General features: G+C 45.5%; 5 protein-coding genes across 10 annotated transcripts in view; 3 read left to right on the top strand and 2 right to left on the bottom strand.

Annotated features, from left to right (window-relative positions):
• PAN3 (poly(A) specific ribonuclease subunit PAN3) overlaps positions 1-14272 on the bottom strand; it is a 134717-nt gene extending 120445 nt beyond the window's left edge. The window contains exon 1 of one of the 5 annotated variants that reach the window (XM_030308388.1): positions 13445-14272. In XM_030308388.1, the coding sequence (XP_030164248.1) occupies positions 13445-13877 (433 nt within the window). In that variant the 5' untranslated portion in view covers positions 13878-14272. The remainder of the gene's footprint in view (positions 1-13444) is intronic. The other 4 variants (XM_030308378.1, XM_030308406.1, XM_030308397.1 and 1 more) reach the window with 4 other exon arrangements.
• A 48480-nt stretch (positions 14273-62752) lies between these two features.
• On the top strand, positions 62753-139409 carry FLT3 (fms related receptor tyrosine kinase 3). Its single transcript, XM_030308360.1, has 24 exons — positions 62753-62835; positions 84219-84340; positions 90980-91182; positions 93968-94083; positions 97974-98103; positions 99772-99899; positions 100215-100354; positions 100452-100605; positions 102094-102262; positions 111244-111347; positions 112082-112193; positions 112465-112643; positions 113958-114064; positions 114152-114284; positions 114373-114477; positions 117521-117631; positions 119130-119283; positions 121381-121463; positions 122111-122238; positions 126011-126133; positions 128533-128644; positions 129429-129528; positions 130263-130368; positions 138866-139409. Exons 1-24 carry the CDS (start codon positions 62793-62795, stop codon positions 138986-138988), a joined length of 2985 nt encoding a protein of 994 aa, XP_030164220.1. The 5' UTR covers positions 62753-62792; the 3' UTR covers positions 138989-139409.
• Positions 139410-150211: 10802 nt separating this feature from the next.
• URAD (ureidoimidazoline (2-oxo-4-hydroxy-4-carboxy-5-) decarboxylase) lies at positions 150212-157309 on the top strand. 2 transcript variants are annotated; one of them, XR_003967234.1, is made up of 2 exons: positions 150212-150455; positions 156265-156739. XR_003967234.1 is itself a non-coding variant. In XM_030308344.1 (2 exons), the coding sequence occupies exons 1-2, from the start codon at positions 150281-150283 to the stop codon at positions 157118-157120; spliced, it is 375 nt and encodes a 124-aa protein (XP_030164204.1). In that variant the 5' UTR covers positions 150212-150280; the 3' UTR covers positions 157121-157309. The 2 variants fall into 2 exon arrangements, 1 of the variants encoding a protein (XP_030164204.1); XM_030308344.1 differs by lacking the exon at positions 156265-156739 and adding an exon at positions 156921-157309.
• A 9118-nt stretch (positions 157310-166427) lies between these two features.
• On the top strand, positions 166428-171818 carry CDX2 (caudal type homeobox 2). Its single transcript, XM_030308331.1, is given in 6 exon segments — positions 166428-166533; positions 166536-166563; positions 166565-166599; positions 166602-166964; positions 170380-170525; positions 171567-171818. Coding segments are annotated over 6 exon segments (930 nt in total).
• A 33547-nt stretch (positions 171819-205365) lies between these two features.
• On the bottom strand, positions 205366-209765 carry PDX1 (pancreatic and duodenal homeobox 1). Its single transcript, XM_030332876.1, has 2 exons — positions 209292-209765; positions 205366-205811 (listed from the first exon to the last, which is right to left on the bottom strand). The coding sequence occupies exons 1-2, from the start codon at positions 209701-209703 to the stop codon at positions 205366-205368; spliced, it is 858 nt and encodes a 285-aa protein (XP_030188736.1). The 5' UTR covers positions 209704-209765.
• Positions 209766-288358: the final 78593 nt, after the last annotated feature.

Below are 288358 nucleotides of genomic sequence, written 5' to 3'. Positions count from 1 at the left end.
AATGAGACAGTATCTTGTAAGAATCTTGACGGTTTGTATAACTCTATAATATAACCTACTAAAAACTGACTGTACAACTTACAGTGACTGAATAAAGCACATAAATTGTATTTCAATAAAGCTATTTTTTCATAAATCAGTGGAGAAAAAGAGGAATTATCCAATAAATAAACTTAAAACAACTGGGTGTCCAGGGGCCCCTGGACTCAATCAGTTGAGCGACCAACTCTTGATTTTGGCTCAGGTCATGATCCCAGGGTTGTGGGAACAAGCCCTGGGTTGGACTCCACACTGAGTGTGGAGAGGCCTGCTTGGGACTCTCTCTCCCTCTCCCTCTGCCCCTTCCCCACTCACGCTCTGTCTCTCTGAAAACTTAAAAAAAGTAAAAAAGTAAAAACTGGGTATCCATCAGGGGGAAAAAAAAACGAATACAGATATTTCCAAAAGACCAAAGATTATAGTGTAATAAAAGTAAATACACACACACACACACACACACACACACAATCTATAAAAAGGTCTTTACAATAATCATAACTTTATTGAACTCTCTCCTCCAGTCAAAATGGTATACTCAACTGTATTTTGAAAGCCTACACTTTACATTATGAAGTACCATCAATTCCTACACACACACACACACACACACACACACACACACCTAACTTGGAATTAGAGCCATGGAGTTCCAATCCTACTTTTACTACTCACTAACTAGCTCTATGACCTGGAGCAAACATCCTCTAAGTGTCATTTCTTCATCTGGAAAAGAAGGCAATACCAGCTCACTCACAGGCCTGTGGTAGGGACTCAGAGGAAACAATCTAAAAGCAAAGTGCCTCATGTCCTGTCTCGAGGGATAATCATAAATGTTTTTTCCTCTTCTGTCTCTACAATGCATTGCCCAATTATTCTAAGCTGTTAAAACCTCTACCTCTTCAGATACCATTTATCTATTTGATTATGTGTATACACACACACACACACACACATCTTTATATAGAATATATTTTTTCTACATATATAAAATATAAACTTTGACCTTTCATTGCTATCTTCAACTATTTAAACCTTTAAATCCTGGGGCGCCTGGGTGGCGCAGTCGGTTAAGCGTCCGACTTCAGCCAGGTCACGATCTCGCGGTCCGTGAGTTCGAGCCCCGCGTCAGGCTCTGGGCTGATAGCTCAGAGCCTGGAGCCTGTTTCCGATTCTGTGTCTCCCTCTCTCTCTGCCCCTCCCCCGTTCATGCTCTGTCTCTCTCTGTCCCCCCCAAAAAAAATAAACGTTGGAAAAAAAAATTTTTTTAACCTTTAAATCCTTGTATGTTTCTGTATTATCTACCCATCTAAACTACCTGTTAACTGAGAGTTGGGACTACTTATATTTTTTTGGTATTCCCTAATCTACTAGCACATTTTTATGAACACTTACAATTAAATCCTTTTTGAAAATTGGTATTTTTAGAAGTTGATAAAAGATGCACTATAGTGTGAGTTTCACATCCAACCTTCAGAAAACACCCCATACAAATGGTATTAGAGCCTCCAATTTTCCTGATAAGGAAATTAAAACTCATGCCACCAGGGGATGCAGGCCCAAGAAAAAGGGGCTCTTTCACCTACTCAGCAGACACTCACACCAACCTCCTGAGCAAACACAACTGCCCGTGAGATCTTCTCAGCCAGTTGCCAACTATTGCCCTTGACTGTTTTTAAGTAGGTTCCATGCCCACGTGGGGCTTGAACTCAAGACCCTGAGATCAAGAGTTACATGCTCTACCAGGGCGCCTGGGTGGCTGAGTGGGTTAAGCGTCCGGGTTCCAAGTTCAGCTTGGTCGTGATCTCCTATCCTACTTCATGGGTTCAAGCCCCACGTCAGGCTCTGTGCTGACAGTGCAGAGCCTAGAGCTTGCTTCAGATTCTGCCTGTCTGTCTGTCTGTCTGTCTGTCTCTCTCTCTCTCTCTCTGCCCCTCCCAGCTTGGGCTCTGTCTCTTTCTCTCTCTCAAAAATAAACATTAAAAAAAAATTTAATAAAAAACTCAAAAAAAAAAGTTACATGCTCTACTAGATGAGCCAGCCAGGCACCCCACCCCCACCCCCGTCCCCTGCTTCACAGTGTATTTAATCCAAGTCTCAGTTTCCTCCCCTAAAACAGAACAGTAACATCTACTTTACAGGTCTGCTGTGAGAATAATTCAGCGCACAGGAATGCTTGGGTGATATTATGTGCCTAATGGTTACTTCTTGTGGTTTTGTGGTTATCATTTGTATCCATATATAAACCTACTTGTAAAAGTTATCTTGCCTTTTCTGATGAAAAACTAACATGTTCTTTGTACAGAATACATTAGGGGAAACGCTTCATGTAGTTTTTTAAAATTTTAATATAAATGACAAAAAGGTAGCTTGGAACATTTTAGACATGTTACAAAACCCATACGAATTGTCTAAAAGATAAGACTCGAATCCTTGGGGCGCCTGGGTGGCTCAGTCGGTTAAGCACCTGACTTTGGCTCAGGTCATGATCTCACAGTTCGTGGGTTCAAGCCCCACATCAGGTTCAGTGCTAACATCTTGGAGCCTAGAGCCTGCTTCAGATTCTGTGTCTCCTTCTCTCTGCCCCTCCCCAACTTGTGTTCTCACTCTCTCTCTCTCTCTCAAAAATAAACAAACATTTAAAAAGTTAAAAAAAAGACTCAAATCCAAAGCAGGTGACTGAGCAAGACGTATTGGTCTATTTGAAGGGCTGGACTTCGGGGCGCCTGGGTGGCGCAGTCGGTTAAGCGTCCGACTTCAGCCAGGTCACGATCTCGCGGTCCGGGAGTTCGAGCCCCGCGTCAGGCTCTGGGCTGATGGCTCAGAGCCTGGAGCCTGCTTCCGATTCTGTGTCTCCCTCTCTCTCTGCCCCTCCCCCGTTCATGCTCTGTCTCTCTCTGTCCCAAAAAAAATAAATAAACGTTGAAAAAAAATTTTTTTTAAAAAGAAGGGCTGGACTTCCCTCAGAAGCTCACAAACAGAAAAAGTCCAAGGGAAATCTGAGAAAAATAGTAGTTAATAGCTATAAACGCTGTATTTCCAGTCTTCATGGTAAAGTTTCTGTGCAGAGCCATAAGAGATCAATTCCACGTTTGTGATCCTCCTCCTAACTCTGAAGTATCACTAACCAACATCGGTGATAACTAGGGAAGCAAGACCTTAGCACATAGCATCAATCATAAGTCAAATGTAATTTCATATGCATTATCCCATTTTTTTACCCACTCAACAAGCTGAACTGTGTCCTCTCAAAAGAAATGTTGACATTCTAACCTCAGTATCTCAGAATGTGATCTTAATCTCAGTGCAGAATCACTAAAGAAAGATGTAATCAGTTGAGATGAAGTCACTGTTTGGGGCACCTGGGTGGTCCAGTCAGTTGAGCATCTGACTCCAGCTCAGGTACATGATCTCACGGTTCGTGAGTTCCAGATCTACACTGGGCTCGCTGCTGTCAGCAACAGATCCCACTTCTGATCCTGTCTCCCCCTCTCTTTGCCCCTCTCCTGCTGGTTCTCTCTCTCTCTTTCTCCCTGTCTCTCAAAATAAATAAACTTAAAAAAATAATAATAAATATTTCTTAATATGGCTTTAAAAAAAACAAAAGAAGAGGTCACTGTTCAGGTGAGTCCTAATCCGATATGACTTTAGACTTTATAAAAGGGGAAACCTGGACACAGACACACACGCAGGAAGAATGTCTTGTGAAAGTGAAAGCAGAGACCAAGGGGATGCTTCTGAGAGCCAAGGGATGCTAAAGACTAGAGGCAAACCACCAGAAGCTCGGTGAGAGGCATGGAACAGATTACTTCTCACAATCCTTAGAAGAAAGCAAGCCAGCCAACACCTTGATCTCAGACTTCTAAGCTCCAGAACAATAAATCTGTTATTTAACCACCCGCCACCAATAAAGCCATTTAATAAAAATAAAAGATTAGATGGGCGATTATTAACCCAATAAACATAAGCTAAGGAAAAGTATCTCTAAGTTCAGAAGTTTCTAAGTAGTCAACATCAAAAAAAAAAAAAAAGTAAGTTAAAAAATACCTCATAAAATAACAAATACCAATTTTTTAGAGCAAACCATTTCTAGTGCTAAGCTCTTCTAAGCTCTTCAGAGAAATGTTTATAAAGATTTTCACATATGGAGCACTGCTTATCATGCATCTTCAATTCAGGTGAAAAAAAACATCTAGAAACATTTTTTGTATTTGTTCTCAATGGAAGTAGAGAACAGTATTAAACCACAATCTATCTGAAGTAATTCCATAAAGAGCTAAGGATGCTATTTAAATGATTCCTTTTTCAGCCTTCTAACTAGACCAATCTTTCCCCCTTGAACTGTTACCCTTTTGCTTTGAAACATTCACTTCTGGTTCTGATAGATCAGACAGACAGGTACCGACAGACAGGAAATAATACCGTTGCCGTGCACAGTTTTACACGTACACTCTCGACAGTCCTTCAGGATGTGTATCATCACCACCTAGTTTGGCGTCAGTGCCAGAGATGAAATTTGAAACGAGAACAATCTTGCTTCAAAGGTTCCGAAAATTACTATACTACCTTCCTCTCAGTCATTCCTACAAACTCAGACTCCCATTCACAACTACCTAGTATTAAATGTCTCCGAATACGTGTGTGACAAGTACTTTGAAGCTACAAACTCATTTATCCTTAATTCCTTTCTCTCTCTCATCCATCCCTTCAAGTGGCTGCTGTATCAAATCTCTCAAATGCGCCCCCTGTATTTCATTGCCACTTGCCCAAAACGGGTCCTTAGCATCTCTCCCTTCAACAGATCTTATCCTTTCCCTTGGCACAGCCTACAAGGGTGACCACACAATCTATCATCTGGTACCACTCTCCATAATATAGCCTATTCTCCACATCAGCTGACTGCAAACCAAAAGCATGCACAACGCTCTCTCTCAAAATCTGTGTCCAGGGGCGCTTGGGTGGCTCAGTCGGTTAAGCGTCCGACTTCAGCTCAGGTCACGATCTCGCGGTCAGTGAGTTCAAGCCCCGCGTCGGGCTCCGGGCTGATGGCTCAGAGCCTGGAGCCTGCTTCCAATTCTGCGTCTCCCTCTCTCTCTGCCCCTCCCCCGTTCATGCTCTGTCTCTGTCTCAAAAATAAATAAATGTTAAAAAAAAAAAAAAAATCTGTGTCCGTGTCCTCCTGGGATGCCTTTCTTTTCTACCAGATATGCGTCATACATCTTTCAAAAAATAGTTCAAATGTTACCTCTTGATGAGACCTTCCACAATATCCCTGAACAGAGTTTATGATATGTTTTATACCTAGAGCGTATCATACTATGCCAACATTTATACATCTCAAAATCCCTTACTGGCCTATGCATTCACAAATGGCCAGTACCACGCATCTCTGTCTTCCCAAAACTGGTATAGTATCTGGCACAGAAGTGTTCCATAAACGTGTGACAATGAGACTCTCTAGTCAGTGCCCAGAGTATACATATACCATCAGTCAGCTGCATAAAGTCGACCTCCAGAGACAAGTTCACATTGTTTTAAAAACTGCAACATCTATCTGGCAAACTGGCCCTTAAGGAAATTGGCATACCTGTGCACCAAGAGAGCCACAGTAAAGCCCATGGCAAGACCAAAAAAAAAAAAAAAAAAAAAAGAAAAAAAAAAAAAAAAATTCCTAAAAGAGCAATTTTAGATAGATCAAGTGGCTTAACAAGTACTCAGCTGAGATCCTCGTGTTCCACACTGGAATACGTACGGTACAGTGTTTTGAACTGAAAATTAAAGATCAACATTATTACCTAGTTTCCTGAATCAGCACGACTGGAAAACAGCCGACTCTGAAGAGCACCACAATACTAAAGGCCTTCCAAGATACACTGGCCACAAAACTGATAATGAACAACTAACTGAACTGGGTTCTCAGGTGAAGCCACTTAATGTCGAGTACTGTCCCTTTGATTGCTTACTGAGAAATGCCTTCCGAAACAGTTCCAGCTTAGGATCTGTGCCAAGATCACTGCTTTCTTCACACAATCAAAATCTGCCAATAAATAAATGTTTTCAGAAGTCTTCCACTGATGTTGTTTTCTCAGTAGAATGAACCAGAAATGTGTTTCTAAAACCAGCTTACTCCTTGTGCAAAGTATCAGCGTGATATCATTCAAACCCATGGTTTATTGAGAACTGAGGAGTAGATTTGTTCTTTCTTTCTTTTTTTTTCTTAATAGCAACTGTCCTCTTTTATTTTTTTTTAAATTTTTTTTTCAACGTTTATTCATTTTTGGGACAGAGAGAGACAGAGCATGAACAGGGGAGGGGCAGAGAGAGAGGGAGACACAGAATCGGAACCAGGCTCCAGGCTCCGAGCCATCAGCCCAGAGCCCGACGCGGGGCTCGAACTCACGGACCGCGAGATCGTGACCTGGCTGAAGTCGGACGCTTAACTGACTGCGCCACCCAGGCGCCTCAACTGTCCTCTTTTAACATACTATAAAATGTGGGGCATTAGATTTGCTAACACTGCCCACTCTACCATTAAAATGTAAGCTCCACAAAGGAAAGAATCTTTTTATTTGATTACTGATGTACCTCAAAAATCTAAAACAGCAGCTGACACAGTTAGTGCTCAGTAAATGTTTATTAATCAAATAATTAAAATGAATGAATCTCCACTTTTAGAGCTAATCATACTAAATGGAAAGTCTGCCAAAATCTAAGTTTTTCAAAAATATTATCTATTTACATTAAATCTTTTTACAATATATATCAGAGGACTTTGCTAAAATTTTTACTTTAAACACTGCCTGGATCATTTTTCCAAGCCCTGGGAGCAGGGAGAAAATTCACAGTCCCATCTTTGTCAAGACTCCTCCTCCGAGACAGCTGACATTGCTGTAAAGTCTATGAGCCATAAAAGGTCACTATTTTAAAGGAATTGAAAAGGCCCCATCCCATTTTGGTTTTGTTCACCTCCAATCTCATCTTTTCGATCAAGTATACAGTGAGATTCAGGAATAGCAATTTTGTTAAAAGACAGAGTAAGTTTAAGAACAGATGAACAAAATCACAAAGTTAAATCTGATGGTATGTCATGTCCTTTCCAGTTTTTCCAACCCTGTCATGTTCTACCTAATTATAAATATGAAAGCAGCCTAAGGTAACTGTATCAAAAATGCAGATAAACAGTGAAAGACTATTAAATGATAACACTAGTCTTTTATTAAATATACAAATGAGATTTCCCAGAGACTATTAACAAATACCACCTCATTAAGTTGCAAAAGATGTGATTTACAAAACCATCTCTAGATAAGTGAGCCACTGGGAGAAAATCTTGCTGGGACAGATTTAATATGGATGGCTATTTCAAATATCTTATTTCAGCTAATGATGTATAAAATACAGATTTTTTATTGACCTGTAAGTGACATGAAATATTACTTTTAGGTGTACAACATAATGATTTACTGCAAAATGATTTACCACATTAAGTTTATTTGACATTAATCACTACACAGTTGCCATTCTTTTAATGCTGAAAACTCAAGAACTACTCTCTTAGCAACTTCCAAATATACTCTACAGTATTGTTAACTATAGCCACCTTGCTACACATTACATACTCTCAAGATTTATTGATCTTTTAACCGTTAAGTTTGTACCTTTTGACCACCTTCAACCATTTCACTCACCCCCCACCACCTCTGGCAACTACTAATCAGTTCTCTGTACCTAGGAGTTCAGGGTTTGTTTTTTTCTTTGTTTGTTTTTTGGTCTCACATGTGAGATCATATGGTAGTTATCTACATAGTTTTTCTTAATGTAACAAGTTTGAACCAGATTAGTGAAGATTCTGTATGCTTAACATATGTACATATCATATTTTACATAAATCTATGTGTAAATGTACATAAAAAATTAAGATGTAACAGCTTAGTGGCATCGTTTGCAATAATAAAAGACTACAAACAATCTAAATATACATCCATTAAAAAGAATACAATATACAGCGGAATATTATGCAGCCTTTAAAAAGAGCAAGGTAGATTTCTATGCGTGGATGTGGAACAAATCACAAGACATGCAGTTCAGTGAGAAAGTTCAAAGTGCATTGGGCTTCCGTGTGTCTCTACCAGTATATGTGTCAGTATGTACTACAGACAGGGAACTGTAAGCATGTGGATGATTGTACAGCCAAAGAATATTTCTGAATAGATACATAGTAAATTGGAAAGCGTGACTATCGTTTGGAGAGGGATCAGGGAACTAAGGAAGTAGGGAAACTATTTTTCACTGTGTACCATTTTATGCTATTTACATTTTTAACCTGTGCATGTACTAATTTTTAGTTCCAAAAACAAGATACTGTTTCCCATTTTTTAAGCTGTATTTTTTATAATAAAAATGTAATTAAAAACTAGCTTTAGAAAAATAGGAATACAGGTGCCCGGCTGGCTCAGCCAGTGGTGCATGTGACTCTTGACCTCAGGGTCATTGAGTTCAAGCCTCATGTTCAGCATAGGGTTTACTTAAAAAAAAAGAAAAGAAAGAAAAGAAGGAAAAAAACAGGAAAAATATCTTTATTTTTAAAGAAAAAACAGACATCAAAACAGGGGAGGGGCGCCTGGGTGGCTCAGGCTAGGCTAGGCATCCGACTTAGGTCATGATCTCACGGTTCGTGGATTCAGGCCCACAACGGGCTCTATGCTGAACGCTTGTTCAGAGCCTGGAGCCTGCTTCAGATTCTGTGTCTCCTTCTCTCTCTGCCCCTCCTCCGCTCGTGCTCTGTCTCACTCAGTCTCTCAAAAATAAATAAATGTAAAAAAAACACAAAACAAAACAGGGGAGGGCTTTTTTATGAAGAGGATTGTTATCTACATGCCAATTAACTCAGCCAAGATAGGTGAGACCGACATGCCCCTCCCTGTACTGGAGGTTAGACTGCTGAGCAGTCAGTGTTTCTAAGACTTGTTGGGAGGGGAGGAGGATCTAAAGATCAAACACGAAGTAATTTGTTTTCTAGATCATGAACATTTAGAAAACACAGGAGCATTTTAGAGCTGAAAGGATTCTGAACATCATAAACCCCATCCCCCATTCTCCCATTTTACAGATAAGGAAATATATTTCCACATGGACTAAATGACCACCTTAAGATAATGAAGTGATTTTGGAAGACAGCACTAAAATCAAAATCTCTGAGCCCCAGGCCTGTCGTAATTTCCATATACTGATAAGAGACACAAATACTTGCATGTATTGGCTTGCTAACAACTATATGATAACAGTATATAAAACAAACATCTTACCATATTCCATTTATATAGTCTCAGACTAAACTACTTTATAAACAGGATATGAAGTAAATATGAGAAAAAAAGGTGAGAAATACTACTACAAACTTGTGTGTGTGTGTGTGTGTGTGTGTGTGTGTGTGTGTGTGTGTGAGAATTGTTTTTTCTCAAAATTCATATACTGAAGCCCTAACTCTCAATGTGAATGCACTTGGAGACAGGGCCTTTAGGAGCACAGAAGTTATTAATAACAATTAATCCCAGGCAATAAGATGAGAAGACTGGTCTACTCTGACTTTATACACTGCTGTTCCAATGGAAATTTTTCATAACTTAAAAATAAGTGAAAATCAACCCTAAAATACATACATAAAAAATAAATATTCAAGTCCATCAATAAATGCCTCAAAATCCTAGCACAAATCTTTAATATCACTTCTGGGTTACTGTAAATGCTCACAGCTTTGGTACGCGAAGCAGATATGCCTATAAAAAAGCAAACCCCCCCAAAAAAATGCTGCTTCATAATAACGATAAATATAAATTTTCAAAGTTTAAAAAAAAAAAAAAAAGAATGCACACAACTTGGCTGAACCTTGAGGGAACTGTGCTGGGGTCGGGGGGTGGGGAGGAAACGAATCCCAAAAGATTTCATGCTATATAATTCCATTTAAAACCATTCTTAAAACGACAGAATTATAGAAATGAGAGCAAATAGGTAGTTGCCAGGTTTGGGGAGGGAGGGAGGGAGGCTTACAAAAGGGCAACTTAAGGGTGACAAAACCATTCTGTGTCTTTACTGTGTTGGCAGGCACACCAACATACATGTGAGAAATTCCCACAGAAATACACGTGCAAATAAGTGCAAATAAGATTAGAGAAACAGGAATACGATAAGCAGAATGTATCAATCAATGCTGGCTGTGATACTATACTCCAGGTATGAAACATGTTACCACTGGAGGAAAATGAGTGATGAAATGAGCTCTCTGTGTATTATTTTTTACAACTGCATTTGACTCTACATTATCTCTAAATAGAACGCTAATTTAAAAACTGAAAAATTTCGTTAAAAAAAAATTTAAAAAAAAAAAAGGGGCGCCTGGGTGGCTCGGTCGGTTAAGCATCCGACTTCGGCTCAGGTCATGATTTCACGGTCTGTGAGTTCGAGCCCTGCCTCGGGCTCTGTGCTGACAGCTCAGAGCCTGGAGCCTGCTTCAGATTCTGTGTCTCCCTCTCTCTCTGCCCCTCCCCTGTTCATGCTCTGTCTCTCTCTATCTCAAAAATAAATAAACGTTAAAAAAAATTAAAAAAAAAAACTGAAAAATCCTATAAAAGGGCAAAAATATGAAGACATTTTGCTTTATTGTGGCAATGCACTTTTATGGAAAGAAGAGGTTTACTCATTCACTGAATCTTACCTCAACTTGTGTTAACTCAGTCCTCTTTGAATATTCCTCATAAAATTTATCAAGGCTTAATATTATACATCTCACAAGCCCACAAAAAAGAGTGCATGCTATATGAGTCCATTCCTATAAAGTTCAAAAAAGTACAAAAAAAGTGAAAAATGAATCTACAGTGTCAGAATGCAGTGTTAGAAACGGTAAGTTGTATTTGGGAACTGGGGCAAACCATCTGGGATGGGACAAAAGCAGGCCTTCTGGGGGTACTGATTATGTACTATTTCTTGATCTGAGTTCTGATTATAAGCCATTGTTTTCAACTTATAAAAATTCCAAAAACTTGTGATTTGTACACTTTTCCCTGGGTATGTATACCTCAATAAAAACTTTTTTCACACACACACACACACACACACACACACACACACACACGATTCCATAAAGCCCAAAGTATTTCTGCACGCAGATCTACCCTAACAGAGCAGAGGAGTGTATGACCTTTCAGCTAAGGGAAACGCTGTACAATCTTACATTTAAAGAAAAGGAAAAAATGAAAACAAAATAAAATTGTGATGCTAGATGATCAAGTCTGCAAGAAAATTTAAACTTCTGATAACAATACCTCTTAGAATATGCTGTCTAGTTTAACTGCCTCATGCACTTAACAAACCAAGCCTGTTTCCAAAAATACGTCAAAGAATATAGGAAAAGGTAGAAAGCAGACTAAAAACTAAACATTTAAGGGTGAAAATTCAAAGCAGCCATTAAACCACCAACACAATCCTCTTCCCTGATTCCTGAGCAACTTTACTTGCCAGTCACTGGTATAAAGCAATCTGCTCTCATCCAAAAGGAGTCACAACCCAGTACGACTCAGTTACCCAGAAGACTACAGCGGAAAAGAGGAGCCTCGGGCTTCACCGGGCAAGTTAAAGCAAGCCCTATAGAACCTAAATACATAACTCAGCTATTTAATCGAATAACTGTTAAAGGACTGAATACTAAATTGTAAAATGCCTTCTTAGCAACAACTACCTGTTCTCTCAAGACCCTATATCCCAGACAATTACTTTCCTTTTATGAGGTATGGAATGAGCCTCACCTTTGAGCCGTTGTCAGTATCTTCCCCCACCTCCCATCTTCACCTACTTACAATATCCTGTCCTATCTTTCATGTTCCAGATCTACTACTTCTGCATATTAGAAAATCCTACAAAGATAACATATTTAATCGAATACCAGCTTTTTTGAAAATGCCTTTCTGTATGTAACAAAGCTACCATTCAGTTTCCCCCTACCAAAGACTGATCAAATTACTTTGAGCCACAACTCACACAACCAGCAAAAGTTCACCTTGAAAATGCAAAGTTGCTGCTCCAAAGTGATAAATTTCCACCGATAAAGTAACCAATTTTTACAAAACACTTTTAAGTGGCAAATTAATCTTCTGAGCGTATCAATGCGGACAAACACATCTGCATTACAGCCAAGTCCATCACAGCAAGCTTTCTTTTAAAAAAGCTAATCTCTGGGAAAACAATAATCCTCACAGTACAAACAGCTGGCGAAACATCTCGCCAAATTCATTTACAGTTAAAAAAAAAAGACAAAAATGTACTGATGACCAAGTTACAATGCCTATCAAAGTATCTTCAGATCTGCAAGCTGTTTAGAATTCCCAAGAAACGGGACTCCCCCTTCCTTTGGTTTAGAAATAGTATACTCAGAAACAGAAAAATCTGACACCTGCTCTCCCCCACTTGCTTAAGAGCAACACTCTGTAAAATAGATTGCATTCACACATCCAACTCCACTAACAACTAAAAAGTTGCAAGGCAGTAGATAATGACAAGTGAAAAAAAGGAAAAAATACCAACAGCCCTGACAACATACTCGAAGCCAAGGGCTCAGGTGCACGCACGTGAACGCCGCACCGGACCCGCTTTCCAGGCTCCCTGCTAAGAGTTCGCTTGATACAAAGTTGTAGAAGACAGGATCCCTACCCTACTCTCGCCCGGCAAACTTATCTTGGCTTCAGCAGAACTATGTCGAAATGCAAGTCTTGGGAAATTCCTCCTCTCAGCTCTCGACTAAACCTAAGCACAGTATACAAGTTGCTGTCCCTTCACTCCTAATCCTTAGAAAGCATTTCCTGCTTGAAAAATCTTTCTCCCCGTAAGCCTTACACAAACTTTTTCCGTTCTTTCGGCCTTACTCCAGGAAGCCTTAAGCCCGCCCATCACCTCCCGCCCCCTGCCCACACTCACACCCACTAGGGAACCTCAACACTCGGCAGACACCGCTCCACACGGGCACGCAAAACACATGTGCCTGCAAACCCAGCCCCTTTCCACACCCCCCGGAAACGACACCCCCTTTCTCACACACCGCACGCCACAGCCCATCCCCCTTCCTCCCAGCCCCCACTCGCAGCACCCCCGTCAACCCACCCACGTTCCGGGGAGCCCAGCCTCCCCTCACTCCCCGGCTCGCCGAAGGCGGTGGGGAAGGGAAGCAGGAAGAAGGAAGGAGGGCTCAGGCCCGGCCTAGGCCTTTCAGACCAACTAGGGAAGGTGAAGGGGGGTGGGGGGGGGGGGGGACCCGCGGGCAAAGCTCGTCGCAAGGCCTCATCCGGGCCCCCTCCGGCCCCAGGCCTTCCCTGCGCCGCCGCGCCGAGGCCCGGGCCGCCCTCCCAGCCCGGACCACACTCACTTGCCAGCCGCGGTCCATCGAGGACGCCGCCGCTGCTGCCTCCTCCGCCGGCTGCGGCTCCGGCCCCCGGGCCTCCCAGGTCCGGCTTCTTGGGCCCCGGGGGCGGCCCGGCTCCCCCGCCCGGGACTGCTCCGGGCGGAAAGGCGGCCACCGGCGCGCCCGCCAGAGCCAGGGGGACGCTGTTGCTATGGAGGCCGAGGCCCGGGGCAGCTCCGGCGGCTGGGTCCTCATGCAGGAACTGACACTCCTCCCCGTAGAAGCAAGTCTTATCCTTAGCGTAGTAGCGGCAGTACTTCAGCTTGACTCCCGCCGCCGCCCCGCCGGGGACACCCCCGACCCCCGGCGGGGCCACCACCGCCACTGCCGCCGCCAGCGAGGAGGAGGAAGGGGAGGCGGCGGCCGAGGGGGGCGGGAGGCCGCCGCCACTGTTCATGGCAACGCCGCAGCCTCGTCTTCCGCTGCCGCCCGAGGAGCCGCCGCCGCCGCCGCCACCATAGACCGGGGAGGGAAGGAAGACGCTGCCGGTGCCGGATAAAAGCCTGGGCGGGTGGGTCTGTCCCGCTGCGGGAGCCGGAGCCGCCCGGGGAGAGGGGGGGAGGGGAGAGGGGAGGGAGGAGGGGGTAGGAAGGAGGGGAGGGGAGGGGGAGAGTTGGGATTCTCTCTCACTCACTCTCTCGTTCTCTTTTCTTAAAGGGGCCGCGCGGGACGACGGGGTGGGCGCGCGGGCCCAGACGGGGCCTTCGAGGGAGCGGGCTTGGGAAGGGGGAGCGGCGGCGGCGAGCGGGCTGGGAGGGTGGAGGGGCCAGTTTATTTTTAAATTCTGCCTCCACTAGCTCTCTCGCGCTCTGGTTCCTCCGAGTTGTTTATTCCATTTTCCTCTTCCTGAGAGGGCCGTCGCCGCTGCGCATGCGCGCCGAGGCGCGAAGGTTTGTGGGTAGCGGGAGCGCGAGGGGAAGCCCCGCCAGGCGTCCGGCCCCCGGGGCATCCGCGAGCCGGCCGGCGGTTAGGACGGGCGGTTCGCGGTGGCCTTCCCTGAGGCCGATCCGGGTGGTGAAGTTCTCACGAGACGAATACCTTCCTACTTTGTATATCCTCTAACTTCCAAAACCAGGCGTCGTTTTTTAATCGAAAAGACAAAATTAGCAGCCTGTAAACGGTCAATTTGAGGGTCCGCACCTGGAGACGGAGGCAAAGCCCTTGCTCTATTGGAAGGATAGTTTCGTCTGTTTGCCACACTTCCTCTCCCTCCTCTCCCTCTTTTTTCACCACCTTCCTCTGTTTCCTTCTCCTTGAAGGCGATGAGAGCTGCAGGACTGATTACCTTAACTGCTGGGCCTTCTATCAGAAAACTGAGCCAAAAACGGTGGATTTGGACAAACCCCCTGCTCAGTGCAGCACCTGTTTTCTCTATTTATATTACTGAAAGGCTTCAGTAAAATATTATGAAAAATAAGATGCCACCTGGGGACAACACTGCCTAGGCAGCGCCGGGTTTCATTTATAAATGTGCTAGATTGCTTTTCTCCCATCAGCCTAGTCTTGATTTGAAATTCATTTTTAAAAGATAGTTTTTCCCTCCGCGATCTCTGATGTTTTGCTCTGTATTTAAAAAAAAAAAGTTTTCAGGAATTTTAAAGCATTGCTATGCAGGGAAAAGTAATTTTAACATTTTAGTTTTTCCTCCTGTCTAAAAGATTGTGCCAAAAGGCAATATCGCAGTTGTGCAGGGGGAATATTTGCTGGCAGTATTAAAGGAATTGTGGCAAATAGAAGAAATCGCAGAAGAACGGATATAAGCAAGTGTACCACACTGCAAAAAGGGGGAAAAGTGGATTCCGTACATCACAAACTGGTAAGCCTGGTGATGTTGCTTAACTAAATTCAAAAACAACATTGTGTTACGACTTTTGTTTAAAAACACTTTCGTCTATTTATTCAGCAAATATTTATTGGTGCCCATTATGCGTAGCAGGAACTGCCAAGAGCTGGAGAAACAAAACTAAACGAGATGCAGTCTTGTCTGAGTTCGAATGGATTCTTTTCCCTCTGGTTGGGGAAGCGTAAAATACCCAGGCGATTATAAACCTGTGTCTTCAGTGTTAATCTTATCACATTGGCTATAAGAGGATGTTAAAGATGTTAGACTTTCTGGAGAAAGTTGATAATTCTAATAGCTGGTGTTGAGAACATCTGCTTTGAATGCAGACAGAGTGAGTTTGTAAGCCAGTGCTGAGGTTTAAGAGCTGTGTTACTCTGGGTAAGTGACTTCATTTCTCTGTGCCTTATTAGCAAAATGATGATAATAGTATCTACTTCATAAAGTATAAGCTACAGTATGTAAAGTGTCCCACGCTTAGTAAGAATTCATTAGATTTTAGCTATTGCTGTTAGTAATATTGCGGCCAGTAGTAATCGATGTAGAAGGGCGCGGAAAAGAGCTTCACAGGCAAAGCAGGCAGCTTGTGCAAAAGGCCTTGTGAAAAAGAGAGCTTTCATTGTTAGGACAGGGGAGAATTGAACAGGAACCATACCGCACAAGTCTCCGTGTGACATGTTAAAGGATTTAACTTTTTCTTGAGGGCAATAGAAAGCTGTGACAGGGTTTTAAAAAGTCACGGAATGACATGGTCAGATTTCCCTTTAGAGAAAAACATTTTGATTCTCATAAGAACCCTATGAGAAAAGTAAAGAAGATGGGTTATCACCATTTTGTGGATGAACAAACTGAGTAAGGTGTGGATTTACACAAAGTTACCAGCTTGTAAATCTCAAAGCTACGATTTCAATTCAGGACTTCTAGGTCCAACTCTTAATCTTAGCTCAGGTCTTGATCAGGGCGTGAGGTTAAGCCTGGCGTCGGGGTTCACGCTAGGCTTGAAGACTACTTAAAAAAATGTTTGTTTGTTTTTTAATTCAAGACTTCTAATTACAAAACATGTGCTCTTTCCATCACACATTTGCCATTCCTAAATGAGCATATATGTTTACTGATTGCTTGGAAAGCAAAGCTGTGTCTGGTGAGACAACCTAGGTTCATTAAATCCATGCCAAATTAAGCAGATCACTGTAATAAACCTTTATTGAGAATCTATGTATCAGGTTCTGTGCTAGGCTATGATAAACAAAAATATGTAAAATACAACCTGTGTCCTCAAGAGTTACTGAGAATCCCGAGGGGAAATGCCAAAGGTAAATCATCCCTCACTACCACATTTGACAGAGTTTTCTGTTAAATCATTGTGAACAAGATGGAGAAAAGTAGACGAAGATACTTTAGTTAGGTGACTTGAGTATCTTTGATTAGTCATAATTGAAATGTTGCTAAAGCTGCCATTGGAGTGCTTTAAACAATATCCGAAGAGTATTGGTAAATTTGTACATGGTCTTTACTATCTTCCTTTGGACTCTGTCCTGAACGTTTCTTCAAAAAAGGTTATCTACTGCCTAGCATATTTAGCAGATCAGCAATGTGTTGCAAAAACAGTGGGGATAGATAATGCGGTAAATGACAAATTGGGATTTGTAAAAAATGGACCAGTGCTAACAAATTGAAACCTGCATTAAATTTGGAGGGAAACAGCAAACAGGCACTTTAATACATCACCGACGATACAACCTCTCTGCGTGCCTCCTCAAAGCAAATAGGCAGTATTTTTTCAAAACCCTTCAAAATGTACATTACCTTGTAACTGTTATTCCACTTGGCAAATAAGTCCTAAGAAAATAAATGTAAGTAAGGGGTTTTATGCTGTAACGTAATCATTGCAATATTACATACAAAGCTAAAAAAGAAAGAGCTGCTAGCAATGTAAATTCTAAAACCAAGGAGAATAAATAGTGGACTATTCGCTTGGAATATTATGCAGCCATTAAAAAGACAGCCAGGAAAAGGTACAATGGTGCTTACGGTACAATGTAAATATTTAACGTGAAAGACGATTGCACGTGTTGTATTATAATGATATAAACAACAAAAAAACTAATAGAAATAAAGATTCAAAGAACTGCCTCAAAACATTAACAGTGGTTTTACCTAAGGTGGTAGAATGACCACCTCTGTTTCCTCTAGTTCCCAAATTTGTATCATGAACATATGTCCATAATAGAAAAATAAGCATCAACATTTATTATAATTTACTCTTAGCCTTTTAATTCTGAGGGTGAGTACATGGATGTTTATTCAATTGTTCTGTGTATTTTTAGTTTCATTTTGTTTTCAAATAAATTTGTGAAGGCAAGCCGGACACTCACTTGTCCATTTCCTCAAATTTTCACTCGTCCAGTGTTTCCCAAAGTGTATTTCACGGCACATTGGTTCAGCAGTATGTTAACTGGCTTTACACAGAGGAAAGGGTCTAGTGTTGAGACGGTTCCCATGGGAAATGCCGAGTTGAACAACTTTGTTCTTTGTTTCAGCCTTGAGTATGTTGACATGTTGTAATTCTCTAAAAGCAGGACTTAATTAGCAGAATTTACCGAATTATTTCTTACCACTTTTTTCAGAGCACTTTTTTGTCTACTCCTCTTGCAGAGTCAGTGTTCCTCAAACACACTTTGAGAAACACTGTCCCAGGCACCTGCTTTCTCATTTCCCCCGTAAAACTTGCTCTTTTCACATGTGTCTGCATTCTGCAGTCCCCCATGCCAACCTTCTACCTTGCTTTCTATTTCATGCAGCCATGAAAAGAAAGCACTGCCTACGTCCTTAGAACAGGAGCCCCTTCTCCCGTCTAGGACAGATGCTTTCATTCCTGCCCTGAACTCCCCTAATATTTCCTCAGGGGTCTAGCGTTCACCATCCAGCATCTCCTTGGACTCTCCTCCTAGTATGTGATTATGTAAAGTTTCACACCGAAATAATGCTTAAGGCATCCATTCCTTTCTGTTGTGAACCTTTTGTAATCAGAACCGAAAGCATTTTTGTTTTTTAAAATCCCCGAAAAGAAACACTGCTGGTAAGAGGGCGTTATAACTAATAACAGCCACTTTGGAGGGCAATTTGGCAAAATTTTCAAATATCCATACCCAAGACCCAACAATGCCACTCTTGGTATCTCCCCTAGAAAGACCCTTTTGTGCCCAAGGAGGCATACGTCACAATGTTCGTTTGAGGCACTGTTGTTAATAGTGAAATTGGAAATTACCTAAATGTTCGTAAATACAGAGATGGGATCTATAAGTGCCATTATTCTCCAGGAGCCGTTGTTGAATGAAAAAGTCACAATGCAGATAAATACGGAATATAACACCTTTTATGTAAAATAAAATACATTTCCTACAACGACATATATAAATGTGCACAGAAAGGACTGGAAGGATACACATTACATTGCTAACAGGATGGGGATTAGGAGCAGTAATGAAAGGGGACTTTAGCTTCATATAATGAGCCAGATTTTACAAGAAGAATGGATGCCGGCTTCTGTAATTAAAATTTGACTTTAAAGAAAGACAACCCTCACCTTCTTTTGTCCTAACTTCTCTTCAGGGGCAATTTATTTGGACCACCCTTTCCACCACCAGTCCCTTCGTCTCCATTCATCCTTAATTGAGAATAATCAAGAATAAGGGACGTTACCCTTGCTACGTTAAAGTCTTTTTTTACCGGGGCCACTGCTGATATTCATTAGCAAATTTATTGGATACTGTGTAATATTCAACAACAATAACAATTTTGCTGCACTCCTGGCTCAGCTCCCAGTCACCCTTTCCTCTCATTTTTTCCTTCCTCCTTTTTAGTGTTGCCTCTGCCTCTGCCATTCAGCGCTGCCCGCATGGTAGGTCTTGCAGAAATACTGTGAAATGCATTTCAAGTGATCAATTTATAAAATTTAATACAGTGCACGGGAAATCCTCTGAGGCTCAAGCTTGTGTTGTGAACACAAAACGCCATGGTAATGAGACACAAAAGTACACTGGATTTGGAACTTAAATAACTGGTTTGAAACCTGGTTGTTACTACGTTCTACCCATGTGGCTCTTAGCAAGTCTCTTAACCTCTTAGCTTCAGTTTCTTAATTTTTAAAATGGAAATAATATCTACTTCATGGAGCTGTCCTGAGGATTGAATGGTCTCTCTGCCACTGAGTAAACAAAGTTTTCATTTACAAAATAATTTTAACCACCTTTCTGTGTAGAAGGCATTCTACTTCTAACAACTTTATATCTTATTACCTTTGATGTTCCTTCTTTTAGCACCGCTCATACATCCCTCTACTTATGTGATGATGACGCTGGCTGGCAATTACTGTAATGATGTCTCAAATTCCACAGTGTTTCACTGCTTACAGAAGCAGCCAGGCATGGTTTCCATTTCTCTTCCCGACTCTCCTGTGAAACAGTGAAAATGAGGATATTATTTTAATATTGGGAACCTGAGACTTTGAAAAGATCTCGAAGGTTCTGTGACTTGCCCAAAATTAGCTTAGGCTCTTTAAAATGCCATGTTCTAGGATTTTCCTCCTAAACTATGATCAGCTCAGTAGAGTTTATGTCCTCTCATTCTGGATCTTCTTACTGTTGCCTTTAGCCCACCTTGGGATTAAATATATTCCCTCCTTATCCTTCACTAAGATGCCTCAAGTTCATGTTTCATTCGTTTAGATACTCTGTTAAGGTAGCCCTTGAGCAAGTCTGGGGTTTTGAAACCCATAACTGCATACTGATAGGGAGAGTAACTTCCAAGATTATTTACGTGTGCTTTCATGGTTGTGTTTACAAATGCAGCAACATTCCCATTTGTGGATGGAAGAACTGTGAGGAATGATGAAATAATGTTTTTCTTCTTCACCTGGTAATCTAAATGAGTATTGGTTTCCAGGTAGTCACCTTGGTGAAAACAAGACTTATTCTAACTTATACCACATTTTTGAGATGTACTTACGCACACTAATCACATTTCTAGAATATCATGGTAGCAAATCTTCATTTTTTAAGAGAAGACTGGGTACAATTTATCACAGCCAGTCATAAATGGCAAAAATTACTGAACAGGACCATCTCATTTGTGATTCAAAATAATGATGTGAATATAAGTAAAACCAATGTTCTTGTGTGGCTTAAAAGCTGACGCTGAAAATAATTTCCTAAGAACAATGGAACATCATTAAAGGGTAAGTGTAAAATGTTCCCATGTAACTATAGTAAGTATTCCACAAGGAAAGTGTGTGTTTGATTTTATAGGCTAATGTGTTTGCTTTTTAAAAATTATTCTAGGGTCTTATTTTTCTCTCAGATCTCTTCAAAAACATTTTGTAGGCGACTTCCTACTTCTAGAGGAGGGCTCTCTCTATAGGAAGGGTTCATTCTTGAGTATCCTTTACTAAAAATAAACCTTCAGACGACTCAAGTAATTTTCATGCTATGAAGATTACCTCCACAACTGCAAATAATCCACAAATCATATTTACTTTGGGATAGAATGTGAGAATTATATTTTGTCTGGGTGGCCTCGAGCAATGTTTCCCCAGCAACAGTTTGCTAAGAGCTAAAGTTGATGTTAATTTGCGTTAAGTACCAGTAATTGGGAAAACTTAAACATTTTCTAAGTAGGGATTGCGTCAGTGGTCGCAGCCTCAGTTTAAAACATTCTCCAAGACAACCAGCCTGGAAACTACGTGTGGATAAGTTAGGGCTATTTTTGAGTCCCAGAAGTGAATTTTACTGCCTTCATATATACTTCTTCTACATTTGTAAAATCGAATGTCGTCTTACACTCTTAAGTTCTGCTCTGTAATTCTATACTAGGTTGTTAGCAACTTTGTATTGTTAACCTTGTTTGGACAACTTTTTGGTGGACTGACAACAAAAGTCTTCCGATCTGTGGCAGTTACAAATCACTGATATGTTGAAAGATTTTTTAGTGTATCTGTGACAAGGTAGCCTTTCATCAAGGTCATCATACTCGTACACTTGTGTATAGTGTGCAGGTGTTAAGTCTTGGTAGTAGGAAAAAGCAGTTTGCCACCATTCTTGACAAGTTTTCAAAGGACTTGAAGACTCTCCTTCTTATATTCCTTCTAATATTCTTATATACTCTCCTTCTTATAACATGTTAACATTAGTGTACCTTGGAAATAACCATGATTGTGGAAGTATGTCATTTTTATCATCCCCCACAGCTACCACCAGCGTTACAGAAGTGGCTGCAATTTAGCAAAGCCCTCTGCCACCATTTCCTGTTGATTCGGCACCCCCACTCCAGAAAGTCACTTGGATGTTTCTATGTGTGACATGCCCGTTATTACAATTTTAAATCTGACAGCTCTATGTTAATTTGTTTTACTATTTCAAAGGTTAGATATTTGTTTCAGTGCAGATTTTCTAGTTTATACTCTGATGTAAAGCTTTATATCAGGAGACTTGCTAAAAGTATATATATTAAAACAAGATTCTTAATGGGATATGCCATTAGTAAATTTAAAAGGAAGCTCCTGGAAGCAAGAAACTTTGTCTTTTGCACAAGTGTGTTCAAACCCTTCACATAACCTAGTATAGAGCAAGGGTCTAGGTACTACAGTTTATTTAGGATTTTTGATGTTTGCCTAAGTGAAAACAAAAAGCAAGAATGAGAGTACTGATTTCGGGAAAAGAAAATTAAGGCCCAAATACTAAGTGTGAAAAAGAGGAATGTTATGCACAGATAAAAGGCAAATACAAAATAATAATAATAAACTTTTATGCACCAAATAATACTATTGAATGCCAAAATGCAGAAACACTTAGCAATACAAAAGTTGGTTTGAATCACATGCACACACACAATTATAACGGTAGAGTTTAATAAACCTCTTTCGGAATTTAACATAAATAGACAAAAAAAGCAAGGACACACTAATGTATTGATAATACATAATCAACTGACTTCTGTTTTAGCCGGATAGAGAACTTTATACCCTCTTACCAAAATACATATTCTTTTCATGTAACCGTGAAAGATCTACAAAGATTAAACATCCCCTTGGCCATAATATAAACCACACTGCGTTTCAAAAGATGGGGATTTGGGGTGCCTGCGTGGCCCAGTCGGTTAAGTGTCTGACCCTTGATCTTAGGTCATGATCTCACAGTTTGTGGGATCGAACCTGGTGTCGCTCCCTGTGCCAACAGTGTAGAGCCTGCTGGAGATTCCCTCCCCCTCTCTGTCTCTCCCCTGCCCACTCGCTCTCTCAAAATAAACATTTCTTAAAAAGGGATTTTACTGACTACATTTTCTGATTATAATCCAGTATAACTAGAAATCAATGCTAAAAAAAGGATCATAAAGCCCACCTACTTGGAAAGTAAGAAATGTTTTTCTAAATATTTCCAGGGCCACAGAAAAGGAAACTGAAATTATAACACCCAAAAGTCAATGAAAAGGAGTACATACTGCATCTTAAAGCCTAGGAGACACTGCTATACTAAGAAGAAATGTATACATAGCCTTAGGTACTTTCATTATTAAAAAAGAATAGTAACAAACTTACACAAGGACAAAATGAACTGAGAGGAAGAAAAGGGAGTGTGTGATAAAGGAAAGACTGAAACTAATGAAATAGAGAACATCAAAAGGTTTAAACATACACTCCTGGCAAGTCTGATGATGGCAAGAAGAAAAATATACATATTATCTTCAAAACACTTACAGAAAATAACTACCAATCTACAATACAGTGTCCAAGAAAAATATTTTTTAATGTTTATTTTTAATTTTTTTAATGTTTATTTTTGAGAGAGAGAGACAGAGCATGAGCAGGGGAGGGGCAGAGAGAGAGGGAGACACAAAATCCAAAGCAGGCTCCAGGCTCTGGGCTGTCAGTGCAGAGCCCAACGCCAAGCTGGAACCCACAGACCACGAAATCATGACCTGAGCCAAAGTCGGACGCTTAACTGACTGAGCCACCCAGGAAACCCTGAATGTTTAGTTTTGAGATAGAGAGAGAGACATACACACACACACAGCACAAGCAGGGGAGGGGCAGAGAGAGAATCCAAAGCAGGTTCCATGCTGTGAGGGCAAAGCCCCACGTGGGGCTCGAGCCCATGAACCATGAGATCATGACCTAAGCCGAAATCGGACACTCGACTGAATCACCCAGGCGCCCCAGAAATACTCTCTAAAAATGAAGATGAAATCGTTTTCAGACAAAAGTCAGAAAATTAGTCCCTAGCAGACCCGCACTAAAGGATTTCAAATAGAAGAAATGAAGAGCGATAGAGAGGGTGAAATATATGAGTAAAACCAAAAGAATATGGACCATATAAAACAATACCAGTGCCCTGTGAGGTTTTAAATAGATGTGGAATGAAAAGACATGAAAACAACACATAAATCATAGGGGATGTAAGTGAAGGACCTTGAATTCCTTGCATTTTCAAAGAACAGTAGTAATTTAGTGAGAGATGTATATTGTAACCTCTAGGATGACTACTAAAAGTAAGAATATATATCAACTTAATACAAGAGGAAATGGAATAATCATGTATTTGACCCAAAAGAAATAAAGAGAAAAATTGACACAGGATAAGCCGAACAAATGGAAAACAACTTTAAATATATTAAATGTAAACCTTCAAGCTCCAATTAAAAGACAAAGGCTTTCAGCCTTTCCAAGCTACTTGTATAAGGGTCCGTACGACATTGTCCTGGGTTCCTGTGGTAACTTAAAGGGAATCTTTCGCAATCTTTCCAGATCTTTGGGTGCTCCCCGATGAAAGAGGAGGATGTCTTCATAAGGCAGCAGGAACCCACTTAGGTGGCACCAGCCTTGACCTCCAAATGGAGCAGTACATCTACAAAAGGAAAGGTGATGGCATCTATGTCACAAATATGCAAAGAACCTGGGGGAAGTTTCTGCTTGCAGCCTGAGCCACTGTTGATGTTGGTGTCACGTCCGCCAGGAATACCGGCCACCAGGCTGCGCTGAAGTTGGCCGCCACCGTGGCATCTGCTCCTATTCCTGGCCGCTTCACTCCTGGAACCCTTAGTGACCAGATCCAGCCTCGAAGGAGCCAAGATTTGTGGTAGTTACCAGTCCCAGCCTCTCGCACAGGCGCCTCATGTTGCCCTGCCTACCACTGCCCTGTGTAACACAGACTCTCCTCTGTGCTATGCGGACATGGCCATCCCGTGCAACAACAGACCTAGTGGGTGGTAGAGCCTGAGGTCTACTTCTAGAGACATCCTGAAGAGATTGAGAAGGAAGAGCAGGTTGCTCCTGAAAAGGCCAGGACCAAGGAGGACTCTCAGGGCAGATGGACGGTTCCAGCTCCCTGGTTTACTGCTACTCAATCCAAGGTCACAGACTAGTCAGACGGTGCAGGTGCCCTCTGCGCCTGTCCGGTGGTTCCCTCCTGCAGCCTGGCACGTTCCGCCTGCCACTGAAGACTGGTCTGCAACTCCCACTGCTCAGGCCACTGGAAGGAGGAACGATACCGTCTGTTCTTCCGCAGACTCTTAAACGGAAAACGGAAATAAGGTTGATGGAAAATAAAAAGACCAAGACTTTTGGGTTGGACTAAGAAGAAAACTATCGGGGTGCCTGGGTGGCTCAGTCAGTTCAGCATCCAACTCTTGATTTCGGCTCAGGTCATGATCTCAGGGTCACGAGATCAAGCCCCATGTCAGGCTCGGTGCTGAGCTCCATGCTGGGCACGAAGCCTGCTTAAGATTCCCTCTCTCTCCCTCTTCCTCTACTGCTCATGTGCACGTGCCTTCTCTCTCTCTCTCTCTCTCTCTCTCTCAAAAGAAGAGGAAGAAGAAGAAAACTATATTTCAGGGTTCAATCAAAGAAGCACAATCAGTATGAGTGTAAAGAATAAGGGCTTAGTTGTAGAAATTAGACCTTACACAATTGGGGGACATTTGATACAATTTAATGCCCATGATATTTTTAAAAATCCATAGCAACTAGGAATGGAAAGGAGCATATTTAATCTATAATAGGTATCCTTAAAAAAAAAAAAAAAACAACCTATAGCAAACAGCATATTGGTGAACTGTTAAAAAATTTTCCCTCTGAAATCACGACTTGGATGGATGCTCACGACCACCATGTACACACCAACATGGTCCCAGAGGTCCTAAGTGACACAAAAACGGAGGAAGGAGAATTAAGGACTGGAAAGGAAGAAGTAAAACTAAAGATCCTTAGAAAACATGCTTCTGGATTATTGCTGGATACAGGGTCACCATAGACGATTCATTTGTATTTCTCTATCAGCAAAAATTAGAAAACTGAAAAATTTTTAAATGATACCATTTATACAATCATACCTAGAAGTAATTCTAGTGAACTGTACACAAGACCGTTACATATAAAACTTTTAAAAGGTAAGATATGAGCTATTATTATTTCATGACTTCATAATACAATGTATTCATATTTCATTATTAAGGAGACCTAAATAAATAGATATAGCAAGGTCACAGACTGGAAATAGTATAAGGATGTCAGTCCTCCCCCAGCTGATAAATAAGTTTGGTGCGATTTTAATCAAACCCAAGTAGGGTTTGTGTATGAGTATGACTATATACTACAGACCAGTGAAGAAAGTTTTTTCAGTAAATGATGCTGGTTCAATTAAATACAGATGGATGTCTTTAATAGATGATAGGTTTAAATTTGAAAGTAAAATAAGGCTTCTTAAAAATAGCATGGTAGAGGGGGCGCCTGGATGGCTCGGTCGGTTAAGCGTCCGACTGCGGCTCAGGTCGTGATCTCATGGTCCGTGAGTTCGAGCCCCGCGTCGGGCTCTGTGCTGACGGCTCAGAGCCTGGAGCCTGTTTCAGATTCTGTGTCTCCCTCTCTCTCTGCCCCTCCCCTGTTCATGCTCTGTCTCTGTCTCAAAAATAAATAAATGTTTAAAAAAATAATAATAACATGGTAGAGAGGTGCCTGGGTGGCTTAGTTGGTTAAGCGTACGACTTCGGCTCAGGTCCTATCTCGCAGTTCTTGAATTCAAGCCCTGCATTGGGCTCTGCACTGGCAGCTCGGAGCCTGGAGCCTGCTTTGGATTCTGTGTCTCCCTCTCTCTCTCTTCCCCTCCTCTCTCTCTCTGCCCCTCCCCTGCTTGCACTCTGTCTCTCTCAAAAATAAACATTAAAAAAAATTTTTTGTTAAATAACCTGGTAGAATATCTTTGTGATCCTGAGGTAGCAAAGATTTCATGAACAGGACATAAGGACATTAACAGAAAAGAGTAAAAAAAAAAAAAAAAAAACAAAAAAACTAAAATTAACAATTTAATCTTTAAAGTGAAAAGAATCAGATAAAATATTTACAACACATAAAATAGGTAAATAATATATAAAGAATCCCCTCAAAACAATAAGAAAATGATAACCCAATAGAAAAATTAGCAAGAGACTCAAACAGGCACTCCTCAAAAGATGATATACAAATAGTCAATAAGTATGAAAAGGTTTTCAACCTCATAAGTAATCAGAATGAAAATTAAAACAAAAGCGTATACTACAACATAGCTGACAAAAATGGCTAAAATTTAAAAGTGACAATACCAAGTGCTGACAAAGAATATGTAGTAACCAGAATCTTTAATATACCGCCAGTGAGACTTAAAATTGGTACAACTACATTGGGAAAACAGTTGCTGCTATGAACACGGGCTTTATTAAAATTAAAGAAATGTAAACACAACCGTTTAACTTCTAGGTGAATTCCCAACAGAAATGCATATATTCCTTGGCAGCAAATGTGTGCCAAAAGGCAGGTACATTATTCCTAAAAGCATCATTTATTATAGGTCAATAGGAAAAAAAAAATGCTAATGCCTATAAACTTTAAAATGGACAAATAAGTATGGAATGTGTGCATCCAGTAGAATACTTGAGACCAATAAAAATGCGTTAACTATTGCTTCATGCAGCAACGTGGATGGAGCTTATTATCATACTGTCAAGAGAAAGAACTCAGGGAGTACATTAAAAAAGAGTACTGGGGCGCCTGGGTGGCGCAGTCGGTTAAGCGTCCGACTTCAGCCAGGTCACGATCTCGCGGTCCGTGAGTTCGAGCCCCGCGTCGGGCTCTGGGCTGATGGCTCGGAGCCTGGAGCCTGTTTCTGATTCTGTGTCTCCCTCTCTCTCTGCCCCTCGCCCGTTCATGCTCTGTCTCTCTCTGTCCCAAAAATAAATAAACGTTGAAAAAAAAAATTAAAAAAAAAAAAAAAAGTACTTTGGGGCGCCTGGGTTGCTCAGTCAGTTAAGTGTCTTACTTCGGCTCAGGTCATGATCTCACGGTCCGTGAGTTCGAGCCCCACGTCGGGCTCTGTGCTGACAGCTCGGAGCCTGGAGCCAGCTTCGGATTCTGTGTCTCCCTCTCTCTCTCTGTCCCTCCCCCGCTCACGCTCTGTCTCTCTCACTCTCTCAAGAATAAATCAACATTAAAAATTAAAAAAAAAAAGAGTACCTTATATATGATTCCACTTATATAAGTTTATAAAAGTTTGAGGGCACCTGGGTGGCTCAGTTGGTTAAGCGTCGGACTTCAACCCAGGTCATGATCTTCTAGTTCGTGAGTTCGAGCCCCACATCAGCCTGCACTGACAGTGCAGAGCCTGATTAGGATTCTCTTTTTCCCTCTTCCTCTGCCCCTTCCCCACTTGCACACACTCTCTCTCTCAAAATAAATAAACTTAAAACAAAAATTTTTTTTAAGTTTATAAAAGTTTGAAAACAGGCACCTGGGTGGCTCAGTCGGTTACACATCCAACTTTGGATTTCAGCCCAGTTCATGGGTTCAGACCCCTCATTGGGTTCTGTGCTTGGAATTCTCCCTCTCTCTGACCCCCCACCTTTCTCTTTCTCTCTTAAATAAACTGGGGCGCCTGGGTGGCTTAGTCAGTTGAGTGACTTCAGCTCAGGTTATGATCTCGAGGTTTGTGAGTTTGAGCCCCTGCCATCAGGCTGTCTTCTGTCAGCACAGAGGCCATTTCAGATCCTCTGTCCCCCTCTGTCTCTGCACCTCCCAGCTCGTGATCACTTGCTCTCTCTCTCTCAAAAATAAACATTAGGGGCGCCTGGGTGGCGCAGTCGGTTAAGCGTCCGACTTCAGCCAGGTCATGATCTCGCGGTCCGTGAGTTCGAGCCCCGCGTCGGGCTCTGGGCTGATGGCTCAGAGCCTGGAGCCTGTTTCCGATTCTGTGTCTCCCTCTCTCTCTGCCCCTCGCCCGTTCATGCTCTGTCTCTCTCTGTCCCAAAAATAAATAAACGTTGAAAAAATAAATAAATAAATAAAAATAAATAAATAAAAATAAACATTAAAAGAATAATAATAAATAAATAAACATTTTCTAAACGTTTGAAAACAGGCATAACTAATCTGTAGTGTTAAAAGTCAGTATGGTGACTATTTAAGGAGGAGAGAGAAAGGCATTTGGGAGGGGACATGTAGAGGACTTCTGGGACAATAGTGATGTTTTATTTTTTGACTTGGGTAGTGGTTATATGGGTTCCCTATGTGATAATCCATTGGTCAGTACACTTCTGGACCATTCGTTTTTCTCTATGTTCTACTACCTTTTAAAGTATTGTTAGTAAATAACATAACAGACACCATTAGGAATTTGAAAGGTGCTATGAGAGTAGATATGGAAGAGATTCATAGATTTTTATGTGTGATAAAACATGCAGCATAAAATTTGCCATCTTAATCACTTGTAAGTGTTCAGTAGAGTGTTAGGTAAATTCACTTTGATGCAAAACAGAGCTCCAGAACGTTTCATCTTGCAGAACTGCCTAAATTCTAAACAATTCCCGTTTTCCCCCTCCCGTAGCCCTTGGTAACCTCCACTCCACTTTCTGTTTCTATAAATGTGACTGTTTTAGATACCGCATACAGGTGGAATCCTACAGCATCTGTCTTTTTTTGCCTGGCCTCTATCACTTAGCATAGTGCCCTCAAGGTTCATCCAGAATTTATTTTCTTTCTAAGACATAGGATACTCCGTTGTATGTATGTACCACATTTTGTGTATACATCCATCCCTTGAGGAATAGTGATGAATGTCTCTGGCTATTGTGACTGGTACTGCTGTGAACATAGGTGTGCAAATCCCTCTCCAAAACAAACCCTGCTTTTCTTTCGGATGTATACCCAGAAGCGAGGTTGCTGTATCGTACATCACTACTATTTTTAATTTTGTGAGGAACTGCCACACTGCTTTCTAGGGCAGATGCACCATTGCACAATCCTACCAAGTGCTGCAACCAAACTGGGACCAAAAGGGTTCCCATTTGTCTGCATCCTCACTGACGCGCTTTTTTGTGTGAAATAGTAATCAACCTGAAAGGTGTGAGATGATATCTCATTGTGGTTTTGAGCTTAAAAGTATGTTTTCCTAAATTTAAACATCTTTTTTTTTTAATATATATTTATTTTTGAGAGGGTAGGGGGTGGGGAGGGTCAGAGAGAGAAGAAGACCGAGAATCCCAAGCAAGCTCTGCATCATCAGTGAGGAGCCCAATGTGGGGCTGGATCTCACAAACCGTGAAATCATGACCTGAGCTGAAACCAGGAGTCAGACACTTAACCAACTGAGCCACCCAGGTGCCCTCTAAATTTAAACATCTGTATTGAGTTATAATTCACATATCACACAATTCACCCATTGCGGGTGTACAATTCAGTGGTTTTTAGTATATTCACAGTTTTCGTGCTTCATCACCACAATTTTAGAGATTTCCATCACCTCAAAGTGAAACCACATGCCCTTTAGTGTTCATTCCCCTGTGTCCACCCCAGCCTTTAACAAACACTTTTGTACTTTCTTCCTCTGCAGATTTTCTGCGGATTTCCCTTTTTTGGAAATTCCGATGGTATTTCTAAAGGAATGTTGTTTGCAATGCTATGACAGTGAAATTCAACATCTAGAGGAAATGGATGCTTTCTCGGCAAAATGTGAATTTTCAAATGGACCCAAGAAGAGGTTGAAAACCCAGAAGATCAATAGAACTAAAACATGAATTGGAAATGTAACTTTTAAAATACATGCCAAATCCAAATAGCTTTGCATCTGAATTTTACATATACTTCCAAAAACAGGAAATTCTCAAGGACTATTCTTGAGGCTAGAAAAAGAGAATGTTTTCACTTTTTGAAACGAAGATAAACTTACTACCCAAACCTTGTTTTGTTTTTGTTGTTGTTGTTCTTTCCAATTAAGTAGGCACCATGCCCAGTGTGGGGCTTAAACTCATGATCCTGAGATCAACAGTCACGTGCTCTACCAACTGAGCCAGCCAGGTGCCCCATACGACCCAAACCTTGTAAAGATATTGCCAAAATAAATAAATCCATTGGCTAATTTCACTAAGGAATATGAACATAAATAGGCTAAATAAAATATTTGCAAACTGAATCAGTAACTATTTAAAATAATTTGAAATATAAGCAAGTTGAATGTAAAAGAATAATAAATCAGGGCGCCTGGGTGGCTCAGCCGTGCTGCAAGGATAAGACAGATAAGGGATTTTAAAGACTTGGTTTAAGCAAACAAAAATATACGCTATCTCATTAATAATTTTGTACATTCCATGTTGGAATGATAATGTTTTAAATGTATTGGGCGAAATAAAATATAATATTAAAATAGTTTTCACCTGTTTTCTTTTTACTTTTGTAAAACATGGCTAGTAGAAAATTTTAAATTTTGTGTGTTGGCTTGCATTATATTTCTGTTGGACAGCACTGCTGTGTGTCAAATACCAATATACATTAAGGAAAAAGTCTAAGGTGGCTGAATATTAGATCATTATATAAAAATAAATAACTTTTATGCCTTAAGAACCAATTAGAAATGGAACTAGAGAAGATATCTGTAGGGGCGCCTGGCTGGCTCAGTTGGTAGAACACGTTACTCTTAATCTCAGGGTCGCAACTTGGAGCCCCAGGTTGGGTGTAGAGATTACTTAAAAAAATAATAATTTTTTTTTATTTTTTTTTTACGTTTATTTATTTTTGAGACAGAGAGAGACAGAGCATGAACAGGGGAGGGTCAGAGAGAGAGAGGGAGACACAGAATCGGAAACAGGCTCCAGGCTCTGAGCTGTCAGCACAGAACCCGACGTGGAGCTCGAACTCACGGACTGCGAGATCATGACCTGAGGCGAAGTCGGTTGCCCAACCGACTGAGCCACCCAGGTGCCCCAAAAAGAATAATTTTTAAAAAAGAAAAGATATCTCTACATATAGTAGTGAGAAAACTCTACATCCTGCAAAATTATATACATAAATCGAAATCCCTACAAGAGAATGGGGTGTTGGGTTTTTTTAGCTCGGTTGTTTGTAATATTTATTTTTGTGTGGTACCTGAAGCAAATAATTTAATAGCCCTAAGAATAAATAAATATGGAAACGAGGGAAGACCTGCTTCGTCAGATAGTAAAACTTTGTTATAAAGCTCCTATAATTACAAGAGTACAGTACTGGGATAGGAACACATGACTAAATAGTAGAAGAAAAAGAGATCCAAGTTTCATGAAACATAATCTATGGCAAAGGTATTGTTTTAGTTCTGTGAGAAAAGGAATTTTTAAAAATAAATGTTGCTGTGATATATTTCTATTTTAGAAAACAAAACAGGATATGAAAACAGTGGAAGGATCCAGTATATAAAAATAAAGTCCAAATGGGATATAAAAAATAAACAAGAAAGTTTAGGAGAATGTGTATATAATAATTGTGTCCAAACCTTAAACAATTGCTGGAACCCAGTAAGCAAAAGAGAGAAATGAGATCCAGAAAATGAAACTCAATTGAAATAAAGAGAGAAAGAAATTCTAACATTGAATAGTGAGGGGAAGATAGCATGACAGCATGGTGGGCATACCTTCCGGATTTTGAACTGTTTTTTTTTTTTTTTTTTTTAATAAAAAGCTTTAAATAGTATGAATGGATAACTTTGATAAAAAAAATTACACTAAGATTAAAAAAGAGGTGTGTGTGTGTGTGTACATGATGATAATAAAATTTGGAAGTATTTATGATGATTTTATACTGCTAGCCCATCAAATTCACCAAGAATTCTCTCAAATGTTACTGCCCCCGTTTTCAAAAGAAAATGAAGCTAAGAAAGATTAAGTAAATCAGCTAAGATCACACCGCTAAGTAAAGACAGCCATATTTCAACCTTGGTCTAGACCATCTAAAGTTAAGAGCTATTTTTTCAATACTTCCGGTAGAATGAATGTTGTTACTCCTTTTCCCCCGAATGTACCCCTCCCACCTAGTTCTACTTTCCCTTCTCTGTACTCTCCCAACTATCCCCTGGACAGGTATATAATCAGGTAATTTTTGTTTAGGCCAAATAGTCACAGTGTATTAAGGAAAGTGGAGCCTATCACATAAATGTGTAATCCCTCACTTAAGTTATTTACATGCTAAAAAGCCAAATTAGAATTAGATCAGAGTTTTCAAAGGAAAAGGATCACCAAAGTAGAGACATAGTCGTGGTAACTGCTATTAGAGGAATAGTTACTTGTAGGTTATTTCCCCTTGGATTTGAATTAATCAGATGTGTAAGGTGAGTTTCTTAGAAGCTGTCATTTTTGATAGTCACATACAAGACATTTGGCTGCATTTGTAGGCTCAGATATTTTCTTAAAAGCTAAGGAATGCAGCTAGAACTGTTTTCTCACCACATAACTGTAATAGGATTATATACACTTAGTAATTATACTAAGGCGAAAAGCAAATACTGTGATTATATAATTCGGTACCATTAATGAAAGGCAACTTTTAAAAATGAAGGTTTGTAAAAAACAAATAATAAAATTAAAAAAAAATAAAATAAAAATCAAGGTTTGTAGGAGAAAAGCCTATACTCAAGAGCAAAAATGGGGCGCCTGGGTGGCTGAGTTGGCCACGTGTCCAACTTCAGCTCGGGTCATGATCTCCTGGTTCGTGAGTTCAAGTCCCGCGCCAGGCTCCATGCTGAGTGCTCAGAGCCCGGAGCCTGCTTCGGATTCTGTGTCTCCGTCTCTCTCTGTCCCTCTCCTGCTCTCTCTCAAAAATAAACATTAAAAATTTTTTTAGAAAGAGAAAAATGGTTCTCAGTCCACATATATAAAGAAGAAGAAGGCGAGAGGAAGAGGAAAGAGAAGACGGGAGAAAGGAAGGGAGGGAAGGAGAAAGAAAAAAAGAGTGGGGCGGGGCTTTGGGGGAGGGGGGTGAGAGAGAAAGGAAGGAATACTAGCCAATGGTTCCCCCCCGGAGCAGCAACTCAAACCATCACCTTGAGATTAACCCCCCAATGCTAACTTACGGGAGGGTGTGAGAAGTGTTCGGCCTGCAAGGAGAGGGGTAAGTATCCAGGTGGGAGCAGTTGTTGATAGCTCTGTATTTGAAGGTTTAATAACTAGAGGTCAATCTACTCTGATGAAGCTGGAGGTGCATGGGGCCCTGTAAAGGCCTTGGGAGGGGCCCTAGCAACGTGTTCTCACGGGCATATCTGTTTGTGAGATTTTCGAAAATAATATATTTTAACCGTAGCTAGTTAAAACTCATTTCCTTCCGCTCAGACTTCCCCTTGTGTTGTGTTATGTTTGGGATATAGTTACTTAGCTTGGGTTTAATGGAATAGTCATGGGATTCATAGTCACTCCTATGTATAGGTAAGTCATGGAGAGTCATCTAGATTATAGGAATGGCTTCCAAGAGCACTCCTCCCTCTCAATGCCTACCCACCGTGAACCATAACACAAAGATCTAGGACTAAAGCCAAGCCTGTAGCCTACTCTGTAGAAAATTCTTCCAGTCAACTCTTCCAACTGGGAACATATGAAATTGTAAGCTGGAGGCTTTGGCCCTCATCAACACCTTACTTCAAATGGAAGTCCTCGCCTGTCAAGAACGTGTTCGGTAATGCAATGCGTACAAGTATAAACGAACCATTCGTTAAAAAAAAAAAAAGGGGGAATGGCACAACATAGAATTTGTCAGAACCCCTGTGTTTGTGGGGCAAAGCCTGTGGCAGCATTACAAACTGCAACTGTGTCTTTGTGTGAAGTTGTATTTTATGCTTCCATGATTGGATTGAGTCTTGGCATATCTAACACCTCTTGTCCTGACAAATTCTGGCGGTTCCGGACAAGACGGCATGCCGAGCTGGCACCAAGGCAGTGAAATGGCCCTGAAATCTTGCCACTTACATGTGAAAGAAATTTGATTAGGATTTTCCCAGGTTTGACAACAGTTCTGAAAATTGTCGTTGCGGAACCAATCACGAATGGTGTTGCAGAAATTTTCAACTATTAATAACAAAAGAATTTTGATTGGCCACCATTATAAAGACTCAATTACCTTTCTGTTCTCTCTAGAGAATATGATTTCTAAAAACAATGATATAAAAGAGGCAACAAAACATTAGGCAGCCAGAAAAGGTAGGAAAAAGTGATTTACAGATATGTCAGCCAGGTAATAATTATTTAATTAAAATAGCTTAAATGTAGAAATAAAATTATTTATCTCAATTTAGTGACGTCTCTGGTATTTGTCAGCTTTTAAAAATCTGTAATTCCCAGGACGCTTGGGTGGCTCAGTGAGTTAAGCACCTGACTCTTGATTTCAGCTCAGGTCATGATCTCACGGTGGAGAAACGGAACCCCACGCCAGGCTCCAAGCTGAGCGTGAAGCCTGCTTGGGATTCTCTCCCTCTCTCTCTCTGCCCTCCCCTGCTCGTGCTCTCTCTCTCACAATAAATAATAAATAAACATTAAAAGAAAAATAATGGGGCACCTGAGTGGCTCAGTCATTTAAGCATCCAACTTCAGCTCAGGTCATGATCTCGAGATGTGTGGGTTCAGGTCCTGCTTTGGGTCCTCTGTCTTCCTCTCTCTCTGCCCTTCCCCCGCCCTCTCCCCAAAATAAATATTTTTTTTAATGTTAAAGTACATTTAAAAAAGAAAGAAAGAAATGGGCAGAAGACGTGAACGGACATTTCTCCAAAGAAAACGTACAGATGGCCAAGGGACACATGAAAAGATGCTCGACATCACCCATCATCAGGGAAATCCAGATCAAAACCACAAAAGATACCACCTCACATCTGCCAGAATGGCTCAAATTAAAAACACAAGGAGCAAGTGTTGGAGAGGATGTAGAGAAAAAGGAACCGCCGTCGGTGGGAATGCAAACTGGTGCAGCCACTGAGGAAAACGGTATGGAGGCTCTTCAGGAAAACTAAAACCAGAATGACCATACGACCCAGTAATATCACTACTGGGCATTTACCCAAAGAAAATGAAAACACTAATTTGAAAAGATATATGCGTCCTGTAGTCATTGCACTTATTATCTACAAGAGCCAAGATATGGAAGCAGCTCAGGGTCCATATGCATAGATGAATGGATAAGGAATAGGGGGCACGTATATATATTACGCAGCCACAAAAAGGAATAAAATCTTGCCGTTTGCGACAGCATAGATGGATCTAGAAAGTATAATGCTGAGTGAAATAAGTTAGAGAAAGACAAACACCGTATTATTTCGAATGTATGTGAAATTTAAGAAGCAAAACAAAGAAAAAAAAGACAAAAACAAAACCAGACTTAAACATAGAGAATAAAGTGGTTACCAGGAGGGAGGTGGGGAGGGATGGGTAAAGTAGGTAAAAGAGATTAAGAGTACAATTACCGTGATGAGCACGGAGCAGTGTATAGAATTGTTGAATCGCCATATTGTACCCCTGCAACTAATATCACATCATACGTTAATTATCCTGGAATTTTAAAAACACGTAAAAATTTGTAATAGTTCTATCTTTTCCAATTCTAAGTAAATATTTACTTTTGTGCCTAATTGTATGTTTATAATGTTGCACATTCTTTTTTATTTTTTTTTAATTTTTAAAAATGTTTATTTTTGAGAGAGAAACAGAGAGAGAGAGAGAGAGAGACAGAGTGTGAGTAGGGGGAGGGGCAGAGAGAGAGGGAGACACAGAATCGGAAGCAGACTCCGGGCTGCGAGCTGTCGGCACAGGGCCCGATGTGGGGCTCAAACTCACAAACCATGAGATCATGATCTGAACCAAAGTCAGATGCTTAACAGACTGAGCCACCCAGGCGCCCCTGCTGCATTCTTTTTTTAAAAAAAAAGAAGGTTCTCTAGGGACGCCTGGGTGGCTCAGTCAGTTAAGTATCTGACTCCGGCTCAGGTCATGATCTCTGGGTTCACGGGTTCGAGCCCCGCATCGGGCTCTGTGCTGACAGCTCAGAGCCTGGAGCCTGCTTCGGATTCTGCATCTCCCTCTCTCTCTGCTCCTCCCCCGTCTCAGGCTCTGTCTCTCTCTCTCAAAACAAATAAGCATTAAAAAAAAAAAGGTTCCCCAAATTATATACGATCCAAATCCCCCCTCTCCCTGCCAAACCTGGATCCTCCCTTTGGCTCTGACGGCAAGGGAAAAATACCCCAGGACCTAGGGTGTAGGGTTTATTTAGAAAGTGGATACAGGTATACATAGCAAAATAAATGAGTAAGTGAAATAATGAACCAACGGAAAGAGAAGCCTGCTCACGGCTACAGCCCCAAATTTAGAAGCCTAGTTTCTTTTCGAGTACAAATACACTTGGGCATCATGTGTTCTGGGCCCTCTCTGCTCCTCCTCCTGTACAATATTCCTCGGTGATCCCACCCAGCCAACTCATGGCTTAAATACCATTTGTAGACTGGCGACTCTCAAATTTATGTCTCCAACCCAGACTTCTCATCTGACTTCTGGACTTGTTTGTGGATGCTTACCTGACATTATCACTTGAATTTTCACAAACATTTCAACTGTACCATGTCCAAAACTGCAATCTCAAGGTTTTTACCAAACTTCTCTGCCAGTCTTTCCCATCTTGGGAAAGGGAGTCTTTAAAGTCCCAGTTACTTGGGGCGCCTGGGTGGCTTAGTCGCTTAAGCATCCGACTTTAGCTCAGGTCATGATCTCGCCATTCATGGTTTCAAGCCCCATATCGGGCTCTGTGGTGACAGCTCAGAGCCTGGAGTCTACTTCGGATTCTGTGTGTGTGTCTCTCTCTCTGCCCCTCCCCTGCTCACATTCTTGTCTCTCTCTCTCTCCCTCTTTCTCTCAAAAATAAACATTAAAAAAATAAAAAATGAATTAAAAAAAAAAAGACCCAGTTTCTTAAGCCAAAAACCCGAAGGTCATCCTGAGCACCCTACCTCCCAAACTCCATTTACCCTACCTTCAAAATAGATTCACCATCTTCTCTTCCCCTCCACTCCCATGGCCCTTGTTCATATGATCATCATTTTTCTCCTACATGATTATGTTAGCCTCCTACTTTATCTTGTGCAATCCATTTTCCAAAGAACAGCCAATCAACATTTTAAATATATATATTGTCAAAGGGTATAAACTTCCAGGTATAAATTGAATACGTTCTGGGAATCTAATATTCAATGTGGTAACTACAGTTAAAACTGTATCACAGGGGCGCCTGGGTGGCGCAGTCGGTTAAGCGTCCGACTTCAGCCAGGTCACCATCTCGCGGTCCGTGAGTTCGAGCCCCGCGTCGGGCTCTGGGCTGGTGGCTCGGAGCCTGGAGCCTGTTTCCGATTCTGTGTCTCCCTCTCTCTCTGCCCCTCCCCCGTTCATGCTCTGTCTCTCTGTGTCCCAAAAATAAATAAACGTTGAAAAAAAAAATTAAAAAAAAAAAAAAAAACTGTATCACATAGTTAAAAACTGCTGAGAAAGTAGATCTTCAATGTTCCCACCACACATGCAAAAACTGTCATTATGTGAGATGATGAATGTGTTAATCTTATTATGGTAATCACTTCACCATATATCCTTGTATTAAATCATGTTGTATGCCAGGGTGCCTGGGTGGCTCAGTCGGTTGAGCATCTGACTTCGGCGCAGGTCACGATCTCGCGGTCCGTGAGTTCGAGCCTGGTTTATGAGTTCAAGCCCCACAACAGGTTGTCTGCTGTTGGCATAGAGCCCACTTGAGATCTTCTGTCCGCCTCTCTCTCTTCCCCTTCCCCCCTCTCTTTCAAAAATATATAAACATTTTTTAAAAAATACACTAGCAAACCCGATCCAATAATACATTAAAAGAATTATTCACTACAATCAAGTGGGATTTATTCCTGAAATGCAGGGGCAATTCAATATCCACAAATCAATCAATGTGATACATCACATTAATAAAAGAAAGGATAAGAACCATATGATCCTCTCAATAGATGCAGAATTCAGCAAAGTCGCAGTATATAAAATCAATGCACAGACATCGACTGCATTCCTATACACCAATAATGAAGCAGCAGAAAGAGAAATCAAGGAATCAATCCCATTTATAATTGCACACACACACAAAATAAAATACCTAGGAATAAACCTAACCAAAGAGGTGAAAAATCTATACACTGAAAACAATAGAAAGTTTATGAAAGAAATTGAGAAGACAAAAAATGGAAAAACATTCCATGCTCATGGACTGGGAGAAAAAATATTGTTAAAATGTGGATACCACCCAAAGCAATCTACATATTCAATGCAATCCCTATCAAAATAACACCAGCATTCTTCATAGAGCTGGAACAAACAATTCTAAAATTTGTATGGAACCAAAAAAGACCCCGAATAGCCAAAGTAACGTTGAAAAAGAAAACCAAAGTTGGAGGCATCACAATCCCAGACTTCAAGCTGTATTACAAATCTGTAATCATCAAGACAGTATGGTACTGGCACAAAAACAGACACATAGATCAATGGAACAGAATAGAGAACCCAGAAATGGACCCACCAACGTATGGCCAACTAATCTTTGACAAAGCAGGAAAGAATATCCAATGGAATAAAGACAGCCTCTTCAGCAAGTGGTGCTGGGAAAACTGGATAGTGACCTGCAGGAGAATGAACCTGGACCACTTTCTTACACCGTACCCAAAAATAAACTCAAAATGGATGAAAGACCTAAACGTAAAATAGGAAGCCATCAAAATCTTAGAGGAGAAAACAGGCAACAACCTCTTTGACCTCAGCCGCAGCAACTTCTTACTTGACATGTCTCCAGAGGCAATAGAAACAAAAGCAAAAATAAACTATTGGGACCTCATCATGATAAAAAGTTTCTGCATGATGAAGGAAACAATCAGCAAAACTAAAAGGCAGCCAATGGAATGGGAGAAGATATTCTCAAATGACATATCAGATAAAGGGTTAGTGTCTAAAATCTATAAAGAACTTATCAAGCTCAACACCCAAAAAAACAAATAATCCAGTGAAGAAACGAGCAAAAGACATGAATAGACACTTTTCCAAAGCAGACATCCAAATGGCTAACAGACACATGAAAAGATGCTCAACATCACTCATCATCAGGGAAATATAAACCAAAACCCCAATGAGATACCACCTCAAACTTGTCAGAATGGCTAAAATGAATAACTCAGGCAACAACAGATGTTGGTGAGGATGCGGAGAAGGAGGAACCCTTTTGCACTGCTGGTGGGAATGCAAACTGGTGCAGCCACTCTGGAAAACAGTATGGAGGTTCTTCAAAAAACTAAAAATAGAACTAACCTATGACCCAGCAATTGCTCTACTAGGTATTTATCCAAGAGATACAGGTGTGCTGTTTCGAAGGGACACATGCACCCCCGTGTTTATAGCAGCACTATCGACAATAGCCAAAGGATGTAAAGAACCCAAATGTCCATCGACGGATGAATGGATAAAGAAGATGTGGTATACATATACAATGGAGTATTCCTCGGCAATCAAAAAGAATGACATCTTGCCATTTGCAACAATGTGGATGGAACTAGAGTATATTATGCTAAGTAATATAAGTCAGTCCGAGACAGACAAATATCATATGATTTCACTCATGTGGAAAGAAACAAAACAGAGGAACATAGGGGAAGGGAAGCAAAAAATAAGATAAAAACAGCAAGGGAGACAAACCATAAAAGACTCTTAAATACAGAGAACAAACAGGGTTCCTGGAGGAGTGTTGGGTGGGGGGATGGGCTAGATGGGTGAGGGGCATTAAGGAGGACACTTGTTGGGATGAGCACTGGGTGTTAGATGTAAGTGATGAATCACTGAATTCTATTCCTGAAATCATTATTACACTACATGTTAACTAACCTGGATTTAAATGTTAAAAATCTATGGGGCCCCTGGGTGGCTCAGTCGGTTGAGGGTCTGACTTCAGCTCAGGTCATGACCTCACGGTTCATGAGTTCAAGCCCTACATTGGGCTCTGTGCTGACAGCTCAGAGCCTGGATCCTGCTTCGGATTCTGTGTTTCCCCTCTCTCTCAGCCCCTCCCCCGACTCACACTCTGTCTCTCTCTGTCTCTCAAAAATGAATAAATGTTAAAAATAAATAAATTTTAAAAATCTAAAAAATTGGGGCACCTGGGTGGCGCAGTCGGTTAAGCATCTGACTTCAGCCAGGTCACGATCTCACGGTCTGTGAGTTCGAGCCCCGCATCAGGCTCTGGGCTGATGGCTCGGAGCCTGGAGCCTGTTTCCGATTCTGTGTCTCCCTCTCTCTCTGCCCCTCCCCCGTTCATGCTCTGTCTCTGTCTGTCCCAAAAATAAATAAAAACGTTGAAAAAAAAAAATTAAAAAAAAAAAATCTAAAAAATAAATAAATAATCACATTGTATGCCTTAAGCTTACATAATGTTATATGTCAATTATATCTCAATAAAGCTGAGGAAATATATATATATATAACAGCCAATCAAATCACAGTCCACCCCACCACCCATTAAAATCTTCATTCATTTCCCACTGAATCAATATAAACCAAAACTCCTTGGCATGACCTTCGAAGCCCTGAATGCTATGATATACTTCTCGACCTCATTTCTTCTCAGAGCAGCCCCCACTGGCTTTATTTGAGTTTCTTGACCCACCAGACTCTTTTCTAAAGTCACATATTTTATGCAAATCCTCCTATAAGTCTCAGTTTAAATATCCTCAGGGAGCCCTTTCCTTACCACCCAGTTTTTGTTTTGTTTTTTTAATTTTTATTTATTTTTGATTTTTTAACATTTCAATTCAGGTTAGTTAACATATAGTGTAATAATGATTTCGGGAATAGAATTTAGTGATTCATCACTTACATCTAACACCCAGTGCTCATCCCAACAGGTGCCCTCCTTAATGCCCCTCATCCATTTAGCCCATCCCCCCCACCCAACACTCCTCCAGGAATCCTCAGTTTGTTCTCTGTATTTAAGAGTCTCTTATGGTTTGTCTCCCTTGCTGTTTTTATCTTATTTTTGCTTCCCTTCCCCTATGTTCATCTGTTTTGCTTTTTAAAGCCCACGAGTGAAATCATATGATATTTGTCCGTCCCCGACTTTCGCCTAGCATAATACATTTTAGTTCCACCCACATTGCTGCAAATGGCAAGATGTCATTCTTTTTGATTGCCGAGGAATACTCCATTGTATATATACCACATCTTCTTTATCCATTCATCCGTCGATGGACATTTGGGCTCTTTCCATACCTTGGCTATTGCTGATAGTGCTGCTATAAACATGGGGGTGCGTGTGTCCCTTGGAAACAGCACACCTACATCCCTTGGAAAAATACCTAGTAGTGCAATTGCTGGGTCGTAGGGTAGTTCTATTTTTAACTTTTCGAGGACCCTCCATACTGTTTTCCAGAGTGGCTGCACCAGTTTGCATTCCCACCAGCAGTGCAACATCTCCACATCCTTGCCAACATCTGTTGTTGCTTGAGTTGTTCTTTTTAACCATTCTGACAGGTATGGGGTTCCTTAGCACCCAGTTTAAATTAGGTCTCCATTATTCACTCACTCACTAGCACTTGACAGTTTTCCCCTCTGAGGATATATCATAACTTGGAACTATAAGTTATTTGCTTAATGTTTATCCATCCTACTGGCTATGAGCTCCATGAAGGCAAGGACTGTTTGCATTTACCTCAGCACTTGGTGCACAAAAACTTTCAACAAACACTTGTTGATGAATGAGTAAATAATATGATGCCCAGTTAAAGTTAGAGCAAGCCTGGGGCGCCTGGGTGGCTCAGTCAGTTAAGTGCCCGACTTCGGCTCAGGTCATGATCTTGCAGTTCATGGGTTCGAGCCCCGCATCGGGGTCTGTGCTGATGGCTCAGAGCCTGGAGCCTGTTTCGGATTCTGTGTCTCCCTCTCTCTCTGCCCCTCCCCCATTTGTGCTCTGTCTCCCTCTGTCTCCAAAATAAATAAACATTAACAAAATTAAAAAAAAAAGTTAGAGCGAGCCTACTAAAATTACGGTACAGGATTAGAAGAAAATAATCTCTGTTCCTATTATTTTTTGGTACGGTTTTCACGTCAATGTTGTTTGCGAGGCATCTCATTGCCAAATATTTGCCTTCTCTCAGACTAATAATATTGACTCTTGGTTGACTTGTAGATTTTTTAGAGTTAAAAACACTTTTAGAGCTGAAAGAAGCCTTATGGATGAAGAAACAGAGACGTTGTGGTCTGCCAAGGTTATACAGTTTGTGAATGGCACAGCTAGAATGGGACACCAGATCTTCTAATAACTGCCATGTCACTGATTTTTTTTTTTTTTTTCACTAAAAGATAGCAAAGAGGAGCAGTAGAGAAGAGAGAGCACAGAATTAAAAATGCTAAGTAGGGGGCGCCTGGATGATTCAGTCGGTTCAGCATCCGACTTCAGCTCAGGTCATGATCTCACGGTTCATGGGTTCGAGCCCTACACCGGGCTCTCTGCTGACAGCTCAGAGCCTGGAGCCTGCTTCGGATTCTGTGTCTCCCTCTCTCTTTGCCCCTCCCCCACTCGTGCTCTGTCTCTCTCTCTCAAAAGTAAACATTTTTTAAAACTTTAAAAATGCTAAGTAAACTAATAAACATATTTTAGGATATTTACAATCTTTACACCTATAATATTTCACACTATATTCAGGTCTGTTTAGTAACCCTTGGTTTTACAGAGAAAGAATTTTTTCAGCTATTGTTTTACAATAATTGAACATTTTATTATTTTAAAACTCCCTGCAGGGGTCGGGGTGGGGGGGCGCCTGGGTGGCCCATTTGGTTAAGTGTCCAACTCTGGATATTGGCTCAGGTCCTTCGATTCTATAGCTCCCTCGCTCTCTGCCCCTCCTCCGCTCACACACGCACATTTGTGTGCATTCTCTCTCTCCCTCTCGAAATAAATAAATCAACTTACAAAAAAACTACCTGTAGGAATATATAACAACTTCGTATATTTTAGAACATTTCTATATTCAAAAATTACTATGTGGATTGTATTATTATATTCCATCAAATATAAAGTAAGATATACTGTTATCTTACATAATACAAAGAAAAAATGCCTTCTTACCAATTAGAATTTTTACTTGAAATTTATTGAAAGAGCTATTTTAGACTTATTTAGACATAAGGTTTTTATTAATGTTTATTTGTTTTAAATGTTTGTTTATTTTTGAGAGAGAGACAGAGACAGAAACAGAGCATGAACAGGGGAGAGGCAAAGAGAGGGAGGCATAGAATCCGAAGCAGGCTCCAGGCTCTGAGCTGTCAGCACAGAGCCCGGTGCAGGGTTCGAACTTGTGAACTGCGAGATCATGACCTGAGCCAAAGTCAGATGCTTAACTGAATGAGCCACCCAGGTGCCCCTAGACACAGGACTTTTGAAAACTTTAAGCACACTCGGCATCCATAAAATGGAAAACGTTAAGCAAAATTCATTGGCTAATTTTTCCTAAAATTTCTTCACTTTTAGAGCCCAATTCTTCTGAATCACTTTCTGACTCAGAGTTGTCAGTGTCTGTGGTTTTTCCACATAGTTCTTCTTAAAAATAACTCTGGGAATTCAGATTTGGAGTTTTAAAAGAAAAATATTTTCTCTGCTTATTTAATATGAACCCTCACCAATAAATCCACAAACATTGTTCTCAGAAAGTAAATAAATTACCTGCTGAAAGCTGACAAAATTTATCTGTCTAGCTAACCAAAATGAGACAGTCTAAGACAAAAACTGCATATTATCAGGTAAGTGACTAGGGAGTAGATGGCAAGTTTCTATGATTGATGAGGGGTAGGTTTGGAGCTAGTAATGATGTACAGATGTATAGCCTCAACTTTCAGGGTCAGCTCAGCTCTAGATGGTTGGGTTTTAATCTGTAGAAAGAAAGGAAGAGAGCAGAAAATCAGGAGAAAGCCAAGACCTACTATTTCTTAAACCTTTATCCCTGTGCTTTGATTTGGAAACAGCCTAAGCTTGTTAAGATCCTATCAATACTTACGCAGTCCCCTTCGCCTACTACCAAAAGGACAGAAATAGCTTTAACTACAGGAAAGCAATTTACCTGATAAGGTAAACATTCTGTACTTCCTTATTGTACCTCTCTGTTCAATATCCAGAAATAGCATGTTTACTATCAGTCTTTCAAGGTGTACAACTGCACCCCAATCAAAAAGGTAAACTTCTATATCGCTGGAACCATGGAAGATTAAATGCATGGGTGTATGACGGGAAAGGAATCTGTATTGTTTTAGAAATATACAAAATCAATGTAGCAGTGTTGTGATATGATGGTAATACTGGTTGATATGTTTTTGAAAAGTTACCATTTCAACTCTTTTTTTTTTTTTCATTTTAACTCTTAAAATGACTTTATTCCGTTCGTGATTCATTAGCCATTTTGATTTTCATCCCCATATTTGTTAGTGGAGAATTTTGAATCCCCAAATCGTCACGTGAGTCAAAAATACAAATCAGTGTTTCCAAAGAGTTTAAATATTTCAGAGGGATTCCCTGATGACTCAGAGTTCAAATTGCACTGCGTAGAGCATTCTTCAGGGTATGAATATAAGTAAGACCACCTAATACTGAAGGCACTCTGTTGGCTACTAGCTGATAATTATTGCTAGCATTTCTTTCTCTGGAAGAAATTTCAGGCAGCCTTTTGGTTTAATTCCTGGCTTTTTTTTTTTTTTTTTTTTTTTTTAAGTGATCTCTACACCCAACGTGGGGGCTCAAAGTCATGATCCCAAGATCAAGAGTCACACGGTCTACGGACTGAGCCCGCCAGGCACCCCAACTCATGGCTAATGTAACTGGTGAAATAATATTGCAGAATTAATCCATCCAGCAGCCAGTTATTGAATTCTGAGTCTACGCGAGAGCGGCATGGTTCAATGCAACAAGCCACCAGCCACTTGTCACTGTTGAGCGCTTGTAAGACAGCTAGAGCTGCATTTTTAACTTACTTATTTTCAGTTCATTTGAAGTTAAGCATTGGCCCTCAATTCGGTTCCTGGAAAACTTTTAAGTATGTCTGGAACACAATTTGGGTGTGCAAATCTGCTTTTTCAACCCTAAAGTTTATGAGATGCCCCTACGGTCCAAACATTTACAATAAGCATTCGGCATCCATACTGAGCTGTACCGTAAGTATGAAACACACACTGGATTTTGAAGACACAGGGCAAAAAACACTAAAATATTTTATACTGACTGCACACTGAAATGGTACTGTTTTTTTCCTACTTGAAGTTAAATAAAATACATTCTTACAATTAATTTCACCTGTTGCATTTTACCTTTTGACAATCTGGCTCTTAGTGTCAACACAGACTTCTCCTCCTTTCATAGAATTGAATGATCTCCTGCTGGCCGAACTTTCCATCTATCTCCCAATGCATTTATTACAGTTTGGACGTAGGCTAAAGAAAGGGGAGTAGATTACTTATATGTTGCTGCTCAACAAATGACCCCACAACCTGGCAGCTTAAAACAATGAGCGATTGTTATGTCACGGCTTCCATGGGTCAGGAATCTGGCCGTGGCCTCATGGGTTCCTCTGGCTCAGTCTCCCCTGGACTGCAGTCAAAGCCACGGCTGCAGACATCCCAAGGCTTGACTGGGGACGATCACCTTCTAAACTCACATCCTGTGGCTGTTGTCAGGCCTCACGTCCTCACTGGCTATTGACCAGAGACATTAGATTTCTCCACCAGGACCTCTCCGTGAGGAAGCCCTCCTTATGGCAGGGAACTTCCCTCAGAGCAAATGGGCAAGAGAAGATTGAGAACAAGCAAGATAGAAGCCTCAATCTTTTTATGACCTAATCTTGAAAATGGCATCTTGTCATTTTTGCCATTGTCTATGCGTTAGCAGTGAGTCATCGGGTCCAGCCTACGCTCAGGAGAGGTCGGTTACAACACAAAGGCTTGGATACCAGGAGGTGGGATCCTTAGACCATCTTGAAGTTTAACCAACATTGTCTTTAAAGGGACTCTTTTTAAATTGTTAGCCATAAACCTGGAAATGTAATCAAATGTTTTTGAAATATATGCGATATATGTCTCATATATATCATATACATAGTAACCCTGACGATATTTGGTTACTGCTTGCTGGAATGCTAGGATTTTTAGGATTTTGTTCATCACTTATTAGGGGGAAAAAAATCCCAAATATGAAATACAGTCCATCCCTTAAAATCATAGTAACATCATTAAAATTCTCAGAACTTATATATTTAAAAATCCATAACCGGAACTGCTCAGGAATGGTTTTGTGCATGGTTAGTCCCCCTTAGAGACTTTTCCGTGTTACTGTCGAGGTGAAAGTATTCCCGACGCTTTTCCATAGCATAAAAACAAGTGTTGCTCTGAGAGTGGCACTCAATTCCCATTTCAAATTAAAGTCCTCATATGAAATGGATACCCCTCCTTTCATTTAACTAACTTCTCTCACTATACCCCGGCAGGTGTTTTCCACTGCGACCGGACTCATCCACTGATACCTCCCTACAGGGCCATGACATGGCAATCATCCTGACTGATAACAGAGCTTTCATTTTGGCAAGCCACATGCCTCCTTCTCCTTAAAAAAAAAAAAAAAAAAAAAAAAAAAAAAAAAAAAAAAAAAAAAAAAAAAAAAAAAAAAAAATTCCACTAAAATTCACCTTCCAGGCAGAACCCCAGGAGATTTTTTAATCACACCAACTGAATTAGACAAGAATTAAGGTGCAGACCATGGAGGGGTGGGGAGTTGCTGTTAGACCAGTATGTTGACATTAAGATTTTGGAGGATTTCAAGGTGTAACCACAGAAATGGGCTGATACATTGTGATCAAAGTTGTTGGCAGCAAGGGTGTCTTTTCTTGGGGGGCGGAGTTAGATGGGTGTATATCATAACAATGGTTGGGTGAAGGGGTGCAAATGAACGAGGAGAGTGACAAGATTGGGTGGGGAAAAGGGGGGGAACATCCCCTCAACTTGACTCAGGGAAGAGAAAGCTGGCCAAGAGACTGCAGTTAAAAAGGGGTGGCAGTGACTAAGAGGAAGTGGTAATCTACTGGATTTTCATTTCTAACAAAACCAAACCTGACTTGATGATCAGCCACATAACAGAACAGCCTGTGTGAATTATTCTGGAAGGTGTACCCAAGGCTCTCACCTTCTGATGCCAAATCTATAACCTGTGACCCTAGATGTATATCACGGTCAGACCGAGTTTCTCTCTCTCTCTCTCTCTTTTAATTTTAGAGAGAGAGAGAGAGCAAGCAGGGGAGAGAGGTAGCGGGAAAGGAGGAGAGAATCTTGGTGTCAGATTCAATCCCACAACCGTGGGATCATGACCTGAGCTGAAATCAAGAGTCCATAACCCAACCTACTGAGCCACCCAGGCGCCCTTCAGACTGAGCCTCTCTTAGAGAAGTAAACATGCAATGCTGGAAAGATATAAAAATAAGTTTTTAGATGATAAGAAAAATGACGCCAAACTGCAATGTTTAATATTTTTGTGCCCGTATTATAAAAGTTTTGTAATCATTGTTACAGTTTCTATGTTTTATTCATGATTTGAGATACTGGACGTATTTAAGAGAACCTGACACATTAGATTTATGTTCTTTGTATGTTAACTAACTAACATTTAAATAAAAATTTGAAAAGAAAAAGATTTATGTTTTTAAGTGAAATACTTAGAAATATTTACCTAATTAAATTTATAATCAGTATTTAGGCACTTAAGGGAATCTGATTATTAAATCTACAAGTTTTGCCTCATTATTCAGGCAAATACTCCTTAAATGTTGAGAAAGTTTGATTACATTTTAGCAGGTAAAGGATAAATATACTAAATGTGTGACAGTTTGAAATGTCTAAGAAAATTTGGCAAACACGTTAAGTGTTTAGGGAAATTTAATAAGAAATTTATAATTAATAATTTAAATTTATAAGGTGATTGAGTATTAACCAATAAAAAGCAAAAATGAGTGTTTTAAATTTCAAGACAAACTATATTAGATTTAGAAATAAGATGTCTAAGTTAAACTCAAAAGCTTCAAAAAACTAAGTTCAAAAATTTGTGACCATTACTTAATATTTTCTTTTCTTTCTTTTTTTTTTTTTTTAAAGAAACCTCTATACCCAACATGGGGCTCGAACTCACAACTCTGAGATCAAGAGTGGCCTGCTCTACTGACTGAGCCAGCCAGGTGCCCCCATTACTGAATATTATTTAAAAATAAAAACAGCTATAAAATGCCAACAACATGGATTGGTTACATAAATTATGATCCATCAGTATAATGAAAATTCTAACTATTACAAATCATTTTGTAGAAAAATCAATATTGACAGCATTTGATTTTTTAAAAAGCGAGCTATAAAAGTACGTATAAAATGATCCCTTTTTTTTTTAAGATTTTATTTAAAAAAAATTTTTTTTAACGTTTATTTATTTTTGAGACAGAGAGAGACAGACCATGAATGGGTGAGGGTCAAAGAGAGGGAGACACAGAATCCGAAACAGGCTCCAGGCTCTGAGCTGTCAGCACAGAGCCTGACGTGGGGCTCGAACCCACGGACCGTGAGATCATGACCTGAGCCGAAGTCGGCCGCTTAACCGACTGAGCCACCCAGGCGCCCCAAGACTTTATTTTTAAGTAATCTTTACACCCAATGTCAAGCTCGAACTCACAACCCCAGGGTCAAGAGTCTCATGCTCCATCAGTCTGAACCAGCCAGGCAAGATGATCCTCTTTTTAAAAGGATTTTTTAGGGGCGCCTGGGTGGCTCAGTCAGTTAAGTGTCTGACTTCGGCTCAGGTCAGGATCTCGTGGCTCCTGAGTCTTAGCCCTGCCTCGAACTCTCTGCTGTTAATATGGAGCCCACTTTGGATCCTCTCCCCTACTTCTGCTCTTTCTCTCTCAAAACTAAATAAACATTAAAAAAAGTGTTTTTTCAAAATCTCTGTATACAAAAACCCACAAAAAATCTACGTATACAGGAGCGCCTGGCTGGCTCAGTCTCCAGTGCATGTGACTCTTGATCTCAGGGGTCATGAGTTGGAGCCCCACACGGGGGTAGAGTTTACTCAACAACAACAAAAATCTATGTATATATACACACGCAGAAGAAAACCTGGACAGACTAACATCAAATTCATAATAGTCACTAGTTAGTACTTGTGTATGAGTGTGTACTTTACCTTTTTTTTCTTTTTTTTTTTGCTTAGACATGTATACTCCTAGAAATAGAATATTCTTTTCCAAAGAGAAAAAAATTAAAAAAGAGGTAATGGTACGGGAGTAGCAGTGGAGAACCACGAGAATGTCCACATTCCAGGCTCCGCCATATAGGAAATTGGGGATCTGAGAGAGCTACAGAGGATACAGTTTCCCTGAGCGGAAGCCAGATTTCCAGGCCCACAGGTGGAGGGAATGTTTCGTAGAGAACTGACCACACTTGTCTCTGTAACTCTGTTATGCCAGGCGTGTGTTTCTATCAGAGCCCTAATCATGCTGCGGCGCAAGTATTTTTTAGGTGACTCTGAACCCATATTAGATGACACGCCTCTTTAACTGTAAGAACTGTCAGGGCGCCTGGGTAGCTTGGTCATTTAAACATCTGACTCTTGGGGCGCCTGGGTGGCTCCGTCGGTTAAGCGGCCGACTTCGGCTCAGGTCATGATCTCGCGGTCCGTGAGTTCGAGCCCTGCGTCGGGCTCTGTGCTGACAGCTCAGAGCCTGGAGCCTGTTTCAGATTCTGTGTCTCCCTCTCTCTCTGCCCCTCCCCTATTCACGCTCTGTCTCTCTCTGTCTCAAAAATAAATAAACGTTAAAAAAAAATTAAACGTCCGACTCTTGGTTTCAGCTCAGGTCACAATGTCACTTTTTGTGAGTTCAAGCTCTGCGTTGGGCTCTGTGCTGGCAGCAAGGAGCCTGCTTGGGATTCTTTCTCTCTCCCTCTCTCTCTGCCCCTTCCCTGTCTCTCTCTCTCTCTCTCTCTCTCTCTCTCTCTCTCTCACACACACACACACACACACACACACATGCTCCCTCTCTCTCTCTCAAAGAAAATAAACATTGAAAAAAATTAACAATAAATAAATATAGGAATTGACTTCGTCACCTATGTAAACCCAGTGCCTAGCACATAGAAGACATTTAGTAAGTGTTGCTTGAAACAGGGAATGAAGAATAACTATTTCTCTTATTGTGTCTCCACTTGAAAACACAGGCTCCAGGGGCACCTGGGTGGCTCAGTTGGTCAAGTATCCGACTTTGGCTCAAGTTATGATCCTGCAGTTCGTGAGTTTAAGCCCCACATCGGGCTCTGTGCGGACAGGTCAGAGCCTGGAGCCTGCTTCGGATTCTGCGTCTCCCTCTCTCTCTGCCCTTCCCCGACTCATGCTCTGTCCCTCTCAAAAAAAACATTAAAAAAGAAAAGAAAGAAAATGCAGGCTCTGATTTGAAGACCCCCACTACCCTCAAAAAACCAGTCTTCTCTAAAACATCTCCTTGCCAGTTTGCCACAGTGATTAAAATTCTCCCCACTGGGGCGCCTGGGTGACTTAGTCAGTTAAGCGTCCGACTTTGGCTCAGGTCATGATCTCATGGTCCGTGAGTTTGAGCCCTGCGTCGGGCTCTGTGCTGACAGCTCAGAGCCTGGAGCCCGTTTCGGATTCTGTCTCCCTCTCTCTCTGCCCCTCCCCTGTTCATGCTCTGTCTCTCTCTGTCTCAAAAATAAATAAACGTTAAAAAAAATTTTTTTAAATAAATAAATAAAATTCTCCCCATTGAAGTAAACTTTTTTAGTTAAAGCATCATCTCCAAAGACTGTACTCTTGAACTTTATCCATTCCCAGGACTGGCGAAACGATCATGATTGTTGAAACTGAATGATGAATACATGTATCATTACATTGTTACGTCTACTTTTGTGTATGTTTGAAAATTTCTGTATTAAAAAATGTTTTAGAAACCTGTCGAAAAATTCAACAAGTAGGGATGCCTGGGTGGCTCAGTCGGTTAAGCGTCCGACTTCGGCTTGGGTCACGATCTCACGGTTTGTGGGTTCGGGCCCCGCGTTGGGCTCTGTGCTGACAGCTTGGAGCCTGGAGCCTGCTTCAGACACAGTTGGGGTGCAGTCGGGGGAGCTGACAGAATGGTCCAGAACAAATCTAGAAGGCAGACTGGAAAGGGTGAGGGAAATGGTGAGAAGGCGGAAGAGGTCACTCCTGATAGAAACAGCATCAAGACATGGAAACCAGGTAGAACGTAGTGAGGTTGGAACTCTAGTTCACTGTGATGCTAACTACGGGTTTTTTTTGTGTTTTGTTTTTAAGTTTGTTTATTTATCATCAGAGGGAGAGAGGGAGAGACAGAGAAGGTGGGGAGCAAGAATCTCAGGCAGGCTCCTCCCTGTCAGCGCAGAGCCCCTCTCGGGGCTTGAACTTACCAACTGTGGGATCATGATCTGAGCTGAGATCAAGAGTCAGGTGCTTAACTGACTGAGCCACCAGGCGCCCCTCTAACTACGGGTTTATATGGAGGGGTCATGGGAATAAAAATGGCCCTCGTAGAGGCTAAGCTGCTGTTACAAAGAGACCCCAAGATACAGTGGATTAAATACAGTCAAAGTTAATTTCTCGCAAGTAGCGGTCTAGGGGTATGTGGCTAGTCAAGGCTTCCAGGGTTGTTCATCTGAATCTTAAACGCCTTCCATACTGTTAACTCCACAATACATACCCGTGTGGTGCATGGGGGTGGAGGGGATTGGAGAAAGAGAAACCCAAAAGTCCCCCTGTGGTCAAGAAGGAACACACAGACCCTACGTGAACAGGTTTGCGTAGGAAGAATGTGAAACCTGTAACTAATAACTCCCTTTTCCTCTATCAGCTTCTTGGTCCTGAGCTGGGCCACTCTTTTTTTTTTTTAAGTTTATTTATTTTGAGAGAGAGAGAGAGTGTGAGCTGGGGAGGGGAAAGACAGAATCCCAAGCAGACTCCTCACTGCCAGCATGGAGCCTCCCCACCCTCCCGGACGCAGGGCTCAAACCCGCAAGCCATGAGATCATGACCTGAGCCCAAACCAAGAGTCTGACGCTTAACCAACTGAGCCACCCAGGCGCCCCATGGGGATAATAGAGAGATAATTAAAAAAAAAAAGCTATATTTTTATTATCTTGTCATCAAACACAAACACATTTTAGTATTTTTAAGTATCTTTTGGAAAGTACTAGAGAAATAAAGGGAAGAAAACAAAAGTCACAGGCACTCTGCAAAAATAGTACTGGTTTCTTTCTCTGTCTCTCTCTTTCTTTCTCTTTCTTTCTTTCAGTTTATTTAGTTACTTGAGAGAGAGAAAGCACAAGCGAGGAAAGGAACAGAGAGGGAGAGAGCAAGAATCCCAAGCAGGTTTCACACTTTCAGTGCACAGTCTGATGCGGGACTCGAACTCACAAACCGTGAGATCGTGACCTGAGCCAAAGTCAAGAGTCGGACGCTTAACCAACTGAGCCACCCAGGCACTCCAAATGATTCCTTTCTTAACTGCAAGGGTATTTCTGCTGCTGACTCTTGACAAGCATACAATTCTCAGTTTCTTTCTTCCTTTTTTTTTTTTTTTTTGTTGTTGTTGTTTAAAAAACATTTTTATTGAGATCTAAATCACATGCCACCCAACTCCTCACTCATTTAAAAAGTATAATGCAGTGGTTATAGCGTATTCATAGAGCTGGGCAATCATCACCACAATCTACATGAAGAAAATTTTATGACCCTAGAAAGAAACCACAAACCCATTAACAGTCACTCCTCGCTTGCACCCCTACTCCCCCCCACCCCCCCAGCCCTGGGAAACTGCTACTCTACTTTCTGTCTTTACTGATTTGCCTATTCTGGACATTTCCTGTAAATGGGATCATAGCGTCTGTAGTGTTCTATGACTGGCATCTTTCACATTACCGTGATGTTTTTAAGGTACCATGTTGTAGCACCCACCTTTCCTTTTCATGAGCGAATAATATTCCACCACGTGGATACACATTTTGTTTTCCTGTTCGTCAGGGAGTGGGCGTGTGGGTTGTTTCTACCTTTTGGCTACTGTGAATGAAGTTGCTAAAAACATTCATGTACAAGTTTTTGTGTGGACGTATGTTTTCGTTTCTCTTGGGTACATACCTAGGAGTGAAATCACTGGGTCATAAAGTAACCATATGTTTAACCTTGTGAGAAATTACCCGACTGTTTCTCAGGGCACCGGCACCATACTACAAGCCCACCAGGAGTGCAGGAGGGCTCTCATTTCTCTAAATCCTCACCCACACTTGTTGTTTGTCTTTTTGATTCTGTTTCTTTTGATCAGTACTTTCTGCTCTTCTCTGTCGATGGGTTATAGGCCCCAACTAAACTGCCCTTCTATGCTTTATGAGCTCAATTCTTTTTCATGCTCTACAAATTCCACACCTAGGATCTTGAGAAACTTAACAGAAGACCATGGGGGAGGGAAAGGGGGGGGAGTTACAGAGGGAGGGAGGCAAACCATAAGAGACTCTTGGATACTGAGAATAAACTGAGGGTTGATGGGGGATGGGAGGAAGGGGAAAGTGGGTGATGGGCATGGAGGAGGGCACCTGTTGGGATGAGCATGGGGTGTTGTATGGAAACCAATTTGTCAATAAATTATATTTTAAAAAATGCTGGCAAGGAAAAAACAAAAAAAGTAAAAAAGTAAAAATTCCACACCTAGGCTTTGGGCCAATCTGCGCTAGCCTGGCATGCCCACCTTCCCCCTTCCGGAGTCCCCTTCCTGTGGCTTCCTAAGGGAGAGGGGTCTAGGATGCTGTCCTCCCCTCCCCCCCCCCAATTAGTCTCCATATTTCCCTTGCCCCCAAGGGTTGTGTCCTTTCCCCATTCCTAGATACCAAGATAGCAGAATCCCTTGTGATTTTCTTTGAAATGTAAATGGACCCAAGTTCCACTTGTCTCAGACTTCCTCTTTTCTATTCCATTTGTCTGAAGTATGTTAAGTAGCTGGGTGTTACCTTTCTTGATTTGCTAAAATGCTGCCCCCTTCCCTTCCATTTTGTTTTTAGTTCCATTATTTTATATGTTGTTGGTAATTGAACCCATGATGTTCTCCTTGAGTCTAATATTGCTTAGCAGGGTGTTTAAAACTTCCAAGATTTTGGAATCAAAACTTACTAACTTTTTGGCTTTATTGTAGCGTGATGAGAGAATATACCCTTTGCTTTTGAGATTTATTTACGTGATCCAGTGTCTGATCAAGATTTTCTAAAGTGCCAGAGAAGTCCAAAAAGGAAATATCCTCTCTGCTTATAGGATGTAAATGTCTTGTTAATTATATTGTTCAAGTCTTCTACATTCTTAGTCGTTTGGGGTGTTTTTTTTTTTGACACTTTAAGATGGGGCCAAGGAGTCATAGCCACAGGTGCCACCGTCTTCAATATTTGTCGTCTTTTCACAAACTCCTTTCTTTGGTCTCTGGAATCACTCTCTGCTTCAGAATTTATGGTCTTCATTCATTCATTTAGAGTAGGAATTATGATACAACTACAGGATTGTTATCAGAATTAAATAAGATAATCGTCGTAAAGTGATTAGTACTGTGTTTGGCCATTATACTGAAACTCAATGGCTTAAAGCAAGGCTATGGGGGCGCTTGGGTGGCTTAGTCAGTCAAGCCTCTGACTCTTGATTTTGGCTCAAGTCATGACCTCATGGTCATGATCTCATGCTGGGTATGGAGCCTGATTAAGATTCTCTCTCTCCCTCTCATTCTGCCTCTCTCCTTCTCACTCTCTTAAAAAAAAGGGAGGGGGGGACAGGCTATGGATGCTATGGCTGAAAGCCAACCTGAATCCCAGTAGCCTCATATTACCTGAAAGACCTTGGGCGTGCCACCTCACAGATCTCAGCCTATTCCTTTGTTTTAAAGCCTTCAATTTTAAGTAATCTCCACACCCAGGGTGGGGCCCGAACTCCTGACCCCAAGATCAAGAGCTGCGTGTTGTACTGACTAAGCAAGCCAGGCACTGCTCTGAGCCTTGGGTTTCTAATCGGAGAAACCAGTTCCATCCCACTCCTGAATCCACAAGTCAGAAATAACCAGTTTGCATTTTGGTGTACTGACTTCCAGGCGTTTGGGTATCTGTTATCATTTTTTTTTTTTTTTTTTTTATTTTTGGGACAGAGAGAGACAGAGCATGAACGGGGGAGGGGCAGAGAGAGAGGGAGACACAGAATCGGAAACAGGCTCCAGGCTCCGAGCCATCAGCCCAGAGCCTGACGCGGGGCTCGAACTCACGGACCGCGAGATCGTGACCTGGCTGAAGTCGGACGCTTAACCGACTGCGCCACCCAGGCGCCCCTGTTATCATTTTTAAAAACGTAACACGTGTTTTGATAGTTGTGTATCCTTTCTAATGGAACTCGTCGGAGGCCTAATTTGTAATGGCTTTCGTTTTTGTGTCAACTTCTAAAAGTAACTCACGTTGGGGCGCCTGGGTGGCTCAGTGGGTTAAGCATCCGACTTCAGCTCAGGTCATGATCTTGCGGTTCGTGAGTTTGAGCCCCACGTCGGGCTCAGTGCCGACAGCTCGGAGCCTGGAGCTGCTTTGGATTCTGTCTCTGTCTCTCTCTCTCTCTCTCTCTCTGCAGCTCCCCAGTCTCACTCTGTCTCTCTCTCTCTCTCAAAAATAAATAATAAACATTAAAAAATAATAATAAAGTAAAAGTAACTCATGTTATATTCCTTTGTAAAAACAAAATATGAAATTGCAATCTGTTTAATATAGCCATTAACAACTAAGCTGTAGAAGAATCCTATGGATTAATGTTTAGGTACTGATTTTGAAACCTATCTGCTCTGGGTGGCATTGGGCCTCCCCTTTCCCCCTAAAAAAAGATCTTTTGGAATCCTAATCCCTGTACCTCTGATCATAACCTTATATGGAGACAGGGTCTTTCTAGAGGTACTCAGGTTACAATGAGGTCATTAGGGTGGGCCCTACTCCAATATGACTGGTGTCCTCATAAAAAGGGGAAATTTGGACCCAGAGGCAGATATCCACACAGGGAGAATGCCATGCAACGATGAAAAGAGGGTCAGGGTGATACAGCAGAAGCCAAGGAGTGTCAAAGATTGCCAGCAACCTACCAGAAGCTTGGGGCAAGGCATGGAACAGATTCTCCCGCACAGCTCTCACAAGGAACCAACCCTCACCTCACCTTGAACTTGAATTTGTAACCTCCAGAACCTCGAGACAATAAATTGCTGGTTCAGCCACTCAGTACTTGGTTCAAGCAGCCTTAACAAACCAATCCATTATCCAGATGTTGCCAAGAATTCGAAGGAGGCGATTATTCTGAACTCATCGTAGGCATTAACAGAGAACTGTCCCCGGGACCACACAGTGTTGCCGTGGGAGTTTTGCGGTTCACCTGTGCGCCACCAAATGTGGGCCTTGAAAACAGTCTCCAGGGTTATGCTCACCCAGTTCATAACCTAGTTCATCTCACTTAGGTGGGTTAGTAAAACGACAGTAAAAAAGCAGCTGGTGATGTCCAAGGGAGGATAGATCTTCCACACGTTCAGGATGAGTTAACTACTCCATTATTTCAAGCTCTTTCCCCGCCCCCCCCCAATCTTTTCATTACAGAAAATTTCTAACAAAAATATAATGAGCTTACGTAAGTATTGCTGAGGTTTGATATTAGTTACACAAGTCAATTTTGATTTCCCTACTCAAACCCCCCACATCAAATTATTTTAAAGGACATCTCAGACTTTAAATCATTTTTTAAAAATGTCTGTTTATGCATTTGGAGAGAGAAAGCATGAGCGAGGGAGGAGCAGAGAGGGAGGGAGAGAGAAAATCCCACGCAGGCTCTGGGCTGTCAGCACGGAGCCCGACACGGGGCTTGAACCCACAAACCATGAGCTCGTGACCTGAGCCGAAATGGAGTCAGATGCTTAACCGACTGAGCCTCCCAGGCGCCCCTAAATCATTTTTAATAGCTTTATTGAGATCGAATTGACATGCCATATCGTTCACCTATTTCATGTACAACTCAACGGTTTTTAGTATATTTACAAAAATATGCAGCCATCACTACAACTAATTTGAGAACATTTTCATCATCCCCAAAGAAACTCTATATTCACCAGCTGTCATTCTCTATTCCTCTCTCAACCTCCCGATTTTATCTGTAAATATTTCATATGTGCTTCTAGAAAGGTGGGAACTGTTCTAAAAATACATAACAATGTTATCACATATGAGCTTTTTTAAAACAATAATTATTGGGGTGCCTGGGTGGCTCAGTCGGTTAAGTGTCCAACTTCGACTCAGGTCGTGATCTCACGGTTCGTGAGTTCGAGCCCCTCGTCGGGCTCTGCGCTGACAGCTCGGAGCCTGGAGCCTGCTTCCGATTCTGTGTCTCCCTCTCTCTCTGCCCCTCCCCTGCTCACTCTCTCTCTCCCTCTCTCTCTGTCTCTCAATAATAAATAAACGTTAAACACACACACACACACACAATAATTATTGAATATCAAAGATAAGATCAGGGGTCACATTTTCTTGACTATTCTATATTACCAGTTTGCTTTAATCAGGGTCCAAATAAAATCCTTATACTGCAAACTGCAATTGTTAGATGTATCTGTTAGTTTTCTTTTAATCTATGGGTTCTTTCTCCAACTTATTTTTTTTCCTTACAATTTTTTATTGAAGAAACTAGGTTATTTGTTCTATAATGTCTGCTAGGGTCTGGAATTTTCTGATTATATCCTTGAACATTTACAATGTTCCACCGTCCCATGTATTTCCTATACACTGGTAGCTGGATCTAGGATCTTAATCAGAATCAATGGTTTTTGTTTGTTTGGATAAGTTTACTTCATAGGTAGAAGTGTTGTGTCAAAATTCCTTTAAATTTTTCTTTCATTGTGAAAGACACCATACTTGGGGCAGTGTATAAAAATAGCTATGTAGTTTAAAAAATAGTTATATAGTTTAAATAATAATAATAATAATAAAACAAATATCCAGCATCCATCACAGAGATTTAAAAAACAATAAAATATTGGGACGCCTGGGTGGCTCAATCAGTTAAGCGTCTATTTTGGCTCAGGTCATGATCTCACGGTTCATGGGTCCGAACCCCACGTCAGGTTCCGTGCAGACAGCTCAGGGTCTAGAGCCTGCTTCAGATTCTGTATCTCCCTCCCTCTGTACCCCTCCCTGCTTGCTCTCTCTCTCAAAGATAAATAAACATTAAAAAAATTCTTAAAAAAATATAGAGAATTGCCAGGTCCTTAGAAATCCCCAATCTGCCTTCCTTAATGAAATCTCTAATTAAATCCTTCTCTTCCTGCCCCATCCTAGAGTAAGCCCTGTCCTGATTTTTGTCATAATTGTTCTTTCACTTTCTTTATACCCCTTACGAATATATTCCTAAAGAGAATATTGTTTGGTTTTGCCGTGACTTGCTTAAACACCCCAACATTGTTTTTGAGACTAAGCCTGGTTGTTCCAGATAACTGCAGTTCATTCATTTTCATTGTTGTATATAGTATTTCATTATATGAATACACTAACTTATTCTTTTGTAGTGGATATTTTCAGTGACAACCTATAGGTGAAGTGCTTTTTTTAAAAAAAATTTTTTTTTCAACGTTTATTTATTTTTGGGACAGAGAGAGACAGAGCATGAACGGGGGAGGGGCAGAGAGAGAGGGAGACACAGAATCGGAAACAGGCTCCAGGCTCCGAGCCATCAGCCCAGAGCCTGACGCGGGGCTCGAACTCCCGGACCGCGAGATCGTGACCTGGCTGAAGTCGGACGCTTAACCGACTGCGCCACCCAGGCGCCCCTAGGTGAAGTGCTTTAATGTCATTTTTTTTTTTAGAGAGCTAACAAAAGGGTGTCGTTGAAAATATTCTATGATTTTTGAAGAAAAAGAGGGACATATTCGTGTCATTTAAGGACTAGAAATGTGTTTGTAAGATGAATGACCACTTATTCATAGCTATGTAGCAGCTAAGCATTATGGCGATAAGAATCTACATAAACGATGTCCTTTTTAGGGCAAATGCAAAACATTCCATTCACCCCAGAAATATACTTCTCTCTTCTGATTTCTTTTTTCATCTCATTCCTCCTGGTTGCTTCTTGCCCTTTTAGGAGTCTCTGTGTTTTGTTTTCTAATGTTTGTTTGTTTAGAGCAAGCACACACACACACACACACACACACACACACACGCACACAGGGGAGGGGCAGAGAGACAGGAGAGAAAGAATCCTAAGCATGCTCTGAGCTGTCAGCACAGAGCCTGATAAAGGGCTTGATGTCATGAACCACAAGAACCTGAGCCAAAATCAAGATTCTGATGCTTTAGCAACCGAGCCATCCAGGTGCCCCTAGGAGCATCTTTATAATAGGTTTTATATCATGAGCTCTGGAACCAGAATTTCATACTCGAGTACATATAACTCGATGCATAATCTAAGGCTCTAGATAATGTACGACTACCCTCTTTAGAGTGGTGCTGTGAAGAATAAACTAGGTACCATACTAGACATGACCCTTGGCACCTTTCAAATAATGTTGGGCATTATCTTCACCTCCAAAAGTTAGCCTGTTTCATACCCCAAAATATTTCAGTCCATAAAATTTGCTGTCTAGAATTAGTGTTTTCCACCAATTTCCAGGGAAAATCAAGTCTGCACAGAAACTATTCCTAATTTCCCTTCTCTTTTTTGTTTTAAGGAGTAAAAGTTGTTGTTATTAAATCTCAACTCTTGAGTACATTTTTAAAAGTACAATCATATCAGTTTCAGGTGCACAATATAGTGATTCAACAATTCTATGCATTTCTCAGGGCTCATTGGGGAAGTGCGCTTTTGACCCCCTTTATCTGTTTCAGCCATCCTTCCTCCTACCTCACACTCTTGGTGACCACCGGTTTGCTCTCTGTATTTAAGAGTCTGTTTCTTGTTTGTTTTTGTTTCTTAAATTCCACATACGAGTGAAACCATATGGTATCCGTCTTTCCCCGTCTGCCTTATTTCACTTATTTGTGATTTGACTAATTTCCTCCCCTCTTAGGACCTCTCGCAGAGATTCCTACCTTGTGCCCAAGATTGTTTTGAAGGAGCAGCGTACCTTCATGATTTTGTGTTCTTGAACAGTGCTCCATCCAAGCTGATATCCTGCAAACCTGTAATCCTCAGTTTCTCTTAAAGCTTGGAGCAATCAAGCTATAAATAAAAGGTAATGCATTCAGTCTTGGCAATTAGAAGGCTTACGTGCCCCTCTCTCTTCTCATTACCACCCTCCTTCCTTGCTTTTATCTCGTTATGTCTCCCTTACCCCATGCCTCTTCCTCTAGGTCTGTGTGAGACCCACGACAGACACTTCACATTTGTTTAAACTTTTAATTGTGATAAAGTGTACCTAATATTTACCATCTGAACCATCTTTAACTGTACAGTTCAGCAGTGTTAAGTGCATGCACATGGGTGTACAACCAATCTTCAGAACCTTTTTCATCCTGCAGAACTGAAACTCTGTACCCATCAAACAACCAACGCTCTATTCCCCCTCCTTCCCACCCATGGCACGTAACCGTTCTACTCTCTGTCTCTATAAATTTGACTACTCTGGGTAGAGTACTAGTAAAAGTAGTCTAGTAAATGTAGACTACCTTCATTTAGGTAGAATCACGCAGTGTTTGTCTTCTCGTGACTGGCTTATTTCACTTAGCACGTCCTCAAGGTTCATCCACGTACAGATACCTCTTCATGAGCCTCTTTCACTTCTTTTGAGTATATTCCCAGAAGTGGGACTGCTGGGTCCCCTGGTAATCCTATTTTTAATTTTTTTGAGAAACGACCATTCTGTTTTCCATAGTGGCTGCATCACGGTAGACACTTGGGTTTCCGTGACGCCCTATGGGGTAAAAAATACTGTGTTCTAGACTACAGCCGTGGAAAGGATGGTCAAGAACGAACACTGGCAATTATCAGGCTTTGCCATTAAAGGCGTGGACTTCCCGGAATGTGGAACCACATTACAAACCATTTGGTCCACTCGCCTCAGTTACAGGGGAGTAAACTGGGACTCTGAGAGGGCAAAAGTGGCTGGGGAAGGACAAAGGGCTAGTTAAGGGGAGATTTCAGAACCGGCATCCAGGGCTTTCCAATCTTCAACTCACGGCAAAGAAAATAATGTTCAACTTGAGATGTTGTGCGATGAAGTACAAGAATTACGGAATGGATCATTCAAGAAGAGCCTCTGGGATGCTCTCTCTGTGTGTTCTGCTTTTCTTTCTCTGGCTGGCTCTTAGCCTCCGTGTCAACCTTGACCCCGAGCCCTATTTTCTGGCTGCCGCTAACGACCGGGTCCTGAGCACCCTTAGAGACAGAGGGGGAGACAAAGAAAACCGGTCCGCAATGAGGATCCCCCGAGCTTGGAAATGCGACCCTCTGCTCCTCGGCGCCCCCCCCCGCCCCCCAGAACCGCGCGCGTGGGACGCGGATTCAGCTGCCATCCCGGGGCCTCCAAGACCTCCCCCTTCCCCCCCCCCCCCCCCCCCCCCGCGCACGAGGAGGACGCTTTCTGGTTCGCGGCCGTCCCCAGGCTCCGAGATCCGAACCACAGGGCTCGGGGACTCCCGGGGACAGAGGGCAGCTCTCCCCTGCCCAGAGCGGAGGAGCCCGCACCACTTCCCCGGCGGAACCGCGCGCGATCTCCCCCGCCACAGTCGGGGAGCCCCGGGCGCCGCGGAGCGCGGGCTGCGGACCGCGGCGGGCACGTGGGCTCGGCCGCAGCGCTGCGCCAGGCACCGGCTCCCCGCCTCGGCCCAACCTCTCGGCTCCCGCCTCGGCCCCTGCCGGTGGGGAGAAGGATCCTCCCCCCTTCCACTTTGCACCAGTCCGAGGGAATTTGCGGTCGGTGACGCGCATCCTTAAGCGAGCCACCTGCAGCGCGGGGCGCGCCGCTCTGGGCGGCATCGCAGGGCTGGGCCGGCGCGGCCTGGGGACCCCGGGCTCCGGAGGCCATGCCGGCGTGGGCGCGCCGTGGCGGCCGGCTGCCGCTGCTCGGTAAGGCCCCGCACGCCCGCTCGCAAGCCCCCGCAGCCCCCCGGCGCGGCCCTCGCCCCCCCCCCCGCACCCTCCCCCCCCACCCCGCACGGCGGCCCCGGGCGCGCGCCTCCCGGTCCCCGCCGCCTCGCTCCTCCCCGCGCTCGCTCTTCCCTCGCTCCCGCGCCCCTCCCCTCTTCGGCGGGCCCCCGCGGCCCCCGCCGGTCCACCCCCGCGGCGTCCTCCCTCCCCTCTAACGCCGCCGCCCCGGCGCGGCCCCGCGTCCCTGACGGCGGCCCGGACCCCGCGGGCGGCCTCCCGGCGCGCTGCCCGCGGCCGGCCCGGAGCCGGGGCCGCGCCGCCCGCCTGCCCCCCGCGCCCGCGCCGCCGCCCGCTCGGCCCGCGCGCCGGGTTGCCGGGCCGTCCGCCCGAGGCCGCGGCCGCGGGGGTGGCGCCAGGTGGCTCCGGACGGCGCCTGGCGCGACCCCGGACACTCCGGAGTGGCGTCTTTGGCTCCTCGTTGGAGGCTATGATTTGCCGAGTGCGCTCGGAGGAGGCAAGGCGCCCGCCGTTCTCCCCCGGAGCTAGTCATCGCGAGTAACGACCCCCACCCCTGCCGAATTTCGGTGGGATCAGCGAATCGCCGCTTCGGGAATGTTATACAAGCAGGATTTACATGTGAGAATATCAGCGGTCCGTGCCTGCTGTACTTGGTTTTTTTTCTTTTTTTATCCCGGCATTAAGCCCCAAGGGGGTTTTCAAGGACTCAGCTGACTGTTCCCAAATAATCTGCTGGGTAGCGCGCAGCTGGCAATGCGAGAAAGAAAGACGAAAAAAAAAAAAAAAAAACACCCCTTTAGAGCCACCTCATCGATTTGGAAAGATGAGAGGGTCGATTCGAGTTCAGGGTGAAGGAGAGAGACGTTTCTGGGACGCTGAGGAGCCCGGGAGCCTTGGGCCCCTGTCTGGTCCAGCAACCTTGGGACTGGCACCCACCGCTCCCGTCCTGGCGTCCTCCTCTGTCCTGTGAGGGTGCCCTGTGTGTCTCCTCCAGCTCCAGAATTCCAGCATTCTGACTTGAAATCTCAGTGGGACGTAAAGTAATTTTCATTAGAGACGTGCAGGAATTATTTCCAATGGCTTTTGGTAAAAACTGACTCAGAATTATCGAGTAGGAAATGGGACATAAGGGAGAAAAGAGTGGGAACACAGACATTTTGCGTTTCTTAAACATTTATCTTTGCGAATTGGTAAATATGTACATTTCAAATGTATCGTACAATATGTTTTCCGGAGTCAGCTAGCTCTCTGTTGCGTATGATGTTAAGGAGTAAGTGAATTTGTCAGTAGCATTCAGAGGCTTTCTGGAAGTACGAAGATCAGTACTTGCAACTATATTCAAGCTGCACTGAGTTCCTTTATATTTAGGAACAGTCTCAGAGATTTCTACATCTCTTTCCAGATTCTTCTAAATGAGGTATAATCTGCATGCAGCGAATATGCACACATCGCAAAAGTACAGTTCCATTAGTGTTCATATGTGTATGTACCCACATACCCTTGGATATAGATATAGAGCAATTCTAGCCCCGCCCCCTCTCAGTCAATATCCCCCAGAGGCAGCCTCGACTCTGACTTCTAATACCATCGAGCATAAAGTGAGAAACTTCATGGGATGACTTTAGACTATTTAAAAACTTTAAATTCCTTGAATCAGAAGATGTGATCCCCATTTCCCTTAGATTGTAAAGTTCTACCTCGTGAACACTGATGAAGCTTTCTAAGTAGGATTTAAAGATTGGAAACGTGCTTCCCATGGCTTCATGGTGCGGATACTGGGTACAAGGAGGGGGATTCCAATAGTTCAAGAAGTACGATGCTGTCTCTTTCATTCGTGTCCGAAAGTCGTGGTCAGAGCCTTGAATTACACATTTTATTGCCATCCTTTGCCCTTTTTGTTCTTCTTGCTTTATTTGCCTTCTTGTGAACTGTTAGCCCGAGGGGGGATGCTTCAGGAGCAGGTGGAGGCAGATGTGGATGCTGGGCAAAGACAGGTTTGGATTAGATGGGACACCAGACCTGATGGCCTGATGTTCAGGTCCCCTTTGATTCTAAAACTCTGGTTCTAATTGTTGCCGTCATACAAATTTGGATCGGCTGTTCATTTCTTCTTGGGTACTTCGCGTCTACCCATAGTAAATCATCCTTTTAGGTTGAGTTGTGAACTCTTTTCCTTCTATTAAAGAGTGGCTCTACTTTTTATAACCAAAAGGGCACTTTCAGGGATTCTTAGTTATTAGTCAAGGGAGCGTGCATGAGAAAGAAAAACATTTTTTATTTGATAAACTTTTATTGAGCACTTATTTCCGTGCTGGGCACAAGGGGTATAAGGATGCGAGAGATCAAGGCTGGGGGAACTTATTACATATAAATAGCTAATTCTGTTCTTTTTAAGAAATGCACGGTCATGGGGCGCCTGGGTGGCGCAGTCGGTTAAGCGTCCGACTTCAGCCAGGTCACGATCTCGCGGTCCGTGAGTTCGAGCCCCGCGTCAGGCTCTGGGCTGATGGCTCGGAGCCTGGAGCCTGTTTCCGATTCTGTGTCTCCCTCTCTCTCTGCCCCTCCCCCGTTCATGCTCTGTCTCTCTCTGTCCCAAAAATAAAAAAAAAAAAAAAAAAAAAAAAAAAAAAAAAAAAAAAAAAAGAATATTAATAAAAAAAAGAAATGCACGGTCAGTGCCTTTCCCCAGGAAAAGCCCTGCAGCACAAAGCTGGCTCTCAGATAAACCTTCCCACACAGTGGTTAAGGGTCGCTATCTATAGATGAAAAAATAGCATACTTCAATGAAAGAAACTTCAACCAGGTTAGAATGGAAATCTCAAGACTTTTGTCCCCCAAAACTACTTAAACGTAGATATACTATATTTAATGGTTGTGGGAAAGAAACTGCTCTCGCATTGAAAATTAAACTAATGGACTGTTCCAGAGTTCAATATGGCCATGTTTTAAGGCTTGAGAAGAAGACATTTTCTAAATGGTTCTTTGAACAAAGTGTATCGACCTCACTTTGCTCCCAGAGAACATCTTTGCTCCCTTGGGGAGCTCACAGGAAGGCTTAATGCCAGCACATTCTCGCCTGTCCTTTTTGTTCCTGTCATCTTGTCATTCTTGAACGAAACTAGGCAAGCAGTGTGACAAGAGCCCCTAACAATCAGTGTTCAAGATAACAATCTTGCTGACTCTCTTTCACCTGACACTGTCTTCATCTTTGGGTAAAGGTTCTGATTTGACAAAAAGCAAAGAACTTCAAAAGTATGGTGTTGTATCATTTTTCTTGATTTTGAAAGGGATCTTGCAGAGAATAGGAGTAAGAATTTGGAGAAGGAGGTATGAGGGGCTGAGAATTAGCTTAGCCTGCTTTATCATTTGCTTTCCTTGGTCTTGCCACCCTGCTCTAGCCTTCAAATTTTTTTTTTTTCAACGTTTATTTATTTTTGGGACAGAGCGAGACAGAGCATGAACGGGGGAGGGGCAGAGAGAGAGGGAGACACAGAATCGGAAACAGGCTCCAGGCTCTGAGCCATCAGCCCAGAGCCTGACGTGGGGCTCAAACTCACGGACCGCGAGATCGTGACCTGGCTGAAGTCGGACGCTTAACCGACTGCGCCACCCAGGCGCCCCCTGCTCTAGCCTTCAAATAACAGACTCTTGTGAATCTCACTGTAGGCATTTTGTCTGAGTAGAGTTTTTTGGCTTTCATCAGGTGACAGTGTGATCTTAAGATTTTTCCATGACTTCCAAAACAGCCTTAGCCACTTCTTAGCTAGGTAGCCATAGTCATGGGGCCAAAGGTTTTTCTCTCTTTTGGGGGCTATATGAGATTTACACTTAGGTGACTTCATTACATTTGGTTGATACCTCCTATGGCTTAGATGGGACACCGGACCTGGTGGTCTGATGTTCAGGTCCCCTTTGATTCTAATACCATCAGTGGTCCTCAAGTGGTAAAAGCCTTTGCAGAACTCATTGATGGTCGTTAATTTGAATCATGCAATTCTGTTCTATGGGTACCAACACATGTGGAGGAAATTTAAAAATAATACAAAGTACACACACACAGTGTTCTTTTGTGGCTAGAGGAATTGCATAAGATCCTAAAAGAGGAACTATTGTTATTTTTAAGGTTAAACAGTAAAATATTTTTTCACTGCTGTCATTAGAAGTCAAATGGTAGCCAAGAGTCCTCCAAAAAATTATTTACAGTCTATACTAAAACAGGATATTGTCATTATTTATCTAGGCTGTTGTGTTTTGCTTATAAGATATTCACTGAATTCAGGCTTCACAAGCTTTGCTGCTCGAGTTATGATTTTCCTAATGTTAGGGATTCTGTTCTTGGAGGCAACGCAGATGTATTAGGACTAACAAGACAGTTAGGAAACGTGTTCTTTACTCAGGCAGGGAATTTCTCCGCACTTGAGTTCCTCATTTGTAAAGAGGAGATAAGCAGTATCTTACTCCTTCATCATTGGATGCATTCCTTGGTAGGCATGTGCTTTGCAGAAAGAGCGGTATCTGAAGTCTAAAGAAATCATTAGGATTTTCCTCCTTCCCTTCTTAGACACTTTAGAGCACCGTCCATATCTCAGACTTGGATTCAGTCCCGCATAGTACTGGTTCCTGCTTTCAAAGAGCTCACAGTCTGACGTCGGTCGGGGGCATTGGCGGGAAAAGGTCAGGCATGTAGAAGGAGAATTGCAGTTCGATTTTGGAAATCTGCACAGAGACGGAGCCTGTAACCCAGACTGAGAAAAGAAGGCCAGGCTTCCAAGTGGAGGTCATGCCAGAGCCGTGACTAGAAAGATAAGGAAGAGTTGACTGGGAAAGGGGTGGAGGAGGACATTCCAGGCAAACAGGGCGGCAGAGAAAGGGAACGGCGGTAAGAAACATGCAGTGGATGGAAAAGCAGACTTCCGTTCTGGGTGGCTGAGAGACGAAGTATAAGGCCTCCAGGGTAGAGTATCCTTTGAAAAGTTGTGATTCAGAATGTAGTCTGAAGACTGTTCAGGGGACAGCTTTAAAAAAAACTTCTGGGTTGCCAGAGGCTCAGTGTGTAATGTGTAAATAGTGTTCTGATGGGATGAGGGACCTGGACTTTACGGTGTAGACCAAGAGTCTCTGGGCGGAATTCACTGATCCATTGTATTCCTCATCAGGGTGTGTGGGTGTGTGTGTGTGTGTGTGTTTCCTTGTTTGTCTTGGAGAGCAGGTGAATTGCATTCGTCAGGTTTTCAAAGAGGCCTGTGACTCAAGAAAGAGTAAGTAAGCACCATTGCTCTAAGTTGTTGAGGGGTTTTAAGCAGGAGGCGGGCACGCTCTGGTGCATGTTTTAGAAAGACCTTTCTGGCGTCTGTATGGAGGGTGGATATCAGGCCGACAGGCCCACGGCGGGGAGGCCAGCTAGCAAGGTGTGGGCAGTAGCCCGGGCCAGGGACGACTAGGGTTTGAAGTAGGGCAGTGGTTACAGAGATGCAGAGTTGCCTCCCGGTTTGGGAATTACCGAGAGGTTAAAATGTCAGCGCTTGGCAACTGCCTGGCTGATGGGAAGTGAGGGAGGGGGAGGAGTCAAAGAGAGCTTCTGAGTTTCTGCCTTCGACTGAGAGGGAAGAGAAAGGAGGGAGAAGCTTTAGGAAGGAAAAAGGGGAGATCAGTGTGAGTTTAAGATTCCCGCGGCTGCCCAGACATGGACCCATACATACTGAAGGGATGAATTTGAAACACGTGAGCAAACCGATGGTAGTTAAAATCAAGAGAATTTGCAGAAAAAAGAGCATGAAAGGACTAGAGAGAGGACCAGACCTTAGAGCTACCCAGTTCTTTTTTTTTAAGAGCTACTCTAGTTCTAAAAAAAAAAAACAAAAAACAAAAAAAAACACTCCTGTATGTTTCCTCTGCAGTAACAGCACTGAACACTTCTGGCCGCCAAAAGTGTGTGTGCGCGCGTGTGTGTGTGCGCGCGCGCGTGCGCGGGCGTGCGTGTTGCAGGGGGTGTTCCCCACACCAGGCGATTCTCAAATACCAGTTGGATGTCCTACAATTTCCCTCATATCTGACTCTGTACACCTGGAGACAGTATCAGATCCCACAGGTTAGGGGTTCAGGTCCCCACTCTTGCCATTTCAGATGTCAATCCCAAGTCCAGGCTGTCACCGGACTTCTGAAAGGGGGCTGGAAATCTATGGTTTTCAGGAGCACCGCCCCCCCACCCCCCCAGGTTCAATTAGTTTGCTACAGCAGCTCACGGAACTTAGAAAAGCTTTTTACTTACTAGAGCACCAGTTTGTTATAAAAGGATCTAACTCAGAAGCAGCCAGCTGGAAGAGAGGCATAGAGCAAGGGGTGTGGGAAGGAGACTTGGGCTTCCACACCCTCTCCAGGAAGCCGCGCTCTGGCCGCCTCCGGGTGCTCTCCGACCCGGAAGCTCATTGAATCTCCCAGTTCAAGAATATTTGTGGCGTTTTATCAGCGACTTCCCCTCTTCCCAGAGGTCAGCGGGTGGGGCTGAAAGCTCCCACCCTCTCATTACTTGGTCTTTCTGGTGATCGGCCACATCCTGAGGCCATCTAGGGCCCCCCACCCAAGTTGCATCATTAGCATCAACTTTAGTGTGCTCAGTAGAGTCCCATCGTGGATAACAAAAGACTCTCCTATCAGAACATTCCAAGGGTTTTAGGCTTGTGCCGGGAATCCGGACTGGTCAAATAGATTTGTTACACCACCCCAGTCCTATCTACTGCCCTCATTTACTAGGTGCGGGGAAATGGGGCCTAGAAAGGTCGAAGGACTTTCTGCAATCCAAGCAGGTGACTCTTAGAACAGGGGCTTGAAACTCAAACTTTAAAGTCTTTGCCAGCTCTCTGCTCCCCAGGAGACTCACCTTGGGGAACCTGAAAATGAGGTGCCCCGGCATTCTCTGATTTGTTTTATAATGTCTACATCCATCACACTTTCAGTGGAGAAGATTCTACTTTTACCAAAAATTTTATTTTCGATTGGTGCTAAATTTTTTTTTTTTCCTCCACTTAGCCCCACCTCCACTCTAGCCCTGCATTTGCAAATCTTGCCGCTTTGGGAACACTTTTCCAATTCCAAAGTTGTCTTCATTCCTCAGACTGTGTTTAGAACTGGACTCTAGGGGGATACGCATCGACTCTTGATTTCGACTCAGGTCATGATCTCATGGTTAATGGGTTCAAGCCCCACATCGGGATGGCAGTGTGGAGTCTGTTGGGGATTCTCTCCCTGCCCCTCCCTCTCCCTCTCCCCCCCCCCCAAAATAAATAAATAAGTAAACATTTAAAAAAAAAAAAGGAACTGGACTCTGGGAAGTGCTACCAGGGTTTTGGAATGGATTCTCATTAAGAACTTTAATCTCCATGGCGGCCGATTCTTCCTTTGGCTGTTTTCAAAGTTGGGTCTATTAAGGTACAATTGTCCTATTGCAAATTTTACCCTTTTTGGTGTGCGATTATATAACTAGCACCACTATTAAAATATAGAACATTTCCGTTCCACCCCCCCCCCCCACGCACCCCACCCCAGAGCTTCTCTTGCTCTTGTTTGTAGTTAATCAACCCCAATACCCAACATCCAACCCCTGGCGACCCGTGACTTCTTTTCTGCCCCTATCATTTTTCCTTTTCCAGAAGGTCATGTAAGTGGAATTTTATAATATGGAGACTTTTGAGTCTTTCTTTCACGCCTCGTAATTACGTGAGATCTATCCATGTTGTTATGTATATCAGTAATCAGGAAACAAAAGTAAGTGAATTACCTTTGAAGATATAGTTGGCCTTATTAAGTGCTCCATGAATCGGGCAGCGCCCCATGTAGCAGGTAGAGGGGAGCTCCAGGAGCTGTGCAAAACAGAAGGGTTTTCTAGACAGACATGAGATAGGGCAGTTAGCAAAAGAAAAGAAAGGGTTGTTGCAGACAAGGTCACTTTCCCTTAGGGACATATACAGGGTGTCCTATTAGGTGGATTGCTTCATCTTTCTTTGGGGCTTGGGGATGGCCCCTGTGACAGATTAACTCATTGGAGCTGACCGGAAGACATTTCTGACTAACTGGTTAAGACTACATTTCTGGGAAAGGTTGAAACGGGAATTAGGTGAGGTATTAAGCCCCGGTTTGGTGACTTGGCCTAGCGTAAATAGCTCTGTTTGGGCCTGTGGTTTTCTTTTTAACAGTACTTTTTTTTTTTTTTTTCCTTTCTGTTGCTGAGTAGTATTTCATTATTGGACGTGGCACAGTTTGTTTAGCCATTAATCAGCTGAAGTTCATTTGTTTGCTTCTAGTTTCTGGCAGTTGTCAATAACGCTGCTATAAATACTTGAAGGCAAGTTTTGCTGTGAGCACAGGTTTTAATTTCTCTTGGGTACACACCCAGAAGTGGCATTGTGTTGCTGGAATGTTTGCTCAGTGAACGTTCAACGTTATGAGAAACTGCCAGTTTCTCAAGGTCATTGTCATCACTTGGTATGTTTTTTGTGTTTGGTTTTTAACCCTTCTAATAGGGGCACAGCATATGTCATGGTGGTTTTAATTTACATTTCCCGAATGACTGATGATGTTGGTCGTCTTTCCGTGTGCTTAACTGTCATCCCGTATTATGTTTGGTGAAGTGTTTCCTAAAATCTTTTGCCTGTTTTTTAAAAATCAGGTTGTTTGTTTTGAAAATATTTTTCCCAGTCTATGGCTACTCTTTTCATTTTTCTAAGAGAGTATTTTTGGAGAGCAGAAGTTATTCTTTCTGATGAAGTCCACTAGTGGAGAAAATTAGCCCTGGACTACACACTGCTCTGGTCCCACCTAACCAAGCTTAAAGGAAGACCTGAAAGGAATGAAATGTTTACAATGAACTCAACTGCCTCCCATAAAAATGTTCAAAAATATGTAACCAAATGCAGAAATATCTGACACCAGGTGAAATTCACAATGCCCAGCGACCAGTTACAAGTTAATAGACAGAGGATAAAAATTCAACCCATAATAAGGAGAAAAATCAGTCATGAAGAAGAGACCCAGAAGTGACCTCAAATACAGAATTAGTAGGCAAGAACATTCAAATAGTTGTTATATTATGTTCCACATAGTCCCGAAGCTAGAGGAAAGATTAGACAAGCTAAGCAGGGACATAGTAAATACAAAAAAAAAAAAAAAAAAAAAAAAAAATCACACAAATTGAACTTCTAGAGATGAAAATTATGATTACACTGGAAGGGTTTGACAGCATACTGACTGCAGAAGAAAGGATTAGTGAACTTGAAGACGGCAATAGAAACAATCCAAAATGAACAGAGAGAAAAGACAAAATAAAATGAATAGAGCATCTGTGAGAACTTTGGTTGGTCATAGATACATGTAAGTCTGCTATTAGAATGTATCCTTTTTCTCTGATGCTTTTAAGAGTTCCTCTTTATGATATATTGTAGTTTTCTTCCTGAGTCATGTGTTTGGGTTTTGTTGGGCTTCTTACCTGTGGGTTTACATTTATATCAGGTTTGGAAATGAAATTTTTCCTCCATTATTTTATCAGCTATCTTTTTCTGACCTCCTTTTCCCCATTATTTCCCATGACATGGATATTTGACCTCCAGAAGTGAGTAAATATAAGATTTTTTTTTATTGTTTAAACCCCTATGGAAGATGATTGACTATTTAATGCAAAATAATAACAGTAACTTGTTGGGTTTATACCTTATATAGAAATGCAATGTGTGATAGTGATAACACAAAACCTGGAAGGGATGAAATTGAAATATACTATTGTAAAGTCCTTATAGTAAAAGTTTTTCAAAAGTTTATTTATTTTTGGGAGACACAGACAGAGCACAAGTAGGGGAGGGGCAGAGAGAGAGAGGGAGGCACAGAAGCCGAAGCAGGCTCCAGGCTCTGAGCTGTCAGCACAGAGCCCGACCGCGGGGCTCGAACTCACGAACCACAAGATCGTGACCTGACCTGAAATTGACACTTAACTGACTGAGCCACCCAGGCACCCCTGTAAGCTCTTTATATTATACATAATGTGGTATAACAGCACTTAAAAGACTGCTTTAGGGTAAAGATGCATACTATAAAGCTTAAAGCAATTGCTTAAATAACAAAACAAAGCATTATAGCTAATCACTGAAGAAATAAGATGAAGTAGAATCATAAAATATACTCAATTATTCCCAAAGGAGGTAGAAAAAGAGGAAAGGGGGGAAAAAAGGACAGATGGAACAAATAGAAAACAAAGAATAATATGAGCCTAAGCCTATTAATAATCTCATTAAATTTCAATGATTTACACATCAAATTAAAAGGCAGAGGTTGTCAGACTTGGTTAAAAACAAAAACAAAAACCAAAAAGCAAGACCCAACTTATATGGTGCATAAATAAAGTCAACCTTGGATATGAAGACGCAAATAGGTTAAACGTAAAAGGATTGGGGGGGGGGAGAAAATTCCATGCCAACACTAATCAGAAGTTGGAGAAGCTAAATAACAGACAAAGTATATTTCAGAGCAAAAATATTACAAGAGGCAGAAAGTTATGTCATAATGCTATAAGGCTTAAGTCATCACAAGACAAAAATCATAAACACTCATGCATTTAACCGAGCTTGAAAATACATGGATCAAAATCTGATTGAACTTGCAAGGAGAAATGGGCCAATTCAGAGAGTTCAATACCCTGATAATTGATAGGGAAAAAAAAAGAAATCAGTAATTTATAGAAGACTTGATCAACCAGCTTGATCTAATTTACATTTATAGAACATTGCACTCAACAACAGCTGAATGTACATTCTTTTCAAGTGCATACAATACACTTATCAAGCTAGATCATATTCTGGGCCAGCAGACAAGCTTCAGTAAATTTTAAAAGATTCAAGACATACAAAGTTTATCCTGTGACTACAGTGGTATTAAATTAGAAATTAATAACAGAAAGGCACATGGAAAATCCTCAAATATTTGGAAACCAAAGAACACATTTCTAAATAATCCTTGGGTCAGTGCAGTAACCAAAAAACAAATGAGAATGTACATTGAACTGAGGGAAAATGAAATGCAATATATTGGGATTTGAGGGACGTTCCTAAAGCAGTACTTAAGAGGAAATTGGTAGCATTAAATTATTAATTATTAAATGATTAGCATCCTTAAATTGTAATGCTACAAATTCAGACCAGTGGGCTTGAATTCAAGCACAAGCTAGAGGAGGAAAATAACAAATTAAACCCCATGTAAATAAAAGAAAGGAAACAAATATCAAAGTGAAAAATCAATTCAATAGGGGGGGAAAGGAGAAAATCAATGCAACCAAGAGCAATAAAGGATCAGTAATATTGCTAGACTTCTAGCCAAACTGATCAGGAAAAAAAGAGAGAAGACACAAATTTGAGGTATCAGGAACAAGAGAGGCAACATCACTATAGAATCTATAGATATTAAAAGGATAATACGGAAATATTATTAATGACTTTATGCCTATACATTGACAACTTCCATTTAATGGAAAAAAATACCTTGAAAGACATATATTACCAAAGTTCATTTGAGGAAAATCAATAATCTAAATAATGTTATGTCTGTTAAAGAAATTGAATTTGTAGGGGCTCTTGGGTGGCTCAGTAGGTTAAGTGTTCTACTTTGACTCAGGTCATGATCCCGCGGTTCATGAGTTCGAGCCCCACGTCGGGCTCTGTGCTGACAGCTCAGAGCCTGGAGCCTGGTTCGGATTCTGTGTCTCCCTCTGTTTCTGCCCCTCCCCTGCTTGCACTCTCTCTCTCAAAAATAAGTAAAAACATAAAAAATATATACATTAAAAAAAAATAAATTGAATTTGTAGTTAAAAATATTTCCACAGCGGAAGCACCTGGATGGCTCAGTTGGTTAAGCATCTGACTCTTGTTCAGCTCAGGTCATGATCTCATGGTTCATGGGTTCTAGCTCTGCATCAGGCTCTGCACTGACAACACAGAGCCTGCTTGGGGTTCTGTCTCCCTCTCTATCTGCCCCTCCTCTGCTCACTCTCTATCTCTCTCCCTCAAAAATAAATAATAAATATATATTTTTTAATTCCCATGATGAAAACTACTGGAGTAAATGGCTTTACTGGGGAATCCACCAAATGTTTAAAGAGGAAATAATACCAATTCTATGCAAACTTTTCCAGAAAATATAAGAGAAGATAATGCTTCTCACCTCATTCTATGAGGCCATTTCTATGGTACCCAAACTGAGGATATTACTAGCAAAAAAACACAAAAATAAACCTGCAGGCCGATAATTACCATAATATAAATGCAAAAAATTTTAGCAGTACTTTAACAAATGGAATTCAACAATATATAAGCAAGATAATACATCATATCCAACTGGTATTTATTTCAGGAAGGCAGGGTTGGTTAACATTTGCAAATGAATCAAATGTTAGTTCACCATATACACACAATAAAAAAGAAAAATCACTAAAAAAACAAAACCAAAAACAAACCTATATGATCATCTCAATAGATACCAAAAAATGCATTTGACCAAATTCCACATCCATTCCTAATAAAATTTCCCAGCAAAGTAGGAATAGACATGATCCTCCTCCAATTAAGTAAGAGTATCTATGAAAATCCTTTAGCAGACATCATACTTAATATCAAATGGCTGAACATTTTGTTTTTTGTTTTTTGGTGTTTTTTTTTGTTTTTGTTTTTTTAAATTTTTTTTTTTTTGACGTTTATTTATTTTTGAGACAGAGAGAGACAGAGCATGAACAGGGGAGGGGCAGAGAGAGAGGGAGACACAGAATCTGAAACAGGCTCCAGGCTCTGAGCTGTCAGCACAGAGCCCGATGCGGAGCTCGAACTCTCGGACCGCGAGATCATGACCTGAGCCGAAGTTGGACGCTTAACCGACCAAGCCACCCAGGCGCCCCAAGTGGCTGAACATTGTGTACTAAGATCAGAAATAAGGCAAGGATGTCCATTCTCCCTACTCTTCAACATTGTGCTGGAGATTCAGCTAGCGTAATAAGGCAAGAAAAAGAAATCACAAGCATCCAAATTGGAAAAGAAGTAAAACTGTCTTTATTTGCAGACAACATGATCATCTGTGTATAAAATCCTTTGGAACTTACAAAAAAGTAATCACAACTAATAAACAAGTTATGCAGGTTTGTAGGACACAAGATCAGTGTAGAAATTAAATCGTGTTTCTAGAACTAACAATCAGAAATGGGAGAAAAAATATAAGGTAGCTTAAAAAAGATGAAATTGGGATAAAGAAAGGCAAGATCTGTACACTAAAAACTATACATTGCTAAGAGAAATTAAAGGAGACCTAAATAAAGAGAGATATACCATATAGATGTATTATAAGACTCATATTGTTAAAATGTCAGTCTTGCTCAATTGATCCAGTGACTCAATACAATTCCGTCAATATCCCTGCAAACCTTTTTTGCAGGTTTTGACAGGCTCGTTCTGAAATTAACATGAAAATGAGAGATCTACAATACCCAAAACAACTGTGAAAAGAACATCTTGATTTCAAGACTTATTATAAAGCAACAATAATTGAGACAACGTGGAATTGGCATCCAGATAGACAAATAGATCAATGGAAAAGTATATGCAGTCAGTTTATTTTTGATGAAGGTATACAAGTAATTCAGTGGAGAAATCAATACTCTTTCAGTGAATGGTGCTGAAACAATTGAATATTCACATGTAACTATAATCATATGAAAAGTTTTGACCCATAGTCGTTCATAAAAAGTCTACTCAGCATGGGGTGCTTGGGTGGCTCAATTGGTTGAGCATCCAACTCCTGGTTTCAGCTCAGGTCATGATCTCTTGGTCTGCAAGTTTGAGCCCCACATAGGGCTCTACACTGACAGTGCAGAGTCTGCTTGGGATTCTCTCTCTCCCTGTCTCTCTGCCTCTTCCCCGCTTTTGCACATGCGCCCTCTCTCAATAAATAAATAAACAAAAAAAATGTTTTTTGAAGTACCCAAAATGGATCATAGACCTAAATGTAAAACTAAAATGTACATTTAAAACCTGAAACTCTAAAACTAGGAGAAGACCTTTATAACCTTAGATGGAACAAAGAATTTTTAGATACAAAACCAAAAGCATGATCCATAAAAGGAAGATTGATAAATTGGACATCTTCAAGATTAAGAATTTTCATCTTCAAAAGACAAGCCACAGATTGGCAGAAAATAATTGTCAATTACATATTTGATAAAGGACTTGTATCCAGAATATATTTTTAAAAAGAACTCTCAAAACCTGAAGATGGCCAGGTAGGCGGCTCCTGAACTCACTTTCTCCCATGGACACACAACATCGACAGCTGCACATGGAACATTTTCTCTGAAAGAAATCCAGAAACTAGCTAAGCGGCTCCAACGCAATGAGGAAATGAGGAAAAAAACCCACGTTGAAATGGGTGGAAAAGGCAGAGACACATGTCAATCTCACCAGAACCCAATCCCTGACATAGCAATCAATATACAAATGAGAGGGAACTCACCACCCTCAGCTCCTCCCTGAGTAATGAAAGGGTTTGTTTGACCCAACATCTAGCATTCCTATTTTTTAAGACTTCCACCTTGGGACTGGCTCCCAGAACTCCTGGCTCTGAAAAACAGTGGCTCTGAAAAACAATGGGGCTTGCATCCTTGAGACTATACCAAACAAAGAAACAGATTGTAGCAAACAAAGAAGCAGTTCTTTGGGCCTGGGAGGACTCCCTGTGGTTATCCCCCCAGGGTGCGGTGCAGAAGCCACAGATAGAAATGTCTCCCAGTCTTTCCTTAAAGGTCCCTTAAAGGGACCTGTTGGCAGCCTGAGGGTTAGGCTCCTAATTTAACATCTATCTAGGAACTGACTGTGATCCTGCCCAAGACTGGGGAGGCTAGCAAGCATGTCTCTACATTTTCCTTCTGTTAATATCTCCCTGAAAGGAGCATGGGCACGGGTTTGGAGCCCTGACTTTAAATGCTACTACCTTTGAGTCACCCTTCCAGTCACTGTTCATCTTACTTAGGTCCTCCCCTTTGCGACACTGACAGGGTCTCGGCCCAACCCTCACTCTTAGGAACCAGTGACTTGGACAATCACAAGGGTTTGAGGGCCAACAAAGACCTAAGCCTGGACTTTCTGAGAAGGTTCCTCTCCTGCATGAGACCATTCTGCAAAGGTTGGGAGAGGTGGCTGTTTTATCCAATGCACGGACACCAACACAGAGAGTCAAGGAGAATGAAAAGGAGTGTGTTCCAAAGAAAAGAAGAAGTGAAAACTCCGGAAACAAACCTTAGTGAAACAAAGATAAATGGTTCACCCATAAAGAGTTCAAATTAGCGGTCATAAAAACTCAAGGGAAATACAAAAGATCATGAGACTATTATGGACACTTATATGCAAACAAATCGGACAATCTAGAAGAAATGGATAAACTTCTAAAAACATACAACCTATCGAAGACTGAACCGGGAAGATCAACAGAAAATTTGAACAGAATCGCTAATAAGGAGATTGAATCGGTAATGAAAAATCTACCAACAAAGAAAATCCAGGACCAGTTGGCTTCATTTGTGAATTGTACCAAACATTCAAGGAAGCATGAATGCCAATCTTTCCAGAAAATTCTTCCAGAAAAAAAAGAGGGAAACACTTACAAAGTCATGTTATGAGGCAGCATAACCCTGAAACCAAAACCAGGCAAAGACATTACAAGAAATGAAAACTACAGGTCAATATCCCTGATGAAAATAGATGCAAAAATTCTCAACAAAATATTTGCAATCCAAATTCAACAATACCTCAAAAAGGCCAGACACGATATCTAGAGGGATTTGTCCCAGGGATGCCAGGGTGTGTCAGCATCTGAAAATCAATTGATGTGATACGCCACATTAACAAAATGGAGAACAAAAACCCTAGGATCATCTCAATAGATGCAGAAGAAGCTTTTTAAAAAATTCAACATCCATTCATTGGGGGCTTAGACGGTTAAGCATCCCTGGATTTTTAACTCAGGTCGTGACCTCACAGTTTGTGAGATCAAGCCCAGTGACAGGTTCTGTGCTGACAGCTTGGAGCCTGTTTGGGATTCTGTCTGTCTGCCCCTTCCCTGCTTGCACTCTTTCTCTCTCAAAATAAATAAACATTAAAAAAAAAAAAAAGTAATTCCATTTACAGCTGCATCATAATAAAACACCTACGAATAAATATAACTGAGGAATTAACAACTCTGTACACTGAAAAGTATAAGACATTGATCAAACACATTAAGACAAATAAATGGAAAGAATTTCCATGGCTATGGATTAGAAGAATTAACATTGTCCAAATGTCCATACTATTTAAAGCCACCTACAGAGTCAATGCAATCTCTATCAAAATTCCATGGCATTTTTCACAGAAATAGGAAAACAATCCTAAAATTTGTAATGAACCACAAAAGACCCTAAATAACCAAAGCAATATGGAGAAAGAACAAAGTGAAAAGCATCACACTTTCTGATTTCAAACACTGTTACTGAGTTCTATAGTATTTAAAACAGTACAGTATTGGCACAAAAACAGACACGCAGATCAATGAAACAGAATAGAGAGCCCGGAAATAAACTCATGCACATGTGGTTAATTAATTTGTAACAAAGGGGCCAAGTGTATACAGTCGGGGAAAGATGACGTATACAGTTGGGAAAACTGGACAGCCACATGCAAAATAATGAAACTATACCACTATCTTACGCCATACACAAAAATCTCGAAATAGGTTAAAGACTTGAATGTAAGACCTAAAACCATAAATCTCATAGAAGAAAACACAGGGGGTAATCTCCTTGACATCTGTCTTAACAAGATTAGATTTTTTTGGATTTGACACCAAAGGCAAAAGTAACAAGAGAAAGAATAAATGAATGGGACTACACAAAACTAAAAAGCTTTGGCACAGCATCAGAAACCATCAAAAGTATGAAAAGGTAACCTGTGGAATGGAAGAAAACATTTGCAAATTATATATCTGATAAAGGATTGATATCTAAAATATAAAAATAACTCCTACAACTCAGTAGCAACAAGAAAGAAAGAAAGAAAGAAAGAAAGAAAGAAAGAAAGAAAGAAAGAAAGAAAGAAAAAAGAAGAAAAAGAAATCTGGTTGGAAAATGCACAGAAGAAATGAGTAGACCCTTTTCCCAAAGAGGACAGCATCACTAATCATTAGGGAAATGCAGATCAAAACCACAATGTTAGAATTCTAACCACCTGTTAGAATTGCCGTCATTAAAGAGACAAAAGATGACAAGTGTTGGCAAGGATATGAACAAAAGTGAACCCTTGTGCTCTATTAGAGGGAATGTGTACAGCTACCTTGGAAGAGTATATAAGTTACCAAAAAAATTAAAAATAGAGCCTTTGATCCACCAATTCTACTTCAGGGTGTGTATCTGAAGGATAATCACTATCTCAGATAGATATCTGCAACCCCCCCCCCCCAACAGCACTTTTTACAGTAGCCAAGACTTGGAAACAACTTCAGTATCCACTGATGGATGAGTGGTTAAAGAAAATGTGAGATAGGTAGGTAGGCAGGTAGATGGATATACATCTATATGTATACTGTTTTCCATAGTAGCTGTGCCCCTTTACATCCCCTCCAATAGTGTACAAGGGTTCTCTCTCTCTCTTTTCTAATGTTTACTTATTTCTGAGAGAGAGAGAGCATGAGTGGGAGAGGGACAGAGAGAGACACACACACCCAGAATCTGAAGCAGGCTCCAGGCTCTGAGCTGTCAGCACAGAGCCCGACGTGGGGCTCAAACCCACGGACCACGAGATCATGACCTGAACCGAAGATGAACGCTTAACTGACCGAGCCACCCACGTGCCCCACAAGGGTTCTTTTTTTGTCCATATCCTCACCAACACTTGTCATCTCTTGTCTTTTAAATGATGTTTATTCTAACAGGTGTTAGATAACATTTCATTGTGGGGTTTTTTTGTTTGTTTTTTTTTTTAAGTTTATTTATTTTGTGAGAGAAAGAGTGCAAGCAGGGAAGGGACAGAGAGAGGGAGAAAGAGAGAGAATCCCAAGCAGGCTCCTCACTGCCCGCTCAAAACCAGACGTGGGGCTCTAACTCATGAAACTGTGAGAAAACGACCAGAGCTGAATCCAAGAGTCAGATGCTGAACCAACTGAGCCACCCAGGTGCCCCACCATTGTGGTTTTGGTTTGTATTTCCCTAATGATTAGTGATGTTGCCCTCCTTGGAAAAAGGAGGCACAGTTTCCAACCAGATTTCTTTTTCCTCTCTCTCTCTCTCTCTCTCTCTCTCTCTCTCTCTCTCTTGTTGCTATTGAGATAGGTATCTATCTATTTATGAATATTATTCCACTATAAAAAAAGAAAGAAATTTTTGACAACATGAATGGACCTTGGGGGCATTATGCTAAGTGAAATGAGTCAGAGAGAGTAAGATAAATACTGCATGATGTCACTAATCTGTAGAATCTAAAAAATCAAACTCACAGAAACAGATCAGATTGGTGGTTGTGAGAGGCATGGGGGTGGAAGAAATGGGTGAAGGTGGTCAGAAGGTACAAACCTCCAGTTATAAAATAAATTCTGGGGATGCAATTGTATACCTTAACCTTATACAATGTTACATGTTGACAGTAACATAATAAAACTAGGAGGAAAAAACTATCAAAACAATAATAAGAAAATAAGCAACCCAGTTTTAAAAGGCTTGAATTGGACAAAATATGTGGACAGAAACACTGCCAAAGAATGTAAAGTATGTCATATAAGCATCTGAAAGGATACTGAACATCATTAGTAGGAAAATAAATGTTAAAACCACAATGAGATATCATATACCTAGTACAATGGCTAAAATTACAAATTCCCATCATACCAAGTGTTGGTGAGGATGTGAATTCCACAGCTGGAATCCCCATACAATGACAATAGGGATATAAAATGATACAACCTCTTTGGAGAGCAGTTTGGCACGAGAAAGTTACATAGACACCTCCCTCCCATATGACTTGGGTACTCCAATCCTTGGTATTTAGTCAAGAAAAATAAAAGCATATGTCCATGCCAAGACTTTCATACAAATATTCATAGCAGCTTTATTTGTAAGAGGCTAAAAGTGGAAACAATTTAAATTCTGTCAACAGGTAAATGAATTCAAATATTGTGTTATATCTATATAATAGACTACTACCCATCAGTTAAAAGGCATGAGCAACCGATATACTGCTACAATAGGGATGAATCTAAAAATAATACGTGCTGATAGAAGCCAGACAAAACCAGAAATGTCGTACTATGTGATTCCATTTATATGAAATCCTGGAAAATTCAAGCTAATCTATAGTGACAGAAAGGAGATCAGAGGTTGCTTGGTATGTGGCTGTGGGGTGAGTAGGAGGGAGGGATTACAGAGAGGCACGTGGCAACTTTTGGGGGCACAGAAACTTGACTGTGGCGATGGTTTTACAGATAGATATGTATTTATGTCAAAACTTACCAAATTATGCATTCTAAATATGTTCAGCTTATTGTATATTAATTATACTGAATAAAACTATTTGAAAAAAGAGTAGGGAGGGGCAAAAACCACTAGGGAATAGCATAGAGCAGGGAAAGGTCTTGAATTCTCTAATTTTGTTTCGTTTTCCCCTATCCCTTGCAGCTGTGCTCATTTGATTTCCCTTAAAAGACTAGGGTTGGGGCACCTGACTGGCTCAGATGGAAGAACATGCAACGCTTGATCTCGGGGTCCTGGGTTCGAGCCCCATGTTGGGTCTAGAGACTTTTTTTTAAAAAAAAAGAAAAAGGGGGGAAAAAGACTAGGAGCTATATTAAGGGAATTAAAAAGTACATAATGACTAAATGCTAATGTGATTGTAGTAAAACTATTCAATGCACACCTTACATGTAGCTGTGTAAATTGGTATGGCACCTTTGGAAAACCAAATGGCGATGCATTCCAAGAACCATTTAAGTATGTTTATATCCTTTAATCCACTAATTCCACTTCCAGAAGTTGATACTAAAGAAATACCATTTTATTTTATCTTATCTTATCTTAAGTTTATTTATTTTGAGAGAGAGAGCGCGAGACAGAGAGAGAGTGTGCGCACTCGGGAGCAGGGGAGGGGCGGAGAGAGAGGGAGACCGAGGATCCCAAGCAGGACCTGCAGTGTCATTACCGAGGCCAACACACCGCTCGATCCCACGAACTGTGTGATCGTGACCCGAGCCGAAATCAAGAGTCGGACGTTTAACCGACTGAACCACCCAGGCCCCCCAAATGACGGTTTTGGTTTTTTTTAATACGATATTTATTGTCAAATTGGTTTCCAGGCAACACCCAGTGCTCATCCCAACAGGTGCCCTCCTCCATGCCCATCACCCACTTTCCCCAACAGTTTTGGTTTTTTTTAAAGACATAAACTTATTTTCTGGAGAGGCAGAAAATAAAATTTAGAAAGCTTTAAAACGCATGAAGAAAGCTGAATCATAAGATAGAGGATGAGAAAGCTGAAAAGTAACCCGATTTCCACTGCAGGACCCCCACACGAGTATAAATTGCTAACAGCAGGCTCCCAGAACTTGGGCTGCTGACACGAGAGAGGAGTCTCCCCTGGGGAATCTGATTAGCCTAGGAGAAAACCTAAAAATAACCATACAGAGACGATGGGACAGCAAGTCAGACTTCATTCTTATATATGAGCACACTGTCCAGGATCGTCAATCATTTGGGGGAAAACATCCAAATGATAGGAGAACAGAAAGTGAAGGAGAGAGAAAGAATCAAAGAAATAGTTCAAAAAACTTTTCCTAAGAGAAGAATATGAGTTTCTGGATTGAAAAGGCCCCCTGAGCATCTTGCACGACGGATGAAAATAGACTGTCCGTAAGGCACATAATTCTAAAACTTTTAGGGCACAAAGGAAACATTTCACAAGCATCCGTAAAGAAGAAGAAATTGCTTGCATGCAAATAAGCAGTTCCTCAGGGCACTACCCTTACTTCAAATTCTTAGCAGCCACTATGCTTATTTCACATGGTCAATATCACATTGGACGGCACAAAGACTATTTCTATCATTGCAGAACCTTCTAGAAGACAGCACTGCTCCAAGTACCCCTGCCCCTGATTCATAGTGAGACTTGATTTTGATGAAGTTGTATTTCATATGTACTTTCCCGTTGGCCACCTTTGCCAGATTAATTTTGTTTTGTTGTTTTGTTGTACAATGAATACATACTTTCTTTTCAAGGTGTGCGTGTTATCAACATCCTTGTCTTTATTTTGTTTTACAGTTGTTTTTTCAGCAATGATATTTGAGACTATTACAAATCAAGATCTGCCTGTGATCAAGTGTGTTTTAATCAATCATAAGAACAATGATTCATCACTGGGGATATCATCATCGTATCCCATGGTAAAGTAATGTTAAAATTCTAACTTTAGCTATTTTCTCTAGAGACCATACTTTGTAAGCTGTTGAGGCCTACCATGGCCATATGGGTTTTTCTTTCTGTGTTTGGAAGTATATTATGTACTCATATGCACTCCATTCCATCCAGATCACATTCTCTCGGGTTTGAATTCAGGAAGGACACCAATGCTGAGCATGAATAAGCAACAGAAATTGCCCTTTCTCCTTGAAGAGAACCCAAGCTTCTCCCTCAAACCTGAGCCCCTAATTTCCAACTGCCTCCTGGTTATGGTTAAAATGGGTTTTCCGTTTGCTCATTAAAATCTACCTATCTATTTTATTTCATCTCTACTTCCCCAAACCTGCTCATATGCTTGTGTTAACTGATTTCTGTTTCTGGCCCTGTCTAGTTCCCAGGCTTGAAAGGTCAGCATCGTTTTGGGCTGCTTCCTCTCCCTTACCTTCACATTCGGTCAGTTACCAAGTCTTGTCAATTTCCTTGCTTTGCTAGCTCTCACTTAATCTCCTCCTATTCTCTGGTCCCACAGCCACTTCCAGAATTCAAGCCCTCAGTATCTCCCCCATAATCCCAATGATATCGCAAGGGACTTCTTCCTTCTAGAGTTCATCTCAGACAGGGCTGCCAGACTGTTCTTTCTGAGGCACAGCTACATCCTTCACTGCCTGGCTTGGACCCTTCAGTGACTTCCCATTAAGCTGACATGAGATTGCTCTATTATCCGACTCTGGCTCCGTCGGGTTCCACCTTTGTTCTTCATCACCCTTCTCCTCCAAGCAGTTCGTATAACAGCTTAGGTATTTACTCAGAGGAAGGAAGCTTAAATAACAGAGGACTGAAAATATTTCAAAATATTAGAAACATACGGCAAAAAGGGAGCATACCTTAGCCGATTCCGTGAACATTTTCAGTGAAGGATTCATGCCGATGGGTAGTCACTGCTTTCTTTTTCATGGGTGTAATACCTAAACACATAACACGACGCCCTGAACTTCACTCCCCACCCCCCTAAAACCAGAGATAGCAAAAATATTCTCAAATTTTAAAAATAGTGTGAATTTTATAAGAATATAAAACTTCTGGGGGCGCCTGGGTGGCTCAGTCGGTTAAGCGTCCGACTCCGGCTCAGGTCCTGATCTCATGGCTTGTGAGTTCGAGCCCGGCGTCAGGCTCTGGGCTGATAGCTCAGAGCCTGGAGCCTGCTTCAGATTCTGTGTCTCCCTCTCTCTCTGACCCTCCCCCGTTCATGCTCTGTCTCTCTCTGTCTCAAAAATAAACAAACATTAAAAATAAATAAATAAATAAATAAATAAATAAAACTTCTGATTTAAAACATGATTTTTTATGTCAGATTTTTAACAGAAATTGGCATCATAACATATTGCTTATTAATAATGACATTTTGCATACACAGGATTTCCGTGTGGACAAAAAAATGTTAATATTATTTGCCATGATGTTTTAAACTTTTATTGTCTTTTCAACTTAAGAAAATAGCTGCTTACGTTTCAGTGTTTTCTTATAAAATACAGTCTTCAAGAAAAGCTAATAATGGGTCTTGGTTCCTAGTAGTAAGCCCTGCATTATTTTTTTCATGCAGTATAAATTGTATGCGTATGCAATATTCAGGATTGGATTAAGACCTCATAGCTCTCAAACAGCGTTTCACAGACAATCCTGCAAATCCTAGATGCTGCAAAGATGTCTGCACAGCTTTTACCTCCTTGAAGCTGAAGCTGCTCTTTTTGGGTATTTTCCTACTTTAATGTGAAGTGGATTATTAGGGTAGCAGCATTTTTGAAAATAATGGTTTAGATTTCATCCACAGTTCACACTGCTCAGATGAGACATCTTTCTTTCTTTCTTTCTTTCTTTCTTTCTTTCTTTCTTTCTTTCTTTCTTTTAAAGTTTATTTATTTTTGAGAGAGAGAGAGTGACAGAGCGTGAGCAGGGGAGGGTCAGAGAGAGGGAGACACAGAATCTGAAACAGGCTCCAGGCTCCGAGCTGTCAGCACAGAGCCCGATGTGGGGCTCGAACTCACAAGCCGTGAGATCATGACCTGAGCCGAAGTCAGGGGCTTAACCAACCGTGCCACCCAGGTGCCCCAGATGAGACATCTTTCTGGGAATCTTACAGTTCGGGCACGTTCTGAATAACCAAGCACTCTAGTAGACATAATGTGCCAATGTAACTCGAATAAATAGGCAGCTACATCCTTAGCTGTGTTACCAATATATCCTAGAACCAAAGTAAGATGATTTTACTGTTCCCACAACCCACTTAATTGTTTAAAGTCATCATTTATCATTTCTGTTTGAAGATGAATGTGGTGTGGGTTCTGGGTTTCTCCACTGCAGAGTTACTGTTTGTTTTCTTTGTAATTAACAAGTATCTGGGGGAAGATGCAAATATCCGGTTTCTCCTCCAATTTTCACCTACTGATTTTAGCACCCATTGGGGATCTTGCCACAACAGTTTTACTGTGATGTTTGCCTAAGGGTGATTCTCTTTTTCCCCCCTTCCGTCTACATTTACAAAGTGGAATTCTGTGAAGAAGAGCTATCTCTTCTTTCTATTCAATTTATTCATATCAATATGGACTCAGAGATATTTATTTGATTCTATGAGTTATGACCTGAGACTGTCATTTTTATTATGGTATTCAGATTTGTCCAACTTAGGCCATTGGGAGCTACTTCATATTGACTTCTGTGTCATTTCAACACATTCCCTTGTTTTCTCAAGCACTTCCTTACTTTCCAGGGCTGCAGGACAGTTCAGCCCTGGAATTAGCCATTTCTCTAAAAATCTCTCCAAAACACTGGAGAATGGTGTTTAGAAACCAAGGTCTGAGAGTTGGGTGTGCTCATTGCTATTGGGACGTCATTGCCTCTAGGCAATGTATATACTTACACTACTCCCCCCGCCCCCCCCACACACACTATTTATCTCTCTATCATCTCTGCATCTATCTATTTACCTATCTATGTATATACCACCAGAAATCATGCTGATAGCTCTGCTTTCAATTCAGCAAAGGGTTTATTCAACCTTTTCTTCTTTCCAATTTTGTACTTCGTTCTTCGATAGTAAGAAACCTGGTTCTAATTATCTATAATAAATGACTTATGTAAACCTAGTATATAGGTAACCTGATTTCAGAATTGCTAACCCACACCCCAGTGAGACACAGAATTACTAACGCGAATACAGCCTTTGTGTACAATTCTTTTTGTCTTTAACTTTATAGTATCCAACATAATATTTTTCTTTTCTTTAAGTTTATTTATTTATCTTTGAGAGAGAGGAAGAGAGAGAGAGAGAGCACGAGGGAGTGCAGGGCACAGAGATAAGAGACAGAGAATCCCAAGCAGGCTCCACACTGTCAGTGCAGAGCCTGATATGGGACTCGAACTCATGAACCACGAGATCATGACCTGAGCTGAAATCAAGAGTAGGACACTTTACCGACTGAGCCACCGAGGTGCCCCAAGCACACATAGTTGTATTAGCTATTGCCAGATGCTCCCCAGAAGGGTTGTACTAGCGTGCATTCCTCCAGAAATGTATAGAATAGCTGCTTCCTCCCAACCTCACCAACAAAACGTGTGGTCATACTTCAAAATTTTTGGCAGATTGACAGATAAGTAGTATCTCAGTGTTGTTGTTGTTGTTGTTTTTAAGTTTATTTATTTATTTTCAGAGAGAGAATGTGAGCAGGGGAGGGGCAGAGAGAGAGCGAGAGAGAAAGAATCCCAAGCAGACTCTGTACTGGCAGCATGGAGCCTGACATGGGGCTCGAACTTAAGAACCGTGAGATCATGAGCTGAGCTGAAACCAAGAGTCGGACGCTTAACCAATTGAACCACCCAGGCGCCCCTCAGTGTTGTTTTAATTTATATTTTCTAATTATAATTGAGTTTGAACATTTTTTTCATATGTTCAAGGGCAAGTCTTTATATCTGTCTTTGGTGAACTGTCTATTCAGTTCTTTCTCCCATTTTTCTTTTGTGTTTTGGTCCTGCATCCCTCATTGTCAAAAAAATTCTTTATAAATTAGGGGGATTTATTTGTAGTCTGTGTTGCAAATATTTTCTTCCAGCACGTCAGGTTTTTTTATTTTGTTTTGTTTTGTTTTTACTTTATTCTGTGCCTGTCTTTTAAGACCCAGCTCGAAAATAAATAAAACATTAAAAAAATTTTTTTTAAGGGGGGGGCCTGGGTGGCTTAGTCAGTTAAACGTCTGACTACCGCTCAGGCCATGATCTCATTGTTTGTGAGTTTGAGCCCCAAGTCAAGCTCCGGGCCGTGGAGCCTGCTTTGGATTCTGTGTCTCCCTCTCTCTCCCTGCCCCTCCCCTGCACGCACTCTCTCTCTCTCTCTCTCTCTCAGAAAATAAAAAAAATATTAAAAAAAAAAGAAGACCCAGCTCAATTTCTGGATTTCAGTGAAGCATCCCCACCACCCCCATCCCAGCTTGGAAGTTACCTGTCTCTTCTCCAAAGTTCCAGAGCACTCAAATTTACCTTTCTTTTTTTTTTTTTTTTAAGATTTTTTGTTAATGTTTATTTATTTTTGAGAGAGAGAGAGAGAACAGAGTGCGAGCAGGGGAGGGGCAGAGAGAGAGGGAGACCCAGAATCTGAAGCAGGCTCCAGGCTCTGAACTGTCAGCACAGAGCCTGACACGGGGCTCAAACCCACGAACCTGGAGATCATGACCTGAGCCAAAGTCGGATGCTCAACTGACTGAGCCACCCAAGTGCCCCTCAGATTTCCCTTTCAAAGTAGTAGGTATCCTTTTTTTTAATGTTTATTTCTTTTTGAGAGGCAGAGAGAGATGGAGTGCAAGTGGGGGGAGGGACCGGGAGAGAGAGAGGCATAGAATCCCAAGCAGGCTCCAGACTCTGAGCTGTCAGCACAGAGCCCAACGCGGGGCTCGAACCCACGAACCGCGAGATCATGACCTGAGCTGAAGTCAGATGCTTATCCGACTGAGCCACCCAGGCGCCCCCATCAAAGTAGTTGGTGTCTTTTCATGGGGCACATTATATTTCACCTGGTGTTTTAGTTATTCCTTCCTACTAGACTTGAAACCCTTAAGGACAAAATCAATGTCTTTTCTTCCTAGTCCCATAGTGCCCAGTAGATGGTCTAGCACTTATCAGATATTGAGTACATGAACTTACCCGTTACTTGCTGAATAAATGAATACAGAAAGCCAGAAGTATGGCTTGTGATCAGTAGCAGAAGACCTACCTACCCTGCTCTTCACCTGAAGAAGCTTGTGTGTGTGTGTGTGTGTGTGTGTGTGTGTGTGTGTGCCTGCCTGCATGCACATGTGTGCGTGGGCGTGCTGTGCTGGGTGTTAGGAGAGTGACAGGTGAAGGGTCCCGAGACAGAAGTTGCTATCACACCTTCCTCTCAACATAACCTCAGTTACTTAAAGCCACCAAGAAGTATGGTGGTGGCAGTGAGCCAAGGTGGGGGGTGGAGGGGTGGGAATCGGCCCAGAAAATATTTTGGTTTTTAAGTTTTTAAGTTCCTTCTAACACAGATACCAATTTGCCATTGCCATGTAGATTCTTATCAACATACCAATAATCACAAACACAGTTACCCGCCTATTACGAATTTTGTGACTATTGTTTGTATATTAGTTTGCTAGAGCAGCCTAGAAGTGTGAAATCGAGACATCCTCAGGGTTGGTCCCTTCTGAAGGCTCTGTTCCAGGCCTTTCTCCTTGGCCGGTAGAGCTCTATCTTCATTTTCTTTTCTCTCTCTTTTTTTTTTTAAGTTTATTGATTTATTTTGAGAGAGAGAGAGAGAGCAGGGGAGGGGCAGAGAAAGGGAGAGAGAGAATCCCAAGCAGGCTCCGTACACAGGGCTCGGACTCATGAACTGTGAGATCATGCCCCGAGCCAGAATCAAGAGTCGGACGCTACCTACTGAGCCCCCCACGTGCCCCACTATCGTCACTTTCACATGGCGTGCTTCCGGGTGCGTGTTTCCTTCAAATTGCCCCTTCCTGTCAGCACGCCAGGCACACTGGATTAGAGCCCATCCAAATGGCCTCGTTTTAGCTTGATCGCCTGTGGAAAGGCCTTATTTTGGATAAGGTCACATTGTGAAGCAGTGGGGCTTAAGATTCAACATAGGAATTTTAGGGGGACACAATTCAACTCCCAACAGTGTGTCAAATATATTAGAAATGCAGCCTAAAGTTACCTATCTTTTCTATAGAGAATTGTGAATAATAGGATTTTCGGTCAGTGACATGTTCTCCGGTGTCGACCTCCTTGATAAAGGTCCCAGTCAGGGGCGCCCGGGTGGCTCAGTCGCTTAAGCCTCAGACTTCAGCTCAGGTCCTGATCTCGCAGTCCCTGAGTTCAGGCCCCGCCTCGGGCTCCGTGCTGACAGCTCCGAGCCTGGAGCCTGCTTCGGAGTCTGTGTCTCCCTCTCTCTCTCTCTCTCTCACTCTGCCCCCCACCCCCGCTCGTGCTCTGTCTTTCTCTCTCTCTTTCTCAAAAAGAAATAAAAACATTCAAGAAAAAAGAAAGGTTCCAGCCAAGAAGAGGATGCATCAAACGTGCCCTTGTAGTCAATTCACGTTGTTTCCACTCAGGCATCAGAACCCGAAGAAGACCTTGGGTGTGCCTTGAAACCCGAGAGCACAGAGGTGGTTTATGGAGCGGCCACTGTGGAAGTGGACATATCTGCATCCATCACACTGCAAGTCCTGGTCAACACCCCAGGGAACATTTCCTGTCTCTGGGTCTTTAAGCACAGCTCGCTGAATTGCCAGCCACACTTTGATTTACAAAACAGGTAACTGGGCTGGAGGAGGGGGGGGAGAGGGAGGGGGGGAGAGGGGGAGGGGGGGAGAGAGGGCGGGTTGGGGAATGTGCCCCCACAAGGATTTTTGGAGGAAAACATTCTGGCCGCAGAATGTGGTTCAGACGGCGTTTCTTTTCAAATTTCTATCCATATCCATTATAACTCTTTATCTCCAGAGAAATGCTGAACTAAAAATACAGTTAGGACATGGATACCTGGCATTAAATAGCTGTCAGACCTATAGGATGTACCACACAGAAAGTGAGTTCTAATGTTAACTATGACCTTGAGTGAGTACCCGTGTTGGGTCACCAGTTGTAACGAATATACCACACCTATGCAAGATGTTAATAATAGTGAAAACTGCGTGGGGAGGACATAAGTGGGATCTCTCTGTACTCTCCGCTCAATTTTTCTGTAAATGTAGATTTACTCTAAAAAAAAAAAAAAAAGCCGGTCAACTTAAAAAATGACATATAGATACACAGATATAGTTAGGGCTTAAGAAGGCAGTGAATGGCTGGAAAAATGTACAACAAATAGGGGAAGACTATTTGGGATTTTTTAGGATGTCTTAGTTTTTTAATCGGATCTTGTCTGAGAGGTAAAATGTTAGAAACTTTTCGCTCTCCTTAAAGTAGTCAGAAGCTGCTTTTTGGGGAATGCTTGGGGGAAAGAACATTTGGTTTTAATCTGTTTTCTTTCATAGTCTGATGAGCAGAATTGCAATGACGGGCGACAGTCACAAAGTGTTTTAGTAAGAAATGGATCCGTGTGCGAGGAATATTGGTCTCATGATCTAGAAAAAGACACCTCAGCCAAGAATTGTGATTTAATGGCCAAGTTTGTATCTAACTCTGCCGATTGCTGCCCTCTGCTGTCCCAGCCCCTGTGGATGATCCCAGATAGGGGCAGGAAGAAAGAGGCACAAGCCATTTGAATGCCCACTTAATAATTCTAAAGCTGCTTTTCTCTCTCGTTCTTGAGGGTGTTCTGGGGTCCCATGGTGTAGAGGAGGCATTGTGTTTCCAGCAACAGTGCAGGAAGTGGTACCTACATGGTCCCCAGGGGGTAACCTGCCTGCCTGACGTATGGGGGGATGTATCTGTGACCGATTCGTACCAACTTTTTGCATTTGTTCCTTTAAGGTCAAACAAACTCATAAGTAATTTTTAGGACAGTAGCTATAATTCTGAAGTTTGGTTCTAAGTCTTGGAGCACATTCATTTTCCTTTCCTCTTTTGAGGCCGTATTACTCACTTCTGTTTTTTGGTTACTTGTATCTTGGGGTTAAACCAAAGCCCTCTTTTAGGCAGAATTTTGGCTTCAAGAAACGTTCTGGTAACCTTAAAATGTTATGCCACAACAGTTCTCACGGGATTGAGACCAAAACGCAAAGTAAAAATGTAGGGTTTTGTTTGTTGTGTTTTTTTTTTTTTTCAGTTCATTAGAGGTTGCCTTTTTGGATTTTAGGACAGACGGTCCCATTTGTTAGCCAAGGTCATGGGTCTGATGTGGATTAACTAACTTAGTACCAGAACTATTTAACAGCTTTTCCGTGGTACAGAATTATAGAAGCGTGTCTCTGGACTCAGGGCCAGAAAGCGTGAACACCTAGGCTTTGATAGCTTTCTTACAGTTTTGTGGGTTACGGACAAGAGTTCACAAATGACACCAGGAGACTGAATGGTTCAGAGAAGGAAAACACAGTGCCAAAATACCTGTAGACTCCAACCAAACATGGATCCTACGAATTTACTGTCCTTATGAACGCAAGCACACGTATTCTTGAGCCGTGCGGCTTGGAGCTCTGGGGAAGGGCGGCTTGGAGCTCTGGGAAAGGACGTCTCTGATATCAAGTGCATTTGGATTTCCTGGGGAGCTTGTTAAAATGCAGATTCTGATTCAGTAGGCCTTGAGAGTCCGCATATCTGTCAACTCCCAGCTGCAGCTAACACAGTTGGAGGGAGACCAGCGTTGAGTAGTACGGGTCAAAAGGTCAGAAAGTGCAAATTTAAACCCAGCATTACTCAACAAACTACTAGAGGATATTTTAAGCTTTAATGAGAATGGGTATTACCAAACAACACATCGGAAGTTGTTTCCTTGAAGAGAAGGCTCCCCAGCCAAACTGATCTTTACCAAGGATCCAAAAAGTTAAAAAGCACAAACGCTGAGACCTCTGTATCCTTACGTATCTGTGATTTCCTCCTTCCCATAGGATAACGCCTTGTCTTAGATTTCACTTGAACTTGATCATCTAGAGCAAGACACATGCAAAACATTGTTTCTTATCTCTGTGCGTCTTGCCTGTACGGTAATCTGGGCTTGCAAATGGGGAACTGAGACTGGCGGCCAGGTGACTGGGCAATGTGACTGTGGAGGGTGGCTTGCCATCGAAGGGAATAGCCCGTTATTGCTGATGGGAGTGTCCCCCCCAAGCCTGTGCATTTTGGGACGGGAGTTTTCCCTCCAAGAGGCTGGAGAAGCCTGAAGTGAAGGCGCTAGAATGGAGGTCACTCACTCTGAAGGGAGGGACTGAACCAAAGTCAAAGTCAAACTCACAAGGCTCAGGCTGCGTGAGAAGCTGTGTTCTCCGAGTAGCCTGCCCCCTGTGCCACCGTCGGAGATGGAATGTGAGAGCCACCAGGCCGCCTTCTGACTCAGTATGAAATGTTACATTTTAGTTTCACACGTTTTCCAAGATAACTAGTTCTCTTTCTTGTGTGTGTGTGTGTGTGTGTGTGTGTGTGTGTGTGTGTGTGTTTTTTTTCAGAGGGGTTGTTTCCATGGTCATTTTGAAAATGACAGAAACCCAAGCTGGAGAATACCTACTTTTCATTCAGAGTGAAGCTACCAATTATACAATATTGTTTACAGTGAGTATAAGAAGTAAGTGCCCGTTGCTACTCGGTATTCACGACATTCCGAAGGGATGGTGTAGAGCCCACGAGCTTTTTGCCAGCTGCTCGGGACACAGTATTCAGGTTTCCCTCGATATGTAGCTGAAATGACTGCACTCACTCCGACCATCCACATAACCCGTTGAGACCCTCTGACGGACCCGTCCGCGTGCTATCAGAATGAGCACTCTTCAAAACCCAGGACACTATGGGGCACCTGCGTGGCTCAGTCGGTTGAGCGTCCGACTTCGGCTCAGGTCATGATCTCGCGGTCCGTGGGTTCGAGCCCCGCGTCGAGCTCTGTGCTGACGGCTCAGAGCCTGGAGCCTGCTTCTGATTCTGTGTCTCCCTCTCTCTCTGACCCAACCCCGTTCATGCTCTGTCTCTCTCTGTCTCAAAAATAAATAATTAAAAAAAAAAAAAAAAACCAGGACACTCTCTATTTGGCTTTTCCCCCACCCATTTTTTTGACTGACAGGGAAGAAATGGGAAACATTTCGACCTTGACCTTGGAGTCAGAAGTCCTGGGTTCTTATTCTGGGTCTGTCACTGCCACCTTTGGCGGGTCACTTAATCTCTCTGAACCTCAAATTTCTTATCTGTAAAACGGAGATAAAAATGCACACCTCAAAAAAAAAAAAAAAAGAAAATGCACACCTCACAGGATTGTAGGATCTTAGCAGCATCCAAGAGAGCTCCCTGAGATGTTGGAAAGGTCTGTGTCTGCTCTAACAACTTAGTCACTGGCCACGTGGGACTGTTGAACACTTGAAATGTGGCCAGTGTGACTGGGGACCAAGGTCTTAACGGCACTTGAATAACCACATGAAGTTAGTGGCTACTTTATTTATACAAATGCTAGATCACTACGCAAACCGCCGGGGACAATCCAAATGTTCTTACGGAGGCGACTGTGTGGTTGGCAATCACCACCTGCATGGCTTTCTGGCTTCTTGTTTCTCCCAATTACACACGGGCCTGGTGATTGCAAAGAAAAAAATCTTTTTTTAACATTTATTCATTTATGAGAGACAGAGAGCACAAGCAGGATAGGGGCAGAGGGAGAGGGAGACACAGAATCCGAAGCAGGCTCCAGGCTCCGAGCCGTCCGCACAGAGCCTGACGTGGGGCTCGAACTCACAAGCTGTGAGATCATGACCTGAGCCGAAGTCGGATGCTTAACTGACTGAGCCACCCCGGCACCCCGAGAGAGAGAGAGAGAGAGAAAGAGAGAGAGAGAGAGAGAATCCCAAGCAGGCTCCACACTCAGTGAGCCCCTGGGCTCCATCCCATGACCCTGGGATTGTGACTTGAGCCAAAATCAAGAGCCAGAGTCAACCCGCTTAGCCACCCAGGAGCCCCGAGGGTACCTTCTTTTCATCTATTATTTACAGTGTAAAAATAGGACAGCAGCTACCCAAGTTCATTGTAATGTGCTTTCAGCATCCTGTTGGGTGGTGAGGTTCAAAACAACAACAACAAGAAAAAAACCTGGTAGAGGAGGATTTGGCAACAGTGTGAAAAAGAGGAAAGGGTCTAGCGAACCACAGGTTTAGCAGTAACCAGCAAGTAAGGCTGGGTTGCTACAAAACAGGAAAGCCAAACCTCGGCCGCCTCCGATGGAGTGTGTAGGTCCGGGAAATTAATGGATGATTATTCTTCTCGGTTCTACATTTTTTTTTTCAGCTGCGTACTGACAAAACAAAACAACCTGATAGTGAAGAACTGGAGTTTCTGAAGTTTGAACAGCCGAAGGAATTGAGAATGTTTAGGACACAGAAGGAAATATTTTGAAAAAAAAAAAAAAAAAAAAAAAAAAAAAAAAAAAAGCCTGATTGCAGTATAATGTAGAGGAAACTTTCCTGGCATATAAGTCAGGGAACCTGGCTTAACTAGTTAAAATACTTTGGATGGTAATTATCTCCCTTGATGGTTGCTTCTGATTTTAAATCTCTGAAAGATTTTCATGTGTAAGTAAAGCTACACTTAAAAACAGTTGCTCTAGGGGCGCCTGGCTGGCTCAGTCGGTTGAGCGTCCGACTTCGGCTCAGGTCATGATCTCGCGGTCTGTGGGTTTGAGCCCCACGTCGGGCTCTGTGCTGACAGCTCAGAGCCTGGAGCCTGCTTCACATTCTGTATCTCCCTCTCTCTCTGCCCCTCCCCTGCTCAGGCTCTGTCTCTGTCTCAAAAATAAATAAAAACATTTAAAAATATTAAAAAAAAAGAACAATGGGAAATCCCATGTCCTATTTACATGTAAGCTATTACATTTAAATGTAAATTATGTAAAGTATCACCACTTTGGAAAACAGACTGTCATTATGTGTATAGCTGAACTTGTGCTCATATCATATAAGCCAGCAGGTCCCCTGTGTAAAGAAATGTACACACCTGCCTTAGTAGAAATGGATAGAATGTTCCTGGCACTATTGTTGGTAAACACAACAGATTGGTCACGAGCTAAATGTCCATTGCAAGAAAATGGAATAACCGATTGTAATATATTCACCAATGCAATACTATGTAAAAGATGAATGTAGTACAGCTACATGCAAAACCATGGGTGGATCTTAACAACATGAGGTTGGATAAGAAAAGGAAGTTGTGGAAGACGACCTATTGAGGGATACCATATTTTGAAAACCAGAAAACAAACCAACATATTGTTTGGGGACACATAGCTGTGTGGTGAAAACATTTTTAAGAGCACAGGAATGATAAACACAAAATCAGGATAAAGGTTACCTAGGGTTGAGATGGTGAGAAGCAGAAAAGTAGATATTTATTAATATTTCAGTTATTATGTTGGATATCAGTCTATGGGCATTTATATTTAATAATAAAGACTAATTGCTTTGAAATTTATACTTCATATATTCTTTTGCCTCTCTCTCTCTCTCTCTCTCTCTCTCTATATATATATAATTATATTTTTAAACAAAATGTAAGACCAGAGATTGGGATTTAGAACAGGAAAACTTTTTTAACAGACAAGGTTTGTTGAACAATGGACTGATCTTCCTTGGGAGGTAGTGAATTCCTGTCACTAGAGGGATCCACACAGAATAGAAAGTTTGTATGTCAAGCATTATGGGAAGCAGAAGTGGGGGGGGGGGGGGGGGAAGTATAATAGCCGAAAGCAAATGGGAGACCAAACTGAACCTCTCAATTCTGTTTCAGTTCTAACTTTATCCTGCTGTATTTCTGCATTTTTAAATCAGTATATTTCTGCCTGGTTCTAGATAAAATCATGGGAAGAAACTTGGGTCTTAAACTATATAAGCGTGGGTTTTAAGCTTTATGTTATTTCTTTTCTTTTCTTTTTAATGTTTATTTCTTTGTTCTGAGAGAGAAAGAGAGCACAAGCAGGGGAGTGACAGAGAGAGAGAGAGAGAGAGAGAGAGAGAGAGAGAGAGAATCCCAAGCAGGCTCTGAGCTGTCAGCCCTGAACCCTATGCAGGGCTTGATCTCACGAACCGTGAGATCATGACCTGAGCCGAAATCAAGTCAGATGCTTAACTGACTGAGTCACCCAGGCACCCCAAACTTTACATTATTTCTAGTCTTTTTCCTGTGCATATTAATATTTGTATTATTACATGGCTTCATTCTACTTAACTTTAGTTGTCTCTAGGTTTATGAAATACCCCAAGAAATTAGCTAAATATTGAAGTTGGCATTTCAGCCAGAGTTAAATTTAACAGATTGGTGAGGAGGGGATATATGATTGTTTATATTTGGAGGGGGGGCAGAAGACATTGCTATGGTATAAAATATTTTTTCTTAATATTTTCTTAACGATGTAGAATTCTTTTCGTGAGGGGCTACTAAGACAGTTTTTTTTAATATTAAAATGTTTAATAATTTATGATGCTTTAGACACGCTGCTTTACACACTAAGGAGACCTTACTTTAGAAAAATGGAACACCAGGATGCGCTGGTCTGCATATCTGAGAGCATTCCAGAACCGACCGTGGAATGGGTCTTCTGCGATTCGCAGAGTGAAAGGTATGACGGGCACGGAGATAATGGCTATTATTATTTTACTTTTGGTCTTTTTCTAATGGAGTTGACATCATACTGTGCATATAAATTGGCTCTTCAGAAGAATGGGGCTGGAAAAGTACATACCTTATGCTACAGAGATTTAATGAATCGACATACATGAAGCATGGAGATTGGTGGCTGGCAGATAGTACTATATAAATGTTTGCTTCCATTTTTCATATGTGCCATAGCTAAGTTCTCACAAATTGAGAAGTCATGCAGTTTTAACTACCAAAAACTTATTAAACAATTCTATTGAAAAATGGGACTGAGTATAAGGAGAAAGAAGTAAAAAATTAGGTCACCAAATGATATGGATGTGATCCCAAATTCTAGAGGAAAAGAAGAGAACACCTGTGGGTACGTATGTAACAGGGGCATTGGGGGGAAAAAAAAAAAGATGGGAAACCTACCCACCAAATAATAACGGTTGTTATCTCAGGGCAGCAGGAATACCGGCAGTTAAAATTCTTTCCTTTGGGTTTTCTGTCTTTGCCAAGATTTCCACGATGAACCCAATTATTGTTGTCTTGTAATAAGAAAAAAATACCCTGAAGGAATGGTGTGTCAACAAAGAAAAGAATGCCCTTGACTAAAGAGATAAGGAGGAGAAAAGTGGTCATACACAGGCTGCAAGTGATCCCTGCTTCCGGCAAGGCAGCGGTTGGGGACACTCTCGGGAGGAATCCAAGTCTATTTTATGCTGGGTGGGGGAGGGGAGGAGGGTGAGGATGAGGGGGTGAAGGTGGCCGTGAGGGTGTAGAAGGGTGAGATGGGGAGTGGTGAGGGAGGATGACTGGGTGGGAATGAGGGGGTGGGGGTAAGGGGATGGGGGTGAGGGGGTGAGGGTGAGGGTGAGGTGGTGAGGGTGAGGGGGTGGGGGTGAGGAGGTGAGGGTAGGGGGGCTGAGGAGGGGCTGGGGTGAGGGGTGGGGGTGAGGAGGTAGACCCGCTGACTTCCTTCCTGAGTGATGCCTCTCCTCTTCTCCTTGAGCTCTGCAGACTCTGGGACCTGCAACCTTCTCTCCCTCTCCCTTGTTGTCCTCTTTTGGGCTTCAAAGGAAAGACGCTCACCTTGTTAGGCTGTGTTAAAACCTAATCCTGCTTTTCTTTCTCGTCTTTTTTCCTCCTCTTTCGTCTTCTTTTTCTATTGTCTCTCTCTCTCTCTCTAAAGAATAGCAACAGAAGAGGTCACCAACCCTCCCCCCCCCCAAATTTAAACTTCCATAAAAATGTATGTCATTCTCTCCAGTGTTGATTGGTTCAGATAACTAACTAGAAACCTTAGATTTGGGTTTGTTTACCTTTTTTTAAAGTTTATTTATTTATTTTGAGAGAGAGACACAGAGAGAGAGGGAGAGAGAGAATCCCAAGCCGGCTCCATGCTGTCAACGCAGAGCTGGACCGCGGGCGGGGCTCGATCTCACGGACCAGGAGATCCTGACCGGAACCAAAAGCAAGAGTTAGTCACTTGACCGACTGGGCCCCCCAGGCGCCGGGTTTGTTCACCTTCTCATCCGCTCCTTTTTCTTCAACAGGCTCTGGAACCTTTGCCTTTGTTTCTCGCCTGCACGTTCGTCTGTAACGTTAAAAGGTGTTTAGTCAAATGGCAATTCTTTTCTAATTGCAGCTGTAAAGGGGAGAGTCCAGCTGTTGTCACAAGGGAGGAAAGCGTACTTCATGAACTGTTTGGAACAGACATAAGGTGCTGTGCAAGGAATGAGCTGGGCAGAAAGTGTACCAAGCTGTTCACAATAGGTAGGACCACGGGAATGTGAGCTTTTCCATGATTTAGGAACGACCTGACATTAACAGCAAGCGCCTGGGTGATCACTCAACGTCAGGGCCGCCCTAGTTCCTTATCCCACTTGGCACGGAATATTACGGATTCTGTAGCAGCTGCCTTCTTTATAAAAGGGTAGACCGTCTCTAAAGGAGTCTTCTGTCAAAGCAGCTTGTAGCATTTGAGATGACAATAAATCTTTGTTCTTGAGGATGTTCAGGATGTATTTTTGCAATGAGGAAAAAAAAAAATCCCTCTGTTTTCTTACTCGGGTTGTGTCATCCTTCCAGATCTCAATCAGACTCCGCAGACCACACTGCCACAACTATTTCTTAAAGTAGGGGAACCCTTATGGATAAGGTGCAAAGCTGTTCATGTGAATCATGGATTCGGACTCACCTGGGAATTAGAAAATAAAGCCTTGGAGGAGGTAATATGACCAGTTTGCCTTCTGAAACTGCAGAGACGACGTCCAAATAGTACAGGTTGAAGTCATTAAATTCAAACTCTGTTTTATTAAAACCTAGGGCAGCTACTTTGAGATGAGTACCTATTCTACAAACAGAACTATGATACGGATTCTGTTTGCTTTTGTATCATCAGTGGGAAGAAACGACACTGGCCATTACACTTGTTCCTCTTCCGAACATCCCAGTAAATCAGCTTTGGTTACCATCATAGGTAATGCAGGCTGCTTGCGCAATCTTTCTTGATACGTTTAGTTGCTTTAGTGTGGAATGTGAGGTACGTCCTGCAAATTCTGATTTCAGTAGAATGTTAGTGTCAGAAAGCTGAGAACGACTGAATTAAAATAGTTTTTGCATATATAAGCTCCCTCCGCCCTTCCTTTTCCACTTAAACCATGCTCGCTTGAATGGCACTGTCTTAGCACTCTCTTAGCCCTGGCCTTGTGACGTGACCATCTGTGTTTGCGGTCTTCCCACAACTTACCAATAGACTGTAAATTCCCGAAGGACGGGAAAAACCTCTTCCGTACTTGTAGTCCCAGACCCTGGCAGAGAGCCTGACACAAAATAGGCGCTTCATAAATACAGTAAGACCTTGGGTTGGGAGTAACTTGTTCTGGGGGTGTTCTGCAAGACGAGCAAACGTTTCTAAGAAATTTTGACTCGATAAGCGAGCGATGTCTTGCGATAGGAGTAGTACCTGACGCCGAATGTCACATGATCACAACTGAGCCAATGGTTCTGGGAATTCGCTGTGATATACAAGTACGTTGGGGTCCAAGCACGTTTCCGGAATGAATTATGCTCGAAAACGCAGGTTTTACCGTCCTTGTTCTGAGCACCAACTGACAGGGTGATGGGCGATGACAGAAGGGACAAGCAGTTAGATGCACTGAAAGTGGGTGGGTTGTCGAGGAAGTGACAGTAACCGTGCTTCAGGAGTCTCATAGCAGGCGGCAGCCTCCAACCATACTGAAAATGCTAGGACATGGGTGATTCTCCTACCAAACTAATGAGGAAGCGCTTCAAAGAAAAAAAACCCTGGTCAATTCTGCTGGCTGGATTGTTTTATTCGCACCTGCGATTCTTTTATGTTGAACGTGTCACTCACTGAGAGAGCTGTTGCGACTGAGTAGAGGGCGTCCCGATTCTGTCGGCAGATCCCTCCCGTTGTACATGCTTGGTTGGGCTGGGGGAGCCCTTCAGTCTCTTGAAATTGTCTGTAAAATGTGGAGGTTTCATACATTTCTTTGGGAGGAAAGTCAAGTATTTACATCTAATTCTTTTTAAAAAATGTTTTTTCAATGTTTATTTAGTCTTGAGAAAGCTTGAGTGGGGGGGAGGGCAGAGAGAAAGAGGAAGACTGAGGCTCTGAAGCCGTCAGCACAGAGCCCAGTGTGGAGCTCGAACTCACGAACTGTGAGATGATGACCTCGGCTGGTCGGACGCTCAGCCAACTGAGCCCCCCAGTCACCCCACCATCTAACCCTTAAAGGGATCTTGACTGTAGAAGTGGGTGAGCTCAGGCTTATGACTGGGGACAAGACGCCTGCATTTCTGGGACCGTCCAATCTGACCCGCAGCATAGCCACAGCTGAGTGTCTTACGTTATACTGATGAATAAAATGTTATTGTATCTTCTCAGGGTGTTTCCATACGAACCTCGTCTAATTTAGAAATGCCTTTTTTTCTTTTTTTACAGAAAAAGGATTTATAAACGCTTCCAAATCAAGTGAAGATTATGAGATTGACCAGTATGAAGAGTTTTGCTTTTCTGTCAGGTTTAAAGCATACCCACAAATCAGGTGTACGTGGACCTTCTCTCAAAAATCATTTCCTTGTGAGCAGAGTGGCCTTGATGATGGGTACAGGTGAGCCAACAAAGAGCTCAGGGGCTCGCCAGGCTTAACGCAAGCCTCCTTGTTGCCTTCCAGAAGAGCACTTTCGTATAATGAGTTTGTATATTATTGGGTTGACGTTGAAGTGGAGGAAGAAAACAAAGCAGAGATTAGGACACCGTAGTAGTCTGATAATCAGTTCAAATAGCATGACCTGCCACACACACATACACAAAAAAAAAACCCAGAAAGAATCCCATTAGTTTGAGTATGGTTCCATGGCGTTTTCTGAGTCACTAGATTGTTACTTCCCATTTGAGAGTATTGTGCTATATAGTATACTAAATCTCCCTCGGTAGATATGCAGCTGATTGAGGAAGTAAAACCCCTTAAAAACAGCAAAACATTGCCTATAAGTGCATTGATTGAGCTTTTCAAAAAATAAGTGCAGAAATAGCCTACGGATAAAAAATCCCATTTTCCTGGGGATTTGTACAACTCTATTCGAGATCGTCTTATGGGAGAAACTCTCCATTCCCTCTTTGGAAAACAGAAAACGCCTTTTTTTTTTTTCTTGTAGTTTCTGTAGCTGCGACACCTCCTAGCTCTTAAATGTAGTCCCGTGTAGCATGATTTCCTGCCAGACTCCGAGTTCCTGAAAGGTATCTGTCATCTCTCAAGCAAGCCAGTGGTTTAGAGTAAATTGTTTCTCAGCATGGGGTCCATAACCACTTCTGTAGAAAACATCTGGGCAAATGCTAAAAATGCGGATTCCTGGCTTCCATTCCAGACATGCTGACCAGTTGGGGCAAAATGCCCAGATTCTACATTTTCAGTCACCTCCGGTGATGCGTATCACAGGCCTAGCTCTGTGTGGTGCCTCACGCCGGCTACCAGCCACACATGACTCTCGAGTTCTTGAAATGGGCTGGTTCGGACGGAAACAGGCCATAACCGTAAAATACACACTAGATTTTGAAGACTTCGTGTGAAAAAGACACTGAAAAAAAATCTCATTTTTTTATGTGGATTATATGGTGAAGTTATAGTATTTTGGATACATGGAGTTACAGACAACCAGTGATTCCTCTTCACTTATTTTCACTTTTTACGTAGCTCACCGGAAATTTTAAAACGACGCCTGTGGCTTGCATTATATTTCTATCGGATAGCATTGGTCCGGGCGAAGAGCTTAGAGTTGTTTTCCCCTCGGTTCTCCTCTATTTCGCAAGTAATGTGTTACTCTTCATACCCCAGAATGATCCTTGTGATCCAAGGGTTACAGCTGATCCTTGTGGGCGTGTTTAAAAAGAGCTGTCGCGCTGAGTTTGCATGACAAACCCCTTACTGTTCAAAGCACTCATTTTTCTTTTTTTTTTTTTTTTTTTTTTTAATTTTTTTTTTTCAACGTTTATTTATTTTTGGGACAGAGAGAGACAGAGCATGAACGGGGGAGGGGCAGAGAGAGAGGGAGACACAGAATCTGAAACAGGCTCCAGGCTCTGAGCCATCAGCCCAGAGCCCGACGCGGGGCTGGAACTCACGGACCGCGAGATCGTGACCTGGCTGAAGTCGGACGCTTAACCGACTGCGCCACCCAGGCGCCCCTAAGCACTCATTTTTCAATTAAGAACGCAGCCTTTCACCTGTGAGCGGACTGATACCCACTTACTTCACCGACTCCGGGTTTCTCAAAAGCAGCACTGTTGACTTGGGCTGGATAATTCTTTGTTCTGGGGGCTGTCTGTGCCTTGTAGATGTTCAGCAGCATCCCTGGCCTCCACCCACCGGATGTCAGTAGCACCGTCACCCCCCCCTGGCGACAGCCAAACACAGCTCCCTCCAGACATTGCCAAATGTCCCTGGTTTGGAAAAACTGCCCGTGGTTGAGAACCACTGCCTCAGAGGGATCACCCTGTTGTCATAAGCTCTTGTTCTGAATTATCAGACTTGCGAGTAGAAGGCCAGGGAGTTAGCCCTGTCTTCCCAGTTGAATGGACCACCACAGGCCCGTGCTCAGAGGGGTACCAGGGGGGTCCACATCCCTTCCCTTCTTTGCATTGTGACTCGGGGTCAGAGAAACTCGTAGCACTATGGGATTCTCTTTTGACCCTGATTCAAAGAGCGAGGGGATCAACTCTACTTAATTCAAATATTCCTTAGATATCTTCTTGACGGACTTGATGGTGTGAGGGTCTACAAGAATGAATACGGTGATGTCTCTTTCTCTCTGCCCCGCCCCCCATATTTAGAGGGGGCACATTCAAAGGCAAGAGGCACCTGGGAGATAAGTGTTCCTGTGCTGCTGGCTTCTGGCACAACCTCTTGAGATTTTACAGAGTCACCGATGAGAGGACCGTGTCTCTGATATAGGGGCCACAGGCCAATCGAGTGGCAGAGTTCATTCCGTTTCATTCCATGGCCACAGTCTGCACCCCTGACCCCAAGAGGTGACTTTTTGCACAGGTAGCCAAATGAATAGATCAGGACAGATCCTGATTCTTACGGTGTTCTGTGCCTTTCGCATTCATAATTGGCTGGTAGCATAGTTAACCTCTTTGGGTGTTGAATCTCACCAGTGAGTGCGAAACCTCCATAGGATCGGTGTTCTGTCATTTCTCTATCTTTCTGCGCTACCTTGCCCAGGCAACGTGTGTTTCATAAACGAACGAATTCGTCATCACCCCTGGGAGTGGCAATGCACAGCCCGGGCCAGAACAGTCAATGGCCTCCTCTGTGCCCTGTGAGCACCACACCCACGGCACTCACCACAACACCCACCACTCAGTATTTATCTTATTCAAAAAGTTCTTGAAGAGCTACAGCGTTTGCTGGTGATAAGGATGCGCCTGATACCACACCTCACCACGTGCGTCACTTAACACACGGCACAAAGGGAAAATGGAGCCCCCTCCCTCCTGAAAAAGATGCTCAACATATTGAGCGACACCAACAACAACCGAAAAATCTGAACACAGCTTCAAGTGCTCTAGGTGTCTTTTGCTCGCCCCACGAGGCCCTGGGTTGAGATAGCAGGTGGCAGACTCCGTGATGACCCGAGTCCTTTCCAACTTTTTATTATAAAACGTTCCGAGTTTACTAAGAAGCCGAGCGACTAGCGCAGTGAAGCATCCTTTCCCTTAACAGTTTACCCAGACTGCAATCTGTTTGTGAGCCATAGCACTGTAATCATATTGCAACCGATGACTTTATGAACAGAGCGACACGAGTTGTTTTTTTTTTCAGACATAACCGAAAGGCCCGTGTAATAACCCTCCTCGCGGGAGGGCTTTGGTGTGGTCAAAGTGTGTATGCCAGAAGTCTGTCAGCTTCCCTACCTTCACGGCTTCGTTTCTCCTATTTACTTCCTCAAATATCACACCCAAAGTGTGAGGGTGCACATAATAAAATGTGTTTACGTCTTATTAACTTATCATTTTCTAACAGTCCTGGTATCTTGATCTTGAGAAGAGGTCCTAGGGTAGTCCATCTCTTGGCTTGCATAATTTCCTCCCTATCAACTTCCTTAATAAACACCGAATCTACCTTAGCTTTTTCCCAGTTTCATGGTTAAAAAAAAAAAAAAAACACAGAACTTAAGATGTTATAATTATTGAGTGGTGCCTTCTGGAAGACTCTCCTTGGCTTGCCCAATCCCCGAGTCTTGCTTTGTCCTGGAGCATTCAATCTTCCAGTTCCAGGAGCCTTGAGTTCTGCACGCACCAGGCATTCACCGAGCACTTACGGAAAACAGCAGTGTGGTAGTCGTGTGGGTTCTGGGTGGTGAGTTGCCCTCCCCCTCAAGAACAGACTAACAGTGGGGCACCCGGGTGGCTCAGTCGGTTAAGCGTCCGACTTCGGCTCAGGTCACGATCTCGCGGTCCGTGAGTTCGAGCCCTGCATCGGGCTCTGTGCTGACCGCTCAGAGCCTGGAGCCTGTTTCAGATTCTGTGTCTCCCTCTCTCTCTGCCCCTCCCCTTTTCATGCTCTGTCTCTCTCTGTCTCAAAAATAAAAATAAAACATTAAAAAAGTTAAAAAAAAAAAAAAAAGAACAGACTAACAGAAAAGCGGGCTCTCAAATCGATAAATGATATATAATTGCAGAAGTATATTGAGCCTCTTGGGGAGGATTTTTTTTTCCCCGGAAGGAAATGAGCCTTGAGCGTCCACAGAAAGGAGGGAAAAGACGTGTGGGTTCAGTGAACTACCGAAAGCCTCAGCAAACCCTGCCCCCTTCCCTGCTGCCGAGTGTGAAAGAAACTTCTTTAAGCTCCTACCACATGCCAGGCAGTGTGCACATCCTTTACGTGGATTATCTCGTTTAATTCCCATAATTCCATTGTATGAAAGACAGACTAGGTGGTTACTTGTCCACAGAGGGCAAACTCAATACCCTTCCTTTACTCCTGTTTTCTGAAATTGCCTGAGAATTAAATTGGGGCGCCTGGGTGGCTCAGTCGGTTAAGCGTCCGACTTCGGCTCAAGTCATGATCTCACAGTTCCATGAGTTCGAGCCCCGCATCAGGCTCTGTGCTGACAGCTCGGAGCCTGGAGCCTGCTTCGGATTCTGTGTCACCTTCTCTCTCTGCCCCTCCCCCACTTGTGCTCTGTCTCTCTCTCTCTCTCTCTCTCTCTCTCTCTCTCTCAAAAAAAAATTAATAAGTAAATGTAAAAAAAAATTTTTTAATAGAAATAACACCAATAGTTCTACCTCCAGAGATTACATTTCAGACTCTTTCTAATTGACCTCTTCTCAAGATCAAGATAGCAGGACTGCTAGAAACAGGTTTTTGTATACATATGGCATTAACTGTGCCATTTGTAACCTGATTTTTTATTTATATCATGGGCATCTTTCTATGGTCCTAAGTATGTCTTCCATTATTTATATTATTTCAATGGCCACATAGGATTCCACTTTTTAGGCAATTTTATTTTAACTGACTCCTGTTGATGGGCATAACTTTAGTGGGGTTTCTTTTGTTGTTGTTCTTTCCATAGTTTTAAATTTGTTTGAATGTGATTTTTCTCACAGTATATGCCACAATAAAGTTTCTAAATTTCTTTTTTATTCAAAATGATTACTGGACTTCATGAGCCTCATAGTAATGAAAATCTAACGCATATGTTGTGTTTGCTATGGGCCAGGCACTATTACAGATGTTTTATACAAAACTACTTAAAAATTTAATAGAGCATTCTCCTCCCACAACCCTATGAGGTAGATACTGGTACTGTCCTTTTTTTTTTTTTTTTTTTTTTTTAATGTTTATTTATTTTTGAGAGAGAGAGAGAGAGCGCGAGCGGGGGAAGGCAGAGAGAGAGGGAGACACGGAATCCAAAGCAGACTCCAGGCTCTGAGCCATCAGCACAGAGCCCGATGCGGGACTCGAATCCCTGAACCGAGAGATCGTAACCTGAGCTGAAGTCGGACGCTTAACCGACTGAGCCACGCAGGCGCCCCAGATACTACTACTGTCTTCATTTTACCGATGAGGAAACTGAGGTACAGAGAGGTTAAGTGACTTGCCCAATGACACACCACGGGGCCATGGCGGAGTTGGGGTTCCAGCAAAAACAGTTGGCTTCAAAGCCTTTGTTTTTAACCGTATCACTAGTTATGATGAGGACACCAACTCATTTCCAAAGCGTAAGATTCTCAAACCCAATGTGTAAGAAAACAAAAATACAAGCATTCTCTTTGGTTACTTAGAAATAAATGTGTCCCTCCTTATGAGATGTGCCATACTTTGCTATTTAGTTTTTAATGGTCATATTCCCCCAGGCCTTGCCGACTCCCTTGAAATAAAATAAAAGCGAGCATGATATTATGTAGAGAGTAGTATAAAATCATCAGCACCTTTCTCCCACCTCCTGACTGTCTTTAACGTGGAACGAAAGTTTGAACAGATCAGATTTCAACACCAGCCTGGCCGCGTTCCCCCAGCCCCGCTTTCAGAAGCTCTCAGGTTCCCCAACACATGCTTTATTATTCTCTGCATGCTGATTTGACTTTGGTAATCCTTTGCCCTTTGATAAAGCATTCTTTAGAGCAAATCACTCCCTGAGCCACTAGAAAGAAACTGCCCTTCCTCAGCCCCGCCCCTCTAGGCACTGAAGGAAAAATAAAAATGACCTGCATTTTGATTGTAGAGAGGAGAAAACCGTTTTCGTGGTTGTAGTGAGAAAACCTCTTCGTCACCAAGATATTATCTCACCGTAAACTCCAGTTTCCAGGTCTGCGATCACATGCCAGCTGGTCATCTTTAGAAAAACCCTAGGGAAGGAGGAAGCTCTGAGTGTCCAGGTTACCTCGTTGGTTAGTCCCCTTGGAATTCCCAGAGGAGTTCAGTGACACGGTTGTTGCTATTGCTAGGGTTTAACTGTCATAAGAGGAGGACAAGCTGTTTCAAACAACCTGGATATTTGCTTTTGTGTTCAGGCTACTTATGTGACCACTTTCCTACCTGGAAGAGGACATTTCAGATGCTCTCATCTATCCTATGGCAAGTCGTAGTCCACGAAGATAGCACAAAAGACTTAGGAAGGGAAGTCAGACACTCAACCGAGAGCCACCCAGGCGCCCCCCACGTGCTCCCTTTAAGAAGCACACATCTTTCCCTTCTTGGACCACTTAAACTCTGCCTTCCTAAAAGTCTAGAAATCACAGGTAGCTCTATTTACTTTCCTCCCTAGTGTTATAATTTGGCGTTCCCCGATCCCTCCGTCACTCCTGTCTCGCCAGCCATGTCCTCCTTGTTGCCCAGAAGTAGGTCAGGATACGAAATTCCCCCTTTCTAGTTCAGCCTTCTTGTCAGCAAGGCAAATAAACAACTTGTCAAATGCTCACTTTGATGGGTCAGAGCAATAAATTCCCTCATCGCTACACAAGGTCAGAATGACCCTCTAGCTTTGGAGATCAAGGCACAGAACACTGGCATCAGATAAACACGGGCTCAGGAGCTGCTTTACCAGTTAGTGTGTGTTGAATGTTGGGGGTCAACAGGGATTCTGTTCTCTCCTTCATCTCCCATATCCCGCACAGCACCTGCTCGTTCTTTTTTCCTGGTGCCTCTCGGGTTTCCTTTTCCCTCTCCTGTCCCATTTTCCCTACCTCAGACAGCCCTTGCTTTTTCGTGCTCTGAATTCTCAAATCTGAACTTTTACTTCTGCTCTCACAGGACTTCCCGCACTATACTGGAACCACTCATCACCGTCACCAGCAACGTGAAAATTCTGTGAGAACAGAAACTTACCTTTTCTACCTCACTGGTGTGCCCCTGATTCCTCCAATAAGTGGACTCTACCACTGATGGTAGAACAAGTGAACGAATGAATGTATGAATGAGTTGCTACAGCTGCCTCCGGACTTCTTTCCAGTAACCTTTTCCTACCACCTAAACTACGGTCCCGTTCATCACGTTCCATTCCTGCTCAGGAATCGACAGCATCTTCCCGATTTCCCCGTGAATCTAAATAATGAGGCTTGGGGTGCCTGGGTGGCTCAGTTGGTTAAATACCCAACTCTTGATCTGAGCTCAGGTCATGATCTCGTGGTCTGTGAGTTTGAGCCCCGCATCGGGCTCTGCTGACCGCATGGAGCCTGCTTGGGATTCTCTGTCTCCCTCCCTTTCTCTCTCTCTCTCTCTGCCCTTCCCCTGCTTGCAAGCACATGTACTCTCTCAAATAAATAAATAGTCCCACCCCTTACCCATTCAGCCTTTTCTACTACATCTCCCCTTGTTCTCCTGCTCCACTCAAGAGGCTTTGCCCATTCCTCTCCGTTGTGGCCATACGCAATGAGTTCCCATCTCGTGTCTTAAGGAAAGCTGTTGCCTCCACCTTGGATGCTTTTCTTCTGCCTTCTCATTGAAACAAACTCATCCACAAAGATCTAGCTCAAGTCCTGCCTGCTTCTGTGCAGACCTCTGAACTTTTCTCATCTGTACTGGCCTCTCCCTTCTCTAATCTTCTGTTGGCCTTTAGTTTAATGATTTAGCTATTCTACCTGTGGAAGTGTTGTCCACCCACCTGGATGATGAGGTCTTTGGGAACAGGAAGCATATTTTATAGGTCTTTGGATCCTACATAGCTGCTAGTTTAAGTCTGGTTTCCACACCCTGTGTTCTCCTGTTAACACTTCTATCCTGTCAGTATGTGGTCTTTTCCCCCTTTTTTTCTTTAAGCTGGCTATATAGAGAGAGAGGTAGCCTAATTAAATAGCTTCTGAACAATCCTTAGATTATCTTATTCTGTTTTAAGGGATTTGTTTTCTATCTCTACAATGCACGAAGGCGTATTCAACAGCTCCTTGATCCCCTGTCTCGCCTACCCTGTCCAACATTGAGCACCCCGTGTACCTGGTAGGCATGTTGGATAATCTCCAAAATCAAGTTTTCCATGTCTAAGTGTATTGAGTGGCTGATGAGCAATCCACAGAGATGCTTGAGCCACCAAAAGATTGTTGTACAAACTCAGTGGATTTGAGCCTATATCACTGTTAATCGCTATGTGAGTCAACGGTTGATTATAGGTCCTGCCTTGGGCCAATGTCAGAGAGCCATCCTTTCAGGAAGCAGGGGGATTATGGTGTCCTCTGCCTATAGAGGTTCTTCCATATTTCTGGGAAGTCAGACTAGTCCAGAATGTATAGAAGAGTGGGGGCAGGAACCTTCTTGTCTCTCTTAGGAACCCCAGCCTAGACGAGGGCTTCTCAGCCCTTAACGTGCGTATGAATCACATGGAGATCATCTTAAAATGCAGACTCTCAGTAGGCTTGGGGTGGGACTTAAAATTTTGTATTTCAGACAAGCTCCTAGATAATACCAATGCTGATGTTGCTTGGCTGTGGACCACACCACACTTAGATTAACAAGGGCCTGGCATACAGACACCTGTCCACGGGACTTCAGGGAGTGAGAGTCTCGAGAAAGACTTCCGTGCACGCTGACATTCATTTCAGCATCTCCTGTAAGAATCTGGCTAAGTGTATCTTTAATTCTTTTTCAAACAGCATATCTAAGTTTTGCAACCATAAACACCAGCCAGGAGAATACATATTTCATGCAGAAAACGATGATGCCGAATTCACAAAAATGTTCACGCTGAACATAAGAAGTAAGTTAAATTGTCAAGAAATTTCACTTTAATCTTATCACTTGTGTATTAACTATGACCAGAAAGAGCTAAGTAAAGGCTTAGAAGGGATGCCATAAGCTATTTTTATATACTGAAGTATGGTGAAATTTTATTTCAAATCTACTGGCTTTGTTTACAGATAGATAGATAGATAGATAGATAGATAGATAGATAGATAGATAAATTGTTCTGTGTTCATCTTTGAGGCTAAGATACCTTCTCCCATGTCCTCTCTGAATGTACTTTCTTGTGGTCTCTTATTGACTTTGGTACTTTGAAAGGTCATGTGAAGGAACAGCTAAAAGTCCTATTACCTGACATTTATTTGTTTTAGTAATATTTGTTCCTTTGGCCTATAAAAAGATGAGAGTACATTTCACTGGACTTTTTATAGATGTTTCTCTCCTGAAGCTAAGAATCGTTTTGATTCTTGGAGGTAGAGAGATGAGCACATCTCAGCCGTCTACAGGAGGGGCCTGGCAGTGGAAAAGTAGTGTTTTGCACATGGGTGGTAGGGCTGTCTGTACAGAATGTTCCACACAAGGGGCAAAAAAGGGAATAACCAGAGGTCTTGAGTCATCCTGCGCATGAGACACCTTCCCAGAAGCACAAACTGTTTGGAGTAGATGGGCAACCTAGATGAAGCGAACGCTGAGGCCATTTCTGGAAAGTACCATACCACGTGAGCTGATTTTACATGTTCTTCTCTACAGGGAAACCTCAGGTGGTAGTCGAGGGATCATCAGCAAGTCAGGCTTCTTGCTCCTCTGATGGGTACCCATTACCATCTTGGATCTGGAAGAAGTGTTCAGACAAGTCTCCCAAGTAATGAGGACATTGGTATCTCCTATGTTGGAAGAACATAAAACTCATACTCTCTCTGGCATATTGACTCTTGCTCATGAATACGATTTAAGAAGAAGTGATGCAGTATTTAAAATGCTTACCTTCTGAGTCAGCTACAATTCTAAATGGTCACAGATTGTCTCTGATAACTTATAACCAAGAAATCTCTTTTAAAGCTCACTAGACAAACCCTAACTTCCAATCTGACGCTAGGCCCCGCCTGTCTAACTTCCCTGCCATTTCTTTTCAGCTGCACAGAGGAAATCACAGAAGGAATTTGGAATAAAACGGCTAACAGAAAAGTGTTTGGACAATGGATATCAAGCAGTACTCTTAACATGAGTGAGGCCGTAAAAGGATTCCTGGTGAAGTGCTGTGCATACAATTCCCTTGGCACATCTTGTGAAACAATCCTTTTAAACTCATCAGGTACACAGCAGGTGCTCTTGTAAGGAACCACCTTCAGGAATTCCCCACTAGAAGTTAGTCCCTGTTGTTGGCTTTTATTTGGGGAATTTTACAAAAGCGTACAGGTTTAGGTGTGACACAAGTCTTTTTTGAGTCAGGCAAGAATCCCCCACTGAACATAAGCTGTTTTGTAATTTAGGGGCAGAGGGACTTCTCCTTACGTTATTATGACTCATGAGTTATAGTGACGCAGGTAGAACCATAAACCCCCAGGATAGGAAGTATCTACCAAAAGATCCAACTCTAGAGAAACCAATTTAGTGATTTGGGGTCTCTCCCATTTTCTCTTTTGATGAATCTCTTTATGTTCCTTTAGCCCGCTGTTTTATAATTTCTAGTTTGTTTTTTACAACCCTTCTAACCTAGGCAAGTCTGAAACCTGCCTGCCTACACATAGTTTAAAATCACCAGCATCCCAAAACTAACTTCCCATGCATACGATACCTTCGTACAGAAAACACAAACTTCTTTTTTATTTTATTTTATTTTATTTTATTTTATTTTATTTTATTTTATTTTTTATTCTTCAAAAACATTTTTTAAACACTTATTTGTTTTTGAGAGACAGAGCGAGACAGAGCACGAGTATAGGAGGGGTGGTGGGCAGGGGTGGGGGGGGTGGTGGGGGGGCACAGAATCCAAAGCAGGCTCCGGGCTCTGAGCTGTCAGCACAAAGCCCGATGCCGGGCTCGAACTCACAGACGGCGAGATCATGACCTGGGCTGAAGTCAGACGCTTAACCGACTGAGCCACCCAGGCGCCCTTATTTTATTTTATTCTTAAAGTTTATTCATTTATTTTGAGAGAGAAAGAGGGAGAATGCGTGATGGGGGGAAGGGGCAGAGAGAGAGGGAGAGAGAATCCCAAGCAGGCTCTGCACTGTCAGCACCGAGCCCGACATGGCGCTCAGTCTCGCTAACTGTGCGATCGATCTGAGCCGAAACCAAGAGTCAGATACTTAACCAATGGAGCCACCCAGGTGCCCCCTAACTTCTTTCTTTTAATGTCGGACCTGAGTATCCTGTGGGTTTAAATAGATGTCGTTGGTATAACCCTAGTACGTGATCTTTAAGAATGGGATTGAAATCATTCAAAATTTTCTAGGAAGGGAACTTGTCCTTTACAGGAACATTGCCCGATTTTCCGTGGGGGAGGCGAGTATTTGTCAGGTGCTTGTAAGGACTGCAAAGGATGGCTTCTCAAACAGGATGTGCGAAACTCCAGTGAGCTTCCACTCTATCCAGTTCACTGGTCAGTGATTCTCTTTCCTTTCAGTGCCCTTCGCTTTCATCCAAGACAACATCTTGTTCTACGCGACCCTTGGGCTTTGTCTTCCCTTCATCGCAGTTCTAACCATGCTCATCTGTCACAAGTACAAAAAGGTAAACGCAAAGGTAAAAATCCATCCCTGTTTCCTATTTCTGAGGAACTGCCTGTTGCTGATGGACCCATTATTTTCATCTCTGAAGCAATTTAGGTACGAAAGCCAGCTGCAAATGGTGCAGGTGACCGGCTCTTTGGATAACGAGTACTTCTACGTTGACTTCAGAGAATATGAATACGATCTCAAGTGGGAGTTTCCAAGAGAAAACTTAGAATTTGGTGAGAATCGAATGGTCCAGATGTTTCCACGGCGTTTCCGTTCTGTTGGAAAGTCTCTAACGTGCCCTCGCCCACCATTATCTTGCAGGGAAGGTCCTGGGATCAGGTGCTTTTGGAAAAGTGATGAATGCGACAGCTTACGGAATTAGTAAAACGGGAGTCTCAATCCAGGTGGCAGTCAAAATGCTGAAAGGTACAGTAAGGTGGAACGGTGCCCACAAAGGTGCGCAAAAATGGGAGGCATCGTCTCCCGCCTCCTCTTCTCCTCGTCTGCAGCATTTTTACGGTTACCGCGTGCCACACTTTCAAGGCTAAGAGGGGACTGGGCTGGGGTTGGTGTCAACCAAGTCGTGAGTATAAAATCCAAGTCACGAATGCAAAAGTCCACCTCTTCTTCCTCTTCTGGCTTTGTTAGGTGTTTCCAGCTTCAATATTAGGGGGTACTGTTATTACGGGCAGATGTTGTTTCTTACATTGTGACACAGACTCTGGGCAGAAGAACCAACTGAAGCCCTCTGCATTCTCACTTCCCACTTGTGGCTCCCCCGCCATCCCTCCCCCTAGCGTCCTTGGCTCAGCAAGAGCCCTCTGGTTGGCTTTTGCTGCCGCGATCAGCAACCTCCAACAAACGAAGTCTCACGGGCCTCTTTCCTCCTCCCAGTCCAACTGCCTCCCAGTCCTTTGCTGGCTCCTCGTCTTCCACCAACTGTTGATGAAGGCTTGCCTCCTGCCTTTGCACCGTGCATGCTCACTACAGGCTATCTCAGTGTCCCCCCCCGCCGTGGCTCTAGTCTAGGTACCAAGGGTTCTCACAGTTGCTCTCCCTTCTGAGCCTCAGGTTATGTCCAAATGCCTGAGCCCCTCAAAAGGTTCTCTAATTCGAACTGAACTCCTCCAACCGTGGCCCTCCATCGACGCTCCCGCTCAGTGATCGGTGCCGAGGGCCAACGACTGGCCAACGACTTCCCCACAGTTGGGCAAACCGGAAACCGAGGCCGCATCCTTGAAACCGGGTCCGTTCTAGCACCCCACAGGCTGTCCCTGCCTGGTATCCTGCCCCGTGTTCCTTGAACCCACCCTCTTCTCACCTCCCTACCACCCCGGGCCAAACCTCTCTCTCCAGAATGGCTGCAGCGGCCCTCCAGGCAGGCCCTACGGGCTCCTTACGGATTCTCAGTGTTGAGGCCCAAGTGCCTGTTATGGAATGCAAAGCAGACCGGTTTCCCCACTTAGCACTTCCCGCTGCTTCGGGATTACTCCCGAAGGAGTCTCCACAGCCCTGCAGCGTCTGGCTGCCCTCCTCCCCACCTCACCCTCCCCACCTCACTCACTGGGAGGCTGCCTGCTTTCGGTTCCTCCAGAGCGCCGTGCTCCCTCCCATCCGTGCTCCCTCCCATCCCGGGGCCTATGTGCAGGCTGATTCCTCTGCCCACCCTTCCCCTTTCACGTGGTTCTCTCCCACTCCTCCGTTAGATCTCAGCAGAAATATCACTTCCTCAGAGAAGCCTTCTCTCGCACCACAGAGATCAAGTTCCTTGCTGTAAGTTAGCTCTCCGTAGGCCTTCTTCCTCATGCAACGCATCGCAGTGGGGATGACATATTTGCTTAATTACTCCATTAGTGTCTCATCTGCCACATTGGTCCGTAAGGCGCGTGAGGGCCAGGGTTGTATCTGTTCTGCTGTGTTTTCTTTCATTTGGATCTTTGCCCGTTCTGTTACTTCAGTGTGGAATGTTCTCCCTCCCTTCCCACTGTGAATTCGCCTGGTTATCTCTTATCTTACCTCAGGCATTCGGGGTCCCCTTCCACCCCCCTCCAAGGCTAGGTTAGGCGTCCCTCTTGTATGACCCCACAGCCCCCTTCTATTCATTTGCCACTTTGCATTTACCACACTGGGTTGTAATTGTTTATTTACTCGTCTCCCTTTTTCAGGAGACTCTAAACTCCAAGAAGACAGGGGCTGTCTTTTGGCTATCATTCCTTCCCCTTGGCTTGGCACGATCGCTTGGCACATCGCCTCATACACAGCAGGCATTCAATAAATACTTGTTGAAGGGGTGAATGAGTGAATGAATGGATGAGAATGAATGAAAGTCAGGTCACGGGGTATGAAAGTGCTCTGGCAAAGTTAAGCACACCATAAAAGATATTATTTTGGTCGTGACGGGCAAGCCATGGGGATTTGAAAGCTACAGATCCCTATAAAACACGAAGCAGAAGACACAAGGTACTAGGGGATCCCAGTGCTCACAGCGGAGAATCTCACTCCCACTCCCAGTGAGAGAACCCCGACAGCTCACTAAATCAAAATGGATGGCATCAGTGCTCTGGAAGAGCTACTGTACAGGCTAGGATGTCTCCCAAGACAAAGCAATGACACCTGAAAATACCTAGTCAACTCTTCACTGAATGTAAAGAAAAGTTACTGCGTCTATAGGAAAGAAGATGTTAACAGTGGAGTGGGTGCCTGGTGCCTGATACCTGGAGAGGGAAATCCAAAGACCCTGCCCCTGCTTCTAGGGCTCCAGCACCCTCCCGGGCAGGGGTGCCCCAACCAACCTGGGCACATCAGTCTCATTGACGTGAGACCTGGGAGTTTATCAGTAACTACCCTTACGCTATGCTTCTAAGCAAGATTATGAGGACAATTTGCCGAGCTATCTAGACTTATCTCCGGGGGGGAGAATGCATCGTCCGATGGATGCATTCTAGCCTTTTTGGTAGCTCTCATGATCAGTCAACGAGTCTCTCGAGAACTGGGTTAGTGGGAACTGGTCTCTTTGACCTTCTCACCATTGGACCTGTTGACACATACGAGGTTTTAGACCTGAGGGCCACCCTTGCAGACATTCCTGTCCTGTCTCTCCATGCCCAACAAATCCAAGAGTCAAAACAATGAAAAAAAGTTACGTTTCTCCCTTCAGCATACTTCCGAACTTTTTCATGTGTTTTGTTTTGTTGTATTTCGGTTTTTTTGAGGGTTCACTAGAAAAATTTCTGTTTTTGGTGGGTAGAGGAACGTCCAGGGGAAAGGCTCGTTATTAGGCTCAACTTTTATACCGCAATCTTTGAAACTCTGCTTTCAACACAAGCTCTTATTACTTAACAATCGCGGACCATTTTACGCATTACAGTTTTTCATGCAAATTCGAACTGGAGAAAGTTTTCGTTTATTAAATGACCTAAAATACCTATTTTTCTTTAGCCTTACATTTTGTACGCTTTTCCGTTGACAGAAAAAGCAGACAGTTCCGAAAGAGAGGCTCTCATGTCCGAACTCAAAATGATGAGTCACCTGGGAAACCATGAGAATATCGTAAATCTGCTGGGGGCCTGCACGCTGTCAGGTAATCAGTTCCTACTAAAAACATCTCATCAAAAATATTTCAGCTTGAAGACCCAGAGGACACCTGTTCCCATTTTCTCCTCTTTCCTCAGTCACAGTGTGGGTCCCCAAACCCAAGTGGAATTAGACGTTGAACCCTCTGAAATCAGATAGGTCAGTATAGAGAAGGCCTCTCTTTATGGGGAGACGCCACATAATTTTCACCTATTCGAAAACAGCAACAGCACTGTGGGTACACTTTGTGGTATCTCATTCTACTTGCTCAGATGGAGCTTCTCCCCCGGCCGTGAAACTGGCCTAAACACAGTGGCGAGAATGGCCGCAGAGCCTGGCCACTGCCCTGTTTGGGCGGCTTCAAATAAAGCACAGCTAAGGCAGGCTTTCAGAGTTCGTTTTCCCAGAATTCAACGGAGCATGCGCTCTGATTCACTCCTGCTTAGAAATACCCGAAGGACGGGGAGGCACGTGCGTGGCTCCGTCGGGTAAGTGTCCAACTCTCAATTTTGGCTCAGGCCACGATCTCACGGTTCGTGGGATCGAGCCCCGCATCGGGCTCCACACTGAGCGTGGAGCCTGCTTGGGATTCTCTCTCTCTCCCTTTCTCTCTGCCCCTCCCCTGCACACGCTTTCTCTGTCTGTCTCTCAAAATAAATAAATAAGCATTAAAAAAAGAAAAGAGGGGCGCCTGGGTGGCGCAGTCGGTTAAGCGTCCGACTTCAGCCAGGTCACGATCTCGCGGTCCGTGGGTTCGAGCCCCGCGTCGGGCTCTGGGCTGATGGCTCAGAGCCTGGAGCCTGTTTCCGATTCTGTGTCTCCCTCTCTCTCTGCCCCTCCCCCGTTCATGCTCTGTCTCTCTCTGTCCCAAAAATAAATAAAAAACGTTGAAAAAAAAATTAAAAAAAAAAAAAAAAGAAAAGAAACGCCTGAAGGATGTGCTCAAGCGTCCTTCCTTCTGGGACTGGGACCAAAAAATGGGAAACAGAGAAAATGGATCCGAGAGGATGCTTGTGATGTATTTCTCCCTCCTCGGCAAATGGCAAATCGTCATATATTTGCCAAGTGCTCACAGTGCAGCTGGCATATTATTCCCAGTTGCAAACTGGAGAATCCAAGTGGCCGGTAGTTATTGACGAGGCAACAGGTGCAACTAGCACCCATGCAGAAGGCAAGACGATACCGCGTTCCAAAGGAGTTAGAGCAAAAAGCTGGAATTGAATTGTACAGGAAGAGATAGGCTCAGGGGTGCTGGTTGGCTCAGTCGGTGGAGCCGATCAAGTGCGACTTGATCTCGGGGTTGTGAGTTCGAGTCCCACGTTGGGTATAGAGATTACTTTAAAAAAAAAAAAACAAAAAAAAAGAAGAAGAGATAAGCTCAAAGCTGAACTCTCCCAAAGTCAGGGGAGAAGTAGGCTCTCTTAGATTATGTTGTCTGCCACACAGACATCTGAAAAAGTTATTTGGTATTTGTATGCCTGTAATGAAAACTCTCACTATTTCAGGACCAGTTTACTTGATTTTTGAATACTGTTGCTATGGTGATCTTCTCAACTACCTAAGAAATAAGAGAGAAAAATTTCACAGGACGTGGACGGAGATTTTCAAGGAGCACAATTTCAGTTTTTACCCCGCTTTCCAATCATACCCAAATTCCAGGTAAGAGACAAGGTCAAGGTTTCACAATTATATGTCGTAGAACACAGACAAAATATGATGGTTAAACACCCCCCGCTGGCCAGTCTCTGAAGGCCATAGTCCAGCATTGTGTGCTCTGTGGGTTCTAAGATCTAGAAAGGCCACTTATCTTCGCTATAGTTTTCTCTGCTGATTGGAACAATGAGACCTTTCGCTTTCCCGTGGTGCAGGGACTGTAGCTGTCTCCGTCCACCTGTGCCGGAATCACACCCCTGGACCCAGGCTCAGTTTTGGGAAGAGTGCATTATTCTGTCTTTCACGTCTGCTGGATGACACGTAGATCCCAGTTGAAAGAATGAATGCTTTTTCCAAAGCCCTCCACGTACTCATTGAGAGTAGTTCAGGTCTTGGGCCTTTTGCTCTGAACTCATAAATTGGATTTTCAAAAATTAGAACGGATCAATTGACGTAATGTGATGGGGCAAAATTAAGAAGCGGTAACATTTGTCCCTGTGCCCCCCGTTGTATATTCTGCCATCCATGCGGAACCTGTGTGATTCTCAGTCCTGTTGAGATTTCTTGTTTTAGTGTGTATAAACGAGGGCTATAGGAGTTTGGTGATCCTTTGGTCCTCATCCTTGGGAATTTCTTGCTAATTACTTGAACATCGTGTAACACCTTTCTCTGAGGTGTTCTTCATAGAATGATTCCTCAGTCCACAGTGCATTCCTGTGTCCTTGCCATATGCGGAATCTCCCTTATTCTAAAGGCACAATCGTTAGAGACTTTTGTCTTTACTGCGTGACTTTTGGAGGGTGCGTTTGAGATTCCAGCCTTGATTTCTAAGTGTGTAGCTTTCAGTGCACGCCTTTGGCCTTCTAAGGTCTGAGACGGGGACCTAGCATCTTAAAGCCGGGAGGCCCCATGGAGGTCCCCAGGGGCGTCTTTGTGCACTTGCCCTTAACCGATTGATACTCGTCACCCCAATCTTGTCTTCTACACTCGTTTCTCAGTTCATATTCGAAAACTGAGAAAATTCTATAATGTCATCTGTATTCTAGAATAGAGTCTCTTAATGAGTCGGATGTGTGTGATCAGCACTCCATGGTTAGTAACAAGTAATGCTGCTCAACAGGGCCTTTGATTCATTCTGGTCACTGGGCTATTAAATCCACTGAAGCAATTTAGGGATATTTGTGGTCTGAAAGGATGCCATTTTCCAAAGATAGGGAAATTGTAAATTGGGGTGAAATTGTACGCGGGAATAAATGGCATCCTTGTATACAATGCGCACAGAATTCCTCGGTGAAGAATTTTACATTATAACCATAAAAGAGATTATCGATGTTACTATTTATTAATTTCACGGGAAAGGGAAATGAGCTTTATTTACAAAGACCAACTTGAGGACAGAAGGATGGTAAAACACTTAGAAGTCTTTATGGAAGATCCGTATTACATGAGTTTTTGTAGGGAAAGTGAGCTTTAAAATTTTTTTTTTTACATTTATTTATTTTTGAGAAGCAGAGTGAGACAAAGCATGAGCAGGGGAGGGGCAGAGAGAGAAGGAGACACAGACTCCAAAGCAGGCTCCAGGCTCCGAGCTGTCAGCACAGAGCCCGGCGGGGGGCTCGAACCCACGAACCGCGAGATCATGACCTGAGCTGAAGTCGGACGCTCAACCGACTGAGCCACCCAGGCACCCCAGGGAAAGTGAGCTTTTAGAAACAGAAGAGGCCTGAGTCCTAATTGTACGTTTTGTTAGCTTCGTGATTTCAGCAAATCACATTTATCTCACCAAGTCTTTTGTGAAATGTGACTCTCACACCCAGCTTGTCGCGTTGTGGCAAGGACGGAATGAGGTCCTCTTTGAACTGTAAGGACGTTATACAGAGACTGGGGATCACTCCTCTCCTAGTGAGACTTGGCAAGCCCAATTAATTCCACACGTGTTTTTAATGCCCACATGCGTGAAAAATGGACCAATGGATGCTGTGCTTTTTGTTTAAAAGCCCATTTATAACTGGAATTCATTTCTTTGATGAATTGTAATTTTTTTAAAATATAATGTCTACTCAGAAGAAGAACATAAATGACGAAATAATTTTTTTTTAATAGCATGCCTGGTTCAAGAGAAGTTCAGATACGCCAGGACTTGGATCATATCTCAGGGTTCAACGGGAACTCATTTCAATCTGAAGGTAATATTCTATTCTAATTAGTAGCACTTTACAACAGAAACGGATACAGGAATTCTGTTAGCTATTTTTTTAAAGTTTGTAAACGCGAAACACGATTTTCTTTGCTAATGTCATTTGTAGGCTTTATTAATGCATATTTGCTCTAAAGGTGGTGAAAAGCCAATGGTTCGTATATCGTGCATTTTACGTCCGTATGCAGCTAATAAACACCGAGGGCTATCTTATTTGGTCAGGTGGTTCTTTTTAAAGTCATACATTTATTAGGGCCACCGAGTACTGATAAGTGGAAAAATGATGAGTTCTGGAATCAGACAGAAGTTGGGTTGACCTTGGGGTTCCTTCACTTCCTGGCTGGAAGACTGGATGAATTATGTCACCACCTGAGCCACAACTCTGTCATCTGTCAAGTAGGCCCAATAATACTTTTCTCAAAGGACCAGCAGAAGGATTAAATGGAACAACAGTAAAATGAGGCACAGCTTTTGGCATAAATGGGTTAGCCCCAACGCCACCAGAGACGTGCGGTGATAGCTTCTTTCTGCAGTCTGGGTGCCCCAGCTCACTGTGCCTCTAATAACTGCCCGTGGAGCTTTCCTGGGACAACTTCATAGACTCTGGAAAACATGAGGACCCGTTCTGTCTTACAGATGAAATCGAATATGAAAACCAAAAGAGGCTGGAAGAAGAAGAGGACTTGAACGTGCTGACATTTGAAGATCTTCTCTGCTTCGCCTATCAAGTTGCCAAGGGAATGGAATTTCTGGAATTTAAGTCGGTAAGCGCCTTGTGAAGAAGAAACTAACGGCAGCAAGATAATCTGGGAAATGAGATGTGCTTTCCCTTTTCTGGTTTGTTTTAACTTGTATCCCTCAAAGTCTCGCCCCTCCCCACCCCCCCAACCACCACACCCTTCACTGTTGGAGCCGCCTAGATGCTTCTTCCCACCAGCTCTTGACGAATTACAGTTATGAAGGCCCCGGGATCCCTTATTAGATAATGGTTATCGCAGCCCTCCCAGGCTGTCCAAAGTCCCCTGAAACTTCCAGATAGGCGGGCAAAGCGAGGTGTACGGAGTCAGTCCTTCCTTGGACGGTCCGTTCAGGTTGTTCAGGCATTTGGCCCTGGGTAAATGGAGGCTCAAATACCATGCGTCGTGCTTGTGGGGCCAGCCCGTCCCCCACTCTGCCCCCCTCCGCCTTTGCCTTCTCTGCAGTGCCCTCCTGCGGGCCAGCACCGTTCCTGGGCCCTCCCGGCTTCCTCTGCCGCTAATCCCAGATCCAGGCCGTGGATCCTGCCACAAACCACGGTTTCTATCTCCACTTTGCGTTCTTTCTGTAACCGGCTTTCAGTCCTGTTCTCTGACATTTCAAATGTCTCCTGCCTGTAAGCAGATGAAAGCCATTCCTCTGGCTCCTTTCTGTCCTTGCCGTCTTGTCCTTCGTCTCTGCCGAAGGCCACCTTACCTTCTCTCTATTTCCCAAACTCTTCCCTCCTCTTTTCCCTTTGAATTTTCATTCTCTTTCTCCCTCTCTCCTCCACATCCCTCCTCTCGCCCTGAATTTGGAGAGAAGGCTTTCAACTGTATTTTTTTCTTTAAAAAAATTACTTTCTGGGGCTGTGGGGAAGAGGGGAAAGTGGGTGATGGGCACTGAGGAGGGCGCTCGTACGTAGCGACGAACCACGGGAACCTACCCCAAAAACCGAGAGCACAGTTTACATACTGTATGTTAGACAACTTGACAATAAATTATGCTTCAAAAAAGCACTTGCTGTAATATGATGTTATAGGTCGAGTCTATCTCAGTTTTAAAAAGATTAACGTGAAATAAATCTACAGCTTTGAAGAACAGGAAAAAGTGATCTTCATAATAGTAACCAAACCTATGAAGCATCTTGAGATAAGCAGAACCAGAAATCTGCAAGATCCCCGTGAATAAGCCCGTGAGACATTATTCAATGGCAGGAAGAAGACCTGAATGAGCTTCACCGGGTTCATGTAGGAGAGACTCTGCGTTTACCAGAAACGTCAGTTCTGTCCAAGTTAATCTGTATGTTTAACGCAACTCCAGTTAGACGCTCAGGGGTTTTGTTTTGTTTTCCTCATGCGTATTGAAAGGGCATGTGACCTTCTTGGCTCGTCTTTTCCAAATGTGGGCATCCTTGCTCGATAGTTTAAAAAAAAAAAATCCCATCTTGTAATATTTTCCCATCCCTCCTCTCTGAGGCCCGTTCTTCTCTTCATCTTCCCTATTGGCTGTTGGACTCCTCTTGTCTCAAGTGTACGGATAGTTGCTTTATCTGTAGTTCACCTACGCGGCCACAGTAGGGCTTCCGTGAGTGTCTTTGTGGACCTTGGAGGGCATCTAGCTTGACTGCCTGTCCTTAAGTAAATACTCAAACTTCTCACAACTGGAGGTCAAGGGGCACTGCTTTTTCCCCCCTCTGGGCTTGTTATAATAAGAATTTTCTGAGGACTATCCACTTTCTTAGACCCTGTCCCGTTGTTTTCACTTCAGGCGCTCTCCTCTGCATCGGTCTGTCCTTTCTCCCTCCGTCTCTGATTGCTCCTCAGTTTCCCCGTAGGTTCCGTGACCCCATCAAACGTTACTTGAGCCCTGGGGCACCGTGCTAGGTGCTGAAATAGAGTCAGCTCTTATCCCTGACAGGGGAGAAAGAGACAAGCAGAGGTGCAAATCAAAGATGACACTGGAGTGTGGTAAATATTCACGTTCCAGTAAGTCCTGGGGACCCAGGCGAGGCATAGGCAGGTCAGACCCGGGGGGAGGGGAGGCGGTGCGGGAAAAGCTTGCGGAAGGAGCCCAGGCTTGGGCTAAAGGAGATGTTTGAGGCAAAGGAAACCCAGCAGGGAACATGGGATCGGGCAGGGAACATGAAATCAGGAGGAAGTCCACTGAGAAAGGTCATGAGTTAAATGTGTGACATAGTGAGGTCTCTTGGGCAGCAAAGTAGGGTCCTAACCCGGTAGATTTTTGCCTATCCCTATCTGAAGCTCAAGAGAAATGTTTGGGGGGCTCCTGGGTGGCTCAGTCAGTCGGGCATCCGACTTCGGCTCAGGTCATGATCTCACAGTGTGTGAGTTCAAGCCCCGCGTCGGGCTCTATGCTGACAGCTCGGAACCTGGAGCCTGCTTCGGATTCTGTGTCTCCCCCTCTCTCTGCCCCTCCCCTGCTCATGCTCTGTCTCTGTCTCAATAATGAATAAACGTTAAAAAATTTTAAAGAGGGGCGCCTGGGTGGCGCAGTCGGTTGGGCGTCCGACTTCAGCCAGGTCACGATCTCGCGGTCCGTGAGTTCGAGCCCCGCGTCAGGCTCTGGGCTGATGGCTCGGAGCCTGGAGCCTGTTTCCGATTCTGTGTCTCCCTCTCTCTCTGCCCCTCCCCCGTTCATGCTCTGTCTCTCTCTGTCCCAAAAATAAATAAACGTTGAAAAAAAAAATTAAAAAAAAAAAAAATTTTAAAGAAAGAAAAGAGAAATGTTTGGGTTGGAAAGTGAGGTTTGGGTGATGGCGGTTGCCTCCCTAGGTTTGGACGAAGCGGCTGGCGGGTGGGGGGATGTGGAACGAGAGGGGGCAGCGCTGGGGAATGAGAGCAGGCTTGCATGGGGCCGTGGGAAGAAACAGGTTCCTCCAGGGGCCAGTGAACGGGCCAGATTCACAGAAGGAAGGTCGTGAAGAAGGAGGGGCTGCTGAAGGTCATCGCAGAGCTCTGCTGGGCTGTGCTCTGCACCGCAGGGCTCGGCCAAAGCAGTTGGCAGGCGTTGGGGAAGAGGAAGGCAGGTTGCAGGGGCCCGGTAGTGACGTGGGCGCAAAGGACCGCGCTCTCAGAACACCAGCTAGGGAGGAAGGAGAGCTAGAGGGATTTGAGTCTGTTGGGTTTTTGCTTTTGTTTTTTCAAGGTTGAAGAGAGAGCCCCTTTGGCCCTTTCCTCCTTAGTGCCCTGTTCCTTTGAATACCTTCTTTCTTAGAGTTAATTCTCTTGCCGGACCACTCGGGTTCCTGTCTTGTCATCTCTCAACCCAGGGGCTCCCCACTGCACTTCAGTCCTCCTTCCCAAACTTATTGTTTTCATATCTTCCAACTATTTTCTTTGCCAGTACTCTCGCTGTCGAGAGCACCGGTCAGGAAAGAGGTCGTTTTCTCCGCCCCGCAGTAAGGGTGCTGGAAGTCACTCTCTGAAAATCCCCTCCGGAGCTCAACAGCGGGCCCTGTTACTGTCTTTTGTTTATAGCAAGACACAACCCACGGCCAGCCTTGCTCTCCTAAGAACCCAGCCCCTTGGCCTCTAGGAACGTTCCATAAGCAGCGCGGATGACCGCATCCACAAAAACCGGAGACCTGGGCCGTCCGTGTTCAGTCAGTGCCACGAAGCAAGCGTGATGACCGCTCGTGGCCCAGGAAAGAGAAGACACTCGGGTGAACCCCACGTTCCCGTCATCTGTAACTCCCGCCGACCCTGAACCTGGAAGAAAGCTTGCACTCTGTGATCATCTGCATCACAGTAAATAACACTCCAATTTCATTCTTTGTAGTGTGTTCACAGAGACCTGGCAGCCAGGAACGTGCTCGTGACCCACGGGAAAGTGGTGAAGATCTGTGACTTTGGACTGGCTCGAGATATCATGAGTGACTCCAACTACGTTATCCGGGGCAATGTGAGGCTGCTACTTCGTACACGTTTTTTATGCCGTCACTGTGTGTTTTGTCGTTGTTACGGTAGACAGCCGCACTCACTGTGGTGCGTGTTTGAGTCACGGCCACGTCCGAACACTTGCTCACGGCAGTTAGCTTTCTTAGGCTTGACAGCTTTTTCTGTAGCTTCAGGGAATATCCCAGCTGTAATAAAAGCCGAGTAAAGGAGCGTCACCTCTGTCACAGCAGATCAGGTAGGGTACCTTGGAGCACAAGCCACACTTTAAACAAAACCCATTACCTGAGCCTACAGTTCCCGGAGCTGTAAAGTGATTGGAGTCATGTTTCCAATCGCAGGATTTGGCAATAGCTACCATAAAACTTTTTTTTTAAGTACGACATATAAATTAAATGTTAAATGCAAAATCTTTAAAGGCACAACATTGAACGTAAATGTTAGCTAGTGAAGGTTTAGCATCTTATGACTGCCACACAGGGAGACCTAAAACATGACTGAATATAAAAAATTAAAAAAATTAAAAAATTAATTAATTAATTAATTAAAAAATTAAAAAATCCCTAAGGACAGATGTGGGTTTTTTTATTTTTATTTTTTTTATTTTAGAGAGAGAACGCGCAGGGGAGAGGGGCAGGGGGAGAGAGCTGGTCTTTAGCAGGCTTCAGGTTCAGCGCTGAGCCCTATCTGGGGCTTGATCCCAAGACCCTGGGATCATGACCTGAGTCGCACCAAGGGTCAGATGCTCAGCCGACTGAGCCACCGAGGCGCCCTGTTGTGTTTTTTTTTTTTCAATTTAAGATTTTATTTTTAAGTAGTTTCTACACGCAGCGTGGGGCTCGAACTCATAACCCTGAGATCAAGAGTCTCATGCTCTACTGACTGAGCCAGCCAAGTGCCCCCCGATGTGTTATTTATAAGAGAGCTATTAGAAATACTAAATGATAAAATTGTGCAGTGAAAGAACGTGGCTGTAAGAATTACAACACCTGGAGTTAAGCCCCTGTCCTTATGTTTTGGAATTTCTGGGTGCTTTTTTGTCCCCACTTGTGAAATGATAATAACAGCGAGTGCTGACGCACTGCCTACTGTGTGCTTAGCACTATCCTAAGTGCTTTACATATATTCATTTAGTCCTCAAAGCACCTCTCTTGGGGATGAGGAAACCGAGGCCCAGAAACGTAACTCTGCCCATGATTACACAGCAGGTGGATTAGAGCACGGATGGGCTGAGCCCCAAGTCTGCGCATAACCGCTGGGACACGTGCAGCGTTTCCCGTGAGGATTATACGCTTCCCTCACTGGGGTTGTTGTGGGAATAAACCAATAAAACCAACATGAAAGCACCTGTCCGGGGGAAACGGCCAATAAACGTTAAAAATCAAATTAAACTGCATTCCCATTAGCATCAAATAACCATCCAGGCTGATGTTAGATCCATACCTCACTCGTTGGAGCTGAAGTCGTAAATATGATCAAAGCTTCTGTGTGGCTGTGCAGTTTTTAACCTTACTAGCTGGCCGTCTCTTACGTGGGAAGGTGAATTTCATGTGGCACCTCGGTTAATCCGTGTAATTAATCAAATTAGCCAGACCAGCCTGTTTGGTTTTACCAGCTCATCGGTTTGTGCGGGATTTAAAATCGGGTTTCTTTCTTGAGCTTCAGTTTTGTTTTGTTTTGTTTTTTTATTTCCTTCAATAATCTCTACATGCGACGTGGGGCTCGAACCCGTGACTCCCAGGTCAGGGCGCAGGCTCTACTGACTGAGTCGGCAAAGTACCCTTCGAGCTCTGATTTCACTGGGCAGGTTGAACATGCGTGGTGAGGGGCTCCTCAACTCACGAGAAAGAAAATACTACAAAAAGCTCTACCCCGGGAACCTATCCACCCCTACGTCTTGGTTCCCATCCCAGGCAGTACTAACTCAAAACCCGCCTCTCGTGCTTCTGGAGATTATTAAAGCCACAGAAGCCAGCCTGGTATCATTCCTGGAAGAGATGGGGTGTGCTCCCTTCACCACATTCCTGTAGGTGGTATTTCCACTAAAGTCCTTCCAAGAAGGTCGTCCACTAATTTACCAGTATCTCCTCACCTCTGGTCACCTGACTGGTTCCTCCTTCATGGTGTCTGCTGTGACACTTACCCATTTCCAAGCACAAGCCTTTGTTCACGAGGAGTTTTAAAGAGATATCGGTTGATTTTTTTTTTTTAAGCCTATTATTAGAATGTTGATTTGAAAGTGAAACACTTCCCCTTGGGCAATATGATCTCCTCAATGAAGGATTAAGAGCGGCTTTCGGAAGAAAATACACTTTATTATCGGCTAATAAGAGAAAAGAAACACGCCTTGTTCAGTCCGTGCACCACCCATCACCACTGATCGGTCCCCTCTTGGATTCCACACAGGCCCGTCTCCCTGTAAAGTGGATGGCTCCCGAAAGCTTATTTGAAGGGGTCTACACCATAAAGAGTGACGTCTGGTCATATGGAATATTACTCTGGGAAATATTCTCACTTGGTAAGTTTTGCAGTTTGCTGCCAGCCGTTGCCCCCCACACGCTATCCCATTCCTAAATCAGGGTGCATGACCCGTGACCTCTAATGCTCCCTAGAGCTGGCTCTTCCTTGCCTCTGTGCAGTGTGTGCCGTTTCACGTTTTTTTTTTTTTTAATTCTTTTTAATGTTTATTTATGTTTGAGAGAGAGAGACCAGGGGAGGGGCAGAGAGAGAGGGAGACACAGAATCTGAAGCAGGCTCTGGGCTCTGAGCCATCAGCACAGAGCCCGACGCGGGGCTCGAACTCAGGAGCCACGAGACCGTGACCTGAGTCAAAGTCGGAAGCTCAACGGACTGAGCCACCCAGGCGCCCCCTTTTTTTTTTTTTTAATTTTTTTCCTAATGCTTATTTAGAGACAGAGAGAGACAGAGCATGAGCAGGGGAGGGGCAGAGAGAGAGGGAGACACAGGATCCGAAGCAGGCTCCAGGCTCTGAGCCATCAGCACAGAGCCCGACGCGGGGCTCGAACCCACCAACCGTGAGATCATCACCTGAGCCAAAGCCGGATGATTAACGCACTGAGCCACCCGGGCGCCCCCATTTCGTGCTTTATTTGTGGTGTCTGTAGGTCTGTCTACCCCCACCGGCCTGTAGCCACCGGCTGGAGGGCAGAAGTCCTGACTCTCCCCGCCCACGGCCTCACGCCAAGCAGTGTCGGGCCCATGGGAGCTCTCGGTCCATGCTTGTTCGTTGAGTGAATGAAGAAACAAATGAGATGGTTTCTCCTCCCTAACGTTTTCCTCAGGTGTCAATCCGTACCCTGGCATTCCGGTCGACGCTAACTTCTATAAACTCATTCAGAGTGGATTTAAGATGGACCAGCCATTTTATGCCACAGAAGAAATGTGAGTTCACATCAGAGGGCAAGGTGGCCGAAATCGGGAATTTACAGTCTCTCTCGTTCCGAATGCATGACCCAAAAAAAATAAAAAAAAAAATAAAAGCGCAAAACTCCTTAATGCAAAATGCATATGATTCCTCTTTAAAAAAAAAAAAAGGAAAGAAAAGAAAAGGAAACTCTAATCCTTTTCTTGGGGAGGGAGGGGGGGGTGGGCGGGGCTTCCTGAACCTTCCGGCCCTAAGATACTATGAATTAGGGGCTTCAGTTCCTTTGCTTGAGGGATCCCTGGGGGTGATCCAACTCCCATCTCCCGACTTCTGGGCCACGTTGTAGTTTTTATTTTTTATTTTAAACATTTTTTTTAACGTTTATTTATATTTGAGACCGAGAATGAATGGGGGAGGGGCAGAGAGAGAGGGAGACACAGAATCCGAAACAGGCTCCAGGCTCCGAGCTGTCGGCACAGAGCCCGACGCGGGGCTCGAACTCACAGACCTCGAGATCGTGACCTGAGCCGAAGTCGGACGCTTAACCGACCGAGCCACCCAGGCGCCCCACGTCGTAGTTTTTAAAACACATTTCTGTCCCTCATCTAATTTGCCCTTTCCGGTGTGAGTTGAAAATCTAGTAGAGCCCGTGCCGCAAAACAACCAGGCCGCAGCTGAGCAGCTGTACGGGGCCTCCACTTCCCTTGGCTCAGCTTTCCTCTCCTTACTTCTCCTCCTCTTGCTTTTACAGATACTTTATAATGCAATCGTGCTGGGCTTTTGACTCGAGGAAACGGCCGTCCTTCCCCAACCTGACCTCGTTTTTAGGATGTCAGCTGGCCGACGCAGAAGAAGCGGTAGGTAGCAGCACCCTGCTTGAAAAGGCGATGCTGGAGGGGCCCCCCCGGGGGGCTCAGCTGGTTGGGCGGCCAGCTCTTGATTTCGGCTCGGGTGGTGACCTCCCGAGTTCGGGAGTTCGAGCCCCGCGTCAGGCTCTGCGCTGGCAGCGCGGAGCCTGCTTGGGATTCCCTCTCCCTCCCTCTCTCTCTGCCCCTCCCCGACTCGTGCTGTCTCTCTCTGAACAAGTAAACTTGAAAAGGCGTCCTTAGAAAGGAAAGCGACAACTCAGAACACACGCTGGCTTCCCAAGACCCAAAGATACCACGTTGTCTTTTTCACCGCGATTTGTCTCGTTTGCCCTTTAAAAGTTGTATGGGGTGAGATATATTTATTGGTAACTGGTTTTTTTTTGGCGGGGGGGGGGGGAGCTCTCCCTAAAGGTGTCGGCCAATTGAGAAATTAAATGTCCAGTGCACAGGACTAGACAACCAAATAAAACTGAATCCCTGAGCCCCCCCCCCCCCCGCCCCACCGCCTACCGTTAGCATGGAGTAATCGCACGACTCAGTCATGTAATACAGTATCTTGGAGAGAACATTGCCCTGCAGTCCTGAGAGTCGAATCCCAGTCCTACCATGCCGTCTCCTCATTGCTGTGTGCATTACGGCAAATCGTTCCTCCGGGTCTTACTTTTCTCACCTGTAAAATGGGTTGTCACACCGGGTGATCCTTGAGCGTTGTGAACTTGGAATCCCTCTGCTAACTCTTCCCCCTGGTAATACAACCTGGCGTAGTGAACGGAACCATCCTCTAGAGGCCGTGGACAAAGGATGGGACCTTGAACCTCCAGTACCCGGGTTCAAATCTTGGCTCCATCATTTACATCTTACAGGCCTCGATTAAGTCAATCTTTTGTTGGCTCTCAGTTTCCGTGTCTGAAATATGGGACTAACAGATCTTACTTTGGGGAGCTCTAAAGAGTAAATAAACTGATGTATGTGCAAAGACTTCCCACACAGCAGGCACTTGGTAGTTAATAAATGTTAGCTACATAGGCACCTGACTCTTTAAATGGATTGTCTGTGCTCTTTTTCTAAATTACTGAGTCTGTTTTCAATTCTGTGGCCTCTCCAGACACCTGGGTATAGGTTGTGTGTGGCCTGTCCTCCTGTTAGGATGTTCGAAGAATCCCATTCGATCATTCGTCTGTTTGCTTGTTTGTTTTTGGGCTTTGTTGTTGTTGTTTTGGTGAGAGAGTGAGCATGAGCAGGGGAGGGGCAGAGAGAGGGGGGAACAGAGGATCCGAAGCAGGATCCGCGCAGCCAGCAGCGAGCCCAGCGCGGGGCTCGAACTCACAAACCCTGAGATCGCGACCTGAGCCGAGGTCGGACGCTTAACCGACTGAGCCCCCCGGGCGCCCCTGAAAAAAATCACACTTGGAAACGAAAATATGGTCAGGGAATTAGGTCCAGAAAGTCAGGGGAGATGGAAAGCCTCAGGGCTATCGAGTAGATAACCCAGAAATAGTTAATGACGCTGTAAGAGAAACTGAAAGAAGAATCGTGGAGAGAAAACAAGAAAGGAGCTGTTGCGGCAAAGAGAAAGCACCAAGTAATTTTCACTGGCTGGGGAGCTGCTTTGGATCCACAGACGTCTTATTTGCACTAGAATTTTGGGAAGAATGAGTAGTATTTTGGCTGCTGGGGGATGGGGGGTTGGTGGAGTGTTCCAGGCTGGATGAGTGATAGAGGTAAAGGTTCACAGGTGAGAGAGGCGAATGGAAAACAAATGGTTGTGGCTAAAGTAAAGGGCGAGTGGGGGAACACAGAGGAAAACAAGACTATAAAGGTAGTGGGCCGGGGTGGAGGGTCCGCTGCGGCCGAACCGTCCCTTGGCTTTGTTCAGGACCTCCTTGGACTCGGTGTGCAGCTGTCCTCTGTCCCCATGCCCCCAGGACGTCCAAATCCCTCTCCCTCTGTTCAGGGGGCCTTCGACATATCCGGGATTGTTGAATGGCAAGGTCTCCACGGATGATGACTCAGCTGAGGGTATCCAAGCTCAGGGACACCCCTTCAACTTCTCCCCACCCCGTTCTCTTCCTCTCTGCCCCCTGACCCTCTGTGGTGGAAAGTTCCTTTCCCTACCCGTCTCAGAGCCACTGATGGCAAGCTGTAGCTCCTTTAGGTAAATGACAAAATAGCGTCCCTGCCAGGGAGACATTCATCCACCCAGCCACCGTGGGGAGCCTCTCACCCCCGGCTGGTGCAGTGGGCTCCAGTCTAGAAGCCCGGGGAGCAGAGCAGAGATTGGACTTCAGGCCCCCCTTGCCCGCTTGGCTGGGCACCTCTGAGCGAGGCATGATCTCCGCAGCCGTGCCCACTGCGAGCAGAATCTGGCTCCTCCTGTGTCGCCGTCCCGTGGTTTCTCTTCACACCTCCGAGCACAGCCACGTGTCGTCTCTTGAGTGGGAAGACAGGCCTTGCCAGCGTGCCTGGGGTAACATCTCCTGCTCCGCGTGTGAATGCTTTTTGTAGAATCTCTGGTTTTGCTCCATCGCGGACTCGGGAAGCAAATGGCCCTCGGGGAACCAGTGAGAAGAGGAGGGAAGCACGCAGAGGAAACACAGGTTGATGCTCTGAGGTGTAACTTACAGCAGGGAGATCGTCGGACAACGTGCTAAGGCAATGAGGATTTGTGGAACCGGGGAGGATTTGCAGAATGGACAGACATGCTTCAAGATTTGTCTCGAAGCCCAGATCACTACGTGTGTGACAGATGTTAACCGGGCTTATGGTGGTGACCCTCTCGCCATAGATACCCAGAGACGAATCGTGTCGTACGCCTGAAGCTAATCCAGTGTTACATGTCCCTTATACATCCGTTTGTTTTGTTTTTTTAATTTTTTTTTCAACGTTTATTTATTTTTGGGACAGAGAGAGACAGAGCATGAACGGGGGAGGGGCAGAGAGAGAGGGAGACACAGAATCGGAAACAGGCTCCAGGCTCCGAGCCGTCAGCCCAGAGCCCGACGCGGGGCTCGAACTCCCGGATCGCGAGATCGTGACCTGGCTGAAGTCGGACGCTTAACCGACTGCGCCACCCAGGCGCCCCCATTTTTTTTTTTTAAAAAAAGGAGCCAGATCGAGTTACGCCCTCGTCTCCAAAGACCCCCCCCCCGTAACTTCTCCGGTCAGATTTCAGGGTCCTTCTTCTGGGTCCCCGTAACACTATGTGACACTCTGAGACTCAGTGTTGTGTGATACTTTTGCTTTCCCATCACTAGACTTGGCTCACGAGGTCAAGGACATGCACTGTTCATCTTCACACGTTAGAGGCCCCGTCTGTTTTGTTCGCTGTGACATACCCAGTGCTTAGCGTATAGAAAGGGCCTAGCAACGATATTTGGAAGAAAGGAAGCGTAAAAGCAAGTTTGGGGAGGCAAAAGCAAAACAGCACGAGGAAGGACATCCGTTAAGAGGTGACTGTGGCAGCAGAGGTGAGCAAAGGAGGGAGTGAACTGGACCGCGGCAGGGGGGAGGGGTGCAGAGGAAAGGGACACACAGCTCCTGTTTCAAGAAAGGGGCCTGAACTCACATCACCTCTCCTTTCATATCAGTGCCCACAAATTATAGGATATATAATATAATATAGAATATAGAAATATATTATAAATGTATCATATATAATGTATTGCAAATAAATATAATACAAATATAAAGGATTTGTATTTGTAATACAAATCTGTATTTGTAGTACAAATTTGTATATTGTAATACAAATACAAATATTTAACATAAATATTAAAATATAAATATATACACTACATATTTTTATTACTTTTTATTTTATTTATTAAAAAAATTTTTAATGTTTATTTTTGAGAGAGAGAGAGGGACAGACAGAGCATGAACGGGGGAGGGCAGGAAGTGAGGGAGACTCAGAATCCCGAGCAGGCTCCAGGCTCCGAGCCGTCAGCACAGGTCCCGATGCGGGGCTCAAACTCATGAACCACGATATCACAACCTGAGCCGAAGACAGACACTTAACCCACTGAGCCACCCAGGCGCCCCTGTTATATATTTTTAAAGAAGTGAGGCCATAATTGCCTTTGAAAGCCAGAAGGTGATCTCTGTGGACCGGGAACGGTGGAAAACCCCTGGGATGATGAAAGCAGTTAGGACTGAAGGGAGAAGACCCACGACAGAGGACTCTTTGAAAGGATAAGGACACGTGCTTCCCTAACGGGCAGGGAGAGTTCTGGTAGGATGTTGCAGTGTGGTTCCACAGTGGGGGCAGCCACACTGTTAAGTACACGTAAGAAGAAAGCAAGTGTTAAAAATGTGAGTATAACCACCGTTAAAAGAGAATATAATATATCTCAGGTGTAGTGTAGAAATAAAAATATAGTTTATAATCTCAGGTGTGGGGCGCCTGGGTGGCTCAGTAGGTTAAGCGTCCGACTTTGGGCTCAGGTCATGATCTCACCGCTCGTGAGTAAGTTCAAGCCCCACATCAGGCTCTGCGCTGACAGCTCGGAGCCTGGAGCCTGCTTCGGATTCTGTGTCTCCCTCTCTCTCTCTCTGCCCCTCCCCTGCTTGCTCCCTGTCTCTCTCTCAATAAATAAATAAATAAACAAACAAACAATTATAATCTCAGGTGTAGCGTAGAAATAAAAAAGGACCATAGAAAACTTGATCAACCCAACAAAGCAGGGGAGAGAGAAACAAAGAACATTCATGGAAATAGAAAAAAAAAAAACACAAAAAAGCAGGATTCGAAAGTCCACTTAGGAAAGAGAATTTCAAAATAAATGTGCCTGTCATCATACAGGCACATTAACTGACCTCAGTGCAGTGGAACGGGACATCGCCAAGAGCAACCAAAAAGGCCCCAACGTCTGACGTCAGAGATGAAAATCCCTGCTTACAGAAGTCTTTGGTTCACAAGAAGGAGGAGGAAGGGAAAAGAAATAAAAATAGACCTTGCTTATTAAAACCTGTAGGAGCCAGCCACGTTTATAATTCTAAATTCATTTGTTAGAAAACAAAAAAGAATGAAAATGAATGACTTCAACTTTCAACTCAAGAAACTAAGAAAAAAAACCAAACTGCAATGTATGAGGAGACAGAGAGGAAGAAGAGAAAGAAGAAAGCAGCAGAACAGAACTAATAGAGGGGCACCTGGGTGGCTCAGGCGGTTAAACATCTGTCTTCGGCTCAGGTCATGATCTCTCAGTTCATGGGTTCGAGCCCCGCATCGGGCTCTGTGCTGACTGGTCGGAGCCTAGAGCCTGCTTCGGGTTCTGTGTCTCCCTCTCTCTCTGTGTCTCTCCCCTGCTCATTCTCTGTCTCTCTTTCTCTCAAAAATAAACAAATATTAAAAACAAAAAAAGAACTAATATTGATACAGGCAGAATTCATTAAACTGAGAGTAGCCCCCAAAACAAAATAATAGTGATGGTCAGGAAAGCCAAAAGTTGTTTTTGAACTAATAATTTAATTGCTCCCATTTTTGATGTCATGCACACTTACTAACATGTTACCCATAATAATACATTTAATTCTCATTTCAGGCTCACGAAGTAAGTTCAACCATTACCTCTTTTGCAGATCAGTAAACAGAGATACAGAGAGGTTCAGTAATTTGCCCAAGGTCACACAGTAAGGGTCAGACTTAGGGGTTGAATACAACAGTCTGGAAGTGGTTGACACTGTATATTAATATTGTATATTAACACAGTGTACAAATATACCACTAAAGCACACTATGAAGAGAGCAATTAAGAAAGAAGAGACAGCACAAATAAGATTCAGGATAAAAAGAACGTAATTATGGATAGGGACACCATTTTCTTTTCTTTTTTAAAAAAAAAAATTATTTTAATGTTTATTCTCGAGAGGGAGACAGACATGTGTCAGAGTGGGGGACAGAGTGTGAGTGGGGGAGGGTCAGAGAGAGAGGGAGACACGGAATCCGAAGCAGGCTCAGGGCTCCGAGCTCTCAGCCCAGAGCCCGATGCGGGGCTCGAACTCACAAACCGCGAGATCATGACCTGAGCCGAAGTCGGTCGCTTAATGGGACACCATTTTCAAAAGTATAAGAAAACCTTACGCACCTCTTTCCACGGATGCACTTGGAAAGCTGGGGTTTCAAAATTTTTATAAGGAGAATGTACTTATGGATTACTTGTGCCATTAAAAATTCATTTAAAGGGGCGCCTGAGTGGCTCAGTTGGTTGAGTGACCGACTTGGGCTCGGGTCATGATCTCATGCTTTGTGAGTTCAGGCCCCACATCGGGCTCTGTGCTGACAGCTGGGGGCCTGGAGCCTGCTTCGGATTCTGTGTCTCCCTCTCTCTCTGCCCCTTCCCTGCTCATGCTCTGTCTCTGTCTGTCTCAGAAATAAATAAACATTAAAAAATTAAAAAAAAATAAAATAAATAAATAAAAATTCATTTAAAAAATCACTTACAGGGGTGAAGGAGGTACAGGCTTCCGGTTATAATGACTAAGTCACCAGGATGAAAGGTACAGCATAGGGAATAAGTCAGTGGTAGTGTAACAAAAAGTGTATGGTGACAGAAGGCAGCCATGCTCTGGTGAACACAGTGACATACAGACTCGTGGAATCACTATGTTGTACACCTGAAGCTGATGTAACATTGTGTGTCACTTATACGTCAGTTAGACCAATCACGTAAATAAAAATCCATGAAAGAAATGGAAAAGGAAGACATGAAAAGCAGTGATATACCCGAACGCGCCCCAGGGACGGACTGACTGGCTCTGGGAGCACAGCGAGCTCAAGGAGATGGTTCCGGAACTTCTGGATCACGGGACTGGCAGTGCGCCAAGTGGAATTGCAAACACAGGAAGCAGGGAAGGTTTGGGGATGAAAGATCATGAATACAGGTTGGGTTTGAAGCGTCCCTGGTGTTTCTGTCACAGCCTCGCTTGGAGGGTTAGACATCCAATGCCTGAGATGTACGTTTGGTTCAACAGGTCATGACCGACTGCTGCTTTCCGAAAAACACATATCATCCCTGTTCATCCTTCCGGGTACAGGCAAAGTGTTATTGTGCAGACCAGGGTCAAAAGGATATTTCTCTCGATCTGCTTTCCAGAAAGAAAAAAATTAAAGAGTAGGAGGCGGTCCGCTCAGTTACCAAACTGTGAAAAACAGACAACCCTTGTCTTGTCGTAAGGCTCTGGAGAAAATAGTGTTCCCAAACACAGCTGACAGTGCAGCCTGAGTGTTTCAGCACTCAAGTATGCGTCCCCTTGGACCCAGAGATGCCACTTCCCCGTTCATCCCAGAGACAGACGAGGCCAGTGTAACCTTTGCAGTTTTATGTTACATAGCCAGTCCACCGAAAGGTTAGTTAGGGGCGGCCGGGTGGCTCAGTCCGCCAAGCGTCCAACTTTTGGTGCTGGCTCAGGTCATGATCTCGCGGTCGTGGGATTGAACCCCATGTGCGGCTCCTCGCTGAGCATGGAGACTGCTTGGGCTTCCCTCCCTCCCTCTGTCTCTCTGTCTCTCTCTCTCTGCCCCTCCCCCCCTCGTACTCCATCTCTCAAAAATAAATAAATGATTGGTTGATTTTAAAAAAGTTGGGGCGCCTGGGTGGCGCAGTCGGTTAAGCGTCCGACTTCAGCCAGGTCACGATCTTGCGGTGCGTGAGTTCGAGCCCCGCGTCAGGCTCTGGGCTGATGGCTCAGAGCCTGGAGCCTGTTTCCGATTCTGTGTCTCCCTCTCTCTCTGCCCCTCCCCCGTTCATGCTCTGTCTCTCTCTGTCCCAAAAATAAATAAACGTTAAAAAAAAAAATTAAAAAAAAAAAAAAAAGTTTAGTGATGGTACATCAGTACTATGGAATGCTAGGCTGCTGTTAAAAAGATGGATGTGCTCCCATTCCGTCAACAGGGAAAATATATAACGCACGTAACATCCGGACAACATATTAGCAACTCAGAATAAGGCTCGAAACCAGAATCTACACTCTCAGCCTACAGATACACAATTGTGTATGCACAGCAGACTATAACGGTGGCCACCTCTGATGAGTTTAGCTTGTTTTCTATACATCTTCCTACATGGCTTACGTTATCTCTATGAATGTGCATTAACTTTATCATCAGACAAAAAGTAGAACTGATTTCATTTTGGAAAAGGACTCTAAAGTCACCCAAGTGAAACTCAAGCATCAGTCCCCCGTATTAATTGCATAATGAACAGGTCTCTCTTAGTGGCCTTTCTCTTTTATGGTTTTACCACGCAGCTTTAGGATTTCTAGATCGAGATTTTGTAGCCAAGATTAGAAATAATAATGGAATAAAATGCTCGACTTGATTTCTCCATGAATAAAAGGACCAAATCTGCTTTGTCAATTAATATCCTCTTAAGATTATCCTCTAAGGCTTATGTATAGTAATAGCAAGTAATTTGCAATAAAGCCCCGTGACATGTACGTCATCATCGGATGGTAACCAGTGTTGTGTCTTTTTTCCCACATTCAGATGTATCAGAACACGGATGGCCATGTTTCCGACCGTCCTTCCGTCTACCAAAACAGGCAACCTTACAGCAGAGAGGTGGAATCGGGTTTACTCACTCCACAGGCTCCTGTCGAAGATTCCTAGAGAAACGACTTAGTCTTAAAGACTTCCTCCCTTCAACCCCCAGCTTAAACAGGCTATAGATTACCAAAACAGGATTAATCTCATCACTAAAAGAAAGTATATTCTCAACTGCTGCTTTGCTGGACTTTTCTCTAGAAGCTCTCTGTATTTACTCTTGTTTTCAAAGGAACTTTTGTAAAAATCACATCATCCTTTGCACAAGGCAGGAAGAGCTGATAATTAACTTTATTGGAGCATCTACCCACATCCAAAGGCCTTCTCAGTCTGGCTTCAGTGAAAATTGTGTACCTGAACTATAGTATATTCTTGTAAATACATAAAACAAAAGCATTTTGCTAAGGAGAAGCTGATATGATTTTTTTAAATCTATGTTTTAAAACAATATGTAACTTTTCCAGCTATTTAGTGATATATTTTATGAATGAAAATAAAATTTCTTCTATAGAGTTGTTTGTCATTGAATTGTTTGCATGGTCTATTTAGGGCAAGACTTAACTGGAGGGGAGGAACCTAATGAAATTGTGTGCAATGTTCTGTATTCTTTTTTTCCTACTGAGAAGGTCCGTCCTCTTGTTGGATCCTTAAAAGGATCTGTGACTCCTGCCCCCAGACCAGGAACCAAACAGCTGGCGAAGGCTTGCTTTTCTGCAGCACTCCATTGATTCAGCCTCCCTCGTCCTTTGAAGCTCAGCTCCCTCCCTCCCACAGGCTTATAAACTTGGACTTGCCCCTGTCCTTACATTCCAGTGTGGTTCTTGGTGAAGGTCTACCTTCTCTCGTCCTCCCTTCCAGTGCCTCGGTTAAGATAAGAGCCCTGAAGCCAGTCCCGCTAGGCTGGACTTCTCTGTCCACCACTCTTCGCCATGCAACGTTGGGCAAGTAACTGAACTTCGTTAGGCCCCAGTTTCCCGTTCTGGAAGAAGAGATAATGATGGATGGAATCTCTCTCACAGGGTTGCTGTAAGAATTAGATGGATGACATAAATAATATATGCATGTCATAAATATACACATACACAGATGGTCCCCAACTTCTAGTGGTTCAACTTACTATTTTTCAACTTTACGACGGCGCAAAAGGGATACACGTTCAGTAGAGACGGTCCTTTGAATTTTGAATTTTGATCTTTTCCTGGGTTAGCGACATTACCCTCTTTCATGATGCTGGACAGTAGAAGCTCCCAGTCTGCCGTGGGATCACAGGGTAAACAAGCAACACCCTGGCCGGCATTCTGGTGTTTACTCTGGGTACGGTATTCAGTCTGTGACATGAGAGATCCAACACTTTATTATAAAATAGGCTGGGTGTAGACGATTTTGCCCAACTGGAGGCTGACATCAGTATTCTGAGCACATTTGAGGTGGGCCAGGCTAAGCTGTGATGTTCGGTAGGTTGGGTCTATTAAATACATTTCAACTTATGATATTTTCAACTTATTGTGGGTTTACTGGAACATGGCCCCTCCTGGGACGTTTATTCCTCTTTAAGCCCTTGCTTTGTTGCTAGACTTGAGCTCTGTCTTATACTTTAGGTCTTTTTCAGCTCCACCAGCCATCATGAGTGATGGCTTCCTCTGCTGAAATCTACAAGCTTCTTGTCCATATCATCCAACTGGCCCTTAACATGAACATCCTTTCTTTTCGTTTGGATTTCTTTCAAGCAACAAAAATGTATTACCTTTCAGTTCTATAGATAAGCAGTTCGACAAATGTCCTTCTGGGCTAAAATCAAGGTGTCATCAGGGTTACGTTCCTTTCTGGAGGCTCTAGTGGAGAATCTGTGTCCTCACCGGTTCCAGCTTCTACAGGCTGCTAGAATTCCTTGGCTGGTGGCCCCCTGCCCCCATCTTCATAGCCAACAATACTGCATCTTTCCATCTGTTCTCCTGTAACCTTGTCTCCCTCTGCCCATGAGCTCAGCAGAGACCAGTTCTCTCATTGCAAGGATCATGTCTCTTCACTTGGATTTTTAGAAGCGTGAAAGTAGATATGATTTATTCTTTTTTTTTTTTATTTTTTTTTTCAATGTTTATTTATTTTTGAGACCAAGAGAGACAGAGCATGAACGGGGGAGGGGCAGAGAGAGAGGGAGACACAGAATCGGAAACAGGCTCCAGGCTCCGAGCCATCAGCCCAGAGCCCGACGCGGGGCTGGAACTCACGGACCGCGAGATCGTGACCTGGCTGAAGTCGGACGCTTAACCGACTGCGCCACCCAGTCGCCCCGATATGATTTATTCTAAGTTGTATGGTTAATTCCCACTTGTGTATACAGTCAGGACACAAGAAATATCTGTATTTGATTATTTTTTTTACCTACTCAAGTTAAAGCATCAAATATGCTTGGTGTTAAGAATTCAGATAATTTTGTCCTTTTACTTATAGTAGTAAGTGAAACTTTCCCTTTATGTGCCCAACCCAAACCCCAAAATGTTCCTTCAGGGGAAATGCTGTTAAAGTTTCAGATATATTTCTCCCACCTTCTTGTTTAAATATACGTGCATTACTTACACATACTTACACAAATACACTCAACCCACAGAATTCTTTGTTTTTTTACATAAAACGGAACCACACCAGCCATATCGTCAAATGTATTTTGGTTCTTAACTGCATGTCAATATTTTCCCAACTATACATGTTTGTGAAGCACCTGTGATGAGGTAAGTGTTAAGAATGACGTATGTATCATCTCATTAAATCTTCGTAACTGCCTTATGAAGTCGGTACTAAAATGATACCATTTTTCTTCTGGAGAATTGGAAAGTTAACTTAGTAACCTGTGATCTCCAAGCCCTTGTTAACACTTATCTTGTGGTCACTCTTGGGTTCTATTATTATTTTATTTATCGTATTTGTTTATTTTTAATTGTGCTAAAAACAGCACATAACACAAAACATAAAAAAATTTTTTAATGTTTATTTTTGAGAGAGTGAGAGAGAGTGCACATACGTACAAGTGGGGGAGGGGCAGAGAAAGAGAGAGAGAGAGAGAGACAGAATCCGAAACAGGCTCCAGGCTCTGAGCTGTCAGCATAGAGCCCGATGTGGGGCTTGAACCCACGAACACACAAGATGGTGACCAGAGCCGAAGTTGAAGGATTAACTGACTGAGCCACCCAGGTGCCCCTCATCTTAACCATTTTTAAGTGTAAAGTTCAGTATTGTTAAGTATATTCACATTGTTGTGAAACCAATCTCCATAATTTTTTATCTTGTAAATCTGAAACTTTGTCCCCATTAAACAATAATAATTCCCCCTTTCCCTTTCTCTGAGCCCCGGCAACCATCATTCTACTTTGTTTCTATGAATTTTACTACCTCATATAAGTGGAATTATACAATATGTGTCGTTTTGTGACTGACTTATCTCACTTGGCACAATGTCCTCAAGGTTCATCCGTGTTGTGACATGTGACAGTACGTATTTCCGTTCTTTTTAATGCCGAATAACATTTCACAGTATGTGTATACATTTAGTGATTCACTTATCCATTGATGGACATTTAGTTTGCTCCCGCTCTTGCGTTTTGTGAATAATGGTGCTATGAACACGGGTGTGCAAATACCTCTTTGAGAACCTGTTTCCGATTCTTTGGCATATTTTTGTTTTCTTTTGTAAAGAAGTGGGATTGCCTGATCAAATGGTAATCCTATTTTTAACTTTTTGTTGTATATATTATTTTTAAAGATGCCGTTATAGTGATCATGTGTTTCTTTGGCCATCCGGTATCTATTCCCATTTCTTTCAGTAGCAGCACTGTGATTTGATACATTACTTGTCCCTATGGTATGGAGGCAATGGGGTGGGACTTCAGTGGGGGCAGGGGGTGGTGCCTTCTAGCCAAGGAGGGTCCTTGACTCAAGCCTGGCTGATAAACTTCTTCTTTCGTTCTGGAAGTTGGTGCCCGACCTGGATGCAGGCAAGGATGAAAAAGGGAGTTGGGGGGTCGGGGGGTGCCTGGGTGGCTCAATCGGTTAAGTGTCCGACTTTGGCTCAGGTGATGATGATCTCACAGTTCGTGGGTTCGAGCCCCGCGTCGGGCTCTGTGCTGACAGCTCAGAGCCTGGAGCCTGCTTCGGATTCTGTGTGTCCCTCTTTTTCTGCCCTCCTCCACTCGTGCTCTTTCTCTGTCTCTGAAAAATGAATAAATGTTAAAAAAAAAAACAGTATTTTTTGAAATAAAAAGGAAAAAGACAAAGGGAGTGGGAACTTACAATTCTCAGCAACAGCCATCTCCGACCGAGAGTGATAAGCAGTCCCCACTTCCTAGATCCCTGGAGCTGCTTTGGCCCCTCTTCTTGCCCAAGCCTTGCTCTCTGGCCTTCCTGGGCCTGGGGGCCACTGTCTCTTTTCCAGAAATCCCCTTCGGATGCTGTGAACCCAAGTCGGCCTCCAAGACCCTTGGCACATACACCTGCGGCCAAACCGATTTAAGTCAGACCCACATCCATTCTGAACGTGACTTCGCTGTGGATGGGAACCAACAAGCACGTTTGTATGTGGGATCCCACACGGCACCCCCCCTTGCTGCTGTAGTACCCAAGGCACCGAAGAATTTGATTTCCTTGCAAATGAATATTCTCCTGCTCATGAGCTTTCTAGAAATGGCTCCATGCCCTACGTAGACTTCCAGTTCCTGCTTTCTTGAAAAAGAAAAAAAACCCAGTTCATACGTCTCAGATTCACTCATGCTGTTACATGGATCTTAAGGGCTTGTATTTCACTGATGTGCAACGTGAATATACAATTACCACCATTTATTCATTTTCACACTGATGATATTTGGGGCTTCGGGGCTGGGTGGGGTAATGGGTTCATGGGTGTTCATCAATATTATTTTTCTTTAGAATATAACTTCTGTATGTATCAAATATAGTATTTAAAAGGCAACATTCTCCAGGCGCCTGATGGCTCGGTCGGTTAGGCGTCCGGCTTTGGCTCAGGTCATGATCTGGCGGTTTGTGGGTTCGAGCCCCGCGTCGGGCCCTGGGCTGATGGCTCAGAGCCTGGAGCCTGCTTGGGATTCTGTGTGTCCCTCTCTCTCTGCCCCTCCGGCACTCACGCTCTGTCTCTCTCTCTCTCTCTGAAAAATGAGTAACTATTAAAAATAAAAATAGGGCGCCTGGGTGGCTCAGTCGGTTAGGCGTCCGACTTCAGCCAGGTCACGATCTCGCGGTCCGTGAGTTCGAGCCCCGCGTCAGGCTCTGGGCTGATGGCTCGGAGCCTGGAGCCTGTTTCCGATTCTGTGTCTCCCTCTCTCTCTGCCCCTCCCCGTTCATGCTCTGTCTCTCTCTGTCCCAAAAATAAATAAAAACGTTGAAAAAAAAATTAAAAATAAAAAATAAAAGGCAACATTCTCTGAGGAAGGAAGGTATTTAAAATCCTTGTTGGAGGAAACAAAATCAGACTCTATCAAATTCACAGATCTGGTTTGAGTTCGGTCGTTTGTATCTGACATAACTACACGTTTTTTAAAGAGATTTTATTTGTAAGTAATCTCTACACCCAACGTGGGGCTCAAATTCACAACCCTGAGATCCAGAGTTGCATGCTCTACCGACTGGGCCGGTCAGGCGCCCCAAACTACACATTGTTAACACGGCTAAGAACACAACTCAAAAGCACGGATCTTAGAGACCGGTTCTGCTCCTGCGTGCACAGCCCTTTCCATCCGACCAGTAGGTGGCGCCCCAGGACTACTGTTTTTTCCCTTAATCTCAATCACAGGGCTTGACTTCACCCCTACACCCTACCCTGCCTTTGGAAAGGCACATTGTAACCAATAGGATAAAGAAAAGGCCGATCTGTTGGTGAGAGGGAAGAACAACCCTCTACGCAGATCACTTAAGGTCATTTATTCAATATTCAGTTATTTCAGAGTTGACTCTGCTAACGATTGTGTGCTTTATGTGCATTATTTATCACATTCCGGACATTAACAGAGCAGTCTATGTCAGCTTCTTTATGGGACGTTTTTTTCGAACACCAATATCTTTTAACGTTTATTTAGTTTTGAGATGGGGGTGGGGGGAGGTGCAGAGAGAGGGGGGTGGGACAAAGGATCTGAAGCGAGCTCTGTGCTGACAGCAGCACGCCCGATGCGGGGCTTGAACTTACGAACCGTGACACCATGACCCGAACCTAATGCTCAACCGACTGAGCCACCCAGATGCCCCAGACCTTTCATTTATAATTAATTTTTTTTTTTTTTTTTTTGAGAGAGAGAGCGTTTGCACACGAGGGAGGGAGAGAAATCCCAAGCAGCCTCCACGCACAGCACGGAGCCAGATGTGGGACTCGGTCTCAGTCTCATGATTTGAGCGGAAATCAAGAGTTCCGCGCTTAACCGACTGAGCCGCCCGGGTGCCCCTGTAGGACCTGGTTTTTAAAAATTTTTTTTTCAACGTTTATTTATTTTTGGGACAGAGAGAGACAGAGCATGAACGGGCGAGGGGCAGAGAGAGAGGGAGACACAGAATCGGAAACAGGCTCCAGGCTCTGAGCCATCAGCCCAGAGCCCGACGCGGGGCTCGAACTCACGGACCGCGAGATCGTGACCTGGCTGAAGTCAGACGCTTAACCGACTGCGCCACCCAGGCGCCCCATGGACCTGGTTTTTAACATTCACTTCTACGCAGCACGTTTATCTGCCCAGGGGGTTGACTTCTGAACTGACTCTTCTCGGAGCCACTTCTACGCAGCACGTTTATCTGCCCAGGGGGTTGACTTCTGAACTGACTCTTCTCGGAGCGTCTTCTGTGCTGAGTGCTGCCTGAGCCTGGACTGGCCTCCTACTGAAAACAAAGAGTCTGTTTCCCAGAGATCTTTCGGAGTGAAAAATACAGCCAGGGAAGATGTCCTGGATGACCTCCTATTGAAGGATTAGCCGCCTTGTGTCCCTCCTTCACCCACCACTTGTGTTTCTTCCTGATCTTCCTTCTCTCTGCTCAGGTCTTCTCGAAGGACTTTCTCAGGAACACGCTTATCCGGACTCCTCGGCCATTCCCCGATCATTTTGTCAAAAATAAATGACATATCAGCTTTCACGTTTGTTTCTGTCTATGCCATTACCATCAGCAACAGAAAAAAAGAAAATGGTGGTGGGGGGAGCGGTTATCACCTAAAAACACTTTATCTTTTCAGCTCGTAGGAGTCCAATGTGTATTACATTCCAAATTATCTTACCGAGGCAGGAAAGGCATGGATGAATTTTTTTTTTTCCTTTGGTAGCAAAACACATATAACATACATGCATGTGCATGTACAACCTACCCCCTGCAACCATCCCTCAGTGTGGAGTTCAATGGCATTCAGCACATTGACGCTGTTGTGCAAATCACCACCACCACCGTCTCCAGATGGAACGTTTTCATCTCCGCAAACGGAAACCGTCCCCATTAAACATTAACTCCCTACCCCCTCTACCTCCAGCCCCCGGGGACCACCTTCCTACATTCTGCTTCTGTGATCTTGACTCCTCTAGGCACCTCATATGAGTGGAATCACCCAGGATGGGTCGTTTTGTAACTGGTTTATCGCACCTAGCCTATAACGTCCTCAAGGTTCGCTGCGATGAACTCTTTATATTACCATTTGTCGATAACACACTCCGTCCCGCAGCTGTGCTAAAGGCGTCACCTGTATCGTCCCATTTAGTAAAACGTGGGGTTGGAGTTGCTGCGTGGCAGCTGAACAGCTGGTGACACCAAGGCGCTTGAAGAAGGTTAAGTCGCTGGGGCGCCCGGTGGAGGGGCTCAGTCGGTCAAGCATCTGACTTCAGCTCAGGTCACGATCTCACGGTTCGTGGGTTCCAGCCCCGCGTCAGGGTCTCGGCTGTCAGCGCAGAGCCCGATCAGATCCTCTGTCTCCCTCGATCTCTGCCCCTCCCCGCCCCCCAAATGCAAATAAACATTTAAAAGTTTTTTAAAAAAAGAAGAAAGCAGGTTAAGTCACTTCCTTAGACACAAAGCAGGTACTAAGTACTCACCCATCTCACAGCCACACCGGGGGTCTGGGCTCCTGCCAGGGCCTGTTCCTCAGCTTATGAACGCCGTCTGGGAACAGCAAGATGAGATGAGTTCTGACTCCCAATGTGCCTCAAATTAAAAACGTCCGTGAAAGAAAAGCAATCTGTCTTTCTGGTATCTTCTTGACAAATCACTTCGCGTCAGCTCCACTCACGAAAAGTTAAGGGCTGCTGGTGGGAGGGAGCTGACGTGTGAACGTTTCAGCTACAAAAATGAAACAAAACTGTATGCCCGTTTAAGAACTTTTTCCGTGTTCTGGTAAAAGTCTCTTAAGAGAAAAACTATACTAAAGTCAAATATGATACACTCAGCAACCGGAAGGCAAGAATGCCATCTGGTGCTGTTAACTTATGAGGCTACATCTTTATATAATTTAACTCTTTATTTTTTATCTATTTAATTTTTAAAGGTTATTTATTTATTTTGAGAGAGAGAGAGAGCGCGCTTCAGCAGAAGGGCAGAGAGAGAGGGAGAGAGAAAATCCTGAGCAGGCTCTGTGTCATCAGCCCAGAGGCCGACCCAAGGGCTTGGGCTCACATATCCTGAGATCATGCCCTGAGCCGAAACCAAGAGCTGGACGCTTAACTGACTGAGCCACCCAGGCACACCTCTATAACTTTTTAAAAAAAGCTTTATTGAGGAGGTTCTGGATGACTCAGTTGGTTGAGCGTCGACTCTCGATTTTGGCTCAAGTCATGATCCCAAGGTTGGGGGTTCCAGCTCTGTATTGGGCTCCATGCTGAGTGTGAAGCCTGTTTAGCACTCTCTCTCTCTCTCTCTCTGCCCCTCTCCCTCACTTGTGCTCTCTCTCAAAAAAAAAAAAAAAAAAAAAAACTTTACTGATACATAATTCGTATACCACACAATTCTCTTATTTATATTGAACTACTCAATAACTCAGCTTTTTCCCCGGATGAAAGTTGCCTTACTTGCTCACCGCCTTCCATGTTTCTGGTTGGTTTGATTGGTTGAGAGTCAGCAGAAGTGGAGCCCAAGGTGCTGAGTTAAGCCCAGTGGCACGAGCTGCCGGTTCCACGCTGGTAATTTGTATTTTGTTGTTGTCATCAACATTGTTTCCGTGTCCGTGACTGTTTAATCCCTGAACTTTTTGCGTCTTGAAGGTTCCTACGTCGGTAGGTTATTAGGAGTTCCATTATTATACGATAGATACAGCAAAATAAAAGGTTCGGTTTCCAGCCCCGTGCCAGAATGGTGGTAATATCAATAGGTCTTTCCCACCATGCCTCTCGGCATCGCTGTGCTGTGAGCGGAAGGGTTTCCATTTGCAAATTCAGATGTGGTTCTTTGAGCAGCCGAGAACCCCCAGGCTCCAAGCCCCAGACAGGGGCTCCTTTGGGGGCGGGGAGACCCTTGATGTGCAGAGGTAAGAGCAGGAAATGATAAGGGGTCATATAAAAGGGGGGGGGGCGACAAGGAGCGACGGAACCAGAATGCCCTTCTTTCTCTGCTTCTGCTCTACCTGCTTTTCCCAGCGTCTGGGGATGAGGGTGGTAATGAGGCAAAGGAGCCTGGACAGACTCCTCCTCCCTTTCCCCACACTCTGATTTGAACATTGCAGGTGCTTCACAGGTCACACTGCAATGAACTGAGGCTGGTGGGGGGGGGGGGTGGCGGAGGGAGAAGAAATGGCTATTGGCCTGTTGACTGGGCGCACCGCAAAGCCTGCATGGACAAGCAAAAGACGCTAACAGCGGGAAGGAAAGAGGAGAAAACTCTGTGGTTGGTCCAGTGGAGAGATTCGACACAGAAAATAGTAGCCAACAGCTACGTAGTGCTGCCACCAGGTGAACACGTCATTGTCCCCATTTTACAGACAAGCTGAAAAACAGAAGGTTCGGTAACTTGACAAACGTCTGATTGTAATGGCGGAACCAGGATCAAAACCCTCCTGGGTCCGTGTTCTCCACGCTGCGTTCTACTGCCTGAAACTCATACGCCACAGGATTCAATGTGCTTTCACATACACACAAGTATGTTATACGTAAGTGTTAATCTCGTAGCTCCTCTTTCACATTTGAAGACAAGCCAGCAATGGTGGTACTTCGGGTGCTGGATTTACTTCCTTGAAAAGCAAATTTTTGAGGCGCCTGGGTGGCTCAGTTGCTTGAGCATCCAACTCTTTTTTTTTTTAATGTTTTATTTTATTTTTGAAAGAGAGAGAGAGAGAGAGACAGAGAGGGAGCAGGGGAGGGGCAGAGGGAGAGGGAGACACAGAATCCCAAGCGGGCTCCAGGCTCCGAGCCGGCAGCACAGAGCGCAAGGCGGGGCTCGAACTCAGGAACCGTAAGATCGTGACCTGAGCCGAAGTTGGACGCCTAACCGACTGAGCCACCCAGGAGCCCCTCCCCTCCTTTTCTTTGACTTTATCTTCCACGGTAGTTTTCATTTTGAGTATCCATGAAGGATATCCGGGTGAGAAATTCGATCCATGTGGTCATTGGGTCAACGAATTCACCCCATGGTGTTTATTATGCGCCTACCGTGGGCACGGTTCTAGGCACCCGGGACACAGAGGCACGCAAGACACGCGGTCTCCAGGCTCATGGCATTGGTCAGAGCTGAGAGGTGATATGCAAATAAGTAAATATAAGAAGCAAAGTGATTTCAGATAAGCATATTTTTCAGGAAGAAGACAGCACATAATGGTGTTTGAGGGACAGTTGAGAATGGGGCAGAGTTCTTGCTTTGAGACCACATCCCGTTTCAAGAGCATTTATAAAGCACCTGATGTCTTAGGTATCCGAAATACAGGGAAAGCGCGTAAAACGCACTACCTGACCCCGCAGCGGCAACAGAGGGGAAATCAAATTCCAAGCGGGTTGACTTGCGACCAGTCTCTGAGTTACCAGAGGGAGCTTCCCGGGATGACGTTGGCGTTAAAATGTTCATGACACCGAGAGTCTCTCTGGCTTGAAGGCCCACAGTGACATCGGGTCCCTCCTGGCTTTGTGGGAGCAGAGTGGCTGGAAACATTCCTCCTGTAGAGCCCTCCGCTCCCTGGACTGGAGCCTGAAGCCTGTGTTTGTCCATCACCCGAGTACTCTGGACCCACTGCTCCCAGAAGCATTCAAAACATGCCAAGCGGGTGTTGCATAAAACACACACACACACACACACACACACGCACAACCAGGAAAAAAGCTTGTGTGTTCGGCAAATATAAGCGGGTGAGCGGGCCGAGCGTCGCTCAGTCGCCGAGAGGGGAGCTGACGTTCTGCTTCGTCCAGCTGAACGCAAGCAATGGACATGGAGAAGGTCAACTCCATGGACTTTGGAGAATTTGTGGATGTGTTCGGGAATGTCGTTGAGAGATGCCCTCTGATTGCGGCTGCTGTGTGGTCCCAGCGCCCGTTCTCCAACTCGGAAGATTTAGAGAAGCACTTTTTTGCCTTTATTGACGCCCTTCCACAGTCAGGTAAGGCTTCGGCATTAGACGCCGAGAGTCTGTGCGAAGGGCCTTCAAGCGTATTTACCCGAATGGTTTGAGATATTTTAGCCTAGTTGCTTATCACTGACGTATTGATTGGTATTTTTATCGTAAGGCTCGATCTCCTTAGACTCGGTCAATGAGGGTCAGACGCTTGCGAGGTGTCGGGCCGGAGGTAGAATTGGCGAGGTACGTGGGCTCGGGTAAAGGGGTTGTTAAATATTAAAGCCACGAGGTCTCCTCGGGCCTCGCAGCCCCACAGAGGCCAAAGGTCAGGCTGAGGGCCCACCCTCTCTTAGCCAAGTGTGTTGGCTCTGGGAATGTGCTGTATGCAAGAGAGGAGACAGCACGGTATCAGAATATCTCAGGAGCCCAGGGGAAAGAGCGAATGGCTGACATTTTTACCAGAAAGGGCCAGTTTGGACTGGACCACCAAGGAAAGGAGACTCACTCAGATCAGCAACTCCCTAAGGGAGTGAAGAGGAAAAGACAAAAATCTGAAGGAATTCCTCCGGCGAAAGGGAGAGAAATTGTTGATTTCCTCTGGCTAGAGAGAGACAAGGAGACCCTTGCGGGTGTGGGGTGAGGAGGGTGGAGGTTTAGGCTTACCGCAAGTGACTCAGAGTGACACAGGGCCTCACAGGGATTCAGAGGCCGAGGGTTAGAGTCAGGGCTGCTTCCGGGGCTGTTCGGGTATCTTCAGAAAAGCCTGAAGGGAGGCGAGGGGCAAGGGCTGCCTTCACAGAGGGGCTCCCACAGAGGCCTGGTGGGTGGGGGTGGGGGTGGGGGAGAGGAGGACCGCCACGGTCTTCTCCTCCATAATGAGGCCAACGGACAGTCTTGCCCATCCGTCCAGAGTCTGACATCCGGGGTGGTTTCCGAACGTCCCCCAAATAAGGAACTCATTTTAATTGATTTGGGGCACATCTAGCAAGAGGAGAGGATCGTGTTATAAAATCAAACTGACAGAAATGTTGACAGTCACCCCTTTCTCGGGGCCTCGCTCAGCTCTGCCACTGGGCTCGGGCATTCGTGGGGCTGAAGGACACCAAAGCCTTGTGACCGATGACTCACAGGATGGTCAGTCCCAGCTTGATGAGCCGAGAGGCTCCCCTTGTCAGCACACAGCCTGCAGAACAAGCTGGAAAGAGTAAGAAGCTACCAGAGCCCGTGTTCTAAATGTCTGACAGGAAAAGGCAGGTCAAATGGAAGGCTTCTAGGCCAGAGGGGAAATAATTTTTAAAGGGTGTGAATGCCTTATGAATGGCATTTTTTCTAGCATGGTAAAAAAAAAAAAGAAAGCAGAAAAATTCCATGATCTGTCTCAATACCTAAGGGGTGGTAGGGCTGGGGAGGGAAAGGATTGCGTGGATAATTCAAACCCAGTATTCACTGGTTTATCCAGTTATTCAACATTTAGTTAGGGCTTACCGTGCCAAGAACTTAGATAATAAAATTAAAATTTCCCTATTTCTGTCTTCTCTCTCATCAGCAGTCACTCCAATCAGTTTGAGCAGAGGTTCTCGTTAAGGTTGGTTAAGGTCAAATCCAATCACAGTCCTGAGCAAAGTGGGATATGGGGATTGGCATTCACCCCCTCCCTCCTGAGGCTTGTATTTGACCCCTCTCCTAACTCAGTGGGAGCTCCGTATTCTGGTCGGTGTCAGAATCCTACATCGCTCAGTGAATAGGGACTTAATATCGAATGCATGAAACGATTCAGAAGATGAGATCATAAGATGATTTTGAAAGGTGATGGATCCTGGTACCCTTTCCCCACACATTTCACCTGGAGCGACTTTAGTGACAGGTCCAGGGGACAAAATGACAGAGGGAGCTGGGGTCACTGGGGTGTTTTCTCCCTTCTGCATCAGACACTGTTCTTTGGAGGGACCTCCTTATGTGGATCCTGCTTCTCAGTCCTATGCCAGTGTCCACATTCTCTTAGGCAGCTGGGAGCAGGGCTTCAAAGCTATAAGGGTGGTTACTTTGTATCTAATCACCTCCATGATGTTGGAGAGGCAACGTGAGCGCTGAAAATAATAATAGCGGAAATGCATTTAACCCTTACTTTTGGTGTATTTCAGGCACTTTTGTAAACACTTTCCATTTGTTAACTCATTTAATCCTTATGATAATCTTATAAAACAAGCATTATCGTTATCATATCCATCTTACAGATGAGAAAACAGAGGAACAGAAAGGATAAATAACTTGATCAAGAACACACAGCTAGAAAGTGGCAGAACCGGGATTCAAACCTTGATGGTCGACCCAGCAGCTTTTGAAGCATTTTTTAGAGAATCAGAACAGTCTAAAAAGAGTTTCTAGGGAGTTCTTTTATTCATTCACTAATTTATTCAATTCATATTAATGCTTGATGTCCCAGATCCTATGTTGGGTTATTTCAATAAGCAAATAAAACGGGATTTACTGCATAGTCTAGCTTTAATCTGCAGAGTTGGGAATGTAATAGAGTCTTTTAATCCCATAACGAAAAGAGGCCTTAAAAGAAAGTTCGGGATAGGGTGATCTACCCGGTCAAGCATTTGTTTTATACACGATCTAAGAAAATCCTCTACAATTAGCAGAAAACAAAATCTTGTTTGTAGAGTAAACCAAGGTTGACAATCCACTCCGGTTGCACTATGATGATTATTGGTCAGTAGGTGGCAGTCCAGGATTAATATTCAGTCCCAGCACTAATTGGCCAAGCACCCTTTCAAGCCAATCAGTTCCTGATTTCCAGCCAAGGGGGGTGGAGAAAATAAAGGGAAGACAGTTGAAGCACACACACACACACACACACACACACACACCCCAATTCAGTACTAATTTGTGTTAAAAATCAAAGATAAAAAGTGCATCTCCTTGTGACATTTCAGAATTGCAATAATACCATAATTTATTATTCAAAACATAGTTGTTGAATGAATAAAAAGATACTAATAATTCCCTGAAATGCAGGCTATCAGGTATTTAGAAGAGGCTGTTCAAATGTGTTCGATCAAAAGATATATATGTCACTCCTTCCCAAAAGTGATGTGTTGGTCAAGCGCCCACTGTGCCCCAGGAATTGTCCCAGGCATTGTGGACAAGACAAGTGCCTACCTTCAACGAGTTTACATTCTAGTAGAGAGAGACTGGATTAACATAAGTAAATGAGATAATTTCACATTCGAAAAAAGTATTAGAAGAAAATATGTAGTAAAATAGGTCTTTCTTAGGAAGTGACATTGGAGTCCCAAAAACCAAAGATGAGAAGAAAGCAGCCTAAGCTCCAGGAGAAGGCCGTCTTAGAAAAGGAACCTGAGACTTTTTGGATCCAGGTGTCATTAAACACACACACACACACACACACACACACACACAAACTGATGGCATTTAAAGCCATGAGACCCAGTGAGAACACCTGGGCATTTGTGCAAATACAGAGGGAAGAGAAGTACTGAGTCCTGGGGTACTTCAGTGTTAGTGATCTGGCAGGACAAGAACCAATGACAAAAGTAGGCAAGTGATGATAATCTTTTAAGAAGGACAGAGGAACAACCATGTGACATTCTCTCAAGAGGCTGAGGAAGAAGACAGGAGCACAGGCCGCTGGGTTGGGCAAGATGGCCATCATCTGTGACCTTGATGAGCGCAGATTGGTTGGCGGATGGCGGGTGGGACTGAAAGCTTGATAGAGTGAACCTGGAATAGGAGGTGAGAACCCCTTTGAGGTGTTTGCTGTAAGGAGGAGCAGAGATATAGGGAGAAGCTAGAGGGCAATAGGGAATCAAGGGAGAGTTTAATTTTGTTGGTGGCACGAGTGACTCTAAGGCGCGTTCGTGGTTGCTGAGGATAAGGCAGTGCCGGGAGTGAGGGGGGAAGAAATGGATGTTTGAAATCATAGTCTTGATATGAAAAGAGGACCAGCTTCAAGAACACAACAGATGGGGGGGCACCTGGGTGGCTCAGTTGGTTAAGCGACCTACCTGAAGCCTCCAACTCTGACTCAGGTCATTATCTTCTTGAGTTCCAGCCCCACATCGGGCTCTCTGCTGTCAGCACAGAGTGTGGTTCTGATCCTCTGTCTTCCTTTCTCTCTGCCCCTCCCTTGTGCATGTGCCTTCTCTCTCTCTCAAAAATAAACATCAACACACACACACACACACACACACACCAGAAGGAATAGATGATCCATTGTACCGGCAGGGAGAACACACTAGTTGGTACCGATGTAGGGACCCTGGTGGCCTCTAATGGGTTCCAAGCCAATTGCCTGCTCTGCTCTCCTATTGAAACAAAGAGTGTCCGCTTTGTGCCAGGAACCCTCCTAGATGCAAAGATTGATGACTTGTGGTCACAGCAAATAAGACACGTGTACCCCTACATCCCTGCGTGTGCCATGCCAATGGCACAGGCCGTAGGATTTCAGGAAAGACTGAAGAAAACAGGCAGCATTGAAACGGTCCGGCCAACCACAGGACAATCGACTGACCTGGCGAGTGCGCAGCCCGGTGCGGCTGGGTCAGCGTCATCCCGGATAGCACTCCAGGGGTCAGTGGTGGGGGGCAGAAAGGTGGGGTCTGGGCTGGACCGGATCACGTTCTGTTTTTGTTTTTGTTTTTGTTTTTTTTCTGAGCTACCACCCTCTACTGGCCCCCTTGCACCTTTTTTTTTCTCTCTAATCTGCAGTTGTGTATATGTGTCGCAGGTGTGCGTGCGTGTGTGTGCGCGCGCGCGTGTGTTTTCTTCTTCTCTTTGCCCTGCCCTTCTCTGGGCCTCCCTTCTCTTCCCCCTACCTTCCCCACAAACAGTGTAAAACACAGGTTCAGTCCTAGGCAAACATTAACCCCAGACGGTGTTTTCAAGAGGGGAGACAACCCAGGGGGGTGAGAAGCGAGGTGCAAGAGAGAGGAGGAAAGGGGCAGGTGTGGCGCGCGCGGGACCGGCCCCGCCGCGCGGCCTCCAGTCTCTGCTCCGCGGTCCCCTAGGGGAGTCCGCTCGGGGCTGTATGGGGACCGACGCTAGCCCCAAGCCGACGCTCCCCGCTAGTAACTACTTTCCCCCAAGCTTGAGCTGGGCCTCCAGAGAATAAGAAATAGGGGGGAAAGGAAGTCAAGACGGGGGTCGGTCAGAAGGCTGGGTCACGGTCCCCCTCGCCTAAAGGCTGCTTTGAAAACCTGAATATGCAAGGAGGGGGCGCCAGGGAGAGCTCTCTGGGTCAGGACCTGTAGAGACGCTCAGGACTCTATTTCCCCTCCCCAGCCTGCCGTTTGCTGGGGGCCAGGGCTGGGTGGGTGCGGAGGGAATTCGGATTCCGAGTGGTGGATGGTCGCTGGGCACAGCCTCCAGGGCCTGGGGCGGGGATCAGTGCAGGTAGGGAATTTAACACCTTCATTTTCGCCCCACCCGGACCGGGAAAAGAAGCACCTAGCATTTGCAGTGCCCCGGGACAGGACCCATGAGAAGGGGCCTAAAATAGTGGTGTCGTAGAGGTGAATTACAGGTGACACGACTTTCGTTTAAAACGGCCCTTTAACCTTGTAGGGACGGCCAATGCCCCCAAGTCGCCTGGTATTGTGAGCTACTAGCCAAGTGACCTTGGGCAGGTCCCCTAATCCGTTCTGAGCCTCCACGGAATCCTCTCTTAAAAGCAGATGGTCCGGTTCTCCCGACCTGGACCCTGGTCTGTGAGTTGGATGGTGCAATCCCAACCATCCTTTAATTGGGCAGAAACCGTAAGGTTTGAGTAAGGGGAGCTTTTGTGCCGGATTTAAAGCGAGTTTTAAATGATCTCCCTCTCCAACAGAGCTCCCGACTCATCTCAGCGCCAGAGTCAGATGCTTCAGCCCCACAGTCCAGTTACAACGTTTACTACGACTAATAACAACGGTTGTTTCTTGGATGTTTGCTAGCATTAGGCGCTGCGTTGGGGGGGGGGGGGATGGATTAATTGTCTCCAATCCTCATAACGACTCGCAAGTTAGGTGTGTCATTACCCTCCTCGTACCGATTATGGCTGGCTGCTTACCATATCGGAAATCTTGCCCAGCCTTGAGCATTTGAATTCTGGCTTGAGAGAGCTAAGCAAAAATGGTTGGTCAGGGCTCACGGAAACCCCCCGGATTAGGATTTAAAAGCTCAGGCATTATTACACCAGGGGGTTCCAGTTTTAAGCCTCGGAGATTATGAGAAGCTATCTTGCAAGAAAACTCCAAATTGTTCTCTGCGCTGTCTTTAGGATCTATATTTGGAGAAAGGGAATGAGCCTCAGACGGCGGGTGGGCTGGTGGGGGGGGAGCGGCGGGTGGAGGGGGAGGTAGAGGGGAGGGTTGGGGTGGGAAGGGGGCGTTATTTTCCTAAAAGGAGGAGAGCCACTTTCATCCAAAAGGCTGTGGAAATCCGGCTGGAAATGAGTTTCTTTGCACTTAATCATCTCTAGTTTCTCTGGATGCTTCATTCCAGACGCCCCAACCTCACACTTAGGATCACAAAATCCTGGACGTTTATTGCCGAGCCCCATGGATGTTATCCCCGTTGGGCCCTCCCCGCCCTTCTCCTTCGGAACGGAACGAAACCCATTCGGTGGCTCTTGCAGGAAGTCTTCAGGCCCCCGCGTCCGGCCCTCTCCGACATCAAAGCCCCTCGAGAGCAAAGGACTTTGAAAAGATACGAAGACGCCTCGGGGCTCCTTATCGCGTCCCTGCTCCCTCCCGAGCAAGTCGTAAATTCCGATGCCTCGGAGGCCTCTCCCTCCGCTCTTCTTGCCCCAAGGTCTCAAAGGACAAGCCTGTCACTTCCCGCCCCGCCCTGGGTCCGGGCCCAGGCCGAGGAGCTGGCACCGAGGGGCGCAAGGTTCGGGACGTGTTCGAGGGGCTGCGGCGTGGGCGCCCCCGCAATCCGGGACACCCCTCGTTGCCCTTCGTCACCTCCAGAAGACCCCGCGTCTCCCCCCTCCCCGCCCTGCCCCAAGCCCCCCTTCGGGCGGGGAGGGGGAGGGGGGTGCGCCAGTGCGCCGCGCCGACGCGGGAGCGCGTGCGTGTCGGTGTTCCCGCAGGCCAAGAGGGCATGCCTGCGACAACCCGGACCTGGCGGGCCGCGAGCTGCAGCAGGGCACGCTCAGCGGAGTCGCGGCGGGGCAGGGGGGCGCGGGCCTGATGAGCCGGACGCGGCCGAGCGGCTCCGGCTGGCGGAGCTCAACGCTCAGTACCGCGCGCGCTTCGGCTTCCCTTCGTGCTCGCCGCGCGTCTCAGCGACCGGGCGGCGGGGCAGGGGGAGGGCTGGCGAGCACGGCTGCAGGAACGAAAGACGAGGAGCTGGCAAAAGCACTGGGATAGGTGAAGAAGATCGGCGATGCGCCTCGCGAACTCCTCGGCCCGACGACGGCCTCGCCGGACCGTAGCCGGACCCCGGGCGCGCGCGGGACCGGCCGCGGCGGGCGGCGGGCGGCGGGCGCGGGCCGGGAGCGGCGTCCACACGCGCACGGAGGGAGGGGAGCGGCGGAGCCATCCGGCGAGTAATGAGCCCCTTTGTCCGCCCACCCAGCCGCCCACCCGCGCGCGCTTTGCCAAAATATCTGTAGGGGTCGCGCTTCGCCCCGATTTAGCCAGCTCACTGCTTCGAGTCTACACTCCCTTTGCAGCCCTTTTGACGCCGCCGGCCTTTGTGGATTCCAAAGCGATGGTCCAGCTCTTGTTGGCTCCCCATCCTCTCCTGCTAAGCCCGAGCCGCAAGGCAAAAGCGGGCGGAAAAAGGAATCTTTTATTCCGCAGCGGTGTGTCTGTTTGTTTCCTTCTTCTCCCACCTCATTTGCCGCACCCGACATTTACAGGCGAGCGGAAGGCGTTTTCTCACTCTGGGGCGCCTACTGGAAGCTGGAGCCAGGAAGGCAAAACACTGGTGCGGGGCCTTGGTGCCGGGGAGGCCGCGTGTGGGGGAAGGTGGGCAGGAGGGAGCCCCGTGATGGGCCGACGTTGGGAAGGCGCCCCGTGGGGGCAGGCGGAGTAGCTGGCACGGTCGCCCTTGAGAGAGGGTTGGGAGTGGGGGCGTCTCCAGGCTGGATGGGCCCAAGAGTCAGGGGCAGGCGGCCTCCCCGACTCTCCCAGAGGTCGGCCCTTGAGAGCTGACTGGTCAGGCCCTCAGGCTGCTACGGGAGACCCGTCGGTCATTATAAAGTTAATAATAAATTAAATAACAATTTAATAGCACTGACTGAGCAGTGCTGCACATTCTAGCCCGAGGTGAACGTGAGAAACCCTCCCCCCCCCAGAGGGCTGACAAAGCAGGTGATGGAGAAAAATCGGTGCCCAGGGAAATCTTTCTGGCCAGACTAAGCGGTTCCGGGGAGCTTCTGAACCCTGAGACTCCAGAGCCCCCCCCCCCCGCCCCCGCAGACCGGACAGCTGTCTACACTGAGGGCCAAAATTCCACTCGTGCAGGACGGGCTCATCGTATTCCCTCTCTCTCAGCCCCACACACTGGAAGGTCTACCCGACCCCAGCGAACCTAAGTTTCCGTTAGCAGAGGAGAGAAACAAGCCGTACACCTCCTCTTCCATGCGGATAGGGTGAGAAAGGAAGGCAGAGTTTGGCCCTTTGAAGACTGGAACCTCCCTTAGTGACCCCCCCACCCCCGTCCAGGTAAGCGGCGGCAGCAGCAGCAGCAGCAAGAAAACCTTTTCATAAAACCTTTTCATAAAAAGCAAGCGTGGTCAGGCTGCAGTCCCACAGACAGAAGCCACCCTGGCCGCCCCAGGTACTTCAATCCCTTTGCCACCTTGCAGGTGTTTTCCGCTAGTGGTGAGGGCGAACGGAGGCCAGAAGCTGGTGGCCGGGCTAGGTTGGGGTGCCAGGGAAGTGAGCTGCGGCTACCAGCATCGCTGTAGACCAAGGCCTCCTTTGCCTGGGCCTGGGCCAGACGCCTTTCTGGAAGCGGGAGCATCAGGTGCACACAACAAAGGCAGCTTGATGACTCAGTTCCGGCGCTCTAGGACCCTACGGCAACAGTGGGCCCCTCGGGCCTGGGGCCAGACGCCTGCCTCACTTTAGCCAAGGTAACTTGGGGGCTTTACTGACACACACAAGAAATCTTTGGCCTGACAGAGGGCTTTCTGCCCCAGGATACAAGCGCCACAGGCCGGGCCTGAGACTCTGACTAATCCAGTGTATTCAAGCCCCCCTGTCCAACCCTAGGATGAGTCAGTCTCTTAAATAGAGGGGCCCCAGCTGCAGAATCTGGACTGTCGGTGTAAATGTGCTCAAGCTAAGATAGTCAGGCTTCCCGCGGGGGAGGCCTTGCAGCCGTATTTTTAGACCGAGTGTATGTGAGATCCTCTGGGGCACGACCTGGGTGTCCTCAATCACACAGTTACATTTCAAAGCTTTCCAGAAATTGTTTATTTCTGCAGGAGGGGGTACAAAGGAGCTGGGAGGGGGAGGGGGACGGGGAAGAAGGGCTGGCCGAGGATGCCTCTTACCAACTCTGCTGAGCGCTTGCAGTCTTGAGGGCAGGACGCGGGACGCGGGACGCGGGACGGGACGCGCACGCCCCGGTGGGAAGGGCCCTGGCCAAAGCCACAGGTAGCTCTTGCTTTTTTCTCCGGTAGGAGCAAAGAGGCAGGGGCCACCCTTGCCCGGGCGGGTCAGCCGTGGCTGCCATGGTCTGGCAGCAGAGGTTTCTGTGGCCACCTGTTGGCTCACACAGCATCGCGCCCTGGACTTCGCTGGCTTTGGCCTGGCGGAGATGTTTCTCATTTCCGCGCTCCGGTGCGCAGGATGCGGGAGACAAACCCGGACTTCTGAGGCCGGGGGCCACGGTCTGGGTCCTGGGCGTTCGCACCAGCCGGGACAGCGGGGTGGCCCAACACGCCCCGCGAGCGTCCGGGAGCCCAGAAGTGGCTGGTGCAGAGTCTAGGGTGGTTAATTTCATACTTTACTTACTAATTTGTTAGCGCACGCGTGCACACACACACACACACACACACACACCACAATGGCAATACTAAAAACGGCTGGAAGGCAAAGAGCTGATTTCACTCTTCCTAACCCTCCCAACCCCTCCATGCTACCTTCCCAGGTTGGGGAACTGCTTCGCCAATTCTCATCTCTCCCTTAAAACGTCCAAGCCAGCCCACCCGGCCATCACTCTTGGCAAAAAGACCTGAGAGCTTTCCTGCTAGGAATTCACGAGCCCAATCCGAGCCTGGTATTCACGTATGTCACCCGGAAACGGAATGGGGCCTTCCTTGTATTTACCCAAAGAAGTAGGCTTTTTGGTCTGTGTGTCCAAAAGATGTCCGCGGACAACTGTCATGGGAAGAAGGGGGGGGGGCAGACAGCACAATTTATTTGCATACATTTCTTTACTCATTTTACATTTCAGGGATCAGGCTTAGGATATCAGTTCCCATTCAAAAATAAAGAGCTCTTTTCAGAAAGTATTTACCGGAGGACAAGAGCAGGTGGCAATTGGTGAAAAATCTGGGAAGGAATTTATGGAAAATTTGTCATTCGATAAACTAATAAACGGCAGTTAGCAGGTGCCTGTGAAAGAGAGATATAAGTAGGATGTGGAAGGTAGTCAGAAAGGTAGAACAGCAGAACCTGATTGTTCTGGCCCTATTTGGCGTAGGGTGTGGGGAGTTTGGATTCCGGGAATCATGCGAGTTGGTTTTGGGTTTCCAGGGTGGCACCAGAAGCCTTAGTAATAATTAACATCTGTACAGAGTCCTACGCGCTGCCCAAAATGTACCTATAGTAGCTCATTTAGTTTTAGTGACTGGAACAGCTAGCTGTGTGACCTTGGGAAAGTCGCTCAACCTCTCTGAGCTTCAGGTTTCTCCTTTATAAACTGGACGTGCTACATGGACAGTAAGTCCTTTGTCTCCCCTCCAGAGAGAGTAGCTTCCCAAAGGGCCCAGTGACTCAAGGAGAACTGAACCTTATCTGAGCTCCTTCCCTCGGCCTCATAAAGCCTACTGTGCAAGGTTTCCTCGGAACATATTTTCATATGATAAGCAAAAGTCCCTCTAGGCACAGACGTTGGTGAGCGGACAAATGGTAACCAAAGGCCTTCCATGTCAAAACCAAGTGATAACGTTTAGCTGTTGCTGGCCTGAGAGCTTGATTTTTCCCTCAGCATCGCGGGTCTTCCTCTGGGGTGAGACCCCCGAGGCCCTCTCCCTCGAGGGACTTTAAATCATTCTCCATGCTTGCCCACCACAAGGCGCTAGAGTGGTTCATCCAATCCCCACACAGTGACCACAGACTCTAATTTCAGAAGAAAGAACGAAAATGGGCAACTGCCATTTATTTGCGTGACATTTACCCAATGAGCAAAACCAGACTTCGGCACCTCTCTCTGGGCTCATCTCCCTAAATCTCCTGCCTTTAACAGTATATTTTTGGATAGAAGAGCATGGCAAAAAAAAAAAAATGTATATTCCTTGCCTTGGATAAGAAACCTTGGGGGTTACTCCATGGGAGGAATAAGGCAGTGCATTTCCTCACTCCCCTGCACCCTGTGCCCTGAGCGGTAAAACTCTAGTCCACTAGTGACCTCCCACGAATTCGGGAGCTTTTCCTCAGGTACAGAAGACCAGACACTCGGTTTGCTTGGGGGGGGGGACATTCTTGACACCAGTGGGGGCAGGGACACATCTGCTCTTGGGAATGAAGCCTGGGCAGCTGTGGACAGCTGCGGCCCCTCCCTGCTGTTCAGAATGAACACGTTGGGACCCATTGTGGCCTGATGGGGCCGAAAGGACACTGCCATCGATTTCCTTCCCAGAGATGTTAGCTGAGTGGGCCGCGGCCGGGCAGGGTGGGGTTGTTGCGGTCAAACCACTCGTTATTGAGCCCTTCCTTTGTGCGAGGGAGTTGCTGATTGCGTGTCTGATTGCGGGTGGTGGCTGAGAGCTCCCTCAATGCCAAATGAGGTAGAGATGGTCTCATTTCTCCACAGCAGTATAGATCGCCAAGCCGAACAATTTTATCCTGCAACACTGTCTTCTTTTTCGCTCTTCCTTAATTACCCCGACAAGCCAGATCAATGCAGGGTGAGGGTTTCCTGTGCAGAAGAGAGGAAGGATAGGAGCAGTTGCACTGTTTGAATAATTTCCTTGATCTCAACGGGATTCAGAAAGCAGACGTGCATGCTAAGGTGGAGAGAGATGGTCTGCCCTATCTGGCTTACAAGGGCCACAGGCTCCCCACTTTTCAAGAGCCACAAATATGGGGAAAGGACCCCCCCCACCGCCGCCCCGAGCTAGAGCAAACACTGGGGACCTTTGAGCAGGGAGAGAGTCCTGTCAATGATCTGTGGATTCAAGGAGTGTCTCATCTGCCCAGAGGAGCAGCCCGCCCCTTCCTGTGCCTCCCTACACCCCCCAACACACACCCCCTGCCCCTGCCCTTGCCACCAGCCGGAATTCTGGAAGCCCCTGACCCTCTCCAAGGAATGTTGAATGGCCTTTACAACGTTAGCAACAAAGAGACCACGTCCCTTTGATAACCGTTGTGGCTGCCCTGTGGTCTTCCTGATGCTTTATTTACCTGAGTCTCTTTCTTCCCACCCTCTCCTGCCCTTAAAAGCCTGCTTTGGCTCAGGCTCCACGGGGTCACAGCTTCAGCCCCACCCCAACCCCAGCCCCAGGCTTTCCACAAGTTTGGCTCATCCAGAGCCATTTGCTGAAGGCTTCTCTGGTAGGGCAGCCAGTTGGAGACCAGAGGGACTGGCTGGAAAAAAGCCTTGATCCAGAGAAGTTGGGGCCAACTATCCCAGGAGGGTCTCAGCTCAGGCCAAAGGTCCTAAGAAAGCCACCAAGCACCTTGGGTCCAGGACTGAGAAGGCTCTCCCCCAGGGTCTCCTGCGGGTGGCACCCCCATCCTCCCAGGGCCACACATCTGCACCCAAAGGCTGGTAGAGTCCCATCCAGAGGAGGCCTCCAGAGGACAGGCACCTGGTGAAGACCCACCAGAAAGGCTAAGCCATCAAGATGAAAAGACACCCAAGCTTCCTTCTCATCAGCCACCATCCACCCCTTTCTGACTGCTCTTGTGCGCCCTGCCCTTTGGGGACCCAGATGGGCCTCTTGGTTGAGAGTGCAGGCGGATGTGAAGGGACACTTCCACCTGAGAAGCTTATCCAAGGACATCAGTATTGGCTCCTTTTCCTCATCAAACAGCCCAGACCCCAGGACCTTGGGCAGGGTCATGCTACTGCCCTGCAGGCCCATTTTCCATTAAGAAAACCAATTGGTTTTTTCACCACGATTTCCTTTCTCCAGCTCTCACACCCCAAGAGAGCCTCAGGTTGCCTGGGGTCCAGCCAGCTCTGGGGCCTGGCGTGACCCCTGGGGCCAGAGCGACCCTGGCTGCTCCCAAAGCATTTGGGCGGGCAGGCCAGAGCCCTTTCTCCGGGGCAGAGCACAGAGACACAGCTGGAAAACCGGGACAATTAGCCAGCGGCCGGCGGCCGGGCCATAAAAACGCAGGAAGCGGCCACTGCAGGGCGGAGGGAATGGCTGTCCCCAATAAAGCGATTGTTCCAAAGAATGCCCACATTCCGAAGACGCAGGCTTGAGCCTGGGCCTCGGCTTCCAGAGCTCGAGGCTTGGGAGGGGGTTGTGGGGGACAGAAAGAGGAATTGTGTCTCCAGGAAGAGGAGGAAGATGTTTGCTAGATCAAAAGTCTGAAGTGCCCACCACTTAACCTCCCACATTCCCACCCCGTCAGGACCGCAGACTCTCCCTTTCGCTCCCCCTCCCCCAACTCAGTGATTTGGGTTCTGCAATGGGGCTTGCGATCTTTTTTCCCTGTTTTATTTCTTGAGCGGTCCCATGAACTCAGCTGTCCGGACCAGGCTCGGTAGGTCCACTTGGAGGACTTGCCGGCCCCCCCACCCCCGGTCTTCCACCTCTTGGGGGCTCAGCTATCTGACCTACCCCCCGCCCCGCAGACTGCTGATTGCAACCATCCTCCTTAGGAAACGCAGAGGAGAAGAACCAGCAAGCCGGGATCCCTCAGCCCTGGGCTTGTTCGCATCCAACTTGGGCCCGGCCTCCCTCCGCTCTGCAGCTTTGGTGGGTGTCGTCTGTAAAACGGAGGTGGTGACAACACCAGCTCAGTTCCCCACTTAGGGAGATGTGAGGATCGAGGCAGGTAAAGGGCACTGGAAAAAAGCTCCAGAGATGAGAAGGCGAAGAAGTGACAACCGCCAAAGAGCGCTTGACAATGAGAACCGACAAGTGCAGCTATGGAGATGGGCGGCTAGTGTCCCGCTGGTCCCGGAGCGCCCGAAGCCGCCCAGGCAGCTTGCCCAGTCCCCGGACCGGGCCTCTGCGATCCTCAAATCCTAGTCTGGTGGCACTGTCTGGGCTCGGAGAGAAAGCTTGGAAGGCCACCGCGGGGCTGCTCCCTGCAGTGGCTACACGGAGCCGGGCCGGGCGCGTGCGCCAGACGGATCTGGTCGCCTTGCGCTCCTGTCCCGGCAGTCCCAAGCCAGGCCTCACAGCACTGGTCCCCGCAGCTGCCACTGAGCCCCTGGGGCCCCCGACACAGTGCTTCAAAGTTGATCCTTTCTCAACTTTTCTTCACTAGGACAATCATTAGTAACGGCCCGGGTTCCCTGCCCATCTCCTAGAGACGAAAAATGATTTTCTTTGGACAATGTTCTACCTTGGAGAGCAGAAAGTGGTTTAAGACAAAGGCATTATGTACAATATACAAATACCTAGGTATATATATATAGCAGCAATTTTGACTCTCTTTACCTGGATTTTTAACCGCTTCAGTAAAATAAACACGTATGGGTAGGCTCGCTGAATTTTCGCAGACAACCTACCGTGTCACCAGCACCCTGTTCAAGAAACCAGACCTTTGCCAGCACTCTAGCGACCCTTTTACCCGCCCCCCCCCCATAACTGCCCTCCACCGTCTGACTTCCGCCACAGGCTCCTTGGTCTGACTGTTTTGTGTCTTTGGATGCAAATGCTTTTTTAAAATATGAATCGCTTTAATTTAACTTAAATCCCAAACGTGGGATGAACTCGGAGACGCAGCCTGAAGCTAGCGGCATAATTTATCTTGTGCGAGAGGCAAGAGGTTTCCTTGGGGAGGAAAATAGCCGATTGGCAGCCACAGTTGTTTTGGGGCGCGCAACCGTTCTGGCCAGGAGCGCAGAGAGGGCAGGAACCGGCCCCATCTCTAAGGGCTCGGCTCCTCACCTCCCGGGTTGGTCAGAAACGTAGTCATCAAAGCAATGGCTTCCCTTTTCTTTCCTCTTTGGTGTAGAAGGAGCCTCTAGATGCACCCCCCCCCCCCGCAAATGCAGAAACACTACTTAGTTTCCAAGCCCAGATTCCCAAGATTCCCACCAAGATAGCTCTTCCCCCCCCCCCCCACTTTTGCAAGTCTCTTGATTTCATTCTTTGAACCTGTGATTGGAGGTTAAAGTGCACCAGGTTGGAAGGAGGAAGCTCTTAACAATAAAGGTTTGAATATTTCGCGGTGATCGGGTCGCAGCCCTCTCTTGAGCTCCCCTCTCCCCTTATCTTTTAAAATGCAAATCGTGTTTCGGGGGGTTGTGCGCGGGGTGCGCGCTGCGCCTCGACGTCTCCAGCCATTGGTGTCTGTGTCATTACTAATAGAGTCTTGTAAACACTCGTTAATCACGTAAGGCCGCCGGCCTGGGGCTCCGCACTCCAGCCTGTGGCGGGTCTTCCCCGCCTCTGCAGCCCAGTGGGGAGGAGGTGGGAGGAAAGAAGGAAGAAAGGGAGGAGGGAGGAGCAGGCCAGAGGGAGGGACCGCCTCGGAGGCAGAAGCGCCGCGAGGAGCCAGCCGAGCACCGCGGGCCGGGGCGCAGCCAGCCGTCGCTCTCGGCTCCCCCTCGCCCCTTCCCCTTCGCGCCCCCCGGCAGCCTCCAGCGTCGGCCCCCAGGCAGCATGGTGAGGTTTGCCGTCGGGCCCTCGCCACCATGTACGTGAGCTACCTCCTGGACAAGGACGTGAGCATGTACCCCAGCTCCGTGCGCCACTCTGGCGGCCTCAACCTGGCCCCGCAGAACTTCGTCAGCCCCCCGCAGTACCGGACTACGGCGGCTACCATGTGGCGGGCGGCCGCCGCGGCCGCGAACTTGGACACTGCGCAGTCCCCGGGCCGTCCTGGCCCGCGGCGTACGGGGCCCCGCTCCGAGAGGACTGGAACGGCTACGCGCCGGGGGGCGCCGCGGCCGCCGCCAACGCGGTGGCGCACGGCCTCAACGGGGGCTCCCCGGCCGCCGCCATGGGCTACAGCGGCCCGGCCGACTACCACCCGCACCATCACCCGCACCACCACCCGCACCACCCGGCCGCTGCGCCTTCCTGCGCCTCGGGGTTGCTGCAGACACTCAATCCCGGCCCTCCCGGGCCAGCCGCCACCGCCGCCGCCGAGCAGCTGTCCCCGGGCGGCCAGCGGCGGAACCTGTGCGAGTGGATGCGGAAGCCCGCGCAGCAGTCCCTCGGAAGCCAAGGTAGGCGGCGGCGGCGCCCCGCGGGAGGGGGCTGGGCCGGCCGCGCGTCCCGCGCCGACCCGGGCGTCCCGAGCTGTCTGGGAGCTGGGCGCCAGGAGGGCCGGAGAGGGAGACAAAGTCAGGGGGCCCCCCGACTGCCGGGCTTCTCTACCGCTCCTGGGCTGGCGGGCTGGGGGTGGGGGCCGGGAGGGAATAAGAGGGTCTCCCAACCCGTGTTTAGTTTAGGGCAGAGGAGAGCCTTCCTCCCTCCAACGTCCCAACACTCCCAGGACACCCCAGGAATGTGGGCGTAGCACGGCTGCGTAGGAGTGGGAACGCGCGTCCCCCGCACTTGGTGCCTCTGGCACTCGGTGCGCAGCTTGGAGCCGCCGGGGAAAGGGAGCCTCGAACTCCACCGAGCCGGGCTTCAGAGCCTTGCTCTCCACGCCGCTGAGCCGCTCAAGAAGAGGGGTGCCCTGGGGAGCCAGGAGGGCGGCGAGGCCGCTCGTGGGACCGGGGTCAAGGAATCTCAAGAGCTAGGGCGAATAGGGAGAGCCGGCAAAGCTGCTGTTGCAGGAAAGGCAGGCCCCAGGAATTAGGCGGAAGGGAGCGCGCCCCGTCATTGAACTCCTTTGATTTGCAAAGGAGTTCGAGCAGTCCGAAGCTGGAGGGCCAGGGGCAAGAAGTCGTGGGTGTCCTCTTGTGTCTGCGGAGGGAGAAGGGGAAGAATCCTTGCATTTGGGTCTCGGGGCTGTGTGTGTGTGTGTGTGTGTGCGCGCGCACGCGCGCCCATGTTCAAGAAGCTTGCTCAGGAGATGTCCCTGCAGACATCCTAGGTTTGCCGGACCGCGAGGGCCCATCAGGTCCCGGTCTGCCCCTTCTGCTATCGGGATATGTGTCAAAGTGGGAAGGAAGTTGGAATAGGTGTGGTGGGAGAGTCCTGTTGGCATCCCGTTTCGCTCCATGAAGTTTTCCTAGCCTTGCACTTCCGCTTTTCTTCTCTTCCCTTGTTTTGGCCAGCCCGGCCTGCACGCAGGTTATGGCCACTTTGCAGAGGTTTATAGCCAATTACAGCCGTATAAATCAGAGCAGCCGTTGGGGGCTGTCTCCGGGCATCAGTACTTGAGTCACCGGGCACATGCCGGGTGGGAAATGCGGCCGCCCAGGGAGAAGGCCACGGGGCCAGCCTCGGAACCTCGCCTTGGTGCCTTCCCCAAAGGGAGACGCCGTCGCCCGAACCGAGCGCTGTCTCAGAGAAGGCTGTCTTCTACGGAGCCTGCCTGGGGCGCACCTGGCAGCGACCGGGGGTCCTACGGGAGACCTCTGGTGTGTCCCGGGACAGTGGCCCCTGGGCCAGGGCCGGGGAGGGGGGAGACGGAGAGGGAGGGAAGCCACAGGAGCCCAGGCCGCGGGGTCAGCAGATGAGAGGCCGCTGTGAAGTCCCGCGCCGAGGTGGCAAGGCCGCAGTCGGCGCCGGGCGCCCTTGTGATGTTAATGTCGGGAGGCCGCGGCCCGCGGGCCAGAGCCCGGCTCCTCTGCGGAGCGTCATCTGTCAACGGGCTAGGGGGGTTGGTCCTCGGCCCGGCCCGCTTTGATATACACCTTCCCAGCCCTGCCATTGTCTCTTTTAGGGCCCGGAAAGAGGGTGGTGACTTTCGCAGTCAATAATGAATTCTCACAAGTCCCTCTCATCTCTCCCCTCCTCCAGCCCCCTCCTTGGTTCCCAGGGGGTGCGGGGCGCCTCCAAGGCCCTTGGGGACGCGGGCCGCAGAGCGCGCAGGGGTGCTGGTCACCGCGTCCCCGGCCCGTCCGGCAGACGGAAAGGCGGCCCTGGCGCAGGAGCCGCTCCCCCAGGCGAGTGTTGCCCCCGGGATGTTCGGCTCGGAGAACTTTCTTGCGCCCCGCTGCCCAGCCCCGGGGGTGCCCCTTTGTGGCTCCAACCTGGGTGCAGTGGCAGCCGCGCCTTGCACTGTGTGCGTGAGCCAGCCCGAGTCTCAGTTTCCTCATCTGTAAAACGGGCGACTCCCGCCGGTAGCCTCGAGTGGGTTAGAGGCGGTAGCGCGTGTGAACGCGCCCGCCCCTTGCAAGGCTCCCAGGACGTGTTAGTTCCCTTCACCGGCTTCGCAGACGCAGGGTCGGGGCCGCTGCGCCCATTCAAATGCGCCTGCCGGGCCGTGTTTATGTTAATGCGCCTGGCGGGGAGGGGGATGAAAGCGGGGGCCGCCATTTGCTCAGTAGTGGTAATTCAAACAGAATGCGGTTGTTATTAAGGCATTGAAAGGGCTTTTCTTTGATAAGATCTCCTTGTCCTGCATTGTTTGGGACTGTGTTCCCCTTTCAGCGGCTCGGGGGAGCTCCCTCTGATCCGGCCCTGTATCTTCCCAGGGCGCTTTTGTTGTGGTTTGCAAAGGGTTTTACCTGAACAAAGTCGGCCTGCGGGGCATTAAACACCTCCAAGAAACTCCCAGACCCTTTAGATCTTCCTGTAGGATTGGGCACCGGGCGACTGAACCTGTTCGGCCGCAGGATGACCAGGACCTGGGGCCAACGAGGAGCCCCTGCCAAGGGATGACCCAGGACAGACCCGGGGGAGACGCCAGGTTCTCGGGCCTGCTCCAACCGCGACGGCACTATTTGTCAAGGCCCTTCAGTAAAACAATCAATCTGAGGTTTAATATGTTGACTCAATCCAATGAGCACAGATCACTGGTCAGGATAGCTCTGGCAGAGTTTGTAGCAGAAATAAATGGGGGTGGGGGGGGCTCAAAAAAGAAAAAGTGCCAAATGCGAAACCGTGTTCAGCCAGGTATAGAATGTCGCCAGCGGGAGGGGTCTTCTGCCTGCCAGACCCCAGCTCGGAATTCCACCAGATGGGCCTCGTGTGCCTAGGAGATGATTCTGGTCTGTCACATCCTGCACCCACCCCCACCCCCCTTTCTACTGTTAATAAAAGTAGAAAGCAACAGACAGAAAGTAACACCACCACCCCACGCAGCGACACCAACGCATCCCCACGGCCCCAGCTGCTTTTAGGGCGGGCTTCCGTCTTCAATAGGCCAGAAAATGCGAACATTCCCAGGACTCTGGAGACTCTGTCCTGCCCCCTTTCCCTCTGGGCCCAGCCTGTTCCAGTGCTCTGTTTGGTTTACCAAACGGGGGGCTGGGTTCTGCTATCTTGCGTGTAGGAGGTTGGAGTTTTTCTTCGTTTTTAAAAACCACTTAACCCCAAGGTGAGTTTAGTTGTCTCAGATAGCCTCGCACCCTCCCCTCAGGACCCTCTGGGGGGTCTTGTCAGACCCGGCAGGAATCAGCCAAACCCTGGCCCCCCGGGGCGAAGAAGGAAGAGAAATGGCCCTTGGGTTAGGGAGGTTTGTCATTACCCATGACTGATGGGCCGCCTTGCGGTTCCCCGGCCTAACTTCTCCTTCCTCCACAGTGAAAACCAGGACGAAAGACAAATACCGAGTGGTGTATACGGACCACCAGAGGCTGGAGCTGGAGAAGGAGTTTCACTACAGTCGTTACATCACCATCCGGAGGAAAGCCGAGCTGGCCGCCACGCTGGGGCTCTCCGAGAGGCAGGTGCGAACCGCCTTGTTCCCTCCAGGGCTGGTAGGGTTCCCCGGGGCAGAGTTGGAAGCTGGGCCCCCGGAAGCCACCTAGTTCTGTGGGCAGATTAAAGCACAGGTTAGAGGGGCGCCTGGCTGGCTCGGTCTGTAGAGCACGCGACTTTTGATGTCCGGGTTGTGAGTTCAAGCCCCGTGTTGGGCGTAGAGCTTACTTAAATAAACAAATGAATAAATAAATCAGGACGATGGAGAGCATTTCCTCCTGAATGAGTTTAGAAAAAGTTTCCTCCACCGCTAGTTGTCTTTTTCAGCTGTTGAAAAATTTCCCCGTTTTCCGGCATCCGGGAGGTGCAAAAAAGAAAAAAAAATACCCCAAAGAACGGAGCAGTACTTTAATCCAGATTTCTATTTGGGTGAAAAAGACTTACATTAAAGACCTATTAGCTTTGTGCCCAGCCCAGCGCCTGGGGAAAAAAATGAATACAAGACCCCAATCCCTACCCGTAAAAACTAGAACGAGGCTTGACTCATGAACACTGTATATGGTCTAGAAAAATAAATAAATAAACAAAACAGGCCACATCCACAGCCGGGAAGCCCCACAGTAAATCTCATTCTCAGTTTGAAGGTGAGGCCTATTCCATTTCAGTTTAGCTTTGAGAGGCCAAAGGTTGTCATTTTGAAGCACATCCATGCTGGCCTCCTCCTGCTTGTTGTAGAAAGGGCTTTGCAAAGTTTCTTTCCCTTGGCTCTGAGACTCTGAACTTTTCCAGTAAAGTTGTAGATAAAGGTTGCTTTAGAACGAAACCTGGTGAACGAGGCGGGGGGGGGGGGGGGGGGGAAGGGGCTCTTCTCTCCCGAGGCCGTACTGGGAAGGGCTCCGGGGCTGGGGCTGTCACGGGGCTCTCGAATGAACGTCTGGGAGAAGGTTTGGGGGTCCTTTAGAGAGGGCACTTCTTTAACTGGAGGGGTAGATGCTGGTGCTGAAGGCCATTCGTTTTCCCCTTGCATTGTCTTCTTCACCCCCGTTTTCCCCTCCATTTTCCACGTCCAGGTTAAAATTTGGTTTCAGAACCGCAGAGCGAAGGAAAGGAAAATCAACAAGAAGAAGTTGCAGCAGCAGCAGCAGCAGCAGCAGCCGCAGCCCCCACCGCCGGCACCACAGCCCCCCCAGCCGCCGCCAGGCCCTCTGAGAAGCGTCCCGGAGCCCCTGAGTCCTGTGTCTTCCCTGCAAGGCTCGGTGCCCGGCTCTGTCCCTGGGGTTCTGGGGCCAGCGGGGGTGTTAAACCCCACTGTCACCCAATGACCTACGGGCGCCTGCAGCGGCCGAGCACGAGGGCCGAGCCACGAGGAGCATAGACTCTGCTAGAATCCTCAGGAGAGACCCCTCCCCTCCCCTCCACAAATGTACACCAACTGACCTAGCTCTCAGAGGAAGAATGGGGGCCAGGAGTAAGGACAAGGGGGGGGTTGGGTTGGAGGCCTCAAGGAAGACATTCTCCCAGGTTTTGACTTTTTCTGGTCTGACTTTCTGCCAGCAAGAAGATGGGATATGATCACTGAGGCTTCATCTCGTCCCGCCAGGGAAGCATTGCCTGGACTGGCTAAACAGACCGGGCTTCCAGCCCCCACCTCCCCAGCTCTTGGCTTCCCAAATCTGCAGGAGGCACCTCTGGTTGAGGGGAGAGAAAGACTCAGGGGAACACCAATGCTCGGAGCCAAGATGGCTGCCGCCTACTCATTGCCATCCGAGGGCCCCCTGGGCCCTCCTGCTCAAGGTCAGGCGAGATTCTGTGACTGCAGAAGTCACAGGCGGCTAAGATAGGAACCTGGACCTACCAAAGACTGCAGAACCCCCAGGTCTTGTCTTTCTTCTCTTCCCTTCCCAGACCAGGAAAGGCTTGACTGGTGTGCGCCCAGTGGATGGTGTGAGAGCGTGGTTATTGGACTCCAGGCCTGACAAGAGGGCCCAGGACAGGGCCTTGTTTAGAAAGCCTGTCACCAGAGCTTCTCTGGGCTAAATGTATGTCAGTGCTATAAATGCCAGAGCCAAGCTGGACTTCCTGTCATTTTCACAATCTTGGGGCTGATGAAGAAGGGGAGTTTTTGTTGTCGTTGCTGCTGTTTGGGTTGTTGGTCTGGGTAACATCCAAGCCAGCATTTCAAAAGCCTTCTGGATCCACGGGGAGAGAAGTGGTATGGTGAAGGGAAGTGGGGAGTATTTGAACACAGTTGAATTTTTTCTAAAAAGAAAAAAAGAGAGAGAGAGATAAATGAGCTTTCCAGATTTCAGATTCTGTATTTATCGTCTTCAGATTTTGTCTGGAATTTTTTTTTTTTTTTTTAAGAAATGAAATATCTTGTCTACTTGCAACCTAGTGTTGGAAAACTCGGACAGGGAGTGGAGAAGGTTATCTGAACAACCTCATTTTACCCCAGAGCATCAGAAGCCTGAGGGAGCAGGTTTTGAGACCTTCCCTGCCCCCAAGCCTGAGCCCAGCCTTGGATTGTGGAATGTGTGGTTCTCCTGGGGGTGCCTTTGGGCAAAATGCACATCTGAATGGTCAGCTGCTTCCCAGCGGCCAGGAATTATGGGGGGTGGGGGTAAGCGTCCCCTCATACCATCTCCTCAAATCTGCACTGACGCAGTTACCAACATTCCCTGCATCAGTGATTCCCTTCACCCCAGGGATGCCCCACAATCCAGCTAAACATAAGCATTAAGTAAAAAGGCTTTATTTTCTGCTCTCCCAGGGCAACGTTTCCATGAATATAGTCTTCTGTGAATCACTGGCCATTTCTGTGAGCCCTGTCTCCACCCCTTGTTCTTTCTCGCGAAATCCACCCCCTCCCCCCCCCCCACCTACCCCACAAAGAATTCAAGAACCAGTATAAGGAGAGCCTTTCAGTGGTGGTTGCTTGTTATCTGGCCGACCCGCTGGGGACCGGGCTGCTGTCCCTGAGGTTTTTGGGTCCCGGAAGCCACCGAGCAGGGCCTGGGGAGAAGGGCCTCGCTCTCGATTTCGGTCTTCCCACAGGCACCTTCGGGGCCTCATCGCGGCCCTCCGCCGAGGGAGGAGGTGCCCGAGGGGCGGAGGAAGAGCTGAGCGGCGAGACCTAAATACCGCCTGCAGCATCTCCCGGGTTCCGCGGCCCTTCCGGGTGGCATTCCGCTCGCTCGGGGATTGAGAAAGGGGCGCTGGCGGCCCGGCCCGCGGGCGCCCGGCTCGAAGCCGCAGGGAGAGAGCCCGGCCCGCCTCTCGGGCTACGGGGTCCTTTGAGCCGGGGGGGGGGGGGGTGGCGATCGCCGCGAGGTTAGCCCCCTCCCCCGGCGCCTCCTGCGGAGTGGGGCCGCGGGGAGGGGGGCGCGGACCCGCACCCGGCCGCGCCCACCCGCCCCCCCGCCGCCGCCGCGGTTGCTATGCGTTGCTGTGAAACGCCTGTCAATAAACCCTGTTTGGACAGTGCCGCGAGAGCACAAGGGTTGTTTGCTTAGTGGTTAGAGGTTCAAAAGTCGGCATTGTCCCGCGGCAAGCGATTACAAGTTCTTCCCCTCGCCGGGTCCGGCCCCCCAGCACTGACGCCCGCCGCGGGCCCGCGCCAGGCATCCGGGGCGAAGAGGGGAGCTCGGCTGCTCTCTGAAATGCAGGCCCGGGGCTGCGAGCCGCCCGCCAGGCTCCCAGGTCCGGGAGGGGGCGGGCCAGGAGGCCCCCGCCCCCCACCCGGTGCCGACGAGGCCACCGCGCCTGCGACGCCGAGACTCACCCTTCGAGCAAACCCGGGGAGGGGGGGGGGGGGAAGGAACACGGGGACGTGGCGCGAGCGGGCAGTGCCGCCGAGGAGGCGTGGGGGGGGGGCGGCGGTTGGCGCTGGGACGCCCGGGTGTGTTTTTGATAGGGCGACCTCGCAGCTGCCAGGGCCTCCGGCGCTGGGACCGGGATGACTCCGCTTCCCTCCGGATTCCTCGGCCCTCCCGGAGCTCAGGCCGCCAGGGGGCGCGCGCGCTCTGGGAAGAGCGGGGATCCGCGCCCGCGCTCCTCCCCCGCGTCCCGAGCGGACCCGGAAGGGGACTCGTTCGGAGCCCGCTGGACGGTCGCAAGCTCCAGCGCCTGTCCCACCGCGGCTGCTCCCCATCTGGGACGCTGCGAGGCTTCTCCACCGTGGCCGCGAGCCTGTTGCAACTCAGGCGGGCGCAGGAGATTCTTCAACCGGTTGAGCTGTTGAAGAAAACCAAATTTGGGTGAAAGGAGCTACTCGCCTTTCTAAAAGGTCTTCTTGCACAAGATTTTTAAAAAAATAAAAACATTACAGTAATACGGATATGATACTAATATATAGAAAGACTGAGAACTTAGGATACATATGGGGGGGGGGATGTACCCGTATTGTGGAACTCCTGTCCAAACAAGGCGTACATAGGGAGGCCAGGCTGGCTCAGGCGACTCTTGATCTCAGGGTCCTGAGTTCAAGCCCCATGTTGGGAGCGGAACCTACTTAAAATTTAAAGAAAAAAAAAAGTTTAAAAAAAGCATATGGAGAGAAGACGGCTTGAGTCCTTTTTTTCCGTTCTGTGAACAATTCATGGCTTTATCATATTCATTCCATAAAGCTAACAAGATGGGCCCTTAATGAAAGTAATGAAAATTTCAATCAGTTTCACTTCTTTCTGATATTATCTATGAGTCCTACAATAGTCAAGAAAACTAATCTTAAATGGAAATCTATATATAAAGAGCAGTATTCTTGTGGTTATCCACAGCCACTCGGGAAAAAAAATAGGAGAAGGCAGCAAGTAGAAATAAAGAACTTCAACTACACTGAGCGCCTGGCTGGCTCAGTTGGTAGAGCGTGTGACTCTTGATCTCCCGGTGGTGAGTTCAAGCCTCACATTGGACCATTGGGCCTAGAGTTTACTTAGGAAAAAAAAAAATCTTAAGATCTAAGGGGCATTGTTTGCACCTTGTTTTAGAGAGGGGCTGCTATTTACTAGTTAATGACCTCGGGGAAATCTCCACCACTAATGGGGGAATCAAATAAGGTAAAAGTAAGGGAATGCAATTTACAGCACACACGTAGGATTAATCCCCAATAATGACAAGAACTAGGCTGCATCATGAACCATCTCTTGTAAACGGCGGAAGAATCCTTACAGAGAACCTGTGAACAGGGATGAGTCCTCAAATCACACATGAAGTTTTTCGAATTCATTGTCACACTCACTTTGTCAAGTAGCCCCCAGTCCGTTGCCTCTTGATTTCCACTGCCTAGGCACCTGCATACAATCTCAAGTGGCAAAGCCCTAACATTCCAGACACGAAGACATCTCACTGCCGTGCATAGTTAACTTTTCATCTACCAGGAAAAACATCCCCAAACCCTTCTTGTTGTAATGAGGAGACTCAGATTAGTTGAGGAGGTAGTTAGGGACATCGATCAGGACCCTTTCAACCCCAAAGGGGCAGAGAGGCAGGTATTCTGATTAGATGGCATTGAAAGTTTCTCTAGTTTGAAGTAACTTCCCTTCCAATATCTCAGTGTCCATTCTGTACTCTTCTGGGAGACACCCCAAAAAGTTGCTGTGGATTTAATTCTTTAAGGCTGATTTCATCCCTTGAAGTAATTTCAAGCATTTGACTCCAGTGCCCACATTTTCCCCTTACACTGAAACCACAGCAATAGGTTTCGTGTTACATTAGTTTTGTGGAAGATACGGGACACATTCATACCTAAATAATGTAGATTAACTTGTTCACATTTTAAATTAGCAATTGTTTTCTTGAATAACATTGAGACCACACAAACTTCTAACCTCTATCATTCTTTATTTTTTCTTTTTTTATATGCGGAAATTTATTTTTTAAGATGCTTTGTTGACAAATTGGCTAACATACAGTGCATACGGGGGTAGATTTTCTCGAAGAGTATGAAACATGATGTAAACAACACAAAACCTCTCACACTCCAAACCAAGAAAGTAGAATCTCCCAGTTCTGGAGATTATACCAGCATTTACCGTGACATTGTTCTCAGAAGAATCAGTCTTTGAAGAATCAGTTTAGAGAGGGTGAGGGCCAGCACATAGATGACCTTTGGGCTCCTAGGTCTCTAGCACCCAAACATTACGTTTGTTTCAACAACAGTTTTTCCATTTCGGAATTTGTCATTAACCTCAGGGGATATTGCTACTATGATGATAAAGTTAAATAACCAGTTGGTTCTTTCTTTCTTTCTTTCTTTCTTTCTTTCTTTCTCTTCCCCTGTAGGATCCTGGCAATTCTGTGCTACAGGTCTGTCTAATCCACAGCCCTGTGTTCAGGAAATGAAGAATTCCCTGATATTAAATGATAACCAGTCTCTCCACACGTACATATTTACATAAAAAAAATAATATTCAGGTCATGTGTTGGGTTTTTGTGCCCAATGTTGTTTTGGTAAAGTAGGAGCCCAGGCATTTCGTGCATTTTAATATTTGTGTTTTGATTTCTAGGAAAGGAATTCTTTTCTAATTGTTTATATGTTATCAGAACTTTCAGGATTGACAGTTTGCTATCATAACGCATTGTAGCTGTAGTATGACAATGACAGGTTTTATGCAAGTGATAGTTGAGAAATTTCTCTCCAACCTCAGGAAAGCAAACAATGAAAACCAATGCAGGAGCTAGTCACTAGTACAAACATACAGTGGCCTGTTGGGTGGCACTTAAAGAATTTTAATTTATTGGCGATTAGTGGAATAAGTGACAAAGATTAAGTACCTAAACCACACATTAGTTGTTAAAAATGACCCGGGCAGCCTCTGTCTTTTATTCCTGGAAGACACTTCGGGCATTGTTCTTTCGCTCTGTGTATCTAACGTATCAGAAACAAAAACCACACCAAAAACGCCACAGGATTACATTCTATTTTCAGTTCCCCCACTCCTGCCTTCTAGGTAGAATGATGTGAGTTGCTAGAAACAAATAGAAGACAGACATAATTAAGCAAGACTTAGAGACCATTGGCCAATAAACCGTAATATAGAAGCGTGTGGGAAGAATCAAAAGAAAGGTTGTGTGCACGTCTGGAACCCACATCCGTAAAATAAAAACATTTTTCCCCCCTGAAACCACTTTATTTATTTATTTGCTCCTATTTTGGGGTTTTCCTCAAACCACTTTAATGAAAAAAGTTCAAATTTCAGAAATCCAAATTCCTTTGATTCTTTTCATTTTTTCCTGTTACAATTCTCATCGTTTCTGCAAATCTGACATAGCCACCTTAGTACTTGGACATCTGCTAGCGACGCATTGTTACACACATTAGATTCAGAATGACATTCTTTAAAAAAAAAAAAAAGTTTATTTATTTTTGAGAGAGAGAGAAAGAGAGAATCCCAACCAGGCTCCTCCCTGTCAGTGCAGAGCCGGAAGCGGGGCTCGAACCCACCAACCGGACGATCATGAGCTGAGCCGAAACAGTCAGATGTTTCACTGGACTGAGCCACCCAGGAGGCCCCAGAATAACATTCTTGATTATTATTTTTTTGAGAGGAGGGGATGCAGGTGAGCAAGGGGCAGAGAGAGAAAGAGAGAGGGAGAGAGAAGAGGGCCTTACCCCAGGCTGGACATAACCTGAGAAGTCAAGTCAGAAGTCAGATGCTTAACCGACTTGAGCCACCCAAGCGCCCCGAAACGTCACTCTCGGTCATGATCTTAGGCCCACAGAAAGCCAACCAGCAACATTTATTTCTCCTTTCTAGGGCTAGAGTCACGCGACTCACACTTAGTTCTCATTGCGACTCTTGGGTGGACCCTTGGGCAGAACCGAGAACCAAAAGGCCAAATGACCAAGCGAATGAAATGACCAAACGATCGTGCCGTCTTGAAGCCGTGACGTGAGTTAGGTTTCTAGATGCGCTTGGTATTCCCGAGTAAAGCTGGGCGCCGCTTTTGCCAACCTAAAGCCAGGCACAACCGACGAGAAGCAAGCTGTTCCCTTAGCGGGAACGCCCACCTCTACCGCAGAGAAACCGTCCGGATTTGAGTCTTTGTTTTAGACAGAAAAATGGAAGAAAACTTCGCTCAGGCCCAGAGAGAAAGAGTTATCCAAAAGAGGCTAGGGGGAAGCATTCCGCCTGGCGTCAAGGCATCTGCGCGCGGCCCCAGCCACCAGGGAAGATAGACCCTCAGGTGGCAGCGGCCTCACCCCTTCCCCTGCGGCCTGGATGCAAGCGTCAGCGTCCAATCCAGCCTCCCCGGGGGGGGGGGGGGGTTCGTGCTGCCGAACCGTCCCCGAGGCCCTGAGAAGCCGCAGCCCAAGCGACACGTGCCTCCTCGAGTTCTCAGCGCTCCTCGGGGCGCAGGTGGCGCGTCTCTCCCGCCCCCGGGCGCCGGTGGCCGCCTCTTCACCCGCAGGGCTGGAAGGCTGCGCGGGGGTCGCCACGGGTCAGACCGGCCGGCCGCTCGCCCTCGCTGGGTCTCCGCGGTGGCCCAGGGGGTCCCCAGCTTCCTCCGCCACGCCACCTCCCCCCGCGTGGGGGCGCAGCTGGGGGGCCAGCCAGGTGCCAGCTCGGCGGGAAGCCCAGGGGACACCTCCGCGCCACCCTGGAAGTCGCGCTTTCGAGACTGCAGGCGCTCTCTTTTCCTTCTTTTAATTTTAAAACATTTTTTTAACGTCTATTTTTGGAAGCAGCGACAGCGCGAGCAGGTGGGGAGAGCAGAGAGAGGGCGACACGGAATCCGGAGCAGGCTCCGGGCTCTGAGTTGTCAGCACAGAGCCGCACGCGGGGCTTGAACTTGCAAACGGGAGATCGGGACCTGAGCCGAAGGCGGAAGCTTAACCGACTGAGCCACCCAGGAGCCCTGACTTTCTTTTCCGTCTTTGGGACCGTTTGGCTTCAGCCGTTGCTTGTGCTTATTAGTTGAACGTCCCGCGCTTTTTCAGGGGGCGTAGCGCTTTGGCGGGGGCGGTACCGGGAACGGGGACCGCCGGCGCTGCCGGGACCCCAGCCAGCCGGGAGCTCGAGAGTCGCTTCCCAGGGCTCAGCCGAGCAGCCCGGGGGACGGGGATGGGGGCGGCTGCGGCGGCAGCCAGGCCGGAGGGACGATATTTTGAACCAGAGGACGGGAGCGTTGGCGTGCTCAGCGCCGGTCCGAGCGTCCCCGCCCCGCGGCCCAGCCCGCGTCCCGCTAGCGTCGCGGCCGAGCTGGCGCGAGTCCCCGGCAGGCGGCGCTGTTGCCCCGGCTGAGCGGGCGGAACGCAGGCGAGCGCCGGGCCGTAGGGGGCGGGGAGCGGGAGGGCCGAGCTGCGGCAGGAGCGACCCTCCGCTCCAGCATCGGTGTTCCCCCCCCCCCCCCGGACCTCCCGGCAGGGGGCATCGCGTCCGGGGTCTGTGGCAGCGGGTGCGGCCTCGAGCCTCGGGTGCGAACGAACCTGCCCCTTCCCGCCTTCCCCCCGCTGCGCTCCCGCGCTCCCGCCCCCGGCCACCAAAGCTGCGGCCTGCGACCTGGGGAGAGGCCACCTCCCCAGAGCCGGCTTGGGGCCCCTGGGTGCCCGCCGCCCTCGCGGCTCCTCTCGGCAGGGAACAGTCTCCTTGGTTTGCCCCTCACCAGACTCCGGAGAATTTTCCAGCTTAAATGATTAGTGGCGGTTTGAGGGCTGATCCCCACCCTGGGCCCACTTTGGGAAGTGTGGGGGAGGGGTGGAGGCGGGATCATTCTTAATCTCGTCTCACAGCTAAATAATTTACTAGAGGTTTTCTCTCCCTGCCAATTCCCTTCCCTGCACTTGACTTCCTGCTTTGTGAAGCCCCGGGGAGAGAAAGGCCAAGTCTTAATAAAAGTTAATATTAATAGCGGTGGAGGCGCCCTGCCCGTGGTTTTCCGACACCTGATCATCCCCTCCCCTCCCCTCCCAAGCCGAGCCCCCTTCCTCTGGTGTTTCTTTGAAAATGGGAGATGGGACTTGCGCTTTGGAGTACGTTTGGTAAGTCAGGACACTGGAAGAAGGACGCTTGGGCCACGTTCTTTGCAAACCACATCCTCCTACGGCTCAGGTGGCAAAGGTCGAGCGTGCACACAGTAGCCGCCCCACAGAAGCAGCGCCCGCCCCGCCGCGGCTCTGGCTCTAGAGCACAGAGTTTAGAGATAAGCGGGGCAGGAGAGTCAGCAGGTTTGACAGGAGAGATACCCGCAGGAAGGGAACGGGCAGAGCAAACTCAGTGGAGGTGGGAGTGGGAGGGTGGGGAGAGCAAAACTGACTGGCGAGGGAGAAGTGTTCAGCACGCAGTTAAAAAAAAAATACAAAAGCAGCGAGGCAACAAACCCATCTTGTAAAAAGAATACCTAGTGTCAAGGTCACCTTTTCCTAACGTGTGGTCAAAGGATTCAAACATGCGGTCTTTCCTATAGAGAAGTCTGGTTTGGTGTAAACTTTTATTAATGCAAGCGGAGGGCTTGCACAAACAATTCCTTTCAGCAAAGTTAAACAGTGCAGAAGCGTGGGAAAAACAAAAGTTAATTTCTCCTCTATTCTTTCAATCCCATCCGTCTGAGATAGCCCCGGCGGTATCATTCCAAGAGCTTTTTGTGGTTATGCAAACATATGTTACATACTATCTTGTACTTCCTTTTTCCTTCCTTTAAACAAAAACAAAGTCAAGTCATATTTGTGGGTTGTTTTTATCACTTAATAATGTATCATGGGGATTCCCCAGCTCATTACATGGAAATCCGACAGACTCTTTTTAGTGATCACCACATTTTGTAAATTTAGATAGGTCAGAATCCTATTCATTTAGTCAACAATTTCCTGAATGTTTATTATGTGCTGAGAAAACAGCACTAAGATCACAGACACACACCCCAAACTAATGTAACATTGTGTGTCGATTAGACTAAAAAAAAATAATAATAACTTGCCATGAAAGGCAGATAACAACCCTGGTATCATAAAATTAAAAAAAATAAGTTAAAAAAAGGCCTCTCTCCTTAGCCAAATTATGGAAAGAGCCTAATGTCCATCACCTGACGAATGGATAAAGAAGATGTGGTTTATGTCACAATGGAATACTACTTGGCCATGAGAAAGAATGAAATCCGGCCATTTGCAGCAACATGGATGGAACTGGAGAGTGTTATGCTAAGTGAAATAAGTCAGGCAGAGAAAGACAGATACCTTATGTTTTCACTCATATGTGGATCCTGAGAACTCAACGGAAGACTAGGGGGGAGGGGAAGGGGGGAAAAATAGTTTACAGAGAACTGAGGGTTGATGGGGGGGGGGGGGGCGGGGAAAGCGGGTGATGGGCATTGAGGAGGACACTTGTTGGGATGACCACCGCGTGTTGTATGGAAGCCAATCTGACAATTATATTTTTTTAAAAAACCTCTATTCTTGGGCAGCTTACGTTCTAGTGGGGAGAGACTGCAAATAACCATATTTATTTAACGACTTCGCTACTGACAGTATCCAAGTTACTGTCAGTGTTTTGCTATTATAAACAGTGAAAAGGTAAACATTTTTTAACATATATCCTTTTAGAGCGCACCTGGCTGGCTCAGTCAATAGAGCAAATGACTCTTGATCTTGGGTTGTGAGTTCAAGCCCCATGTTGGGTGTAGAGATTATTTAAAATAAAATCTTAAAAAAACAAAAACCAACCCCCCCCCCAACATACACCCTTTTAGACCTTCATATTTTTAAAGGACAGATTACTTAAACCGGAAATGCTAAATCAAAGAAAATGCCCATTTTTTACTTTACTGAATATAGGCATTGTTTTCCAAAAAGGTTTGTGACTGCATTAGAGATTATCTTTTAACTTTTTATTAATCTGGTGGACAGAAAATGCTAATTTAACCTTAGTTCCATGATTATTAAGCAGGTTGAGCATATTTTCATGTGTTTATTGGGTATTCGCATTTTCCGTGATTGCTGAGTCTATTATTTGAGGAGAGAGAGAGAGAGAGAGAGTGTAAGCAGGGAGGGGCAGAGAGAGAGGGAGACACAGAATCGGAAGAAGGCTCCAGGCTCTGAGCTGTCGGCACAGAGCCCGAAGTGGGGCTTGGAACTCGCGACTGTGAGGTCGTGAGCTGAAGTCGGATGCTCCACTGACGGATCCACCCAGGCAGCCCCATCATTTCAAAAATTTAAAGGCAAACAAAAAAATGACAAAATAGTATTTGCTACAAAAACAACAGAATTGTGATTTTTAACATACAGATAATTCAATGCAAAATAAGAAAGCCCCTAGACCTCTGCCACTCCTCCCTCAATAAACCCAACATACAATGGTGGGACAGGTAAAGGACAGCTGCTACTGATACTCCTGTTCTAAAGCAGAGAAAGCAGAAACACACAGCAGTCATTGGTTTATATTAATTCTGAAATCCATCCAAGCGTCTGTTGCCTGTTTATTGATTGGGACGCCATCTTGCTCCCTGGGAGTGCCATCTGGGACTTTTTCCTCTGCCCGGTTGGCCTTTGTTCCTGTTCTCTGAGTCATCCTTCCTTTTTCCATGAAACGTGGTCAATGTTTGCAATATTTTCAGCCTGCCTCACGCCTAAAGTTTGGGCAACCCAAAGATCTCAGTTCATTTTGTACTATCTTTGTTCCTTTCAACGGAAAGTGATATAATTACTTTAACATCCTTGTGGATTTCTTATGTTTCAATTTATAAAACTATTCCCTTAAGTTAAATTACCCACAAATCTCTTAGATAAGTCCTTCTCTACCTTGAGTCCCCTGAAGCCGTTGTGCAAAAGTGCCTTTGAGAGTTTTAGAAGCCCAGGGCACCCGGCTGCTCAGCTGGTAGAACATGTGACTCTTGATCTTGGAGCTGTGAGTTTGAGTCCTCTACGTAGGGTGTAGAGATTACTTAAAAATAAAACTTTAGGGGCGCCTGGCTGGCTCAGTCGGTTGAGTGCCTGGCTCTTGATTTGGGGCTCAGGTCATGATCCAGGGTTGTAGCAACTGTGCCCCGTGTCAGGCTCCATTTTGAGAGTGGAACCTGCTTAAGATTCTCTTTTGCCTCTGTCCTTCTCCCTGACTCTTTCTCTCTAAAATTAAAAAAAAAAAAAAAAAAAAAAAACACTAAGGATTTTTAGAAACTCTATTGTTTAACAGAGATTATTTGTAAGGCTTTCCCTAAAATCCTGAGAAGTCTGATGAGCTCCAGAGTATACCATCTTAAAATATGCCACTTTGGGGCCACCTGGGTGGCTCAGTCAGTTAAGCATCCGACTTTGGCTCAGGTCATGATCCCATGGTTGACCCCTGCCTCCGGCTCTGTGCTGATGGCTCAGAGGCTGGAGTCTGCTTCCAATTCTCCGTCTTCCTCGCTCTCTTCCCCTCCCCCACTCATGGTCTGTCTCTCTCTCTCTCTGTCTCTCTCTCAAAAATAAATAAACATTGGGGCGCCTGGGTGGCGCAGTCGGTTAAGCGTCCGACTTCAGCCAGGTCACGATCTCGCGGTCCGTGAGTTCGAGCCCCGCATCGGGCTCTGGGCTGATGGCTCGGAGCCTGGAGCCTGTTTCCGATTCTGTGTCTCCCTCTCTCTCTGCCCCTCCCCCGTTCATGCTCTGTCTCTCTCTGTCCCAAAAATAAATAAAAACGTTGAAAAAAAAATTAAAAAATAAATAAATAAATAAATAAACATAAAAAAAAAAGGATCAATTCATAGCCAATCGTGTTTCATTTATATCTCCTCCATATTCTGAAGAAAATGCAAAGCATCATATGAATTCATCTCTAAATGTTTTAGAGAGTATCTTTAAAAGATATGGACACATTTACCATTGTTGTATCTATTTTTTATATATTTTTTCATTATTATATCTTAAAACATAGCACTTCTGCACAACAAAGTCAACTTTATGGGAGAAAATATTTGCAAATTGTATTTCTGATAAGGGGTTAATATCCAAGATATATAAAGAACTCATACAACTCAATGGCAAAAAATCAATCTGATTAAAAAATGAGCAGAAAGGACCTAATTAGACATTTCTTCAAAGAAGACGTACACATGAAAAGATGGTTTAACATTAATCATCGGGGACATGCAAATTGAAACCACAATGAAATATCCCTTCACATCTGTTAAAATGGCTAGTATTAAAAGACAAGAAATAACAATTGTTGTTGAGGATGTGGAGAAAAGAAACCTTTGGGCACTGTTGTTGAGAACGTAAATTGGTAGAGCCATGGTGGAAAACGGTATGGAAGTTCCTCAAAAAATTAAAAATAGAACTACCATTACCATATGATCCAAGAATTCCCCTTCTGGGTATTTACCCAAAGAAAATGAAAACACCAACTCGAAAAGATATATGCACCCTATGCTCACTGCAGCATTGTTTACAATAGTTAAAACATGGAAACAACTAAATGCCCATTGATGGATGAATGGATAAAGAAAAGGTCACACACACACACAGAAATATTATTTAGCCACAAAAAAGTATATAATCTTGCCATTTATGACAAAATAGATGGACCTTGAAGGCATTATGCAAAGTGAAATGTTAGACAGAAAAAGATAAATATCATATGATCTCACTTATATGCAGAATCTTAAAAAAAAAAAAAAGGAGACAAAAACAGAAAACGGAACAAACAAAACAGAGCTCACGGATATAGAGAACATGGTTGTTGCCTGAGGTGGGGTGTAAAGGGAAGGTGAAATGGGTAAAGGGGATCAAAAGTACAAATTTCTAGTTACGAAATAAGTAAGTCATCGGGATGTCATGTACAGCATGGTAACCGTCGTTCATAATACTTTACGGCATACTGAGGGTGGCTAGGCGAGCGGGTCTTGAAAATTCTCATTATGAGAAAACAGTTTTTGCAACTACACATGGTGATGGACGTTAACTGGACTTATTGTGGTGATCACTTCACAACATATACAAATATTGAATCATTATGTCATACACCTGAAGCTAATGTAATGTTATGTCATTATACTTCAATAAAAATAGCGATATTTCTCAATTATCGTTAAATATGTACTTTGAATTCAAAGTTACAATTGTCTTATAAGTCTTGTAAATGTTTTTATTTTATAGTTTTGCTTAAACTGGGATACAAAAAGGTTCATAAAATTTTGATTGATTGATATTTCTCTTACGGCTTTAATAATCTATAGTAGAGATTAACCCCTCAAATTTCTTTGTGTTTTTAATCTTACAATCTATTTGATGAAGAAAATAGGTTTATTTGTCCCAGGGGATAATCTACATTCTGGTTTGTTGATTATATCATATATATAGATATATATAACGTATGTATGTTCATATATATATATATGAATGTATATATATATATATGAATGTATGTATATATATACACATACATTCATATTCCCCCTTTCTGAGATAAATGGTAGTATACTATATATCTAGAGTTATTTTGAAAATATGATTCTGGGGCACCTGGGTGGCTCAGTCAGTTAAGGTCATGATCTTGTGGTTCATGAGTTCAAACCCTGCATCAGGCTCTGTGCTAACAGCTCAGAGCCTTGAGCTTGCTTCAGATTTTGTGTCTCCCTCTCTCTCTGTCCCTCCCCAACTTGTGCTCTGCCCCTCTCTCTCTCATTCTCAAAAATAAACATAAAACAATAAAATAAAATATGATTCTAACTTTTAGCTGAAATGGGGAATCCAAACAGGTCTCCCAGAATTTCACCAGTAACTATATTAAAGACAACCGGAAGGTACAAGTAGTAAATAACATTAAAAAATAAAATAAAGAAATCCATGGAGGATTTTGGCATCAGGGGAGGGAAAAGAAAGAAGGAAGCGGATGTGTTGGAAAATTATAACCTAATAATGAAAACACAGTGAGAAGCGTAATTGACAGGATGGGAAGAAGGGAGATGATCGTAATGTTGAATTAATTCACGTATTTATTCCTTTAGCGAGTCTTTCGCCGTTTGTTGCACCCCTGCCAAACACGAGACTCTATGTTGTGTATTACAACATTGATAACACCATGAGAGGAAAGTCAAGATGGAAAGAGGAAACATTTGGAAAAGAGATATGGACTTCTTTACATAGTTCCCTGCACATTTGTTTACCTTAGCGTGTCCCAGAACCAGAGGCCAGAAAACAGTTGAAAGGCTGGGATAAAGTAGGCTTTCTTGGATGATGTACCGTATCAGGGGTGATATGACAGGTGTGATGTCCATACCTGGCCGACCCTCAGGGACAGTCTTCAGTTTCAGGACTTGAAAGTCGGTATTTACAATGAACACATTTAAGGAAGATTTACAAATGTTTGTTTTTTTTTTATTTACATCCAACTTGGTTAGCATACAGTGCAATAATGATTTCAGTAGAATCCAGTGATTTAGGGAATTTTTGCCAACTTTTATTAATTTATTTTATTTTATTTATTTATGTTTTTAAAGCTGCTTAAGTATTTATACTTTAAATTTTTTTTTAACGTTTATTTATTTTTGAGACACAGAGAGAGCATGAACGGGGGAGGGGCAGAGAGAGAGGGAGACACAGAATCGGAAGCAGGCTCCAGGCTCTGAGCCATCAACCCAGAGCCCGACGTGGGGCTCGAACTCACGGACCGTGAGATCGTGACCTGAGCTGAAGTCGGCCGCTTAACCGACTGAGCCACCCAGGCGCCCCTTATTTTAAATGATGTCTATTTTTTTTCCAAATGGGACACAGTCATGTGAAAAATACAAATCATCAGAAATACAAAATAAGAGTGGAGGCCCCCCAAAATTCCAGTAAGGGTCTGTTAAATTTTTCTGGATTCATAATATTCTTTTTGCTACTTGCAAACATCTACAAAATGCGGAATGTCGATGACGAAAAATAATTTCTTCTTTGGAACTTAGCTAGTGATAGCTGACATTTATTGCAAGAACTTCAGTAATTTGCCTAGGGCTGCACAGCTAGTAAACGGTAGATCAGGAATTCAAACCTGGGGCTGCCCGGCGGGCTCAGCTGGTACAGCATGTGACTCTTGATCTGGGGGGATTGTGAGTTCAAGCCCTGCATTGGGGGTAGAGTTTACTTAAGGAAAGAAAAAAGAATTCAAATCCAGAAGTCCAGTTTTAGATTACACACTACAGCGGCTTTCTAGAGCAGGGCTATTCCACAGAAATATAATCTGACCCAGGGCGACGGGGTGGCTCAGTTGGTTAAGCCTCTGACTTGATTTCCACTTAGGTCATGATCACAATTCGTGAGAGAGAGAGAGGAGAGAGAAGCCCAAGCTGCCTCCACACTGTCAGTGCTCAGCCCGATGCGGGGCTCGATCTCACGAACTGTGAGGTCACGACCTGAGAAAAGTCAAGAGTTGAACACTTAACGGACTGAGCCACCCAGGCGCGCCACCAAGTCCTAAATTTGATGTGCATTTTGCACTTTCGGCCCGTCTCGGTTTGGAATAGCCGCCTTTCAAGTGCTCACTAGCCACTAGCCACGTGTGGCCGGGGGCTACTCTATGGAAGATGCAGAGCCCGGCAGTTTGACTTGTTCCTTCGATAAATGCTTCCTGCAGGCCCACTGTGTGCCGGGCGTCATGCCGGGTGCTGGGGAGTCAGTGACGAGTTAACGTGAGATCGTGAGCACCACTCTGAAAAGAGAGAGAGAGAGAAGATTACTAGAGACACTACCTTAGATAAGGTGGACAGGAGACATATTTTTCCACGTTGGACGTTGGAAGAGAGAGCTGGGTGGGCCAGGCATTGGAGAGCTTATTGTATTCAGGTGCCGCTTTAAGTGTTTTCCATACATGAACTCCTTTCGTCTTCACAAAATCCAAGAAGCTGGATCTATTATTGTCCATCTTCCAGATGGAGACCAAAATGGAAGACAGTAAATAAACTTGCCCATGTTTACACGGTAACCCGCTTGAGCAGGCTTCAGGAAGAAGAGGTGCTCAGGCAGAGGCATCACAGGGGGGCTGTGGCAGGCTGATGGGACCCCCCCCATCTCTGGGTCCCAATCCCTGGCACTTGTGAGTGTCGCCTCATAGGGCAAAAGGGACTTTGCAGATATGATCAACTTAAGGGTCTTGAAATGGGGAGATGATCCTGGGTTATCCGGGTGGGTCCAGTGTCATCACTAGGGTCCTTAGATGGGGGAATGCAGGGGCACCTGGGTGGCTCAGTCAGTTGAGCATCTGACTCCAGATTTCGGCTCAGGTCATGATCTCACGGTTTGTGGAACTGAGCCCTGCGTTGTCGTGCTCAGAGCAGAGCCTGCTTAGATTCTCTCCCCCTGCTCGTGTGCACCCTCTCTCTCTCTCTCTCTCTCTCTTAAAAGAAAGAAGAGGGATGCGGGGGGGGATTTGGTGACACACATGATGACTATGGAAGCAAGAGGTCTGGTGACTGAAGGCAGGGGTAGGAGCCCCGGAAAGCAGGCATCCTCTAGAAGCTTAGACGTAAGGAAACAACCTCTCCCCTCTAGCCTCCAGAAGGGGCACTGACACTTTTATGTTAGATTACTGACCTCCAGGACTGTGAGACAATATATTCATGTCATTTCAAACCGCTGAGTTCGTGGTAATTTGATGGCAGCAATAGAAAATGAATATAGGATCTACACGTGCGTCCTTTCTCTGTGCTCGATCTGGCCTCCACGTCTTTGCTCTAGCCACTCTCTCGGCACAGTCCCTCTCCTCGTCCCCTCTCCTCAGCTGGACCACTTCAAACTCTGCTAACATTTTCCTGGATCCCCAGGCTTGGTTTCTCCTTCCTCTGTGTTCCTTGAGCACTTTATATAACTCTCTGCTGTATCACTTATTACATTATACGATAGTACACCCTTCTTTCTACGTGTCTGATTCTCACTTCAAAAGATGTACTTCCTGAGGGTAGGCATCCTGTCTTCTGTCTCTTTCCATCCCCAGCAATCAGCAGAGGGCCTGGTAAATAGTAAGCAGTTCAACCAAGTTTCTGGCATAAAAGCAAACAAACAGAACACCACAGTAAGAATCACATCCTATAAAGTTCCCTTCACAAAAACAATTTGCTCACCAGTACCTTGCGCTCTCTGGCCAGCTTCCAACGGCCACAAAAGGGGTGGGGGGTATCTTACCATCCTCGTACTCTCCCACCCCAGGAAGACTTCCCATCCCCCCCTCAGTCAGTGTGACCTTGAAGCGTTCCGTCTGATGGCATCCTAAATCAGACACCCTTCCCCAGTACTGTGCAGTTTGACCCCGCGTCATTATTTCTGGTTGTTGAGGCTCTACAGGTCAGCCAATGATTAACGAGGTGAATGAAGTGTTTACAGACTTTTAAAAGCAGACCTCAGTTGCAACTGGGTACACTTGGTACACTTGGTACATTGTCCGTAGGAAATGTGACAACGATTTAGTCGATGTTCTTTTAGATCTTCCCATTTTTCTTCTCAACATGAAGTTCGTAAGGTCAAGTAAGAAAAAAATGTAAAACGTCATCTGCAATCCTTCTAATCACTGATAACATTTTTAAAGTTTATTATTAATTTAAAAATGAGTACATTCCTATTGTCAAAAGTATAAACAACACAGAAGAACATCCAGTGAAATGTAAAGGAATACCTACTCCCACTCCCCAGAATTAACCGCTATTAATAGTTGGTCATGCTTTTATCTAGTCTTTTTTTTTTTTAATTTTTTTTCAACGTTTATTTTTTTGGGGACAGAGAGAGACAGAGCATGAACGGGGGAGGGGCAGAGAGAGAGGGAGACACAGACTCGGAAACAGGCTCCAGGCTCCGAGCCATCAGCCCAGAGCCCGACGCGGGGCTCGAACTCACGGACCGCGAGATCGTGACCTGGCTGAAGTCAGACGCCCAACCGACTGCGCCACCCAGGCGCCCCCTAGTCTTTAAAAAAAACAACAACAACTGTAGGGGTGCCTGGGTGGCTTAGTTGTTTAAACGTCCGACTCTTGGTTTCAGCTCAGGTCATGATCTCATGTTTTGTGGGTTCAAGCCCCGTGTCGCGATCCACGCTGCCCGTGAAGAGCCTGCTTGGGACTGTCTCTCTCTCCCTCTCTCTGCCCCTTCCCTACTCATACTCTCTTTCAAAATAAACTTTAGGGGCGCCTGGGTGGCTCAGTTGGTTAAGCGTCCGACTTCGGCTCAGGTCACGATCTCGCGGTTTGTGAGTTCTAGCCCCGCATCGGGCTCTGTGCTGATAGCTTGGAGCCTGAAGCCTGCTTCCGATTCTGTGTCTCCCTCTCTCTCTGCCCCTCCCCTGCTCGCGCTCTGTCTCTGTCTCTCAAAAATACATAAATGTAAAAAAAAAAAAAATCAAAATAAACTTAACTATAAAGCAACTGTTTACAAAAAAAAAAAAAAAAAAAACAAACCAGCACAAGAATTTTATAAGTGGTGAAAATAAAACGGCTGAGAAGGAGGCCTTAAGCCACCTTTACAAGCCAATGGCTGAACTGAGCAAAGAAACCTGGGGTCTTAAATTGTTTCTGGTCTCTGCTCCACTTTTCATCATCGAGGGCTTGACAGCTATGTGGCTCTCTAGGTGATAGCTTGGATAAATAAATATGATGTGTGAAGTGATTTTATTTAACCTCCAAGGTTAAATAAAGTTCAAGGTGGAGCCCTAGAGTTTGCCTGTCGATATGGCCTTAGTTGTGACTGTTTTCAAGAATATGGACTTTGTGGCTGATTTATTTTCTTTAAACATGCCTTATGCATACTTTCCAGAATCAGCTACAGGGCTGGCCTTGAAAAAGCACCCTCCTTACGTCCAGGAGAACTCGGTTATATTTGCACAACAGGTTGAAAAGAGTAACATCTGAAAAGGAGTCTGTATTTGCCATTTGTTTTCATGACGGTGCAGAAGATACGGACTTCACAAACAAGAGTGAGAATCTTAACAAATTCACACTCACATTCCACCCTTGCCAAAATTCAGCTCCAATCTTGGATTTTGCTTTCTGGAAATATTTCTACCATCTATTCACCTTTGCCTTCACCGGAAGGGGTCCACAACAGACCCAGAATCGTAGCCCGGCCTAGCCCAGATTCCACATGGGTGGGACCAGATAAAGAGGTAGAGACCAAGAGGCAAGGTTCCCTGGGGACCTCTGAGAAACTAGCTACCGCAAAGAGACATGCCGGAAGTCAGGGAAGGTTCATAGAGAACATCCAATGGTTGATGAGCTAACAGACTTGATAGAGGACCCAGGGTGTCATCCAGAGCCTAATATAGTTATTATTATATTACATTATAAATGCATTTAATAAATAATTATAGTTATTTATCAAAAAACATTTTTTTGGGGGCTCCTGGGTGGCGCAGTCGGTTCAGCGTCCGACTTCAGCCAGGTCACGATCTCGCGGTCCGGGAGTTCGAGCCCCGCGTCGGGCTCTGGGCTGATGGCTCGGAGCCCGGAGCCTGTTTCCGATTCTGTGTCTCCCTCTCTCTCTGCCCCTCCCCCGTTCATGCTCTGTCTCTCTCTGTCTTAAAAAAATAAATAAATAAACGTTGGAAAAAAAAAATTAAAAAAAAAAGGAAAAAAAACATTTTTTTTGAGAGAGAGAGAGAGAATGAGTGCACATGAGTGAGGGGCAGAGAGAGAGAGAGAGAGAGAAGTAGGATTCACCTGAGTCTCCTGTTCTCCTGAGGCGGGGCTCGAGCTCACCCCATGTGGGACTCGAAGTCACAAACTGTGAGATCATGACCCGAGCCAAAGTCATATGCTGAACGATTGAACCACCCAGGAGCCTCCCAATCAATCTTCACATAAGGGAGGATAGAAGAAATGAAGAAAGGCAGGCAAACACAGGAAGAGTAAGTTGGTGGGTCCTTCCAGCCAGAGGCAACAGAACATTGTTTAGAGGCAGGACCGTGGTTTTGGAACTTGCACTTGCACGTATGCACCAATGGGCCCAGAGAATGAAGGGGCCTGTGAGTCCCCGCTGGGGGTTTGGCCTTGACGCTTCAGCCTATGGAAGCTGCTGAGAAAGTTCAGGTAATGGAGAGTTAAGAGCACATTCAGGGGCACCTGGATGGCTCGGTCGGTTGAGTGTCTGACTTTAGCTCAGGTCACGATCTCATGATTCGTGAGTTCGAGCCCCGCATCCTGCTCTGTGCTGACCGCTCAGAGCCCGGAGCCTGCTTCGGATTCTGTGTCTCCCTCTCTCTCTGCCCCTCCCCTGCTCACATTCTGTCTGTCTGTCTGTCTCTCTCTCTCAAAAACAAATAAACGTTAAAAAAAAAAAAAAGAGCACTTCACTTACTGGAAAGACCACTTTGGCCTAGGGACACTGCCCTAGGGACAAAGTGTGAAGGAAAAACCATGGTGGGTGGAGACAGAGGAGGAAGCAGATTTGATACGGTTCTGGAAGGGAGAATGAGCAGACCAAATATTCTGAGATTTGTGGGGTGAGGATTTGAGTGCATATGTTGAGGACATTTATCTTAACATGCTGCATTTCCTTCCCCATATTGTTTATTATAAAATCATGTATTATATGTATACGATTTCAAAATAAACACACCGTAAGAGATAGGACATTCCCAAAGCTGATGTGAAACAAAATGCGAACACAATAACCCGCTGTTTTAAATTAACGTACAGATTTTTCCTTCTATTCATCCCTCAATGACATGTCCTGTGGGGACAAATGACACCTTGTCTTTCTTCATAGGGATCCCATCTCACCAAAGCAGTGTAAAAACATAATTTTAACAATTAAATTTCAGAGTCCAGTCCTTTGGGGCGGCGCCTGGGTGGCTCAGTCGGTGAAGCGTCCAACTTCGGCTCAGGTCATGATCTCGCGGTTTGTGAGTTCGAGCCCTGCGTCAGGCTCCACGCTGACAGCTCGGAGCCTGGAGCCTGCTTTGGATTCTGTGTCTCCCTCTCTCTGCCTCTCCCCGACTCGTTCACTCTCTCTCTCTCTCTCTCAAAAATAAACATTAAAAAAAAAAGACCAGTCCTTAAAAAGATAAGCTAAGTAGTCAGATATTTTCACGTGATAAATTGAGTGCTGTCTTGGCTCGTCACTACTGGTCTATGTGGGGTCTCCAAGGAGCCAAGAAGGCATGCCCAGTGAAGTTTGGGAGCTGAAGGAAAAAGATAAACTTAAAACGTCCCCCTTCACGATTCATCCTTATCCGCAAAGCACCCTGAATGGTCTCCTGGTCCAAGGTCTGCTCAGGAGACAGAAACCATGAAAGTTACGTCCCTCACATGGAGAAGAAGCAGACATGAGAAACTGTGAGCGAAAAAAGAACACAAAGGTATCATGTAAGTAGCGAATGCGAGAGCCAGCTACCCCCCTAGGGCTGGGACAACAAAATAAAGAGGTGGTGAATATGAAAACTGAGAAACTTGAAGAGGGTGCCCCTGGAGCTGAGGTCTCTGGGGAGGGGCTGTCGGCGGCCAAAGGTGATGATGTCTTTGCGGGATCATTGCTGCCTTTGCGGAGGTGTGGATTCTGGAAAAACCCCAAACTGGAATAAACAGCTGCGAATGGACTAAAGTGGCAAGAAGAAGCCTGCCCTGGCTCGCACTGAAGTGAGCAGGAAACAGAAACAAAGCCTCCCTCCTGCCTCTGGCCACCAAACCTCCCCCTAGTGCCTCCTACTGGTTGGTGGAACCAAACCAATAACCAGCTGCCCCAGGAGAAATGTAGTGTTGGTGTCTAGGCTCAGCTCCAGCATCGCAAAGGAGAGTATAGGAGGGTGGGTTTGAAGCCAAGAAGTAAGAGCCTAACGGTCACATTTGTTTTTAAAAGTGTTTGACCCAAAAGTGTTTGACCCGAGTTCTCCCCACTCCTTTCTTTCTTTTCATTTTTGTTTTTTCTTTTTTTTTTTTTTTAATTTTTTTTAACGTTTTATTTATTTTTGAGACAGGGAGAGACAGAGCATGAACAGGGGAGGGTAGCAGAGAGAGAGGGAGACACAGAATCTGAAACAGGCTCCAGGCTCTGAGCTGTCAGCACAGAGCCCGACGCGGGGCTCGAACTCACGGACCACAAGATCATGACCTGAGCCGAAGTCGGCCGCTTAACCAACTGAGCCACCCAGGCGCCCCCATTTTTTTTTTTTTTTAATGTTTTTTTTTTTTTTTTTTTTTTTTTTTTTACTTAAGCAATCTCTACACTCAACATGCACTCAACACGGGGCTTGAACTCATGACCCGAGATCAAGAGTTGAGAACTCTAGGGGCACCTGGGTGGCTTAGTCGGTTAAGCGTCCCACTTCGGCTCAGGTCATGATCTCGCCGTCTGGGAGTTCGAGCCCCGCGTCGGGCTCTGTGCTGACCGCTCAGAGCCTGGAGCCTGTTTCAGATTCTGTGTCTCCCTCTCTCTCCTCTCTCTCTCTCTCTCTCTGACCCTCCCCTGTTCATGCTCTGTCTCTCTCTGTCTCAAAAATAAACGTTAAAAAAAAAAAAGAGTTGAGAACTCTATCCACGGAGCCAGCCAGATGCTGTTCCACACCACCCCCCACTCTCGTTTCTAGTCCTTCTCCCTCCAAAGAGGATTTGAGTTGGTTTCCAACAAAGGCACATACATTTAAAACAAAAAAGCTTAAAATAGTTGAAGTAAGGATCAAGTACCACTCAGAACAGTGTTTGCAAAACTTTGGGAACCAAAGTAGAAACACGTTTTATATTATGACTTAGTAGACATATATACACATGGCTGAAAAGTTTCATAAAGTAATACTTATGCTCGCTAAGACTAACACAGTCTGATATTTTCTGTTCTATTTTGTTTGCTCTATATATTTTATATTTTGTTTGTTCTATATTTGTTTTTCGAGCTCTCATAACCCACCGAACTGACTTCATCAATGACTAAGAGGTTGCAAGCTACGGTTTGAAAACTGCTAATCTAGAGGAGGGGAGATCCAGCATTATACCTTTACAGACAACATTTAGCGGCCATTTCCATATCAAAAAGTACTTTTCACACCCTTTGTTTTATTGAACTCTCACAACAATCCTGTGAGGTGGGTGTTTCCCCCAACTCACCAATGAGAAAACAGATTTAAAGTAAACCAAGCCAGGCTCGCAGTTCTAAAGAGTAATGAATGGTGAATACAGAACTAGAAGCCAATTTTTCTGGTTGAAAATCCCAGCCTTCCTCAACGTGCTATGCTAGGATGAGAGACGTAGTTACTTTGGGCTCTAATTTTCTTTTAATTTTATGTATTTATTTATTTTTAACATGTATTCATTTTTGAGAGACAGCGAGACAGAGTGTGAGTGGGGGAGGAGCAGAGAGAGAGGGAGACACAGAATCTGAAGCTGGCCCCAGGCTCCGAGCTGTCAGCCCAGAGCCCGACGCGGGGCTCGAACTCACAGACTGCGAGATCATGACCTGAGCTGAAGTTGGACGCCCAACCGATTGAGCCACCCAGGCGCCCCTGAACAGCAATTTTGGGTTTGAGGTTTTTGCTAGAAAAGGCAGACGATGAGTTGTACGGTGCTCATGGTCTGAGGAAAGCAAGCACGCAAGTTTATCTGAACAAGTCTCCCAGAATGAAATCCAAGGACACGGGCTCCCTACCTGGACTATGTGTAAGTATTGTTTCCACATGTGTTTTTTCGCAGAAAACACCAAATTATTATGACAATTTTTATATAGACTCTTGGCAACTGGTAGAGATTGCGAGCTGTCCCTGGTATTCATTCTACTCTTCCTCCTTTAATGTTCTCCCTTCCCATTTTTTTAAAGTTTATGTATTTTGAGAGAGAGCGAGCGAGCAGGGGAGGGGCAAGCAGGCTCCGAGTTGCCAGCACAGAGTCCGAGTCTGATGTGGGGCTCGAACCCGCAAACTGTGGCATCATGGCCTAAGCAGAAGTCAAGAGCTGGATGCTTAACCGACTGAGCCACCCAGGCGCTCCCCCTCCCATTTTTAATTAGACAAATGGCCATCTAGAATGAAGACCCCATTTTCCAGCCTGCTGTACAGGTAGCTAAGTCTTGTTAATAAAGTGTAAGCAAGAGGGGTGTAACTTTCCTCAAGTGTCACTAAAGGGAACTGTATGCATTATCTATTGTTGTAACAGCAAGTCAGCACACATTTGAAAGCTTAAAACGACACAAATTTATTATCTCCCAGTCTCCTTGGGTTAAATGCCCCCTTTGGCTCGCACAATTCTCTGCTCCAGGGTTCAGATGGTTAAAATTAAGTTGCTGGCCAAATGGGCTCTTCTAGGAAGGCTTTGGGAACAACTCAGGTTCTTGGCACAATGTAAGTGCTCATGTTGTAGGACTGAGGTCCCCATTTTCTTGCCAATTATCACCTGGCGGCACCCCTTAACTCCCAGAAGCCTCTCTCCAGTCCTTGCACCTGGGTCTCTACACCCTAGAGGTAGCAACAGCATATCAAATCCTCTCACACTTGGAAACTCTGACTCTCCCTTCTGCTGCATATCTTGGATTCCAAGCTAGAGGAAGTTCTCTGCTTTTAAGGGTTTATACGATCAGATTGGGCCTACCAGGTAATCTGGGATGATTTCCTTATTTTGAGGTTCCCTAATTTAACTACATCTGTAAAATCCCTTTTGCCCTGTTACAGAACATATTTACAGGTTCAAGGGATTACGGGGGGGACATCTTTCAGTGATCAAGGGCTTCCCCTCCCTTGTTTCTTTCCTGCTGCTGCTCAGAAAGTGGGGGTCATAGCTGGAGTGTCGTATGGGACAGTGAAATTAGGGCCACAATTTAGGGGTAGCGGAAAGAGAAGCCAACGTAGCCTGAGTCCCAGACAACTCTGGAGCAATAGTCCAGTCCTCGATTATCTACCTCCAGACTCCCATGTAGGAGGGAAATTAACTTCATTCATCAGCCACTGCTATTTGTGGTTTCTATCGGTCACTGCCAGAGGTAGCCAATACACTAACATCTGAGGAAATGGCTCGTTAAGGAGGTCCTGGGATGATCACCTATTCTTGGGGGCCTAGGGACCCCTGAACAAATTTCACCTAAAGATTTTTTATTTTTGTCATCTCTACACCCAACATGGGGCTTGAACCAATCATCAGACTATCCCTAAGTTAGATAAACATGTGTGCTGTGGGATGCCTGGGCAGCTCAGTCAGTTGAGCACCTGACTCTTGATTTTGGCTCAGGTCGTAGGATCGAGCCCCGCGTCAGGCTCTGCTCTGAGTGTGGAGACTGCTTGAGATTCTCCCTTTTTCTCCCTCTGCCCCTTCCCCCATCCATGCTTGTTCTCTCTCGCTCTCAAATTAAAAAAAAATTATAAACAAATGTGTCCTTTACACATAAAGCTAGCTGAATTTGGGCATCAGTCAGTGTGGCTGGCTTTGCCTCTGTGTTTTATAGAGTTGTTGGCCTATTTTCTCCCACTGGTCAGCACCAATGTGACTTTTCAGGCCAGACACTGTTATGAGAAGCCAGGAGAAGATCCAGCTACCCCTATCAGGGGAAGATCTGAGGACATCCGGGAAAAGGGACACCTCTACTTTGGGTCACTGTTGTTGCCTCCTCTGGGCTCCACTGTCCCTGCTTTAGTGGGACAAGAAAGACCTCAGCTTCGAGGGGCGCCTGGGTGGCTCGGTCGGTTAAGCGTCCAACTTCAGCTCAGGTCATGATCTCGCGGTTCGTGGGTTCGAGCCCCGCGTCGGGCTCTGTGCTGACAGCTCAGCTCTTCTCATACAGTATTCTGTTTCACCCTCACGACAATCACATGGGATGGGATTATCCCTCATTCACAGGTGAGTTGACAGGCTCAAAGGGATTAAGTTATTTGCCCTATTTCAGAAGGGTAGTAAATAGTGGAGGCAGAACTAGAAGTTAAACCCTACCCAGGGTGCTGAGAAACAGCACTTTAAATTTCCAGATCTGTCCAGGGAGCCTTCGCTTTCTCCTCCGTTGGACCCATGGGGCATTGATGACAAAAGCCAGCATGAAAGTTGGCTTGTGCTTTTCCCAAATCTGTTTGTTTGTATCTTTGTGAGAGGGCCCCTTCATCCAGAGGAGGGATAATCTACTCTGCTACACTTCTGACCTAGAAAATTAGTCTTTCAACATTAAATGGAGAAAAGCCATGCATTTACTATTGCAATAAATTCAGTTATCTAGTATTTTCACCTAAAAAACATCTTGGAGATTATTTTGTACATTTTATTGGGTTTCTTGAGCTATGGAAGGGGGAACAGCTCCATGGGATATATCGATTTCAAACTGGCAGTGTTTTCACACATATCTAGAAATGTGAAGCTTCTGGATTTTTCAGGGCATGTATAAATAGGATAATTTTTCAAGCTCTTAGGACTTGGAGATGACTCACTGAGGATTCAAGAAAACACTAGAATTTATTCAGGTGATATAAATTACTCGCAGCAGGGGTGCCTGGGTGGCTCAGTCGGTTGGGCGGCCGACTTCGGCTCAGGTCATGATCTCGTGGTCCATGAGTTCGAGCCCCGCGTCGGGCTCTGTGCTGACAGCTCAGAGTCTGGAGCCTGTTTCGGATTCTGTGTCTCCCTCTCTCTGACCCTCCCCCATTCATGCTCTGTCTCTATCTCAAAAATAAATAAACGTTAAAAAATTTTTTTAAATTACTCACAGCAAAAAATACTGTAATAATTTTTATATGTGTAAATAATATGTGTAATACTGTAATAATTTTTACATGTGCATCACTGGAGGTAGAGTTGTGTGTGTTCTATAATGCGAAAAAGAATCTGATGATATAGCATATATTTAAGGTGTCCATATGGTCTGTGTTTAGGGAACGACTCCAAGCAAGTCAACTTAAAGTTGACTTATAAAATATCACTTAAGGTTTGAGCTATCTATCCTTTCAAAAGCAATGGCATCGGGGCGCCTGGGTGGGGCAGTCGGTTAAGCGTCCGACTTCAGCCAGGTCACGATCTCGCGGTCCGTGAGTTCGAGCCCCGCGTCGGGCTCTGGGCTGATGGCTCAGAGCCTGGAGCCTGTTTCCGATTCTGTGTCTCCCTCTCTCTCTGCCCCTCGCCTGTTTATGCTCTGTCTCTCTCTGTCCCAAAAATAAATAGACGTTGAAAAAAAAAAAGCCATGGCATCTTATGTAGAGAGAAAAATAATTTTGATGAAAAAAAGGAATAAAATTTTATTGTGCCCAATCTAGCTCCTGATACATAAATACAGCATACTTGAATATGGGGACTTGGCGTTGACAGGTTACCAGACCCATTTCAGCCAGCCACTTTCACTCTTAAAACAGTTACTGCTAGCAGAACTTGACCTCCGTGTCCTACCCAGATGTTTCCTACCCAGAGTTGCCTGCAGCTCAGTTCCCCCTGCTCAAGCTGTCCCCAAGTAGCAATCTCCTGAAGGCTGGCTGCCAGCTTAGAGGCTATATATCACTCCTAGTCAATTCCTCTGAAGGGAAGTCTTTCTGCTTCCCGCTGCCCTGCCTCAGTTTCCCTTTGGATCTACCCCCCCCCCCAATTTAGCTTGCCAGAAGGGGTTTGAGTAAAATTTGATTTCAGTGTCAACCCAGAAATTCCCTCTTCTGATCCTCTTAACTACTTGGTTTTCAGAAGAGTTCCTAGATGATGCTGTTGAAGTACGGAAGACCTTAGTCGTACATTTTTTTCTTAGAAGGAAAAAATAATAGTTCCTTATAGTTTAGTAGTCAGCTCCCACCAAGCTTCCAAGCTGTGTACTTCTCAAGACTGCTTTTCCTGCTTTCAAACATTGCGTCAACACAAAGAATTGAGACCGTTACCTGAGTGGATGGTTTTCAGCAGACACTTGGAAGATAGCTGTGCTGGGCAGAAAAAAACGAGTATAGAGGAGGGTGTCCCTGGTCCCCAGATACACATTGCCACCCACTTAAGACACTCTAACCATATGCACACAAACATACATAGGCATACTTAGGCAAAGATAGAGACTCACTCCAGGACACACAGCACACTGACGTAGACACAAAGATCTGGAGAGAAAGAGAAGAGGGGAGAGAGAATGAGGGAATGCGAATATAAGAACAGGCAGATTTCATCAACTCGAAAGGACACAGCAATGCTTTGATTTCATTCCAACTTAAATGCTTTGAACTGAATTCCTCGCAGAGGAGATGGCGAGGGCGACAGGGCTAGTATCAAGGGGGCTGAAATTAACGTGAGAGACCAAAACAGCCCTTGTGGTCCAAAAGGAGAACTTGGGGGAACTGAATAAGCTCCCATTTACTCAGGTAAGCTCACCAATAATCAGTTCAATCTCCATGACTGCAGACACCATCCGGAGAAGAGGTGATCCGACTTCTCTTTCAGAAATGCCCAGCGCGCAGTAAGAGCCCCAAAACTGTTGCTGAATGCAATTGGGCACCGGTCCCGGATCGAAAGGTGCAAGCGAGTGACAGACAGCAAGCCTGTTAAAAACCACAGGCACAGCCTGAAAATCATCACCAACCGTCAGATGTTGGTATTGCATGGCACGAGTTTTAGCTTTTAAGGTGAGAACTTCTTCGAGAAACTGTCAGGAAACCTACAGGAAGAGCTGTATCTCAGAAGGAAAGGAGATTTTTGTTTGCCGTGCACTCTTTCTGGCATTGCGCGACTGCGGCACTCTTCGCGAGGAGTCCCGAAGCTTCGGCCCCTGCTGCGTCGCGGGCGTGCTTTCCGGGGTTCTCCACCGCAACGCCCACTCTCTCGGTGGCTTAGAGAGAGGAGGGGAGGAAGTCGGTGTCGGGGGGAGGAAGTCCGTGCTGAATTTTCCGAATCCCAGGACGGGCGCTTTTGACACAGCTGGGAGCCCTGCTGCAGAAGTAGGAGCGCCGGGGAGCGCTCCTTTTGGCCCCACCAGCGCGGAGCGGCGCTCCATCAACCTCGGGTAGTAGATTCCAGAAGCGCAGGGGGATGGCTGGGCTTGTGGCTCCAGGTTGCATGCCCGTCGGGGGTCTGCCTTGACGGGCGTGGAGGTGCAGGCGGGCGCTCCTGGGCTTGTCTGCGCCCCGAGCAGAGCCCCGCGGTCCCGGTTCCTGGAGCGCACTCCGCTCGCCTGGCGGGCGCGCACTTGCGCGCGGAACTGCGTACGGCTCTCCCGAGCCCCGCTCGTCTTCCGCGCCGAGAACACTTGCCCTGAGGGCTTTCGAAGGCCACCCGTGCCTGTTTCCCGCAGGAGGGGGGCACGCCCAGCCAGAAGAGCAGAGGGAGGCTGACGGCCCCACCGGAGAGGCGGGTACCCGGGTCACCTCTGGAGTTCCGGGAGCTGGAGATCACTTGACTGGCAGAACGAAGCCCTTCTCAAGGCCCCGCTGGCTGGTTTTTGTTCTGTTTTGCTTTTTCCCAGCTCCAGGAAGGTCTCTCCTCACTCCAGAGACGAGGCTCTGTGCGGGGGCTTGGGCTTGGGGCTCCAAGCGCCCCGGCCCCTCCGGCCCACAGGTCGCCTCTAGTTGGCCAAGGGTGGCCACGCAGAGTCGGAGATTCACGCGTTGAGCCCCACGCGGGTCGCCCTCTGGGGCCTGACGTAGCCCCCCCCCGTGGCCAGAGGGGTCGGGACAAAGGCCCCCGCTCCGTTGGCGCCGCTCAGGTGGAGCGTCCAGGGGCACCCACGACCCGGGCGCCCGTTCCTCTTTCGTCCTCTCTTCCAGGCCCATCTGGCTAGCTGGGCTGCGCTCTTCGCTGCCTCCCCGGGGCCTCCCCGGAAGGCTGGCCTCTACCGGCAACATCACTGCGCCTCTGCCACTGCCCTCACTCCCACGGCGTGTACCGGCGACTGGGAGCCGGCTCGGGAATAAACACTCCAAAGACACGATCTCATTTAACCCCGTTAGGCGCCCATTTTATGGAAGAGGCAGTGGAGCATGAAGGGATTAGCTCAAAGCCACGCCGAATTTTATTTTCCGGAATTCGAGCCGCGGGCGCGGGGACTGGGGGACTTGAAAGCCGGAGTTCTTCCCCGCGGGCCGCACAGGCCCTGGCGGCGGGTCTCCGAGTCGCGGTGAGCGGCCCAGTTGCGCTTTCAGCGAAGCTTAGGGATCCCGCGCCCTGTCCTGGGCGGTTGGAGACCGCACGCCTGGCCCCGAGTCAGCACCTGCGCCCCCGGCCGCCCCGGCCCGCCCCCGGTGGCCCACACCTCTCCTCTCGCATCGGCGAGCCCTCCAGCCCGCGCGGAGAGGCCACGGTGCGGTCAGGACAGCGCGCGACATCGGGACGGGAGCCCCGGACAGGGAGGCGGGTTTGCTCGGGAGCCCTGGAGCCATCCCTGGCCTCCGAGGACCGGTCTCCGCGCCTCCACCGACCGGGCGGCTGAGCATCAGTTCAGCCAGTCCTCCCCACCCAGCGTCAGCTTCCCTCGTGTAAGATGGGGACCGTTTCACTTACCTGGCGAAGGTGGCTGTGGGAAAATCCAGAGTTTATTTATGAGGAAGGGAGTCGTAAAACTAGGAAGTGCCCGCTCGAGATCAGTGGTGACGCGAACAGGTCACATCATCAGCGACAGCGTGGGGATTTGTCAAAGGACAGGGGCTGCGAGGGCTGGCAGGAGACTCGAGAATCTCTGCAGCCAGAAGCTCCCGGGCTCGCTTCTCAAAAGAATGATGTTGCCAAAACGGTGATGGGGAAGGAGGACTCTTTCTAGGTAGTGAATTTAAACACTTTACAGGCATTCTTTGGTTTAAATCTCACAACTTGGCCATGTAGTGTTCACTTCCACCTTACAGATGCGGAAATCGAGGCACAGAGTAGTTGAATAATTTTATCAAGGTCATGAGTCAGTATTTGAGGGACCCCGGGTTTGAAGGCAGATTCGCTTCACTCCAGAGCCCAGGCACGTGTGGAGAAGCTTTGGGCGTGGTCATTGTCTCCCCAGTGAGACTTCTCACGGATGAGAAAGTTCCCCTTTCAGATCGACAGATTTCCTTTATTTTCTTTAAAAAATGTTTAAGTTTATTTTGAGGGAGAGGGAGCAAGTAGTGCGAGTGGGTAGGGGCGGAAAGAGGGGAGAGAGAGAATCCCAAACAGGCTCTGTGCTGTCAATGTGTGTGTGTGGGGGGGGGGGGTTGGGCTCAATCTCGGGAACCTGGAGATCATGACCTGAGCCAAAACCAAGTATCTGGGTGCTTAACCGACTGAGCCACCCAGGCGCCCCTCTGTGGATCTCCTTTAATTTGGAGGGGCGTTAGGACTCAAATTCTTTCTTTCAACAAACAAACAAAACAAAACAAAAACTAAGCCCTGCTGTCCCTCTGCAAAAGAAAATACTAGCAACAGTTCCTGGGAGTGAGCCGGTGCCCCCCAAAGGTGGGAGCACTCAGGTGCCCTTAGGTGCCCAGCTGCGGGAGGAGCAGGGTGGGCCCAGAGATTAGAAGCCTGCTAAATCAGGGCCTGTTTGCTCCTAATACAAGACACTGTCAACCTTGGGGCTCCAGGGGTGGAGACTCATGCAAAGCAACACTTCCTTCAGAAGAACCGCCGAGAGGGCCCTTGACCCAGACCTCTGTTTGGGGAGGCAAGAGACCCCGCCAAGGCCTTGGCCAGCTGAGAGTGTTTCCTTGGCTGCTGCGTGGCCCAGGATGGGCTGCTCTTGGTTCTGTGCCATGCACAGCCAGTGGCACTTAGAACCCCCCACGGGTCTGGGCTACACTGCCTGAGAAATTCATCTTCAGTAGTGACACAAGTTAAAAATGAAACCAAACCGAACATTCACCAGCTCATATGCTGCCCCAACCTCAAACCCAGACGTAGTACTTCTTAATTGCTCCTTTCCCCCTGGTTAGTGCCAAAAAATAAAAATAAAAACACGCTGCTTTAATTTTTGAAGTGAAATGGAATCGGTGCGTGGCAAAGGCCTGAGACAAAGTGAGGAAAATGAGTGTGCATCTCTTTTCCATGTGATCTGTATTTATTGATCCTTTTCCACAAACACCACCTGACCACGGGGCCCAGACCCTGAAGCAAGCAGCTGACCTGTTAGGCAACTTTAAAACTTTAAATAAAAATAATCAGTTTTCAAACTCCCCAACCACATACATTTCCATCATTTCTAAAGATGTGGAAATCAAGGGTCTCTGTAAATAGTTTCCAAGGTGGGCCGGGCCACGCTGCTTGCCTTTTGGATTAGCCTCCCTTGCCCTGAGACTGGGAAGCAAATCCACATAGATTTCGCTCCAAATATCTTCAGTTTAGTGAAGGCTCGGGGGCCATCTTTCTCCCCCAGTCCCTTGCTCTAGGCCCACCTCCACCTGTCTTCTCTGCAAGCATTGGACAGACTGGATGTGCAGGGACTCAGGCTCCCTTCTGCCCCAGCCCTGCTGTTGCCCAGCCATCCTTGTAAGATGTTCTGTTCTCTTCTTTGGAGGAAAGAGATGCGGATTGAAGGATAGGAGCCGGTGAGGTATGTGGCTATACTCAAAGGATTTTTAAAAAGTAAGAGGAAGTTGGGGAGGAGGAAGAGGCGGGAGGATTATTCTAATCCATGGGCATCAATTTCACTAGGTCTTTGAAGCCTTGGAGGTTTCCTCTCTGTCACTTCTAAGCATTAAGGCAGAAGCCCAAGTAAAACGGGCTGTTTGAGGGCAGATTAAGGCACTCCAGCTTGCCTGCGGTGTGTTGGGGGCGCATTGCAACTTGTGGTTTCTGTTGTTTTTTCTTGAGCTGGTTTCTCTAAAGAGGTCCACGGTTCTGGAGTGCTAGGAGCTGCACAGCAGCGGCAGGTGTCGCCGATCCGACAATATCACCCGGAGAGGCCCCAGATATTACAGAAAACCTCTCTTCTCCTTCCAGAAGGTCTGCTGGCATCTCCCCAAGGTGCCCCGATGGGCACAGGCACCCGAGAACGCGAGTTCTCCCCTTCTGTCTGGGGTGGCCTCCCCCCTTTGAACGGCCAGGGCTGGTTGTCCACACCCAGGGTCCTACTCCTGCTACCCTCCCCCCTTCTTCACCAGTGGTCAAAGCCTCCTGGCAAGGAGGAGCCCCCGTCTCTCACCGGGGTTCCTGTGGCCGCAGGGGCGCGACGCTGGAGGGCTGCGGCGACGCGCTAAGGCCAGGCGGCAGGCGGCCTTCTCGGGCGGCGGCGGGGACGGCCGGCGGCACAGCACCACCGGGGGGCAGCGGTGGCGGCAGCGCCAGCAGCTCTTCGCCCGAGGTCACTGCGCAGTCTTGCTCGGGTTCCTCATCCGCGCCACCCCCGGCCGCTGTCCCGCAGCTGCGCTTCTTGTCCTCCTCCTTTTTCCATTTCATGCGGCGGTTTTGGAACCAGATCTTGATGTGTCTCTCGGTCAAGTTCAGCATGACGGCCAGCTCCACCCTGCGCGGCCTCGAGATGTATTTGTTGAACAGGAACTCCTTCTCCAGCTCCAGCAGCTGCGCGCGAGTGTAGGCAGTGCGTGTCCGTTTGTTTTCCTCTGGCTCTGCAACATAGGCGCCGCCTGTGGGCGACAGGGCACGTGAGTGTGGTCCCTCGACCCCTGGCCCCACCCACGCAGCCCAACACTGAAGCCCCCATCCTGGGAGTCCTGGTCCTCCCAGCTGTTCCTGCCACCCAGCCTCAACTTCCTGTCCCAGAGCTCAGTCTGGCCTCAAGCGGACTTTCTCCAGTAAAGGTTCGCTTTTCTTGGAGGTCAAAGCTGTGCGGGGCTCTCAGGCTCTCTCTGGGAGCGGGCGGTGGGCTCTATGAATCGTGGCTCTTCCGGGGTTCACTCGGCCAGCGTTCGGGTTGATGGTGATTAAAATGCCCACAATAGTTATCCAAACGCACTCGATTCTACAAAGGCAATAAAGTGCCTTTAATATAAAACTTAACCCCCCCCCAGCTTTCTGATGGTCACCCACACAGTAAGAATACATTTCAGAGCACTACCCGTTTCACACACTGACACAGAACTGACCCCCCGAAAGTTCAGAACATAAAACCAAGCAATCTTTATCACATACGATACACCTAATTTTTCCCATTGTTTACTATTTTGTTTTTTTTAAAGGTCTCAGCTCAGTGAATTGATTTCACGACTAACTTGTAAGTAGTACAACCCTCAGTGTGAAAAAAGCCTTGAGCTAATAAAAACCCTGATCTTATGACATATATTGTTATATCTGACTATTATCTCTCTAGTAGTAATATTGTTATAATCATTCCCAACTCCAGAGCTGGTAAATTCTTCTACAATTGTTTTAACCTCTGCCCAGGCCCCTGCCCTGGAGGAGAAGGGAAACTATTCTGGGCCTGGAGGAACGTCCCTGTCAGCCCTGGCCTCTGTGTTCTGGGCCCCAAATGCTGGCAAAGGTGAGGGGAGCCTTGGGGTCCCGCTGGGAGCGGAGAGCCTCACACCGGACGGGGTTGGAGTCACAGGCTCTATTCAGCTCCTAGCCCAGGCCCAAGGAAGCAGCAGCTGGCCCACACGCCTGCTGTTCGTCGCTGTGCACCAGGCCCTGAACTTTTCCTTTTTCTGCCAGTACCGACTGCACCCCCAGGCGCAGACTTCGTCGAAGCTAAGTTTCACTAAACACTCTGGGAAGAGGCCTAAATCTGCTTGTTTTAGGGCGGAGTCTAAGATATTTCTCCTGTGACTGTTAGGAAGCCTTAGGCGATTGAAAAAGCTAGTGCTTCTGTTTGGAGGGGAGAGGGTTTAATTAGGTGAGAGAACCAGGCCCGCTCTCCCCCAGGCCAAAAGGAGGCGCCCAGAATCCAAGGCTTGGGCAGAAGTCAGCAGACAAGTCCCACTCCCTGGGGAGCATTTCCAGAGTCTTATGCTTCTAAGCTTTCCTTGGCATAGGAGAGAGGAGAGGGAGCCTTAAAGGAACGTTTAAAAAGGCCCTCTGAGGTTCTTAAATTCCATCCATAATCTCTTGGGACCACCCAAGGAGACCTATGCCCAGGAAGGCTTGGCAGGGGATGCCGGCGGGTGGCGCTACTTAAGAAGATGTCAAGAGCCCCCTGGGTCTGCGCCCTTCCCTAAGGCTCAGGGGGAGGCAGTTTAGGGGCAAGCCTGCCAGCAGGGCTGCTACAATTCATTTTTTTACGTCGTTTTCAAACGTTCCTACAGTATTGTTATTAGCATTCATATCTGTACTGCAAATGAGAACCCTCTGGTCACTTTACCCTTCCCAGGCGTTTGAAACCCCACAGGAGTGGACAGGCGAGTTCACACACGCTTGAAGCTCCGCTCCTTAGAGAGTTTCCCGGGAGGACCTCGAGGTCGCAGGAACACCCCAAAGGCAGCTTCCAGGCGAGGGGGGTCGGCCCCTTCTCCCTGAGCTGAGCTTGCAGCGGGTCAGAAAGCTCTGGCAAAGGGCTTTCCGGCCGGACTCTCCAACCCCAGGATGTTAGTTACCCTTTCAGGGTTTCCTCCACCCCAGGGCAAGGCGGCCGATTAACCAATAGCATTTACCGTCTGGCTCCCAGGGTCCGCCTGAGCCCAGGCGCCACCAGAGCAGGGGTCACACTCCGGGGGTGGGGAGGTGACCCCACTTTAGGCTTCGCTCGCCCTTCCCTCCCCCCCCCCCCGAGGAAGCTGCAAGGACGGCCGGGAACGTGGGAAACGCGCGTCCTTAGGTCCCACCCTGGTCGAAGGACGTGGTCCTTCCGCCTCCCAAGAATCCCGCGTTTCCCAAGACTCCCCGGCCTGCGGCGGCCGCCGCGCTGGGCCGCGTAAGGACGCAGTGGCGCGGGGCAGCGTCTGGCGCCCCCCTCGCCCCGGGCTGCGCGGTAGGTGGGGGAAGACTGCAGCCCAGCTGGGCCCTGTCCTGTCCCCGGACCCGCCCGGTCCTCGCCACTCAGCCTTCACGAAAAAGTGAGCTAAGGGAGAGGCGAGCCCCGGGCACCCCGGGCGAGCCCGGGCCCCGCCGGGGTCTGCGTCAGGCACGGGGAGGGGGGGCAGACGGGGCGCCGAGCCCCTTTCCCCCTGCCCCCGACTGCTGGAAGGAAAAGAAAAGTCAACTGTGCGCCATGCAGGTGTGACCAGGGGTGGCCGCGGCACGGAAGCGGTAGCAGCGTGTAGCGGCGCCCAGGCCGCGCCGGAACCTGCCGCCAGCTCCTGGCGGGGGAGGGGGCCTGGGGGCCGCTCCGCGTCTTCGCCTCCGGGCTCCGGGGAAGACCTTCTGCGACACGCGGGCGCCTAGGGCCGCGGGGACACGGGGCTCACGCCTCCCCCGGCACAGCTGTTGCAAGAAGGGCATTCCTTCTTCAGATTTACTTGCTGGGAAGCAGCGCGGGGAGACCCCCTTCGAACGTTTCTGCTTGCTCAGATAGCGCACCAGCATGGAAGACGCCTCTCCCAGCTCTGCCTGCCTCCAGCCTGAGCGGCCCGGCCTCGGCCTGGCGGTGAGTACCCCCTCCCCGCCCCCTCCCCTCCGCGCCGAACATCTTCGCGGGCTTGATGCAGTTCGTCTTCCCTGCTTTCCGGCATCCACTGAGCGCCCCCGAGACTGCCCGTCCCCTCTAATGACGGCTCCCGGGTGGGCTCAAGGCCACAGGGGCCCAGGACTCCAAAGGCACGCCCCGGCCCGGGTCGGGAGCATCCTAGGGTCTTGCTCGGCTTCCTAGACGCTCACGCCGTGGAGTCCTGGCCAGGTGGATCCCTCCAGTGGAGGAGGATCCCTCCGGAGGGTCAGAAGCCTGAGCTCAGCCGGGCCTTGGCTGGCTGGGGGAGCGCAGGCTGCTGGAGTTCAGCGTATAGATAGGGAAGGAAGGGTTTAAGCGCCCAGGAGGAGAGCTGAGTGGAAAAGACGCTCCAAAGGGGACCAGAAAGGCGCTTCTGCGCGGGATCGCCTCGTTGGCTCCCTGTGGAGTTTAGTCCGACCCTGGGTTGTCCATAGGGGCTGGGAACGCGAACCGGTCGAGGGTCTTGGGGAGCCCTTCAGCCGGGACGGGAGCCGGTGAGGGGACTAAGGGGATGAGGGGCCGGACTTACCTGCCCAGTGGCCCTTCCACGCGTGAGCCTTGGTAGACTTCATCCACGGGAAAGGCAGCTGGACGCGGCCGGGCTCCTCCAGGGCGCCTGGCTCGGCTCCATCCGGGAAGGGCCCGGCCGGAGGGTGGGGGAGCGCGAGCTGAGCTGGGAGGTGGTGGTGGACGTGCGCCACCGCGGTGTCGTCGGCGAGGGGGGGCACCTCGTACGGGGAGATGTCCGGGGGGCTGCCCTGCTCCAGCGCGCCCAGGGTCGCCGGGAACGGGGGCGGCGGCGGCGGCGGCGGCGGGGGCTGGCGGCCCATGTACAGACACGCAGGGGGACTGGCGCTGAACTCCGGCGCGGGGCCCCGCTGGTAGGCGCATGGGTCCTTGTAGAGCTGCGTAGCTACATAGTACTGCTCCTCGCCGTTCATGGCTGCTGCCCGGGTTTGGAAGCCGGAGCCGGGGAGTCGGAGCTGCGTGGCCCTCCCGCTCCCGGCGCCACCCCCGCTAGCTTTGACAGCTCGGCTCCGCTCCGCAAGGGGACCCGCCACCGGCGGGGACAGGCGGGCCGGCCGCAGCGCAATAGGCTCCGCGGTGCCCCACGTGGCTCAGCCCGGGGCCATTATTGGCCTGGCCGACTGCCTTAAGAAGCCAGGCCCAGGTACCCAAGAGCACCTGCATTTGCTTCAATTTTCTCTCTCAGCTGAGTTTCCCCGCGCACACCTGTAGGCCGAGCTGGCCGTGCGATCTGAAGTGGAGCGTTCGTGAAACTCTTCGAGCTTACGTTCAATCATAGAAACGTATATTTTTCATCATACTTTAAGTGGTCTATTTTCCTTGTTTGTTTGATAATATACACAAACACTAATTCATTAATGCAATTTATATAGATACATATGCCGAGGTTGTGCATTTGAACTTTTTTGTAACTGTTAGGGAGTACGATAAAAAAAAAAAAAGTTTGCAGACCCTAGCTCTATAGGAAGGACTTGGTCTTTTGTCTTATTTATGAAATTTGTACACGATCGCAATGATGTCAGTGAACTCACCCATAAAGACCCAGCATTCGTTGTATGTTTTTTTTAAATTTTTTAATGTTTATTTATTTTTGAGACAGAGGGAGACAGAGCATGAGCGGGGGAGGGGCAGAGAGAGAGAGGGAGACACAGAATCTGAAACAGGCTCCAGGCTCTGAGCTGTTGGCACAGAGCCTGATGTGGGGCTCGAACTCACGGACCGCGAGATCGTGACCTGAGCCGAAGTCGGCCGCCCAACCGACTGAGCCACCCAAGGCGCCCCTCCTTGTATGTTTTTAAACTGTGGCGTGCTCGGGGGACTTCCGGAGAGTAAACTGTAACTTCAGAATTGATCACAGTGGCATTTAATTTTTTTTTTTTTTTTGTAATTGAAGGGCATTATTAATTTTGATTTTGGGGAATTGGGGCTCCTTTGACCAACTCAGTGCAGTTTCCTAATGTGGCAGAAGGGGAAAGAATTAGCGTCCCCTCTTGTGGCTGGGAGGAGGGGACGGCGTTGGCACGGGGTTTCCAGATCCGCGATGGCTTCCCACGGATCCTGAGCCCCAGTCCGAGCCAGCTGAAGAACGTGTGTTCTGCGTCGGGTTGAAATAAGGCAGCGCTTCAAGAGAGGAGGGAAGTGTTTAGAAAAGAATTAAAAGCGCTGCCTTTTAATGACAGCGTCAGTCTGTGGCCTCCGCTGGGTAACTTCTGGGTGTCCTGCGGTCCTCACTTAAATAGGGCCTGAGTTTTTCCGACCGGATGATGCAGACTATCTCCGGGTCGCGGTGGCGCACAGGCCCCGGCCTGAGCATGAGCCGCGCATCCGACCCAGTTGCCCAGGGCGTCCTGGGTGGCCTGGGACGGGTCCTACCGAAAGGACCACAGTCCTCGAACCAACACGGAAGGTTTTAGAAAAACTGGCCACCTTTGCAGAAAAGCCTTGGCAAGAAGGAACGTGAACCACCGGGAACCAGTAAGGGAGAAACCACTGCAACCTGACTTTCCTAAAGCACAAACGACACCCAGCCCTTCACGAGGTAGATTGTAATGTATTTTCTCCTTGTGGAGATACCGGTGTTTTAAATGCGTACGGATCGAATGCGCTACTCAAACACGCTCATTTTCATCAAAAAGCAAAAGCCAGTTGGGAAGGGGGACTCCCCTGCAGGTTCCTTGCAACGTGCGATCCTGGTGCGGTCTCAGCATATGCGTTCAGAAGAGAGCTGGGCGCCAGGAGGTCCGCCCGTGGGTGGGGACGCGCGCCGCACCCGGCCTCCTTGCTGTCCCAGCTCTCAGGAAGGGCGGACTGGGGGAAGCCGGTGGGGGAGCGCGGGGGGAGTTCCGGCGATTTCTTCAGGGAAAAGGGCCACCTGCGGCCCTAGGGGCCGGGAGGGAAAGGCGGTGGGACCCGCGCGCCTAATCTCTGCGCGTCCGCGTCAATGAGTCCATTGTTCGCCGCGGCCGCGGAGGACCGGACGCTATCACCCGGCCGCGAGTGACCGCATCGATCAGCAGGCAGGGCCCGAGGGGGGTTGCCCGGCCGGGGCGTGTTGACCCTCGGAGATAATCTGCCAAGTCGCCGCGGGTTGACTTGGCGACGCGGTTATGAGCGGGCGGCGAGCTCCGCTTGGGACAAAGATCGGCCGCCTCCCCCCCCCTTCCGTCTCCCCCTCCAACACCCCTTTCTCCCCCTCCCCCCTCGGCTACCCCCTTTACTCCGGACTAAGCCCGCAGACCCCCCTTCTCCTCCTCCCCTGCTCCCCGCCTCGCCTGCCACCCCCGACCCACAGAGTGTTTATTTTGCACTTCTCGTCTAATTGCACATTTCTGTAAATTGGTCTCCATTTCGATGCTTCATTTGCTCGCATTTGGTATTTTTGCTCGGCCCTGCAGAAAGAAAAGAGGCGCTCAGCAGAAAGCAAATCCGTCCACCGAGCTCCGGGGCAAAAAACCGGCCACCCGGGGCCGAACACAACCTTGGGGAGAAGTGGGCGGGGGTGCTGGAGGCGGTCAGTGGAGGCGCCTTCTCGCTTTCACAATTCGCATTTTCTGCCGCTCGTGGCCCAGGAAACAAAAGTCCAACAGCCATTTATTACGGTGATGATTATTAGTTGGGACAAAGCTAACAGCGTTTTGGGACTGGCTAATTATGACGTGTGTCTAATTATAACCCATGTAGAAAACGCGCCCCGCGCCACCCTCCACCGAGCAAGAGCGTGTGTTGTATTTCTTCTGTGGATATCGCTCGTGGTATCATAAAAGCACCAGGTCCATTACAGGTGAAATGCGTTTCCGCTCCGAATCCCCGCTGCCCCTCTCGCCTCCCACAGGCCCCGGAGCGATACCGAGCCATTAGCCGAGCGCCTTCCCGAGCCATTTAACAGCAGCTCTTATGGATAAATAAACAAAAAAGGCTGTAAACCAATTATAGTGTGGACAGTGAAAAAGTCGTTTATTAGCAGGACGTCCTGATAGCCCTCGCAGATACTGGAGGTCCTCGCCTGCCCTTTCCCTTCTGGAGATAGTTTGTGCCCTGAAGAACACAGGTTACCTAGCTCTTGGTCAGTAGCTGAATCTTGCAAGCATGCCAAGGGCTGAATTTGACTTGGTGGTGAGGATTTTTCAGCCACTGTATTCTATTACTCAGGGGGAAAAAAAAATTGACGGACCTCACTTGACTCCAGAGACGTGTCCGTGATGAATTGGTGTGGAATTTACTTTATCGGAGCATAGTTGTTTTTATGATTAACTTGCTGTTGAAAATAAAAATTAAACTATATCCCGAGTGGAAATGCTGAAGCAAACGATGTGGTTGGTGTAGGTAACGAGAGAATACACGTTCCATAATTTACTTGGAAGTTTTGCACATTAGCCTTTACTTCGGTGGGGGCTGATGCTGGTTTTTTATTCCTCCAGGGCGAGTCCTTTCCCCCTCCCTCCTTCTCCTCGGGGTCTTCCTCAGAGTGTGGTGCCTAGGTCTGAGAGGGTCAAGGAAAACTCGTGCAGTAAAAAGAACCTCGGGCTTTGAATCAAAGGCTTCCCATGCGTTCGTGGGGCAAACCAGCACAAGTGTGGAGTTGAAACTATTTCCCAGAAAATTCAGCGCCATTGTGTAAATAAATGCGGCCTAAAAATGTAACTTAATGGGACGATTGTGTTGGCTATCGTTAGCGGGAGAGAGGAGTGGGAGGGGGCAGTATGGCAGACTCCATGTACCCCAGGACTGTGGACTGCTCGGTCCCTGCACGCGACTTGGTGCTTTCTCCCAGGAGTGGCCCTTGCAGCCCTTTCCTCGCGTTTGTGTTTAATCCTTCCGAGGCCTGGTTTACTTTGCAGCTGAAAGGAAAAGTGTGAAAGGAAGTTGGGATTCCAAAGCGTCTAAAGCCCCCTGCTTGCTCTCCCCCCCCACCCATCCCTGTGGCCCACTCTTGTAGTTCCCAGCCCTTGGGCCGGCTCTCCCCCAGGTTCCCACCTAAATTTAGGTGGCTCTACCACCTAAATAGTCAGTCTCCCCAAACCCCAGCCCTTGCCATTTTCCCATCTCTTCTTCATCCCCGGTAACCAGCTCCTTGCTTCCATTGAAATTCCCTTTTTTGCCCTCCGCCCCCCTCCCATCACTGTGTCCTGTGACTAATCCTTTGTTCTCCTGGGAACGTTTCCTCACCTCCAGGAGCCCAAAGGAGGGCTGACCCACATTTCCTGGTCATTCCAGCCTCCTTCCTGAACCATCCCGCAGTTCACATGGTTTATTAGTTAGAAGGACAAATCTTTTCAATAACATTTATTGATCCAGCAGCTATTACATAGCTTTTTATACGTGCCTGTCCACAAACTCCTTGGGTAACAGAAACTCAGTAGAAGAAATATGTTCTGGATTTGGTGTACCTGGAAAACTTAGGAGCCACACATACCCATCTTCCAAATTGCCCTTGCCCTGCACAAGCTGTGTGTTCCTTGGCAAGTTACGCAACTCTACTAAGCCTTTCTGTCCTTATTTGTAGAATAGAGACAAAGGACTGCCCCATAAAGTATACCCCTTGTATATAGTAATGATCACAGCAGGCTCAGGGCACAAGACACTCTTTCAAGTATTTTGCATATGTAAATCCTCACTAAAATCCCGTGAGGTAGGTACCATTATTCTCATTTTTCTGTGCAGGAAACTGAAACATAGAACTCGCCCAGAGTCACACACTGGATCCAAGCTGAGGAGGTCCGGCTTTAGAGTCCATTCTCTTGGATGTGACCCTATACTGTCTTGCGATGTAGTAAACAAGAAATTTTTTAATTTAATTTAATTTTATTTTTTTTTAATTTCTTTTAACATTTATTTATTTTTGAGACAGAGAGAGACAGAGCATGAACAGGGGAGGATCAGAGAGAGAGGGAGACACAGAATCTGAAACAGGCTCCAGGCTCTGAGCAGTCAGCACAGAGCCCGACGTGGGGCTCGAACTCACATACCGCAAGACCTGAGCCGAAGTCGGACGCTTAACCGACTGAGCCACCCAGGCGCCCCAACAAGAAATTTTTAAAATTATCTCTGTGAGAATTCAGTGAGGCAAAATGTCTAATGTTCTTGGCTCTTCACGGGCACTGAACAAATGGTCTTCTCTTCCTTTCTCGTCTAGCATTGCTTTTAGTGCAACTACAGGCGTTCAACTATTGGTCATTATTGCATCCAGAAGAATTGCAGAGCTGTTACCACAAGTCCATGTTTAAGGACCTGGTAGACCTAGAAAAGGTGTATTCAGAAACATTGTGTTTTAGGGAACATACTCCAAAGTGGGGCCCTGCTTTAAGTAGGGGAGGTGGGGGGCACTGGATGGCACTTGCTTCTGCCAGCCCCCAACAGGCCGCAGAGAGAGAAACAGGGACTTCTTTACATCCAGGGATCCAGGGAAGCCCTGAACAGAAGACTTGAAGGGGGTGAACGGATCACAGCTAAATATGCCGTAGCTATCCCAGTAGATGTGGAATCCAGCATCGAAGCAGTGTCTTATAGCCAGAGCCCCACCCCCGTGTTTTCCATGGTTCTTCCATTTCCAGGTTGGAGACGAAACTGTTAACATAAACTCAGAGGAAAACCTCAGATGGCTTGGGAGAGAAGGGAGCAGTTCTTGTGTGTGGGTCGGGGCAGTCCTGGAATCCTCCTCTCTTCCTGCTTTCTCCAGATGAGGAAGGTAGTCATGTGCAACCCTGGCCTTCTTCGTAAGGATGCAGAAACACGCCTGTCAAAGTGACTCCTCTGCATGTCCCCTGAATCTGAGACCCATGCAAAAGTGTTAAAATTAGAAATCTGTGGGGCTTAAAGCAGGGGAGTCAGCTCTGTCTAGGGCACGTGCATTCCCTCTCCTGCAGTGATGAGAGTAAAAGCAGATTGTGGTCTCAAATTCACTGAATTTTCCTATTAGTAATTCTTCCTACGGTAGATATGCCTTATCAGGGTGTTGTTGTGCAGAGAGAAGCTGTATTTGAATACGTTTACTTTGCGTATTTTCTCCAATCACATATTGCAACCCATTTACCTTTAGGCAAATCCCACAAAGGTACAGGTTTCTACTATGCAATGAAATAACAGAGATTCATAGGGGAGTGTTTCTGGAAGTGTGATTCATGAACCATGTGTATTAAAATTACTGGGACGCTTATAAAACGCAAGCAGCCTAATCCCAGAGGTGCTGAATAACCGTATGTGTGGGGTGTGGTGGGACTTGAGAAATCTGCATTTTTAACACACCCGAGGTCATTCTTAAGTACATTATGAATTGAGAACAACAGGAAACAAACACTTGAGCTGTAATTTATTTGATCTATGGAGACTCATGGATGGTCTCAAAGGACGAGCATTCTTCAAGCATGGCCGTTCAAATAAAAATACACCTCTACATCATAAGGTCGTTGTGAGGTTTCAATAGAAGAAACGTATGGTGAATATGCCTTAGTTCATGCAGAAGGCATGTTATTTGCATCTCTACGTGGGCAAGCCACATGCAAATCCTGGACATTTTCAGATTTGCCTTTCTTTCTCACACATCCGTCCTTGCCTCATATGACTAAAGATTTAGAAAGGTTCAGCATGGTCTTATTTTATTATCGTGCTTCTCCCACTGAGCTCTTTGGAAACAGCGGGACTCTCCTTGGGATGTTAATGTGGCTCCAGTGTGGGCTCGGCCAAGTTGAGCTGAGCTTTTCCAGCCACAGTAGCTAACACATAAGGGCAAATAAAGGGAGGCAATAAAACCAAAGCAAATTGATTCATCTCTAGGCAGTACCCTTATAACTTGTGTCTTAATGCCATATTCTCTCTACACTGAACATGACCAAATAGCTTCCTTTAAAGGTAAGTGAATTTTATATAATTTGTGGCTAATTCCATTTAATTCTGCCCCCATGAGCATGTGATAAGGGAATGTTAAACTGGTTAACAACAACGGGCTAAAAGGGGCATTGAGGAGGAGGCCAATATTTGATTTCCAAGTGCTCTGGCTCAGCGCTGAGAAATCCAGATTACTATGAGTGTGTTGGTTTCTTGGTTATTTGCTTTCTGTGCTCCTGGCTCCTGAGTAAAGGGCAGTGAGAAAACACCAGGATCCCATCTGTCACAATGAGGCTAGTTACAACAAAAATAACGACTCCTTTTTATAAAATCATTCTTGGTCTGACAAACTCCCCTCGGACTGCAGGGAATCAGGAAGAGTAAAAATAATAGAATCAATAACAACTTTGTTATCTAGTAACTTAAACAACCCTTGCCTGCTGGGATGGCAGAACAGACTTTCTTATCTTGGAAACAGGAAAACTTTCTGGATAGTAAATTATTTTTTACAAAACGTTTCTAACTGGATTAGGTGTCTGTAGAGAGTGCCCCAGGTAGGAACCATGCCAAATTCGAATCACTTAGACATGATAATTTAAACCTTGGGTCGTTAAATCTAATACACACTGTTTCTTTTTATTTAGTAAAACGTCAACCGTGGTACAATTATTGGGATACTGAATGTATTTAATTGGAAAGCTAGAAAATCAAATGGGAAATTTTCGTTTAAATGTCTGGATCGTCTGGTCAACTGGATTTTCATGCCTGTGTTAGTACTTGCCTACATCAGCACTTGGCCCATGCTGTGGTCTTCTGAGAGCTTTCATAATCCACACCTGAGTCTTCAGAGTCAGGAAATGTTCTCTCTCCTGAGTGATCTGTCTGACAGCGGGGATTGGGCCTGGTTTGATTTGGGTGTTCCGTGTTGATTTCTTTGCATGTAAATAGGGATGACTCAGTTCAGGAATTACGGAATATATCTTAGTTTGAAGAGAACCATCTCCCCAAAGTGCGAGTGTTCATAACAGCAACTAACTAGATAGTTCACACATCACCGAGATTATCCCGACCCGGTTCATTCAGACGCTTGAAGGAAAGGGAGAAGCTGAGGGGCTTAAATTATCCAGTTATTCTGTTTTTACTGCTTCCATTCACATCCAAGCTTGTCACTTGTATGCTGATGTTTTAGGACAGACCTCCTCATTTCACGTTTCTTTGTCCCTCTAACACCTTCTATAGGATGTCCTTGAAGTCTGAACACAGGTGACTCTACATAACATTTTGTGTTCCATGTATACAAGATAAAATATTATCTATGCATCCCAGACTTTATGGACAGCCTGTATACAAATTGACCTTTTTTTTTTTTTTTTTTTTTTGTGGAAGAGGCACATGGGGGCCTAACGTTTAGTTTAGGGGAAGAAAACCTTTTCTCTTTTCACTAATGCTGTATTGTAAAACATAATCAGTCAGTGTTGTCTGCTTCATTTACAAAGCAATTTATTAGACTCTGCCAACATGGTCACAGTCAAACCTTGACGTTTCTAGAAGTTGGAGTTAGAGATTGCTATGAATCCAGATAAACAGCACTGTTTTCTTACCTTCCCAGCAAATTTCGACAGGCGATAACAAAAAGGCAAACACAAGTCTCTAACCCCTAGCCTGGCGTTATCTGTCTCCTGGCCTGTAATTACACAGGATTTGGAGTTTTCTCAAGAGAGTGGAGTGACACTGTTTACCTTTTTGTATTTATATGACCAGTAGCCAAACTTAAATATAATAACTAGGGAAATTCAGTAAAGAAAAATACTGATTGGGAAAGAGTCAAGTTCTCTGTGTCTCCTGCCGTATTTCCTTATGAACCTCTTGCCTGCAAGCCCCAGGGCCATTTTTGAAGAGAATACCGATCGTATTCCATCCAGTATTTATAATATTCTCAGACTTTCGTTCTGATCATTGTTTGATATGAGGGGAGAAAACAACTGGAGACGCCTTATGTACATCTTAGCTGAAAAATATAAGTTAACAGAGTTAAGTGGTGTTTCAACAGGGTGTTTTGTTTTGTTTTGTTTTGTAAAGGACAGTGGAATGGTCTTGAGAAGTAGTAGATAGGCATGTGGCCTGGCCTTTTCCTCATGCCTCATCTAATTCAAGCTCCCTTTTTTCAAAACATTTTGTTCACCTTCTAAAAATCACTAATAAGGGCAATAGAATTAATTAGCAACTTAGTACCAAATTTTGCACAGAACTCTCTTATCTGTCAAATTCCTAGATATTTCAAACATTTCAACTCCTTTCTCTTACGCTTTCCATCCACAAGGAACCCCGAAGTGAGTTTAGTTTATGTTATGGAGTCATTATAATTCTTTCTCAGCTTGGTGCCTGGAATGAGAATATTGTACTGTAATAGGTAAGCAAAGATACTAAAGCCATAGTTCTGACTTTGCTGTTTTAGTCAAGGAGCTCTTTTGGATTGTAATGAATGCCAGGAGTCATTTCCCGAGAAAAACACACGAGTGTGTAAGAACACAGAATTCTGCATGAGATTTCGGGAAATTCATAGCCCCCTGCCTCCTTAGCCCATTCATGTCCACCTTCAAACGCGAGCCAGTTGGAGCCAATCTACGCCCAACGTGAGATTTTCACCTCTACTTCTGGATTTGGGGTTGAGGGTTCTGGAACTTTACCAAAGTTGCTGGTCAATATTCACGACGCTCATTGTTTATTTGGTTGGGTATTCATGCTATACGCAGAGGACTTACACACTGGATAATTATTGCTCAACTATCTAATTATACTCACTTGCTCCACAAGGATAATAAAACATAATGTAGTCGAATGGTGAGTTTGGAACAGGTGAAATTATACTTCTAAGATTATTAGAAATTGACAGACTTACAGATGCATTGAACTATGAAATTGATCTGTTGCCATGAATGGTAGCTTGGCATAAGATTGTTCTTCTCTTTCTCCTTTCAACAAACTCTTATTTAAATATCTACTCTGGGCCAGGCGCTACGGCAGGTTTGGGGGTTATAAGAAAATAAGACATGATCCCTACTCGTGAGGCCTTCGATTCTATTGGCGGAAAGGAAGCAAGTGCATAAGCAAACACACACGCGACACAGAACTCCAGGTGCCCTGAAAATGTGGCTTTTCTACCTCTCACTTGAAGCTTGTGAACACATTACTCACGTAGAGACAATCTGGCTTTCCCTTGTGGTCCATTTTCAGTTATTTCCTGAAAGCAGATAGGGCATGGTCTGGCTTCATCACTTACCAGCACTTTGACTTTGGACTTTGAGTTGACCAGTGTTTCAAATTTCCCATCTACTGATGGCAGCTTGGTGAGTGGTGGCTCTGGAGCAGGACTGTCTTGATTTGAATCCCAGCATCCCTGCTTATTAGTTGTGTGACCTTGGGTAAGCCCCTTAACCCCTCTGTGCCTTAGTTTCCTCTTCTGTGAAGTGGGAGTAGTGATAATACCTCCCACAGAGAGTTGCACCCGTGAGTTAAAAATATGTGGGAAACACTCTGAAAAGAACACACGTGTAGAGTACGTAGCACTTCGTTCATTCATTCATTCATTCAATCATTCATTCTTATTTAACAAATATTTATGGAATGCCTACTTTGTGTCGCACCCTGTGTTAGGTATAGGGGATACCATAATAGAGAGAGAGTCTCTGCCTCTAGTCTAGTAGGAAAGTCAGACAGCGAGAGGAAATTTAAATGCCCTGATGAGATCTCTGTGGCAAATGTAGGCTGTGATGGGGAACACCATAGCAAGGGCACATCCCCCAATCTCGGGGATGCTTCCTTCCTGCTTTACTAATCCCCTAGCTAAGGCACACACCTTCAGCTCTTTTAGGATTTTTCTCATTTTTTTTTTTAAAGAAACGTTCAAGAAAATTTAATTACATTAAAAAGACACATAACATAGGACTTACCATTTACTAATTTCTAAGTGTACAGTTTCATAGTGTTAAGTACATTCACATTATCGTGTAACCCAGTCTCCAAAACTTTTCATTTCGCAGAACTGAAACACTCTGCCCAGTGAGTGACAGCTCCCCATTGCTCTGTCTTCCTAGCTGCTGGGAAGCAGCTGGGAAGTACCTCACAGGGTTTCATAATTTTCCTGCATATTCTTCTTCGCCTGAGTGATGAAGTTTTGTCGTTGTAGTTACTGACAAGAAGGTGTCGCTTTCTATCGTGGGTTTCAGCTGCCTTTTTTCTTCCTGCTGCTACTGCTGTTTTCTGGAATTCTGTGAATTCATGAACTTGGCTTCTTCCAGAAAAGGAATTGCTGTAAATCGAACAATATCCTGGGAACAGACTTGTCTATCGCTGGGCTGATGGCCTTGACTGAGGGCTCATTGATGGCTCATCGCTGGGCTCATCTCTGTAGGAAGATACTAAGGAAGTGGGAGGTAGCCGAAGACTTGTTTGACATAAGTTGAAAGAAGACAAGGCGGTGAGGAAGCATGCACCTACACACGTGCCTTAGATATGCTCAAGTCCCCAGCTTTATGTTCCACACTTGTCCAACAGGATGCAAGCGATATTTTAGGAATGCGAATCTGACAACATGAAGCATGGGCAAATCCAGAATATGACTAAGGTAGTTAGACCAGTTCAGAAGCTGTTAAAGAGAAGTTGAGGTTTGAGAACGTGCAGTTTAGAGTCCCAATGGAAATGGAGAAAAGGGGGGAAAATGCAGAAGGTGAGAAAGAGAATGTAACAGCAGCAGTTGGTGATCTGTCGAATGGGGAGTAAAGGAAAAGGTGTAGGAGATCGGAATCAGTGTTTGCTGAATGCTGACTCTGCCAGGACCTGGCTGGGCCCTTTGCCCGTGGGACTGCCCTCATGACAGTCCTCTGAGTTAAGTATTATTGTCCCCATTTTGTATTGGAGAAGCGGAGGTTTAGACAGATTGACTAGATTGCTCAAAGTCATATGATGAGCAGCTGGTCGTGTCATGTATTCGCCCAGCATCCGTCTGACTCTAAAACCCATGCTCTTTTGTTACTAATGTGGCTTCGAAGCTGCCAGCCTTGGGGACTGAAAAACACGGCTTTATTCTGGACAGAAACGAGTTGATGGCGGGGGGGGGGGGGGGGGGTTTTCAGGGAAAGGTAATAATTAGTCCTATTTGAATATGCTGAATTTAGGATAAAGGCGGGCAATGGAAATTCAAGGGGCTTTCAGGCATTTGGAGGCGAAGGTCTGAGTGAAAGAACAGGGCTGGACAAGTGGGTCCAACTTGTTGATTGGCTTATTGAAAGATTGAATGTAAAGAGAGCCATGGATCAATTCTTGAGGACAGTCCCACGTAGGGGACCAAAAAGAGAAAGGGGAGTCGGTCAAGTCAGTAAAGGAAAGTTCTTGGGACTGTGATTTGATAGCAAAATAGTACATGTGCTTCGGTTTGGAGAAGTGTGGCAAGACGGAGGGTTCCAGATTGTCAAGCATGATTCAGGAAAGTCCTTTAAGATTTCTGGGTAGAGTAGTGCACTTACCTAATTTTAGTGCAAGTGCCACGGGCACTTTGTCTAACGTCATTGACTTCTGTTTTATACCGCATCCACGAGGTTCCCAGTTTCTGTCCATGTTTCCTCTTAAATAGCTCTTGAATTGGCCTTTCCCTAATGCCGTTGGCCACTGCCTTGGTGTAGATTGGCTCTCACCCAGGCTCTGGTGACAGGTGTCCATCAATGGTCCCTATTGCCTGCTTCTTCCCACCCCAGCACGTGTACTTTACCACCCGAGTTTTTTCCACATGGTATGAATTTTGTAATTTTCTCAGTCTAAACATAGGTTTCTGCGTTTCACGTAAAGTCACGCTCCTTGGCAAAGCCCAGTGAGCCCTTCAGTTTGGCACCAACCCTTTCTTCAAGCTGCTTTTCTCTCCCGCACGCACCAGATATTCCAATTAAATGACGGTTCTCAGCATTTTCTCATGCATCCTGCCTCCAGCCACTGCCTGGATTAGCACTCTTCCATGCTTGACCCTGGCAAACCTATGTTTATCACTCAAAGGCCAACAAAGTGGCACGTAGCTTAGAAAGGATGTTGAAACGGAGCAGAAAATATTGCTAGCGTCAAATTCAAACCCAAGGAATAGGCACCCGTGGTCCATGTAATTACTATTGAGAGAAATGCATAGGAAGAGCCGCTATTTCTTCCTACTCTCTTGTCGGATTTCTCAGGTTGTGCCCACTGCTGGGTTATTGATGTCCACAGGAGAGTTTTTCCCTCTTTTCCCATTGTCCTCTCACCTGAGAAAAAGAACTTCCTCTTGTCACGATCAGCCGTCGTTCTCATCCTTTGCGCAGGACTTTGTCCAGATGGTGGGTGCCCTTGGCATTCTCTGAGCCTTAGGATGTGTCCTTAAGGCCTGGATGGTGAACAGGAAGATTTCTTCCTTGATTGTTCCCTAGAATCCCAGGTTGGGTGGTTAAGATGGGTCCATAGAAGACCAGCATGCATCGTATGCCGCCGGAATTGAATTTGAAAAACCTGCAAAAACTGAAAAACTGAAATGGCGCATTGCACTTAGAGCCAGGAGACCTGCATTCCGGACTTGTCCCTCCTACTGGGTGGCTGTGATCTCAAGTGGCAGTGATTTAAAGGTGGAGGCTTGTGGACCATCTTGGGCATGTAACCTAGCAGGAGTTGGCAACCCTGGCATCTGGAGCGTCGGCCATCGGCAGTGTGTTTGGCGAAAGACTCTCCCAACACCTGAAGAAATTATTTGAAACTCAAGATTCTGGTGATCAGTCTGGTGATCTGGAGGAATCAGCTCCAGCTCCTGCCCGTGGAGGTGTTGTGAAGGTGGACGACTTGCTAAAAAGAGAACAGACAGGCTGAAGCCGTGTCTCCGCCCGTAGGTAAAGCTGGCTGAGTACAACAGGTTCATTCAGACAGTGATGTGTCCACACCCCAAAGAACACCAAGGAAGGCCTGCAACTGTCAGAAGGTAGGAGAAGCATAGGACGGTTTCTCGCTCAGAGCCTCCGGAAGGAACCAACCCTGCTGACCTCTCGCTGACGCTCCTGAACGGTGAGAACATGAATTTCTGTTGTTTTAAGCCGCCCGGTCTGTGGCAGTTTGTCATGCCAGCCCTAGGAAATCCAGAGAGACAAACTTCATTTTTCTTACCATGAAATATGATAGTTGTACTAACTCATGGGGTGGTCGTGAGGATTAAAGGGGAAATCGTTTGTGGAGGCACATTGATAGAATTTCCATACTCTCTTCTCGTTTTTTGTTCGCTTTTGAGTACACTTCCCCCCACCCCCAAGTCAGATGACTCATCACTCTTCCCTGCCTTACTCTTAGCCCCAAAGATGAGGAAAAATACCTCCTGAGGTGGAGGTAAGCACACCTGGCAACGAGGTGAGATATTCAGACCACAGGTGAGATATTTTTGAACCTCTGTAGCCTGGAACATTCTGGCTCACTTCAAAGTGGTTGAAGAAGCTCCTGTGATCGCCGTGTAAATGGGCTGCTCGGGAGTTAAAGTCCAGCACTAATTTTTTAGCGACAGGGGCCTCACTACTGTGAGGTGTGGGTGCCCTCCAAGGGTGCCTGTGAGTATCCTGATGTGTTTTCTCATAGCTGGAGGAGACACCCAGAGAACTTTTGTTTTTAGACTTGGAAGGGCTAAAATGCGATATCCAGAAAATGTTAATGCGTTTCCAAAGGATGTAGAGCGGCCTCAAGAAATTGCCTTTTGGTGTTCTGAATGTACATGTCAGATACTTAACATTAAAAAGTAGATTTAGGGGCGCCTGGGTGGCGCAGTCGGTTGAGCGTCCGACTTCAGCCAGGTCACGATCTCGCGGTCCGTGAGTTCGAGCCCCGCGTCAGGCTCTGGGCTGATGGCTCAGAGCCTGGAGCCTGTTCCGATTCTGTGTCTCCCTCTCTCTCTGCCCCTCCCCCGTTCATGCTCTGTCTCTCTCTGTCCCAAAAATAAATAAAAAAAAACGTTAAAAAAAAAAAATTAAAAAAAAAAAAAGTAGATTTAAAACTTCTTTTTCCTGAAGCTTATGTTGCAGTTTTTGAAATTGCCAAGTTTTCTAAGGTCCTTTGATGCAATTTGGTCTCTGTTCTTAATGAGTATTCCTTGGCTTAGGACCCAACCGTCCGCTCATGTCCTAAAAACACGTGCAAGTCTGCTTGCACTTTGAGCATCGGGTTCTAGAATGACATACACATGAGTCAGATGTGATTCCTTAGATTCGGCAGGGATGGCACAGGACATACCCAAGCAAGTTCCACATATAACTGTCCCACACCCTGCAGGGACGAGGAGGAAGGAGCAATCATAGAATTCTGCCAACACAGATTGTTTGGTCACGTGACTTTAACCACACCGCGAACCTGGTTTTCCCTGCCTTAGTGTGAAGAGAGAGGACCGGCACAGGTTGCTATAGACTGAATGTCTGTCCTCCTAGACGTCCCGTGTTGAAATCCTAACCCCCAAGTGAGGGTATTTGGAGATGGAGCCTTGGGAGGTGCTTAGGTCAAGAGGGTAGAGCCCTCATGAGTGGGATTAGTGTCCTTATAAAAGAGACTCCAGAGGGCTCCTGCTTTCCTTCTGCCACGTGAGGACACGGCGAGAGGATGGCCATCTACGAACCAGGAAGTGAGCTCTTACCAGACGCCCAGGCTCCTGGTGCCTAGATCTTGGACTTCCCAGCCTCCCAAACTGTGAAAAATAGATTTCCACTGTTTATAACCGCCCCTTCAGTCTGTGGCATTCTGTTAGAGAAGCCCAAATCACTAAGACACAGGATGGGGCAGCCATCAGCCTATAGCACTTCATTCTGGTGAGGTGGGGCTGGGGAAGGGGGGTGGGTAGCAAAGGGGCAGGAAGAGCATGGCTTGTGAGGACTCCGTGCTTTTGTCTTGTCCAAGAGATCTTAGATTCCTCTGAATGGAGCTGAGGCCCTTCAGCTCCATCCGATACGGACCCCATAAACGTAAACCCATGCCTTTGCAATCCTCCTTCCTCAATGCTTACCACGTAGCAGGTGCAAACTAAATGTTTGATCGCCCCCCACCTTCCTCTTTTCCACCTTCCCACTCTCCCTTCTTTCTCCTATCCATAACTTCTCTGTGTCCGGTCACTATCGTGCCAAGGACCGGGAGCTCAATGGCGAATTAGCCACTGCTATTGATCGTTTTATTGTTTTGGAAAATTTTCATAAAAATAGAGTTGTACTTACTGACTGCTACTTTCCCCACCCATTTTTTTTTTTTATTTTTTTTTCTGGAGTAGAATAAATGCTAGGCTGAGAGGCCTGAAAGGAAGGAAACACAAGTCAAGGAGTGGGTTGAGGTTTGAAGGTCCAGAGTTTGAGGTGGGTGAGGGATAGGCTGGGGAAAGAGGAAAGAAAAGCAGGAAACAGTTTCTCCGGCGATTGATCCCCCTTCCCCCTCCCTCCAACCCCCATCAATATCCTCCACAGAGCTGGTTAATTATCAATTTTCATGAGAAAGCAAAGCTGCCTGGCTCTTTTTAAAGCCCTGGAGCACCAAGCAGGCGATCCGTGATATGTCTTCAAGTCACTGAAACATTTGCATTTTGTTGCACCCCGCCATTTATTCAAGGCTTCTGCATGCTCTGTGTGCTCTAAGATAGTCTCTAAGACGCGAAATAGATGTTTCGCTTTTACCATCTTTTTTTTTTGTTTGCTTTATCTCTTCTCTTTTTTCCCAGCCTACTTTAAAATGGATAAAAATGGCTGTATGTTCCATTTCCCTCACCTATGTGACTAGAAACTAGAGGTTAAATGGTGCTTCTGTAGTAGTTCTGTTAAAAATTTTTTTTCACAGCCATTATGAATTTTCCAGCGGTCTGGTTCTCCAAGCCTGTCCTCTTCCTCAGAACAAGACAGGGACAACATTGCACTTTGACTACTCATTGAACCACCCATTGGGTTCTTTGTTATTGTTATCAAAGGGTTTAGTATCCTCTTTTTAAAATCCCAGAATTAGGTCTCCTGGCTGTTGGTACGTGTTTCATTGACTATACCAACATATTTTTTCAATTCCAGTCTCACTTTCTTGCATATCCATCCCTCCCTCTGAGGTTACTTTTCTTCTTCAGATGATATTCTTTAATGATGGCAGGGGGTAAGGAAATACTGTAAGTCTCTGTATATTTTGAAGTGTTTTGACTTTTTCCTTCACGCACACACACACACACACACACACACATACACACACACACAAAAATGGCGGTCGTGCTGGATATTCTCTGTTTGCCTCTCCCAGTCCATTTTTCATCCTTCTCCGTTCTGCTCTGTGCTCTGGGAGGCTGCCTTTAGGTATTGCATGAACAGGCTCCTTTGTGCTCTCCCTGACGGTTGGGTTTAGTCCGTAAGAGGCACTAAAAAATCAGACTTACAGCTTAGCCTACATAGTGTAGAGTCATTTCTCTGTGCTCCTCCTTCTAAGTATAATGGTAAACTCTGGAGACAACATAAGAGATACCAAAGGACAGCTCTAAAAGGTGGAAAGAAGAAGGTATGCTGGTTGGGGCCCCAGAACCGAAGGCACAACACAATAGTAGGGCACTTTAAAGCCACTCAACCAAAAGAAAAATGTGAGCCAGGCCTGGTATTTCCTGACCACCAACCTAGCAACCGAAGGCAACTGAGGTGGGCGCATTCCTCTTCTGGATGAAATAGGAGACCTGCTGACCAGGTGAGCCCCATAGCATCAGCCAGTGGGATAAGTTGGGAAACTCACTGAAAATAAGTGCCCGAGTAACATGCTCTCCTTCCTTGCCAGGCCAGAAAGCTGCCGCCCCAACTGAGAAACACCAGGAAGCAGGGTGGCACTGGCCAGTGGGATCACACCACAACAGATATGCAGCTTGGGGAGCCGTGGGCCTGTCCCCCACTGAGAGATGGCGGGTGGCCTGGCCTGATGGAGTTCCTTCTTACCAGAATGCAGCACATGCGGGGACAGATAGAAGCCCCACGTACCAGATAAACCAAACAGAGCAAAATAACACTGCAGGGGCTCTAAAAGTTAATTTGTTATTTAGAACCAGATCCCACAAAATTAGGAAAGAATCTGTGTGCTAAATCTAAGCAGGCTAGCTACTTGCTAAAACAAAACTTAAATAGGACCCAGAGACTTTCTACAATAAGAACTAAATGTCAGGAATAAATAAAAAATCACCTATCATACTGGGCACAGGAAAATCACAACTTGAATGAGAAAGAACAATCAACTGCTACCAACACCATGATGAATCAGATTAGAATTATTTGGCAAGTACTTTATTTTATTTATTTAAAAAAATCATTTTTTAACATTTATTAATTTTTGAAAGACAGAGACAGAGTGTGAGTGGGGGAGGGACAGAAAGAGAGGGAGACACAGAATTTGAAGCAGGCTCCAGGCTCTGAGCTGTCAGCACAGAGCCCGACGTGGGGCTTGAACCCACAAACCGCATGATCACGACCTGAGCCAGAGTTGGACGCTTAACCGACTGAGCCACCCAGGTGCCCGCTATCTGGCAAGTATTTTAAAGCAGTCATCATAAAAATACTTAACCAAGAATTACAGATTCTCTTGAAAAAAAAAATGAAAAAGTAATAAATCTCAGCAAAGAAGTAATAAAGAAGAACAAAATGGAAGTTATAAGACTTAAAAACAAAATCGTTAAAAAAATTTCTTAGTGATTTAGCTCAATAGTAGAGTGGAAATGACAGAAGTTAGAATCAGTGACCTTCAGGACAGATCAGTAGAATTTATACAATCTGAAAAGACAGAATAGACCAAAAAAAAAAAAAAAAAAAAGACAGATCTTCAGGGTCCTGTGGCACAATAAAAAGACCCAACATTTGTATCATTGGAATATTAGAAAGAAAGGAGTAAAAGAGTGGGGCTGAAAGAGTATTTGAGGAAATAAGGCTGAGAACACTCCCAATTTGATAAAATATGTAAACGTACAGATTCAACAAGCTGAATGAACCCCTAATAGTATAAACCTAAAAGATTCCGTACTGAGACATATCATGATCCAACTTCTGAAAGCTAAAGACAAAGAAATATTTTGAGGGGCGCCTGGGTGGCGCAGTCGGTTAAGCGTCCGACTTCAGCTCAGGTCACGATCTTGCGGTCCGTGAGTTCGAGCCCCGCGTCGGGCTCTGGGCTGATGGCTCAGAGCCTGGAGCCTGTTTCCCATTCTGTGTCTCCCTCTCTCTCTGCCCCTCCCCTGTTCATGCTCTGTCTCTCTCTGTCTCAAAAATAAATAAAAACGTTAAAAAAAAATTAAAAAAGAAAATATTTTGAAAGCAGCCAGAGAGAAAACACACACCGTCTCTAGGAAAAACACCAACGTGAATGATAACAGAGGTCTCATCTGACACCATGGAGGCCAGAAGGAAGTGACACAACATTTTTCAGGTGCTGGAAACAGAGAACCATTAGTTATAAATACCGCATCTGGTGAAACTATCCTGCAGGATTGAAGAGGAAATAAAGACATCTGAAGAGGAAGGACAATGAAAACAACTTGTTGTTGGCGGACCTACCCTAAAAAATCGCTAAAGGAGAATCTTCAACCAGAAAGAAAGTGATAAAAAAAGGAATCTCAGAGCATTAGGTAGAAAGAACAACAGAAAGAGCAGAAACATGGCTAGACTCTAGACTATTCTTTTTTAAAAAAATTTTTTTATTGCTTATTTATTTTTGAAGGAGAGAGACAGAGTGTGAGTGGGGGAGGGGCAGAGAGAGGGAGACACAGAATCTGAAGCAGGTTCCAGGCTCTGAGCCGTCGGCACAGAGCCCGACGCGGGGCTCGAACTCAGGAATCGTGATATCATGACCTGAGCCGAAGTCGGACGCTCAACCGACGGAGCCACCCAGGCGCCCCTACCTACCACAGACTCTTCTTACGAGTTTTAGAAATCATATTTGAAACAAAAATATAACAGTATCTGGTACTCAAGACAATGATATGTCAAAGTAAGGAAGATAAAAGGACTCGAATGGAGAAGGAGTTTTCCTCGTCTGGCACAAAGTGTTAAAACTTTGACTCCAGTAGACTGTAATAAGTCACACATGTGTTTTGTAATGTGCAGAGCAAACACTAAGGAAACTATACAAGGAGATACACCCAAAACCTATAAATCAGTAAAGTGGAGTCCTAAGAATTGTTCAAGTGGCAACAAAAGAGAAGCAGAGGAAACAAAAAAAATCAATAAAATGGCAGACGTAAGTACTAACGTATTAGCAATTATCTTAAGTGTAAATCGTCAAAATATTCTAATTAAGAGTTACAGACTAGCGGGTGGATTAAAAAAATTACTGAACTATATGGTAATAACAGTTCAAACTCAGCATCACAGGTGGTTCAAAAGTCAAGGAAGAAAGGAAGACACACTATGTACACGTTAATTAAAATAAGGAGTAGCTCTACCAATATCAAGTAAAGGAGAATTCACAATAAAGAAAATTACTAAGGATAAAAAGAGACATAACAAACACAATGATTAAAAGGATTGATCTACCAGCACCAGGAAGACACAGCAATCGTAAACAGCTATTTAGCTGTTTTAGAACCTCAAAATATGTGAAGCAAAAACTGAGGGAACTGAACAGAGCAATAGACAAGTCCATAATTATATACGGGGATATCAATATCCTAACTTTCAGCATTTGTTAGAACTATTAAATGGAAAAGCAGCAAAGTATAAAAGACAAGACATGAGGGCACTGGGGTGACTCAGTTAAATGTCTGTTGATTTCAGCTCAGGTCATGATCTCACGGTTCGTGGGTTAGAGCCCTGCATCAGACTCTGTGTTCATCTTGTGGAGCCTGCTTGGGATTCTCTCTCTTTCCCTCTCTCTCTCTGTCCCTCCCCTGCTCTCTCTGTCTCTCCCAAAAGAAATAAATAAACTTAAGAAAAAGATATGAGTGATACAATCAACCAGTAAGAGCTAATCAACATATATAAAACACTGACCAACAACAGCAGAATATATACTTTTTTCCCCAAATACCCTGAGACATTCGCCAAGGTAGACCATATCCTGGTCCATTAAACAAACCTCTACACATTTAATACAATAGAGTATGTTTTCACAGTAGGTTTTCTGAAAGTTTTATAGTTGTACATTTAAGATCGTGTTTTGAGTTAATTTTTATACAAGGCATGAAATTTAAGTCGTCATTTTTTTTTTTTAACTTATGGATACGCAGTTGCTCCATCAGCATTTGTTGAAAAGACCATCCTTTTCTCCATTAAATTGCTTTTGTATCTTTGTCGAAACTCAGTTGGGTATAATGGAATCAAACTAGAAACCAATAACAGAAAGGCAACAGGAAAATTCTCGAAGAGCTGAAAGTTGAACATCACACTTTGTAATAATCCATGAATCAAAGAGGAAATCTCAAGGGAAATTTTAAAAATATATAAAAGTGAATGAAAATGAAAATACAATATAGAAAAATATGTAGTACTCAGCTAAAGTAATGCCATGAGTAAAATTTATAGCACCAAATGCTTTCATTAGAAAAGAGGAGGGGCACCTGGATGGCTCAGTCGGTTGAGCATCCGACTTCGACTTAGGTCATAATCTCATGGTTGGTGAGTTTGAGCCCCACATCGGGCTTTGTGCTGACAGCATGGAGCCTGCTTTGGATTCTCTGTCTCCCTCTCTTTCTCCTCCTCCCTCATTCTCTCTCTCAAACATAAATAAGCATTTTAAAAAATTAAAAAAAAACCCAGGAATTTTCTCAAGTCAATAGTCTAAGTTCCTACCCCAAGAAACTACAAAAAGAGCAAAATAAACTCAAAATGAGTAGAAAGAAGGAAATAATAACAGAAAACGGCAAAATTGAAAATAAGAAATGATAAGAGAAATCAAACAAGATCAACATAAATGGAGAGACATACTATACTCATGGATTCAAAGATTCAACATAGCAAAGGTGTGAATTCTCCACCAAACTGACCTGTAGGTTTAATGCAGTTGCTGTCAAATCCCAGCAAGATTTGTTTTGTAGGCATAGACAAGCTTATCCTAACATTGGTATGAAAAGACACAGGATCTAAAATAGCTAAAATAATCTTGGAAAAGAAGAGTAAAGTGTTAGGAACCAGTCTACCCAATTTGAATATGTATTATATGTCTATGGTAATTAGGAGTATGTTATTGGTGGAGGGATAGACACCTAAATCAATGGAACAGAATAGAGAATCCAGAAATAGACCCACACAAAGATGCCCAACTGATTTTTGACAAACTGATTTTTTTTTCAACGTTTATTTATTTTTGGGACAGAGAGAGACAGAGCATGAACGGGGGAGGGGCAGAGAGAGAGGGGGACACAGAATCGGAAACAGTCTCCAGGCTCTGAGCCATCAGCCCAGAGCCTGACGCGGGGCTCGAACTCACGGACCGCGAGATCGTGACCTGGCTGAAGTCGGACACTTAACCGACTGCGCCACCCAGGCGCCCCTTGACAAACTGATTTTGACCAAGATGACAATTCAATGGAGAAAGGATGGTCTTTTTAACAAATGGCGAGAGAAATTATATATCCATAAATTAAAAAAAAAATACCTAAATTATTTTGTAAAAATTTTTTTCATGTTTATTTATTTTTGAGAGAGAGAGAGAGACAGAGAGAGAGAGCAACAGAGTGAGCAGGGGAAGGGCAGGGAGAGAGGGAGACACAGAATGCAAAGCAGGCTCCAGGCTCCAGGCTCTGAGCTGTCAGCACAGAGCCAATGTGGGGCTTGAACCCACAAGCTGTGACATCATGACCAGAGTTGAAGTCAGACACTTAATTGAGCCACCCAGGCACCCCAAGACCTAAATTTTTATGCCTTATATAAAAACTAACTCAAGGGGTGCCTGGGAGGCTCAGTCAGTTAAGTGTCCAACTCTTGGTTTTGGTTCAGGTCATGATCTCATGATTTGTGGGATTGAGCCCATGTCAAGCTCTGTACCGAACAACATGGAGCCTGCTTGGGATTCTCTTTCTCTCCCCGTCTCTCTGCCTTTCTCTCTCAAAAAAATAAATTTTAAAAACTAACTCAAAATAATCATGATTTTAAATATAAAGCTATAAGACTTTCAGAAAGAAATCTTTCGAAAATAGGGCTAGGCAAAGTGTTCTTTGAGACTTGACACCGAAAGTACATTCCCTAAAAGGAAAAATGGATAAACTAGAACTCATCAAAATTAAAAACTTTTGTTCCATGAAAGACTCTGTTAAGAGGATGAAAAGACAAGCTAGACTTATGGGCCACATATTTAACAAAACTAGTATCTGGAATACACAGAGAACTTTCAAGACTCAACAGTTTAAAAAAATCCATTCAGAAAATGGGCAAAAGCTATGAACAGTCATTTCTCTGAAGAAGTCATACAGATGGTAAATAAGCCCATGAAAAGATGTTCTTCATTATTAGCCATTAGGGAAATGCAGATTAAAGCCACAATGTGATGTCCTACTGTAATTTTATGTGTCAGCTTGACTAGGCCATGGGTTGCCCAGATAGTTGGTTAAATCACCCTGGGTATTTTTGTAGGGTATTTCGGGATGAGATTAACATTTGAATCAGTAGACCTAGTAAAGCCCATTGTTCTCCCCAGCGTGGATGGGCCTCAAACAATCCATTGAATGCCTGAAAGGGTTGAGTAAGGGAGAATTCTCTCTGCCTGTCTTTGATCTAGGATATCGGTTTTCTCCTGCCTGTGGACTTGGTCTGAGACTGGAATTCACACTCTCCACTCTCCTGGTTCGCAGGCCTTCGGAATCGAACTGGAATTATACCATCAGCCCTCCTGGTCTCCCAATATGCCAACCACAGGTCTTGGGATTTCTCAGCCTCCACACCCACGTGAACCAATTCCTTATAGTACATCTCATTCATATGTATGTGAATTCTACTTTCAATACCTATTTCAGCAACTTTCCACAAAATACATGCATATATAGGATTAGTAATGTTATATATATATATAACGTTAATATATAATGTATATATAACGTTAATATATAATGTATATATAACGTTATATATATATATATATATATATATATATATATATACATATATATATATATATAATTATGTTTCTCTGGAGAATCCAGACTAATACTACTACGTGCTTAGTAGAATAAAAAATAATAACACCAAATACTTGTGAGAATGTGGAGAAACTGGGTCTCTCATATATTGCTGGTGGGAATATAAAAGGGGGGGGCGCCTGGGTGGCGCAGTCGGTTAAGCGTCCGACTTCAGCCAGGTCACGATCTCGCGGTCCGTGAGTTCGAGCCCCGCGTCAGGCTCTGGGCTGACGGCTCGGAGCCTGGAGCCTGTTTCCGATTCTGTGTCTCCCTCTCTCTCTGCCCCTCCCCCGTTCATGCTCTGTCTCTCTCTGTCCCAAAAATAAATAAAAACGTTGAAAAAAAAAAAAGAATATAAAAGGGTATGCAGTTTGGAAAGCAGTTTGACAGTTTCTTAAAAAAAAAAAACTATGCATTTGTCACATGACCCAGCAGTTGCTCTCTTGGCCATTTATCTCGGAGAAAGAGAAGCTGATGTTCACACAAAAACCTGTACCTGAGTGTGCATAGCAGCTTACTTGCAATAGCCCCCAAACTGGAAACGGTGCCAGTGTTCTTGTACAAGTGAATGGTCCAGCAAACTGTAATGGCTCCATATGTGGAACGCTACTCAACAATAAGGGAATTAACTTGGATGAATCTCGAAGGAAATATACTGAGTGGGAAAAGTCTATGCCAGAAAGTTATATACTGTATGATTCCATTTATATAACATTTTTGAAATAAAAAAAAAATTATAAAAATGAGTAAAAACTACCAGTTGCCAGAGTCAGGGAAGGGAAGAGGGGTGAGGTGGTATGGGGGTGTGGTTATAAAAAGAGGGCAGGAGTAGTCTCCCTGGTGTTGGAACAGTTCTGTATCTTAACTGTGGCGATAGATACACAAACCCATGTGACAAATTTAGATAGAATCCACTATCTAGTGTCTTTAGATAGAATGCACTGAGTGCACACACATACACTCACGTAAGTACGAGTAAAACCGGGAGAATCTGAACAGTGGATTTTATCAATGTGAATCTCCTCGTTGTGATTATCGAACTACAGTTTTGCAAGGTGTTACCACTGGGGAAACTGGATAAGACATACATAGGACCTCTTCATATTATTTCTTAGAACTGTTCTTAGAATCTGTATACACACATACATACATTCGTGAAAGGTTTAATAAAAAAAACCACCGAGATTGAGAGATTGAGACAGGGGTACTTACTCCTCCTTGCTTTGTCCCTGTAGGTTGGCTGCATCTCTCTAAATGGGTAGTGTTCCTGGGGGTTGTCCTCTCTTGTGGTAACTGTCCTTGGGTTCTCATTAAGGCTAGGGTTGTTCTCACTGTTGCCAGCTTTGGGATGCTGCACTGTCCCTTGCTGCGCATCTTTAGTTAGATTTATTCCCAAGTACTTTATTGATGTTCGTAGCTATTGCAAATTATCTTCCTAAAATTTCATTTTTGACTACTGTTTCTGCTTCTTATACCTCTCTGTTTTATTGTGCCTTGGACATAATAGATGCTTGATAGATATTTATTCATAAATTTGTTTCTAGGATTTTAAAAATGTTTTTATTTGTTTTTGAGACAGAGAGAGACAGAGCATGAGCAGGGGAGGGGCAGAGAGAGAGGGAGACACAGAATCCGAAACAGGCTCCAGGCTCCGAGCTGTCAGCCCAGAGCCCGACGCGGGGCTCGAACTCACAAACCACGAGATCATGACCTGAGCCGAAGTCGGACGCTTAACCAGCTGAGCCACCCAGGTGCCCCCTTCTAGGATTTTTGAACATGTGTATGTTTTTCTACTGTATCCTTAGTGTTGGAAACCATTTGTAAGCAACAAATTGGATAACCTAGATGGAATGGACAAATTCTGAGAACCATACAATCTAGCATGACTGAATCAGGAAGAAATAAAAATCTGGATAGGCCTCTAACTAGTAAGATATTGAGTCAATAATCAAAAACCTCCCACCAGAAAAAGTCACAGACCAGATGGCCTCACTGGCAAATTCTACTGAATACTTAAGGAACTAATGCTAGTCCTCAAACTCAAAAAATTGAAGAGGAAGGAATACTTCCTAACTCATTCTATGATTTTAAATTTTTTTTTCAACGTTTTTTATTTATTTTGGGGACAGAGAGAGACAGAGCATGAACGGGGGAGGGGCAGAGAGAGAGGGAGACACAGAATCGGAAACAGGCTCCAGGCTCCGAGCCATCAGCCCAGAGCCCGACGCGGGGCTCGAACTCACGGACCGCGAGATCGTGACCTGGCTGAAGTCGGACGCTTAACCGACTGCGCCACCCAGGCGCCCCTTATGATTTTACATATAATCAATTTTATATATATATATGAATTTATATGTATATATATGAATTATATATATGTATATATGAATTTTTTTAAAGCATGCTGACTCATTCTATGAGGCCAGTATTACCCTGATACTAAGCCAGACAAAGAGACTACAAGAAAAGAACAGTACGGACTAATAACCCTTATGAATATTGATGCAAAAATCCTCAAAGGATATCGGCAAACCAAATTTAACAACATAGTAAAAGAAGGATACACCGTGACCAAGCAGGATTTATTTGGAGCACAAGGATGACTCAACATCCAAGAATCAATCAATATAATACACATGTTAATTAACTGAAGGAAAAAAAAAAACACCACATGATCATCACAATAGATGCAGAAAAAGCATTTGACAAAATTCAACACCCTTTCATGATAAAACACTCAGTGAAGTTGGAATAGAAGGAAGCTTGCTAACATGATAAAGGCTGTGTATAAGAAACTCAAGGCCAACGTTACACTCAATGGTGAAAGACTGAACACTTTTCCTCTAAGATCAGAAAGAAGACAAGGATGCCTGCTCTTGTCACTTCTATTAGACACGATATTGGAAATTCTATCCGGAGAAATTAGGCAAGAAAAAGAAATGAGTCATGCAAATTGGAAAGGAAGAAGTAAGATTATTTCTTTTCACAGGTGACATGATATTATATGTAGAACCTACTAAAGAGTCCATAAAAACACTAAGTGCTAATACATTCAGCAAAGTTGCAGGATACAAAATCAACACAGAAAAATGAGTTGAATTTCTAGGCACTAGCAGTGAACAATTCAAAAAGGAAATCAGTAAAACAATTCCATTTATAGTAGCATCAAAAGAATAAAATACTTAGAAATAAACTTAATCAAGGAGGCGAAAGAGTCGTACATTGGAAAAAAACAACATTGCTGAAGGAAATTAAAGAAGACACAAATATATGGAAAGACACCCCATGTTTACAGATTGGAAGACTTAGCACTGTTAAGATGACAGTTCTGTCTAAAGTGATGTGTAGATTCAACGCAATCTTTGTCAAAATCCCAATGATGTTTTTGCAAAAATAGAAAAACTCATCCTAAAATTCATATGGACTCTCCAAGGACTCCCGAAGAGCTAAAACACTCTTGAAAAAGAAGACAGTTGTAGAACTCACACTTCCTGATTTCAAAACTTACTACAAAGTGATGGTCATCAAAACAGTGTAGCATTGGCAGAAAAGCAAACATATATACCGATGAAACAGAATAGAGAAGCCAGGAATAAACCTTTCAATATCCAAATGATTTTTGGTAAGGCTACCAAGATATTTGAAGGAAAGAATAGTTTTTTCAGCAAATGGTGCTGGAAAAGCTGGATATTCAATGCAAGAGAATGAAGTTAGACTCTTATCTTACACTGTACACAAAAATTAGTTTAAAATGAGTCAAAGGCATAAACATAAGAGCTAAAACGATAAGACTCTTAGAGTGACGTAGGAGTATCTTCATCACATTGGATGGGGCACTGGTTTCTTGGAAATACCATCAAAGCACAGACAACAACAGAAACACTAGATAAATTTGACCTCATCAAAAATGAAAACTTTTGTGTATCAAAGGACATTGGAGTGAAAAAAGCAAGCTATAGAATGGGAGAAAATATTTGTAAAGCCCATATCCTTTTGTTGAAAGAATATTCTTTCTCCATTGAAGGGCTTTTGCACCTTTGGCGGTAATGGGTTCAGCACTTCTGTGTGGGCCGATTTCTGGGCTCTCTGTTTTGTTCACTGACCTATGTGTCTGTTCCTCCTCTGACAGCACACTTTCTTGGTTAATGGGGCTGTTGAGAAAGTCTTAAAAATCTAGTAGAGTGATTCCTCGCATTTAATTTTCCATTTTCAAAATCGTTTAGGTATTTTACTTCTTTTACGTTTCCATATAAATCTTAGAATGGGCTTGCTGGCATTTTGATAAGAATTGTGTTAAATCTATAGATCCATCTGGGGGAGAATTGACATCTTTATCACGTTGACTCTTCTGATCCACAGATACAATATATCTCCGCTTATTTAGGTCTTTGATTCGTCAGCATTTTGTGCTCTCTAGCCTTTTGAGGAAAATTTTAGTGTTATTACATGTTTTTTTTACATATGCCCACCCAGTTCCCAATTCCTAGATATTGCTGAGAGGAACCTTTAGCTCCAGACTAGAATTAGACTTTCTCTTACGGTATATCATATATTTCAAGGGCCCTTAGTATTCAGAGTACACATTCCCAGTCATCCATTATCTATTTAGATTAACCATATGTACTGCAAAGTTCTTTGCCTAGCATTGATTCCTTTTCTGTTTCCTTCTTTTCGCTTTTTATTTATTTTTTCTTCTCCTCCTTCACCTTCTCTCTTCTTCCTCCTCCTTCCTGACAAAGTTTTTTTCTGGATGGTTTTTCTCATACGGATTATGTGAATGATGATCTTTCGATACTTGTATCCCCACAAATACCTTTCTTCCACACTAACGAGTGGATAATGTCTTTGCATGTTATATATCCTTGGCTCCCGGTCTTTTTTTTTCCTCATTTGTAAATATGATTTCAAAATATTCTCCAACTTCTGCTGCATATGAGAAGCTAGTGCCAGTTGATTTTTTTTTCTTCTGTAAATAACTTGTTCTTTTGGTCTAGAAGCATGCACATTTATCTTTAACCTTGGAATTTTGAAAAATTTTTTAACGTTTATTTATCTTAGAGCGCATGCGCGAGTGGGGGAGGGGCAGAGAGAGAGGGAGACACAGAATCCAAAGCAGACTCCAGGCTCTGAACTGTCATCACAGAGCCTGACGTGAGGCTTGGACTCACGAACCGCAAGATCATGACCTGAGCTGAAGTTGGATGCTTAACCGACTGAGCCACTCACCTTGGAATTTTGAAATTTTACCGGGATGTGCCTCGATGGGTGCCTTTTTATCACCTCTCCTAAACTGCGTAAATAAGTCGGCAAATAACAAAATTTTCTTACCCTTTCCTTCACGTGTTGCTTATTTTCCTTCTTGCATTCATATTACTTGCATAGTAGATCTCCAGGATCAATCTTTGAAGTTATCTTTTATGTTCCTTTAGATATCCCTTCCCTTTGTATTTTTATCCTAGGTTTTGAAATTGTTTCTTCCACATGGTCCTTTTTTTTTTAATGTTTATTTATTTTGAGAGAGAGAGAGAGCGCACAAGGGAGGGGCAGAGAGAGAGAGAGAGAGAGAGAGAGAGGGAGAGGGAGAGAGAGAATCTCAAGTAGGTTCCACGCTCAGCACGGAGCCTGGTGAGGGGCTTGACCACTCCACCATGAGATCATGAGCTGAGCTGAATCAAGAGTTGGATGCTAACCAGCTAAGCCACCCAGGCGCCCCCTACATGGTCTTTAAAAACCATAATTTTTATCTCAAGACTGGCAATTTTATCACTCAATTTGCCTATTGAATTTGTCGGTAATTGGGAAGAAACTAAACATTTGTAAAGAGGCGGTTTTGTGGCTTTAACTGAATCTCCTTAAGGGTTCTGTACACCTCAGTCTGGGCAATAGATACTCTCCCAAATCCTATGACCTGTAGTGGAGAGAAGGGTCTGTTTCGTTGCAGTTATCAGAGATTCTGTGCTAACAGAAGTTCTGACATCTTCAATACTCAGTTTTAAAAAGACGGATTGAAACATCATGAAAAAGGTGCCTGAAACTAGATGGCAAGGTTGCAGGAAGTTACTGGAAGTTGCAGCAAGTTGTTGGGAAGAGGTGCAGAAGTGATAGATGGGTCCCGTAAGGAATGGAGATACGTCACATAAGTCCCTGCTGGACTCTCCCCTCTCAGGTGGCATCATCCGGTCTGACCCAGAGGGAGAGAAAACTTTGTTTCTGCTAGATGTTTCCCAAGATTCTTTATCTGCTCCTTCCCCCACTGAGGAGCTCAGGATAGCCTGCCGGTTAAGAGCTTGTGCCCCGAAGTGAAGACAGACCCAAGTGCAAGTCCTTGCTCTGCCACTAACTAGTTTTGGGTCTTTGGGTTGGTCACCTTGAACAGGCTAACTCTGTAAGCCTTATTTCAAAACTTCAACTCTAAACTGGGGTTGGGGCGCCTGGGTGGCCCAGTCGGTTAATCATCTGACTCTTGATTTTGGCTCAGGTCATGATCTCACTGTTGTGAGAAAAGAGCCAGGCCACCCCACCCACGAAGTTCCCCTTTCAGAAAGCCCTGGGTGACCAGATAACTGGCCATTGGCACGACCCTGCTTTTTCCTCCCCGCCCTACCCCTGCTTTCATTCTTGCGTTTCTGGTTTAAATTCACCAATAAAGAGTGAGCCTGCAAAAAAAAAAAAAAAAAAAAGAGGGAGAGACAGCCTGCAAAATCCAAGGCCCCCCACCTTCGACCCCAGTCACGGGAGAACCCAGGTCGATGTGAGCTCGCTACCCTCACCACCTGCGGTCTCAGCAAGCCTCGGGCTTGCTGTGCACCTTTCAGGAATAAACTTTGTGAGTCGATAAGCCTTGTTTTCTCAAAGTTTCCTCAAAGCTGATTGTTGCTGAGGTACATCTTGCAATCAGAGTAAAAACCACAAGGGCCCAACGGGCCACAACACTGGCTCTGGGTTGGGGACATGTCTGCGGGCTCATTACCCGTGGTCTGGGCCCAGGTGAGAGTCCCCAGGCATTCCTAGCTGATAGCATCTCCAGTGACAGGGTGAGGGGGACACAGATCCGTAGCCCCAACTTACCTTTTTAATCTTAGCTCCCATATGACTCTGCTATGAATACACTCTTGCCAATCTGGACAATTTTTGACCACTTCCCCTTTGTTCCTTTCATCTGGAATGTTCTCTTATCCATTTCTACTTATCAAGACTTAACCTGTTCCTTAAGAACAAGCCTTTTTTTTTTTTTTTCCCAATGCCACTTTTTCTTGATCTTCCCTAACAAAGGAGGACTCTGCTAACTTAATTTTTGTAGAAACTTGTTTTATTTTTCTTATCGCTCGTGGTTACTATCAGCTTCTGGTATGAGTCAGTACCGTGGCAGGCGCAAGTGGCAGGATCTCCACGTAGTTTAGCAAGAGGGAATGCGTAGGCTCAAAGAACTTGAAATACGGAGGAAACGTCCAGGCAAAACCAGATCCAGGGCCTCAGATTATCAAGCTGGTCAGGGTTCTTAGCGTCTACCTTGAATTTTTACTTATTTTTGTGAGTTGGCTTAATTATATCTCCTGCTCCCTGGTTTCCTCTTTGGAAGGAAAATGGACCTCGTTAGCCCAACGCCATCATTGACAGCTTGTGATCCGGGTTATAGACGAAACTTCCCATTGTCCTCTGACAGAAGGGCCTTGGGAGGAAATCCGACGGGCTGGGCTTTGGTGACCTGCTCGGTCCTGGACCATTAGGGGTCCAGTGGGTTGGAAGGGCCCTGATAATCCAGGTCTGGGTCATGTGGCCCATCCTCACTTGAAGAGGGAGGGAAAGCTTGCTGGAAGGATCAGGGGATCAGGTGTTACAGTTCGCTCTTCTCCTACGCTGTATGATAACTCCTGGAACACAGGGGCCATGCCTTAGCCTAGAACCCCTGGAATAATGCCTTGCTCAGATTAAGCCCTTGGGAAATCTTTACCGAATGAATGGAACAAACAGATTGTCCTCAGCTCACATTGGCAAGTGCATAGGCTGTTGTTGAACAGAGTAATCAGGCTTTGGGAAATACCCTTCCCAAATGTAAATGTAAACTTGGTAGACGGATGTGTTATTTATTGGTGGGCAGCGTAGATACAAGAACGCTAAGGACAGCAGTAAACCCCGCTAACGACGAAGAGCTGGAAACTTTTTTAGTGACTGGTAAATAGAAGAATTGACGCTTTGTGGTCTTTCACTTTAAGATAACATTTCCTGAGAAATTTGTACCTTTGGTTCTAGCCCAGGCAGGGGTGATAAAAATATGGAAAAAAAAAAAAAAAAAAAAAGAGGATTTAGTTGGGACTATGTCTGTGCTAATGCTTCTACTGCAACCATGTGACTTGAAAGTGTAAACATGTTGTTGCATTTGTTTTCTTAAATTTTTTTTTTTTAACACTTTATTTATTTTTGAGACAGAGAGAGACAGAGCATGACGGGGGAGGGTCAGAGAGAGGGAGACACAGAATCTGAAACAGGCTCCAGGCTCTGAGCTGTCAGCACAGAGCCCGACGCGGGGTTCGAACTCACGGACCGAGAGATCATGACCTGAGCCGAAGTCAGCCGCTTAACCGACTGAGCCACCCAGGCGCCCCTTTTTTAAAAAAAAATTTTTTTTTTTTTTTTTAACATTTATTTAGCATTTGTTTTCTTTATCCCCTGGGGGGTGGGGGCAAGGTATCTGGTGGAGAATCTTCACCTGCAATTTGAATACAAGTACCCATACAAGCTCAAGGCCTTAGCTCTTACCGATAGTTAGAGAATGTGTCATCTGGGGACCACAGTTCAGTTCAACGTGTTTTATTTTAGGGAAGGATGTGGGGATACAAAATGGGGGGTTAGTCTGGTTTTCTTGGGGCAGACTCTTTGAAGGAGAGGATTAATGATTAAAAAGTAGAAAAATGGGGCGCCTGGGTGGCTCAGTCAGTTGAGCATTCAACTCTTGATTTCAGCTCAGGTCATGATCTCACGGTTTGTGAGTTCAAGCCACGCGTTGGGCTCTGTGCTGACAGTGTAAAGCCTGCTTGGGATTCTCTCTCACTCTCTCACTGCCTCCCTCTCTCTCTTAAAATAAATAAATAAACTTAAGGGGCGCCTGGGTGGCGCAGTCGGTCAAGCGTCCGACTTCAGCCAGGTCACGATCTCGCGGTCCGGGAGTTCGAGCCCCGCGTCGGGCTCTGGGCTGATGGCTCAGAGCCTGGAGCCTGTTTCCCATTCTGTGCCTCCCTCTCTCTCTGCCCCTCCCCCGTTCATGCTCTGTCTCTCTCTGTCCCAAAAATAAATAAACGTTGAAAAAAAAATTAAAAAAAAAATATCATCATCAGATGCCAAACCCAGAGGGAAATTTTGACGAGGAGCCGGATTGTGCATTATTTTAAATTGTCTCCTCATGGACTGCTTATTGGCTGTAGTGAATAAATTCGGCAACAACTTGATCAGGTGGCCAAAATTAATAATTCCAATAACTGACAGCTGCACGTCCTATGCCTCCAGGTGTTACGCCCCAGAAGGGCTCTAGAAACGGCAGACAAACACAAAATGAACGGGAGAAGGGGACAGACTGTATTCTCCGAAACTGTCAATGTCGTAAAAGACAAATAAAGGTCGCGGAGATGTTTCAGGTTAAAGGAGGCTAAAGAGACGCGCCGCACCTGACCCTCAACTGGACTTTGTATCAGAGAAGGGACGTGCTCTAAAGGACATGATCCATTCAACTGATAAAAAGTAGAAAACGAGAATATTAGCAGTAGGCTCAAGTATTATACCAATAAAAAGTATCAGTTGATGACAGGCCTGTGGTTACGTGAGAGCGCACCCACACAGCACATGTCTATACGCATGTACACATACACATGCACTTTTTATTTTATTATTTTTTTAATTTTTTTTTTTTTAATTTTTTTTTTTTTTTTTTTTTTTTTTTTTTTAGCATTTATTTATTTTTGAGACAGAGAGAGACAGAGCATGAATGGGGGAGGGTCAGAGAGAGGGAGACACAGAATCCAAAACAGGCGCCAGGCTCCGAGCTGTCAGCACGGAGCCTGACGCGGGGCTCGAACTCACGAACTGAGAGATCATGACCTGAGCCGAAGTCGGCCGCTTAACCGACTGAGCCACCCAGGCGCCCCAACATGCACTTTTTAGAAAAAAGGAATTTACGCCAGGATCTCTGACCCGTACAGAGTGATTTCTCAGCTCCCCACGTTCCATATTGTATGAACTTCTCCAGTGAGAACTGGCTCCCAATGACATCAACAGTTCTCTTCATTTGCTTCATCCTATAATATATCTAAAGTAGTTTTAGAATTGGTTCGCCCTTATTACTGCCACAAATACACCTGCTGAAAAGAGTTCAGGATTTGTTGCCAAATTTTTACCTTCCTCCCCGCCCCCTACACTCACCCTGTCCCAAACTAAGGATAGATAGTTACTTGAGCTAGTCCCCCACTGAGGTTGTCATGATACTCATTTGACAAACAATAAAGTTCATTTTGTTTGACTTCACCATTTAGCCTTCTGTTTTTCTGAAAAGAGGCATTCTTATTGACAATTTTATTTTTTGAATATACATTCAAGTGGATTCAAATGGAATACATGGATTCAATTTTATTTTTAAGATGTAGAACATTACGGGGGCGCCTGGGTGGCTCAGTCGGTTAAGTGTCCGACTTCAGCTCAGGTCATGATCTCACGGTCTGTGAGTTCGAGCCCCGCGTCGGGCTCTGGGCTGATGGCTCAGAGCCTGGAGCCTGCTTCCGATTCTGTGTCTCCCTCTTTCTCTGACCCTCCCCTGTTCATGCTCTCTCTCTGTCTCAAAAATAAATAAATGTCAAAAAAAAAAAAAAAAAGATGTAGAGCATTACGGGCACCTGGGTGGCTCAGTCTGTTAAGTGTTCGACTTCGGCTCAGGTCACGATCTCACAGTTCGGGAGTTCGAGCCCCGCGTAGGGCTCTGTGCTGACCGCTCGGAGCCTGGAACCTGCTTCACACTCTGTGTCCCCCTCTCTCTCTGCCTCTCCCCTGATTGTGCTTTGTCTCTCTCTCAAAAATAGATAAACATTAAAAAATTTAAAAAAAAAGATGTAGGACATTAATATGCTCTCAAAAGTCAAAACTATGCAAAATATCATATTCAGAGAATTGTTATTCTCTCCTGTATCCCTTCTACTCCATTCTCCCCTTCCGCTTAATAGTGGTGGTTCTGCTGGTCCTGTGTTTTTTCTTGTAATGAGAAGCAGATCATGTATATTTTCTCATTGCCCCTTCTTTCTTACACAAAAGATGGCATACTGTCTCTGTCTTATTCTGCCTTTTTTCTTTTTCACTTTATATTTCCTGGAAATCACTCCATATGGGTTGAGAGAGATCTTCTGCATTCTTTGTTTTTCCATCTTCAAGTTCACCGAATCTTTCCTTGGCCACGTCCAGTCTACTAAAGAGCTCGTCCGGTGTATTCTTCATTTGTGTTTTGTGTATTTGATCTCACATTTCCTTTCCATTCTTTCTCAAAATTTCCACCTCTCTGCTCATACTACCCATCTGTTCTTGAATATTGCCTACTTTCCCCATTAAAACACTTAGGTATTAATCATGGTTATTTTAAATTCCTGGTGTGATAATGCCAAAAGTCTCAGCTATATCCAAGTCTGGTTCTGATGCTTGCTTCCTCTTTTCAGACTGCTTTTTGCCTTTTGCTAGGCTTTGTCAGTTTTCATTGAAAGCCAGACATGATGGGGTGCCTGGTTGGTTCAGTTGGCTAACCGTCTGACTTCAGCTCAGGTCATGATCTCTTGGTTTGTGGGTTCGAGCCCCGCATCAGGCTCTGTGCCGACAGCTCAGAGCCTGGAGCCTGCTTTGGATTCTGTGTCTCCCTCTTTTCCTCTCCCCCTCTCCCACTCATGCTCTGTCTCTGTCTCTCTCTCTCAAAAATGTAAAAAAAATTAATTAAAAAAAAAAAGCCAGACATGATGTATTGGGTGAAAGAAACTGAGGTAAATAGGCTTTAAGAGCGAGTTTTCACGTTAATCTGGCCAGAAGTGAGGTTGTATTTGCTCTTTGCCAGGGCTGGGGTTTCCAAGGCTGAAATTTTCTTTTGATATCCTTGGTTTTGAACCCCTGGCTGTCTTTGGGTTTCCCCGAGACACTCAGTCTTAGATGGGGCCTAAAGTTTGCAGTTCTTTCCTGTAATCTCCCGGAGTCCCACTGGTGTGGCGGTAAGGCATGGGAGGGGGAGAAACAGTATATAGTCTTGTCATTACGTTTCAGTCTTTAAGTGAGCCCTGGGCCACCTCAGCCACCTGCCCCACCCTCCCACACCGGTTAGGTAAGGAATACTGCAGGGTCCCGGAGTGGGTATTTCCCTCCCCACGTGTCCGTTAGGCTCTGGTGAGATCCGGGGGGGGGGGGGGGTTATGCTCTGGCAAAATATTTTCTCTTGAGGGCAGGCCATCGTGAAGGAGAGTGGAGTGCTCTGGGCTTATTTCAAAGTGGTTACCTTCCCCCTTCCCCCTGAGGATCTCGTGGGACTCCTGGAGGTAAAACTCAGCAAAGCGTGGGGTGCTCGAGGACGGGGCTTGCGGGTTTTTCTTCTCTCTCAGGCTAGCCTCTAGAAATTAGTCATCTACCCTCAAGTGCCCCTGCCACGCCCCGGTGCAGCCTGTACTCCCTCTCACTCTGATTTTCTGTATCTGCCTACCTGTCTCTCCAGGTTTCAGAGTGTCAGCATGTCTGATCTCAGTCCTTGGATGGATCTGAAATCACCGTTGATTTTCAGTTTCTTTAGCTACGCCCCGCCCCTCCAGCCCTCTTGTGAGGTTGGGAGTGATGAGTTCCCGGCTCTTTGCCTGTCAGACCAAAAAATAGATGTTGGTGCTATTGATTTTTGCATGTTGATTTTATAGCCTGCTAGCTTATGAAGGTTTTATTGTTTGAATTGCTTTATCGTTGGTTTTCTGGCATTTTCTAGATATGCTAGTCTATCATCTGCAATTAGAGGTTGTTTTATTTTCAGAAATGGTTTTTCCTTATGCATGTTTTCTTTAGTCAAATTGCACTGACTAGAAGGCCAAGAAGAATGTTAAATGGTTGTGCAGATCATGGGTGTCTTGCCTTGTTTTTGACTTTCATGGCAATAGCTCTTGCATTTCTCCATTAAAAAAGAAGCTGACTTTAGGGCTGGATTTTATATATTTTGCCATGTGTTTTAAAACATGGGTTTTATTATTTAAGTATGGCAAGGCCAACAGATCAAGAGATGACTTTCGTTGAAAAGATAACTTGTTGGGGTGCCTGAGTGGCCCAGTTGGTTAAGTGTATGACTCATGATCTCACCATTTGTGAGTTCAAGCCCCACATCAGGCTCTGTGCTGACAGCTCAGAACCTGGAGCCTGATTCAGATTCTGTGTCTCTCTCTCTTTCTCTCTCTCTGCCTTTCCTCTACTAGCACTCTGTTTCTTTCTCTCTCAAAAGTAAACAAAAGTAAACAAAAAAAGATAACTTGTTATACTCAGATCCCTCAAAGAAGGGATGTGCCACACCTTGGGGGACCACATGAGGAAGCCCCAGGGTCAGCCAAGAGGAAGGGGGAGAGGTAGGGGCAAATGTATGTGGTCAGAAGCCTTTATTGTGGTTTCCATGGAAAGGAAGGGTGAGGCCAAGTAAGTAGGTTTAGGATGGCTGGCTTGAATAATTTCAGCAGGCTCTTGGGCCTAAAGCCTATCCTTAGTTGTCTCTTACTTGGCTCTGGGGTAACTAGGGTAGGGAGATCGTGGTCCAGAATCTGAGAGCCCAGTAAAGGAGGTGGTCATATAGGCGAGTTGTTTACTCTCTCTAGGAATGAGCTGATCCTGGGAGGGGTCACTTTTCTTGGATCATCAAGTCCCCAGGTGTCAAAGCATCCAAATACAGAAAATAAAGTGATAGGCTATCTTATGTTAATATAGCATGTTAAGGAAGCGTTACCCCACTTGTCTTTTCTCAAGAATTTTTAGGGATGAGTACTGAATTTTATCAAAGACTTTTCAACATTTATCAAGATGATCATATGATTTTCTCCTTAGACCTGCTAGTATTATGAATTCCATTAAAGTGTTTTCTAATACTGACCAAATCTTAGATTTCCTGGCATACGTTTTGGTCCTAGGGTGTTAATATTTTCACTGTCAAGAGCCACGTTTTGTGCCAGTGTTTTGCAACGCTTCCTTTACTATCTTGCAATTAAACATACAGAGAATATAACCTGCTTATGTTTTTAAATTTTTTTTTTTTCAACGTTTATTTATTTTTGGGACGGAGAGAAACAGAGCATGAACGGGGGAGGGGCAGAGAGAGAGGGAGACACAGAATGGGAAACAGGCTCCAGGCTCTGAGCCATCAGCCCAGAGCCTGACGCGGGGCTCGAACTCACGGACCGCGAGATCGTGACCTGGCTGAAGTCGGACGCTTAACCGACTGCGCCACCCAGGCGCCCCTAACCTGCTTATGTTTTATTACAATAATGATAGCATCAAAAATATATTTCCCTAAGTTTTAAAGCATAGGACAGGGGCGCCTGGGTGGCGCAGTCGGTTAAGCGTCCGACTTCAGCCAGGTCACGATCTCGCGGTCCGTGAGTTCGAGCCCCGCGTCAGGCTCTGGGCTGATGGCTCAGAGCTTGGAGCCTGTTTCCCATTCTGTGTCTCCCTCTCTCTCTGCCCCTCCCCCGTTCATGCTCTGTTTCTCTCCGTCCCAAAAATTAAAACAAACAAACAAACAAACAAACAAAAAAACGTTGAAAAAGCATAGGACAAATAAAAAGCAAGTCGTTTTTTATAAACTGACGTGTATTTTTATATGTAAATGTTTGAGCATGATTACACCAGAAGATTCAATTATTAGGCCAGATTTTGCCCTGTTCTTAGAGTCAGTGTGAATGGGGCAGCTCGAAAAACTGATAACGAAGTGTTGTACTGGCAAGGTCAATAACGTAAATATGTTGTCATTAATGACATAACTGTCCAATGGTTGAACAACTGTTAGTATTCAAACAAATCAAAGCACAGTTTTTGTCTTGACTTACATTCTAGTTGCATGCCTGGAAATGTCCCCGTATATCAAAATGATGCAAAAATGTGTGTGTAAAACAGAAATAGGTTGTAAACACAGAAAATTATAGGTAAGTTTTTCACTCATAACAATGGCTGGTATGCTATTCATTATTATGCAGGACCATCCCATGAATTGGGCGTCCCTGGCACCCACCCACCAAATGCCACTAGTACCCCAATTATTTCTGTGCCCAGACACTCCTCCATTTAGTTCCTTACTAGACTAGATGAACTCTGTTTATCTCAAGCAATGGCATTTTTGTTTGTAAACATAATCCGTGTCCATGGTAATGTCTTTTATGCACAAGACTGCAAACTAGGGGCGCTTGGGTGGCTCAGTCGGTTAAGCGTCTGACTTCAGCTCAGGTCATGATCTTGAGGTTCGTGAGTTCGAGCCCCGCGTCAGGCTCTGTGCTGACAGCCCAGAGCCTGGAGCCTGCTTGGGATTCTGTGTCTCCCTCTCTCTCTGCCCCTCCTCACTTGTGTTCTGTCTCTCCCTCTCTCTCTCTCAAAAATAACAAAATTTAAAAAAAAAAAAGACTGCAAAATAGATGAAAGTTATGGGGAAATGTTCATCTTCACATGTAGTAAAAAATGTAAATTAAAGGCTATACCATTTACTTCCAATTAATTATTGATTTACAAAGATAACACTGAATAGTTCAGGGTGGTGTAAAACGGGTCCCTTAAAATATTTTACTTGTGGTGTGAAAATTTTACAGCAGTTTGACAAGAGTTTCTCCATGTATCCATAGTCTTATAACAAATTATCCAGTTTCTTGGGGGCTATTCTAAAGGCACAATTTGAAAATACAGGAGAAGAGACTTATGCCCAAAGTGTGATTACCAACAATAAATGATTAGAAATGTAATGGGAAAAAAAGGATCCAACATATGATTACAAAAAAGTCTAGGGACACATTTTACAAGATACACGCAGGACCCACAAGAAGGAAACTGCAAAACTCTTAGATGTCAAAGGACTTGAAGATTTGAAAAATGTTCTGGATGAGAAGACTCCATATTGTAAAGCTGCCAGTTTTTTCCAAGTTAACATGTACATCTAATAATGATCCCTAATTAAAGATTCCAATGGAGGGGCGCCTGGGTGGCGCAGTCGGTTAAGCGTCCGACTTCAGCCAGGTCACGATCTCGCGGTGCGTGAGTTCGAGCCCCGCGTCAGGCTCTGGGCTGATGGCTCGGAGCCTGGGGCCTGTTTCCGATTCTGTGTCTCTCTCTCTCTCTGCCCCTCCCCCGTTCATGCTCTGTCTCTCTCTGTCCCAAAAATAAATAAACGTTGAAAAAAAAAATTAAAAAAAAAAAAAAAGATTCCAATGGGATGCTTTTAAAAAAATATGACTGAATGTTTCTAACATTTATCTAGATGAATAAATGTAGGAGAATATTTTTAAAGTTTTTTTTTGGTGGGGGGGAGAAAAGAATGCTATCAGGAGAAATTTGCCCTAGTAGAAGTTAAAACATGTATTTGTAATCAAACAGTATGGATTCTGGGGTCAAAATAAATGAACAGATAAGTGGAATAAAAGAGATATTCAGATATAGATCAAAGTATATATTCGAACTTACTATAAGATGAAGGTGCTTCACTTTTATTTTTGTGGAAGGATGACCATTTAATAAATGGTGTTGTGTTAAGCAGGTAAGTATTTGTTAAAACAATAAAAATAGGGGCACCTGTGTGGTTCTGTCGATTAAGTCTCAGGCTTTGGCTCAAGTCATGATTTCATAACTTGTGAATACACGCTTCACATCGGGCTCTGTGCTGATAGCTCAGAGCCTGGAGCCTGCTTCAGATTCTATACCGTCTCTCTCTGCCCCTCCCCGCTTGTGCGCTCTCTCTCTCTCTCTCTCTCAAAAATATAAATAATATTAAAACATTTTTTTAATGTATATAAAAAATAAAAGATACCCACTCATTCGTTGGCCAAATAAATTTCATATGTTATTAAGATCTTTTTTTTTTTTGTTTGGGTATTTTTTGAGAGAGAGAGAGAGAGAGACAGAGTACAAGTGTGGGAGAGGGACAGAGAGAGAGAGAGAGAGCAAGACACAGAATCCAAAGCAGGCTCCAGGCTCCAAGCTGTCAGCACAGAGCCCGACTCAGAGCTCGAACTTACAAGCTGCGAGATCATGACCTGAGTCGAAGTCGGACACTCAACCTACTGAGCCACCCAGGCGCCCCAGATGTATTAAAGATCTTAAAAGAAGTAATATTAAACTAGAAGAAAATATAGATAAATATAATATGAAAATGGGTAATTCTTTCCTAAGCATGATACCGCAAATAGGAGCCATAAAGAAAAAAATTGACTATGTAAAAATCAAAGGCTTCTATACATTGAAAAACTAAAAACCACGAGACAAATGAATCAATGCCCTTAAATACCAAGAGTTCTAACAATCAATATGGACGAATTCCTTTTTCATATTAAATTTTATGTTAACAGAAATCATTGTTTAAAAATTGAACAGGAAATTTATAAAGAGAGTAACATAGGCTGTCATTATGCATATGAAAAATGTTTACTCTCTTATAAGATAGAAAATGGGGAAAACTCAAGATAATGAGCTTCACACATTATTTTGGCAAGCATTTAAAGGAATCTTAATATCCAGTAATGAAGACGTGTAGAGGTAAGCATTTTAATATTTTGTTGGTGGGTGTATGAATCGATGCAACCTTTTTGTACATCAATTTGACAACAGGTGGCAAAGCCTTAAAAATCTGTATAATCTTAAAAAAAAATTTTTTTAATGTTTATCTTTATTTTTGAGACAGAGAGAGACAGAGCATGAGCGGGGGAGAGGCAGAGAGAGAGGGAGACACAGAATCTGAAGCAGGCTCCAGGCTCTGAGCTGTGAGCACAGAGCCCGACGCGGGGCTTGAACTCGGTCAACTGCGAGATCGTGACCTGAGCTGAAGTCGGACGCTCAACCAACTGAACCAGCCAGGTGCCCCCAAAATCTGTATAATCTTACGTGAGATTAAAATTTTGTTCAGAAAACGTTTTTAGTAACATGAGAAATAATTTTGCTAAAATGCTGGGTGAAAAAAAAAGCTGTATGTGATGAAGTTTAAAAATACAGGCTTTAGAAAACTCTAGGGCAGGGGCACCTGGGTGGCTCAGTTGGTTAAGCATCCAACTCTTGATTTGGGCTCAGGTCATGATCTCTCCCTTGGTGAGTTCAAGCTCCCTTTGGGCTCCATGCTGACAGAGTGGAGCCTGCTTGGGATTCTCTCTTTCCCTCTCTCTGACCCTCCCCTGCTAGCTCTCTCTCTCACAATAAATAAATAAACATTAAAAAAATTAAAAACTCGAGGGAAAAAATTTAGACTGAAGTTCACCACAATGCTAATAGCAGTTGTCATTGCTTGGTTGTATTACGGGTACTCTTATTTTCCTTAATTTTCCAAAGCTGCACAGTGTTTTTACAGCTGCAAAATAAAACCAATTATATCTTAACAGAGGTTGCTTAATAACTAATCCTGCGCCTGGTCTGTGGGGGCATTGAATAAATGTTTGTTAAATTGAATTGTTCCCTGGCTACTAAGCCCACCAACAATTTTTAAACATTTAGAATTCTGTTTCCGGAAGGAATTTAAAAACTGGTTCACATCACTTAATCCCTGGGTATATATGAGTTGAGTAATTCATTAATTATCCAGGCTTTAGCTTTTCCAGGAAATATAGACAGTTTACATATCAGTGTAGATAGGTATCTTCTTGGCACAAAAAGCCAAACTTTAAAACTTTCATATATCTGCAAATACTTCTAAATCACTCCTACTTAGGTTCCTTAGTTAAGAAAATTATATGAGTTTTTCTTAAAGCATAAAGAATTTTCATACTCCGATTACTTTAGGTCTGTGCATAGTCTTCTTGTAATTTCAGTAGGTGGCAATTTAGACACAACTTTTTATAAAGGGCAAGTTCACTTTCCTAAAATGAACCATGGAGGGGCACCTGGGTGGCTCAGTCGGTTGAGCGTCTGACTTCAGCCTCAGGTCATGATCTCCTGGTTCGTGGGTTTGAGCCCCGAGTCAGGCTCTGTGCTGACAGCTCAGAGCCTGGAGCCTGCTTCGGATTCTGTGTCTCCCTTTCTCTCTGCCCCTCCCCTGCTCCTGCTTTGTGTCTGTCTCTCAAAAATAAATAAAATGTTAAAGACAAAATTAAAAAAAAAATAAATTAACCGTGGAAACAGTTACTGATCCCACACAATAGCATAAATTGTAGTCTAGGTGCTAAAAGCTTGCAGAAAGGGATTTCCCAGAAAGAGACTTTTTATTAACAGTTAGATCTCCTGGGGGCTCTTTGGGTCATATACCTGTACAGGTGTATCTTTTCCCAGGTACCTGTGTGAGTGTACCAGTTAGCAAGGTTGCTTTTGTAGTCTAAATATTCCTGTGCTCTCGCGTTTCTTTTCCCAAATATCCAGAGATCTTTTTACCTTCAGCTCAAAAAGAAAACATGGCGCCACCTACTAGCATTCTGTAGTATTACATTGTAACCAATTCTTAACTGAGTTTGGTTTATTTAGCAAACACTCTTTGAACTCCATTGTAGCCAGGCATAAGCATCCCAGCCCCGAAGATGAGTAAGACAGCCCCTGCCGTGACAGACTTTTCAGTATAGCTGAGAAGACAGACATTATTTGGGGTGTGTTGCCAGGAGAAGGGTGTGGCATTTTAGCCCTGGGACATTAGGGAGATAAGGAGACCAGTTAGGTGGGGGTCAATAAAATTTATTTTTGAGAGACAGAGCACAAGCTGGGGAGGGGCAGAGAGAGAAGGAGACACAGAATCAGCCGCAGACTCCAGGCTCTGAGCTGTCAGCGCAGAGCCTGACACGGGGCTCGAACCCACGAACCGTGAGATCACGACCCGAGCCAAAGTCAGATGCCCAACTGACCGAGCCACCCAGGCGCCCCACGCAAAGTGATTGATTAAGTGTGATCTACAAGTGACTCTAGCCAAAAGGCTGAGAAAAGATCAATTATGAATAGGATCATCTGGATTTTGAATTTACTCTGAGCTTCATTTGTTCATGTTACCTCTACAGGTGTGATCAGATTGTTGGTGCCCGTGAACTTCCAGATGCCGGAAACGTTCTTAGCCCCAACGATAGACTGTAGTATTTCTTTCTCTTTTTTACATCTCAAGGTTGTTGAAAAACACGTGACAGGTAAACTTTCCGGGAGGAAATGTTTCCGAAGAAAAGTGTTTAACCTCACCTTTAATGCTTCTTATCTGTCCTTTAGTTCTTTCGTTGAACGGTTCCGAGGCCTAGGCACAGGTTCCTGGTTGATGGTACATTTTATTCCCGTTGATGGATGTACATACAATTTCTCAATTGTTGTTGCTGTTTAGTGTTTTGTTGTGGCTGTTTTCCCGTTGTTAAATATGTAGCCTAGCTGTCGCTCGGTGAATGGTTTCTTTTCTTAGGAAACTTTCCCCTGTATTCCTCTATGTGCAGCGAAAAATCTGGTTGGAAGAATCTGGGTTGGGTCGGGATCCTACTGGTAGGATCTTGAGAGATTTACTTAGCCTTGCAGTGTGTTGATTTCCTCCTCCACAGATACTGAGAACCTACACAGCCATTGCTCTCAGCGCTTTCAAAGGTATTACCTTGTTGCCTTCCAGTGTGTACTATTCCGATAAGAGGTCTGTTGAAATTCTTTGGTAGATAATGTATCTTTTTTCCTATCATGGCTTTTAGGGTTGTCTCTTCATCCTTAATGTGCTTGTTTCACTGTAGTGTATCTGTATATGGAATTTATTGTTTTATTTTTCCTGCCTGGTGTTCAACATGCATGAGAACACATTTCCTCAATTCTGGAAAATTATCTGCGTCGTTTTTTAAAACATTTCTTCTTTGTCATACCCTTTATTTTTTTTTAAATTTTGGAACTCCTGTGAGACATTTCTTTGAACCTCTCCATCTTACCTCTAAGCCTCTTTAGTTCTCCTTAATGTTTGTGTGGCTTCTCTGTACTTAACTGCGTTCTGAGTTAATTTCTCACTACTGTGTTTTTCAGTTCACTGATTTTATCTTTGACTCTGCTGGGTCTAGAGTTTATCCTGTCTATTGCATATTTTATTTCAAAGGTTGTACTTTTTATTTTGAGATTTCTAATGTTCCTTTAAAGAGCAGACTTATTTTGCTTTTATTTCTACTTGTTTATGTTTTATAGTTTTTCTTTTTTCTTTTTTTTTATTTAAAAAAATATTTTTTTAATGTTTATTTATTTTTGAGACAGAGAGAGACAGAGCATGAACGGGGGAGGGTCAGAGAGAGGGAGACACAGAATCCGAAACAGGCTCCAGGCTCCGAGCTGTCAGCACAGAGCCAGACGCGGGGCTCGAACTCACAGACCGCGAGATCATGACCTGAGCCGAAGTCGGCTGCCCAACCGACTGAGCCACCCAGGCGCCCCTCTTTTTTTTTTTTTTTTTTGAGACAGAGAGAGAACATATGTGCATGAATAGGGGAAGGGCAGAGAGAGAGGGGGAGAGAGAGAATCTTAAGCAGACTCCACACTCAGTGCAGGGCCCAATGTAGGGCTCAATCTCACAACTGTGAGATCATGACCTGAGTCAGATGTATGACCGAGAGTCAGATGCTTAACCGACTGAGCTGTCCAAGCACCCCTTTTCTTATTGTTCCCTTCATTTTCAATTGAAGTTATGCTGTCAGTTCCCACTTTAAAAAATCCTAAATGTATTTTATATGTTTTTGTCAGACTACTATTCTATAATGTTAATTTTATATGGAATAATTTCATATTTTGACTTTGTTGGCTAATGTTTTCTTTTTTTATTAAGACAGGTTTTTAAAAATTTTTTTTAATGTTTATTTATTTTTGAGAGAGGGATAGAGTGCAAGTGGGGGAGGGGCAGAGACAGAGGGAGACACAGACTCCGAAGCAGGCTCCAGGCCCTGAGCTGTCAGAGTAGAGCCTGACGCGGGGCTCGAACTCACAAGCTGTGAGATCCGTGACCTGAGCCGAAGTCAGAGGCTCAACCGACTGAGCCACCCAGGCACCCCAAGACAAGTTTTTTAGGGATCAATTATTCATTTGTTTATTTTGTCTAGTGAGATCAAAATTACCAAGAAAGTAAAAATTGTAAAAGAAAGGCACTATTGAAAAAGGAAGAAACTGCAAAAAGAATAAGTTCGCTTTAAGCCCCTGAATTTATTTGAAGTTCTAATATTTGGTGGTTTAATTTAGAAAAAAAGATGCATTTGCCTATGAGTATTCAGATTAATTAATGTACCACAAATGAATAGAAGGTAGGAAGGACTGTTGGTATTACGGCAGTTATAACATTACTGAACTCAACTGTTTTTGTTTTTTTTTTTTTTCTAATTATAAGCACATTATTGTTTCTTGGGTTAGGAAAAAATTAGCCATTTTCCCTTCTATAGACAGCTTCAGTGAACTCAATATTTTGATGTGTGCTTCCCACTTCCAACATCATAGAGCCATTTTGGTTTTTTGCCGTCAAAGAAATGTAAGCATTGTTTTCCTCGTGCGCAGCTTAACATCTTCTCACTTTTCATCATTCTTTATTTTTATTGTTTATCTTTCTCAAAGCTATAATGTACATAGGAATCAACTGCTTCAATTTTGTTGAAAAACAGCAGTCCCCAGTCCTTCCTTCCCCCCTACCCCATTTCCACGGAGGCAGCCATTTTCACCTCCTAGCTAATTATTTTGGGATTTACGTGTCCATAAACAATATAATTCAATGGCTACTTCATTATTTTTTTAGCATAGGCATTTTCTATTGGTGCTCTACCATGATTAGTCATACTAGCAGTCACTCATATAGCACTTAGATTCTGCCAGGCACTTTTCTAGGTTCTTCCCATATATTTATTTAATGGTCTCAGTTTATTTATCTATTTGGAGAGAGAGAACGAGCCAGGGAGGGACAGAGAGGGAGAGTGAATCCCAAGCAGGCTCTATGCTCCATGCTTGAGCCCAACATGGGGCTCAATCTCGTGACCATGAGATCATGACCTGAGCTGAAATCAAGAGTCAGAGGCCTATCCAACTGAGCCACCCAGACACCCTAGGGATTATTATTAATACTGTCTTACAGATGGGGAAACTGAGGAACAGAAAGATTCAATAACTTGCCCAAGGCCCTACATCTCATAAATGACTGAGTTGGGATTCAGACCGATGTGATTTGGTTCTACAGCTCATGCCCTTAACCTTATGCTGCCCCGTCTCCAGAGTAAGGATTTAGCTTTCTTTCATCCCCTTCCCCGCTATACATATTCACCCTTTCCACCTCCTATTCTCCAAATACAGTTACATTGCAATTTTGCTTCGATTAGTATTCAGTATTTCCACGTGGACTGGAGCCTCACCAGGAGACCTGCAGACTCAGAGCCTGAAGGCGAGTCATCTCTGCCGATTCATAGACATGCGACCAAGAATAAAAATGCATGTCACGTATGGTTCTGAGCACTCGTGGTCGTTCATTACGCAGCAGAAGCTGGCCAACACAACATTCTGAAATGACTTTATTCTACCTCCATGCTTTATTGCTAATTTGGTTGGGTATAAGTGTCTCGGTTGGGAGAAAAGTTTCAGAATCTGAAAGCATTGCTTCATCGCTTCCCACCGGTATTTGAAAAATCCAAAGCCGTTCTGATTTCTCATCTTTTATGCTTGATATATTTTTCTTTGTGAAATCTTCTTCTTCTTTTTTTTTTGTCTCTACTGTTCTGAAATTTTTCAGTACTGTGGTTTGGCGTGGATCTGTTTTCATCCGTTTGTTTTCATCCGTTGTGCCAGGCATTCGCAAACATTGTCAATCAGGACACTCGTGTCTTTTAGTTACGGGAAATTTTCTCGAATCATTTCATTGCTGAGTATTTCTGCTCCATTCCTCTGTGCCCCTGAAAATCCACTATTAATATATGGTACCTTCTAGACTGGTGCTCAAATTAAAAAAAAAAATTTGTTTTTGCCTTATTTCTGTAGCTTTGTGGGTTTTTTTGTTGTTCTATTTTTGGGGGGGAGATTTTCCCAATTTTACATCCACTTATGCTTCTGGGATTTTCATTTCTGATGTCATATTTAAAATTTTTTCAGTAGAATTTTCCACTGGAAATAGAATTCTGTTGTTGTTTTGTGGGTGCAGTATCTTTTCTGGTCTCTCTATAGATGTTAGCTTTTAAAATTTCTCTCTTTCCATAAACTGTTTCCCTCAAGTTGATTTTTACCGTTTTTTTTTTGTTTTTTTTTACTTTTGTCCTATTTATGTTTGTTTGTTTATATTTAAGTATAGGTTTAATTTCAGATCGTTACCATCTGTTACCATAGAATGCTATTACAATACTGCTGACTATATTCTCCATCCCGTATCTTTTATCCCTCTGACTTAGTCATTCCATAAGTGGAAGCCTATTTTTCCTACTTCTCTTCACCTGTTTTGCCCAGTCCTCTACCTCCTCCCCTCTGGCAACCATCAATTTGTTCTCTGTATTTATGGGTTTGTTTCTGCTTTTTGTTTGTTTGCTTGTTTTGTTTTTTAGATTGTACATATAAGTGAAATCATTTGGTATCTGTCTTTCTTTGTCTGACTTATTTCACTTAGCGTAATACCCTCTAGGTCCACCTATGTTGTTGCAAATGGCAAGATCTAATTTTTTTTATGGCTGAGTAGTATTCCACTGTGTGTGTGTGTGCGCGCGCGCGCGGTGTGTGTCACCTCTCCTTTGTCCATTCATCTATGGATGGACACATGGGCTGTTTGTATATCTTGGCTATTATAAATAATGCTGCAATAAACACAGGGGTGCATATATCTTTTTGAATTAAGGTTTTCATATTCTTTGGGTAAATATCCAGTAATGGAATTATTGGATCATATGGTAATTCTATTTTTAATTTGTTTTACAGTTTGTTTGTTTGTTTATTTATTTTGAATGGGGGGAGGAGTAGAGAGGGAGAGAGAGAGAATCCCAAGCAGGTTTCATGCTGAGTGTGGAGCCTGATGTGGGGCTCAATCTCATGACTGTGAAATCATGACCTGAGCTGATATCAAGAGCTGGATGCTCAACTGACTGAGCCACCCGGGTGCCCCGGTTTTTAATTTTTTTTTGAGGAGCTTCCATACTGGTTGCGCAGTGGCCGCACAAATTTACATTACTTTTTTTTTTTTTTTTAATTTTTGTTCTTTATCCTTCAGGTTCAAATATTTCCTCAGGTAATCTGGCAATCCTTGTCTGCCCATATTGAAGAATGAAAAGCTAATAGCAATAAAACTAATAGCAATGGGAAATTACAAGCACTTAGGTGGGGTGTGTTCACGATTGTTGACTATGGGGTAATTGGCCGCTCCATTTATGTAGAATATTTGATGCCAATATCTGTAGATGTATCCTCCCGCCTGGGCGTATTCTCTGCAGAAGAATCTGCCAATCTCCTCCCAGGATCTTAGCATCCAGTGTGCACTTATTTATTTAATCTACATATTTTAATACAGTAGCCCACCCTCCACTTTGCCTGACGTTTTTCAGTTCAAGACAGTCTGTTTATTCTCTCCGGAAATAAACCTCAAGTTTTTGACTGAGATGTGGAAAAGGCCATCTCATCACTTTGTAGAGTGAAGAAGAGGGGTTTCGTGCCTGGTTTCTTTTTTAACAGACTTTCAAACAATCCGCTATACTTAAAAGACGCTGGGGGCTCCTGGGTGGCTCAGTCGGTTGAGGTCCGACTTCAGCTCAGGTCATGATATCACGGTTCCTGAGTTCGAGCCCGCGTCGGGCTCTGTGCTGACAGCTCAGAGCCTGGAGCCTGCTTCGGATTCTGTGTCTCCCTCTCTCTCTCTCTCCCCAACCCTGCTTGTGCTCTGTCTCTCTCTGTCTTTCAAAAGTGAATAAGCATGAAAAACAATTTAAAGACTCTGCCGCGTTCACTCCCACTTCCCCAGGTAACTGACGCAGTCGATTCCTGAAATCTTTTGAAATGTGTAGTATAAATCATGTTGGTTTTGGGGTATCCCCACTGTTGGTTCAGGACTCAGTTTTATTTTCGAAGTCTCTGAGTTCTTTATCATTCATTTCTCGGCTTTAAACATTCTGAAATTTTGCTCCTTGCTTCTCTCATTCTCTTCATCCTTTTAGATTTATTGGTTCTTAAAATATTATTTTGGTGACCTTTGGAAGGAAGGAAACGTTGGTGGTTATGTCCCAGCCTCCATCTCTACCTTGAAACTTAAACTCTTGGCAGCTTTCTTGGTGTTTGATTTCGTCACGCATTTTGATTTTTATTGCTCAGACCCACTTGGGATAAAAAGATTTTCGTTTCCTTTTCACTCTTATTTCTTAGGGTAGTTGATTTCAGAACCCAGCCACTATGCTGTGAGGAAGCTACTCCAACAAGAGGCTCACGTGGAAAGGACCCAACAATTAGGGATGATTTGCCAGCCTTGTAAATGAGCCTTTTGGAAGTGGGTCCTTTCGCCCTAGATAAGCCACTTTAGCTGACACCCCCAGACGTCCCCAATGAACACTTTCAAATTACAGATTCATGAAGAAAAAATATTTATTGGTATTGTTTTAAGCAACAGTGGCTTTAGTGACTGGCTGGGAGACCACTCCCTGCATAGACAAGTCCTACCTTATCTATGGGCTACTGCAAGGTTTGTAAGGGAAATAGTACCCCTAGGATTCTTAAAAGCTCTACTGTCTTTTTTTTTTTAATGTTAATTTATTTTTGAGAGAGAGAGACTGTCAGAGTGCTTAGCAGGGGAAGGGCAGAGAGAGAGGGAGACACAGAATCCGAAGCAGGCTCCAGGCTCTGAGCTGTCAGCACAGATCCCGATGTGGGGTTTGAACTCATGAACCGTGAGATCATGACCCGAGCTAAAGTCAGACGCCTAACTGACTAAACCACCCAGGCACCCCAAAGCTCTATTGTTTAAACAAGAGGGTCGTCCAGGCAAAACCTTATGATCCTTAATAGATTGTATGTTTTAGGGGCGCCTGGGTGGCTCAGTCGGTTAAGCGTCCGACTTCAGCCCGGGTCACAATATTGCAGTCCGTGAGTTCGAGCCCCGCGTCGGGCTCTGGGCTGATGGCTCAGGGCCTGGAGCCTGGTTCTGATTCTGTGTCTCCCTCTCTCTGCCCCTCCCCCGTTCATGCTCTGTCTCTCTCTGTCTCAAAAATAAATAAATGTTAAAAAAAAATAGATTGTATGTTTTAAAGGGTCTATGCAGCTGTTCAAAAACTTTCTGAGGTCTTAACAAAGCATGCTCTAGTTACACACTCTGTCTCATTTTTACCCAGAGATGTTTTCCTGTCAGTGCCCTGGGTTTGATATTTTCTGTGAGGTCCTTTCTTACTTGGAGAATCTTCTGGTAGGAGATATGGAGATGAGAATTCGTTTTTATTTTCGAACCAGCAAGTTCTGGTTCTTTTATATTTTCTATAGATTCTGCTTAAAAAGGGAATGATTCCTCTTTTCCCTTCTAGGTCACCTTTCTCTGTCCAGGCCTTATGACACACGGTTAAAATAAACCAATTGTCTGTCACCTTTGACCTTCTGCCTGGAAATCTCCTTAGCCAGATTCATCAGTTTATCCGATGTTTTTGATTTTCCGCGTCCCTACAGGTGAAATTTCGCCTACCCTTCTGCCATTTTATTACAAGGTTCTGCTTTCCTGTTGTTTCCGATAACATTTCCCTCATTTTCCTTTTAAGCCATCCTCTTTGAGGATGAGCCAACCTCTTTGAGGTCCGTCGGACTTCCACGAGGTCTCCTCAAGTCCTCTGCATCTCACTTGGCATCTCACTTGGCTCCGGTCCCAAAGCCAACACCACCTGTCTCAAATACTCCACTTCCAGTGCCAAAATCCGTTCGTCGCTATTGCCGTGTAACAATCTACCCCCTAAACCTAGCAACTTAAGCACCGACCGTTTAACTCCCTACATGATTCCGTGGAGTGTGACCTTAGGGAAGGGCTGGGGGGGGCAGCTCTTGCTTGGGGTTTCGAACGTAGCTTCAGTCAGATACCTGCTGGGGCCACCGTCGTCTAAAGGCTGGACGGGGCTGGATGTCATGGGGACTCACTCACGCAGCTGGTGATGGGCACTGGCCGTCAGGTGGAGGTTCACCTTGCCTGTCACCTGGGACACTTGCTCTTGGCCCTCTGGCGCAGCAACTTCAGCATGGGGTCTGGTTTCACCCAAAGTGAGCACCCCGAGGAGACTGATCTGAATTTGCATGGCATTTCCTGACCTGGTCTCAGAAGCCGCTCAGTGTCTCTTCTGTTCTACTCTGTTTGTCAGAGCAGGCATAAACCAGCCCAGGTTCAAAGGGAAGGGGCATTGGTACCCCCTCTCAGGGGAAGAATGTAAAAAAAAAAAAAAAAATGGGAGGGGGCATGTTTGACAAATCGCCACACCATTCTACTGAGACTTTGTTCAAACGTCGGCAGTCCTTTTCTAATCAGTAATCCAGCAACCTCCTCATCCTTTGCGTCCCCCTGAACTATGGCACTTGTAACTTTCTTGAAGTTTATTTCCCTCCGTCGGGGTGTCTCCACAGTGGTCTCCTAATTGTTCTCATAACTCCTTTGCATCCCACTCCTTCCCCGTAAGACTGTCTCCTTTCTCTCGCCCCTTAGATGCAGGCTTCGTCCTCAGCTGGGGTCTCCGGCCACTCGGATGGCTTCTGTCAGCAGCGGAGGCGTGTCTGTGTCAGCTCATCACTCCTTTCTTCGAGGGGAAGACGGGGCCCTTCCACCCCAGGGCTGGACACCCGTGTCACTCGCAGTCTTGGATAGAAACAGAATTCCACCCCCAAAGATCAACTGAGGCGATCTTGAAGAAGGGCTGCTTTGTAGAGGTGTTGGCAGGGCTAAGAGAACCAACAGCAAGAAGCCGTTCTCGTCCCTAGGTCTGAAGGGGAAAGAGGAAGAATTGTCGTTACCAGCACCCAGCGGGAGCTCTCGTTTTGTAGAACCAGCCACTCAGCAGCAGCTATAGAGCGATGCCTCAGCTGACAGTTGGCCACCCGGAGCAAGGAGGGAGCAAGGAAGAAATACCCTACCCTTTCTCTCCTCCCGCCCTCCGAGTGCCTCCCGGTGCTTCCTACTGGAAGCCAGCTGGCAAGGGCATCTGGCTGATGCAGTCATTGCCGTCAGCCTCTGCCACGCTGCACAGGACAGCGAGGACGGTGAGCTGGTCTGGGGGACAGCAAATGGAGAATAACCGCCAGAGCATGTGGCCTGGGTTTGGCCGAGCAGAGCGCTCTATCCCCTTTTCCACTCTGGTTGGTTAAGTGTTGGGCACGTGATTTGAGCTCAGCTAAACAGATTCCTCCCTGTGTCTCTCCCTCGAGTTATTGGGGTTTCTGGGACAAGAGCTCTAAGGACTATGGAAGCCTGGAGCTGCCAGGGGACAACTTGTTGACAGGTAGCAGGAGCCCGTCTGGGGATCAAGACAAACAGAGGCGAGCTGAGCTGAAAGGTGGGCCAGGAGAAGCGGAAGTATTATAGGGAGAGAACACATCGTTCTCTTTCTGTACGTGCACTGAATCTATGACTTGCTCCATCAAGGACAATTGGGTTGCACTGTCTCTGAACCAGGCAAGCACCGTTCTCATAGACAGTTGTGAGAAGCTTGGATTTTAGGGGTTTGCTGACTTGTGCAGTGCATTATTCCTGACTTTCAGAAGTGGGGTGCGGTGCTGAAGGGAGACTCTCGCCGGACGGTAGGGATGGCTTTAACGTTTTCCGTGTGGTCGCTTATTCATGGCTTGGAACTAAGGCTAAATGACAACCTCTTTTTTTCTTCCTTGAACTTACAGAATTGGACCTTTTTTCCCCTTCAGAATCCTCAGGATGTTTTTGAATCCTTAGATTCAGCCACATTCGTGCCTTGGATTTCACAGTAATTTATCGTAATAGATTCCCTCCTCTTTTATTTTTAAAGGCAGGTTGCGTCAGGTTTCTGCCCCTTTCAACAGGAAGACCAGCTTATCATCTGTTATCGTGGCTTTAAACATCCCTTCTGAAATGGTGACCCCAAATCTACATTGCTAATACTACCTTGTCTCTTGAGCTCTCTTGACGTGTCTTCAAGTTCCTGCTCTAAACACCTCTATTTGGATATTTCCTGCGTTTCCAGCCGGGCAGTCCAAGTTTGAATTTGTTTTCCTCCCCCAAACCTTCCTTTTCTTCCTGGCATCTATATGTTAGCTAATCTGGTCACCCAGACTAGTGATCCCAGAGTTACTGTCGACTTTCACCTCTCCCTCTCTTCTCACCTACGCCCATCCTGCCATTCGTTGACTCCTACTGATGTTATTTGATTTTTTTTTTAACTTTAAAACTTTATAGTGAATAGATGATATGCTCATCTGTTGAAATTCAAAAGTGTAGAGACCGAGAAAGAGTTTTCTTCCTGCTCTGTTCCTTGTGCATGTAGATCCCCATCTAGGAGATAGCCAGTGCTATCAGTTTCTTGGAAGGTCCTTCAGAGATAATATGAACGCACATACAAATATTCTTTTCCTCCTTTTCACATGACCCGTATGATACACATTGTGTGGTTCTGTACCTTGCTGTTTTCACTTAGCAATACATTGTGGAGATCATTCCTTATTAGTACTTTTTAAAAAATGACTGCGTAGCATTCGGTGGATGCACGTACACTTATTAGCAACTCCCCTGATGACAGGCAAGCCCTGTGGATTTCACTCTGGTGGCTGGGCAGGGCTGAGGCTGACTCAGGGTAAGGGCGTTGCCTGTGGTCACTAAGCTAATAAGAGTCAGGGAAGAATCCAGTGCCTGGTCTGGGGCTGTTGCCGACACCCCAAAAGGACACAGAGGGGTCGACAGTAGATGGAGTGTGAAAGCTGGAGTCCTGGGGTGAGGGATCCTTTCCTAGACAGGGCCTGGACCCTTCCAGGCAGCAGTCATTCTGTAATGAGACTTCCCTTGGGTCTCCGACACTCTTCTGAATTAGCGGAAGGCTGTTGGCCTCCTATAATGCTGATAGCTTGGCTGAAATGCCGCAGTTTGAGTGTGGACCCCGGTGCTGTGTTTGAAATGTGTGTAAGCGGATGGCTGGCTTTGAGCAATATGCTTGGAAGGACTCGATCCCTGAACGTCTCGCTGTCCCCTGTGTTTCAGCTGCGCGGCCCCGGCTTTCCTGACTTTTTAAAATAATGGCCAATCCACACCAGCCAAGCCTTTAACCAGGATGGCCTGAGGCGACAGGCAAGCTTAGTCCGCGTGGATGCTTCTGCTTGGGCTGACAGGGCCTGTGCCTTCTCTGACTTGACCAGAGAAAGCCCGTGTCTCCCCAGCAAGCACCCGCCTCTTCTCTGGGGCCAGCAGTTGTGGAAGTGTGGCAGGGAGGAGAAGGAATCACTCCTCACCCCCTTCTCTGGTTCGGGTTCCAGTGCTTCCCTTTCCCATTGGGTGTGGGAAAGAGCGAGAAATAGCATTAAGGCTTGCTTTGTCCCTGTTGTAAAACCTGCACCTCTCGAGGGGGAAATCAGCAGCCTTGTCCTACCGTTGGCCCCAATCACATTCGTGTAGGTGAGCAGCATCTTACTCCCTACCATTCATCAAAATCTTGGCGTGGCGTGTCAGTTCTCTTATCTGAAAAACGAGTGGTTGGATGCATTTTCTGACCTGACTCCTCATGGCTGGCCGGCTATAGGAGCCGATGCTCTCAGGGGGCCTAACGGTTGAAGAAGCTTCCTACAGTGAGGAGGACCAACACTGGGCTGACCTCCGAGGAGCTGCAGGTGAGTAACGGGGCACCATTTGTACTTGTGGGGAGTTGGCATGACAGTGGGGGAGTAGACCGAGGGTCTTGGGCATCATCAAGTGTGCTCCGTGTAGACAGGCACAGGGGCTGGGAGCCAGGGGGTTGCTCAGCCCAGCCTGGAGGAGCGTAGAGAAGCTTCCATGAGAGCCAAAAGGAAAGTCTGTGATTTGGCAAGACAAAGATGGGGAGAAGGGGCGGGAGGGGAGCTGGTGGGCACGGGGGTGCACGACAGGCTGGGAGGCTTCTGTGAGCCTGGGGGCTGGGGGGCTGGCACAGGGGCCTCTGTCCCTTCCATGATGGGCTCCTCTCGTTGCTGACAGGGAGTCAAGAAGGTGGCAGGGTCGCGTTTGCCTCTGAGATTTTGTGCTCCGGTAACAGCGGGGGAAGCAGAGGCTGGGGGGTGCAGCAGGAGGGACAGAAGTGACTGGGGACACCGCTCGGAGGTGCGGCCGTTGTAACCTTCAGAGGCGTGAACTAGGGAAGAAGCAGCGGAGAAGGTGAGGTCAAATGGGCGGGGCTTAATTTTCCGTTGGGTGTGCAGGGCGAGGCGCCTTCAGTGTCCTCCCCTTAAGGGCTACCTCCAGTGTGGCCCTGGCACCCGCTCTGCAGGGGTAGGGGACGGTTAGGATCACAGGAGCAGTATGTGCTGACTCTGGTTAGCTCTTGGCTCTACGTTTTCCCCTTTTTCCTCAGCGGAGTCCAAGTTTGTCGGTCTTTGGACGAAGGCACGAGGCCTGTTTGCTCCAACAGTGGCCTAGAGCCGATTATGAACTTATTGGAGATGGTCTATTGTCATCAATGTTTATGATTATTATTTTTTCACCGCAGTTTTAGCCCAAAGGTAGGGGCTAAAGGGGCACAGTGAGGCCTGTATTTCCTCTTGGGATATTTCCTGGCATTTTTCACTCAGTTCTCCTCCTGTGTAGATGCTGGCTCTTGATGGAGATCAAGAAACATGTTAGTGACAAATAGTTTTTATTTTGGTTAAATGGGGTTCAGCGGAGGGAACAGCAGGGATCGTGGGTGGCACCAGGGAATAAATAAGAAGCGGGTGGCAGAGTGGGAGGGGCCTCGGGAAGGAGTCTCCAGTCTCAGAGTTCCATCTAGAACAGGGATGGCAGTTACGGGACCTGAATTAGACACATGGAGACCACAGTTCCCATGCTGCCTCAAAACCCCATTCCAGGAAGGAGTCAGGCCTGGAGAACAGATAAGCTGAAGCTTCAAGGCTAATTGTAGAGCATCCCAGCCAGGTGACAGAGGTGAGCAATTTCGTGTGTGTGTGTGTGTGTGTGTGTGTGTGTGTGTGTAAAGTGTTGTGGGTGCCAGGGCCTGGGAGCCCACCAGGACAGAGATTAATAGCACAAGCTCTGGAGTGAGACTGTCTGGGTTTAAATCCCTATACTTAGCTGTGTGACCTTGTGTAAGTTACTTAACCTCTCTGTGCCTCAGTTTAGTCTTCTATAAAAAGGGATGAGAATATCTTTAAAAAAATTTTTTAATGTTTATTTATTCTTTTTTTTCAATATATGAAGTTTATTGTCAAATTGGTTTCCATACAACACCCAGTGCTCATCCCAAAAGGTGCCCTCCTCAATACCCATCACCCACCTTCCCCTTCCTCCCACCCCCCCATTGTTTGTTTATTCTTGAGAGAGAGAGAGACAGAGTGTGAGTGGGGGAGGAGCAGAGAGAAAGGGAGACACAGAATCTGAAGCTGGCTCCAGGCTCTGAGCTGTCAACACAGAGCCCGATGCAGGGCTCGAACCCACGAACCGTGAGATCATGACCCGAGCTGAAGTCGGACGCTTAACCGACTGAGCCACCCAGGCGCCCATAAAAAATTTTTTTTAATGTTTATTTATTTTTGAGAGACAGAGCACGAGTGGGGGAGGGGCAGAGAGAGGGAGACACAGAATCAGAAGCAGGCTCCAGGCTCTGAGCCAACTGTCAACACAGAGCCCGACGCGGGGCTCGAACTCACGGACTGCAAGATCATGACCTGAGCTGAAGTCGGACGCTCAACCAACTGAGCCACCCAGGTGCCCCAGGGATGAGAAGAATATCTTATCTCTGGGTCTCTGTGCAATCAGATAATACAGAGTAACACTCAAAAACTGTCTGTCATAGTTATTAGTTTCTCAGAAAATTGACCATGAACATGAGTATGAACCAGACTTACATAAAATGGACACTAATTTTCACTCATGTTGACAAAAAATTAGGCAAATAAAAAATAAAGCAAAGTTCTCCCAGAATCCAGAAATTAGGACAAAACCTTTGAACAAGAAAGGATATTCAGATAGCCAATAAGCTTGTGACAATATGTTCTGTTCCACATTAATAATCTTCCAAGAAACACAAATGCAAACCGCAGCCCTATACCAACATATACCTGTCGGAAAGGCACAATGAGGAATGCACATTGGACTGAATTTTGTTGAGATGGAAATATAAATGCATAGAACCTCTTTGAAAAACCCACTGGCAGTATCCGCTTAAGCTAAACAAGCACCTGGCCTGTGGCCCAGCAGTCTCGATCTCGGGCCCCGACGCAGCAGGCACCTGTGCGTAGCTCATCAAAAGATGTGTCCAAGGGGCACCTGGCTGGCTCCGTCAGTAGGGCACGTGACTCTTGATCTCAGTATTGTAGATTTGAGCCCCACCTTGGATATAGAGATTACTTGAACATAACAATCGTAAACCAAAAAAAAAAAAAAGAGAGAGAGAGAGAGAGGGAGAGAGGTGCACACAAGGGGGTCATAGCTGCATTATTTGTGATAGTACCACAGTGGAAACCACCCAAGCCTTCATCAACAGTAGAGTGGAGACGTAATTCCTGGTATACTCAGACAGATGGAGTACTTAACAGCGAGGTGGGTGGGCGGACAAACCACAGTTATGTGCAAAGCCGTGGATGACCCTCCCGAAGATGGTGTAGAGCGAAAGCAGCCAGAGACGAGGCGTACAAACTGTGATTCCATTTATATGAAGTTCAAAAACAGGCCAAGGCGTCTTATGTTGTTCAGAGGTCGGCTTGTGGGTGTGAGAAGTCATGCCCTGTGACTTGTAGTCGGTTGCAGACCGGGTGGGCAGAGGTAGACTTGACCTTGCACGTGGATACTGCCCGGCTACTCCGGCCGGAGGAAGAGTTGCTTTCCTCGGCCCCGTGGGGCAACGGCGCGGCCAATGAAAAGCCATCACACTTCCAACTCCCGGTGTTAATCCAATGGACTTTCAGTTTATTATTTTTTTTAATTTTTTTTTTAACATTTATTTATTTTTGAGACAGAGAGAGACAGAGCATGAACGGGGGAGGGGCAGAGAGAGAGGGAGACACAGAATCGGAAGCCGGCTCCAGGCTCCGAGCTGTCAGCACAGAGCCCGACGCGGGGCTCGAACTCACGGACCGCGAGATCATGACCTGAGCTGAAGTCGGCCGCTTAACCGACTGAGCCACCCAGGCGCCCCTGGACTTTCGGTTTATAACAGCCTTCCCAACTTACACCTTTCCTCCTTCAAAAAGCGTGCTCCTCCTTTGTTCCCCAGGCTTGCCTCCGTTTTCACTGCGACTCGTTTGTCCCGTGCTGCAGTCCTCTTTTATTCCTGAATAAACCCATCCCTTGCAGGCAGCAGCACTGGCAGTTTTCATTTGTGAGGTTAACGTGGCTAAGCTCTGGTGGGGGAAGGGGGTTGTGGCTGCAACGGTAGCTTCTGTGGCTGCTGGTGGCGTTCTGTTTCTTGATCTGGTTGCTGGTTTCACGGACGCGGACCTTCTTGGAGCTTGTGAGTTGTGCACGTCTCTCTGTGTACGTTGTACCCGGATAAACATTTAGGCCACATGTGGAGTCATCCCTAAGCCTGGAACATTCCCCCTACACACAGCTTCATCCCAGGCGCCAGGAACGGAAACCACTCCCTCCCTCTCCTGCAGTGAAAGGATTCCAGGGCCAGCCCAGCGGAGGAGGCCTCCAGGAGCCTTGGTTCCGGGGTTGACAAGTGGAGCGATGGCCTTGTTCGCCGCTGTATCCATATTGCACAAAGCCAGGCACAAGGTGATGTTTCATGAATCTCTGTAGGAGGCAGGGAGGGAGGAAAGACAGTGGAGTCGCAGCAGAGGGAGCTGAGTAGGAGTCTCTGTCTTATGAATAGCCTTTGGGTTGTGTCCGGCCCAAGCAGAGTGATGTGGTCATTTATAATGATGTACCTCAGTCAGGATTACCATGCAGAGGTCTATCCTGGAGGCAGACTCGTAGTGTTTCTGTTTGCCCAGGATGAGACGGAAAAAGTCATTCAGGTACTCATTCATAAAGTTTAGGTAAGACCTTTACTCTGTGCCATAAAGGCACAGCGATTGCCCTGGGGGAGCGTGCAGGGGGCTGGGGGAGCTTCGTGCCCTGGGGGAGCGTGCAGGGGGCTGGAGGCAGGCAGTCTGCATTCCTGCCTACGTGACCACCTGCCAGCCCTGGACCGAATGGGGCTGCGCTGAGGAAAGGTCACTTTGAGGCAGAGGTAGGTGTGGTGAAGGGACAGGGCGGATGAAAGGAGGGTGCGGATTGAGGGAAGTTCAGGGTCCTTCCCGGGGAGAGTCCTTGAAAACACACACACACACACACACACACACACACACACACACACACGCAGGACTTGGCTGGAGCGAAAATAAAAGAGGAGGAGGCACCTCGGCTTGTTTTCGCTGATGTAGGGATGATTGAAGTGGGGGAAAAACCAGCCTCTAAATTGTCATTTCTGGGGCACCTGGCTGGCTCGGTCGGCAGAGCATGTGACTCTTGATCTTGGGGTCTTGAGTTCAAGCCCCACGTTGGGTGTAGAGCTTACTTTAAAAAACCCTGTTCCTTCTTTTAGCTCCTGCAATGGCACCCTACTGACCACACGCTTTTCCTTGTGCCTTTTTTCCTATATGTGCCCGATGGCACCTTTTTTTTTCTTAAAGGCACATACACATTATTGTGTCCTAGGGAGAATGTGGTTCAGTAGCATCTGATGGAAGAAATGGTGATCCCGTGGAGTGCAATTCAAGGGACATGAAAAAATCCAGGCCACCCAAAGACAGAGCCCACTGGAGCCTGAAATGCCACCATTCCCAACTCATTCTCTTGTGATGGGAATTGTCCTTTCCCTCCTGTTTTCTGTGTCAGTGACCTCCCAGAAGGGGTGATGGCTCAAAGAGACGGTAACTGTCAGAACTCTGACAACAACTCTCACAACTCTGACCTGGATACGTGAGAACCGTCCCCCAGGGAATGCTGGATGAGGGGAAGGGAGTGGGTGGTGTCGGGCAGGCCAGAGCAGAAGCTGAGGCCAGTTTTGCTGAAGGACTATGAACAGCCAGAATTTTGACGCCCCAGGTGAGCGTCACAGGCTGTGGCAGTGGTTCTCAAAGTGGGGCCCCTGGACCGGCCGCATCGGCATCAGCCAGGAGCTCATTAGACGTGCATATCCTCAGACCCACTCGATCAGAAAATGGTGAGTAGGGGGGCGCCTGGCTGGCTCAGTCGGTTGAGCATCCAACTCTTGATTTTGGTTCAGGTCATGATCTCACAGTTTGTGGGATTGAGGCCCGTGGCTCAATCCACTCGGTGTGGAGCCTTCTTAGGATTCTCTCTCTCTCTCTCTCTCTCTCTGCCCCTCTCCTCTGCTCTCTTTCTGAAATTAAAAAAAAAACAAAGAAAGAAAAGAAAAATGGTGAGTAGGGCCCCCAGCACTCTGTGTTTGAATGAGCCTTCTGGGCGATTTGAATAAATGTCAAAGTTTGAGAACCTCTAAGGAAAGAGCCATTTTCTTGACCAACTCTTCCTTTCTCCCCAACATCCTCTCCTCCTTGGGAAAGAGGACCAAAACAAAATGGCAGTTGACATCACCATATTGTGTGCCTGAACTAATGTGCTGTATGTCAATGACACTGGGATTAAAATAAAAACTTCATACATACATTAACAAAGAGAAATATATATTTATAACCTTCAAAAACCAAAACCCCAAAACCCAAAACAAACAAATCCAAGTCCCAAAAAACCAAAATGGTATCGATTGAAGCTCATGATTTTGGGATATTTTCTGGGGATCTTCTGTCCCTGCCCCAGTCCCAATAAAACCCTGTCCCCCTCACACCATAAGAGACCCAGGTTTTGAAAACCACACTGAATTAGATGTAAATTCTGGCTCTGCCACTTACTGGCTGTGGGGGACCTGAGGCAAAGGATCTGACCCTGGTTTTCCCATCTGTAAAATGGGGCTCATAATATGGCCTATCTGACCAGGGTTTTCCTGATGATCCTAGTGCTATGTACCCAGTTAGAGCTCAGTAGGTGGGTCTGTTGGTTGTCAGTCGTGCAGTGTCACCTGAACTGGAAGAAATTAAACTAGATCTCAAAGAAATCAGCCTATGATCTTATAGCGGTGGGGGGAAGTGGGAGACCGTGTGGCAATTCGGAACTGAATGTCTCGGGTTCTGAAAACGTGAGTGAGCTATGCTATCCTGTGACCTGAGTAATATGTAAAGAACAGGGAGATATGAACCAGGCAATGAAGCTTTTAAGGCTGGTGAATAACTTCTGCCCTGTCTGCCAGGGAACTCTTCCCCAGCAGAATGAATGGTGGGCACTCGCTGGCCTCACCAGTCTTGGTGGGGTCAACAGCTTGCAAGACTTGATCCCTGAATGACATAGCACTCCTGGCTGGCAAGCTTACAAACAGAGCCGCCCCCACCCCCCACGGTCACCTACCCACAGAATGATTTATGGTCATTCAGTTTTCATTTATAAAACTGACAGTATTCCAGCTGATAAATACTGATGTATGTGAAATTCAGCAGCCGCAGGATGAAAGCCACTGGCCCCATGGCGACATCTGGCCGCCTTACAAAGACATCATCCCCTGCCCTTCACCCTATGGAATGCTGACTACTATTAGGTATAATAAGAGGGTTTAAGGTCCACAGGAATACGACGATAGGGTGAAACTCAACCAGTGGGTTCTACAGCTGGGGTAGATCTCAGCTAGAAACATTGGGAATCAGATTCATGAGGAACACCATGCATCGTGACCCTCCTACGGCAATGTGTTTTTGCAGCATGGCGGGAGGCTGGTAACTTTGGTAACTGGGGACATGTATGTGGTGGCTGTGAAGCGGGCTGGCATTTGCACCAGTAGGTGGTCTGCAAAAGCAGTGGCTCTGGTTTCCTCGGAGAACCTTCCGTGTGACAACAGTTCCAGTGAGGGGATTGGTATTGCCTTTTATCTGCAGATTTCAAAGTTCTTGACATGAGTCAGTGTTTCCTAATACCTGGTAGGAGGTGATTGTGTTCACTTCTCCAGACAGAGAGCCTGCGGGGCACCCCGGGCAATGGCGTCATCAGCCACGGAGTGACTAAGTGCTCACCTGGCCCGGAGTGTGTGTCGTGACTGTCCCCTGTCACCGGCGCGGTAGCCAGCATGGGGCGGGGAGCACCAGGGGAGAAAAGCAGGACCGGGAAGAAACAAAGTACGGGGTTCTCCGCACCTTGGTTCTCAAACTTGGGGCTGTATCTCAATCACCCATCAAGCATGTTAGTAACTCGGATCTCTGGTCAAAATGGTTTCTCCAAAAATTCTGATTCAGTAAGTCTGGGTGACAGTGGGGACCGGAATTCTGGATGTGACAAACTCCACAGGTGACCCCGATGCACGAGCAAATTTCGCTCTTCAGGGTCAAAGAGTAGACTCTGGAAGGACACCCGGGGAGGAGGGGGTCGGGGTGAGAATTTGTCTTTGCAGCTGCCCCCAACACACACTGTCCCCGGGGAGGGTTCACTTCCTCTCTACCCCACGCAGGGGGTCGCAGCTGAACCCCACTCCCCTCAGCACAGGGGTTCTTAACCTTCACGCACCTTGAGAAGCCGATTTTTAAACACCTCCCTGGAGAACATCCACGTGCCTGCACGGTTTAGGCTGTGATCTCAGGAGTGGCCCTAGGAGGCAGGGGTGGCACCAGGGGAGGCCGACAAACCATACGCGGAAAACTTCACCCCAAACCAAGAGAAGCCGAACAAAACGTTTAAAAACCACGTGCTGGTCTCTTTTAGTCCTACTCTACATAGTGCTTCTCACGGCTGCACGGCCATTTCAGTAATGACAATGAGGTGCCTAGTGTATCGAAGAATTCAGAAATGCTACCTGGGGTTTACCGTGGATGGGTCTCCTTGGCACTGGCTAGGGAGGTCCCCCCCCTCCTCGTAACGCTGCCTTTCTGATCGCAGAGCCCGGAAAGCTGAAAACCCTATCTTCCGCAGGGTCTTCTTGCAAGGCCCCCTTGCAGCTGAATGTAAGTCAGGTTACACCCACAGTGGGGCATGTGGCAGAGGTCTCCCTGGGCCGCTCCTGGAGACTCTCTGCAGGCAGGTGAGGCAGCTAACGGGGTACCCTTTCCGGTGTCCAGCCGCCGGCATCCTGGGCATCGCGCGGCATCTGCAGCTCCTGCCTTCCGGGTCCTCAGCGGTGGTGGTATATTCTAGAACTTGCACAATCACTGGCTGGATTGAGGAGAGGGCTCTGGGGCTGGGCATCCAAGGATGACTCCAGAACGCCCCCCCCCCCCAACATGGGCCTTTGAGGGAAGCCGTCCCTCTACAATGGTCAGTGAGTGAGGACACTGAGATTGTTGAGTTCATGGCGACCCAACCCAGGGACGAGAAGGTTGCTGGCACCACACCATGAAGTGGGACTGGTCGTCGATGAGCTGTTGTGACCTTTCTAGCACATTGGCACAGCATGTTATGCCAAATCCCTTATACATCTGTCTGCATTTTTTGTGAGTGAATCTTCAGGGGTTGAGCTTCCTGGACCAGGGGGTATGTAAACTTTTGATAGGTACTGTTAAGTTATTCATTCAAAAATGTTTAGTAATTCACAGTGCCATCAACACTTTACCTCACCTTATTAACACAGATGGGGCAAAAACCCAGGCATGACTTCTCTATTTTATTTTTTTTTTAATTTTTTTAATGTTTATTTATTTTGAGACAGAGAGAGACACGCATGAACGGGGGAGGGTCAGAGAGAGAGGGAGACACAGAATCTGAAACAGGCTGCAGGCTCTGAGCTGTCAGCACAGAGCCCGACGCGGGGCTCGAACTCACGGACCGTGAGATCATGACCTGAGCTGAAGTCGGACGCTTAACGACTGAGCCACCCAGGCGCCCTGGCATGGACTTTTAAAATATCCACCAGCATGGTAAATAAACCCTAGGGTGGTAGGAGTACTGATCGAATGAAAACAGAAGCCCGGCCAAGCAGGACAGACACACGCCTCGCCTGTCAGATGGACGCCAGCCGGATGGACACGTAGATGTTGAGTATCAGCTCTAGTGTAACCGATCTTCTTAATCTTAATAATACGTGAGGAGACAAATGGTAGCTCGTTGTTGTTCGCTTATGTCTCTTGGACGTATCAATGATCTCAAGGGATTTTTTGGGTCAGTTTTAAATTTCTGTTTTACATCTTGAATTTCAAAAAGTTACGCAAAATATCCCAGAGTCAAGTTCCGCCAGAACTGTTTTACGAGATTACTGTAGGTCAAGCCTTATGCTAAGTTTTGGAGATAAAATAATAGTTTCCACTCTTGAAGAATTTATGGTGTGTCGGAAAGACCAGCCAGGCCACACGTTGCGTGCACACACGCGTTCACGCAAAGGTAATTTCAAAGCAAGGGGCGCCAGGATTTCCAGGACAAAATGAAATCATTGAGTACTTTTTAATACATATGTGGGGGGGAAATGTAGGAACACAAAATCATCAACGAGAAAGCAGCTATCATCTGGGCCAGTCTAATAATGCCTGTAATTTAAAACAAATGGAGGGGCGCCTGGGTGGCGCAGTCGGTTAAGCGTCCGACTTCAGCTCAGGTCATGATCTCGCGGTCCGTGAGTTCGAGCCCTGCGTCGGGCTCTGACAGTTAAGAGCCTGGAGCCTGCTTCTGATTCTGTGTCTCCCTCTCTCTCTGCCCCTCCCCCCGTTCATGCTCTGTCTCTCTCTGTCTCAAAATTAAATAAACGTTAAAAAAATTTAAATAAAATAAATAAATAAAATAACGATGACAAAGAAAGTCCAAAGTCACATATCGTAATACTCCAAATGTCTAGGATGCAATTGAAAATCACTCATCGTACCAAGAACCAGCAACATCTCAATTTGAATGAGAAGGCACATCCGACAAGTGCCAACACGTACATTTGCACATCCGATAAGTGCCAACATGCTACATTACACAGATGGTGGGATTACGGACAAGGATTTAAAAGCAGTCACCACAAAATGCTTCGACGCTCAAATATGAACCTGCTTAAACAAAAGAGCAGAAAATCTCAGCAAAGAAATAGTAGGTGTAAAGACGAATTTAACAAATAGATGTGAGGAAAGACTTTGTAGGAGGGAAGAACATTTGGGGTTAGGTTTAAAAAACATTACCCCTCCTCTGGTTCTAGTTTTAAGTCTTGGGAGAGGATGTTACACAGTTTCCTTAGCTAACTAGAATTTCAGGAGCCCTGCCTTCAGAAACTCACTCCACTGAATCTAAATCCTGCCGGCCTGGCATTTATGCTCGGAGACAGCCACCAGTCACCCTCTTGGCGAACGTACAGTCACCCCTTTCTCCCCTCCTCCCACCAGATCTAGGGACCCAACCCCTTGCTTCTCTCCCAGGCCTGCTGTTGGCCTCAGCTTGGAGGCTGATGCTGGAACTCATCGTTCAGGGTGCAGAGCAGGCCCAGGGGAGCATCAGGAGTCACACAGTGGCCTGTCCTTTGTAGCCACCTTGGCTGGGCAACGACGGTGCTCAGGACTGGAGTACTGATGGGCTTTAGCGTCCCCTTCAGGCTAGTGTGGTTGGAAGCCCTCTTTCCTATGACTGCCAGTGATACAGAAGACTTTCAGTATCTTAACCGTTGACGTGTCCATATCAGTATGCCTGGCTGAATATCAGACTTGCCTGTAAGAAAGGATAATGATTGGGGTCTTAATTCTAAGGGTAATGGAGCCACAGAAGAGTTGTGAGCAGAGAATGACATTTGCATTTCGGAGATCACTGGGGCTGTGGAGAGGAGAAGGAGGAGTCAGGATGGCTTGGTCAACAATTAGGAGCCTATCTCCCCAGTCCAGGCAGGAGCAGATGCGGAGAATCCACGAAGTCAGTAGTGTTGCACTGGATGTGGTGGCAGGAGGGGACGATCTGGATTTTCCCATTGGGGTAGATGGAGGGTGGTTATACCAGGTGAGAAGGGAACCAATGGAAAGGCCTGGGTTTGGTGGAGAAGATCAACAGAGCGATTTTGGAAATACTGAGTTTTAAGATGGTTTTGAGATATACCAGAGACATCAAGTAGGCAACCCGGGATATGTAGGTTTGGAGCTCCAAAGAACATTCTGGGCTAGAGTTATGAGTTCGTGAGTCATTGATAAGAGGGTAATAAATAGGGGTCCCTGGTGGCTCAGTCGGCCTGAGCGTCCGACTTTTGATGGACGCTCAGGTCATGATCCCATGGTTGTAGGGATTGAGCCCCTGAGTCAATGAAGACACCTAAGCTGGGAGCCTGCTTAAGATTCTCTCTGTCTCCCTTTCTCCCTCTGCCCCTCTCCCCCACTTGCACACACACGCTCTCTCTCTCTCTCTCTCTCTCTCTCTGTGTCTCTCTAAAACAAAACAAAACAAAAAAGAAGGTAATAAATGAAGATGTGTGTAGGATGAGATCAGTCTGGAGAAGGTGGAGTGAGATTCTGTGGGAACCCTGACTCCAGGAAGTCTAAAAGTTCATGGGTGAGTAAAACAAGGAGCAGATCACAGAAAAATAAGTTTGGAAACATTACGAATACCACAAATATGAAATCCAGAAAATACCGTAATATTTTAAGTAATTCTTTGCCTGAAACACTTCTGTGTTTCTCTGCCGTTTTTGCTGATTGTCGCCTTCTCCAATTGATTGTCACCTTCTCAAATTCACTGAGATACAACTAATGTACAATATACCGTATCTCTTTAAAATAGACCATTCGATGAGTTTTAGCAGACGTATACACCCATGACAACATTGTCACAATGAACATTCAGAGCATTTCCATCACCCCAGAAATTTCCTGTGCCTCTTTTCAGTCGATCCCCCACCTTCCATCCCTGGCCACCAATCTGGAAATTTTATGTAAATGAAATCACACGGTAGGTGCTCTTTTTTGCCTGCTTCTTTTACTCGGCATAATGATCTTGAGATTCGTCTATGTGTCATGTGTATCAGTGATTTATTCCTTTTGTTGCTGAGTAGTATCCACTGCATGGATGTATCACAGTTTATGTACTCACCTGTTGATGGACATTTGAGTGTTTCCAATTTTGTGCTATGGTAAGCCCTTTTTAAAGTTTATTAAAAAAATTTTTTTATGTTTATTTAGTTTTGAGACAGAGAGAGACAGAGCATGAACAGGGGGAGGGTCAGAGAGAGAGGGAGACACAGAATTGAAACAGGCTCTAGGCTCCGAGCTGTCAGCCAGAGCCCGATGCGGGGCTCAAACCCACGGACCGCGAGATCATGACCTGGGCTGAAGTCGGACGCTCAACCGACTGAGCCACCCAGGTGCCCCTAAAGTTTATTTATTTATTTTGAGAGAGACGAGAGTGAGTGAGTGGGGGAGAGGTGGGGGAGGGGGGGAGAGATAATCCCTCGCTGACAGTGTGGAGCCGGATGCAGGGCTTGATCTCATGAAGTGAAAAACGAAGAGTTGGATTTTTAACCAGCTGGGCCACCCGGGTGCCTACCTACGAGTCTTTTAATCATGAATGAGTGTTCAGTTTTCTCCCTGTGCTTTTTCTGTAGATATTGAAATGATCATGTTTTTCTCCTTTATTAATACAATGAATGACAATGATTGGTTTTCTGATGGTAAACCAACTTTGGATTCTTGGAATAAACGCTACTCCTTGTCATGGTGCATTCTACGCAATTGTAATTATAGCTACAGTTGTAGATAGAGAGATAATTGGATTTGATTTGCTAATACTTTTTTTTTTTAACATTTATTTATTTTTGAAAACAGAGAGAGACAGAGCATGAACGGGGAGGGTCAGAGAGAGAGGGAGACACAGAATCTGAAACAGGCTCCAGGCTCCGAGCTGTCAGCACAGAGCCCGATGCGGGGCTTGAACTCACGGACTGCAAGATCATGACCTGAGCTGAAGTCGGCGCTTAACCAACTGAGCCACCCAGGTGCCCCTGCTAATACTTATTTTAAGGATTTTGTACCTATGTTCATGAAGGGTAATGTTGTATTTTCTTACCTTATAATGTCTTCATTGGGTTTTCGTATCAGGGTATACTGACCTTATAAAATAAGTTGAGATGTATTCCCTCTTGCCTCTGTATTTCAAAAGAGTTTGTGTAAGAGGCCTATATTTCTTCTTTATTTTCTAGAATTTACCAGTGAAACTATCTGAGCTTGAAGTTTTCTTTGTGCAAGGAGTTTTGATAACAATTCCATTTATTTTAATCAAGATAGGGTTATTTAGGTTCTCTGTTTCATTTAGTATCAATTTTGGGAAGTTATGTTTTTCAAAAATTTTGTCAATTCATCTGAGTACTGATTTTTTTTTCTGGTATAAAGTTCTTCATAATAGTCTCTTTTTGTTTTTCTCTTCAGATTATAGATGACATTATTTAGTAACAACCTATTGAAATAGAACTCACATATCATAAAGTTCATCCTTGTAACGTGTAGAATTCAGCGGTTTTTAGTGTATTTACAGAATTGTGCAACCATTGCTCACCACTGTCTACTTATAAAGCATTTCTTCTTCCCCCAAACGCCATACCCATTAGCAGTCACTCCCCACTCTCCCTTTTCCCTAGTCTCTGAAAACTATTAATCTACTTTCTATCTTTAAAGGTTTCCCTACTCTGGGGGCACCTGGGTGGCTCAGTCGGTTAAGCGGCCGACTTCAGCTCAGGTCATAACCTCGCAGTGTGTGAGTTCGAGCCCCACATCAGGCTCTGTTCTGACAGCTCGGAGCCCGGAGCCTGCTTCTCTCTGCCCCTCCCCTGCTTGCTCTCTGTCTCTCTGTCCTCTCAAACACAATAAACACTTAAAAAAAAAAAAAAAGATGTCCCTATTCTGGACATTTTAATAAATGTAATCATGAATATGTGGCCTTTTTGTGTCTGACTTAGCATAATGTTTTCAAGGTTCTTCGATGTTGTGTCATGGTATCAGTTTTCATTCCTTTTTATGGCCAAAATAACATTCCATTGGATGGATAGACCACATTTTGTCTGTCTTCATCAGTTAACGAATATGATGGTTGTTTCCACTCTTTGTTACAAAAAAAAAAAATGCTGCGAACATTTGAATACAGGTTTTGTGGGGCGCCTGGGTGGCTCAGTTGGTTGAGCGTTTGACTCCCTTGATCTTGGCTCAGGTCATGATCTCATGCGTCGGGCTCCGTGCTGACAGCCCAGAGCCTGTTTGGGATTCTGTCTCCCTCTGTCTCTGCCCTTTCCCCACTCGTGCTCGTGCTCTCTCTCTCTCCAATAAATAAAGTTAAGAAAATAATTTCTTAAAAGAACGAATACAAGTTTTGTGAGGACGTACCTTTTCAGTTCTCTTGGATATGTATCTGGGAGTTGAATTGCTGGGTCATATGATAACTCTATGTTTAACTTTTTGAAAATCTTCCACACCGTTGTCCAAATAGCCGCACCATTTTGCATTTCCACCAGCACTGTATGCGGGTTCCGGTTTCTGTACAAAATGCTACATCCTTGCCAACTCCTGTCATTTTATGACTTTTGATCATAGACGTCACGGTAGATATTTAACGATTCAGTTTGCATTTCCTTAATGACCCGTGATACGAGCAACTTTTCATGAGCTCAGCGCTCATTGGTATATCTCTTTCAAAATCTTTGACCTTTTAAAACTTGGATTATTTGCGTTTTTCTTCTTGCATTGTAAGGGTTCTTTATATATTTTGGATACAAGTCTTTTATCACATATGTGATTTGCAAATATTTTCTCCTGTTCTTTTGGGTTGTGCTTTCAGTGTCTTGATGGTGTCTCTGAGTCGCAGATGTTTTTAATTCTGATGACCAATTTTTCTCTTATCGGTTGTGCTTTTGTGTCATACCTAAGAAACCATCGCTAAGGGCACAAGGATTTACTTCTTTGTTTTAAGAGTTTGATCATTTGAGGGGCGCCTGGGTGGCTCAGTCAGTTAAGCGTCCAACTCCGACTCAGGTCATGATCTTGCAGGTCGTGAGTTCAAGCCCTGCGTCGGGCTCCACGCTGACGACTTGGAGCTTGGAGCCTGCTTCGGATTCTATGTCTCCCTCTCTCTGCCCCTCCCCTGCTTATGCTCTGTCTCTGTCTCTCTCTCTCTCAAAACTAAATATTTAAAAACATTTTTTAGTAAAAAAGTTTTATAATTTTAACTCTTAGGTCTCTGCTCCCTTTTGAGTTAATTTTTGTGTATGGTGTGAGGTAAGTGCTCACATTCATTCTTTTGAATGTGGATCTCCTCAACTATATATTTTGTTTCTAACTTTATCTTTATTATTCCCTTTCTTCTAGTTACTTGGAGTTTACTTTGCTCTTCTTTTCTAGCTCCTTTATGGTGGAACTTTAGGCCTCTGTTTTTAAACCTTTCTACTTTCCTAACATAAGCACTTAAAGCTATAACTTCCTTTCTAGGCACTGTTACACCCCACAAATTTTGACTTTTTTTAAAATTATCATTCAGTTATAAGTATTTTCGAATTGCCCTTGTGATTTCTTCTTTGATCCAGTGATTATTAATTAAAAAAAAATTTTTTAACATTTATTTATTTTTGAGACAGAGAGAGAGCATGAACGGGGGGAGGGTCAGAGAGAGAGGGAGACACAGAATCCGAAGCGGGCTCCAGGCTCTGAGCCGTCAGCACAGAGCCCGACGTGGGGCTCGAACCACGGACCGCGAGATTGTGACCTGAGCTGAAGTGGGACGCTTACCCGACCTGAGCCACCCAGGCGCCCCTCATTTTGTTTGATATTAATATAGCTTACTCTAGCCTTCTTTTGCTTACTGTTTGCATTGGTATATCATTTTTTTATCCACTACTTTCAATTTATCTGTGTTTTATATTTAAAATGCGTGCCATATATTTTAGGCTTGCATTACATACTTTGCGGTGATCTCTGCCTTTTATATTGAAATTTTTATTTCATTATATTTCAAATAATTATTGATATAGTTGGATTTAGGTCTAGCGTTTTATTTTATTAGTTGTTTTGTTTGTGTTTATTTCTTTTCCTTTCTATTCTCATTCCTGCCTACTTTGGATTATTTCAAACATGAAAAAATTCTATTGTAATTTATTTGTTAGCTTTATAGCCTTATCTTTTTTTTCATGGCTGCCTTAGGGATGAAGATATACATCCTTAATTTTCACAGTTTAGAGTTACGATTATACCACTTTCGTGTAAAATGTAGAAACCAAATTACCGTGTAGATCCATTGTCTCCACATTTGTTATGAACTGTAGAAAACTATGTTATAATTTTGGCTTTACACAGTTGTGTGTATTTTTTATAGGAAGAAAAGTAGTCTTTTTATATTTACCATTTCTGATTATCTTCATTTCTTCTTGAAGATTCTGGTTTCCCTTTGGTATCATTTCTTTTTAGCAGGAGAAAACTTGCCTTTAGCACTCTTAGAGTAGGGATGAATTTTGTGGCTTTTTAAATTTGGAAAATGTGTTTTCCTTTTTAAGAATCGTTAGATCATTTTTTTAGATCATTCACATCTAAATGATCACTTAGATCATTTAGATCACTTAAAAATTTTTTTTAACATTTATTCATTTTTGAGAGACTGTAAGCAGGTGGGGGGCAGAGAGAGAGAGGGAGACACAAAATCCGAAACAGGCTCCGGGTTCTGAGCTGTCAGCACAGAGCCCGACATGGGGCTCGAACTCGCAGACCGGACCGCAAGATCGGGACCTGAGCCGAAGTCAGATGCTTAACTGACTAAGCCACCCAGACGCCCCAATTTAGATCATTTTTCAAGTAATATCTAACATGTCATTAATTCTATCTAGTATGTTTTATCCCAGGCATATTTTTCTCGAGAATTCCATTTGGGGTCTTTCAAAATATATCTTCTTTGTCCTTAAGTAGGCCATGCTCTCCTCTTATATGTATGGAATACAGCCGTTTTAAAGCTCAATAGTTGAGTGTTCATCTACGAATTCAGTCACACCTGGGTCTATTTCCATTGAACGATTTTCGTCCTCATCATGGATTGATTGCATTGTCCCTGCTTTATGCCTACTTGGTAACTGGACTGGACACCAGACGATGTAATTTTACTTTTGTCAAGTCCCGGATATTTTTGTGTTCCACTAAAAATTCCTGGGTTGTTTGTCTTTTTTTTTCTTTATCCGGGTGGCACACAAGTTGCTCGGAAACAGTTCTATCCTTTTGAAGCTTGCTTTTAGGTTGTGCCAAGTGAGACCAGAGCAGTGTGGAGTTTCTCTTTCCCCACCACTGAGGCAATACCCTTCTGAGTTTGCACCCGATTCCCCCTGAATCATGAAGCCTTTCCACTCTGGTGAGCAAGAAGACAGACGACTCCTGGCCCCGTGTCACCTGCGGGGATTGTCTGACTGCCCCTTTCCCGTAGCCCTTTTCCTGGCTTCAGGTAGCTTCCACACAGGCACTGAACGGGAGATTCCAGCCCTCAGTTCTGCGAATTCCAGCCTCCCTGCGTCCCCAAACGCCTAACTCTGTCTCAACTCAAGGAGACCGCTGAGCTCTGTGCAGATTCCGCCTCCAGTGCTATGTCCTAGAAACCATCCCTCCGGGCATCATGCCAGGACAGTCACAGGGCTTGTTTGATGGACTTCTTTCAGGGCTCACTATCCTGTGCTGCCCATCGTCCAGTGTCCCAAATGGTTCTTTCCTGTATTTCATTCAGTCTTTTCAGTTCCCTAGAGTAGAAGCCTAAACCTATTCTTTAATGTTTATTTATTTATTTTGAGAGAGAGAGAGAGAGAGGGAGGAGAGAGCGAGCACAAGATGGGGAGAGGGGCAGGGGAGAGAGAGAGAGAATCCCAAGCAGGATTCATGTTGTCAGCACGGAGCCCAACGTGGGGCTCGATCTCACGAACCTCGAGACCTTGACCTGAGCCGAAATCAAGAGTCGGACGCTTAACCAGCTGAGCCACCCAGGTGCCCCAATAGGAGGGTAAACCTAATCTCTTTTATTCGATCCTGGTCAAAAGTTGAATTCTTTCACCTGCATTTTTGAATATTTTCACAGACGTGAAATTCTGGGTTGGTGAGTTTGTTGTTTTTTTCCCAGCACTGTAAAGATGTTTCACTGTCCCCGGCTTCCACGGTTTCAATAATTGGTCTCCTGTATGTAATGTGTCATTTTTCTTTGCTGCTTTCAAGATTTTTTTCTTCTTTCTTTCTTTCTTTCTTTCTTTCTTTCTTCTATTTATTTATTTTTAATTTATATTATTTATTATTATTTATTTACATCCAAGTTAGTTAGCATCTAGTGCAACAATGATTTCAGGAGTAGATTCCTTAATGCCCCTTACCCAGTTAGCCCAACCCCCCTCCCACAACCTCTAGAGTAACCCTCTGTTTGTTCTCCATATTTAAGAGTCTCTTATGTTTTGTCCCCCTTCCTGTTTTTATGTGATTTTTGCTTTCCTTCCCTTATGTTCATCTGTTTTGTATCTTATATCCCTCATATGAGTGAAGTCATATGATATTTGTCTCTCGGACTGACTAATTTCACTTAGCATAATACCCTCCAGTTCCATCCACATAGTTGCAAATGGCAAGATTTCATTCTTTTTGATTGCCGAGTAATACTCCATTGTGTATATATACCACATCTTCTTTATTCATTCATCCCTCGATGGACATTCGGGCTCTTTCCATACTTTGGCTACTGTTGATAGTGCTGCTATAAACATGGGGGTGCCTGTGTCCCTTCGAAACAGCACACCTGTATCCCTTGGAGAGATACCTAGTAGTGCGATCGCTGGGTCATAGGGTAGTTCTATTTTTAGTTTTTTGAGGAACCCCCACACTGTCTTCCAGAGCGGCTGCGCCAGTTTGCATTCCCACCAACAGTGCAAGAGGGTTCCTGTTTCTCCACATCCTTGCCAACATCTCTTGTGGCCCGAGTTGTTAATGTTAGCCACGCAGACACGTGTGAGGTGGTATCTCCTTGTGGTTTTGATTTGTATTTCCCTGATGAGGAGTGATGTGGAGCATTTTTCAAGATTTTCTTTTCCGAAGAACATGACTGTGGCGCTGTGCAGTGGAGAATGGTCTGGAACGTAATAAGAGGAAATTAGGGAGGCCGAGGCAGTACCTTCCCAGGAGGTGACACCGGTGAGACTGCACTGGGGCCCGTGGGGACGGAAGAAAAGGACAAAGGTAGGGGCACCTGGGTGGCTTAGTCAGTTGAGCGTCTGACCTTTGGCTCAGGTCACGATCTCGTGGTTCATGAGTTCGAGCCCCACGTTGGGCTCATTCACTGCTGTCGGTACAGAGCCTGCTTTGGATCCTCTGTACCTACCCTTCCTCTGCCCCTCCCCTGCTCATGCCCTTTCTCTCTCTCTCAAAAAGAAATAACATTTTTTTTTAAAAAAGGACAAAGTTAAATTACGTATTTTAGAAGTAGGGTTGACAGCAGTTGGTTAGAAGATCGAGGTGAGGGGCAAAGTGGGAGGTTGAGAATGGCTCCTTGGTTTCTGGAGCGGGAAAACGGGTAAATTTAGGATGATTGCAGCAGGAAATCAGGAAAGGGCCGCTGCCGGGAGGTACGGGGTTCCATTGGGGAGCATGTTCAGTGTGCGAGATACACAAGTTGGGGTACTAAGCAGCTTAGGGGAGAAATCTGGGCTGCATACCAGACGGACAACAGGAGGGCTGATCTGCCCCCTGCCCCCCATCCATGCGGAGGGCAGAGGGCAGAGGGCAGGCAGGCAGATTTCAAAGGCAGAGTGAGGGGCCAAGTGAGGCAAGCCCCACTGTCCCTCAAGACCCAGCAGCAAGTGAAGGGAAGAGCGTACTCTGGAGAAGCTTCTCACACAGAGACCAGAGGAGCAAGGACCACGTGCTTCTGCTGTCGTCTTTATGGTGGGAGGAGTTGGCAGAGGGAGGACCCGAACTCAGCCCCGGGCGCTGCCAGCATCCGGCGGCTCGGCTGGGAAAGAAGGTCCCGTGAAGAATATGGAGAAGGGACCGGCAGGGATGTTATCCCAACAAAGGAAGACGTCTCAAGGCCGAGGTTGAGGAAGATCAGGGTCCCTCACGACAGCCCAGGCTCATCGCTGCGGCAGGATCTTGGCAGGGAACCTCTCAGGCCACACGCTGGGCACACTTTTGGCTTCCCCGGTTATGGTCGTATGGAGAATTATTTACCCTGATCAATTCACCCTGAGTCTGGGAGGAAGATTTATAGGTTTATGGGCCCTAAAAATCTGTTTTCCTAATGCGGAGTGGAAAACAGTTTCTGAAAATACACACGGGTAGGTATCGAAGGCTACCTCCTTTCTGTGGCTTATTTTAGCTTCTGTATAAGGAAAAAACAGTCCTAGATTACCATGGCAACATACGATGCCTCCTCACAGGCCTTTAAAGCCCTCTTATTAAGCCTTTGGATTTCCTCAAAGAGCAGGTGAAAGCAAATATTTTAACCTGATCCTAAAGAAAAAGGGGCGAGAGCAAGCAGCCTGGCGCCTTTCTCCTAGAACCCTGGGCAACCAGGCGGTTGTCTCCTCCAGGCCTAAAGCACGCAGGCCAGAAACTTCTCCCGGCAACAGAGCCCTGGGACAGAAATGAGAGAAGACTGTGTAACCAACAGACCCGGCATGGCGGGGAGGGTCCTCAGGGAACAGATCCACATTTCAAACTCCTTGAGGGCAGGGGTTGTATTTCCCCATTCTTTTCATTTCTCCTGGTCGCTAGCACATCCCAAGATCTCCGTACACGTTTTCTCGCTGGTGGGTGACACAGGGTGTCTCGGGGGGGGGGAGGAGGAAGGGTATGGAAGAACCTGGATTTTATTCAGCATCAAGAGTTTATATCGCATCAAGAGTTGTCAAAGATGCGCCTGGAAGTGACACGGTCAGCTCAGATATGGCCGACATCGTTCAGGCCAGCTCTGGGTTTTAAGGAGAAAACCTAGAAGAAACAAGTAAGATGGACTGAAAGCGTGAAGGGAGGTCAAGAGCAGAAGAAAACGTTGGAGTCTGTTGCAGAATTGTCTGCCTTGCATGAAGGCGTGTGTTTTGAGCACTCACCCAAGGGATATTCACGGAGAGCTTACTATATGCGCGACATTGTACTAGGGGCCCTGGCAGTTACAGGGATAAAATACGTGGCATTTTCTATCCTTAAAAGGTCCCTGTTCAAGTGAGGACATCTTGGAGATGTCCTTGACCAAATCACCTTTTGGAAGTTAGATGGAAACAAAGAAAAAATTTATAGCAACCCAACGAGATTTTTTGTGGACACAGACTTAGGCTAAAAATGTATGCAGAAAGGCCTAGGCCCTAGCATAGCTAAAACGATCTTGAAGAAGAACAAAAAGTGGGAGGAATCACTCCCTCATATTTAGGCTTACTATATAGCTACAGTAATCAAGACAGTCTGATACCGATGGAGGGAAAGACACCTAGATCAAGGGAACGGAATAAAGAACCGAGAAGAATACCCACACGGCACAACTGAGTTTTGACGAAGGCACGAAGACAATTGGACGGACATATGAATTGGCCCGGAAGTGAGACCGCTTTCCTTTGAGCACCGCAGTGGAATCGGAGAGCGCCATGACCTTGGACAAGTCCCTTATCCTCGCTGGGTCTCCTGTTCCATCCATCTAACAAAGAAGGTGGTTTAATTTCAAGAGATTGTCCCAGCTCTAACGTTCTTGGACTTCATGAATCTCATTCCTTAGTGGAGGTTCTTTAAGAAATGGTGTATGGGTTGGGGCACCTGGGTGGCTCAGTCGGTTATGTGTCTGACTCTTGATTTCCGCTCAGGTCATGATCTCATGGTTCGTGAATTCGAGCTTTGCATCGGATTCTGTGCTGACAACGTGGAGCCTGCTTGGTATTCTCTCTCCCCCCCCCCACTCACTCCCTCTCTCAAAAATAAACAAACTTTAAAAGAAAAGGCATATGGGGATTTAAAGGTTGACCACCAATCTCTGCACCTTCTCCGACAGAGGAAGTTGTTTCCATCATTCCATCAATTCTCTGGGAAGTGAAAATTCAAGCATCTCACCAGAGATGTGTCAAATCAATCTGGAAAAAAAAAAAAAGACCTTTTCCCAAAAAGACAATGCTTAAAATAGTAATATATAGCTTTTGTTAATGTGTAACATAAAGGATCTAAGCATGGGAATTAATAACTACTCTGCTTGTCAAGTAGTCCTAACTGTAAATAATACTTCAAAATAATCAGCGACAGCTGTAATATGACATGAATATATCTTTGATTTTTAAAATTGAAATATAATTGACATACAATATTCTGTTCGTTTCAGGTGTACAATATGATTCCACGTTTTTATACATTACGAAATGAGCCCCATGATAAGTGTAGCTACCGTCTGTCACCACATAAAGTTATTAGGATATCGTTGGCTGTATTCCCCACGGTGTACC

This window comes from Lynx canadensis, chromosome A1, assembly GCF_007474595.2.
Source record: "Lynx canadensis isolate LIC74 chromosome A1, mLynCan4.pri.v2, whole genome shotgun sequence".
NCBI classification, from domain to species: Eukaryota; Metazoa; Chordata; class Mammalia; order Carnivora; family Felidae; genus Lynx; species Lynx canadensis.
The sequence above is the reverse complement of the archived record's forward strand: the minus strand, read 5'-3'. Positions and strand labels throughout refer to the sequence as shown.

Coding starts and splice junctions, on each gene's coding strand:
- FLT3 (XM_030308360.1), top strand. CDS start 62,793: ATGCCGGCGTGGGCGCGCCGTGGCGGCCGGCTGCCGCTGCTCG. Junction 114,285..114,372: donor AAGAGAAAACTTAGAATTTG/GTGAGAATCGAA, acceptor ATTATCTTGCAG/GGAAGGTCCTGGGATCAGGT. Junction 119,284..121,380: donor CAATCATACCCAAATTCCAG/GTAAGAGACAAG, acceptor TTTTTTTAATAG/CATGCCTGGTTCAAGAGAAG.
- URAD (XM_030308344.1), top strand. CDS start 150,281: ATGGACATGGAGAAGGTCAACTCCATGGACTTTGGAGAATTTGTGGAT. Junction 150,456..156,920: donor TGACGCCCTTCCACAGTCAG/GTAAGGCTTCGG, acceptor GCTTCATTCCAG/ACGCCCCAACCTCACACTTA.
- PDX1 (XM_030332876.1), bottom strand. CDS start 209,703: ATGAACGGCGAGGAGCAGTACTATGTAGCTACGCAGCTCTACAAGGAC. Junction 205,812..209,291: donor GTGGAAGGGCCACTGGGCAG/GTAAGTCCGGCC, acceptor TGTCGCCCACAG/GCGGCGCCTATGTTGCAGAG.